Below are 288,358 nucleotides of genomic sequence, written 5' to 3' on the forward strand. Positions count from 1 at the left end.
CCAAAAATACAAGAACGAGCTCTGAGACGTGGAAACTCTGTAGACTGCACACCTGATCCTATCCTAAACACAACTAAAAGCGGCTGTGGATTGCGCCTAACAACTACCTAGGCAACTCGGCACAGCCTAAGAAACTAGCTAGCCTGAAGATAGAAAAATAGGCCTGACTTGCCCCAGAGAAATTCCCCAAAGGAAAAGGCAGCCCCCCCACATATAATGACTGTGAGTAAGATGAAAAGACAAAACGTAGGGATGAAATAGATTCAGCAAAGTGGGGCCCGATATTCTAGGACAGAGCAAGGACAGTAAAGCGGACTTTGCAGTCTACAAAAAACCCTAAAGCAAAACCACGCAAAGGGGGCAAAAAAAACCCACCGTGCCGAACTAACGGCACGGCGGTACACCCTTTGCGTCTCAGAGCTTCCAGCAAAACAAAAGACAAGCTGGACAGAAAAAAAGCAACAAAAAAGCAAAAAGCACTTAGCTATACAGAGCAGCAGGTCACAGGAACAATCAGGAGAAGCTCAGATCCAACACTGAAACATTGACAAGGAGCAAGGATAGCAGCATCAGGCAGAGTTAAGTAATGAAGCAGTTAACGAGCTCACCAGAACACCTGAGGGAGGAAGCTCAGAAGCTGCAGTACCACTTGTGACCACAGGAGTGAATTCAGCCACAGAATTCACAACAGGGGTGATTCTTTCTGCTATCTCCCCTGATTTGCGGCGGGTGCTTCAGTCATTTCAGGCTGATAGGCCTGACCGCTGTCCAGTGGGGAAGCTGTTTGTTCCTGATAGATGGACAAGTAAGTTTATTTCTGAGGTTCATTGTTGGCTGGTCATCCTGGGATTTTTGGTACCAGAGATTTGGTTGCTAGGTCCTTTTGGTGGCCTTCCTTGTCGCGCGATGTGCGTGCTTTTGTGCAGTCCTGTGGGACTTGCGCCCGGGCCAAGCCTTGCTATTCCCGCGCTAGTGGGTTGCTTTTGCCTTTGCTGGTCCCTGAGAGGCCCTGGACGCATATTTCCATGGATTTTATTTTGGATCTTCCTGTTTCCCAGAAGATGTCTGTTATCTGGGTTGTTTGTGACCGGTTCTCTAAAATGGTCCATCTGGTACCTTTGCCTAAGTTGCCTTCCTCCTCAGATCTGGTTCCATTATTTTTTCAGCATGTGGTTCGTTTGCATGGCATTCTGGAGAATATTGTCTCTGACAGAGGTTCTCAGTTTGTCTCTAGATTTTGGCGGGCCTTTTGTGCTAGGATGGGCATTGATTTGTCTTTTTCTTCGGCGTTTCATCCTCAGACTAATGGCCAAACTGAGCGAACTAATCAGACCTTGGAGACCTATTTGAGATGCTTTGTGTCTGCTGATCAGGATGATTGGGTGTCTTTCTTGCCGTTGGCCGAGTTTGCCCTTAATAATCGGGCTAGTTCGGCTACTTTGGTTTCACCTTTCTTTTGTAATTTTGGTTTTCATCCTCGTTTTTCTTCTGGGCAGGTTGAGCCTTCTGATTGTCCTGGTGTTGATTCTGTGGTGGACAGGCTGCAGCAGATTTGGACTCATGTGGTGGACAATTTGACGTTGTCTCAGGAAAGGGCTCAATGTTTTGCTAACCGCCGTCGGTGTGTTGGTCCCCGGCTTCGTGTGGGGGATTTGGTTTGGTTGTCTTCTCGTCATGTTCCTATGAAGGTTTCTTCCCCTAAGTTTAAGCCTCGATTTATTGGTCTTTATTAGTGTTGAGCGATACCTTCCGATATCGGAAAGTATCGGTATCGGATAGGATCGGCCGATATTCAAAAAATATCGGATATCGCCGATACCCGATCCCAATGCAAGTCAATGGGACCAAAATATCGGAATTAAAATAAACCCTTTCTTTCCTTGTAGGTTCATTCTACATGAAGGAAAACAACTAAGAATAATGCAGGATGTATTTGGGGAGGTGACGGAGACATTAAAGTCATAGAAGTTTAGCCCAATCAAATAGAATAGCATGTTTTTGTTTTTTTTTAAAGACGTTCGGAGTGACAAAGATATTGACTATGTAAATATTTTTTTTATTTTGTCAGATATTGATGTTTCACTATTCCACGCCCTTCCCCTTCTTTTTTTTTTTACTTTTCCCACACTTTCATCTTCATCATCATCAGCATCTTTGACATCAACTTCTTCTTCTCCTTATTCATCTTCTTCTTCATCCTTTACCTTTTTTTTTTTATTACATTCTTCATATTCATTTTATTCAACTATTATTATTCTTCCTATTCTACTTCTTCATGATATTCTCATTTGTGACAGGCATTCCCGTAGTTGTTATCTATAAAAGTTGGAAGATTACACCTTCCGTTCTGCCAGTCACAAAAGTTACATTTGTCCGCGTTCAGTTTGGCCTGCAGCATCAGGCTTTATCCAGGGGCACCACGAGGAGGAACGGACTCACCCCCATACACTGCTTAGTCTTCTTCTTCTTAGTCTTCTTCTCTAAAAGTGAACCTGGAAATTATAGGCCAGTAAGTCTAACCTCTATTGTTGGTAAAATATTTGAAGGGTTTCTGAGGGATGTTATTCTGGATTATCTCAATGAGAATAACTGTTTAACTCCATATCAGCATGGGTTTATGAGAAATCGCTCCTGTCAAACCAATCTAATCAGTTTTTATGAAGAGGTAAGCTATAGGCTGGACCACGGTGAGTCATTGGACGTGGTATATCTCGATTTTTCCAAAGCGTTTGATACCGTGCCGCACAAGAGGTTGGTACACAAAATGAGAATGCTTGGTCTGGGGGAAAATGTGTGTAAATGGGTTAGTAACTGGCTTAGTGATAGAAAGCAGAGGGTGGTTATAAATGGTATAGTCTCTAACTGGGTCGCTGTGACCAGTGGGGTACCGCAGGGGTCAGTATTGGGACCTGTTCTCTTCAACATATTCATTAATGATCTGGTAGAAGGTTTACACAGTAAAATATCGATATTTGCAGATGATACAAAACTATGTAAAGCAGTTAATACAAGAGAAGATAGTATTCTGCTACAGATGGATCTGGATAAGTTGGAAACTTGGGCTGAAAGGTGGCAGATGAGGTTTAACAATGATAAATGTAAGGTTATACACATGGGAAGAAGGAATCAATGTCACCATTACACACTGAATGGGAAACCACTGGGTAAATCTGACAGGGAGAAGGACTTGGGGATCCTAGTTAATGATAAACTTACCTGGAGCAGCCAGTGCCAGGCAGCAGCTGCCAAGGCAAACAGGATCATGGGGTGCATTAAAAGAGGTCTGGATACACATGATGAGAGCATTATACTGCCTCTTTACAAATCCCTAGTTAGACCGCACATGGAGTACTGTGTCCAGTTTTGGGCACCGGTGCTCATGAAGGATATAATGGAACTAGAGAGAGTACAAAGGAGGGCAACAAAATTAATAAAGGGGATGGGAGAACTACAATACCCAGATAGATTAGCGAAATTAGGATTATTTAGTCTAGAAAAAAGACGACTGAGGGGCGATCTAATAACCATGTATAAGTATATAAGGGGACAATACAAATATCTCGCTGAGGATCTGTTTATACCAAGGAAGGTGACGGGCACAAGGGGGCATTCTTTGCGTCTGGAGGAGAGAAGGTTTTTCCACCAACATAGAAGAGGATTCTTTACTGTTAGAGCAGTGAGAATCTGGAATTGCTTGCCTGAGGAGGTGGTGATGGCGAACTCAGTCGAGGGGTTCAAGAGAGGCCTGGATGTCTTCCTGGAGCAGAACAATATTGTATCATACAATTATTAGGTTCTGTAGAAGGACGTAGATCTGGGGATTTATTATGATGGAATATAGGCTGAACTGGATGGACAAATGTCTTTTTTCGGCCTTACTAACTATGTTCTGCATATAATTGAGATAATATCTTTTGCTCTGATATTCAGTGTTATGCTTAATGTTCTTCTGCTCTTTGTTCTGCAGCCTCTTGTTCTTCTGCTTCTCGGTCTTCCATGTCGTCGTCTCCAGTGTCGTCATCTCCGCCGTCGTCGTCTCCGCCGTCGTCGTCGTCGTCATCGGGGTGGTCTTCCGGGTTGTCGTCGTCGTCATCGGGGTGGTCTTCCGGGTCGTCGACTTTAGGGTCTTCAACTTGGAAATGTAGCAGAACGTACAAGAAGGCTGAGAAAATGCCAAGAACCAGATGATGGAACTGGAACTCGGATGGCTACCCGAAGGTTCAAGAGCCTATGGAACTACCGAGGACCAGCTGAAGTTACTGGAACCCGGTTACTAAGCAGGAGGTACCCGTGCTAAAAAGCACTACCAAGGACCGCCTGACGTTGGCGGAACTCTGATACCCAGAAGGAGGCACCTAAGCCAAAGGCTCTGCCCGGAACCAGCTGACGTTACTGGAACCAGGATGGGGAGCAGAAGGTACAAGAGCAAAAGACACTGCCGAGAACCAGCTGACGGTACTGGAACCCGAATGGGTAGCCGAAGGTCCAAGAGCCAATGGAACTACCGAGGACCAGCTGACGTTACTGGAACCCGGTTACTAAGCAGGAGGTACCCGTGCCTGAAAGCACTACCAAGGACCACCTGACGTTGGTGGAACTTGGATACCCAGAAGGAGGCACCTAAGCCAAAGGCTCTGCCCGGAACCAGCTGACGGTACTGGAACCAGGATGGGGAGCAGAAGGTACAAGAGCAAAAGACACTGCCGAGAACCAGCTGACGGTGCTGGAACCAGGTGGTGGACCCCATGGCCCACAGGAGAGGAGAGAACAGCTAGGCCGTGAGGCAGCCGCAGTTACCGAACCCCAACAGTCCTACAGGGGGAGCTGGGCCTACTGGCACTACAGAACCAGCCTTGACTACCAGTTCACGCAGCCCACATAGGAAGCTCCTAAACTGGAGGCACCCTGGAGTTGGCTAACTCGACCGCAACACGACGGGGCAACGCATAGGTGTCTCAGTGAGTTTGACAGTACCCGGAAACAGCTGACGGTGCTGGAACCAGGCTGGGCACGAGGGAGTATCCGTGACAAAAACACTGCCGAGAACCAGCTGGCGGTGCTGGAACTCAGATGCGTTGCCCCAGTGTGCAAGAGCCAATGGCACGACCGAGGACCAGCTGACGGTGCTGGAACACGGTTACTAAGCTGTAGGTGCCCGCGCTTAAAAGCACTACCAAGGACCGCCTGACGTTGGCGGAACTCGGATACCCAGGAGGAGGCACCTAAGCCAAAAGCTCGGCCCGGAACCAGCTGATGGTGCTGGAACCAGGTGGTGGACCCGAAGGCCCACAGGAGAGGAGAACAGCTAGGCCGCGAGGCAGCCGCAGTTACCGAACCCCAACAGTCCTACAGGGGGAGCTGGGCCTACTGGCACTACAGAACCAGCCTTGACTACCAGTTCACGCAGCCCACATAGGAAGCTCCTAAACTGGAGGCACCCTGGAGTTGGCTAACTCGACCGCAACACGACGGGGCAACGCATAGGTGTCTCAGTGAGTTTGACAGTACCCGGAAACAGCTGACGGTGCTGGAACCAGGCTGGGCACGAGGGAGTACCCGTGACAAAAACACTGCCGAGAACCAGCTGGCGGTGCTGGAACTCAGATGCGTTGCCCCAGTGTGCAAGAGCCAATGGCACGACCGAGGACCAGCTGACGGTGCTGGAACCAGGTGGTGGACCCGAAAGCCCACAGGAGAGGAGAGAACAGCTAGGCCGCGAGGCAGCCGCAGTTACCGAACCCCAACAGTCCTACAGGGGGAGCTGGGCCTACTGGCACTACAGAACCAGCCTTGACTACCAGTTCACGCAGCCCACATAGGAAGCTCCTAAACTGGAGGCACCCTGGAGTCGGCTAACCCGACCGCACCACGACGGGGCAAGCATAGGCGTCTCAGTGAGCTTGACACAACCCGGAAACAGCTGACGGTGCTGAAACCAGGTTTGGCACGAGGGAGTACCTGTGACAGAAACACTGCCGAGAACCAGCTGGCGGTGCTGGAACCCAGATGCGTTGCCCCAGTGTGCAAGAGCCAATGGCACGACCGAGGACCAGCTGACGGTGCTGGAACACGGTTACTAAGCTGTAGGTGCCCGCGCTTAAAAGCACTACCAAGGACCGCCTGACGTTGGCGGAACTCGGATACCCAGGAGGAGGCACCTAAGCCAAAAGCTCGGCCCGGAACCAGCTGACGGTGCTGGAACCAGGTGGTGGACCCGAAGGCCCACAGGAGAGGAGAGAACAGCTAGGCCGCAAGGCAGCCGCAGTTACCGAACCCCAACAGTCCTACAGGGGGAGCTGGGCCTACTGGCACTACAGAACCAGCCTTGACTACCAGTTCACGCAGCCCACATAGGAAGCTCCTAAACTGGAGGCACCCTGGAGTTGGCTAACTCGACCGCAACACGACGGGGCAACGCATAGGTGTCTCAGTGAGTTTGACAGTACCCGGAAACAGCTGACGGTGCTGGAACCAGGCTGGGCACGAGGGAGTACCCGTGACAACAACACTGCCGAGAACCAGCTGGCGGTGCTGGAACTCAGATGCGTTGCCCCAGTGTGCAAGAGCCATGAGGCCGCACAGTCTGAAGAAGGCGGAAGGAGATGAGTTAAGACAGGTGAACATATGCACTGCACATGCCCATCAATAACACCCTCGCAGCCAAAATATATGAGACAACGAGGGGCGTTGTGTTGGGCAGGGCGGACGCACAGGCACAGGCAGCCAACCAATGATGTCAGAAGACGGGCAGCGCTACCAAGGGTGGTGCTGCGTATCATTAGAAAGGAAAGTCACACCTCAGGGACAGTTGAATGGTCTCAATGAGACACATTTTGTACGTGTTGAGTTCCACGTGGGCAAGGAGAAAAAGTCAGCCACCTTGTACAAATGCAGCAGTACTGCTGTACAAGGTGGCTGTTATACATAGAAACACCTGGGGGTTGGGGGCAGGCTTCCTTCAATTTCAGTTCATGTGCCTGCGTGGCGTTTGCAGGACACGTTGCCAGCTACACAGCAGGGGAACAGCTGGCGTTGCTGAACCCCACTGACACATTGGTGTTTTTCTCTGTGCAGCTCGCATGTCCGGGCAAAAACTAGCGGTGTTAGAGCCCAGGGTCAGCAGGAGGAGGAGATGAGCAGAGTGTAGGCCGAAGCCTCCACTGGTGGCAGCTTTTGGTCGGTTGTGCCAGCGTGGCTTGTGCTGGACACGATGCCGGCTACACAGCAGGGGAACAGCTGGCGGTGCTGAACCCCACTAACACATTGGCTGTTGTTTTTCTCTGTGAAGCTCGCATTTCCGGGCAAAAACTAGCGGTGTTAGAGCCCAGGGTCAGCAGGAGGAGGAGAGGAGCAAAGTGTAGGCCGAAGCCTGTACTGGTGGCAGCTTTTGGTCGGTTGTGCCAGCGTGGCTTGTGCTGGACACGATGCCGGCTACACAGCAGGGGAACAGCTGGCGGTGCTGAACCCCACTAACACATTGGCTGGTGTTTATCTCTGTGCAGCTAGCACTTCAGGGCAAAAACTAGCGGTGTTAGAGCCCGGGGTCAGCAGGAGGAGGAGAGGAGCAAAGTGTAGGCCGAAGCCTAGTTTAACCAATTTCAAAGGAAACCTTTAACCTCCCCTCAGGTGTTGCAAGGTACAAGAGCAACACCTTGAACAGCATTAATGCTGCACAAGTCTAAGGTTGCTCTCTTCATTTTGCTCCTTGCACACGCTGAATAAAACACGTACACTATTTAGCCCATTATACTGTCAAACAGTAGTGGAGGCGTGACTTTTCTTTTGAAGAAGACGGAGCACAGGTGTCAAAATTTACACCTAGGTGCTGGGCGCAGACTCCTTACCGTTGTTATTTGCAGTACAGGAGAGTGCGCTCTTGTGTTATCCCTTGGCAATACCCTGTTAGTGCAGGCCGTCTTATGACCTCATTTCATGTTGGCCGGTGCGGTTAACGATGGCCATAAATCCCAGACCCACAATGCCTTTCCATAAAGTCACACTGCGGTGCTGGGATTCGTGGCCTTGTGCAGTAAATATGTTCGCCGCTCACACATGTCCTTACACCTGCTTCAGACTGGGCGGCCTCAGCTGATCCCTTATTGCCTGCCACGGCCATGAGGCCGCACAGTCTGAAGAAGGCGGAAGGAGGGGAGTGAAGACAGGCGAACATATGCACTGCTCGTGCCCATCAATCACACTCTCGCAGTCAAAATATATGAGACAACGAGGGGCGTTGTGTCGGGCAGGGCGGACGCACAGGCACAGCCAGCCAACCAATGATGTCTGAAGACGGGCAGCGCTAACAATGGGGGTGCTGCGTGTCATTAAAAAGGAAAGTCACACCTCAGGGACATTGTAATGGTCTCTAATGAGAAACATTTTGTACGTGTTGAGTTCCACGTGGGCAAGGAGAAAAAGTAAGCCACCTTGTACAAATGCAGCAGTACTGCTGTACAAGGTGGCTGTTATACATAGAAACACCTGGGGGTGGGGGGCAGGCTCACTTCAATTTCAGTTCATGTGCCTGCGTGGCGTTTGCAGGTCACGTTGCCGGCTACACAGCAGGGGAACAGCTGGCGGTGCTGAGCCCCACTAACACATTGGCTGGTGTTTTTCTCTGTGCAGCTAGCAATTCCGGGCAAAAACTAGCGTTGTTAGAGCCCAGGGTCAGCAGGAGGAGGAGAGGAGCAGAGTGTAGGCCGAAGCCAGCACTGGTGGCAGCTTTTGGTCAGTTGTGCCAGCGTGGCTTGTGCTGGACACGATGCAGGCTACACAGCAGGGGAACAGCTGGCGGTGCTGAACCCCACTAACACATTGGCTGTTTTTTTTCTCTGTGCAGCTCGCATTTCCGGGCAAAAACTAGCGGTGTTTGAGCCCAGGGGCAGCAGGAGGAGGAGAGGAGCAGAGTGTAGGCCGAAGCCTGCACTGGTGGCAGCTTTTGGTCAGTTGTGCCAGTGTGGCTTGTGCTGGACACGATGCAGGCTACACAGCAGGGGAACAGCTGGCGGTGCTGAACCCCACTAACACATTGGCTGTTTTTTTTCTCTGTGCAGCTCGCATTTCCGGGCAAAAACTAGTGGTGTTTGAGCCCAGGGGCAGCAGGAGGAGGAGAGGAGCAGAGTGTAGGCCGAAGCCTGCACTGGTGGCAGCTTTTGGTCAGTTGTGCCAGCGTGGCTTGTGCTGGACACGATGCCGGCTACACAGCAGGGGAACAGCTGGCGGTGCTGAACCCCACTATCACATTGGCGGGTGTTTTTCTCTGTGCACCTAGCACTTCCAGGCTACAACTGGCGGTGTTATAGCCCAGGGTCAGCAGGAGGAGGAGAGGAGCAGAGTGTATTCCGAAGCCTAGTTGAACCAATTTCAAAGGTAACCTTTAACCCCCCTCAGGTGTTGCAAGGTACAAGAGCCACACCTCGTGCAGCATTAATGCTGCACAAGTAAAAGGTTGCTCTCTTAATTTTGCTCCTTGCACACGCTGAATAAAACACGTACATTATTTAGCCCATTCTACTGTAAAACAGTAGTGGAGGTGTAACTTGTCTTTTTAAAGAAAAGCAGCACAGGTGTCGAAAATAACACCTTGGTGCATGGGCGCAGCTTCCTGAGCGTTGTTATTTGCTGTACAGGAGTCTGCGCTCTTGTTATCCCTTGGCCATGCGCTGTGAGCGCTTTCTGTCTTCTGACCTCATTTCATGTCGGCCGTTGCGGTTAGCGATGGACATGAATCCCAGACCCACAGTGTGTTTTCTAAAAATCACACTGCGTGGCTGGGATTCGTGGCCTTGTGCAGTAAATATGTTTGCCGCTCACACATGTCCTTACACCTGCTTCAGACTGGGCGGCCTCATCTGATCCCTTATCGCATGCAGCGGTCATGAGGCCACCCAGTCTGAAGAAGGCGGAAGGAGATGAGTGAACACAGGCAAACATATGCACTGCACATGCCTATCAATCACATCCTCGTTGTCCAAAAAAATAAGACACCGAGGGGCGTTGTTTCGAGCAGGGCAGACGCACAGGCGCAGCCAGCTAACCAATGATGTCAAAAGACGGGCAGCGCTAACAAGGGTGGTGCTGCGTATCATTAGAAAGGAAAGTCACACCTCAGGGACAGTGGAATGGTCTCAATGAGACACATTTAGTACGTGTTTAATTAAACGTGGGCAAGGAGAAAAAGTCTGCCACCTTGTACAAATGCAGCAGTACTGCTGTACAAGGTGGCTGTTATACATAGAAACACCTGGGGGTGGGGGGCAGGCTTCCTTCAATTTCAGTTCATGTGCCTGCGTGGCGTTTGCAGGACACGTTGCCAGCTACACAGCAGGGGAACAGCTGGCGTTGCTGAACCCCACTGACACATTGACTGGTGTTTTTCTCTGTGCAGCTCGCATGTCCGGGCAAAAACTGGCGGTGTTAGAGCCCAGGGTCAGCAGGAGGAGGAGAGGAGCAAAGTGTAGGCCGAAGCCTGCACTGGTGGCAGCTTTTGGTCGGTTGTGCCAGCGTGGCTTGTGCTGGACACGATGCCGGCTACACAGCAGGGGAACAGCTGGCGGTGCTGAACCCCACTAACACATTGGCTGTTGTTTTTCTCTGTGAAGCTCGCATTTCCGGGAAAAAACTAGCGGTGTTAGAGCCCAGGGTCAGCAGGAGGAGGAGAGGAGCAGAGTGTAGGCTGAAGCCTAGTTGAACCAATTTCAAAGGTAACCTTTAACCCCCCTCAGGTGTTGCAAGGTACAAGAGCCACACCTTGTGCAGCATTAATGCTGCACAAGTAAAAGGTTGCTCTATTTAGTTTGCTCCTTGCACACGCTGAATAAAACACGTACACTATTTAGCCCATTATACTGTCAAACAGTAGTGGAGGCGTGACTTGTCTTTTTAAGGAGACGCAGCACAGGTGTCAAAATTTACACCTAGGTGGTGGGCGCAGATTCCTGAGCGTTGTTATTAGCTATACAGGAGTCTGCGCTATTGTGATCCCTTGGCCATGCGCTGTGAGCGCTGCCTGTCTTCTCACCTCATTTCATGTTGGCCGTTGCGGTTAGCAATGGATATGAATCCCAGGACCGCAGTGTGTTTTCAAAAAATCACACTGCGTGGCTGGGATTCGTGGCCTTGTGCAGTAAATATGTTTGCCGCTCACACATGTCCTTACACCTGCTTCAGACTGGGCGGCCTCAGCTGATCCCTTATCGCCTACCACGGCCAGGAGGCCGCACAGTCTGAAGAAGGCGGAAGGAGATGAGTTAAGACAGGCGAACATATGCACTGCACATGCCCATCAATCACACCCTCGCAGCCAAAATATATGAAACGAGGGGGGTTGTGTCGGGCAGGGCGGACGCACAGGCACAGGCAGCCAACCAATGATGTCAGAAGACGGGCAGCGCTACCAAGGGGGGTGGTGCGTGTCATTAAAAAAGAAAGTCACACCTCAGGGACATTGTAATGGTCTGTAATGAGACACATATTTTACGTGTTTAATTCTACGTGGGCAAGGATAAAAAAACAGCCACCTTGTACAAATGCAGCAGTACTGCTGTACTAGGTGGCTGTTATACATAGAAACACCTGGGGGGGTGGGGCCAGGTTCCCTTTAATTTCAGTTCATGTGCCTGCGTGGCGTTTGCAGGTCACGTTGCCGACTACACAGCAGGGGAACAGCTGGCGTTGCTGAACCCCACTAACACATTGGCTGGTGTTTTTCTCTGTGCAGCTAGCACTTCCGGGCAAAAACTAGCGGTGTTTGAGCCCAGGGTCAGCAGGAGGAGGAGAGGAGCAAAGTGTAGGCCGAAGCCTCCACTGGTGGCAGCTTTTGTTCTGTTGTGCCAGCGTGGCTTGTGCTGGACACGTTGCCGACTACACAGCAGGGGAACAGCTGGCGGTGCTGAACCCCACTGACACATCACCTAGTGTTTTTTCTGTGTAGACAACACTTCCAGGTGGCAACTGACAGTGTTGAAACCCAGGGAATCAAAGAGGAGCAGAGTGTAGGCCGAAGCCTGCAGTGGAGCAAGTTGAAAGGGAACCTTTAACCCCCCCCCAGGCATTTGTTGCTGAAAGAGCCATCTTGTACAGCAGTAATACTGCACATGGAAAATGGTGGCACCGAAAATTATGCTCCTTGCAAACGCTGAAATACACACTCATATAATGTGTCCCCTCACACTGTCAAACCGTCCCGGAAGTGGGACTTTCCTTTGTAATGTGACACAGCAAAGCCGTCATTCCAACCCCCTTGGTGCCGTGCGCCACCTCCTCAACGTTGTTTGGTTCTGTCACGGAGCCCGCGCTGTAATGTTATCCCTTGGCCATGCACAGTTAGCGGTGCCCGTCTTCTGACATCATGTAGGTGTCAGGCTGGCAGTGCCTGTGCGTCCAAGCTGCCCGAGATCCAACCTCGCAGTGTCATCTAATGTAATCCCACTGCGGGCCAGGGATCCATGGGCATGCGCAGTGCATATCATCACCTCTCACTCACCTCCTTCCTGCTTCTTCAGACTGTGCGGCGTCACGGCCGTGGCATGCTATTAGGGATCAGCTGACGCCGCCTAGTCTGAAGAAGCGTGAAGAAGGGGAGTGAGAGGCTAGTATATGCACTGCGCATGGCCATGGATACCAGGCCCACTGTGGGATCACATTAGACGACACTGCGAGGTGGGATTTCGGGCAGCGTGGACGCACAGGCGCAGCCAGGACGACAACAAATGATGTCAGAGGACGGGCAGCGCAAACTGTGCATGGCCAAGGGATAACATAACAGCGCAGGGTCCATGACGGAATCAAACAACGCTAAGGAGCCAGCGCACGGTGGCAAGGGGGTAGCAATGACGGCTGTGCTGCGTCACATTACAAAGGAAAGTCCCACCTCCGGGACGGTTGGACGGTGTGAGGGGACACATTACATGAGTGTGTAGTTCAGCATTTCCAAGGAGCATAATTTAAAGAGCGACCTTTTCCTTGTGCAGTATTAGTGCTGCACAAGGTGGCTCTTTCAGTAACAAACGCCTAGGGGGGGGGGACAGGTCCCCTTACATTTTAGTTGTGCCAGCGTGGCGGTCGCATGACATGTTGCCGGATACACAGCTGGGGATCAGCTGACGTTACTGAACCCCAATAACAGGAGCGACTGTTGACTGTGCAGACAGCACTTCCAGGCACCAACTGGCGGTGTTAGAGCCCAGGGACAGCAGGAGGAGCAGATTGGAGGTATTGCCGCACACACAGCTGGGGATCAGCTGACGTTACTGAACCCCAATAACAGAGGAGCGACTGTTAACTGTGCACACAGCACTTCCAGGCACCAACTGGATGTGTTAGAGCCCAGGGACAGCAGGAGGAGCAGATTGGAGGTATTGCCGCACACACAGCTGGGGATCAGCTGATGTTACTGAACCCCAATAACAGAGGAGCGACTGTTAACTGTGCACACAGCACTTCCAGGCACCAACTGGTGGTGTTAGAGCCCAGGGTCAGCAGGAGGAGCAGAGGAACAGAGTGTAGGCCGAAGCCTGATTGGAGCAAGTTGAAAGGGAACCTTTAACCCCCCCCCCCAAGACGTTTGTAGCTGAAAGAGCCATCTTGTGCAGCACTAAGGATGCAAAAGGAAATGGTTGCTCTTTTAATTATGCTCCTTGCAAACACTGAAGTAAACACTAAAAATGTGTCCCCTTATACCGTTCAACCGTCCCAGAGGTGCAAATTTCCTTTGTAATGGGACACAGCACAGCTGTCATTCCTATCCCCTTGGTGCCGTGCGCTGCCTCCTCAGCGTTGTTTTAAGCTGTCACGGAGCCTGCGCTGTTCTGTTAGCCCTTGGCCATGCCCAATTAGCGCTGCCTGTCTTCTGACATAATTTGGTGTCAGGCTGTCAGTGCCTGTGCGTCCACGCTGCTCCAGATCCCACCTCGCAGTCTCGTCTAACGTAATCCCACTGCAGGCCTTGGATCCATGGGCATGCGCAGTGCATATCATCGCCTCTCACTCACCTCCTTCCTGCTTCTTCAGACTGTGCGGCATCACGGCCGTGGCATGCTATTAGGGATCAGCTGATGCCGCCTAGTCTGAAGAAGCGGGAAGAAGGGGAGTGAGAGGCTAGTATATGCACTGCGCATGCCCATGGATCCCAGGCCCGCAGTGTGACTCAATCAGAAGACACTGCGAGGCGGGATCTCGGGCAGCGCGGCCGCACAGGCGCAGCCAGCCTGACACCAAATTATGTCAGAAGACAGGCAGCGCAAATAGGGCATGCCCAAGGGATAACAGAACAGTGCAGGCTCCGTGACAGCTTAAAACAACGCTGAGGAGGCAGCGCATGGCACCAAGGGGGTAGGAATGACGGCTGTGCTGCGTCACATTACGAAGGAAAGTCCCAGCTCCGGGACGGTATAACGGTATCAGTGAACACATTTTATAAGTGTTAAGTTCTGCGTGTGCAAGGAGCTAAACCAAAAGAGCTACCTTTTCCTTGTGCAGCATTACTGCTGCACAAGATGGCTCTTTCAGTAACAAACGACGGGGGGGGGGGGACAGGTTCCCTTACATTTAGGTTGTTGTGCCAGCGTGGCGGTCGCAGGACACATTGCCGGCTACACAGCTGGGGATCAGCTGACGTTACTGAAACCCAATAACACTGGGTCGTATGTTTTTACTGTGCAGCCTGCACTTCTGAGCCGCAACTGGCGGTGTTGGAGCCCAGGAATAGCAGTTCAGGTGGTAGAAAGATGAACACAGCAGGAGACCTGGATGACACCCAATTACTTAATCAGGCAGAGGAGTGGCAAATTCCTGCGAGATCCAGGCCTGGTTCATTTTCAGGAAAGTAAGCCGGTCAACGTTATCGGAGGACAGTCGCATGCGACGGTCTGTTAGTACACCACCTGCGGCACTAAAGACACGTTCCGATAAGACACTAGCCGCAGGGCAAGCCAGCACCTCCAATGCATACTGGCTTAGCTCTGGCCATGTATCCAGCTTAGAGACCCAAAACTTGAACGGGGAAGAGCCGTCTGGGAGTACAGTAAGAGGGCAAGCCATGTAGTCTGTCACCATCTGACGGAACCGTTGCCTCCTGCTGACTGGAGCCGCCGGTGATGGTGTAGACATTTGGGGCGGGCACACAAAAGTGTGCCAGAGTTGTGCCATACTGGGCTTGCCTTGGGCAGAGGCACTGCTTCTGCTCCCTCTTTGGGCAGAGCCTCCCCCACTGCCTCGACGCACTGAGCTGTTTTGTAAAGCACTAGCAGCACTCCTCTCAGTTGGACAGGAGAAGATGATGGAATTCACCAGTGTGTCGTGGTACTCCCGCAATTTACGCTCCCGGGTCAACGCTGGGATGAGGTTTTGGACGTTGTCCCGGTAGCGAGGATCGAGGAGGGTGAACACCCAATAATCAGGCATGTTGAGAATGTGGTCGATGCGGCGGTCGTTTCTCAGGCACTGCAGCATGAAATCCACCATGTGCTGCAGAGTGCCAACTGGCCCAGAAACGCTGTCCCCTGCTTGAGACATGATCTCTGCCCGCTCGTCATCACCCCACCCTCGCTGTACACACTGACCACTGGACAATTGTGTCGCTCCCTCCTCTGGACGGAGCTCTTCCTCCTCCATTGACTCCTCCTCATCCTCCTCACAAATTGGCCCCTGCGTACCCCTTTGTGAGGAACCACGTGGCGCTGACTCTCCAGAAGCTGATGGAAAAGGTGACTCCTCATCCTCCACCTCTTCCACAACATCATCCCTTAACCCTTGCAAAGTTTGCTGAAACAGGCAGATAAGGGGGACAGTCATGCTGACTAGTGCATCATCTGCACTTGCCATCCACGTGGAATAATCAAAAGGACACAAAACCTGGCAGACGTCCTTCATAGTGGCCCACTCTGTGGTTGTGAAGTCTGATCGGCGCTGACTGCGACTTCTTTGCGCCTGATGCAGCTGGTACTCCATAACTGCTTGCTGCTGCTCACACAACCGCTCCAACATATGTAACGTGGAATTCCACCGGGTAGGTAGGTCACATATGATGCGGTGTTCCGGATGGCGGAATCGGCGCTGCAGAGCAGCAATGCGGGATCTGGCCAAGCTGGAACGCCGCAAGTGAGCACACTCTAAGCGGACCTTGTGCAGCAGGGCATCAAGATCCGGATAGTCCCTCAGAAAACTCTGCACAACCAAATTGAGCACATGTGCCAGACATGGGATGTGAGTGAGGTTGCCAAGGGCCAAAGCTGCCACCAGATTTCGGCCATTGTCACACACTACCATGCCTGGCTGGAGATTCACTGGCAGTAACCACACATCGCTCTCCTGCTTGATGGCATTCCAGAGCTCCTGCGCTGTGTGGCTTCGATTCCCCAATGAAACTAGTTTCAAGACGGCCTGCTGACGTTTGGCCACGGCTGTGCTCATGTCGGTCATAGGTAAACGTTCACGGGTCCATGTGGGGGTGGACTGTGACGGCTCCTGCAGAGTTGATTCTGAGGAACTTGTGTAAGAGGAGGAGTCAATGCGTACAGACTGGATTCCTGCAATCCTTGGAGTGGGCAGGACACGTCCTGCGCCACTCGCACGATCTGTACCTGGCTCAACAACATTAACCCAATGGGCAGTGAGGGAAACGTATCGCCCCTGTCCATGCTGACTGGTCCACGCATCGGTGGTGAGGTGGACCTTGCTACTGACGGCGTTCAGTAGCGCATGTTTTATGTTTCCCTCAACATGCCTGTGCAGGGCAGGGACAGCTTGCCTGCTGAAGTAAAAGCGGCTGGGCACCTTGTACTGTGGGACTGCCAATGCCATCAAGTCACGGAAGCTGTCAGTCTCCACCAGCCTGAACGAGAGCATTTCCAGGGACAACAGTTTGGCAATGCCTGCATTCAGAGCCTGTGCTCGGGGGTGGTTGGCCGAGAATGCCCGCCTTTTCTCCCATGCCTGTACTACCGATGGCTGTAGAGTAGACTGGGAGTGTGAGGATGACTGGGAAGGTGGTGCTGTGGGTGGAATTACACAAGGTCTCTGGGAGGAAGCCAAACCAGCTGTGCGTGAGCTGGAGGAAGAGGCAACACGAGCTGAAGAGGTGGTAGCTGCCGCTGTTGGTTGGCCTACATCTTCAGTGTGTTTCTGTAACTCCACCGCGTGCCTGGTCCGCACATGTTTCCACATATTTGTGGTATTGAGGTTGCTGACATTTTTCCCTCTTTTTACTTTCTGATGACACAGCTTGCATTTGACAAAACAAATGTCATCTGCAACTGTGTCAAAAAAGGACCAGGTTCTTGTGCTTATTGAGAGCACGGCATGGGACGGAGACCAATAGACCTTTTCCAATGGGGGGGAGAAAAAAAAAATATATATATAGGTAGGTGGGGGGGAAGGGTTTGAAGCTATCTTCCCTGTCGTGCCCCGTGTATAAGACTCCCGCCCTAACAAGGGCAGTCCCCAAGTTTGAGCCTACTTAGTGAAGCCCTTTAGTTAGTATAACCACCCTGGATGATATGTCCTCTTTCTCTTCCCAACGCGTTTCCCTCCCCGTTACGGGGGTTCATCAGGGGAATAAAATGTCCAGGTAAATGTCCAGGTTAGTGGAGGTATTCTGCAGTGGCAGACATAACCTCATTCAGCGGCGTCCTCCATGTGAGGATAAGGCAGGACTGCCTTTTTATTCCCCTGATGAACCCCCGTAACGGGGAGGGAAACGCGTTGGGAAGAGAAAGAGGACATATCATCCAGGGTGGTTATACTAACTAAAGGGCTTCACTAAGTAGGCTCAAACTTGGGGACTGCCCTTGTTAGGGCGGGAGTCTTATACACGGGGCACGACAGGGAAGATAGCTTCAAACCCTTCCCCCCCACCTACCTATATATATATATATTTTTTTTTTCTCCCCCCCATTGGAAAAGGTCTATTGGTCTCCGTCCCATGCCGTGCTCTCAATAAGCACAAGAATCTATAACAAGAAGAGAGACAGCAATTGGGTGAGATCATGCCATTTTTCTTGTCTAGTGCACGTTTAAACATGAGCACCAAATTGTTTTTAAAGTACACATAATTTTAGAGGTATACATATTAAATGTTAAGTTTTAGAGTCTAGTTGCTGGCTATGCTGGGTTGTTAGTTAAAAGTGGTCAGACGTGATTAGGAACGATACGTTCTGGTTTCTTTCTTTTTTCCTGCTGAATTCACAAAAAAGGACCAGGCCCTGCAAGTCTTGGGAGCGCCCTTTTTGGCTTTGGAAAGAGACAGGCTCCTAACTGGTGCCAAAGTGGAGGCTACAGGCTCTGCAGTCTTCCCCCTCCCTCTCCCTCTTTGGCCCGTTAGGGGAATCTCTTCCTCTGAGCTGCTCCCACCACCCTCCTGCTCCTCACGCCACGATGGGTCAACGACCTCATCATCTCCACTACCCTCTGCCACCAACTGCTCCTCCTGGGTAGTCTTGGCAGCACAGTACGCACCAGAAAGCGGCACCTGAGTTTCATCATCAGATGCGTACTGCGCTGTGGTCACCGGAGGCACTGGCCCACCCGCCTCTTCAGAGTCAGAGAGAAAAAGCTGTTGGGCATCACTGCACACTGCCTCTTCTTCCATTTCTCCAATGCTGCTTGGCTGGCCCCCTGTTTCCAAGCCAAGAGATTCAGAGAACAGAAGTAGAGACGGCTCCTGTCCTGGGCTCTCTGACTGCCTGGCCAATTTGGCAGGTGGTGAAGAGACAGATGGCTGCTCTCCAGTGCTCTGTGCCTGAGAGGATGTGGCACTAACTGAAGTCGATGCCGAGGCGTTAGCTGCCATCCACCCGACAACGGCTTCACTTTGATCTTCACGCAGCAGCAGTGCACGGCGCTCTCCGACAAAGCTGCGCATGAAGGACTGTTCCCTGCTGAAACTGAGTGACGACGAGTCACCGGTGCCCGCAGCACGCACAGAATCACCACGTCCTCTCCCTGCTCCTCTCCCTGCTCCGCGCCCACGCCCACGTGCCTTACTCCCTGCCCTCTTCATCTTGGTTGACAGATAAAGATAAGCAGAAAAGTACTAAGGCCTTAGTGTGCTTATTCCTGAAATGCTCCTCCTAACAGGTGTAAGAAACACTAATGTTGTAAAGTGTGGACTAAACTTTATTATTTTTCAAATGTGGCCTACACAAGTGTTAAGTTGTGTTTGGTGAACTTTACTTTTTTTTTTTTTGCAGATCGGGCTACAGAGCTAGTTTACATCACACGGAGACCGTGCAGACAGCCGTAAACGGCGCTGCAAGGCCCAAAAAACCTCCTCTAGGTTATCGTATATAGTGTTTTTCCACTATTTAGCTGGATACGAGTGGAAAGACACTAATAGGGATTTTTTTTGTTAAATTTTAAACAGGCTGCACTATTTGAAAAAAAGGAAATTTTTTTTCAAGGTATGAGGCAGTAACGCACCCTGAGCTGAATCCAACCGGCTATGGCTGCACACAGACTACAGGGCGAGCTGCGCTCACACAGAGACCGTGCAGACAGCCGTAAACGGCGCTGCAAGGCCCAATAAACACCCTCTAGGTTATCCTATGTAGTGTTTTTCCACAATTTAGCTGGAGACGGGTGGAAAAACACTAATAGGATTTTTTTTTTTTAAATTTTAAACAGGCTGCACTATTTGAAAAAAAGGAAAATTTTTCTCAAGGTATGAGGCAGTAACGAACCCTGAGCTGAATCCAACCGGCTATGGCTGCACACAGAAAACAGGGCGAGCTGGGCTCACACGGAGACCGTGCAGACAGCCGTAAACGGCGCTGCAAGGCCCAAAAACCCCCCTCTAGGTTATCCTATGTAGTGTTTTTCCACAATTTAGCTGGAGACGGGTGGAAAAACACTAATAGGAAATTTGAGAAAAAATGTGCAGCAGGCTGCACTATGAGCAAAAAAGGACAACTGTGTGAGGCAGTGTGAACCCCCCCTGAGCTGAATACAACCGGGTATATGGCTGCACACAGACTACAGAGTGAGCTGCACACACACACACACACAGAGACCTTGCAGAACGCTGTTAAAACAGTGCTGCAAGGCAAGAGCAAGGTGAACAGTGAAGAACACACAGCGTTTTGCTAAATTAGCCTTTGGAAAGAAAAATAAAGCAATTAGCTATCTCAACTGGCCCTCAGTTAGAACACAGCGTCCTGTCCCTAACTGAAATCACAGCAGAGTGAGCGCAAAATGGCGGCAGCGTTTTTTATAGTGCAGAGTGACATCATTTCAGCAGCCAATCACAGCCTTGCCAGTACTTACATGCCCACCATGCTAAACAGGATGTGCCCACACTTCCAATCATTCCTCATTGGCTGCTGCGTTCAGTTTGAATTCTGGGAACTTCCGATTCCGGTATCCGATACGCGGGAAGTATCGGAATTCGGTATCGGAATTCCGATACCGCAAATATCGGCCGATACCCGATACTTGCGGTATCGGAATGCTCAATACTAGTCCTTATAAAATTTCTGAAATTATTAATCCAGTGTCTTTTCGTTTGGCTATAAAATTTCTGAAATTATTAATCCAGTGTCTTTTCGTTTGGCTCTTCCAGCCTCTTTTGCCATTCATAATGTTTTCCATAGATCTTTGTTGCGGAGATATGTGGTGCCCGTTGTTCCCTTGGTTGACCCTCCTTCCTCGCTGTTGGCTGAGGGAGAGTTGGAATATGAGGTTGACAAGATTTTGGATTCTTGTTTTTCGAGGCGGAGGCTTCAGTATCTTGTCAAGTGGAAGGGTTATGGCCAGGAGGATAATTCTTGGGTTGTTGCCTCTGATGTCCATGCCACCGATTTGGTTCGTGCTTTTCATTTGGCTCGTCCTGATCGGCCTGGGGGCTCTGGTGAGGGTTCGGTGACCCCTCCTCAAGGGGGGGTACTGATGTGAATTCCGCTCTTGGGCTCCCTCCGGTGGTTGTAACTGGCACTTTTGTGAGTTCTGCTCTTGGGCTCCCTCTTGTGGTTTCAAGTGGTATGGCTGCTCCTTGGAGTTAGCTGTCATCAGCTGCCTCCACTTATCGTCTCTTCTGCTCGGCTATTTAGGCCTGGCTGTTCCTTCAGCCAGTGCCACTTGTAAATGGTTCCTGGTTGGATTCACATCTCTTTGGATTTCCCTGTTATCCTGACCAGTTCAGCAAAGCTAAGTTTTTGCTTGCGCTTTTCTGTTCACAGATTGTGGACTTATCCGTTCAGTGCTTTCTATGTTTGTCCAGCGTTATCAGTATAAATTAATTCTGTCTTGCTGGAAGCTCTGGGAAGCAGATTTACCCTCCACACCTTTAGTCAGGTGTGGAGATTTTTTTTGTAAACTCTGCGTGGATTTTTGTAGTGTTTTATACTGACCGCACAGTATTCCATCCTGTCCTATCTATCAAGCTAGACTGGCCTCCTGTGCTCATCCTGGTTTCATTCTGTGTATGTCTATTTCCTCTCCACTCACAGTCATTTTTTGTGGGGGGCTAATCTATCCTTTGGGGATTTTCTCTCAGGCAAGATAGTTTTCCTGCTTCTGTCTTTAGGGGTAGTTAGCTCTTAGGCTGTGACGAGATGCCTAGGGAGAGTTAGGAGCATTCCACGGCTACTTCTAGTGTTGTGTTGAGCTTAGGGACTGCGGTCAGTACAGTTACCACTTCCCTCAGAGCTCATTCCATGTTGCTCCTAGACGACCGAATCATAACAAGGAGCGTTCAGAAAGATAGGAGGAGAACCAGGAGAGAGCAATGTCCTTAATGCCTAGTGACTGGAGCCTAGAGAGCAGGAGAGGGTGGTCAACAGTGTCGAAAGCTACAGAAAGTTCGAGAAGAATGAGCAGAGAGTGGTCACCGTTACGTTTTGCTGTCAGAAGGTCATTGGTCACCTTGATGAGTGCAGTTTCTGTCAAATGTAGGGGGCAGAAACCGGACTGTGAAGGGTCTAGGAAGGAGTGAATGGAGAGGCAACGAGTAAGGCGGGAGTACATCAGGCGCTCCAAGAGTTTAGAGATGAAGGGGAGGTTGGAGACCGGTCTGTAGTTGTTTGTGCAGGATGGGTCGAGGGTGGGTTTCTTTAGCAATGGAGTAATGATAGAGTGTTTGAAGGAGGATGGGAAAATGCCAGAGGAGAGGGAGAGATTAAAGATTGTAGTTAGGTGACTTGTGACGACTGGAGAGAGAGACTGGAGGAGATGTGAGGGAATGGGGTCGGTAGTGCATGTAGTCGGACGAGAAGAGGAGAGGAGCCTGGAGACTTCTTCTTCTGTGATGGGATCGAATGTGGAGAGTGAGCCAGGGGAAATGAAGGGAGGGATGGGAGTCACTGAACTTGGTGATTGGGATTGGATATTGTCTATTTTCTCTATAAAGTGGGAGGCCAGGTCATCAGCACAAATGTCTGTGATAGGGGCTTGTGCTTTTGGCCTGAGGAGGGAGTGAAAGGTGTCACAAAGTTTCTTGGGGTTGTTGGATAGTGAGGAGATCAGGGAGGTGAAGTAGGTCTGTTTGGCGAGGTGAAGGGCAGAGTTATAGGTCCTTAACATAAATTTGAAGTGTATGAAGTCTTCTGGTGTGCGTGTTTTCCTCCATAAGCGTTCAGCACTCCTAGAGCATCGCTGGAGACATCGGGTTTGCGATGTGAGCCAGGGCTGTTTTATTCTGTGTTTGGAGGTTCTGAGGGTGAGGGGAGGTACATGGTCAAGGGTGCTTCTAAGAGTGTCATTGAAGTGATGTACAGCCAGATCAGGACAGGAAAAAGAGGAGATTGGGGACAATGATGAGCGTAGGGAGTCTGAAAGTGTATGAGGGTTAATGGCTTGTAGATTTCTGACTGAATGGTAGGTAGGAGGGTGCTGGGGTGAGCGAGGATTTGTGAGTGTGAAGGAGAGAATATTGTGGTCAGAGAGGGGAAGGAAGGTATCTAGGTAGGAGATTGAGCAGAGCCGGGTGAAAACCAGGTCCAGGGTGTTACCGTCTTTGTGTGTTTCAGAGGTTGAGAGTTGTGAGAGGCCGAGAGAAGTGGTTAGTGATAGAAGCTGGGATGCTGATGTGGAAGTGGGGCTGTTAATGGGGATGTTGAAGTCTCCCAGGATAAGGGTTGGTAGTTCTGAGGACATGAAGTGCGGCAGCCAGGCAGAGAAATGGTCCAGGAAGTGGGTGGATGAGCCTGGGTGGCCGGTATATGACCCCTACTCTGAGGGAGAGGGGACGAAAGAGCCTGATGGTGTGGACCTCAAAAGAAGGGAATGAGAGCGATGGAACTGGGGGGATGACCTGGAAAGTGCATTGTGGGGACAGGAGTATGCCAACTCCACCACCAGGTCTGTTTGTGGGTCTCGGAGAATGTGAGAATTGTAAGCCACCATGGGTAATGGCAGCAGGGGAGACCGTGTCAGAATCCTGAATCCAAGTTTCCGTGAGGGCCAACAGATACAGAGAGTCTTTCAGAAAGTAATTGTGTAGGAAAGGAAGCTTGTTGCATACAGACCGTGGATTCCAAAGGGCACAATTAAAAGAAGGAGATGAAGGAGTGCAAATAATATTAGTAAGATTATTAAGGTTTCGATGTGAGGTAGGGGAGGGGTTGAGGTTGGTGGATGCTGGACCGGGGTTGGGGGAGATATCCCCTGAAATCAGTAGGAGTAGGAAGATAAAAAGCAAGTAGCTTTTGGAATTGTATGAAGTTTTTTTATGCATTGTGTTTGGGCAAGATGGACTGAGATTTTTCAAGAAGGTGAGAAGTGCATGGGAGCTGTACATGGGAGATGGAAGGAGAGAGGAGCTGATGTATATGAGTCGTGATGGAGGGGGGATTGGGCGGTGTAAGTGGTTTGCAAGGGAACATAGGAGGATAGGAATAAAGCACATGGATAGAAGGGAGAGCAGAGTGTGGGTTACCTGACTCCTGCCCTGACTAACTGCCATGGAATAACTGCTGTATCACGGCACTTATCTTCGTGATGCTTTGCTTCTGGGCGCTAGCGTGCACCCCCACATGCGTACACCCCTAAGGATGGTTTTACATATATAGTCCAGACTGCTGGGTCAGAAGAGATGGATTGTGGGAACTGGTTGAGGATAATTTGGCAGCAGTCTTGCACACCAAGGGCTTTTTTTTTTTTAGATGATCAAAGACATTCAGCCTCGTAAAATCTACTTTCACACCTTCCACCAGATAAGATCTACACTGATCCCAGTCATGGATATGCAACAGTGAGTATTAAGTACAATGCAACAAATGAATTATACCGATAAATTAGCAACACATGAAAATATGATTCTAGATGATAAAACAGCAGATGACAGACAGCAGACACCAAGCAGAGGTGGGAAGTTATACCATTAGGCTATGTTCACACTTTGCGGATTCCACTGCGGATTTTTCCGCAGCAGAATTCCAAAATCCGCAGTGAAAACCTGTCGCGGTTTTTATTGCGGATTTATCGCGGTTTTTACTGAGGTTTCTTCTGCGGATTTTCATCTGCAATTTCCTATTGAAGCAGGTGAAAATCCGCAGAAAAGAAGTGACATGCTGCGGAATGTAATCCGCAGCGTTTCCGCGCGGATTTTTCTGCAGCATGTGCACAGCGTTTTTTGTTTCCCATAGAATTACATTGTAATGTAAACTCATGGGAAAGTGCTGCGGATCCGCAGCAGTCAAATCCGCTGCGGATCCGCAGCAAAATCCGCAAAGTGTGAACATAGCCTTAGAGTCTATTGCAGCAGATGGGACAGCTATCAGAGGTAGGAAGTTGCACCATTTGATTGTAATGCAGGAGACAGAAAGCTGAGCTCCCATATCCCCACCTTGCTGAGCTCCCATAGCTTCCTCCCTTGCTGAGCTCCTATTTCTCCCCCCCTTGTTGAGCTCCCATATCCCCCGCCTTGCTGAACTCCATATCTTCCCCCTTGCTGAACTCCCATATCTCCTCCTTTGCTGAGCTCCCATATCTCCCCAATGCTAAGCTCTCATATCTCTCCCCCCTTGCTGACCTCCCCATATCTCCCCTCTTGCTGAGATCCCACATCTGAGCTCCTGTAATGATATGCAGGTACTGAGTATGTCACCACGAACAGACAGTTGTATAGAAAATGTTCAGCAGAGCCAAAAGGAGGAGGTGCGCGGTCATAGGTGTTATGACCTGGTGGTTAGGACAATAATGGACCTAGTGGGTAAGAGCACACGGAATGACCTAATAGTTACTAATAATATAGGACGAGCTCTGAGACGTGGGAACTCTGCTGACCACAATCCCTAATCCTATCACACACACGAGAAATAGCCGTGGATTGCTCCTAACGCTCTCTATGCAACTCGACAGTCTAAGAAACTAGCTAGCCCTAGAGAAGAAAAATAAAGCCTACCTTGCCTCAGAGAAATTCCCCAAAGGAAAAGACAGCCCCCCAAATATAATGACTGTGACTAAAGATGAAAATTACAAACACAGAGATGAAATAGATTTAGCACAGTGAGGCCCGACTTACTGAACAGACAGAGGATAGGAAAGGTAACTTTGCGGTCAGCACAAAATCCTACAAAAGACCACGCAGAGGGCGCAAAAAGACCCTCCGCGCTGACTCACGGTGCGGAGGCGCTCCCTCTGCGTCCCAGAGCTTCCAGCAAGCAAGACAAAAATCAAAATAGCAAGCTGGACAGAAAAATAGCAAACCAGAGAAAAACAAGCAGTAACTTAGCTTCAGCTGGGAAGACATGTCACAAGAACGATCCAGGAGAGAGCAAGACCAATACTGGAACATTGACAGGTGGCATGGAGCAATGATCTAAGTGGAGTTAAATAGAGCAGCCAGCTAACGAATTAACCTCGTCACCTGTAGAAGGAAACTCAGAAGCTGCAGCTCCACTCACAACCACCAGAGGAAGCCCATAGACAGAACCAGCCGAAGTACCATTCATGACCACAGGAGGGAGCTTGACAACAGAATTCACAACAGTACCCCCCCCTTGAGGAGGGGTCACCGAACCCTCACCAGAGCCCCCAGGCCGACCAGGATGAGCCAAATGAAAGGCACGAACCAGATCGGCAGCATGAACATCGGAGGCAAAGACCCAGGAATTATCTTCCTGACCATAACCCTTCCACTTGACCAGGTACTGGAGTTTCCGTCTCGAAATACGAGAATCCAAAATCTTCTCCACCACATACTCCAACTCCCCCTCAACCAACACCGGGGCAGGAGGATCAACGGATGGAACCACAGGCGCCACGTATCTCCGCAACAATGACCTATGATTGGCAAAAGAAGCTGGAAGGGTCAAACGAAACGACACAGGATTGAGAACCTCAGAATTCTTATACGGACCAATGAAACGAGGCTTAAACTTAGGAGAGGAAACCTTCATAGGAACATAACGAGATGACAACCAAACCAAATCCCCAACACAAAGTCGGGGACCCACACAGCGCCGGCGGTTAGCGAAACGTTGAGCCTTCTCCTGGGACAATGTCAAATCTGCTGCAACCTATCCACCACAGTATCTACACCAGGACAGTCAGAAGACTCAACCTGCCCTGAAGAGAAACGAGGATGGAAACCAGAATTGCAGAATAACGGCGAAACCAAAGTAGCCGAGCTGGCCCGATTATTAAGGGCGAACTCAGCCAAAGGCAAAAAGGACACCCAATCATCCTGATCAGCAGAAACAAAGCATCTCAGATATGTTTCCAAAGTCTGATTAGTTCGTTCGGTTTGGCAATTTGTCTGAGGATGGAAAGCCGAGGAAAAAGACAAATCAATGCCCATCCTAGCACAAAAGGCTCGCCAAAACCTCGAAACAAACTGGGAACCTCTGTCCGAAACGATGTTCTCCGGAATGCCATGTAAACGAACCACATGCTGGAAAAACAATGGCACCAAATCAGAGGAGGAAGGCAATTTAGACAAGGGTACCAAATGGACCATCTTAGAGAAGCGATCACAAACCACCCAAATGACCGACATCTTTTGAGAGACAGGGAGATCCGAAATAAAATCCATAGAGATATGCATCCAGGGCCTCTTCGGGACCGGCAAGGGCAAAAGCAACCCACTGGCACGAGAATAGCAGGGCTTAGCCCGAGCACAAGTCCCACAGGACTGCACAAAAGAACGCACATCCCGCGACAAAGACGGCCACCAAAAGGATCGAGCCACCAAATCTCTGGTACCAAAGATTCCAGGATGACCAGCCAACACCGAACAATGAACCTCAGAGATAACTCTACTAGTCCATTTATCAGGGACAAACAGTTTCTCCGCTGGGCAACGGTCAGGTCTATCAGCCTGAAATTTTTGCAGCACCCGCCGCAAATCAGGGGAGATGGCAGACAAAATTACCCCCTCTTTGAGAATACCCGCCGCCACAGGAACACCCGGAGAGTCGGGCACAAAACTCCTTGACAGGGCATCAGCCTTCACATTCTTAGAGCCTGGAAGGTACGAAACCACAAAATCAAAACGGGAGAAAAATAGCGACCAACAAGCCTGTCTAGGATTCAACCGTTTGGCAGGCTCGAGATAAGTCAAATTCTTGTGATCCGTCAAGACCACCACGCGATGCTTGGCTCCTTCCAGCCAATGACGCCACTCCTCGAATGCCCACTTCATGGTCAACAACTCTCGATTGCCAACATCATAATTGCGCTCAGCAGGCGAGAATTTTCTAGAAAAGAAGGCACATGGTTTCATCACCGAGCCATCAGAACTTTTTTGCGACAAAACAGCCCCTGCTCCAATCTCAGAAGCATCAACCTCGACCTGAAACGGAAGCGAAACATCTGGCTGGCACAACACAGGGGCAGAAGAAAAATGACGCTTCAACTCCTGAAAAGCTTCCACAGCCGCAGAAGACCAATTGACCACATCAGCACCCTTCTTGGTCAAATCAGTCAATGGTTTAGCAACACTAGAAAAATTACTGATGAAGTGACGATAAAAATTAGCAAAGCCCAGGAACTTTTGCAGACTCTTCACAGATGTCGGCTGAGTCCAATCATAAATGGCTTGGACTTCAACAGGGTCCATCTCGATAGTAGAAGGGGAAAAAATGAAATCCAAATGAAACCTTCTGAACACCAAAGAGATACTTTGACCCCTTCACAAACAAAGAATTCGCACGAAGGACCTGAAACACCATTCTGACCTGCTTCACGTGAGACTCCCAATCATCCGAGAAGACCAAAATATCATCCAAATATACAATCAGGAATTTATCCAGGTACTCTCGGAAGATGTCATGTATAAAGGACTGAAATACTGATGGAGCATTGGAAAGCCCGAATGGCATAACCAGGTACTCAAAATGGCCCTCGGGCGTATTAAATGCTGTTTTTCATTCATCGCCCTGTTTAATACGCACAAGATTATACGCACCACGGAGATCTATCTTGGTGAACCAACTAGCCCCCTTAATCCGAGCAAATAAATCCGACAGCAGCGGCAAAGGGTACTGAAATTTGACTGTGATCTTATTAAGAAGGTGGTAATCAATACAAGGTCTCAGCGAACCATCCTTCTTGGCCACAAAAAAGAACCCTGCTCCCAACGGTGATGACGATGGGCGAATATGACCCTTCTCCAAGGATTCCTTTATATAACTCCGCATAGCGGCGTGTTCTGGCACAGATAAATTAAACAGACGGCCCTTAGGAAACTTACTACCAGGAATCAAATTAATAGCACAATCGCAATCCCTATGAGGAGGTAGGGCACCGGATTTGGGCTCATCAAATACATCCCGGTAATCCGACAAAAACTCAGGGACTTCAGACGGAGTGGAAGACGAAATTGACAGCAATGGAACATCACCATGTACTCCTTGACAACCCCAGCTAGACACAGACATTGATTTCCAATCCAATACTGGGTTGTGGACCTGTAGCCATGGTAACCCCAAAACGACCACATCATGCAGATTATGCAACACCAAAAAGCGAATATCCTCCTGATGTGCAGGAGCCATGCACATGGTCAATTGAGTCCAGTACTGAGGCTTATTCTTGGCCAAAGGCGTAGCATCAATTCCTCTCAATGGAATAGGATACTGCAAGGGCTCCAAAAGAAAACCACAGCGCCTGGCAAACTCCAAGTCCATCAAATTCAGGGCAGCGCCTGAATCCACAAATGCCATAACAGAATAGGACGACAGAGAGCAAATCAGAGTAACGGACAAAAGAAATTTAGACTGTAACGTACCAATGGTGGCAGACCTAGCGAACCGCTTAGTGCGCTTAGGACAATCGGAGATAGCATGAGTGGATTCACCACAGTAAAAACACAGCCCATTCCGACGTCTGTGTTCTTGCCGTTCAGCTCTGGTCAAAGTCCTATCACACTGCATAGGCTCAGGCCTATGCTCAGAGAATACCGCCAGATGGTGCACAGCTTTGCGCTCACGCAAGTGCCGATCGATCTGAATGGCCAAGGACATAGACTCATTCAGACCAGCAGGCATGGGAAATCCCACCATGACATCCTTAAGGGCTTCAGAAAGACCCTTTCTGAAAATTGCCGCCAGGGCACACTCATTCCACTGAGCAAGCACAGACCACTTTCTAAACCTCTGACAGTATACCTCCGCTTCATCCTGACCCTGACACAAAGCCAGCAAGATTTTCTCTGCCTGATCCACTGAATTTGGTTCATCATAAAGCAATCCAAGCGCCAGAAAAAAACGCATCAACATCACGCAATGCAGGATCTCCTGGCGCAAGGGAAAATGCCCAGTCTTGAGGGTCACCACGCAACAAAGAAATAATGATTTTTACTTGTTGAACGGGGTCACCAGAGGAGCGGGGTTTCAAAGCTAGAAACAGTTTACAATTATTTTTGAAATTCAGAAACTTAGATCTATCCCCAGAAAATAAATCAGGAATAGGAATTCTAGGCTCTAGCATAGGATTCTGAACCACAAAATCTTGAATGTTTTGTACCCTTGCAGTGAGATGATCCACACAAGAGGACAGACCTTGAATGTCCATCTCTACGCCTGTGTCCTGAACCACCCAAAGGTCTAGGGGAAAAGAAAGACAAAACACAGTGCAAAGAAAAAAAAATGGTCTCAGAGCTTCTCTTATCCCTCTATTGAGATGCATTAATACTTTAGGCCAGCTGTACTGTTATGACCTGGTGGTTAGGAGCACCCGGAATAACCTGATGGTTAAACTCACAGGACAAGCTCTGGGAAGTGGGAACTTTGCTGACCGCAATCCCTAATCCTATCACACACACTAGAAATAGCCGTGGAGCGTACCTAACAGGCCTAGACGCCTCGGCACAGCCATAAGAACTAGCTAGCCCTAGAGATAGAAAATAAAGCCTACCTTGCCTCAGAGAAATTTCCCCAAAGGAAAAGGCAGCCCCCCACAAATATTAACTGTGAGTAAAGATGGAAGTCACAAACACAGAAATGAAACAGGTTTAGCAAAGGGAGGCCAGACTAACTAAATAGACAGAGGATAGGAAAGGTATCTTTGCGGTCAGCATAAAAACTACAAAAGACCACGCAGAGTGTGCAAAAAGACCCCGCACCGACTCACGGTGAGGAGGCGCCACCCTGCATCCCAGAGCTTCCAGCTAGCAAGACAGAATCATGAAAGCAAGCTGGACTAGAAAACCATGAACAGAGAATAATAAACGGGGACTTAGCTTCTTGCAGGAAGAGACAGGTCTCCAGAAGATCCAATAGCGAACTGAACCAGCACAGGAACATTGACAGCTGGCATGGAGTAACGATCTGAGTGGAGTTAAATAGAGCAGCCAACCAAAGGATAAACCACGTCACCTGTGTAAGGAACCTCAGAAGCAGCAGCTTCACTCACAGCCACCAGAGGGAGTCCATGGACAGAACTCGCCGAAGTACCATTCACGACCACAGGAGGGAGTTCGACAACAGAATTCACAACAGTAACCGCCCCCAGACTCTCCTTGTGTTTCACCTCACACTCCCATATCTTCCCCCCTTGCTGAGATCCCATATCTCCCCCCTTGCTCAGGTTCCATACCTCCCCCCTGCTTAGCTCTCATATCTCTCCCCCCTTGCTGCACTCCCATATCTCCCCTTTACTGAGCTCCCATATGTCCTCCCTTGCTGAGCTCCCATATCTTCACCCCCTTGCTGAGCTCCCATATCTCTCCTTATTGAGCTCCCATATCCCCCCTTGCTGAGCTCCCATATCTCCCCCCCTTACTGAGCTCCCATATCTCCCCCCTTACTGAGCTCCCATATCTCCCCCCTTGCTGAGCTCCCATATCTCCCCACTTGCTGAGCTCCCATATCTCCCCCCTTGCTGAGCTCCCATATCTCCCCCCTGCTAAGCTCGCATATCTCTCCCCCCTTGCTGCACTCCAATATTCCCCCCTTGCTGAGCTCCCATATCTCCCTCTTTGCTGAGCTCCCATATCTCCCCTCCTTGCTGAGCTCCCATATCTTCCCCCCTTGCTGAGCTCGCATATTACCCCTTACTGAGCTCCCATATCTCCCCCTGCTGATCTCCCATATCTCCCCTCCTTTGCTGAGCTCCCATATCTCCCCCTTTGCTGAGCTCCCATATCTCCCCTCCTTGCTGAGCTCCCATATCTTCCCCCCTTGCTGAGCTCCCATATTCCCCCTACTGAGCTCCCATATCTCCTCCCTTGCTGAGCTCCCATATCTTCCCCCATTGCTGAGCTCCCATATCTCCCTCCCTGGTGAGCTCCCATAACCCCTGCATTCCTGAGCTCCCATATAACCTTTGCTGAGCTCCTATATCCCTCCCCTTGCTGAGATCCCATATCTCCCCACTTGCTGAGCTCCCATATCTCCCCCCTTGCTGAGCTCCCATATCTCTCCCCCCTTTGCTGAGCTCCAATATCTCCTCCCTTGCTGAGCTCCCATATCTTCCCCCGCTGAGCTCCCATATCTCCCCCTTTACTGAGCTCCCATATCTCCTCCCTTGCTGAGCTCCCGTATCTTCCCCCATTGCTGAGCTCCCATATCTCCTCCCTGGTGAGCTCCCATAACCCCTGCATTCCTGAGCTCCCATATAACCTTTGCTGAGCTCCTATATCCCTCCCCTTGCTGAGATCCCATATCTCCCCACTTGCTGAGCTCCCATATCTCCCCCCCTTGCTGAGCTCCCATATCTCTCCCCCCTTTGCTGAGCTCCAATATCTCCTCCCTTGCTGAGCTCCCATATCTCCTCCCTTGCTGAGCTCCCATATCTCCCCCCCGCTGAGCTCCCATATCTCCCCCTTTACTGAGCTCCCATATCTCCTCCCTTGCTGAGCTCCCATATCTCCCCCCTTACTGAGCTCCCATATCTCCTCCCTTGCTGAGCTCCCATATCTCCTCCTTTGCTGAGCTTCCATATTCCCCCTTACTGAGCTCCCATATCTCCCCCCTTACTGAGCTCCCATATCTCCCCCCTTACTGAGCTCCCATATCTCCTCCCTTGCTGAGCTCCCATATCTCTCCCCCTTTGCTGAGCTCCCATATCTCCCCCCCGCTGAGCTCCCATATCTCCCCCCTTACAGAGCTCCCATATCTCCCCCCTTACTGAGCTCCCATATCTCCCCCTTTACTGAGCTCCCATATCTCCTCCCTTGCTGAGCTCCCATATCTCCCCCCTTACTGAGCTCCCATATCTCCCCCCTTACTGAGCTCCCATATCTCCTCCCTTGCTGAGCTCCCATATCTCCCCCCTTACTGAGCTCCCATATCTCCCCCCTTACTGAGCTCCCATATCTCCCCCCTTACTGAGCTCCCATATCTCCCCCTTTACTGAGCTCCCATATCTCCTCCCTTGCTGAGCTCCCATATCTCCCCCCTTACTGAGCTCCCATATCTCCCCCCTTACTGAGCTCCCATATCTCCTCCCTTGCTGAGCTCCCATATCTCCTCCTTTGCTGAGCTTCCATATTCCCCCTTACTGAGCTCCCATATCTCCCCCCTTACTGAGCTCCCATATCTCCCCCCTTACTGAGCTCCCATATCTCCTCCCTTGCTGAGCTCCCATATCTCCCCCCTTACTGAGCTCCCATATCTCCCCCCTTACTGAGCTCCCATATCTCCCCCCTTACTGAGCTCCCATATCTCCCCCTTACTGAGCTCCCATATTTCCTCCCTTGCTGAGCTCCCATATCTCCTCCTTTGCTGAGCTCTAATATCCCGGGATTTACGAGCAGTTAAAAGAGATGGGTGGGAATGACCGCTCACATATCCGACCCCAGGGGAGTGGTTTGGAAGATAAAATGGAGGCTGAGTGTCTCATTCAGTGTCTGGAGATGTGTGGATCTCCTGTGTGTTGGTCTGTGCTAAGGCCTAAGGAACCGGACACTTTCCTGAGAGGGTGGAGCCGCAATATTGTATGGACTTTCTACTTTGTGTCTTCACAATGTGCCAGAAAAGGCTGTTCTTTTGTTTGCAATCCTGAGCAGTTTATGAACTTTAAAAAACTTTCCTGGACATTGTAGCAATATCGCTTCCTGTGCCGACATCAACCGCAGCTGAGTGAGTGCCTATCCATTACTAAGCCTATAGTGTTATATATACTGTATATAGACGAAATTTGTATTTTATAGACTCCTCTCCATTATTAAGCTGTAGGCTTGATGTCACTGGCCAATACAAAGGTGATATCAACCCCACAAATATGAATCCCACTTGCCATCACTACAGGGCAAGGGGAAGAAGCGAGCAAAGAGGCGGAATTGAGGCATCTAATAGATGTGCTTTTTCTGGGCAGCTGTGGGCTTCTATTTTTAGGCTGTTGGGCCAATATCCATGGCCCCTTACCAGCCTGAGAATATTAGTGGTTTTGCTACTAATTTGAGCTGTTTTGGCAGCTGTTAGGCCCCCCTGAAGGTGTCTATGCATTTGGTTTTGCCTCCCATTAAATTGAATAGTGTTCGGCAAACTTCGGCGAGAATTGGGAAGTTTGGAAAACCTAACCGAACCTTGAAAGGTTCGCTCATGTCTAGTGAAGGACCAGTTTCTGCATCTTTGCTGTCTTCAGGTGTGACAGTTTGTGATGGACCGGGAGCCAAAGGAGGCCGCTAAAGCAGCACAGATTGACAAAACTTTGAGGCCAACCATAAACCTGACGTGTGGAAGTCTGCCATTGCCAGCTGGAATGGGGGTAAGTTTACAACCACTTCCTCTGCCAGCTGGTCCTCAGGGGTTCACACCCCATCTCTTCCAGCACCTGGTCGGCATTGGATTCTTGCTCATGCTTTACCTGCAACCAACCTGAAAACATTAAAACCACCTGTCTGGAGAGACAGAAGAAGAACTCCCACATCCAAGCAAAGGGTCCTAATGCAGCTGTTCTTTTTGTGGGTGTGCCTGTTGAAAGGTCCTGTAACAACTTGTAGCCAGTTACTGTGGGCAAAACCATCACTGTAAAACTCAAGGACACCAGTGCAGAAAGAGCCCTCATGTATCCTGAATTGGCATCTCCTAACCCTGAAGAACTTATCTCTAGGGAAAGACCATGACTGTCATCGAGATTGGAGGTGTTCACCGAGCTTTGCCGATGGCCCAGGTTTTCCTAGACTGGGATGTTAGGATCAGGTTGAGGGAAGTGTTAGTGTCTGAGAACCTCCACACAAATGTTTTATTGGGGGCCGATCAGAGATGGTTGGTGGTACAATACGTCCCTTACAGCCCTCACAGATCTAGTAAGTCATGTGAGTCAAATGTTAATATGGATGTCAATGTTATGCTTGATGATGATGTGTTTCGTTGTACAGGACAACTTGGCCAAGTCACGCAGTGATGTTGCTGAGGATCCCCTTAAAAGAGGGGAATCAGTGCTAAGGGTGATGGGGAGAGGCATGAGGGACCACGAGAAAGGTGGTCGCGTGCAGCTGACCAGAGTCACGACAGATTTTGACATGGCTAGTGGTCCATGATTGGCACAGCTTCTGAGTTATTAGGTGAGGTTGGGAAAGTTATTCACAGCCTGTCAGGGTGATGGGTAAGTGTTCCCCACAGCCTGTCAGGATGATGAGAAAGTGTTATTATTTCCCATGGTGACAGCAAACATATCCACTGTAACCCGCAGCCAGAGTGACCAGAACACAGGTAACGAGCTGCCTTCTGATCCCTTATCACCCAGCGGTGTAACAGAACTAGTTATAAACCTAGAACAGGTCCCAGAGAGTTCCAATGAGGTTGGGGCCTCAACGTTGTTTCTGGCTCCCACTAGTCAGGAGATCCAGGCAGCTCTGGGCTCAGATGCCAGTCTAGATGCATTGAAGAACCTCACAGAGAAGCCCATCTCTGATTCCAACAAGGAGATTCTGAGATTAGGGGGGTTGCACCAAGAGACTTGTTCCCTGTAAACCCCAACCAGGAGTGGCTGTAGGAAAGTCAACTGGTCGTGCCTTAAAATTTTAGGGAGGAGTTGATGCAGATTGCCTATGAGATCCCCCTAACTATTGGGTCAGCAAAACAAAAGCCTCACCACTTCTATTGTCCCAAATGGGAACAGATGTTGCCAACTACTGCTGCTCCTGTACCATATTTCAAAGAGTGGGGAAGTCAGAGCCTGCTCCAAAAACTCTTTTGATCCCTTTGTGGTGATAGAAGAGGATTTCCAGAGAATTGCTGTGGATATCTTGGTGCCGCTGGCCATCCCCAGCACCTCTGGAAAACAGTTTATCCTTACTGTTGTGAACATAGACTGTGTGAATTCCTCATCATCTGGGGCAGGTTCACGGTTCTAGTGTGAAAGTAAAGCCAGGAAAATGTCAAATAGGCATGACAGAGGTGCAGGACCTCAGTCGCCGAGTGGGTGGCGGAACTCTGAAACCAGAGACCGGGAAGGTAGATGCTATCTCATCTTCACCTACCCCTCAAGACCAAGAAGCATGTGATGTCTTTCTTGGGTGCGGTGGATTTTATAGGAAATTCTTCTCCAGCAATAATACCCTTGACGGACCTCACTAAAACAGTCAACTGTACGGCTGACTGTGAGCAGTTCGTCGCAGAGCTGAAAACCGCCCTTGTCACTTCCTCAGTTCTACAAGCCCCTGATTTCACCCAGCGGGTTGAAGTTCAAACTGATGTCAGTGTATTTGGCCTAGGTGCCATGCACAGCCAGGTAAACAGGAAGGGGGAGGAGTAACCAGTGAAGTTCCTCAGCCACAAGCTCTTACCCCAGGAAGTGGCCTACATCACTGTGAAGGAATGCCTTCCCATAGTGTGGGCCATGCGGAAGCTGCAACCCTACCTATATACGGGCGCAACTTCACCATAGTGACTGACTACACCTCTCTTAGCTGGCTTCCCTGGGTGGTCGGCGACAATGGTGAACTACTGCCGTGGATCTTGGCTCTACAGCAGTATGACTACCATTCAGCACAAAAGGGTTAGCGAATGTGGCAATGCTGGCTGGCTGTCTTGTAAGGGGGATGCTGGGGAGATGGGCTCGGAAGACAACCTGTAAATCAGTCTACCATGACATCTCTAAAAGGGGGTGTCTTAGATGTCATTGTAAAGTCTATAAAGCCATCTGATAGTTCTCAAGAGTGAACACTGAAAGCAAGGCTATGACCTCCAGATGATCCTTAGTTAGCTGGAACCCACTTTGCTTCAAACAGGTAATTAAAGGTGGTTATCTGATGAATAACAGATAACAAGTGACTAGCACACTCTTAGGGATTGTGATGCAAAATGAAGGGGTTTATTTACATACAAAGTCACAAACGTTTCGGTCAACTGTAGACCTTCATCAGTGTGCTAAGTACACCTGTATGTAAGGTTGAGCCCCAAATGGAATGTAAACAAATGGCATCAGAAAATATAACTGGTAAACTCGAACCAGGACATACAACATGGAGATGTCTAATGGAAAGGGTTAAGCCAAGGGGAGGAGAGAAAGCCCTTGTAGCTAAAGAGCTCAACCTTACATACAGGTGTACTTAGCACACTGATGAAGGTCTAGAGTTGACCGAAACGTTTGTGACTTTGTATGTAGATAAACCCCTTCATTTTGCATCACAATCCCTAAGAGTGTGCTAGTCACTTGTTATCTATACATCAAGGTTTGGGCACCTATTGACTGTGCACCTCCCCCCTCGGCTGTGCTTTGCATTTTCTATATCTGATGAATAACAGACATGAATTCCACCACAGCTTGCAATAGAATGTGGATAGCAACCGAAAACTTCAAGCCGACTGCTTTCAGTCCAGACTCCATTATGAATATTGAGGTTTTTTATGAATGGCATAGATATGAAAGGTATGCGAGATATAATTTCGGCATTGTGACTATTCTGTCCCCGGGGCCTGTGGCTGCAAATATGGCTCTGTGAGATGCTGGATCTCTTCACCTTACTTACATTTGGCGACGGTCGCAGATTGCTTAACTCAGCTGCATGCACACATGTTATGAAGAATCCAGAAGAGACTTTGATTTCTTTAAGAATCCTTGTTGAATGCATAAACAGCAGCAGGTAAAAAAGACTTTCTTCAGACAAACTGAAAGCACATGTGCCTCTAATGAAGCCAATATGGAGACTGAGACACAGGGAGAAGAAGAAGGAAGTGACATGACACCCAGTAGAGGGAGACAGGTAGACAGAAGGGACAAACTTCATGGAAAGGGTGGATTTCAGCTATGCAAAACACGGGAACACATAGCAACAATAAACAATATGAGAAACTGCAATACAGCATGTAAAACGTACAGAACAGTCTGTAAAATGTCTCATTCATGGGACATAACAGTGACAAAGGGGCAAACTTAGCGCATTGTCTTACATCACTGGGAGGTTGCGATAGCATCTCCAAATTAATATCAGGCAGATGGATGACAAATATTTGTATGACATGTTTCCTGTCTATGGAAAGCTAGAATCATGACGGAAAATATGGCATTAATATCTCCCACTTGTGACCTCCAGGGAAAGTTACGGATCCCATCATTTTCTAAAGCCCCAGCCGCATCCCATGACCAGCCCTGTTATAGGTAACATAGTAACATACATAGTAACATAGTAACATAGTTAGTAAGGCCGAAAAAAGACATTTGTCCATCCAGTTCAGCCTATATTCCGTCATAATAAATCCCCAGATCTACGTCCTTTTACAGAACCTAATAATTGTATGATACAATATTGTTCTGCTCCAGGAAGACATCCAGGCCTCTCTTGAACCCCTCGACTGAGTTCGCCATCACCACCTCCTCAGGCAAGCAATTCCAGATTCTCACTGCCCTAACAGTAAAGAATCCTCTTCTATGTTGGTGGAAAAACCTTCTCTCCTCCAGACGCAAAGAATGCCCCCTTGTGCCCGTCACCTTCCTTGGTATAAACAGATCCTCAGCGAGATATTTGTATTGTCCCCTTATATACTTATACATGGTTATTAGATCGCCCCTCAGTCGTCTTTTTTCTAGACTAAATAATCCTAATTTCGCTAATCTATCTGGGTATTGTAGTTCTCCCATCCCCTTTATTAATTTTGTTGCCCTCCTTTGTACTCTCTCTAGTTCCATTATATCCTTCCTGAGCACCAGTGCCCAAAACTGGACACAGTACTCCATGTGCGGTCTAACTAGGGATTTGTACAGAGGCAGTATAATGCTCTCATCATGTGTATCCAGACCTCTTTTAATGCACCCCATGATCCTGTTTGCCTTGGCAGCTGCTGCCTGGCACTGGCTGCTCCAGGTAAGTTTATCATTAACTAGGATCCCCAAGTCCTTCTCCCTGTCAGATTTACCCAGTGGTTTCCCGTTCAGTGTGTAATGGTGATATTGATTCCCTCTTCCCATGTGTATAACCTTACATTTATCATTGTTAAACCTCATCTGCCACCTTTCAGCCCAAGTTTCCAACTTATCCAGATCCATCTGTAGCAGAATACTATCTTCTCTTGTATTAACTGCTTTACATAGTTTTGTATCATCTGCAAATATCGATATTTTACTGTGTAAAATAGGTCACCGGAGGGGAGGTATGGGATTGTAACGTTTTTAATTAAAGTAAATGCCGAACTATAATTGTCAGCAGCGTCGGACTGGGGTGTCTGGGGCCCACCAGAGAAATGGACTCTAGGGGCCCACCCTACAGCTATATGCAAATATCTGTCATTGTAGTGGAGCATCGGCTGTAAAACACATGCGGCTGCTGCACATCTACCGTGTGCCCCAATAACTGGGATGTATAATTACGGTAGTTTACATTAATGGGGTTCTTGGTTAAAACAAGTTATCACCCATCCATGGGCTCCACAGGATAGGTGATCGCTTAGATCCGACCATTAGAAACTGCACCGATCGGAAGAATGGGGAAGTTTTATCCCTGACAGGACACTTTTATCACTATTTTAAAATGCAGCGGCAGGTGGGATGTCTGACTGCAGCTCCATTCATTCTCTTTGGGGCTTCCAGAAAAAAACAAGTGCAGCCACTGAGGGAATGAATGGATCAGTGATCTAGTCGGACGTGGCCCCTCCAGTCTAATGGGGATAAAAAGTTCCACATTTTGCTTAATGGGTCCAAGCAGTCAGATCCCCGCCAATCAATACGTTATCACTTATCCTGTGGAGAGGCGATTACTTTTTTCCACAGGAAACCCCCTGTAAGTGCATCTCCGCCGCTGTGTACAAAGCATTAAAACTCTAATGGAAATGAAGAATCTTCTCCTAATTAATATCAGAGAGAACAAATGACCGCCATACACAACACAATCCACTATACCAAGACCAATAATACCACATACAGGAAGAAACACCACCACACCATGACCAGACCACATAGTGACCGAATAATACTACATGCAAGAGACAAATACCACGCACCATGACCAGACCACAAATTACAACCACAGTGATCGAATAATATCACAAATACCACTGCACCATGTCAAGACCACATATTACCACCACTTGGTGACCAAATAGCACATACAAGGGACAAATACCACAACACCATTTTCAGACCACATATTACCACCACATAGTGACTGAATAATACAATACTGATCAGTAATAAAAAAAAACCACAATACTATCACCATAAGTGCCAGTATTCACAGGAGATCTGTACTTGGTATGCAGTGTCTGTGTAGAGGTAATACAGTAATCACTGGTGACATTATACACAGGAATTCTGTATATAGTATACAGTGTATAGTGTCAGTGTATAGGTAACACTGACTCACCAGTGACGTCTCTAAGTGAAGTCCTTCATCTTTCATCCAGCACAGACCGCCATCATTTCTTCCAGTCAGGACTCGTTTCTGCAGGAAATAACACAGTTATCTCAAGCTCCGCTTGCAGAACATATTACTTAATTTTTCCCAACTTCTACATTACACCACATGAAGAAAAAAGGCGATATAGTGTCACTCTGCACAGTAACAGGACCGTCCCCCCATTTAAAACAGTATACTCAAAAAATAAAATAAATACATCACTGCAGTAATAATATCCCTTAATTGGCCCCTATGGTAATAATATTCCCCACCCTGGCCCCGTTTATCTCATTCCTGGCTCCAGCCATATGTTCTCGCATCCTGCCCTCATGAGTATCCATTCTACCCCATATGATCTCCACATCCTGCCCCATCTGTCTCCATCATATCCATCCTGCCCCATGATCCAATCCTGCCCCATGTATTTCATTCTGACCCGTGTCTCCAATCATGCCCCGTATCTACATTCTGCCCATGCCTCCAGTCCTGCCCCCAGTGTGTCCAGCAATCTGCCCCAGTGTGTCCAGCATATTACCCCTAGTGTGTCCAGCAATCTGCCCCAGTATGTCCAGCATATTGCCCCTGTGTCCAGCAATCTGCCCCCAGTGTGTCCAGCATTGCCCCAGACAGTGTGTCCAGCAATCTTCCCCAGTATGTCAAGCATATTGCCCCAGTGTATCCAGCATTGCCCCCGGACAGTGTGTCCAGCAATCTGCCCCAGTGTGTCCGGCAATCTGCCCCAGTGTGTCCGACAATCTACCCCAGTGTGTCCGGCAATCTGCCCCAGTGTGTCCAGCATATTATCCCCAGTATGTCCAGCAATCTGCCCCAGCATTTTCCCCAGACAGTGTGTCCATTAATCTGCCCTAGTATGTCCAGCATATTGCCCCAGTGTCCAGCAATCAGCCCCAGTATGTCCAGCATTGTCCCCAGACAGTGTGTCCAGCAATCTTCCCCAGTATGTCAAGCATATTGCCCCAGTGTATCCAGCATTGCCCCCGGACAGTGTGTCCAGCAATCTGCCCCAGTGTGTCCAGCATATTGCCCCTGTGTCCAGCAATCTGCCCCCAGTGTGTCCAGCATTGCCCCAGACAGTGTGTCCAGCAATCTTCCCCAGTATGTCAAGCATATTGCCCCAGTGTATCCAGCATTGCCCCCGGACAGTGTGTCCAGCAATCTGCCCCAGTGTGTCCAGCAATCTGCCCCAGTGTGTCCGGCAATCTGCCCCAGTGTGTCCGGCAATCTGCCCCAGTGTGTCCGGCAATCTGCCCCAGTGTGTCCAGCATATTATCCCCAGTATGTCCAGCAATCTGCCCCAGCATTTTCCCCAGACAGTGTGTCCATTAATCTGCCCTAGTATGTCCAGCATATTGCCCCAGTGTCCAGCAATCAGCCCCAGTATGTCCAGCATTGTCCCCAGACAGTAACATAGTAACATACATAGTAACATAGTAACATAGTTAGTAAGGCCGAAAAAAGACATTTGTCCATCCAGTTCAGCCTATATTCCATCATAATAAATCCCCAGATCTACGTCCTTCTACAGAACCTAATTGTATGATACAATATTGTTCTGCTCCAGGAAGACATCCAGGCCTCTCTTGAACCCCTCGACTGAGTTCGCCATCACCACCTCCTCAGGCAAGCAATTCCAGATTCTCACTGCCCTAACAGTAAAGAATCCTCTTCTATGTTGGTGGAAAAACCTTCTCTCCTCCAGACGCAAAGAATGCCCCCTTGTGCCCGTCACCTTCCTTGGTATAAACAGATCCTCAGCGAGATATTTGTATTGTCCCCTTATATACTTATACATGGTTATTAGATCGCCCCTCAGTCGTCTTTTTTCTAGACTAAATAATCCTAATTTCGCTAATCTATCTGGGTATTGTAGTTCTCCCATCCCCTTTATTAATTTTGTTGCCCTCCTTTGTACTCTCTCTAGTTCCATTATATCCTTCCTGAGCACCGGTGCCCAAAACAGTGTGTCCAACAATCTTCCCCAGTATGTCAAGCATATTGCTCCAGTGTGTTCAGCATTGCCCCCAGACAGTGTGTCCGGCAATCTGCCCCAGTGTGTCCAGCATATTACCCCCAGTATGTCCAGCAATCTGCCCCAGCATTTCCCCCAGACAGTGTGTCCATTAATCTGCCCCAGTGTGTCCAGCATTGCCCCCAGACAGTGTGTCCAGCAATCTTCCCCAGTATGTCAAGCATATTGCCTCAGTGTGTCCAGCATTGCCCCCGGACAGTGTGTCCAGCAATCTGCCCCAGTGTATCCGGTAATCTGCCCCAGTGTGTTTAGCATATTACCCCCAGTATGTCCAGCAATCTGCCCCAGTATGTCCAGCATTTCCCCCAGACAGTGTGTCCATTAATCTGCCCCAGTATGTCCAGCATATTGCCCCAGTGTGTCCAGATTTGCCCCTAGACAGTGTGTTCAATAATCTTCCCCAGTCTGTCCAGCATATTGCCCCAGAGTGTCCAGCATTGCCCCCAGATAGTGTGTCCAGCAATCTACCCCAGTGTGTCCAGCAATCTGCCCCAGTGTGTCCAGCATATTACCCCCAGGTTGTCCAACATATTACCTCCTAGTTGTCCAACATATTACCCCCAGTGTGTCCAGCAATCTGCCCCAGTGTGTCCAGCATGTTTTCCCCAGGTTGTCCAGCAATCTGCCCCAGTGTGTCCAGCATATTACCCCCAGTGTGTCCAGCAATCTGCCCCAGTGTGTCAAGCATTTCCCCCAGACAGTGTGTCCATTAATCTGCCGCAGTATGTCCAGCATATTGCCCCAGTGTGTCCAGCATTGCCCCCGGACAGTGTGTTCAACAATCTGCCCCAGTATGTCCAGCATATTGCCCCAGAGTGTCCAGCATTGCCCCCGGACAGTGTGTCCAGCAATCTGCCCCAGTGTGTCCAGCAATCTGCCCCAGTGTGTCCAGCATATTACCTCCAGTGTGTCCAGCAATCTGCCCCAGTATGTCCAGCATATTGCCCCAGTGTCCAGCAATCTGCCCCAGTATGTCCAGCATATTGCCCCAGTGTCCAGCAATCTGCCCCAGTGTGTCCAGCATTGCCCCCAGACAGTGTGTCCAGCAATCTTCCCCAGTATGTCAAGCATATTGCCCCAGTGTGTCCAGCATTGCCCCCGGACAGTGTGTGTGACGGGGTGTACGGCAGAGCAAGAAGGGACAACAGGCCGAGGGATGATTCAACAGATTTATTATCAAGAACGCTGGAACAACACATGCAGGTAGAGCTACAGAGTCCACAATTAGTCCAACAGAACAGGTTCGGGGGCACCTCCCGATAATCCTTGTGCCAGCTAACAAAGCAATAGTCCACACGAGTCCAAGGGATCCCAAAACAATCCCACGAGCGACGAGATATGTCCTCAGCTCAAGTCTCGCCCCGTTCGCTTCCGCAGTCACAGATGGACATGGGGTCTTGCCTCAGCTAAGAATCCCCACTCCTTCTCCTTCAAGGATCAACTCACATCTGATCTCAAAATAAGAATGGATTGTCTGAGCTCCTGGGATCCGCCCATGAAGGGGGGTAGAGGTCACACCTTTTATTCAATGGTTGGGTCCACCAGAAGATTCTAGACTGGTGGGCTCCACGTAGTCTATGTAGGATGTACATTTGACTAGCCACCTGCTGTGAGGAAGAATGGCTATTCCTCCACTAGTGATGTTGACAAAGCTTAATTACATTAGAGCTGAGGGCTGCAAGTATTGGGGGAAGGAGACATTGTTACAGGTGAACTCCCAGCCAAGAAAATACATAAATTACAGCTAATAGAAACCAGAGAACAGTTACATACATCAAATGGCGTATTATTCAAATAAAGGACAGGGCAAAAGTACATATCATGACAATCCCTTCCCCTCCCAATTTGTGTACGTACCAGGGACCTCTACAGGTCGCTGGTTAAGTACACACAGGCAGAGCGTAACTTACATGTGGCTTCATGCAGCCACGAATTGGCATCGTAGCTCTCCCACATCATTGCCCAGGAGAACATCTGCAGGCAGACCACCCATTACCCCAACCACACATCGCCTGACCCCAAAACCAAAGTTCAGATCCACAGTGGCTGTGGGAATAGTCCTCCATTGTCCACCAGCCAGTTAGTAACATAGTAACATAGTTAGTAAGGCCGAAAAAAGACATTTGTCCATCCAGTTCAGCCTATATTCCATCATAATAAATACCCAGATCTACGTCCTTCTACAGAACCTAATAATTGTATGATACAATATTGTTCTGCTCCAGGAAGACATCCAGGCCTCTCTTGAACCCCTCGACTGAGTTCGCCATCACCACCTCCTCAGGCAAGCAATTCCAGATTCTCACTGCCCTAACAGTAAAGAATCCTCTTCTATGTTGGTGGAAAAACCTTCTCTCCTCCAGACGCAAAGAATGCCCCCTTGTGCCCGTCACCTTCCTTGGTATAAACAGATCCTCAGCGAGATATTTGTATTGTCCCCTTATATACTTATACATGGTTATTTGATCGCCCCTCAGTCGTCTTTTTTCTAGACTAAATAATCCTAATTTCGCTAATCTATCTGGGTATTGTAGTTCTCCCATCCCCTTTATTAATTTTGTTGCCCTCCTTTGTACTCTCTCTAGTTCCATTATATCCTTCCTGAGCACCGGTGCCCAAAACTGGACACAGTACTCCATGTGCGGTCTAACTAGGGATTTGTACAGAGGCAGTATAATGCTCTCATCATGTGTATCCAGACCTCTTTTAATAACATAGTAACATAGTAACATAGTTAGTAAGGCCGAAAAAAGACATTTGTCCATCCAGTTCAGCCTATATTCCATCATAATAAATACCCAGATCTACGTCCTTCTACAGAACCTAATAATTGTATGATACAATATTGTTTTGCTCCAGGAAGACATCCAGGCCTCTCTTGAACCCCTCGACTGAGTTCGCCATCACCACCTCCTCAGGCAAGCAATTCCAGATTCTCACTGCCCTAACAGTAAAGAATCCTCTTCTATGTTGGTGGAAAAACCTTCTCTCCTCCAGACGCAAAGAATGCCCCCTTGTGCCCGTCACCTTCCTTGGTATAAACAGATCCTCAGCGAGATATTTGTATTGTCCCCTTATATACTTATACATGGTTATTAGATCGCCCCTCAGTCGTCTTTTTTCTAGACTAAATAATCCTAATTTCGCTAATCTATCTGGGTATTGTAGTTCTCCCATCCCCTTTATTAATTTTGTTGCCCTCCTTTGTACTCTCTCTAGTTCCATTATATCCTTCCTGAGCACCGGTGCCCAAAACTGGACACAGTACTCCATGTGTGGTCTAACTAGGGATTTGTACAGAGGCAGTATAATGCTCTCATCATGTGTATCCAGACCTCTTTTAATGCACCCCATGATCCTGTTTGCCTTGGCAGCTGCTGCCTGGCACTGGCTGCTCCAGGTAAGTTTATCATTAACTAGGATCCCCAAGTCCTTCTCCCTGTCAGATTTACCCAGTGGTTTCCCGTTCAGTGTGTAATGGTGATATTGATTCCCTCTTCCCATGTGTATAACCTTACATTTATCATTGTTAAACCTCATCTGCCACCTTTCAGCCCAAGTTTCCAACTTATCCAGATCCATCTGTAGCAGAATACTGTCTTCTCTTGTATTAACTGCTTTACATAGTTTTGTATCATCTGCAAATATCGATATTTTACTGTGTAAACCTTCTACCAGATCATTAATGAATATGTTGAAGAGAACAGGTCCCAATACTGACCCCTGCGGTACCCCACTGGTCACAGCGACCCAGTTAGAGACTATACCATTTATAACCACCCTCTGCTTTCTATCACTAAGCCAGTTACTAACCCATTTACACACATTTTCCCCCAGACCAAGCATTCTCATTTTGTGTACCAACCTCTTGTGCGGCACGGTATCAAACGCTTTGGAAAAATCGAGATATACCACGTCCAATGACTCACCGTGGTCCAGTCTATAGCTTACCTCTTCATAAAAACTGATTAGATTGGTTTGACAGGAGCGATTTCTCATAAACCCATGCTGATATGGAGTTAAACAGTTATTCTTATTGAGATAATCCAGAATAACATCCCTCAGAAACCCTTCAAATATTTTACCAACAATAGAGGTTAGACTCACTGGCCTATAATTTCCAGGTTCACTTTTAGAGCCCTTTTTGAATATTGGCACCACATTTGCTATGCGCCAGTCCTGCGGAACAGACCCTGTCGCTATAGAGTCACTAAAAATAAGAAATAATGGTTTATCTATTACATTACTTAGTTCTCTTAGTACTCGTGGGTGTATGCCATCCGGACCCGGAGATTTATCTATTTTAATCTTATTTAGCCGGTTTCGCACCTCTTCTTGGGTTAGATTGGTGACCCTTAATATAGGGTTTTCATTGTTTCTTGCGATTTCACCTAGCATTTCATTTTCCACCGTGAATACCGTGGAGAAGAAGGTGTTTAATATGTTAGCTTTTTCCTCGTCATCTACAACCATTCTTTCCTCACTATTTTTTAAGGGGCCTACATTTTCAGTTTTTATTCTTTTACTATTGATATAGTTGAAGAACAGTTTGGGATTAGTTTTACTCTCCTTAGCAATGTGCTTCTCTGTTTCCTTTTTGGCAGCTTTAATTAGTTTTTTAGATAAAGTATTTTTCTCCCTATAGTTTTTTAGAGCTTCAATGGTGCCATCCTGCTTTAGTAGTGCAAATGCTTTCTTTTTACTGTTAATTGCCTGTCTTACTTCTTTGTTTAGCCACATTGGGTTTTTCCTATTTCTAGTCCTTTTATTCCCACAAGGTATAAACCGCTTACACTGCCTATTTAGGATGTTCTTAAACATTTCCCATTTATTATCTGTATTCTCATTTCTGAGGATATTGTCCCAGTCTACCAGATTAAGGGCATCTCTAAGCTGGTCAAACTTTGCCTTCCTAAAGTTCAATGTTTTTGTGACTCCCTGACAAGTCCCCCTAGTGAAAGACAGGTGAAACTGCACAATATTGTGGTCGCTATTTCCTAAATGCCCGACCACCTGCAGATTTGTTATTCTGTCAGGTCTATTAGATAGTATTAGGTCTAAAAGTGCTGCTCCTCTGGTTGGATTCTGCACCAATTGTGAAAGATAATTTTTCTTGGTTATTAGCAGAAACCTGTTGCCTTTATGGGTTTCACAGGTTTCTGTTTCCCAGTTAATATCCGGGTAGTTAAAGTCCCCCATAACCAGGACCTCATTATGGGTTGCAGCTTCATCTATCTGCTTTAGAAGTAGACTTTCCATGGTTTCTGTTATATTTGGGGGTTTGTAACAGACCCCAATGAGAATTTTGTTACCATTTTTCCCTCCATGAATTTCAACCCATATGGACTCGACATCCTCATTCCCTTCGCTAATATCCTCCCTTAAAGTGGACTTTAGACAAGACTTTACATAGAGACAAACCCCTCCTCCTCTCCGATTTTTACGATCCTTTCTAAACAGACTGTAACCCTGTAAGTTAACTGCCCAGTCATAGCTTTCATCTAACCATGTCTCGGTTATTCCCACTATGTCAAAGTTACCTGTAGATATTTCTGCTTCTAGTTCTTCCATCTTGTTTGTCAGGCTTCTGGCATTTGCGAGCATGCAGTTTAGAGGATTTTGTTTTGTTCCAATCTCCTCACTGTGGATTGTTTTAGAAATGTTCTTACCTCCCTTCTGAGTATGTTTTCCTGGGTCGTCTTTGTTCGAGTCTAATGTTTTTCTTCCCGTCCCCTCTTCTTCTAGTTTAACGCCCTCCTGATGAGTGTAGCGAGTCTTCTGGCGAATGTGTGTTTCCCAGGTTTGTTGAGGTGTAGTCCGTCTCTGGCGAGGAGTCCATCATACCAGTAATTCACACCGTGGTCCAGGAATCCAAATCCTTGTTGTCTGCACCATCGTCTTAGCCAGTTGTTTGCATCAAGGATCCTGTTCCATCTCCTGGTGCCATGCCTGTCTACTGGAAGGATAGAAGAAAAAACTACCTGTGCATCCAGTTCCTTTACTTTCTTCCCCAACTCTTCAAAGTCCTTGCAGATTGTCGGTAGGTCCTTCCTTGCCGTGTCATTGGTGCCAACATGTATCAGAAGAAATGGGTGGACGTCCTTGGAGCTGAAGAGCTTTGGTATCCTATCGGTCACATCCTTGATCATCGCACCTGGAAGGCAGCATACTTCTCTTGCAGTTATGTCCGGTCTGCAGATGGCTGCTTCGGTGCCTCTCAGTAGTGAGTCTCCCACCACCACCACTCTTCGTTGCTTCTTGGCTGTACTTTTTGCTGTCACTTGTTGCTGTGTGCCCTTTTCTTTTTTGCTTGCTGGTATTGCTTCATTCTTAGGTGTGCCATCTTCATCCTCTACAAAGATTTGATATCGGTTCTTCAGTTGTGTGGTTGGTGATTTCTCCATGGTCTTCTTGCTTCTTTTGGTCACATGCTTCCACTCATCTGCTTTTGGAGGTTCTCTGACACTTTTTGCACCTTCTGTGACCAGTAGAGATGCTTCTGTTCTGTCTAGAAAGTCTTCATTCTCTTTGATGAGTTTCAAAGTTGCTATTCTTTCTTCCAGACCCCGCACCTTTTCTTCTAAAAGGGCCACTAGTCTACACTTCTGACAGGTGAAATTGGATTCTTCTAATGCACCCCATGATCCTGTTTGCCTTGGCAGCTGCTGCCTGGCACTGGCTGCTCCAGGTAAGTTTATCATTAACTAGGATCCCCAAGTCCTTCTCCCTGTCAGATTTACCCAGTGGTTTCCCGTTCAGTGTGTAATGGTGATATTGATTCCCTCTTCCCATGTGTATAACCTTACATTTATCATTGTTAAACCTCATCTGCCACCTTTCAGCCCAAGTTTCCAACTTATCCAGATCCATTTGTAGCAGAATACTATCTTCTCTTGTATTAACTGCTTTACATAGTTTTGTATCATCTGCAAATATCGATATTTTACTGTGTAAACCTTCTACCAGATCATTAATGAATATGTTGAAGAGAACAGGTCCCAATACTGACCCCTGCGGTACCCCACTGGTCACAGCGACCCAGTTAGAGACTATACCATTTATAACCACCCTCTGCTTTCTATCACTAAGCCAGTTACTAACCCATTTACACACATTTTCCCCCAGACCAAGCATTCTCATTTTGTGTACCAACCTCTTGTGCGGCACGGTATCAAACGCTTTGGAAAAATCGAGATATACCACGTCCAATGACTCACCGTGGTCCAGCCTATAGCTTACCTCTTCATAAAAACTGATTAGATTGGTTTGACAGGAGCGATTTCTCATAAACCCATGCTGATATGGAGTTAAACAGTTATTCTCATTGAGATAATCCAGAATAACATCCCTCAGAAACCCTTCAAATATTTTACCAACAATAGAGGTTAGACTTACTGGCCTATAATTTCCAGGTTCACTTTTAGAGCCCTTTTTGAATATTGGCACCACATTTGCTATGCGCCAGTCCTGCGGAACAGACCCTGTCGCTATAGAGTCCCTAAAAATAAGAAATAATGGTTTATCTATTACATTACTTAGTTCTCTTAGTACTCGTGGGTGTATGCCATCCGGACCCGGAGATTTATCTATTTTAATCTTATTTAGCCGATTTCGCACCTCTTCTTGGGTTAGATTTGTGACCCTTAATATAGGGTTTTCATTGTTTCTTGGGATTTCACCTAGCATTTCATTTTCCACCGTGAATACCGTGGAGAAGAAGGTGTTTAATATGTTAGCTTTTTCCTCGTCATCTACAACCATTCTTTCCTCACTATTTTTTAAGGGGCCTACATTTTCAGTTTTTATTCTTTTACTATTGATATAGTTGAAGAACAGTTTGGGATTAGTTTTACTCTCCTTAGCAATGTGCTTCTCTGTTTCCTTTTTGGCAGCTTTAATTAGTTTTTTAGATAAAGTATTTTTCTCCCTATAGTTTTTTAGAGCTTCAATGGTGCCATCCTGCTTTAGTAGTGCAAATGCTTTCTTTTTACTGTTAATTGCCTGTCTTACTTCTTTGTTTAGCCACATTGGGTTTTTCCTATTTCTAGTCCTTTTATTCCCACAAGGTATAAACCGCTTACACTGCCTATTTAGGATGTTCTTAAACATTTCCCATTTATTATCTGTATTCTCATTTCTGAGGATATTGTCCCAGTCTACCAGATTAAGGGCATCTCTAAGCTGGTCAAACTTTGCCTTCCTAAAGTTCAATGTTTTTGTGACTCCCTGACAAGTCCCCCTAGTGAAAGACAGGTGAAACTGTACAATACTGTGGTCGCTATTTCCTAAATGCCCGACCACCTGCAGATTTGTTATTCTGTCAGGTCTATTAGATAGTATTAGGTCTAAAAGTGCTGCTCCTCTGGTTGGATTCTGCACCAATTGTGAAAGATAATTTTTCTTGGTTATTAGCAGAAACCTGTTGCCTTTATGGGTTTCACAGGTTTCTGTTTCCCAGTTAATATCCGGGTAGTTAAAGTCCCCCATAACCAGGACCTCATTATGGGTTGCAGCTTCATCTATCTGCTTTAGAAGTAGACTTTCCATGCTTTCTGTTATATTTGGGGGTTTGTAACAGACCCCAATGAGAATTTTGTTACCATTTTTCCCTCCATGAATTTCAACCCAGTTCAATGACAATCCCAGGTCCTCGATGGATTGCCTCAGGCCGAACCACTCGGGGATCAGCCAGTGTGAGGAAAGCCCCTGAGTCACAAAATCCAATAAGTCTCTGTCCATCCAGCACGACCTCCTGCAAGTGCTTACCTCGATGAGCAGAAGTCGTCATAGCTGCGGGTCGCACACCATAAACTCCTAGTGGTGCAACATGGGTGGGTGAGGCACTAGGCCAGTCCTCACGTAGTGGTGAAACGTCGTCCTCCATGGCACTTGGGTGTACATAATTAATAATACGACTGGGTACAGGATTAATCCTCATTTGAACAGCTGGGCAGGAGGCTTGCAGATGCCCCGGCTGTCCACATCGATAGCATCTCTGCTGGGTCTCACTCCATCCAAGGCATCCTCTTGGGCGAGGGGTAAGGGTACCTGGAGGCCGGCTCCCACCTGAAGGTGCTGTAGGGGTTTGAGGACGACTTCTCCATGAGCTGGCTGGGCATGAGGCCTGCAGATGCCCCTGATGCCCACAACCATAACACCTGCGCTCTGCTACTTCCTCTCCTCGTCGTATTCCAGAAAACGCAGTAGAAGCAACTGGAGGCACTTTGGCACGGGTATCAGCATGAGGTGTGGCTTAGAGGAACGGGGAACAATGGGGACAGAAGAACTGGGGGCCACCAGTGCCAGGCAGCAGCTGCCAAGGCAAACAGGATCATGGGGTGCATTAAAAGAGGTCTGGATACACATGATGAGAGCATTATACTGCCTCTGTACAAATCCCTAGTTAGACCGCACATGGAGTACTGTGTCCAGTTTTGGGCACCGGTGCTCAGGAAGGATATAATGGAACTAGAGAGAGTACAAAGGAGGGCAACAAAATTAATAAAGGGGATGGGAGAACTACAATACCCAGATAGATTAGCGAAATTAGGATTATTTAGTCTAGAAAAAAGACGACTGAGGGGCGATCTAATAACCATGTATAAGTATATAAGGGGACAATACAAATATCTCGCTGAGGATCTGTTTATACCAAGGAAGGTGACGGGCACAAGGGGGCATTCTTTGCGTCTGGAGGAGAGAAGGTTTTTCCACCAACATAGAAGAGGATTCTTTACTGTTAGGGCAGTGAGAATCTGGAATTGCTTGCCTGAGGAGGTGGTGATGGCGAACTCAGTCGAGGGGTTCAAGAGAGGCCTGGATGTCTTCCTGGAGCAGAACAATATTGTATCATACAATTATTAGGTTCTGTAGAAGGACGTAGATCTGGGTATTTATTATGATGGAATATAGGCTGAACTGGATGGACAAATGTCTTTTTTCGGCCTTACTAACTATGTTACTATGTTACTATGTTGTGGAGCTGGTAGGCCTCTCTCCATCCTCCAACAGAATCCTCCACTGAGGCTTGATGGTGAGAGCCTCATCAGCTAGAGCTGCAGCTTCCTCCACAGTGGCTGATCTCCTTTCACCCACCCATTCCCGGATCTCAGCAGGGCACTTGAAGTAAAACTGCTCTTTTAGGATAACCTGGAGGAAGGTCTCCAAGGTTAAGGCCCCCTCTGCCTCCAGCCAGCGATGACATATCTGTTTGAGTCTGTGGGCATACATCTTGAAAGACACTTCCTCATCACAGGCTAAAGTACGGAACTGAGTCCTGTGTCTGGGGTAACAGCATAATGTTCTAGAATAGTCCGTTTAATCTCCGCATACTCACAGTTCCCCTGAGGGTCCATAGCTCTATAGGCTGCGGCAGCTCCACCCTCTAAGAGCCCCACCAGATGTTGGACTCGGTCCCTTTCCGGGACTTCCATTAATCGACACTGATGCTCAAAGTCCTGGAAGAAGCCCTCAATGTTGCCTGCAGCCTCATTAAAGGGCTTGAAGTCTTTGCGGGACACTCTGGGGAGTTTCCTCATGGTGGGTGCTGGGGTTAGAGTCTGTCTGGAGCTTCTAGCTGCTTCCAAAGCGATCTGCCTCTCCAGCAATGCCATCTCCTGAGCTCTGTCCTCGGCTCTGTGAATGGCCTCCCTCTCCCTCTCCTCGGCTCTGTGAATGGCCTCCCTCTCCTCGGCTCTGTGAATGGCCTCCCTCTCCCTCTCCTCGGCTCTGTGAATGGCCTCCCTCTCCCTCTCTTGAGCTCGGTGAATGGCCTCTTTCTTATAGTCTATGGTGGCCTCTTCTCCCAGCAATGCCAACTCCTCCTCGTACCACATAACCCACTGACTTTTTTGGGTATTTACCTCCGGCTGCAGTCTTACCTCCATTTGCTGTGAGGATCCTTCCTCAGCGTCATCTTGCAGGCGAACTCCTTCCAAAGCCTCAATAAGCTGCTCCTTGGAGAGTCCCTTAAAACGGACTCCTACTTCACGGGCCTTTGATTGTAGGCTCCCCAAAGTCCAGTTCTTGTACTCTGCGGTGTTCGTTCCTGATGTTGATGGGCCTTTGTCCTCCATTCCATCTGCTCTGGTCCCTCTGCTGCCAACCAGTTTGTGACGGGGTGTACGGCAGAGCAAGAAGGGACAACAGGCCGAGGGATGATTCAAAAGATTTATTATCAAGAATGCTGGAACAACACATGCAGGTAGATCTACAGAGTCCACAATTAGTCCAACAGAAGAGGTTCGGGGGCACCTCCCGATAATCCTTGTGCCAGCTAACAAAGCAATAGTCCACACGAGTCCAAGGGATCCCAAAACAATCCCACGAGCGACGAGATATGTCCTCAGCTCAAGTCTCGCCCCATTCGCTTCCGCAGTCACAGATGGACATGGGGTCTTGCCTCAGCTAAGAATCCCCACTCCTTCTCCTTCAAGGATCAACTCACATCTGATCTCAAAATAAGAATGGATTGTCTGAGCTCCTGGGATCCGCCCATGAAGGGGGGTAGAGGTCACACCTTTTATTCAATGGTTGGGTCCACCAGAAGATTCTAGACTGGTGGGCTCCGCTTAATCTATGTAGTATGTACATTTCACTAGCCACCTGCTGTGAGGAAGAATGGCTATTCCTCCACTAGTGATGTTGACAAAGCTTAATTACATTAGAGCTTAGGGCTGCAAGTATTGGGGGAAGGAGACATTGTTACAGGTGAACTCCCAGCCAAGAAAATACATAAATTACAGCTAATAGAAACCAGAGAACAGTTACATACATCAAATGGCATATTATTCAAATACAGGACAGGGCAAAAGTACATATCATGACAGTGTGTCCGGCAATCTGCCCCAGTGTGTCCAGTATTTTACCCCCAGTATGTCCAGCAATCTGCCCCAGTATGTCCAGCATTTCCCCCAGACAGTGTGTCCATTAATCTGCCCCAGTATGTCCAGCATATTGCCACAGAGTGTCCAGATTTGTCCCTAGACAGTGTGTTCAACAATCTTCCCCAGTATGTCCAGCATATTGCCCCAGAGTGTCCAGCAATCTGCCCCAGTGTGTCCAGCAATCTGCCCAGTGTGTCCAGCAATCTGCCTCAGTGTGTCCAGCAATCTGCCCCAGTGTGTCCAGCATATTACCCCCAGTGTGTCCAGCAGTCTGCCCCAGTGTGTCCAGCATATTACCCCCAGTGTGTCCAGCAATCTGCCCCAGTATGTCCAGCATATTACCCCCAGTGTGTCCAGCAATCTGCCCCAGTATGTCCAGCAATCTGCCACAGTATGTCCAATTGTCCACAGTGTGTCCAGCAATCTGCCCCAGTGTCCAGCATTGCCCCAGTGTGTCCACCAATCTGCCCCATTGTCCAGCAGTCTGCCCCAGTGTGTCCAGCAATCTGCCCCAGTATGTCCAGCAATCTGCCCTAGTGTGTCCAGCAATCTGCCCCAGTGTCTCCAGCATTGCCCCAGTGTGTCCAGCAATCTGCCCCAGTGTCTCCAGCATTGCCCCAGTGTCTCCAGCATTGCCCCAGTGTGTCCAGCAATCTGCCCCAGCGTGTCCAGCAATCTGCCCCAGTGTGTCCAGCATATTACCCCCAGTGTGTCCAGCAATCTGCCCCAGTGTGTCCAGCATATTACCCACAGTGTGTCCAGCAATCTGCCCCAGTATGTCCAGCATATTACCCCCAGTGTGTCCAGCAATCTGCCCCAGTATGTCCAGCAATCTGCCACAGTATGTCCAATTGTCCACAGTGTGTCCAGCAATCTGCCCCAGTGTCCAGCATTGCCCCAGTGTGTCCACCAATCTGCCCCAGTGTCCAGCAATCTGCCCCAGTGTGTCCAGCAATCTGCCCCAGTGTGTCCAGCAATCTGCCCTAGTGTGTCCAGCAATCTGCCCCAGTGTCTCCAGCATTGCCCCAGTGTGTCCAGCAATCTTCCCCAGTGTCTCCAGCATTGCCCCAGTGTCTCCAGCATTGCCCCAGTGTGTCCAGCAATCTGCCCCAGTGTGTCCAGCAATCTGCCCCAGTGTCTCCAGCATTGCCCCAGTGTCTCCAGCATTGCCCCAGAGTCTCCAGCTTTGCCCCAGTGTCTCCAGCATTGCCCCAGTGTCTCCAGCATTGCCCCAGTGTCTCCAGCAATCTGCCCCAGTGTCTCCAGCAATCTGCCCCAGTGTCTCCAGCATTGCCCCAGTGTCTCCAGCATTGCCCCAGTGTCTCCAGCATTCTGCCCCCGGCCCCAGTGTCTCCAGCATTGCCCCAGTGTCTCCAGCATTGCCCCAGTGTGTCCAGCAATCTGCCCCAGTGTGTCCAGCATTGCCCCAGTGCCTCCAGCATTGCCCACCAGTGTGTCCAGCATTGCCCCAGTGTCTCCAGCATTGCCCCCGTGTGTCCAGCAATCTGCCCCAGTGTCTCCAGCATCGCCCCAGTGTCTCCAGCAATCTTCCCCAGTGTCTCAAGCATTGCCCCAGTGTCTCCAGCATTGCCCCAGTGTGTCCAGCAATCTGCCCCAGTGTAACATAGTAACATAGTAACATAGTTAGTAAGGCCGAAAAAAGACATTTGTCCATCCAGTTCAGCCTATATTCCATCATAATAAATACCCAGATCTACGTCCTTCTACAGAACCTAATTGTATGATACAATATTGTTCTGCTCCAGGAAGACATCCAGGCCTCTCTTGAACCCCTCGACTGAGTTCGCCATCACCACCTCCTCAGGCAAGCAATTCCAGATTCTCACTGCCCTAACAGTAAAGAATCCTCTTCTATGTTGGTGGAAAAACCTTCTCTCCTCCAGACGCAAAGAATGCCCCCTTGTGCCCGTCACCTTCCTTGGTATAAACAGATCCTCAGCAAGATATTTGTATTGTCCCCTTATATACTTATGCATGGTTATTAGATCGCTCCTCAGTCGTCTTTTTTCTAGACTAAATAATCCTAATTTCGCTAATCTATCTGGGTATTGTAGTTCTCCCATCCCCTTTATTAATTTTGTTGCCCTCCTTTGTACTCTCTCTAGTTCCATTATATCCTTCCTGAGCACCGGTGCCCAAAACTGGACACAGTACTCCATGTGCGGTCTAACTAGGGATTTGTACAGAGGCAGTATAATGCTCTCATCATGTGTATCCAGACCTCTTTTAATGCACCCCATGATCCTGTTTGCCTTGGCAGCTGCTGCCTGGCACTGGCTGCTCCAGGTAAGTTTATCATTAACTAGGATCCCCAAGTCCTTCTCCCTGTCAGATTTACCCAGTGGTTTCCCGTTCAGTGTGTAATGGTGATATTGATTCCCTCTTCCCATGTGTATAACCTTACATTTATCATTGTTAAACCTCATCTGCCACCTTTCAGCCCAAGTTTCCAACTTATCCAGATCCATCTGTAGCAGAATACTATCTTCTCTTGTATTAACTGCTTTACATAGTTTTGTATAGCAGTTAATACAAGAGAAGATAGTGTCTCCAGCAATCTGCCCCAGTGTCTCCAGCATTGCCCCAGTGTCTCCAGCATTGCCCCAGAATCTCCAGCATTGCCCCAGTGTGTCCAGCAATCTGCCCCAGTGTCTCCAGCATTGCCCCAGTGTCTCCAGCATTGCCCCAGTGTCTCCAGCATTGCCCCAGTGTGTCCAGCAATCTGCCCCAGTGTCTCCAGCATTGCCCCAGTGTCTCCAGCATTGCCCCAGTGTGTCCAGCAATCTGCCCCAGTGTCTCCAGCATTGCCCCAGTGTGTCCAGCACTGCCCCAGTGTCTCCAGCATTGCACCCCAGTGTCTCCAGCATTGCCCCAGTGTCTCCAGCATTGCCCCAGTGTCTCCAGCAATCTGCCCCGGCCCCAGTGTCTCCAGCATTGCCCCAGTGTCTCCAGCATTCTGCCCCAGTGTGTCCAGCAATCTGCCCCAGTGTGTCCAGCATTGCCCACCAGTGTGTCCAGCATTGCCCCAGTGTCTCCAGCATTGCCCCAGTGTCTCCAGCATTGCCCCAGTGTCTCCAGCATTGCTCCAGTGTCTCCAGCAATCTGCCCCAGTGTCTCCAGCAATCTGCCCCAGTGTCTCCAGCAATCTGCCCCAGTGTCTCCAGCATTCTGCGCCCGACCCCAGTGTCTCCAGCATATTACCACCAGTCAGACATAAAGAAAGAAAAAAAGTGAAATCCTCACCTCTCCGGGTCCCAGCGCAGGTCCGGTGCACTCAGCGTCTCTCCAGCTCTGCAACGCTCAGGACAGAGGCTGAGCGCGCAGTGATGACGTCATCACGCCCTCTGTCCTGAGATGTCGCAGAGTCAGAGGGCGCTGAAGATGCTGCAGCTACCGCGCAGCCGCAGGAACCAGGAGAGGTGAGTATTAGAAGAGGGGCCCAATGCCAGCGATGGCACCGGGGATGGGGGTGTGTGTGGGGGGGACCTGGTCGGGGGGCCCTGGTCGGGGGGGGCCCTGGTCTAGGGGAGAGCCCTGGTTGTGGCGGCGATCGGCGCCGCCCGAAGATTTAAAGGGCCCGTGTCTGTTTTTTTTTTTTTCTTCCTCCTCCTTCTCCTCCTCCCTGGGTCGGGGCCCACTGGACATTTCACCGGTATCCCGGTGGGCCAGTCCGACCCTGATTGTCAGTCCAGGAAGACACAGTGCACTGTGGTTCTGTACTATTTGCCTAAAAAAGTCGTGCTTCCCTACACTATGGTCTGCGCCATTTCCATGATGGCGGGTTTCGTGCTCTTCTGTTGTTTATTTCTTTTATGTAATTCTGCAGTATATACTGAATTGTTTTGTCCATTTTGTATCTTCTTTGTATATTTTTATAAATACTGCCTACTTTTCGGACTAAATATATAAAACTTAATAGCTCTGTTCCTCTTGCTCTGTAAACCGCACTCTGAAGCCATACTCTACCTGCAACGGGTGTCCAATCGGCCTGTGTAGACAATTGGTGGAAGCAGATAGTGGTGGTTCTTCTGTGTTATTGTGGAGTTGGCAGTGACACACCGGGGTATGTATATACAAATCTGGCAAAAATCAAGAGACCACTGCAAAATGTTTGTCCGATTTTTCTCTTTATAGATATATTTTTGAGTAAAATGTAAATAGTTCTTTTATTCTATAAACTACTGACAACATGTCTCCGAAGTTCCAAGCAATAAATTTTGTATTTTTTTCTGAAAAAGAAAAATGGTCAAAATAAAAAAAATCCAGTGCTTTCAGACCTGAAATAATGCAAAAAAAACAAGTTCATAATAATTTAGAAACAACAATACAAATGTTTTAACTCAGGAAGAGTTCAGAAATCAATATTTTGTGGAATAACCTGTTGCATAGTTTGGTCGCAGAAGAAACTTGTGAGAGTAGATTATAGGGGGTAATTCAACTTTTATCTGCACAGAAAATGAGGTACATGCATCAGCTTCTTAATACAGCATAACAGGAAGTCTGAAGGACCTTTTACCAGAGAGAAAGTGAAACCAAAGTACAACAAGTATATGCATTACATTCAACTAAGCATATAACAGTAACAACATCGCCATCTACTGTCAGAAAAGTGTAAACTCCTCCTGCACACAAGTAATTCTGTATCTGTTGCATATCTGCCAACATAACCATGATATTTAATCCCAGCTTTCATGTGTCTGGGCAGCTTTCCACCAGTCTTTCATACTGCTTTTGGGTGACCGTATGCCGCTCCTGGTACAATAATGTTAGCAGTTCTTCTTTGTGTGATGGCTTGTGACTATTCATCATTCCAGAGGTTTTCAGTGGGGTTCAGGCCTGGAGATTCGGCGGCCATGACAGGGCTTTGATGTGGTGGTCTCTTAATTTTTGCCAGAGCTGTATATTCTATGTGTTGGATTTGGAGGTGTAATCCCCCCCCCCCGCAATAACTGGCCTAGTAGTGAAAACAGCCGTGACGTCGGCCATCGCAGGTCAGTCTGTTGTGTAATTGTCCATGAAGATTGGAGGCAGCAAAGTGTTGTTCCCTTGACAAATGGTGTCAGCAATAGGATCTGCACGATTTCCCCGGATGTTTATCTTTAACAAACTTATATATGTACAGCTGGTAGGACCTGGGTATCTCCTGTATTGTCCCCTTATATACTTCTACATGGTTATTAGACTGCCCCTGGTATAACCTGGGTATCTCCTGTATATAATTATATATGTACAGTACAGCTGATATAACCTGGGCATCTCATCTCCTGCATATAATTATATATGTACAGCTGGTATAACCTGGGCATCTCCTGTATATAATTATATATGTACAGCTGGTATAACCTGGGCATCTCCTGTGTATAGTTATATATGTACAGCCGGTATAACCTGGGCATCTCCTGTATATAATTATATATGTACAGCTGGTATAACCTGGGTATCTCCTGTATATAATTATATATGTACAGTACAGCTGATATAACCTGGGCATCTCATCTCCTGCATATAATTATATATGTACAGCTGGTATAACCTGGGCATCTCCTGTATATAATTATATATGTACAGCTGGTATAACCTAGGCATCTCCTGTGTATAGTTATATACTGTATGTACAGCCGGTATAACCTGGGCATCTCCTGTATATAATTATATATGTACAGCTGGTATAACCTGGGCATCTCCTGTATATAATTATATATGTACAGCTGGTATAACCTGGGCATCTCCTGTATATAATTATATATGTACAGTACAGCTGATATAACCTGGGCATCTCATCTCCTGCATATAATTATATATGTACAGCTGGTATAACCTGGGCATCTCCTGTATATAATTATATATGTACAGCTGGTATAACCTGGGCATCTCCTGTGTATAGTTATATATGTACAGCCGGTATAACCTGGGCATCTCCTGTATATAATTATATATTTACAGCTGGTATAACCTGGGCATCTCCTGTATATAATTATATATGTACAGCTGGTATAACCTGGGCATCTCCTGTGTATAGTTATATATGTACAGCCGGTATAACCTGGGCATCTTCTGTATATAATTATATATGTACAGCTGGTATAACCTGGGCATCTCCTGTATATAATTATATATGTACAGCTAGTATAACCTGGGCATCTCCTGTATATAATTATATATGTACAGCTGGTATAACCTGGGCATCTCCTGTGTATAGTTATATATGTACAGCCGGTATAACCTGGGCATCTCCTGTATATAATTATATATGTACAGCCGGTATAACCTGGGCATCTCCTGTATATAATTATATATGTACAGCCGGTATAACCTGGGCATCTCCTGTGTATAGTTATATATGTACAGCTGGTATAACCTGGGCATCTCCTGCATATAATTATATATGTACAGCTGATATAACCTGGGCATCTCCTGTATATAATTATATATGTACAGCCGGTATAACCTGGGCATCTCCTGTATATAATTATATATGTACAGCCGGTATAACCTGGGCATCTCCTTTATATAATTCTATATGTGCAGCCGGTATAACCTGGGCATTGCTTGGTGTACTGCTCTTTATATAGTCTATATCTTCTCTGATGTTATTACATATTGTTTCGGCTGATTTTTGTGTCTGGATCAGTTAGTTGACAGCTCTGAGAGCTGGAGTGACGGCTGTCGTAGATTGTACATAAATTTGGATTTTTCCGCTCATTCATCTCCTTCTGGCAGAGGAGACCTCATCGTCGGCTCTTCCATTATCGGTCTCCATCGACGGTCCACTCCATGTAGATGGTTCAGGCTCTCACCACCGGCGCCGGTTTGTTGGTAACGTCCTCAAGGTCCTTCTCTGTGACCGATTCCTGTTCTTAAAGTGGATCCCAAACAAAACAAGGAGAGCGAGGAGAATGGAGGAGACGCGGGAACTCAACAGGATCCAGGCGGACATGGGAACCGACGCAGAGCTGCTGTTACTGGAGCAAATGCACTGGCCCTCCTGGACAGCGGCGGGGGCTGGACCTAAGGAGCACAAAAAGAGAAAGTCTTGTATTATAGAAATAAAACACTGAAAAATCGGCAAATCTGTTTACCTGTCTAGGCAACAAGTCAAATGCACTATCATGGAGTAAAGATGGCGACTCCACAGGTGGGGTAATACCAATGAGACAGCCAGCCTGCTGTCAGGGATTGGCCACTTGGCACACCAGTGCATACACCGAGAATGCACAGCATCGGGATCACAGCCTATCCCTGACAGCAGGCTGGCTGTCTCATTGGTATTACCCCACCTGTGGAGTCGCCATCTTTACTCCATGATAATGCATGTGATTTGAGGCCTAGACAGTAGTGATGAGCGAGTGAACTCATTGCTCGGGTTTCCCAGAGAACGCTCGGGTGATCTCCGAGTATTTTTCAGAGATTTAGTTTTCATCGCTGCAGCTGAAGGATTTACTGGCTTCTAGCCAGCCTGAGTACATGTGGGGGATGCCTGGTTGCTAGGGAATCCCCACATCTAATCAAGCTGGCTAGAAGCCATAAATCATTCAGCTGCAGCGATGAAAACTAAATCTCTGAGTAGTTACAAATACTCGGTGATCACCCGAGCAACGAGTATATTCACTTATCACTACTAGAAAGGTAAGCACCTTTGCCTGTTTTTCTGCGGTGTCTTTTCTAGAATAGTGGAGGTTTTTTTCCTCCTTTTTTCCCTCGTGTTGTGAGTCTTGTATTATAGTAGTTATATTCTTGTACATAGGAGCAGTATTATAGTAGTTATATTCTTGTACATAGCAGCAGTATTATAGTAGTTATATTCTTGTACATAGGGGCAGTATTATAGTAGTTATATTCTTGTACATAGGGGCAGTATTATAGAAGTTATATTCTTGTACATAGGAGCAGTATTATAGTAGTTATATTCTTGTACATAGGGGCAGTATTATAGTAGTTATATTCTTGTACATAGGGGCAGTATTATAGTAGTTATATTCTTGTACATAGGGGCAGTATTATAGTAGTTATATTCTTGTACATAGGAGCAGTATTATAGTAGTTATATTCTTGTACATAGGGGCAGTATTATAGTAGTTATATTCTTGTACATAGGGGCAGTATTATAGTAGTTATATTCTTGTACATAGGGGCAGTATTATAGTAGTTATATTCTTGTACGTAGGGAGCAGTATTATAGTAGTTATATTCATGTACATAGGGGCAGTATTATAGTAGTTATATTCTTGTACGTAGGGAGCAGTATTATAGTAGTTATATTCATGTACATAGGGGCAGTATTATAGTAGTTATATTCTTGTACATAGGGGCAGTATTATAGTAGTTATATTCCTCTACATAGGGGCAGTATTATAGTAGTTATATTCTTGTACATAGGAGCAGTATTATAGTAGTTATATTCATGTACATAGAGGCAGTATTATAGTAGTTATATTCTTGTACATAGGGGCAGTATTATAGTAGTTATATTCTTGTACATAGGAGCAGTATTATAGTAGTTATATTCTTGTACATAGGAGCAGTATTATAGTAGTTATATTCTTGTACATAGGAGCAGTATTATAGTAGTTATATTCCTGTACATAGGGGCAGTATTATAGCAGTTATATTTTTGTACATGGGGCAGTATTATAGTAGTTATATTCATGTACATAGGGGCAGTATTATAGTAGTTATATTCTTGTACATAGGAGCAGTATTATAGTAGTTATATTCCTGTACATAGGGGCAGTATTATAGTAGTTATATTTTTGTACATGGGGCAGTATTATAGTAGTTATATTCATGTACATAGGGGCAGTATTATAGTAGTTATATTCTTGTACATAGGAGCAGTATTATAGTAGTTATATTCATGTACATAGAGGCAGTATTATAGTAGTTATATTCTTGTACATAGGAGCAGTATTATAGTAGTTATATTCTTGTACATAGGGGTCAGTATTATAGTAGTTATATTCTTGTACATGGGCAGTATTATAGTAGTTATATTCTTGTACATAGGAGCAGTATTATAGTAGTTATATTCTTGTACATAGGAGCAGTATTACAGTAGTTATATTCTTGTACATAGGGGCAGTATTATAGTAGTTATATTCATGTACATAGGAACAGTATTATAGCAGTTATATTCTTGTACATAGGGGCAGTATTATAGTAGTTATATTCTTGTACATAGGAGCAGTATTATAGTAGTTATATTCTTGTACATAGGAGCAGTATTATAGTAGTTATATTCTTGTACATAGGAGCAGTATTATAGTAGTTATATTCCTGTACATAGGGGCAGTATTATAGCAGTTATATTTTTGTACATGGGGCAGTATTATAGTAGTTATATTCATGTACATAGGGGCAGTATTATAGTAGTTATATTCTTGTACATAGGAGCAGTATTATAGTAGTTATATTCCTGTACATAGGGGCAGTATTATAGTAGTTATATTTTTGTACATGGGGCAGTATTATAGTAGTTATATTCATGTACATAGGGGCAGTATTATAGTAGTTATATTCTTGTACATAGGAGCAGTATTATAGTAGTTATATTCATGTACATAGAGGCAGTATTATAGTAGTTATATTCTTGTACATAGGAGCAGTATTATAGTAGTTATATTCTTGTACATAGGGGTCAGTATTATAGTAGTTATATTCTTGTACATGGGCAGTATTATAGTAGTTATATTCTTGTACATAGGAGCAGTATTATAGTAGTTATATTCTTGTACATAGGAGCAGTATTACAGTAGTTATATTCTTGTACATAGGGGCAGTATTATAGTAGTTATATTCATGTACATAGGAACAGTATTATAGCAGTTATATTCTTGTACATAGGGGCAGTATTATAATAGTTATATTCTTGTACATAGGAGCAGTATTATAGTAGTTATATTCATGTACATAAGGGGCAGTATTATAGTAGTTATATTCTTGTACATAGGAGCAGTATTATAGTAGTTATATTCTTGTACATAGGGGCAGTATTATAGTAGTTATATTCTTGTACATAGGGGCAGCATTATAGTAGTTATATTCTTGTACATAGGGGCAGTATTATAGTAGTTATATTCTTGTACATAGGGGCAGTATTATAGTAGTTATATTCTTGTACAAAGGGGGCAGTATTATAGCAGTTATATTCTTGTACATAGGAGCAGTATTATAGTAGTTATATTCTTGTACATAGGGGCAGTATTATAGTAGTTATATTCTTGTACATAGGGGCAGTATTATAGTAGTTATATTCTTGTACATAGGGGGCAGTATTATAGTAGTTATATTCTTGTACATAGGGGCAGTATTATAGTAGTTATATTCTTGTACATAGGGAGCAGTATTATAGTAGTTATATTCTTGTACATAGGAGCAGTATTATAGTAGTTATATTCTTGTACATAGGGGCAGTATTATAGTAGTTATATTCTTGTACATAGGGGCAGTATTATAGTAGTTATATTCTTGTACATAGGGGCAGTATTATAGTAGTTATATTCTTGTACATAGGAGCAGTATTATAGTAGTTATATTCTTGTACATAGGGGCAGTATTATAGTAGTTATATTCTTGTAGATAGGGGGCAGTATTATAGTAGTTATATTCTTGTACATAGGGAGCAGTATTATAGTAGTTATAGTCATGTACATAGGGGGCAGTATTATAGTAGTTATATTCTTGTACATAGGGGCAGTATTATAGTAGTTATATTCTTGTACATAGGGAGCAGTATTATAGTAGTTATATTCTTGTACATAGGGGGCAGTATTATAGTAGTTATATTCTTGTACATAGGGGCAGTATTATAGTAGTTATATTCTTGTACATAGGGAGTAGTATTATAGTAGTTATATTCTTGTACATAGGAGCAGTATTATAGTAGTTATATTCTTGTACATAGGGGCAGTATTATAGTAGTTATATTCTTGTACATAGGGGCAGTATTATAGTAGTTATATTCTTGTACATAGGGGCAGTATTATAGTAGTTATATTCTTGTACATAGGGGCAGTATTATAGTAGTTATATTCTTGTAGATAGGGGGCAGTATTATAGTAGTTATATTCTTGTACATAGGGAGCAGTATTATAGTAGTTATAGTCCTGTACATAGGGGGCAGTATTATAGTAGTTATATTCTTGTACATAGGGGCAGTATTATAGTAGTTATATTCTTGTACATAGGGAGCAGTATTATAGTAGTTATATTCTTGTACATAGGAGCAGTATTATAGTAGTTATATTCTTGTACATAGGGGCAGTATTATAGTAGTTATATTCTTGTACATAGGGGCAGTATTATAGTAGTTATATTCTTGTACATAGGAGCAGTATTATAGTAGTTATATTCTTGTACATAGGGGCAGTATTATAGCAGTTATATTCTTGTACATAGGGAGCAGTATTATAGTAGTTATATTCTTGTACATAGGAGCAGTATTATAGTAGTTATATTCTTGTACATAGGAGCAGTATTATAGTAGTTATATTCTTGTACATAGGGGCAGTATTATAGCAGTTATATTCTTGTACATAGGGAGCAGTATTATAGCAGTTATATTCTTGTACATAGGGGGCAGTATTATAGTAGTTATATTCTTGTACATAGGGGCAGTATTATAGTAGTTATATTCTTGTACATAGGGAGCAGTATTATAGTAGTTATATTCTTGTACATAGGAGCAGTATTATAGTAGTTATATTCTTGTACATAGGGGCAGTATTATAGTAGTTATATTCTTGTACATAGGGGCAGTATTATAGTAGTTATATTCTTGTACATAGGGGCAGTATTATAGTAGTTATATTCTTGTACATAGGAGCAGTATTATAGTGGTAATATTCTTGTACATAGGAGCAGTATTATAGTAGTTATATTCTTGTACATAGGGGCAGTATTATAGTAGTTATATTCTTGTACATAGGGGCAGTATTATAGTAGTTATATTCTTGTACATAGGAGCAGTATTATAGTAGTTATATTCTTGTACATAGGGGCAGTATTATAGTAGTTATATTCTTGTAGATAGGGGGCAGTATTATAGTAGTTATATTCTTGTACATAGGGAGCAGTATTATAGTAGTTATAGTCCTGTACATAGGGGGCAGTATTATAGTAGTTATATTCTTGTACATAGGGGCAGTATTATAGTAGTTATATTCTTGTACATAGGGAGCAGTATTATAGTAGTTATATTCTTGTACATAGGGGGCAGTATTATAGTAGTTATATTCTTGTACATAGGGGCAGTATTATAGTAGTTATATTCTTGTACATAGGGAGCAGTATTATAGTAGTTATATTCTTGTACATAGGAGCAGTATTATAGTAGTTATATTCTTGTACATAGGGGCAGTATTATAGTAGTTATATTCTTGTACATAGGGGCAGTATTATAGTAGTTATATTCTTGTACATAGGGGCAGTATTATAGTAGTTATATTCTTGTACATAGGGGCAGTATTATAGTAGTTATATTCTTGTAGATAGGGGGCAGTATTATAGTAGTTATATTCTTGTACATAGGGAGCAGTATTATAGTAGTTATAGTCCTGTACATAGGGGGCAGTATTATAGTAGTTATATTCTTGTACATAGGGGCAGTATTATAGTAGTTATATTCTTGTACATAGGGAGCAGTATTATAGTAGTTATATTCTTGTACATAGGAGCAGTATTATAGTAGTTATATTCTTGTACATAGGGGCAGTATTATAGTAGTTATATTCTTGTACATAGGGGCAGTATTATAGCAGTTATATTCTTGTACATAGGGAGCAGTATTATAGTAGTTATATTCTTGTACATAGGAGCAGTATTATAGTAGTTATATTCTTGTACATAGGAGCAGTATTATAGTAGTTATATTCTTGTACATAGGGGCAGTATTATAGCAGTTATATTCTTGTACATAGGGAGCAGTATTATAGTAGTTATATTCTTGTACATAGGGGCAGTATTATAGTAGTTATATTCTTGTACATAGGGGCAGTATTATAGTAGTTATATTCTTGTACATAGGGAGCAGTATTATAGTAGTTATATTCTTGTACATAGGAGCAGTATTATAGTAGTTATATTCTTGTACATAGGGGCAGTATTATAGTAGTTATATTCTTGTACATAGGGGCAGTATTATAGTAGTTATATTCTTGTACATAGGGGCAGTATTATAGTAGTTATATTCTTGTACATAGGAGCAGTATTATAGTGGTTATATTCTTGTACATAGGGGCAGTATTATAGTAGTTATATTCTTGTACATAGGGGCAGTATTATAGTAGTTATATTCTTGTACATAGGGGCAGTATTATAGTAGTTATATTCTTGTACATAGGGGCAGTATTATAGTAGTTATATTCTTGTACATAGGAGCAGTATTATAGTGGTTATATTCTTGTACATAGGGGCAGTATTATAGTAGTTATATTCTTGTACATAGGGGCAGTATTATAGTAGTTATATTCTTGTACATAGGAGCAGTATTATAGTAGTTATATTCTTGTACATAGGAGCAGTATTATAGTGGTTATATTCTTGTACATAGGGGCAGTATTATAGTGGTTATATTCTTGTACATAGGGGCAGTATTATAGTAGTTATATTCTTGTACATAGGGGCAGTATTATAGTAGTTATATTCTTGTATATAGGAGCAGTATTATAGTAGTTATATTCTTGTACATAGGGGCAGTATTATAGTAGTTATATTCTTGTACATAGGGGCAGTATTATAGTAGTTATATTCTTGTACATAGGGGCAGTATTATAGTAGTTATATTCTTGTACATAGGAGCAGTATTATAGTGGTTATATTCTTGTACATAGGGGCAGTATTATAGTAGTTATATTCTTGTATATAGGAGCAGTATTATAGTAGTTATATTCTTTTACTTAGGGGCAGGTTCACGGGGTCCTTCTCCGATACCACACAACCAACAGTTCAAGGGAAGTGTGAATAATCCCAAGACCTTTATTATAGGCAAAACTAAAACATAAACCATCCACCATGCTGAGGATACAATTGTTCAGAACACGAGCGCAGTTCAGTAAATGTCCAAGGAGATGAGTCCAATAATCCAGCAGACAGAGGATAAAAATGGTCCATATTCTTCCCTTTCTCTCTTTGGTGCTGTGTTCACACCATCCTCACCACACGGGATCTGACTTCCAGCTCCTGTCCTCCCCAGCCCCCTCTTTATGTCCAGGGGTAGTCAGACAGACTGGGGCTGTTTTCAGGCCTCCCAGACCTTACAAAGGTGCCTGGAGGATAAGGCTAGGTTCACATTGCACTAGGTGAGTCCGTCTAATGGACACGTTTTTAAGTAGTCAAAACGCAATATAACGGACATATTAACGCGCCCATAGACTTGCATTGTCTGACGCATCGTGACGCATGCCAAAACTGACATGCGTTTGTCACATTATGTTTTTTTATGACGGACCTTGGAACGCGGCTTGCAGCGTTTTCGGGTCCGGTCAAGCTAACGCAATACTAACAGAAGCGTTAATTCTGCCATAGAAGGCTATGGCAAACGCAGCCAGACGCAAATCATGCAAAATTTCCAAATAGAACCACACGTTTGAATAGCGTTTGAGGGTGGTCCATGTGGTCATGTGACAGGAAATCTGATTTCGGCCATTTAGGAGGAGTGTCCCTAGCACACATTTTCCAGACGCCTGCAGACAGAGTCTTGCAAGCGATCAGAGGCAATGTAAGTACAATTCTATATATTATATATCTCTGTATACATCATGGGAGTGTGTAGTGCCCGTCGGATGTGTGTGTACTAATGTATTGCTTTGTTTGCACGCAGATGTCGGACAGTGATGGAAGCAGCAGCAGCAGCGTGTCTGCGGTGTTCTCGTCCCAAACGGTAGGCTTGCACAATAATGTTGTGTGTCCCTCCAGTGTATTGAGGTAATTACATGTAATCATGTTTTTATTGCAAATAGGAGTCTTCGGAGCCTGAGCCAGCAAGGTCCCCCCCAAGAAACAGGCAAAAACGACAAAGGTACATGGCACACATTTTGTGTTTTTCACGCATAAATTTATTGATACAAGAATTGTAATTTTTTTTTGTTTTGTTTTTTAACTACACCATAGGTTGTTGATCAAGGAGGACAGAAGAAAAAAAAACAGCGTCGCCGCCTGTCGTCGCCACACCTACCAGCGGTAAATATCACGCTATTAATGTTCCCTTTTGACACACAAAAAAACAAAAAAACCTATCCAATATCTATCTACTATATCTATAAACTATCTATCTACTATCTATCAACTGTATCTATCTATCTATCTATCTATCTATCTATCTATCTATCTATCTATCTATCTATCCATCAACTGTATCTATCTACTATCTATCAACTGTATCTATCTATCTATCTATCCATCCAGTGAAATTTAATCTTTCAATATAATGTTTTGTGTTTACATAGTCCAAGCCGCCCAGCAAAAAAAAAAAGAATTGTGGTTGACGAAGAGCCGTTGGACATTCATAACGAGACGCTGATCACTCTAGTGGAAGCCAATCCATCCATATGGGACCAAAGCGACAGCTCCCACCACGACAGTCAAAAGTAGGAAGTTGTGGGATAAAATCATATGCCATTTTGACCCGCCACGATATATGGAGAAGTCGGCATCCTCTAAGGCTGGTTTCACGCATGCGTTTTTTTCCCCTATATTTAACATTAAAAACGCATGCGTTTTTTTGCATGCGTTTTGATGCGTTTTTGCAACACATGCGTTTTTCCTCTGCATGCGTTGTGTTGCAGAAATGCAACATGTAGTAATTTTTGCGACATTTGTTTTGCCGCGAAAAAACGCATGCGTTTTGCGGCAAAAAAACCTATTGATGTCTATGTAAATGCATGCGTTTTAAGCACATGCGTTTGTTTGCGTTAAAAACACATGCGTTTTTATTTTTTTAAAAAAAGAAAACACACTGATATGCCACCCCCCACCATAAAGGTGATAAAGGGATCCTAACCCTAACCCTAAAGGGATCCTAACCCTAACCCTACCCCTAACCCTAACCCTAATCCCTTTAGGGTTAGGGTTAGGATCCCTTTAGGCTTAAGGTTAGGGGTAGGGTTAGGGTTAGGATCCCTTTAGGGTTAGGGTTATGATCCCTACCCCTAACCCTACCCCTAACCCTAACTATTTCTGTTTATAGTGGGTTTTTTACTTTATTTTGATGATTGGCAGCTGTCACATATTTCTCAGCATGTTTATAAAAAACGCAAGCGCATGAAAAAATGCATGTAAACGCGCCAAAACGCCGCGTTTTTTTCACCACATGCAAAAACGCATGCGTCAAAAAAACGCAGCGTTTGCACACATTTACATGCGTTTTTTCACCATGCATTTTTTTTTTAAATGCATGCGTTTTGAAACGCAAGTGTGAAACTAGCCTAATAATTGGTAAATATTGTTGAAGTTAACTTGCAAAATGTAAAGATTGCAAACAGTCAAACATATTTTGTAATTTATTTTTTTTTAAATCTACTAAAAAGCTTACAAAAAAAAATACTATTTTTCTACTATCTATTAACTATCTATCTATTCTATTTATCTACTATCTATCATCTATTTATCTCATTTTTTTAATACTTTAAAGCCGATCCTGTCCATACCCGTTGGAGATCTATTAGGGATCGCTTTGTCCGTGACTTCCGCAACAGCCAAAGCACACCCAGTGGATCTGGTGGCAAACGGGTCACCACTTATGTGCATTACGAGCAATTGTTGTTTCTGCAAAAAACTTTGTCTCAGCGCTCGTAAGTAAAAAGATTTAGGTGTGTGAGACAAAAGAGTTTAAATTAAAATAATTAAATTATTTTTTTTGGTTACAGCATGATATGCAGTACTGCTGCGCCTAGAGAGGCAGAGGAACCGGAGCCATCTCCACTGGAACCAAGCCGGCAGACGGGCGCTGAAGATGTGTCTGGCATGAGCGAGCCACGATCTGTGGAGAGAAGCACTGTGGCTTCTGGTGTGAGCACAGCATGGACGCAAGCGAGCATCACGAAAAGATGAAGCTGATGCCATAATTGTCGATGGACTCCAACGGGTAGAGGACATGTGTCGCAGTGAACTCAGACACCTGAGGTGGGAAATTACCGACTTGCAATCCCGCGAGTCTGTATATGCAGCAAATGACTGGAAGCTCCTTTTTTTGTCCTATGTGCCTGTAGCTCAAAATATCCCGGCACACAGAAACCTTATGTTTAGGCAAAGACTGAATGACCTACTTTTGGGCCCCCAGGAACCCACTTCCTCGAGAACAAGAAGTATGGACATGCCGGCCTACAACCCTCAATACAGAGGCCGGGGTGAACCGAGCATGGAACAGCAGAGGCAATGTAGCAGTCCATCATACAGTTGGGCAGACAATACGCCCGCGCAATACCAAAGTCTATAGTACTGTTCACTGACCCCAGCCAGGTGCAATTACTGCGTTTACAGTTTTTGTGTTTAATTTCATTTCACCCAATTTTTTGTGTATGTTTTTGTTCATCCCTATGGAATATCATATGTTAAACATGTCTAGCAACACTGAGGTTGGAATATTTTCTATGATTTATAGTAAACTGTGACATTAAAATTTCATATTCTTGTATGACTAACTTTTTACACTACATAATATGACTTTAACTTTTTACCCTAGATAAATAAGGTTATGGGAACTCAAACAAACAAAAATTGCCCCACACATTTCACCAATAACATCAGGCTATAACATCAGGCTTCAACATTTTCACACGTGTATGTCTTGCCATGGAACAAGGCCTTCATGTGTGAAGTAATTAGCAAATTGATCACGAATCCTCAGTATTTCAACAGTAGACCGAACAGCAGTCGAATCTATGCTGATGAGGTTCAAATCACAGTCATCGGGGTCAACCACCTGGGGTTCATGTCTGGAAACAAAATTATGCAGACAGATGCACGCCTTCACTACACCGTCCACATTTTCAGGTTGCAGTTGCATGCAAGTTAGTAAGATTCGCCATTTTAAGGTCAACATACTAAAGGCACACTCCACATAACGTCTTGCCCGGCTCAAGCGATAATTAAAAATGCGGCTGGTGGAGTTTAGACTACGGCTTGAGTACGGCTTTAGGAGATTTTGTCCGAGTTGGAACGCCTCATCCCCAACTAAAACATAGGGCAAACTTGGGCCTTCGGTCCCCAGAAGAGGTCGTGCTGAGAGTATGTTAAAGTTGTTGCTGTACAAACATCTCCCCATGTTGGAGTCTCTGAAGACTCTGGAACCGTTCGTCCGGCCATAAGCACCAATATCCACAGCAACAAAACTGTATCTAGCATCCGCAATAGCCATCAATACAATAGAAAAGTATTTTTTATAGTTATAGTATAGTGAGCCACTATGCGCTGGTTTCTGAATCCGAATGTGCCTGCCGTCCACGGCACCAATGCAATTGGGGAAATTAGCCACATCCTCGAAATGTTGGGAAATCGCTAGCCACATTTCTGATGTCGGTGTTGGTAGCACAAGTGGTTGCAAGTTGTTCCAAATGGCATCACAAGTTTCCCGAACCAGTTGGCAAATGATTGACTTCCCAAGTCTAAATTGAAAATGCAGTGACGCAAAAGATTCTCCGGTAGCCAGATATCTGTCGGCAATCACAAAGAAAAAAATATATATATTGTTAGGATTTTAAATGTGCATAATTAAGCCCCATGATAAATTACATCTTGTCTTTGTCAATAGAAGAATGTTAAAAAAAATGATAATTACCTCAGAGTCACCACTAAACGTTGCTCCGCACAGATGCTTTCACGGAAAGTGCTGCGCTGATGATGTATCTCATCCTTCACATGCGAGAGCAGAACATCAAAGGTCTCAATGGACATCCGTAGATAGCGTTGGAATTTGAAGGGATGATCCCGAAGCTGCACATACAGGGTGTGAAAGGCACCATATGTATTCCGCAAGAAATTCACTTCATGGATCCAATATTTCCTTTGAGAAATACGCTTCCTCTGCCGAAGTCGCAACTGCATCAAGCGAAATCTAACGAGCTCAGACACAAACATCTTACTAGCAGAAGTTCACTCAATGCTTTCAAAATGGTGAATGCATATGCACCCACACCCGACGCTGACAAAAGGAAAAAAAAAAATGAGAACAACTTTATTGACAGTGCCAAACGCAGACAAACGGATGCTTCACGAACGGACATCAGAATGACATAAATGCAGTCACGTGTGTTAACACTAGCGTTAACGTGAAGCCAAATTTTCAACAAATTTGGCTCTTTCCTGTACATGCGTTTAACGGATCCGTTTAACGGAATGTACTTAACGCAATGTGAATCTAGCCCATGGCACTACAGAGGGTTCATCAAGAGACATACAGTACAGACCAAAAGTTTGGACACACGTTCTCATTTAAAGATTTTTCTGTATTTTCATAACTATGAAAATTGTACATTCACACTAAAGGCATCAAAACTATGAATTAGCACATGTGGAATTATATACTTAACAAAAAAGTGTGAAACAGCTGAAATTATGTCTTATATTCTAGGTTCTTCACAGTAGCCACCTTTTGCTTTGATGACTGCTTTGCACACTCTTGGCATTCTCTTGATGAGCTTCAAGAGGTACCACATTTTTTGTTCTTGATTTCTTTTATTGTTTCTTAAAGCCAGAAAGTTGCCATTTGAAATTACGTTAGTTTTGTGCCATGTCTGTGATCTGCTATTTTTCTACAAAATTAAACAACTGAATGAACATCCTCCAAGGCCGCTGATTCCATAATTTTTGCCAGGGGTTGTAGAATTGCACTTCTCTTGCAATTTCACTGCTCTTAGAATTTTTTTCCCCATTTTCCAGTACACTATATGGTAAACCAATCATGTATTTCAAAAGTACAACTCGTCCCGCAAAAAACAAGTCCTCACATGGCCATATTGACAGAAAAATAACAAAGTTATCGAGGTGGGAAGAAGGGGAGCAAAAACACGGAGACTCAAACAACGAAATACCTAGGGTCCTTACGGGGTTAATCCAAGAAACGGGAATGTCTGTGACAGTCATTATTTTTATGCAAGTCCTCTCTTCAGAGAGAATGAACTCCAGCGCCTGGTACTGGAAGCAATCATCCTTTACAGCATGTGTGCATGGCGTGTTTGTCTGGTGGATTCTGCTGTGGAAACTGCATGAAGGACCCATCAGAAAACGCCCAGAAGAAGGAACTTGCAAATCTCTGGGTAAAACACTTGCTCTTGTCACATCCAAGTTTTGAAACCTAAGTCAATATTGACTCTTCAAAAAAGCCACAAGACTTGTAATAAAACCAGACCGGTCCCTGTGTTCCTTATAATGATTCCTAGTGAAGACAACAAGTCGCTAAAAGTTCTGACTGGAGTGGGCACCTTCACCAAGATTAGTGGAAGAATCATGTGAAGGGTTAATAGGTTTTGGGATTGAAATAGCTAGTGGAAGTTCTGGCCTCCGAAACTTTTCATCCCTTCCCTTCTTGGACTCACATGGTGAGAGGATCCCACAGAGCACTGGAGCCGGAGGTTTCTCTCACCATGTAGTCAGCAAGAGATATGAACCTCCAGGCGACTTTCACTGTGTAGTCAGCAGGAGCTCTGGAGCCGGCGGCGTCTCTCACTGTGTAGTCAGCCGGAGCTCTGGAGCCGGCGGCGTCTCTCACTGTGTAGTCAGCCGGAGCTCTGGAGCCGGCGGCATCTCTCACCGTGTAGTCAGCAGGAGCTCTGGAGGTGGAGGCACCTCTCACCGTGTAGTCAGCAGGAGCTCTGGAGCCGGCGGCGTCTCTCACCATGTAGTCAGCCGGAGCTCTGGAGGTGGAGGCGCCTCTCACCGTGTAGTCAGCAGGAGCTCTGGAGCCGGCGGCGTCTCTCACCGTGTAGTCAGCAGGAGCTCTGGAGGTGGAGGCACCTCTCACCGTGTGGTCAGCCGGAGCTCTGGAGGTGGAGGCGTCTCTCACCGTGTAGTCAGCAGTCGCTCTGGAGGTGGAGGTGTCTCTCACTGTGTAGTCAGCAGGAGCTCTGGAGCCAGAGGTGTCTCTCACCGTGTAGTCAGCAGGAGCTCTGGAGCCAGAGGTGTCTCTCACCGTGTAGTCAGCAGGAGCTCTGGAGGTGGAGGCGTCTCTCACTGTGTAGTCAGCAGTCGCTCTGGAGGTGGAGGTGTCTCTCACTGTGTAGTCAGCAGTCGCTCTGGAGGTGGAGGTGTCTCTCACTGTGTAGTCAGCAGTCGCTCTGGAGCCGGCGGCGTCTCTCACCGTGTAGTCAGCAGGAGCTCTGGAGCCAGAGGTGTCTCTCACCGTGTAGTCAGCAGGAGCTCTGGAGCCAGAGGTGTCTCTCACCGTGTAGTCAGCAGGAGCTCTGGAGGTGGAGGTGTCTCTCACTGTGTGGTCAGCAGGAGCTCTGGAGGTGGAGGCGTCTCTCACTGTGTAGTCAGCAGTCGCTCTGGAGGTGGAGGCGTCTCTCACTGTGTAGTCAGCAGGAGCTCTGGAGCCAGAGGTGTCTCTCACTGTGTAGTCAGCAGGAGCTCTGGAGCCAGAGGTGTCTCTCACTGTGTAGTCAGCAGTCGCTCTGGAGGTGGAGGTGTCTCTCACTGTGTAGTCAGCAGTCGCTCTGGAGGTGGAGGTGTCTCTCACCGTGTAGTCAGCAGGAGCTCTGGAGGTGGAGGTGTCTCTCACTGTGTAGTCAGCAGGAGCTCTGGAGCCAGAGGTGTCTCTCACTGTGTAGTCAGCAGTCGCTCTGGAGGTGGAGGCGTCTCTCACCGTGTAGTCAGCAGGAGCTCTGGAGCCAGAGGTGTCTCTCACCGTGTAGTCAGCAGGAGCTCTGGAGCCAGAGGTGTCTCTCACTGTGTAGTCAGCAGTCGCTCTGGAGGTGGAGGTGTCTCTCACTGTGTGGTCAGCAGTCGCTCTGGAGGTGGAGGCGTCTCTCACTGTGTAGTCAGCAGTCGCTCTGGAGGTGGAGGTGTCTCTCACTGTGTAGTCAGCAGTCGCTCTGGAGGTGGAGGTGTCTCTCACTGTGTAGTCAGCAGTCGCTCTGGAGGTGGAGGTGTCTCTCACTGTGTAGTCAGCAGTCGCTCTGGAGGTGGAGGCGTCTCTCACTGTGTAGTCAGCAGGAGCTCTGGAGGTGGAGGTGTCTCTCACTGTGTAGTCAGCAGTCGCTCTGGAGGTGGAGGTGTCTCTCACTGTGTAGTCAGCAGGAGCTCTGGAGCCAGAGGTGTCTCTCACTGTGTAGTCAGCAGGAGCTCTGGAGCCAGAGGTGTCTCTCACTGTGTAGTCAGCAGTCGCTCTGGAGGTGGAGGCGTCTCTCACCGTGTAGTCAGCAGTCGCTCTGGAGGTGGAGGCGTCTCTCACAGTGTGGTCAGCTGGAGCTCTGGAGCCGGAGGTGTCTCTCACCATGTAGTCAGCAGTCGCTCTGGAGCTGGAGGCGTCTCTCACCGTGTAGTCAGCAGTCGCTCTGGAGCTGGAGGTGTCTCTCACCGTGTGGTCAGCAGGAGCTCTGGAGCTGGAGGTGTCTCTCACCGTGTGGTCAGCAGGAGCTCTGGAGCCAGAGGTGTCTCTCACCGTGTAGTCAGCAGTCGCTCTGGAGGTGGAGGCGTCTCTCACCGTGTAGTCAGCAGTCGCTCTGGAGGTGGAGGTGTCTCTCATCATGTAGTCAGCAGTCGCTCTGGAGGTGGAGGCGTCTCTCACCGTGTAGTCAGCAGGAGCTCTGGAGGTGGAGGCGTCTCTCACCGTGTAGTCAGCAGTCGCTCTGGAGGTGGAGGCGTCTCTCACCGTGTAGTCAGCAGTCGCTCTGGAGGTGGAGGTGTCTCTCACCGTGTAGTCAGCAGTCGCTCTGGAGGTGGAGGCGTCTCTCACCGTGTAGTCAGCAGTCGCTCTGGAGGTGGAGGCGTCTCTCACCGTGTAGTCAGCAGTCGCTCTGGAGGTGGAGGTGTCTCTCACCGTGTAGTCAGCAGTCGCTCTGGAGGTGGAGGCGTCTCTCACCGTGTAGTCAGCAGTCGCTCTGGAGGTGGAGGCGTCTCTCACCGTGTAGTCAGCAGTCGCTCTGGAGGTGGAGGTGTCTCTCACCGTGTAGTCAGCAGTCACTCTGGAGGTGGAGGCGTCTCTCACCATGTAGTCAGCAGTCGCTCTGGAGGTGGAGGCGTCTCTCACCGTGTAGTCAGCAGTCGCTCTGGAGGTTGAGGTGTCTCTCACAGTGTGGTCAGCTGGAGCTCTGGAGGTGGAGGCGTCTCTCACAGTGTGGTCAGCTGGAGCTCTGGAGCCGGAGGTGTCTCTCACCATGTAGTCAGCAGTCGCTCTGGAGGTGGAGGCGCCTCTCACTGTGTAGTCAGCAGTCGCTCTGGAGGTGGAGGCGTCTCTCACCGTGTGGTCAGCCGGAGCTCTGGAGGTGGAGGCGTCTCTCACAGTGTGGTCAGCTGGAGCTCTGGAGGTGGAGGCGCCTCTCACCGTGTAGTCAGCAGTCGCTCTGGAGCTGGAGGTGTCTCTCACCGTGTGGTCAACAGGAGCTCTGGAGCTGGAGGTGTCTCTCACCGTGTAGTCAGCAGTCGCTCTGGAGGTGGAGGCGCCTCTCACTGTGTAGTCAGCAGTCGCTCTGGAGGTGGAGGCGTCTCTCACCGTGTGGTCAGCCGGAGCTCTGGAGGTGGAGGCGTCTCTCACCGTGTGGTCAGCTGGAGCTCTGGAGGTGGAGGCGCCTCTCACCGTGTAGTCAGCAGTCGCTCTGGAGCTGGAGGTGTCTCTCACCGTGTGGTCAGCAGGAGCTCTGGAGCTGGAGGTGTCTCTCACCGTGTAGTCAGCAGTCGCTCTGGAGGTGGAGGCGCCTCTCACCGTGTAGTCAGCAGTCGCTCTGGAGGTGGAGGCGTCTCTCACTGTGTAGTCAGCTGGAGCTCTGGAGGTGGAGGCGCCTCTCACCGTGTGGTCAGCCGGAGCTCTGGAGGTGGAGGCGCCTCTCACCGTGTAGTCAGCAGTCGCTCTGGAGCTGGAGGCATCTCTCACCATGTGGTCAGCAGGAGCTCTGGAGCTGGAGGCATCTCTTACCATGTAGTCAGCAGGAGCTCTGGAGCCAGAGGTGTCTCACCGTGTGGTCAGCCGGAGCTCTGGAGGTGGAGGCGTCTCTCACTGTGTGGTCAGCCGGAGCTCTGGAGGTGGAGGTGTCTCTCACTGTGTGGTCAGCAGTCGCTCTGGAGCCAGAGGTGTTTCTCACCGTGTGGTCAGCAGGAGCTCTGGAGCCAGAGGTGTCTCTCACCGTGTGGTCAGCCGGAGCTCTGGAGCCGGAGGCGTCTCTTACCGTGTAGTCAGCAGGAGCTCTGGAGGTGGAGGCGTCTCTCACCGTGTAGTCAGCAGGAGCTCTGGAGGAGGAGGCGTCTCTCACCGTGTGGTCAGCCGGAGCTCTGGAGGTGGAGGTGTCTCTCACTGTGTAGTCAGCAGTCGCTCTGGAGGTGGAGGCGTCTCTCACTGTGTGGTCAGCAGGAGCTCTGGAGCTGGAGGTGTCTCTCACCGTGTAGTCAGCAGTCGCTCTAGAGCTGGAGGTGTCTCTCACCGTGTAGTCAGCAGTCGCTCTGGAGGTGGAGGCGTCTCTCACTGTGTAGTCAGCAGTCGCTCTGGAGGTGGAGGCGTCTCTCACTGTGTAGTCAGCAGTCGCTCTGGAGGTGGAGGCGTCTCTCACCGTGTGGTCAGCCGGAGCTCTGGAGCCGGAGGCGTCTCTCACCGTGTGGTCAGCCGGAGCTCTGGAGCCGGAGGCGTCTCTCACCGTGTGGTCAGCCGGAGCTCTGGAGGTGGAGGCGTCTCTCACTGTGTGGTCAGCAGTCGCTCTGGAGGTGGAGGCGTCTCTCACCGTGTAGTCAGCAGGAGCTCTGGAGCCAGAGGTGTCTCTCACCGTGTAGTCAGCAGGAGCTCTGGAGCCAGAGGTGTCTCTCACCGTGTAGTCAGCAGTCGCTCTGGAGCCAGAGGTGTCTCTCACCGTGTAGTCAGCATGAGCTCTGGAGCCAGAGGTGTCTCTCACCGTGTAGTCAGCAGTCGCTCTGGAGCCAGAGGTGTCTCTCACCGTGTAGTCAGCAGGAGCTCTGGAGCCAGAGGTGTCTCTCACCGTGTAGTCAGCAGGAGCTCTGGAGCCAGAGGTGTCTCTCACCGTGTAGCCAGCAGGAGCTCTGGAGCCAGAGGTGTCTCTCACCGTGTAGTCAGCAGTCGCTCTAGAGCTGGAGGTGTCTCTCACCGTGTAGTCAGCAGTCGCTCTGGAGGTGGAGGCGTCTCTCACTGTGTAGTCAGCAGTCGCTCTGGAGGTGGAGGCGTCTCTCACTGTGTAGTCAGCAGTCGCTCTGGAGGTGGAGGCGTCTCTCACCGTGTGGTCAGCCGGAGCTCTGGAGCCGGAGGCGTCTCTCACCGTGTGGTCAGCAGGAGCTCTGGAGGTGGAGGCGTCTCTCACTGTGTAGTCAGCCGGAGCTCTGGAGCCGGAGGCGTCTCTCACTGTGTGGTCAGCCGGAGCTCTGGAGCCGGAGGCGTCTCTCACCGTGTGGTCAGCCGGAGCTCTGGAGGTGGAGGCGTCTCTCACCGTGTGGTCAGCCGGAGCTCTGGAGGTGGAGGCGTCTCTCACTGTGTGGTCAGCCGGAGCTCTGGAGCCGGAGGCGTCTCTCACCGTGTGGTCAGCCGGAGCTCTGGAGGTGGAGGCGTCTCTCACCGTGTGGTCAGCCGGAGCTCTGGAGCCGGAGGCGTCTCTCACCGTGTGGTCAGCCGGAGCTCTGGAGGTGGAGGCGTCTCTCACCGTGTGGTCAGCCGGAGCTCTGGAGGTGGAGGCGTCTCTCACTGTGTGGTCAGCCGGAGCTCTGGAGCCGGAGGCGTCTCTCACTGTGTGGTCAGCCGGAGCTCTGGAGCCGGAGGCGTCTCTCACCGTGTGGTCAGCCGGAGCTCTGGAGGTGGAGGCGTCTCTCACCGTGTGGTCAGCCGGAGCTCTGGAGGTGGAGGCGTCTCTCACTGTGTGGTCAGCCGGAGCTCTGGAGCCGGAGGCGTCTCTCACCGTGTGGTCAGCCGGAGCTCTGGAGGTGGAGGCGTCTCTCACCGTGTGGTCAGCCGGAGCTCTGGAGGTGGAGGCGTCTCTCACCGTGTGGTCAGCCGGAGCTCTGGAGCCGGAGGCGTCTCTCACCGTGTGGTCAGCCGGAGCTCTGGAGGTGGAGGCGTCTCTCACCGTGTGGTCAGCCGGAGCTCTGGAGGTGGAGGCGTCTCTCACTGTGTGGTCAGCCGGAGCTCTGGAGCCGGAGGCGTCTCTCACCGTGTGGTTAGTCGGAGCTCTGGAGGTGGAGGCGTCTCTCACTGTGTAGTCAGCCGGAGCTCTGGAGCCGGAGGCGTCTCTCACTGTGTGGTCAGCCGGAGCTCTGGAGCCGGAGGCGTCTCTCACCGTGTGGTCAGCCGGAGCTCTGGAGGTGGAGGCGTCTCTCACCGTGTGGTCAGCCGGAGCTCTGGAGGTGGAGGCGTCTCTCACTGTGTGGTCAGCCGGAGCTCTGGACACCTTCTGTGGATCTGCACCAACCTGTGACAGCTCCAGCGTCTCGTCCTACAGACTTGGATCCTTCAGGGGCCCCTTACTCAACAAGTGGCAGAATTTGCTGTGCAGCAGTCTTTGCTGGGTAATGAGGCGCGGTCCTCAGGATTACAGAATATCAGTATGTCTTCCTTCATTAGTTTTTGTGGAAGGAGCCTCCATATTGGACTTCATTCCTCAACAATCTAAACTGCAACAATCCCCACCATCTGAAATGACCCCAAACATCTCAAACTATCTAAGGTGGAAATGACAACCTCCATATATCCGGCCTGAAATATTTTAGGCTTTTTTAATCTAAGGATTTAGTTATTTTGATCCTATGGAGACCTCTTTTCTCTGTAAGCTTTGGCCCTGATTTATTATATACTGTCATATGGTCCCTCCCATCATCAGAGTCAGGTGTACGAGGATTATATCAGATTGACATGGTGAGAGACAGAAACGACCGCCTGCCCAGATACATACATACGATATCTATAACTGTATGTAACCCCTTTCTCATGTACAGCACCATGAAATTAATGGTGCTATATAAATAATAATAATAGTATAACTCAAGGTTCACAAACCCTTTCTGTGGCCGGTCCTCCACCGGTGGCCACCAACATGGTGGTACATGTGATCCCCGACAAGCCCCCCTCTACATATAATAGGATCTGTTAATAATTAGTGCAGTCCAGCGGATCAGTGACCTATATCACCAATAGGCTCGGCGGCATTGGGCTGAGCATCGCTCATACAATCTGTAGGATAACGCAGACTTTAATTCCATCAAATGCACTCACCAGATGTTCTGTGACCCATGGCAGACGTAAACAGGAGTTATATACATAACGAGCGATTAGTCTAAATGGAGTAGATAAGCTGCTGAAATGTAGCAGAGCTGAACGTGCCTCTAAACCGTTTTTCTCCTGCGGTCACTTTATCAGATTGATATGATTGAAAAGTCAAGGATGACTACTATGCTCTTCCATGGTAAGGGTCTCATGGCTGTATTGCCCCCTCGGCTGCACAACCTCCAGCAGACTATTCTCATACATGACTACGAGTGACACGGACCATGCCCCAGCGGAGGCGTAAGTTCATACACAGAACATTTCACCGCTGCCCCCAGCACAGCATTAAAGGGGGAGTCAAGGGTTTGGATATGGACTGCTCATTTCATCCCTTTCTACTGGACTGGTTTACTGCCATCTTTAGTGAATATCACCACCACCACCACCATGCTTTACACTGTTGGCACCTCTGACATCCCTTTCCAGACCTCATAGATCAGCACCGGCAGAGGGAAGTCACCTGCGTATTCGGGAAGTTAGCACCCATACTGCTGCTGTGCGCTGGTTTCTTGTTTTTGAATCTATTACTACTTGACTCTGCAATGGACTCTGTGACAAACCAAGCTCTGCTACATTAATGGGTCATAGAAGCAAAAAAGAATTTGTGTTGCTTTAATCCAGTATCAAGTCTGGTCGTCGATGGCAACTTGAGAAGGGTAGTCTCACCACAATGTCATGCGTTTGTAGACTTCGAAAGTTCAACAGGCAGCCAGGATACCGGGCCAAGGATGCCAGTCATACAACTAAAATTGCCCTGGTGTGGTTGCTATGGAGGACAGGACACCAAATTAAGGCTTTGTAAATCACCCAACTCTACTGGATAACCTTATTTTATGACTTGGCCTTGGACTCTATGACAAACCCAGCTCTGCTATACAAATTGTTCCAGGACAGTCTATTAAATTGTTTAACCAGTTGTGCATTGGACTGTCTGTCATACTCGGCTCTGCCACATCCCTGAGTCAGTTCTGCTATAACACTAAGCCAACGTTATACAAACCTCCACTTTAAGCGCAGATCTACTTCATCACAGAGATAAATCTGCTGAGTGTGTAACTTTACCATGTGAACCCTGACCATCGGCCATTTTGGCGCCATTGTTGATTGTCTAACTCTACTGCAATGGACCGTGTATGTATCAATTCTTTTTTAAGACTGAACTTGAAATTATTATTTTGCACAAAAAAATCAAGTAAAAAGGAACTCCATCTTATTCCAGTGACCAACGTCCCCTGAGCAGTGGGTGCAGTCTTCTCCACTACAATGCCACAGCTGTCCATCTGGAGGTCCAGTTGTGCCCCACGAGTTTATGGATAATCTTTAATCCTTCTCTTACATTCCCCCTGGATATTTATGGTCTCATAATGCACCCACCCCATATGATGTTATATGTTTTATAGCCGTCTTCTGCGATCAGATTTCATTTTAAGGAACAGCTTGCTGTTGGTCCTAGCAGGGGTGGACATGTCATTTGGTGCAATCTGTATAGCCAAACAGGGGTGCAAGAGGTCACCGGATCCACTTTCACCACCAAAACAGGTGGAATTGAATGTTATGATCAGCTATTGGACTGCACAGGGCCCATATATTATTGTGGTACAAGGGCCCTTTTTCTGTTTTTTTTCCACCAGTGGAGCCTACCATGAAGATCCTTATTCATACAGACATCTTCTAGCATCTTGCGTTGTACTGATTATCTTGGATAATGGTGATCCCCTGCCAGCAGCCCTCCATATAGTTGTCATGTGCATCATCATGCTAATGGTCATCTTCTGTCCTATGATCTCAGTAGTGGTGAAGATCCCAAGGGATAAAGTGATGGCTTCTCAGAGAAGTCTTCCATAATGTTGTGTTCTGCAGTTGATTTTGGACAGTGGTGTTCCCCTTTTGGCAACCTCCATGTAGATGTCATGTGTGTCCTCTTTCTAATACTTCTCTCCTGCCCTGCGATGTCAGTAGTGGCGAGAGCTTCCCCCAGGATGAAGTTCTGGCTTCTCCGAGACGTCTTGCAGCATGTTGTGTTTTCTTGAAGCCCTCCATGTAGTTGTCATGTGTATCTTCTCTCTAATAGTCATCTTCTGCCTTGTGACCTCAGTATTGGTGAGAGATTCCTAGAGTAAAGTTCTGGCATCTCATAGACATCTTGCAGCATGATGTGTTCTGCAGCTGATTTTTCACAGTGGTGTTTCCCCTTCTTACCGTACCACCCCGTGTTTCAGGAAGTCCACTCTGCTTTTAATGTAGATTCTGAATGAAGGAAGCTGGCTGGAATTCCTTGGTTACGTGAGAGCATATAAAAGCTGACTGCTTCTTCACTTATTTCCAGTCTAAGAACAACCTTTATTTATAGCACACAGAATATATAACACAGATACACAGGGCAGGCCAATAGGAACACAGCAGGCCAGACTGTTGTGAATTCTGTGGTCGAGCTCCCTCCTGTGGTCATGAGTGGTACTTCGGCTGGTTCTGTCTATGAGCTTCCTCTGGTGGATGTGAGTGGGGCTGCGGCTTCTGAGTTTCCTTCCTCAGGTGACGAGGTTAAGTCGTTAGGTGCTGCTCTATTTAACTCCACCTAGTTCTTTGTTCCTTGCCTCCAGTCAATGTTCCAGTATTGGTCTTGCTCTCTCCTGGATCATCCTTGTGGCCTGCATAAGCTAAGTTCTGCTTGTGTTTCTTGGTTTGCTATTTTTTCTGTCCAGCTTGCTATTTTGGTTTGTCTTGCTTGCTGGAAGCTCTGGGACGCAGAGGAAGCACCTCCGTACCGTTAGTCGGTGCAGAGGGTCTTTTTGCGCCCTCTGCGTGGTTGTTTGTAGGTTTTTGTGCTGACCGCAAAGCTATCTTTCCTATCCTCGGTCTATTCAGTAAGTCGGGCCTCACTTTGCTAAAATCTATTTCATCTCTGTGTTTGTATTTTCATCTTTACTCACAGTCATTATATGTGGGGGCCTGCCTTTTCCTTTCTGGAATTTCTCTGAGGTAAGGTAGGCTTATTTTTCTTTCTTCAGGGCTAGCTAGTTTCTCAGACTGTGCCCGAGGCGCCTAGGTCTGGTCAGGAGCGCTCCACGGCTACCTCTAGTGTGGTGTGATAGGATTAGGGATTGCGGTCAGCAGAGTTCCCACGTTTCAGAGCTCGTCCTATGTTATTAGTAACTATCAGGTCATTTTGTGTGCTCTTAACCACCAGGTCCATTGGGTTTCTGAACCACCAGTTCATACCAGTACTGGAGGCCCAAAGTACTAATGCTTCTCAATAGAGGGAAAAGAGAAGTTCTGAGACCATTTTTTTTTCTCTGCACTGTGTTTTGTCTTTCCTTTCCCCTAGACATTTGGGTGGTTCAGGACACAGGTGTAGTGATGGACATTAAAGGTCTGTTTTCTTGTGTGGATCATCTCACTGCAAGAGTACAAAATATTCAAGACTTTGTGGTTCAGAATTCTATGTTAGAACCTAGAATTCCTATTCCTAACTTATTTTCTGGAGATAGAGCTAAGTTTCTGAATTTCAAAAATAATTGTAAACTGTTTCTGGCTTTGAAACCCCGCTCCTCTGGTGACCCAGTTCAACAAGTTAAGATCATTATTTCTTTATTACGTGGCGACCCTCAAGACTGGGCATTTTCCCTTGCGCCAGGAGATCCTGCATTATGTGATAGTGATGCGTTTTTTCTGGCGCTCGGATTGCTGTATGATGAACCTAATTCAGTGGATCAGGCAGAGAAAAATTTGCTGGCTCTGTGTCAGGGTCAGGATGAGGTAGAGAGATATATTGTCAGAAGTTTAGGAAGTGGTCTGTGCTCACTCAATGGAATGAATGTGCGCTAGCAGCAATTTTCAGAAAGGGTCTCTCTGAAGCCCTTAAGGATGTCATGGTGGGATTTCCTATGCCTGCTGGTCTGAATGAGTCTATGTCTTTGGCCATTCAGATCGATCGACGCTTACGTGAGCGTAAAAATGTGCATCATTTGGCGGTATTATCTGAGCATAAACCTGAGCCTATGCAATGTGAGAGGACTTTGACCAGAGCTGAACGGCAAGAACACAGATGTCGGAATGGGCTGTGTTTTTATTGTGGTGATTCCACTCAAGCTATCTCCGATTGTCCTAAGCGCACTAAGCGGTTCGCTAGGTCTGCCACCATTGGTACGGTACAGTCGAAATTTCTTTTGTCCGTTACTTTGATCTGTTCTTTGTCATCCTATTCTGTCATGGCATTTGTGGATTCAGGCGCTGCCCTGAATTTGATGGACTTGGACTTTGCTAGGCGCTGTGGGTTTTTCTTGGAGCCCTTGCAGTATCCTATTCCATTGAGAGGAATTGATGCTACGCCTTTGGCCAAGAATAAGCCTCAGTACTGGACCCAACTGACCATGTGCATGGCTCCTGCGCATCAGGAGGATATTCGCTTTTTGGTGTTGCATAATCTGCATGATGTGGTCGTGTTGGGGTTGCCATGGCTACAAGTCCATAACCCAGTATTGGATTGGAAATCTATGTCTGTGTCCAGCTGGGGTTGTCAGGGGGTACATGGTGATGTTCCAGTTCTGTCTATTTCATCATCCACCCCTTCTGAGGTCCCAGAGTTCTTGTCGGATTACCGGGATGTATTTGATGAGCCCAAGTCCAGTGCCCTACCTCCGCATAGGGATTGCGATTGTGCTATCAATTTGATTCCTGGTAGTAAGTTTCCTAAGGGTCGACTGTTTAATTTGTCTGTGCCTGAGCACGCCGCTATGCGGAGTTACGTAAAGGAATCCTTGGAGAAGGGTCATATTCGCCCGTCGTCGTCGCCATTGGGAGCAGGGTTCTTTTTTGTGGCCAAGAAGGATGGTTCGTTGAGACCTTGTATTGATTACCGCCTTCTAAATAAAATCACAGTCAAATTTCAGTACCCCTTGCCGCTGCTGTCTGATTTGTTTGCTCGGATTAAGGGGGCTAGTTGGTTCACCAAGATAGATCTTCGTGGTGCGTATAATCTTGTGCGTATTAAACAAGGCGATGAATGGAAAACAGCATTTAATACGCCCGAGGGCCATTTTGAGTACCTGGTTATGCCATTCGGGCTTTCCAATGCTCCATCAGTATTTCAGTCCTTTATGCATGACATCTTCCGAGAGTACCTGGATAAATTCCTGATTGTATACTTGGATGATATTTTGGTCTTCTCGGATCATTGGGAGTCTCACGTGAAGCAGGTTAGAATGGTGTTCCAGGTCCTGCGTGCGAATTCTTTGTTTGTGAAGGGGTCAAAGTGTCTCTTTGGTGTTCAGAAGGTTTCATTTTTGGGTTTCATTTTTTCCCCTTCTACTATCGAGATGGCCCCTGTTAAAGTTCAGGCCATTTATGATTGGACTCAGCCGACATCTCTGAAGAGTCTGCAAAAGTTCCTGGGCTTTGCTAATTTTTATCGTCGCTTCATCAATAATTTTTCTAGTATTGCTAAACCGTTGACTGATTTAACCAAGAAGGGTGCTGATGTGGTCAATTGATCTTCTGCTGCTGTGGAAGCTTTTCAGGAGTTGAAGCGTCTTTTTTCTTCTGCCCCTGTGTTGTGCCAGCCAGATGTTTCGCTCCCGTTCCAGGTCGAGGTTGATGCTTCTGAGATTGGAGCAGGGGCTGTTTTGTCGCAAAGAAGTTCTGATGGCTCGGTGATGAAACCATGTGCCTTCTTTTCCAGGAAGTTTTCGCCTGCTGAGCGTAATTATGATGTTGGCAATAGAGAGTTGTTGGCCATGAAGTGGGCATTCGAGGAGTGGCGTCATTGGCTTGAAGGAGCTAAGCATCGCGTGGTGGTCTTGACTGATCACAAGAATTTGACTTATCCCGAGTCTGCCAAACAGTTGAATCCTAGACAGGCTCGTTGGTCGCTGTTTTTCTCCCGTTTTGACTTTGTGGTTTCGTACCTTCCGGGCTCTAAGAATGTGAAGGTGGATGCCCTGTCTAGGAGTTTTGTGCCCGACTCTCCGGGTTTGCCTGAGCCGGCGGGTATTCTCAAAGAGGGGGTAATTTTGACTGCCATCTCCCCTGATTTGCGGCGGGTGCTGCAAAAATTTCAGGCTAATAGATCTGACCGTTGCCCAGCGGAGAAACTGTTTGTCCCTGATAAATGGACGAGTAGAGTTATCTCTAAGGTTCATTGTTCGGTGTTGGCTGGTCATCCTGGAATCTTTGGTACCAGAGATTTGGTGGCTAGATCCTTTTGGTGGCCGTCTCTGTCGTGGGATGTGCATTCGTTTGTGCAGTCCTGTGGGATTTGTGCTCGGGCTAAGCCCTGCTGTTCTCGTGCCATTGGGTTGCTTTTGCCCTTGCCAGTCCCGAAGAGGCCCTGGACACATATCTCTATGGATTTTATTTCGGATCTCCCCGTCTCTCAAAAGATGTCGGTCATTTGGGTGGTTTGTGATCGCTTCTCTAAGATGGTCCATTTGGTACCCTTGTCTAAATTGCCTTCCTCCTCTGATTTGGTGCCATTGTTTTTCCAGCATGTGGTTCGTTTGCATGGCATTCCGGAGAACATCGTTTCTGACAGAGGTTCCCAGTTTGTTTCAAGGTTTTGGCGAGCCTTTTGTGCTAGGATGGGCATTGATTTGTCTTTTTCCTCGGCTTTCCATCCTCAGACAAATGGCCAAACTGAAAGAACCAATCAGATCTTGGAAACATATCTGAGATGTTTAGTTTCTGCTGATCAGGATGATTGGGTGTCCTTTTTGCCTTTGGCTGAGTTCGCCCTTAATAATCGGGCCAGCTCGGCTACTTTGGTTTCGCCGTTTTTCTGCAATTCTGGTTTCCATCCTCATTTCTCTTCAGGGCAGGTTGAGTCTTCGGACTGTCCTGGTGTGGATACTGTGGTGGATAGGTTGCAGCAGATTTGGACTCATGTAGTGGACAATTTGACATTGTCCCAGGAGAAGGCTCAACGTTTCACTAACCGCAGGCGCTGTGTGGGTCCCCGACTTCGTGTTGGGGATTTGGTTTGGTTGTCATCTCGTTATATTCCTATATGAAAGTTTCCTCTCCTAAGTTTAAGCCTCGTTTCATTGGTCTGTATAGGATTTCTGAGGTTCTTAATCCTGTGTCTTTTCGTTTGACCCTTCCAGCTTCTTTTTCCATCCATAATGTATTCCATAGGTCATTGTTGCGGAGATACGTGGCACCTGTGGTTCCATCCGTTGATCCTCCTGCCCCGGTTTTGGTTGAGGGGGAGTTGGAGTATATAGTGGAGAAGATTTTGGATTCTCGTATTTCGAGACGGAAACTCCAGTACCTGGTTAAGTGGAAGGGTTATGGTCAGGAAGATAATTCCTGGGTCTTTGCCTCTGATGTCCATGCTGCCGATCTGGTTCGTGCCTTTCATTTGGCTCATCCTGGTTGGCCTGGGGGCTCTGGTGAGGGTTCGGTGACCCCTCCTCAAGGGGGGGGGGTACTGTTGTGAATTCTGTGGTCGAGCTCCCTCCTGTGGTCATGAGTGGTACTTCGGCTGGTTCTGTCTATGAGCTTCCTCTGGTGGATGTGAGTGGGGCTGCGGCTTCTGAGTTTCCTTCCTCAGGTGACGAGGTTAAGTCGTTAGGTGCTGCTCTATTTAACTCCACCTAGTTCTTTGTTCCTTGCCTCCAGTCAATGTTCCAGTATTGGTCTTGCTCTCTCCTGCATCATCCTTGTGGCCTGCATAAGCTAAGTTCTGCTTGTGTTTCTTGGTTTGCTATTTTTTCTGTCCAGCTTGCTATTTTGGTTTGTCTTGCTTGCTGGAAGCTCTGGGACGCAGAGGAAGCACCTCCGTACCGTTAGTCGGTGCGGAGGGTCTTTTTGCGCCCTCTGCGTGGTTGTTTGTAGGTTTTTGTGCTGACCGCAAAGCTATCTTTCCTATCCTCGGTCTATTCAGTAAGTCGGGCCTCACTTTGCTAAAATCTATTTCATCTCTGTGTTTGTATTTTCATCTTTACTCACAGTCATTATATGTGGGGGGCTGCCTTTTCCTTTCTGGAATTTCTCTGAGGCAAGGTAGGCTTATTTTTCTATCTTCAGGGCTAGCTAGTTTCTCAGGCTGTACCCGAGGCGCCTAGGTCTGGTCAGGAGCGCTCCACGGCTACCTCTAGTGTGGTGTGATAGGATTAGGGATTGCGGTCAGCAGAGTTCCCACGTCTCAGAGTTCGTCCTATGTTATTAGTAACTATCAGGTCACTTTGTGTGCTCTTAACCACCAGGTCCATTGGGTTTCTGAACCACCAGTTCATAACACCAGACATACATTACAATAGCCGCAGGGGGCCGGAGCCTGCCGATATTTACTGTGGGAATTACAAAGGTGGAGGAGGTCAGAAAGAGAATATCTTGTCCAGGGGCGCAGCCTGTGGACTGATGCATTTCACATGGAAAGTAATATACATAATATATACTGCATAACATTCTTGGTGCTGGGGGGTTCTGTAACAATAGTCTTCTGCTCTGTGACCTCAGTAGTGGTGAGAAAGTCCCACAGGATGAAGTTCTTGATTTTCAAAGACATCTTACAGCATGTTGGTGTTCCGCTGATCTTTTTGGACTGGAGTGATTGCCTCCTTGGAGCCCTTCATGTAGAAGTCAAGTGTGTCCTCTCTCTAATGGTTGTTTCCTGCCCTGTGACCTCATTGGTCGCGAGTACTTCCCATAGGATGAAGTTCTGGCTTCTTAGAGATATTTTCCATCTTCTTGTATCCTCCCGCTGATCTTCTTGGACAGTGGTGATCCCCTCCAGGCAGCACTTCATATACATGTCATATATGTGTCCTCTCTCTAGTAGACAAAATAAAATGTCCACTGAACAGTGTCATAGTTTATATGGTGCCATAAAACACCTCACACACAATTAGCTATCATATTGATGCTGTGCCAAGCAGTTCATCTAATCAGGCAGCATCCATTAGGATTGAAGTGGATTAGAGCTTTTGAGTACTCGGTACCGGTGTCCAGTTGGCTTAAATAGGGATGTCATGATGGCGGCTGTTATGAAAGGTAATTCAGTACCACAATGGACATAGAGGTCAGCGCACATACAGTGACCTGGCAATAACCCAAAAAACAAGAACGAGCTCTGAGACGTGGGAACTCTGTTGACCGCAATCCCTAATCCTCTCCAACCACACTAAAGGCAGCCGTGGATTGCGCCTAACGCTGCCTATGCAACTCGGCATGGCCTGAGAAACTAGCTAGCCTGAAGATAGAAAATAAGCCTACCTTGCCTCAGAGAAATACCCCAAAGGAAAAGGCAGCCCCCACATATAATGACTGTGAGTTAAGATGAAAAGACAAACGTAGAGATGAAATAGATTTAGCAAAGTGAGGCCCAACTTTCTGAACAGAGCGAGGATAGGAAAGGTAACTTTGCGGTCAACACAAAACCCTACAAAAACCATGCAAAGGGGGCAAAAAGACCCTCCGTACCGAACTAACGGCACAGAGGTACACCCTCTGCATCCCAGAGCTACCAGCAAGCAGAAAAAAAACAAATTGACAAGCTGGACAGAAAAAAACAGCAAACAAATAGCAAAGAGGAACTTAGCTATGCAGAGCAGCAGGCCACAGGAACGATCCAGGAGGAAACAGGTCCAATACTAGAACATTGACTGGAAGCCAGGATCAAAGCACTAGGTGGAGTTAAATAGAGAAGCACCTAACGACTTCACCACATCACCTGAGGAAGGAAACTCAGAAGCCACAGTACCACTTTCCTCCACCAACGGAAGCTCACAGAGAGAACCAGCCGAAGTACCACTTGTGACCACAGGAGAGAGCTCTGCCACAGAATTCACAACAGTACCCCTCCCTTGAGGAGGGGTCACCGAACCCTCACCAGAGCTCCCAGGACGACCAGGATGAGCCATATGAAAGGCACGAACAAGATCGGGAGCATGGACATCAGAGGCAAAGACCCAGGAACTATCTTCCTGAGCATAACCCTTCCACTTAACCAGATACTGGAGTTTCCGCCTTGAAACACGAGAATCCAAAATCTTCTCCACAATATACTCCAACTCCCCCTCCACCAAAACCGGGGCAGGAGGATCAACAGATGGAACCATAGGTGCCACGTATCTCCGCAACAATGACCTATGGAATATGTTATGTATGGAAAATGAATCTGGAAGGATCAGACGAAAAGACACAGGATTAAGAACCTCAGAAATCCTATACGGACCAATAAAACGAGGTTTAAACTTAGGAGAGGAAACCTTCATAGGAATATGACGAGAAGATAACCAAACCAAGTCCCCAACCCGAAGTCGGGGACCCACACAGCGTCTGCGATTAGCGAAACGTTGAGCCTTCTCCTGGGACAAAGTCAAATTGTCCACTACATGAGTCCAAATCTGTTGCAACCTGTCCACCACAGTATCCACACCAGGACAGTCCGAAGACTCAACCTGCCCTGAAGAGAAACGAGGATGGAACCCAGAGTTGCAGAAAAACGGTGAAACCAAGGTAGCCGAGCTGGCCCGATTATTAAGTACGAACTCAGCCAAAGGCAAAAAGGACACCCAGTCATCCTGATCAGCAGAAACAAAGCATCTCAGATATGTTTCCAAGGTCTGATTGGTTCGTTCGGTCTGGCCATTAGTCTGAGGATGGAAAGCCGAGGAAAAAGACAAGTCAATGCCCATCCTACCACAAAAGGCTCGCCAAAACCTCGAAACAAACTGGGAACCTCTGTCAGAAACGATATTCTCTGGAATGCCATGTAAACGAACCAAATGCTGGAAATACAATGGCACCAAATCAGAGGAGGAAGGCAATTTAGACAAGGGTACCAAATGGACCATCTTAGAGAAGCGATCACAGACCACCCAAATGACTGACATCTTTTGAGAGACGGGAAGATCTGAAATAAAATCCATAGAGATATGTGTCCAAGGCCTCTTCGGGACCGACAAGGGCAAAAGCAACCCACTGGCACGAGAACAGCAGGGCTTAGCCCGAGCACAAGTCCCACAGGACTGCACAAAAGTACGCACATCCCGCGACAGAGATGGCCACCAAAAGGATCTAGCCACTAACTCTCTGGTACCAAAGATTCCAGGATGACCAGCCAACACCGAACAATGAACCTCAGAGATAACTTTATTCGTCCACCTATCAGGGACAAACAGTTTCTCCGCTGGGCAACGATCAGGTTTATTAGCCTGAAATTTTTGCAGCACCCGCCGCAAATCAGGGGAGATGGCACACACAATTACTCCCTCTTTAAGGATACCCGCCGGCTCAGATACACCCGGAGAGTCGGGCACAAAACTCCTAGACAGAGCATCCGCCTTCACATTTTTAGAGCCCGGAAGGTATGAAATCACAAAGTCAAAATGGGCAAAAAACAACGACCAACGAGCTTGTCTAGGATTCAACCGCTTGGCGGACTCGAGATAAGTCAAGTTCTTATGATCAGTCAAGACCACCACGCGATGCTTAGCTCCTTCAAGCCAATGACGCCACTCCTCGAATGCCCACTTCATGGCCAGCAACTCTCGATTGCCCACATCATAATTACGCTCAGCAGGCGAAAACTTCCCGGAAAAGAAGGCGCATGGTCCCATCACCGAGCAACCAGAACTTCTCTGAGACAAAACAGCCCCTGCTCCAATCTCAGAAGCATCAACCTCGACCTGGAACGGAAGCGAAACATCTGGTTGACACAACACAGGGGCAGAAGAAAAACGACGCTTCAACTCTTGGAAAACTTCCACCGCAGCAGAAGACCAATTGACCAAATCAACACCTTTCTTGGTCAAATCGGTCAATGGTTTAGCAATACTAGAAAAATTGCAGATGAAGCGACGATAAAAATTAGCAAAGCCCAGGAACTTTTGCAGACTTTTCAGAGATGTCGGCTGAGTCCAATTATGGATGGCTTGGACCTTAACAGGATCCATCTCGATAGTAGAAGGGGAAAAGATGAACCCCAAAAATGAAACCTTCTGAACACCAAAGAGACACTTTGATCCCTTCACAAACAAAGAATTAGCACGCAGGACCTGAAACACCGTTCTGACCTGCTTCACATGAGACTCCCAATCATCCGAGAAGATCAAAATGTCATCTAAGTACACAATCAGGAATTTATCCAGGTACTCTTGGAAGATGTCATGCATAAAGGACTGAAACACTGATGGAGCATTGGCAAGTCCGAATGGCATTACTAGATACTCAAAATGGCCCTCGGGCGTATTAAATGCAGTTTTCCACTCATCGCCTCGCTTAATACGCACAAGAATATACGCACCACGAAGATCTATCTTGGTGAACCAACTAGCCCCCTTAATCTGAGCAAACAAATCAGATAACAGCGGCAAGGGGTACTGAAATTTAACCGTGATCTTATTTAGAAGGCAGTAATCTATACAAGGTCTCAGCGAACCATCCTTCTTGGCTACAAAAAAGAACCCTGCTCCCAATGGCGACGATGACGGGCGAATATGCCCCTTCTCCAAAGACTCCTTCACATAACTCCGCATAGCGGCGTGCTCAGGCACAGATAAATTAAACAGTCGACCTTTTGGGAATTTACTACCAGGAATCAAATCGATAGCACAATCACAATCCCTATGCGGAGGTAGGGTATCGGACTTGGGCTCATCAAATACATCCCGGTAATCAGACAAGAATTCTGGAACCTCAGAAGGGGTGGATGACGAAATAGTCAGAAATGGGACATCACCATGTACCCCCTGACAACCCCAGCTGGACACAGACATAGATTTCCAATCCAATACTGGGTTATGGACTTGTAGCCATGGCAACCCCAACACGACCACATCATGCAGATTATGCAACACCAAAAAGCGAATATCCTCCTGATGTGCAGGAGCCATGCACATGGTCAGCTGGGTCCAGTACTGAGGCTTATTCTTGGCCAAAGGCGTAGCATCAATTCCTCTCAATGGAATAGGACACTGCAAGGGCTCCAAGAAAAACCCACAGCGCCTAGCATACTCCAAGTCCATCAAATTCAGAGCAGCGCCTGAGTCCACAAATGCCATGACAGAATACGATGACAAAGAGCAGATCAAGGTAACAGACAGAAGAAATTTTGACTGTACCGTACCAATGGTGGCAGACCTAGCGAACCGCTTAGTGCGCTTAGGACAATCAGAGATAGCATGAGTGGAATCACCACAGTAGAAACACAGACCATTCAGACGTCTGTGTTCTTGCCGTTCAACTCTAGTCAAAGTCCTATCGCACTGCATAGGCTCAGGTTTAAGCTCAGGTAATACCGCCAAATGGTGCACAGATTTACGCTCGCGCAAGCGTCGACCGATCTGAATGGCCAAAGACATAGACTCATTCAGACCAGCAGGCATAGGAAATCCCACCATGACATCCTTAAGGGCTTCAGAGAGACCTTTTCTGAAAATAGCTGCGAGCGCACCTTCATTCCACTGAGTGAGTACGGACCACTTTCTAAATTTCTGACAATATACCTCTATTTCATCCTGACCCTGACACAGAGCCAGCAAATTCTTCTCTGCCTGATCCACAGAATTAGGTTCATCGTACAGCAATCCGAGCACCAGGAAAAATGCATCGATATTACTTAATGCAGGATCCCCTGGCGCAAGAGAAAATGCCCAGTCCTGAGGGTCGCCACGTAAAAAAGAAATAATGATCCTAACTTGTTGAACTGGGTCACCAGAGGAGCGAGGTTTCAAAGCCAGAAATAGTTTACAATTATTTTTGAAACTCAGAAATTTAGTTCTATCTCCAAAAAACAAATCAGGAATAGGGATTCTCGGTTCTAACATAGAACTCTGAACCACAAAGTCTTGAATACTTTGTACTCTTGCCGTGAGCTGATCCACACATGAAGACAGACCTTTAATGTCCATCGCTACACCTGTGTCCTGAACCACCCAAATGTCTAGGGGAAAAAAAAGGCAAAACACAGTGCAAAGAAAAAAAAAAGGTCTCAGAACTTCTTTTTTCCCTCTATTGAGAATCATTAGTACTTTTGGGCTTCCAGTACTGTTATGAAAGGTAATTCAGTACCACAATGGACATAGAGGTCAGCGCACATACAGTGACCTGGCAATAACCCAAAAAACAAGAACGAGCTCTGAGACGTGGGAACTCTGTTGACCGCAATCCCTAATCCTCTCCAACCACACTAAAGGCAGCCGTGGATTGCGCCTAACGCTCCCTATGCAACTCGGCACGGCCTGAGAAACTAGCTAGCCTGAAGATAGAAAATAAGCCTACCTTGCCTCAGAGAAATACCCCAAAGGAAAAGGCAGCCCCCATATATAATGACTGTGAGTTAAGATGAAAAGACAAACGTAGAGATGAAATAGATTTAGCAAAGTGAGGCCCAACTTTCTGAACAGAGCGAGGATTGGAAAGGTAACTTTGCGGTCAACACAAAACCCTACAAAAACCACGCAAAGGGGGCAAAAAGACCCTCCGTACCGAACTAACAGCACGGAGGTACACCCTCTGCGTCCCAGAGCTACCAGCAAGCAGAAAAAAAACAAATTGACAAGCTGGACAGAAAAAAACAGCAAACAAATAGCAAAGAGGAACTTAGCTATGCAGAGCAGCAGGCCACAGGAATGATCCAGGAGGAAACAGGTCCAATACTAGAACATTGACTGGAAGCCAGGATCAAAGCACTAGGTGGAGTTAAATAGAGAAGCACCTAACGACTTCACCACATCACCTGAGGAAGGAAACTCAGAAGCCACAGTACCACTTTCCTCCACCAACGGAAGCTCACAGAGAGAACCAGCCGAAGTACCACTTGTGACCACAGGAGGGAGCTCTGCCACAGAATTCACAACAGGCGGCGACCCAGTCCATGGCCCTGGGTGCCCATGTTAAAGGGAAAGTCTTTAAAGGGGTTTTGAGAATAAAGTTTGTTTGTGACGCCACCTGTGGTATTCGGTCAGTGGGGACCGACGCTGCTTAAAGGGGTCCACTGGGGTGATGTTAAGGCACCTGAGATGTTATAACTTCTCACAGGGGAAGTAGGTCCCCAGAGCTCCCGTGTGTAGATGGAGATGGTGAGTGGTGCAGTAAAGAACGAGGACACAGGGTTGCAGTCTCTTTACCTGGTTTACTGTAGCTTCAGGCAACTGCAGTCCAGGGCACCAGATCACAGGGCAGGCAGGGTCCGGCCGGCTTGAAAGCGAATCCAGAGTCCCCTTTACCAGATGGAGATGAAAGCCTTCTTCAAAGTGTGGTGGTGTTGTAGTCCCTTACTGCCTATGGCTTTTGATAAGGTCCTCAAAATTCTCTCTGTCCTCCACATAGGTTAGGAAACAAACCAAAATGACAGGTGACTTGAGCCTTTTTATAGGGTCTCTATCATGACCCGGGCTCTACGTGCCACTGTGCCTCCTGGGTATAAGGGCAGACAGGTGATATGTAATGAAAGCGGTCCTGCCGGTTTCTGCTGTGCCTCTTAGAGTCCGACACAACCTCGGTCTTCTGGCTACCAGAATCTGTGCTAGGCCAGTTGTCTCTCTCCTGTTCTATGCTCTTCTCCAGAAGCTGCAGTAACTCTGGCTACAGGGCCCCTTCAGTCTTTCTGACCTTCAAGGTCTGACTGCTCTCTTCCCTGTCCTCTGACAGACTGACTCACTTCCTTTCCCTCCAGCCCAGAATAAATAGGGAAGTTCCCCTTAATCTGGTGTCATGATATGGTATGAAATATCATATAAGTAGTTTCTCTTGCAGCAGGCGGGGGGCTAAAAAGCCCCCCCCCCCCCTTCCCTTTCACTCAGCCAAGAGCTGCTTTGCCAATGTACTGGGGGGAGTTTTATGGCCGAAAGGTATTTACGACCAGGTTAGAATCTTCCTCCAGCTGGAACTGGAAAAATGGCTCCAAAATTCATGAAAGATTCTTTGTTTGGTTTTTGTACGATATTAGGCACAATGTTTACGTTAAGAACACGAAAATATATATTCGTATTCCCACTCGGTGTATCTACCCATCCCTTGAAACTCGGGCTTCTAACTCCATCTGGTAAAGAAGTAGGTATTTCTCTGTAAATATGTATCCCAGATAGGACATATTTGATCTCATTAGAATGCTCACGTTAATCTGAGATGAATGATGGGTTTGTTATGACTCTGACATGTTTTGTAGTGAAGTTATAGAAATCAGAGAAAATAGTTTAAAGTTTAGTCAGAATGTAGAGAGAGGAGGGTCTGGATAAACCAGCCTTTCTGTGATGTCACAGCCTTAAGGTTTTAAGTGTCTGGCAGGCTCGGAGGAGTCACTTTTTTTCTTGACTTCTTGTCTTCTCCTGAAGCCAGCAGCACGTCCAATGAGCTGGGACGTATGGAAAAAACTCCACTAGCCTGGTTGCCTGCCATGCTTTGAACATGTGAGTGTTACATTTTCTCATTTAATCCCTGTTTATTTCATAATTACCCTTGTACATATTTGCAATTGTCTCACTTGTAACATCTTTATAAAATATTTTTGATAAAGCACTGCCTAATTTTTATGGGATATAATATTTAATATTAGTTCGTTCTCCTGTTCTAAACCGTACCCTAAGTCTTCTGAAGGGAAATACGCTACTGTTACTGTTGTGTTGGGTTAGCTTCGGACCCGTTTAATCGAAGCTGGTGGCAGCGATAGTGTGCAGACTGTTGAGTGATGCTGTAGCGGCTGCGGCGTTGATAATTATTGTTCCTGCCTGAGTGGGAGTAGTTATCGCATCGCTGCAGCGTGCCCAATAGCCAGTACATAGCAGGCAGCCTTTCTGGCGACTAATTACCCAGGGTGCAGTACCTAATCTGACCTGAGAGTAAGGGGGCACCAGAGAGCTGCAAGTGTTAAGTGGAACTGTAAGCGGGATATACATAAATCCCTGCAGTTTGTGGTATATTGAAAAGCAGTGGGATACCTAGAATAAGCCCCTGCTGTAAACTAAGAGGTCAATAGCCTTGTGTGTGTTTTCTCATCACATTGCTAGCAGTGGAGGGATAACTAAGATAAGCCCCCCTGCACATGTGATAGTTGTCTGTTGGCCCAAAGTCACCCCAATCCGTGACGTAGGGGTGACGGTCACGCTGTGAATCCTGACCCATTGGTGACAGCGGTCAGGGGATTCCTGACATCTGGGTTCAGAGCTCCCCCTTCTGACCTGGACTATGAATGTGTTGTGTTTCTAGAACATTCTACGTGGTCACTAGGCCTGGTGATTAGTGTTGAGCAAATATCGGGTATCGGCCGATATTCGCTGTATCGGAGTTCCGATACTGAGTTCCAATATTTTTACAATATTGAGTACCGGAATCGGAAGTTCCCATAATGCAATGAGCCAGTTGAGCATCCTAAGAAGTGTGGGCACATCCTGTTAGGCATGTTAGCCATGTTAACTAACGGCATGGCTGTGATTGGCTGCTGAAATGATGTCATGATGCGCTGTCATGGAGTGTGGGCGGTGCGTGGGCGGAAACTGCATGTCTGTGTGTGCAGGCGGGGGCTGTGCATGACTGTGGGGGGTCTTTGCGGGCCTGCCGGGGGTCTGTATGGGCCTGCCGGGGGTTGTGTATGTGTGTGCAGGCATCGTCCGATGGGACGACATACATACTACATATATACAACATATATACAACATACATACATAATAATAAATAATAAATAATCTTTATTTTTATATAGCGCTAACATATTCCGCAGCGCTTTACACACATTATCATTGCTGTCCCCATTGGGGCTCACAATCTAAATTCCCTGTCAGTATGTCTTTGGAATGTGGGAGGAAACCGGAGTGCCCGGAGGAAACCCACACAAACACAGAGAGAACATACAAACTCTTTGCAGATGTTGTCCTTAGTGGGGCTTGAACCCAGGACTCCAGCGCTGCAAGGCTGCTGTGCTAACCACTGAGCCACCGTGCTGCCCCGGTACATACAACATACTATATACATACTATATACATACTACATACATACAACATACAGTACAGACCAAAAGTTTGGACACACTTTCTCATTTAAAGATTTTTCTGTATTTTCATGACTATGTAAATTGAACATTCACACTGAAGGCATCAAAACTATGAATTAACACATGTGGAATTATATACTTAACAAAAAAGTGTGAAACAACTGAAATTATGTCTTATAATCTAGGTTCTTCAAAGTAGCCACCTTTTTCTTTGATGACTGCTTTGCACACTCTTGGCATTCTCTTGATGAGCTTCAAGAGGTAGTCACAGGGAATGGTTTTCACTTAACAGGTGTGCCCTGTTGTGGGATTTCTTGCCTTATAAATGGGGTTGGGACCATCAGTTGTGTTGTGCAGAAGTCTGGTGGATCCACAGCTGATAATCCTACTGAATAGACTGTTAGCTGCTTTTTTCTTGCCATAATACAAATTCTAAGTAAAGAAAAACGAGTGGCCATCATTACCTTAAGAAATGAAGGTCAGTCAGTCTGAAAAATTGGGAAAACTTTGAAAGTGTCCCTAAGTGCAGTGGCAAAAACCATCAAGTGCCACAAAGAACTTGGCTCACATGAGGACCGCCCCAGGAAAGGAAGACCAAGAGTCACCTCTGCTTCTGAGGATAAGTTTATCCGAGTCACCAGCCTCAGAAACCGCGGGTAAACAGCAGCTCAGATTAGAGACCAGGTCAATGCCACACAGAGTTCTAGCAGCAGACACATCTCTACAACAACTGTTAAGAGGAGACTTTGTGCAGCAGGCCTTCATGGTAAAATAGCTGCTAGGAAACCACTGCTAAGGACAGGCAACAAGCAGAAGAGACTTGTTTGGGCTAAAGAACACAAGGAATGGACATTAGACCAGTGGAAATCTGTAAACCTATAGGAAGGGCAAACAATTTAAATGCTCCACCATCATACAATATGAGAAAACCAAGAAACAATGGACACAAGAGCTCAAAAAAATAATAATAATTACAGCTTTATTGAAACAAATTAAAAAAATTACAATAAATACATAAGAGACACCATGTACGTAAGATGCAAGAGATAAAAGGAGAGGCGAACCTAGTGCCACGCACAAATACAAAAATCCACTAACGAGCAAATCAAATAGTAGCTATAAAGTGACGAGGCCATAAATGGGAGCATATAAAGATGTAATAAAAGCAATGAGAAAAAGTATTAGCCCAATATTCACTATAATTACTAATACCAGAGAGTATGGCAGCTACACAGGAGATAAAGCTCCAAAATACTAAGCGGACAGCAGGAAGGTCACGTAGATACAGCGTCGGACTGGAGCACCTTGGGCCCACCAGAGAAAATCATTCTTGGGGCCCACTATGTAGCTAATATCAGGGTATAATATAAGGTAGTAAACGTCTTAATTATGTAGCAAGGGTTGGGTAGCCCCCTCGCAGAATATAATTTAGCCCCCTCACAGAATATAACACAGTCCCCTCTAATAGAATATAATGCAGCACCCCACAAAATATAATGCAACCCCCTCAGGTATAACGCAGTCCCCACCATAGAATATAATATAGCACCCTCATAGGGTATAATGCAGCCCCCTCATATAGTATAATGCAGCCACCACAGAATATAATGTAGTCAACTGAGAGAATGCAGCCCCACCACAGAATATAATGTAGCCCCCCCATAGAGTATACTGTAGCCCCCTCACATAGTATGTTGTAGCCCCCATAATATAATGTAGTCCCCTGAGAATAATGCAGTCCCCCCACAGAATATAATGTAGCCCCCTCATAAAGTATAATGCAGCCCCTCTCCAACCCCATCATTGTCCTCATCACCACCTCCATCATTGCCTTCTCCCCCACCACCCCTATCATTCTCCCCCACCACCTCCATCACTGCCCATTCCACCACCTGCATCAATGCCTCCTCCCCCACCTTCATTGTCCATTTCATCACCTGCATCATTGCCTCCCCCCACCACCATCCTTGCCCATCACCTCCATCATTGCCTCCCCCTACCACCATCATTGCCCATTTCATCACCTCCATCACTGCCTCCCACCACCATTTCCCATCACCTCCATCATTGCCTCTCCACCACCACCATCATTGCCCATCACCTCCATCATTGCCTCCCCACACCCTCATTGACCATCACCTCCATCATTCCCTCCGTCGCCATGATTGCCCATCACCTCCATCATTGTCTCCCCCACCATCACTACCCATCACTTCCATAATTGCATCCCCTCACCTCCATCATTGCCTCCCTACCACCATCATTGACCATCACCTCCATCATTGTATTCCCCCCACCATCATTGACCATCACCTCCATCATTGTCTCCCCCAACCACTATCATTGCCCATCACCTCCATCATTGTCTCCCCACCAATATCATTGTCCTTCACCACACACACACAGCTCACCACACACACACACACACACACACACACACACACACATTTTATTCAATAAAACAAAACATATAATATATATATATTTTTTTTTTGTAAACCCTGCTAAACACCTTTGCCAACTTTATCTGCAGAAGCCACCTGTGACTTTGTGCGGCCATGGTACGTTGAGCCCGGTCACAACCCCAGCTCTGCTTCCTCTCGGACTTGCGGACTATAGTAGTCGTCCGTGACTGGAGTAGTGAAGTATGGCAGAGTGCACACACTGATGGCAAATGCCTTTTTAGCAGAGTGGACACGTGTACGGAGAATTACTAACCTTATTACAGAGGTAATATGAACAGAGAACACTGCTGAGAGACACACAGGCAATTAGGTGGGATTCATCGTGCGGCATTAAAAGGGATATGCATATTTTATGGCGTATACGAGGTGGCATGGTTTCCAACAAGGCAGAGACTAAGTCACCACTGCACTGGTAACAGCAGTACATAAATTCAGCCCTATGATACCCAGGAAAGGAACTTCTAACAACTTTTTCTACAATGGACACACACGAGTTTGTGCAGTCCAGGGACGTCTGTGATAACAACGCGTACCCCAGTAACCAGATGCTCTATTCTGGAGGACACAGATTTCATTTGATGCTTTAGCTATTCCATAGGGGACCTGCAGGAGCGGCAGGCGTAGGAAGAGGTTAATGGGAAGAAGTCTGTGGCTGCACATACATGAGTGAGACACACAATGCCAGATGGAAGATAAGCGCGTGCCAGTGACAGCCATGCCAATCGCCTACACTCTTACCGGCTGAGATGTCATCGGGCGCAGCACCGTCCAGAGGTCAGCACTGAATAGAGCTGTATCTCCAGCAATGCCGATCACCTGAGGGCATCCTGTCACATCCTTCATCTCTGGAGGGGTTAGGAATGCAAGCTATTGCTCTCTGTGAGCAGCCAATCTACGGTCTTATTGGAGTGATCTTCAATGAATGGTCCAGAAACAATAGCTGCTCCCCCCCTCACTAGTTTACCTCCAGGTGTGGTCTCCGTGCATACACAGTAGCGCCTGATGGCAGCTGGAGGGCTCCTGTCTATAAATCACTGCTATAGGAACAAGTGCCGGTCCCAACAGCTGACTCCTGTGTGCACACCGTGCATCTGCAGCGCCTGCACACAGCTAGCACAGGCGGTGTGAGCAGCCCGCAGGACAGATGCCCACACCGGGCGCCCACTGCTGCCAGAACTGAGCCCCACACGTGCCTCGTCCCCCATACTCACCTGTCCCACTGCACGGCCGCGCCGACATCCCTCGCGCTCTGTCCCGACTCCCGGCGGCGGCGCCTGCGCAGCACCTTCTTCCTGCTTCAGCGGTCATGTGACACCGTTCATTAAGAACATGAATATGCGCATATTCATGATCTTAATGAGCGGTGTCACGTGACCGCTCGTTCAGGACGAGCTGCAGTGCAGACGCCGAGACCATCGCTGGAGCAGGGTGAGTATTCAAGGCGGGCAGCGGGGGGGGCCCTGGAGGCTGGAGCAGTGGGGGCCCTGCCAGCAGGTGTCAGTGCCAGGGCCCACCGGATGATGCTCCGGTTCTCCGGTGGGCCAGTCCGAGCCTGCGTAGATATGTAGCCAAATGTATGGGTGTCACATTAGAGCATAATATATAAAGGTAAACCCCTAATGGCATATTACATCTATCTGTGCAGAAATAATAGCGTTATAGTCTGATTACCCCTAAAGGCTCAGTAAGCCATGTATTGCACATAGTCCCGGGAAGTCCCATGCAAGAGGGGAAAGACTGAACAGATACAAAAGTGATACGTTACCGACCTGCTGCTGCCGTGCGTGGAAGAGGAGCCTTAGGGGTTTACCTTTATATATTATGCTCTATGGTGTCTCTTATGTATTTATTGTAATTTTTTTTATTTGTTTCAATAAAGCTGTAATTATTATTATTTTTTTGAGCTCTTGTGTCCATTGTTTCTTGGTTTTCTCAGTGGAAATCTGTGCTTTGATCAGATGACACATCTCTACAACAACTGTTAAGAGGAGACTTTGTGCAGCAGGCCTTCATGGTAAAATAGCTGCTAGGAAACCACTGCTAAGGACAGGCAACAAGCAGAAGAGACTTGTTTGGGCTAAAGAACACAAGGAATGGACATTAGACCAGTGGAAATCTGTGCTTTGGTCTCATGAGTCCAAATTTGAGATCTTTGGTTCCAACCACCGTGTCTTTGTGCGACGCAGTAAAGGTGAACGGATGGACTCTACATGCCTGGTTCCCACCGTGAAGCATGGAGGAGGAGGTGTGATGGTGTGGGGGGGCTTTGCTGGTGACACTGTTGGGGATTTATTCAAAATTGAAGGCATACTGAACCAGCATGGCTACCACAGCATCTTGCAGCGACATGCTATTCCATCCGGTTTGCATTTAGTTGGACCATCATTTATTTTTCAACAGGACAATGACCCCAAACACCTCCAGGCTGTGTAAGAGCTATTTGACCAAGAAGGAGAGTGATGGGGTGCTACGCCAGATGACCTGGCCTCCACAGTCACCAGACCTGAACCCAATCGAGATGGTTTGGGGTGAGCTGGACCGCAGAGTGAAGGCAAAAGGGCCAACAAGCGCTAAGCATCTCTGGGAACTCCTTCAAGATTGTTGGAAGACCATTCCTGGTGACTACCTCTTGAAGCTCAACAACAATAGAGAACAAAGTGAAGGTCATACAAATGGGGATCACCACACAATGGATTCAGCAAAATAAACACAACCTTTATTAATATATATAAGTACACATGAAACATGCAATAGAAAAAACACACAATTAAAAAGACAACATACTTGTCCCTTGTGAACACAGCCGATGATAAGGCTTACACCTGCGCCAGAGAAGACAGGCCAATACCCTATAGGAAGATGCCTATATGGACACCACCGTACATACACATACAACACAATAGGGCAAACCCATAAATTTGTCTTTGAAGATAAACAGAGTAAAGAACACTCCTACCAAAACATAGCATTGAATAGTTTACACAATCAGTGCTGCTTTTAATGCAGCCATCAATGCTGCCCCTAGTAAAGGAATATCCCTAATCGGCAATAATCCTGACTCACATCACCAGATAAGGCTGAATGCGAGTAAAAGTGCAGGGAGCCCCATGTGTAGCCGTTCACATACAATACCATGAACCGATAACCGGCCATGTATGGCCTGATTAGATAAGCGCAGGTGAAGCGGAGCCCCGACGCGTGTCGCCCCACCAAGGAGGCTTCGTCAGGGGTGCCTACCGCTATGCATGTTTTACCTTATATACACGTTCCATGATCATTTTCCCCAGTCGCAGCTGTGTGCGGACCGCCGCGTGTAGAGTTCAGTGAAACACTTCCTGGTTTAAATACAACTGCGCAGGCGTGAAAGATGCCTGCCCCGCACCGAGATACCATAGTAACCCTGTATACAAATGGAGCGGCGCCTGCGTGTTAAGGCAGGACGCCGGAGAATACTCAGTGAACTGTTTCCTCCTTTGGATACCACTGCGCAGGCGTGAAAGATGCCTGCCCCGCACCGAGATACCATAGTAACCCTGTATACAAATGGAGCGGCGCCTGCGTGTTAAGGCAGGACGCCGGAGAATACTCAGTGAACTGTTTCCTCCTTTGGATACCACTGCGCAGGCGTGAAAGATGCCTGCCCCGCACCGAGATACCATGGTAACCCTGTATACAAATGGAGCGGCGCCTGCGTGTTAAGGCTGGACGCCAGAGAATACTCAGTGAACCGTTTCCTCCTTTGGATACCACTGCGCAGGCGTGAAAGATGCCTGCCCCGCACCGAGATACCATAGTAACCCTGTATACAAATGGAGCGGCGCCTGCGTGTTAAGGCAGGACGCTGGAGAATACTCAGTGAACTGTTTCCTCCTTTGGATACCACTGCGCAGGCGTGAAAGATGCCTGCCCCGCACCGAGATACCATAGTAACCCTGTATACAAATGGAGCGGCGCCTGCGTGTTAAGGCAGGACGCCGGAGAATACTCAGTGAACCGTTTCCTCCTTTGGATACCACTGCGCAGGCGTGAAAGATGCCTGCCCCGCACCGAGATACCATAGTAACCCTGTATACAAATGGAGCGGCGCCTGCGTGTTAAGGCAGGACGCCGGAGAATACTCAGTGAACCGTTTCCTCCTTTGGATACCACTGCGCAGGCGTGAAAGATGCCTGCCCCGCACCGAGATACCATAGTAACCCTGTATACAAATGGAGCGGCGCCTGCGTGTTAAGGCAGGACGCCGGAGAATACTCAGTGAACTGTTTCCTCCTTTGGATACCACTGCGCAGGCGTTTGAAAAATGCCTGTATTACACAGAAGTGTCATAATAGCGCTGTATACACAGACAGGGAGGGGAGGGAGGAGGAGGGGTTTAATAACCAGTGGGAGGACGTACGTGGCATCCTGTCAAAATATTGGGGTATTCTTCCGGGGGAGTCCAAACTACAACCTTTCATTTCTACACAGCCCAGTTTGATCTCATGAAGGGCTAGAAATTTCAGGGATTGCCTGAGTCATAGCCACTATCAGCGACCAGTAAAACAACTAAATAGGGGGAGTAAACTTACGGGCACGTTCCCATGTGGCAGCTGTAACATCTGTCCTTTTACTGCCGGTGAGGAGCTAACATCTTTACCATCTCCTCTTCCACAGATGTCTATTAGGATGTACTTTAATTGCAAATCACGAAACCTGGTCTATGCCTTGATATGTCCATGCCCTAAGGTATATGTTGGACAAACAGCTCAGGAATTGAGGAAACAAATTCAACAACATTTTTCCAACATTACAACAACCCGAAATGATAAGACCAAAGGGAAGACCTTGACTTCAGTTGCTGCACACTACCTGGAGGCACATGGCGCTCAGTGGAAAGGAACCAAGATCAAGGGACTTGAAGGGATTCAGACCAACATCAGGGGGGGAGACATTTCCTTGGCGAGAATCCAAGTGGATCTATGAACTAAACAGTGTTACACCACTGGGTCTGAATGAGGACTTGCTCTTTACGGGCTTTTATAAACAGCTGTGATTGTTTTTGTCTCATTCGAGTCCCCCTCTTTCACCTTTTTGCCTATATGGACATCACCCCTGTATTGTGACTCTGAGGCCCCTAATTTCATACTGGACAGGATGCCCATTGGCTCCCTGAAACTATTTACTGTTTATTCTAACAACTTGGCTTCTGGTGCGTCTATTCGGCTTTGGCCCTAATATATATTTGTGTAACATATGCCGGTATGTGGATAAATGCTGCTACCTAAATAGATGTGCTGTAGATATGTCCGTATTGTCAGAGGCCATTTGTACGGCAGTAACATTGGATGCCCCAAGGATTTCTTATTCGGGGACATGCATATACCTACGGTTTCTTTATATTTATTGGAGTCCTCCTAAGTGTGACCACCAAATACCTGCCTTGGCATCAAGCTCTTCAGGTTTACACAGTAAAATATCGATATTTGCAGATGATACAAAACTATGTAAAGCAGTTAATACAAGAGAAGATAGTATTCTGCTACAGATGGATCTGGATAAGTTGGAAACTTGGGCTGAAAGGTGGCAGATGAGGTTTAACAATGATAAATGTAAGGTTATACACATGGGAAGAAGGAATCAATATCACCATTACACACTGAATGGGAAACCACTGGGTAAATCTGACAGGGAGAAGGACTTGGGGATCCTAGTTAATGATAAACTTACCTGGAGCAGCCAGTGCCAGGCAGCAGCTGCCAAGGCAAACAGGATCATGGGGTGCATTAAAAGAGGTCTGGATACACATGATGAGAGCATTATACTGCCTCTGTACAAATCCCTAGTTAGACCGCACATGGAGTACTGTGTCCAGTTTTGGGCACCGGTGCTCAGGAAGGATATAATGGAACTAGAGAGTACAAAGGAGGGCAACAAAATTAATAAAGGGGATGGGAGAACTACAATACCCAGATAGATTAGCGTAATTAGGATTATTTAGTCTAGAAAAAAGACGACTGATGGGCGATCTAATAACCATGTATAAGTATATAAGGGGACAATACAAATATCTCGCTGAGGATCTGTTTATACCAAGGAAGGTGACGGGCACAAGGGGGCATTCTTTGCGTCTGGAGGAGAGAAGGTTTTTCCACCAACATAGAAGAGGATTCTTTACTGTTAGGGCAGTGAGAATCTGGAATTGCTTGCCTGAGGAGGTGGTGATGGCGAACTCAGTCGAGGGGTTCAAGAGAGGCCTGGATGTCTTCCTGGAGCAGAACAATATTGTATCATACAATTATTAGGTTCTGTAGAAGGACGTAGATCTGGGGATTTATTATGATGGAATATAGGCTGAACTGGATGGACAAATGTCTTTTTTCGGCCTTACTAACTATGTTACTATGTTACTATGTATATTGTGTATGGTATTTACACTGTTTATTTACATCGGTTTATTGTCGCTGTCAATTGAGACATAGCTCTTTAATCTAGGCGCTAGGGCAGACTACCCCCTTACGGAGGCTTGCGTCGGTAGTGGTTTACATCAGTCATGTGCCGCCATTATGGGGAATCATTTGATCCATCAGTTGGGTGTTAATCCTAAAACAGGGTATACAAGCACAACCGTATAATATCTTGTGTCTCCAGAGCGTCCAAGCCTGCTCACTGGCCAGTATATATTTATATGTAGGTGGGGAGTTTGATCTTTCCCCAGTGATCATGGTGCGCTAGTTTACGTATAACCGCAATAAAAATTGGTATTTGACCATGAATAACATTGCCATTTCTGCTTACCTATTAGGTGGGGCTGTTGGCATCAAAGGTGTTCAGGGTTACCAGGATATATACTTACCGCATTTTTGGGTTGTGTGCCTTATATCTGAGCCGTTCAGTTCTAAGTGCCACCACTTGTGTTGTGATCTGTGAGGCTATGGGTAATATTATATAAATCTGGCGCATGTGCAGCTGTACGTGTACACTTATATTATGACCTGTCAGACTTTGCCAGTTTTTCTCACGCATGGCCGTTACCGGCTACATTAGGTCTGCTCAGTTCATTATTTCACTGGGCCTCTATGACACATTGGAGGGCTCTCTTTGGCTTTTCCGTGCTTATGCACAGTCTTTTTTACGGTGTTTATTTTGCTTATGAGCATTATACTTTTATATTTTATCAGGTGCAAGGGGCAATTTGGGCGCCTGCGCACTTATACTACATTGTTTTTATAAGCTTTCTTGGCGAAGTCCATCTTTAACTTGAGTACTAGCTCTCAGGACTTGGCCAGCCGAGGCTGACGATACCATTTGGACTCGGCCATATGTTTGGCTGGGCTTATAGGGCACATTTGTGCCTTTCCCTCTGTATATATATCTACCTTTAGCATTGGGACGTCACCTGATCAAGTACCTACGTTTGTTTGTACTCCTGCTGGGGGTTACTAGTTTCCTAGCAATGGGAAGGAGCTTTGCGCCTGCGCATATTCTGGATATCGCTACACTGATCACTAGCATATTGCTCAGCTGTAATGATGCAGCCTCTCTTGCTGGTTTGGGTGGGCGATATTAGGTTCGTCCTTCCCCTATGATGGGTTAATGACGCCCTTGCGTCCTGTTTCAATATGTGGGCGCCGCCCTCCTTTTCACCCCTCCTCCTCCCTCCCCTCCCTTTCTGTGTATACAGCGCTATTATGACACTTCTGTGTAATACAGGCATTTTTCAAACGCCTGCGCAGTGGTATCCAAAGGAGGAAACAGTTCACTGAGTGTTCTCCGGCGTCCTGCCTTAACACGCAGGCGCCGCTCCATTTGTATACAGGGTTACCATGGTATCTCGGTGCGGGGCAGGCATCTTTCACGCCTGCGCAGTGGTATCCAAAGGAGGAAACGGTTCACTGAGTATTCTCTGGCGTCCAGCCTTAACACGCAGGCGCCGCTCCATTTGTATACAGGGTTACCATGGTATCTCGGTGCGGGGCAGGCATCTTTCACGCCTGCGCAGTTGTATTCAAACCAGGAAGTGTTTCACTGAACTCTACACGCGGCGGTCCGCACACAGCTGCGACTGGGGAAAATGATCATGGAACGTGTATATAAGGTAAAACATGCATAGCGGTAGGCACCCCTGACGAAGCCTCCTTGGTGGGGCGACACGCGTCGGGGCTCCGCTTCACCTGCGCTTATCTGATCAGGCCATACACGGCCGGTTATCGGTTCATGGTATTGTATGTGAACGGCTACACATGGGGCTCCCTGCACTTTTACTCGCATTCAGCCTTATCTGGTGATGTGAGTCAGGATTATTGCCGATTAGGGATATTCCTTTACTAGGGGCAGCATTGATGGCTGCATTAAAAGCAGCACTGATTGTGTAAACTATTCAATGCTATGTTTTGGTAGGAGTGTTCTTTACTCTGTTTATCTTCAAAGACAAATTTATGGGTTTGCCCTATTGTGTTGTATGTGTATGTACGGTGGTGTCCATATAGGCATCTTCCTATAGGGTATTGGCCTGTCTTCTCTGGCGCAGGTGTAAGCCTTATCATCGGCTGTGTTCACAAGGGACAAGTATGTTGTCTTTTTAATTGTTTTTGATTGCGTGTTTTTTCTATTGCATGTTTCATGTGTACTTATATATATTAATAAAGGTTGTGTTTATATTTGCTGAATCCATTGTGCGGCGATCCCCGTTTGTATGACCTTCACTTTGTTTTCTGTTGTTGTTGGCTATGCATACGTTGTAGGTCAGGGTTGTGATCCCACTCTTTTGCCCGTGGTGCCCCCTCAACACATATGACTACCTCTTGAAGCTCATCAAGAGAATGCCAAGAGTATGCAAAGCAGTCATCAAAGCAAAAGGTGGCTACTTTGAAGAACCTAGAATATAAGACATATTTCAGTTGTTTCACACTTTTTTGTTAAGTATATAATTCCACATGTGTTAATTCATAGTTTTGATGCCTTCAGTGTGAATGTACAATTTTCACAGTCAGGAAAATACAGAAAAATCTTTAAATGAGAAGGTGTGTCCAAACTTTTGGTCTGTACTGTACATACTACATACAATACATTCATACAATATATACATATAGACATTCAGTACATATAACAGAGTTCATACCCACCATTACTTGTCACTTTGATCCCAGTGTCATCTTTGAAGCCAGTGTCATCTGTAAAAAATATTAAAATTTCAGAAATCCACTTGCAGAATCCATTTGCAGAAATCCACAAGTGTTCCACGACGATCTCCCGTGGAGAACGGCAGAATCAGCTGATGCAACCGCTCTCTAGGGGCTCCAGGAACACAATGACGGGAGGAAGGTATCCTTCCACCACTCTATTCCTCCGCCACTGTAAAATATAGTCCCTAGTCTCACTTTATGCCATTGCTGTGTGAGAAAGTTCCCACGTAGCATTGCCATAAAGTGAGACCAGTGAACTACAGTAACCTCTCAGTGATGCACTGCAGGATCCATTGTCTCCTGTCAGTGTGTCACTGAGGGTCCTATAGAACAGTGACATCACCCGATGTCACTGTTCTATAGGGGAGATCGTCATGGGACACTCTTTATTAATTGGACTACGGCGGACAGGTAGTATACGATTTATTATTTTAAATTTTTTGCAGGCGCTGAAATATGGTAAGTATGGTTAAATTAAGAATATTAAAATACTTTTTTCTGGCTGTGTCTTTATTTTTTTTTAACTCTTTCACTATTGTAGGATTAATAATGGATAGGCGTCTTATTGATGCCTCTCCATTATTAACCCGGCTTAATGTCACCTTACAATAGCAAGGTGACATTAACCCCTTATTATCCCATATCCCACCGCTACACGGGAATGGGAAGAGAGTGGCTAAGTGCCGGAATTGGCGCATCTTACATTTGTGCCATTTCTGGGGTGGCTGCGGACTGGTATTTGTAGCCGGGGGGCCAATATCCATGGCCCCTCTCTAGGCTATGAATATCAGTCCGCCGCTGTCAGCGTAGACTTTCTGGCTATAAAATATAGGGGGACCCCACATCATTTTTTGGGGGGTCCCTCTATTTTAATAGCCAGTAAAGGCTACGCAGACTGCTGCGGGCTGATATTCATAGCAGGCTACAAATATTGGCCCCTGGCCGTCTGCTTTCCCCCTCTGGCGCAGAAAATTGCGCGGGAGCCCACGTCATTTTTTTCCTCGTTTTTTTCTTTATGTTCATTTATCAACATCGGCCTATCTATGGATATATCTATCTATAGATATATCTGTAGATACATAGATGTTTCTACCCATATATCTATCTGGCTAATTTCACACATCAGGTTTTTGCTGTCAGGCACAATCCAGCGAGTTTGAAAAAAAAGATCCGTTTTTTTTCTGTTGGATCTATTTTTTCCATAGAGTTGTATTAGTGCCTGATGGCCACACGTTTCATTCGTTTTTTGCCGCATCTGTCAAAAAAGCTGTTTCTGCCGGAGGGAAAAGACATACAAAGGAACGGCTTTTCTGTCCGGCGAAAAAATGCACAGCGACGGATCCGGCGAAAAACGTATGAAACTGAGATGTGAAATGATGACTCCGGCCTCCGAATCCATTTTTTCATGCATGTTTCCATTCAAATCATGCACATTTTCCGTTTATTTATTGATTTCCAAAAACTGCATCAAAACCGCACAGAAACAGCACCAAAAACTGCATCAAAAACCTGTTCAGACTGGTAAAAGCCCTACTCTGACTCTTGTTTGTGCCTACCTGACCGCGGAGGTTGGAACCCTAGGATAACGCAATGGTTACCCCCACTCAACGGCTGCTCACCATGAATCTCCTTAACAGCTCGTAGTATATCTGTGCCTGTGTCACTAGGGAAAACAGGTTATACACTAAAAACCGCAACTGACCCTGCCGGTTCCTGTACAGACTAGATATCCTTACTCCACCTTCCCTAGTGGTGCCTGTGGGTGCAGAGATAGACCTAACCACAGACGAGGAGATGGCAACTCTCACCAAAACTGCCCGAAAGGCCGACGAGTTGCTTCACGTTCCTCTTAAAGAACCGGAAGGCAGAGCAGAGTGCGAATTACCTACAAGAGGAGAAGTGTGCCCATAGAGATGAGAGAGCTCTAAAACGCTCGGGTGCTCGTTACTAGGACCGAGTAATTCCTAATACTCAGATGCTAGTTTCGAGTAACGAGCATAATTGGAGTCAATGGGAATTCCAAATATATTCAAAGAGATCTGGGGTCAGTGAAAATGTAGAAATGGATGGGACAAGTGCGGAATGGAAGGAGAACAGCATGGGGAAGATCCCTGGAAGCATCTCTGACCCCCAGGTCGCTACTGAGAACAATGGGGGTCACACTTTAACTTCACTTTATGGACAGACAATAAAACATTCTAAACTGATGAGAAAGTAGAGTTTACAGGACAAAAATGTTAAGAAGCATTTTCCTGTATAATGACTTGTATAAGGAGTTTAAAAAAAATAATCATTTAAGTAACCAAAATTGAAATCTTTATTAAAAATGTTGAAATTTCAGTGTAATTTATGAAGTAACAGGAAGTGTCAAAAGTCTGATGGAAGAGAGACTCGGATACCCCCCTGTATTAGACATAAAGGAGGCCTCATACACAACTGGTCACACGGTCATGAGGTGGTCTCCTAGAATGTTAGAGTTGGGAGGAACATCCAGGGTCATCAGGACCTCCAAGGTCATAGTGTCCAACCCCTGACTCAATGCATTGATTCACTAATCCATCTCAGACAGAGGTCTGTCCAGCCTCTGTATGAAGACTTCCATTGAAGGAGAACTCACCACCTCTCATGGCCACCTGTTCCACTCATTGATCTCCCTAACTGTCAAAAATTTGTATCTAATACGTAATCTGTATCTTCTCCCATTCAGTTTCATCCCATTGCTTCTCGGATGGGAATAGTGATGATCCCTCTACACTGTGACAGCCCTTCAGATATTTGTAGACGGCTATTAAGTCTCCTCTTCGCCCTGCAGAGTGGGACATGAACCTGTGTGTGGTGGATGGGCATCCGTACCTACCACATGTCCTCGGCTTCTGCGTGCATCATCAGCAGCACTTCCACTTACCGCACGCCTTACCCATTTTCTATTTGCTACCTCTCTGGAAATCTAGTTTCCTTTATTAACTGAAACTAATTTTTTTTAATGATGGAGCCGGCCAAGCGTTTTTTTTATTTAAACCGTAATTTTACACAAAGCAGGTTGTATGGATGATAATAGTCAATTTCTGGAACCCAAAAAAATTGGTCAAATGTAGCAGGTTGGAACTGGCTATGGCCGTTTAACCCCTTAAATGATAGTGACTATGGTATCTATATGGTTAACAGGGTGTGGGGGGCTTCCTCTTTAATCCCATTAGCACCCTGAGATCTTGATCATGTGGTCCTGATGTTTGCCATGGCAATTCAAGGCCAATTAATAGCCTTAGAGTCTTCCGACTTTAGTCACCTATTCAAAAGTTATCAAAATTTAGGTGGTAAAAAAAAATGTTCATTCCTGTCATGTGACTTTGCATTAATTCCTGAAAAGCACCTGAAGGGTTATTGAAGAACCCGAAAGCTATTTTTAATACATTGAGGGGTGCAGTTTTTAAAATGGTATCAGTTTTGGAGGTTTCCCAATATATAGGACCCTCAAAGTCACTTCAAAACTGAACAGGTAACTAAAAAAAATATGTTTTGTAAATTTCTTTGAAAAAATAAAAAATTACTGCTACATTTATAAATCTTGTGAAATGCTATCAAAATAAAACAACATTTTACAAATGGTGCTGATGTAAAGCAGACATGTGGCAAAAGTTGTTTATTAATGTTTTTCTACGGTATGACGATCTGGATTGAAAGGGAGAATCATTCAAAGTTTGAAAATTGCAAATTTTTGAAATTTTTTGTCAGATTTCTAATATTTTTTTTATAAATAAATGGAAAACATATCAGCCTATATTTACCATTACCATAAAGTATAATGTGTCACCAAAAGACTATCTCAAAATCAGTGGCATATATTGAAGCATTCCATAGTTATTACTACATAAAGGAACAATGGTCAAATTTTTTTAAAAATGACCCGGTAACTAAGGGGTTAAACCATCATGATTTTACACTAACCATGTTAAACTGTATGGATGACTAATTGAATCCAGAAAAAAAATTGAACTTTTTTAAAGTTTTATATACCACCTGAATGTAACACTAAGCACTAGTGATGAGCGAGTGTACTCGTTGCTCGGGTGGTCTCCGAGTGTTTGTAACTGCTCAGAGATTTATTTTTTGTTGACTCAGCTGCATGATTTGCGACTGTTAGACAGATTGATTACATGTGGGAATTCCCTAGCAACCAGGCAACCCCCACATGTACTCAGCCTGGCTAATAGCTGTAAATCATTCAGCTGAGGTGATGAAAACTAAATCTCCGAACACTAACAAATACTCGGAGGTCACCCGAGCGACGAGTACACTCGCTCATCACTAATAAGCACGTTAAACTGTATGGATAACAGTATAGTCAATTTATTAGCTAAAAAAAAAAAGAAGAATGTGGTCACTTGCAGCAGCTACATATTTAGCAACAGTCTGCAAAGCCCTAAGCCCTGCCTAGAGGCTGCTTTCTGCCATACTCCCTGCCTCTGTAACTGTCTCTAGACTAAATGCAGAATGTATGTGATACAAACCGCAAAGGGTAAAGGTACCGTCACACATAACGATATCGTTAACGATATCGTTGCTTTTTGTGACATAGCAACAATATCGTTAACAAAAAACACCAAACAAAAGAATAAATCAAGTTCTGTTAACAAATATACTGAAACTTCCTAAAGGTAAACAGAAGATGGGTGCAAAGTGTAGCAAAGGTACAGCAAAGCGAAAAGCTGGAAGCTCACAGACTGGCACCAAACATCAGTAGAATGTAAGAACATCCAAAAACATCTGTCAGCAGCAGGAAATGCCAGCAGGGAGTCAGAATATAAAGCTGCACTCAAAAGTTGATAGGTGGACAAATGAAAACACTCATGTTAAGCAAAGCAGACTAGCCAGTAAAGCAGAGACCACCCATCCAGAGACAATGTGTCTCCTGTAGCTCAGCATAAAGAGAAGCAGACCACAAAACACAACCTCAAGGGATCGAATCCAGGATGTCCTAGTGTAAGGACTTACCCTCAGTTTGGGCAGGTAGGACGGTGACATTGATCAGAGTCCAGTTTTCATGCTCCTTATCCAGAACAGACACTTTGTATATTCCGCTATCCTCCATCTTCAAGCATTTAATAATCAGTGAACCACTCGCCGGGTCAATAGTCATCCGACTTTCATACCCATTTTCTGGGAACATTTTAGAGTTGGAGATGTTTTCCAATCGTATGGTGCAAAGGATCAAATGCAAGTGTTTTGGGTGGATGATGTTCCATCTAATCTGGAGCCAGTCTGTACTTTTTGATGTTTGGTAGGAAACAGCCAGAACATTGGAGCCATTTTCATATCCAGTCACTTCTGGTTGAGCAGTAGAGATGGTGATCGTTTCTACAAAACCTAAGGAAAGACATAAGAATGGAAGATTGTGGGCTCTCAAGGACAAAGTAGTAAAATCCATACTATAGACTTATGGTTTTGTCTTTTCTGCTTCAAATGAAACTTATCCCAAAGTCAAAGGTCCTATCGAACAATTGTAGGCTGTCCTTAGAAGAGAAACTATTTAAGAGGTAAGCATAACTGTTCAAGATGTAAAATTGTTAGTTTTTTCAGAATTTAGGACTCACTTTGACCTAGGACTCTTATCTTCTTAACATTTGTTTGTGTTCTCCAAACTCCTCTGTCTCTGTCCATCTTCAAACCTGTTTCTGTACCTTACTCCAGATATGTCTGTCTTCCTCCAGACATGGTTTCTCCTCTAGACAGCCCTGTATTCCTCCTCCAAACTCCTATGTCCTCCTCCCTCCATGCTCCTCTGTCCTCCCCTTTCAGATTTCCACTGTCCTCCCCTCCAGTCTCTTCTGTCCTCCTGGAGACCCCTTTATTCCCTTCTCCAGGCTTTTCTATTCCCTCTTTCAGACTCCTTTGTCTCCTTTAATGCTCCTCCAAATTCCTCTCTCCCCTCCTCCATATCCTTGTTCATCCTTTTCCTTCCTACTCCTCTGTCCTCCTCCAGACCCCTCTGTCCTCCTCCTCCTCCAGACTTCTGTCCAGGGTGGCCTGGCTGACAGGTGCTTTACCAGTGTGTATCTTTTAAATCACCATGTGTAACCAGGCACCTAACGACTGGGCGGCCATAAACAGTTACTAGGATAATAATTGGTTAAAGCCACTGGTTGCCAAGGGCTTTAGCAGCACTGTACCTCCAAATCTGTGGTCACACTCACATAACAGCATAGTGTGCGTGTCTGCTGAAGACGCTTCTTCCTGCCCACTGGAGAGGGTGCTGGACTCTGAAGGACTGAGGAGCGATGTACTGTAGGATGGAGCTGTGTCTAGTGGCGCTGAGGAGCGATGTACTGTAGGATGGAGCTGTGTCTAGTGGGGCTGAGGAACGATGTACTGTAGGATGGAGCTGTGTCTAGTGGCGCTGAGGAGCGATGTACTGTAGGATGGGGCTGTGTCTGAAGGGGTTGAGGAGCGATGTACTGTAGGATGGGGCTGTGTCTGAAGGGACTGAGGAGCGATGTACTGTAGGATGGAGCTGTGTCTAGTGGGGCTGAGGAGCGATGTACTGTAGGATGGAGCTGTGTCTAGTGGGGCTGAGGAGCGATGTACTGTAGGAAAGAGCTGTGTCTGAAGGGACTGAGGAGTGATGTACTGCAGGATGGGGCTGTGTCTGAAGGGACTGAGGAGCGATGTACTGTAGGATAGAGCTGTGTCTAGTGGCACTGAGGAGCGATGTACTGCAGGATGGGGCTGTGTCTGAAGGGGCTGAGGAGTGATGTACTGCAGGATGGGGCTGTGTCTGAAGAGGCTGAGGAGCGATGTACTGTAGGATGGAGCTGTGTCTGAAGGGACTGAGGAGTGATGTACTGCAGGATGGGGCTGTGTCTAGTGGCGCTGAGGAGCGATGTACTGCAGGATGGGGCTGTGTCTGAAGGGGCTGAGGAGCGATGTACTGTAGGATGTGGCTGTGTCTGAAGGGACTAAAGAGCGATGTACTGTAGGATGGAGCTGTGTCTAGTGGCGCTGAGGAGCAATGTACTGCAGGATGGGGCTGTGTCTGAAGGGGCTGAGGAGCGATGTACTGTAGGATGGGGCTGTGTCTGAAGGGACTGAGGAGCGATGTACTGTAGGATGGAGCTGTGTCTAGTGGGGCTGAGGAGCGATGTACTGTAGGATGGAGCTGTGTCTGAAGGGACTGAGGAGCGATGTACTGTAGGATGGGGCTGTGTCTGAAGGGACTAAGGAGCGATGTACTGTAGGATGGAGCTGTGTCTAGTGGCGCTGAGGAGCGATGTACTGCAGGATGGGGCTGTGTCTGAAGAAGCTGAGGAGCGATGTACTGTAGGATGGGGCTGTGTCTGAAGGGACTGAGGAGCGATGTACTGTAGGATGGAGCTGTGTCTAGTGGCGCTGAGGAGCGATGTACTGCAGGATGGGGCTGTGTCTGAAGGGGCTGAGGAGCGATGTACTGTAGGATGGGGCTGTGTCTGAAGGGACTGAGGAGCGATGTACTGTAGGATGGGGCTGTGTCTGAAGGGGCTGAGGAGTGATGTACTGTAGGAAGGAGCTGTGTCTGAAGGGGCTGAGGAGTGATGTACTGTAGGATGGAGCTGTGTCTGAAGGGGCTGAGGAGTGATGTACTGTAGGATGGAGCTGTGTCTAGTGGGGCTGAGGAGCGATGTACTGTAAGATGGAGCTGTGTCTAGTGGGGCTGAGGAGCGATGTACTGTAGGATGGAGCTGTGTCTAGTGGGGCTGAGGAGCGATGTACTGTAGGATGGAGCTGTGTCTAGTGGGGCTGAGGAGTGATGTACTGTAGGATGGAGCTGTGTCTAATGGGGCTGAGGAGCGATGTACTGTAGGATGGAGCTGTGTCTAGTGGGGCTGAGGAGTGATGTACTGTAAGATGGAGCTGTGTCTAGTGAGGCTGAGGAGCGATGTACTGTAGGATGGAGCTGTGTCTAGTGGGGCTGAGGAGCGATGTACTGCAGGATGGAGTTGTGTCTAGTGGGGCTGAGGAGCGATGTACTGTAGGATGGAGCTGTGTCTAGTGGGGCTGAGGAGCGATGTACTGCAGGATGGAGCTGTGTCTAGTGGGGCTGAGGAGCGATGTACTGTAGGATGGAGCTGTGTCTAGTGGGGCTGAGGAGTGATGTACTGCAGGATGGAGCTGTGTCTAGTGGGGCTGAGGAGCGATGTACTGTAGGAAGGAGCTGTGTCTAGTGGGGCTGAGGAGCGATGTACTGTAGGAAGGAGCTGTGTCTAGTGGGGCTGAGGAGTGATGTACTGTAAGATGGAGCTGTGTCTAGTGGGGCTGAGGAGCGATGTACTGTAGGATGGAGCTGTGTCTAGTGGGGCTGAGGAGCGATGTACTGTAGGAAGGAGCTGTGTCTAGTGGGGCTGAGGAGTGATGTACTGTAAGATGGAGCTATGTTTAGTGGGGCTGAGGAGCGATGTACTGTAGGATGGAGCTTTGTCTAGTGAGGCTGAGGAGCGATGTACTGTAGGATGGAGCTGTGTCTAGTGGGGCTGAGGAGCGATGTACTGTAGGATGGAGCTGTGTCTAGTGGGGCTGAGGAGCAATGTACTGCAGGATGGAGCTGTGTCTAGTGGGGCTGAGGAGCGATGTACTGTAGGATGGAGCTGTTTCTAGTGGGGCTGAGGAGCGATGTACTGTAAGATGGAGCTATGTCTGAAGGGGCTGAGGAGCGATGTACTGCTGTGTCTGAAAATTAACCGATTTGCGCCTTTTTTCAAGTTGTCATTTCGGGACTATTTAGCTTTCTGATTTTTACATCAATATGGCTTTTCTGAATGATTTATACAGATTAATGAGATATAAATTTTTTAAAAAGTTGCAAAATGTGGTGCAGCTTTACTCCAGTCAATAACAGCAGCTTCACCCTAGAGTGATTTTATGCACACCAGCTATTTTCATGCATTTTTGTGACATTATCCTGAACGTGACACTTTTACCACTAAAAAGTCACAAAACCAGTTCAAGACAGACAAACAGAAAGTCTTGGGCTTTGAACAAAAATTCATGGTTGGCAATAAATCATTTTGATTAATTTGGTGCAACAACCGTCAGTGACAACTACAAGTCAAAAAAGAAAAGCGACATAAAAAACTAAAAATGATAATACGGGTCCATCCTGTACGATGGGTTGCATTATGGGACTGTACTTGAAGGTGACGAGAAGGGATGTGCTGCAGGATGGGGCTGTATGTGGACAGGTAGAGAAGAGAAATATTCTGTAGAATAGGCTGAATGATGGGACTGTAACTGTACATCGAGGGGCTGAGGAGCTATGTACTGATGGATAGGGTTGTATCTGGATGGGTTGAGAGGAGCAATATGATGTAGAAAGAGCCGAATTATGGGGTTTTACTAGGAGAGGCTGAGGAGCGATGTACTGCAGGATGGGGCTGTATCTGTGCAGGTTGAGAAGAATAATATTCTGTGGAAAGAGTTGAACAATAGGGGCTGTAAATCGAGGGGCTGAGGAGCGATGTATTGCAGGAATGGGATGTACAGTATCTAGATGGTCTGACAGGAGCAATATTCTGCAGAATGGGCTGAATGATGGTGCTGCACATGGAGGGATGTGGAGTGATGGACTGCAGAATGGAGCTGTATCTGGATATGTTGAGAGGAGCAATATTCTGTAAAAAGGGATAAATGATGGGGCTGTACATAGAGGGGCTGAGGAGTGATGTACTGCAGAAGGGGGCTGTATCTGTATGAGCTGAGGGAGCAACATTCTGTAGAATGGGCTGAATGATGGGGCTGTACATAGAGGGGCTGAGGAGTGATGTACTGCAGGATGGGGCTGTATCTGTATGAGCTGAGAAGAGCAATATTCTGTAGAATGAGCTGAATGATGGGGCTGTACATAGAGGGGCTGAGGAGTGATGTACTGCAGGATGGGGCTGTATCTGTATGTGCTGAGAGGAGCAATATTCTGTAGAATAGGCTGAATGATGGTGCTCCACATAGAGGGGCTGAGGAGTGATGTACTGCAGGATGGGGCTGTATCTGTATGAGCTGAGAGGAGCAACATTCTGTAGAATGAGCTGAATGATGGGGCTGTACATAGAGGGACTGAGGAGTGATGTACTGCAGGATGGGGCTGTATCTGTATGAGCTGAGAAGAGCAATATTCTGTAGAATGAGCTGAATGATGGGGCTGTACATAGAGGGGCTGAGGAGTGATGTACTGCAGGATGGGGCTGTATCTGTATGTGCTGAGAGGAGCAACATTCTGTAGAATGAGCTGAATGATGGTGCTCCACATAGAGGGGCTGAGGAGTGATGTACTGCAGGAATGGGCTGTATCTGTATGAGCTGAGAGGAGCAACATTCTGTAGAATGAGCTGAATGATGGTGCTCCACATAGAGGGGCTGAGGAGTGATGTACTGCAGGAATGGGCTGTATCTGTATGAGCTGAGAGGAGCAACATTCTGTAGAATGAGCTGAATGATGGGGCTGCACATAGAGGGGCTGAGGAGTGATGTACTGCAGGAATGGGCTGTATCTGTATGAGCTGAGAGGAGCAACATTCTGTAGAATGAGCTGAATGATGGGGCTGTACATAGAGGGGCTGAGGAGTGATGTACTGCAGGATGGGGCTGTATCTGTATGAGCTGAGGGAGCAACATTCTGTAGAATGGGCTGAATGATGGGGCTGTACATAGAGGGGCTGAGGAGTGATGTACTGCAGGATGGGGCTGAATCTGTATGAGCTGAGGGAGCAACATTCTGTAGAATGGGCTGAATGATGGGGCTGTACATAGAGGGGCTGAGGAGTGATGTACTGCAGGATGGGGCTGTATCTGTATGAGCTGAGGGAGCAACATTCTGTAGAATGAGCTGAATGATGGGGCTGTACATAGAGGGGCTGAGGAGTGATGTACTGCAGGATGGGGCTGTATCTGTATGAGCTGAGGGAGCAACATTCTGTAGAATGGGCTGAATGATGGGGCTGTACATAGAGGGGCTGAGGAGTGATGTACTGCAGGATGGGGCTGTATCTGTATGTGCTGAGAGGAGCAATATTCTGTAGAATGAGCTGAATGATGGGGCTGTACGTGAAGAGGCTAATAAGTAATGGACTGCAGGATTGAGCCTATTACCTGGAGCTTATGAGGAGGGGGCTCCATAAAGAGGACGTGCACCGAGCTACTATGGTGGGGGGCAATGTTCAGCTTCTTCTGCAGGGTGGACTCGATGTTTTGAAGACGCTGAAGAACTAATTCTACTATATTTTCACTTTCACAAACCTTCAATGGAAAACACCGAAAACCACATCCTGACAAAGCCCCCCAGACACCACCGCCCCTCACCCAGCATTGCAAAACAAGACCTGGTTCAGTTTCTGAAAAACAGCTCAGGGGGTCTGTAGGTGTGACGGAAAGCGTGAATAACATGTGTATACAGAGAGCGGGCTATATACCACACGTATATATGTATCAGCTACAGTAGCTTCAAAATACTCTCCGTCCAAAAACCGGACTCCGCAGTCATCATCTGCAGGATTCTGAGTCTCTGGATTAGAATAATTGCTCACAATAATAGCAGCGTGGTGGTCCAGCCCAACACCTGGGGTTATGTAGTGGTCGGCCCAATCCCCGGACCTTAATATGATGGAACGCTTGTGGGGGAATGTAAAAATGCCGTCTCTGAGGCAAAGACAACAAATGCCAAAAAATTGTCAGATGTCACCGACCATCCTGGGCTGGAATAACAGGTGAGGCCAGAAGGTGGTGACTCCATGCAACATGGATGTGAAGCCGGTCTAAACAACGAAATATCAGGTCAGTGATTCACAGGAAGGATTAATCCACAAAAAGCAGTCACGACAAATGCAGACGCTGCCGATTATTGGAACGGCCCAAAGTTCATTTTCTGCTATTTTCTGTAAAGTAATTATAAATTATCTACATTTCTCTTCATGTTTAGAATAGGAAAGCGGCGAGCGGTGTGCCCAGTGCTGGCAAGAAGAACGAGGAGAAAGATTGTGAGTGAGGCCGGAGTCACACTCAACGTATATAAAAAAAATCGGACCAATTTTGACGGCCAAGAATCGCACCAATGTTCTCGGTATGGTGATCCATATGTCATCCGCATGCAATGCGATTTTAACATGAGATTTTACTGTCACGATCCCTGGAGTTGAGCCACTGGATCGTGGGGCCGACCAATCCTGGGCGAGCAGACCAGATGAGACCACCCCCTATGCAGGGAGCGTTAGGAGCAGGACCGGGGGAAGGTATCTAGTAGCTAGTACCAGGGACTGTCTCGTAGGAGACAGAGAAACCAAGACGGTGCAGACTGCGCTCTGGGAAATGCACAGGGGTCCAGAGAGAAGCAAAGTGCACACCAGGTAGTGTGCAGGAGACCAGGGCAGAGCAGAGCACACACCGGATAGTGTGCAGGAGACCGGGGCAGAGCAGAGCACACACCGTGTAGTGTGCAGAAGACCAGGGCAGAGTAGAGCGCACACCGGGTAGTGTGCAGGAGACCAGGGCAGAGCAGAGCGCACACCGGGTAGTGTGCAGGAGACCAGGGCAGAGTAGAGCGCACACCGTGTAGTGTGCAGAAGACCAGGGCAGAGTAGAGCGCACACCGGATAGTGTGCAGGAGACCGGGGCAGAGTAGAGCGCACACCGTGTAGTGTGCAGAAGACCAGGGCAGAGTAGAGCGCACACCGGGTAGTGTGCAGGAGACCAGGGCAGAGCAGAGCGCACACCGGGTAGTGTTCGGGAGACCAGGGCAGACCAGAGCGCGCACCGTGTAGTGTGCAGGAGACCAGGGCAGAGCAGAGCGCACACCATGTAGTGTGCAGGAGACCAGGGCAGAGTAGAGCGCACACCGTGTAGTGTTCGGGAGACCAGGGCAGACCAGAGCGCACACCGTATAGTGTGCAGGAGACCAGGGCAGAGCAGAGCGCACACCGTGTAGTGTGCAGGAGACCAGGGCAGAGTAGAGCGCACACCGTGTAGTGTTCGGGAGACCAGGGCAGACCAGAGCGCACACCGTATAGTGTGCAGGAGACCAGGGCAGACCAGAGCGCACACCGGATAGTGTGCAGGAGACCAGGGCAGAGTAGAGCGCACACCGTGTAGTGTTCGGGAGACCAGGGCAGACCAGAGCGCGCACCGGGTAGTGTGCAGGAGACCAGGGCAGAGTAGAGCGCACACTGTGTAGTGTTTGGGAGACCAGGGCAGACCAGAGCGCGCACCGGGTAGTGTGCAGGAGACCAGGGCAGAGTAGAGCGCACACCGTGTAGTGTACAGGAGACCAAGGCAGAGCAGAGCGCACACCGGGTAGTGTGCAGGAGACCAGGGCAGAGCAGAGCACACACCGTGTAGTGTGCAGGAGACCAGGGCAGAGCAGAGCGCACACCGGGTAGTGTGCAGGAGACCAGGGCAGAGCAGAGCGCGCACCGGGTAGTGTGCAGGAGACCAGGGCAGAGTAGAGCGCACACCGTGTAGTGTACAGGAGACCGGGGAAGAGCAGAGCGCACACCAGATAGTGTGCAGGAGACCGGGGCAGAGTAGAGCGCGCACCGGGTAGTGTGCAGGAGACCGGGGCAGAGCAGAGCGCACACCAGATAGTGCGCAGGAGACCGGGGCAGGGTAGAGCGCACACCGTGTAGTGTACAGGAGACCAAGGCAGAGCAGAGCGCACACCAGATAGTGCGCAGGAGACCGGGGCAGGGTAGAGCGCACACCGGGTAGTGTGCAGGAGACCAGGGCAGAGCAGAGTGCACACCGGGTAGTGTGCAGGAGACCAGGGCAGAGCAGAGCGCACACCAGGTAGTGTGCAGGAGACCAGGGCAGAGCAGAGCGCGCACCGGGTAGTGTGCAGGAGACTAGGGCAGAGCAGAGCGCACACCGGGTAGTGTGCAGGAGACCAGGGCAGAGCAGAGCGCACACCGGGTAGTGTGCAGGAGACCAGGGCAGAGCAGAGCGCACACCGGGTAGTGTGCAGGAGACCAGGGCAGAGCAGAGCGCACACCAGATAGTGTGCAGGAGACCAGGGCAGAGTAGAGCGCACACCGTGTAGTGTGCAGGAGACCAGGGCAGAGCAGAGCGCACTCCGGGTAGTGTGCAGGAGACCAGGGCAGAGCAGAGCGCACACCGGGTAGTGTGCAGGAGACCAGGGCAGAGCAGAGCGCACACCAGGTAGTGTGCAGGAGACCAGGGCAGAGCAGAGCGCACACCAGATAGTGTGCAGGAGACCAGGGCAGAGTAGAGCGCGCACCGGGTAGTGTGCAGGAGACCAGGGCAGAGTAGAGCGCACACCGTGTAGTGTTCGGGAGACCAGGGCAGACCAGAGCGTGCACCGGGTAGTGTGCAGGAGACCAGGGCAGAGTAGAGCGCACACCGTGTAGTGTACAGGAGACCAAGGCAGAGCAGAGCGCACACTGGGTAGTGTGCAGGAGACCAGGGCAGAGCAGAGCGCACACCGTGTAGTGTGCAGGAGACCAGGGCAGAGCAGAGCGCACACCGGGTAGTGTGCAGGAGACCAGGGCAGAGCAGAGCGCGCACCCGGTAGTGTGCAGGAGACCAGGGCAGAGTAGAGCGCACACCGTGTAGTGTACAGGAGACCGGGGCAGAGCAGAGCGCACACCAGATAGTGTGCAGGAGACCGGGGCAGAGTAGAGCGCGCACCGGGTAGTGTGCAGGAGACCGGGGCAGAGCAGAGCGCACACCAGATAGTGCGCAGGAGACCGGGGCAGGGTAGAGCGCACACCGTGTAGTGTACAGGAGACCAAGGCAGAGCAGAGCGCACACCAGGTAGTGTGCAGGAGACCAGGGCAGAGCAGAGTGCACACCGGGTAGTGTGCAGGAGACCAGGGCAGAGCAGAGCGCACACCAGGTAGTGTGCAGGAGACCAGGGCAGAGCAGAGCGCGCACCGGGTAGTGTGCAGGAGACCAGGGCAGAGCAGAGCGCACACCGGGTAGTGTGCAGGAGACCAGGGCAGAGCAGAGCGCACACCGGGTAGTGTGCAGGAGACCAGGGCAGAGCAGAGCGCACACCGGGTAGTGTGCAGGAGACCAGGGCAGAGCAGAGCGCACACCAGATAGTGTGCAGGAGACCAGGGCAGAGTAGAGCGCACACCGGGTAGTGTGCAGGAGACCAGGGCAGAGTAGAGCGCACACCGTGTAGTGTGCAGGAGACCAGGGCAGAGTAGAGCTCACACCGTGTAGTGTGCAGGAGACCAGGGCAGAGTAGAGCACACACCGGGTAGTGTGTGGGAGACCGGGACAAAGCAGAGTATGAACTCAAAGGAGAGCGAGGAAACCTGAGACACAACAGTACAGAGCATGCACAAGCGTGAATCACCACGCGCCGATGTGAGGGAGAGAGCACCAGAAATACTGACGCCAGACACAAAGGAGAAGACACATCCGGGTCAGGACACTTGGAAACAGAACAAAGGAATCCAGAAAGCACGCGCCCGCAGCCTAAGGAGACACATGGCACGGACCGCTGATGCCCCGGGAGGTACACAAGCCCGGGAACACCCGACGCAACCCTATACTACCAGCACAGGAGGACCAAGGAGTGGTGGCAGGACGGCCGGCCGCAGTGGTAACATTTACATACAGCAGTTCTCTGTCATTGACACATCGTTTTAAGAAGAAATATTCTTGAAAACATATACCGTATATACTCGAGTGTAAGCCGAGATTTTCAACCCATTTTTGGGTGCTGAAAGTCCCCCTCTCGGCATATACTCGAGTCATACCTAGGGGTCGGCAGGGGAGGGGGAGCGGGGGCTGTCTAATTATACTCACCTGCTCCTGCCGCGGTCCCTGCAAGTCCCTGGTTCCCCCGATGTCGCAGGTTCTTCCTGTACTGAGCGGTCACATGGTACCGCTCATTACAGTAATGAATATGCGGCTCCACCTCCTATAGGGCAGTATATGAGCAGTAACGGTGACCGCTCAATACAGGAAGAAGCTGCGGCGCCGGGGGAACCAAGGACTGCACAGCGCCAGGAGCAGGTGAGTATAATGTGGAGCGCTGCGTGATATTCACCTCTCCTCGTTCCGGGCGCCGCTCCGTCTTCAGCGTCTTCTGCAGTGATGCTCAGGTCAGAGGGCGTGGTGACGTGGTTAGTGCAGCGCCCCAGGGTCCTGGTCGTTGCAGTAATATAATTCTCCTCTAGGGGGAGGGATGTTACATTTGGAGGCAATGAAGGAGATCTCTTTACCAGGTAACACAAGCATACAACACATTTCATACTTCAGTCCGCCAAGGGGAGATATGCTCCTATTTATTAAGGGACTCTTCACATTTAGGTAAAACTGGTGGCCTGGAGAAAAAGTTAGGCAGTTGCTGTCTGAGCTTTGCTCAGGTAGTTGGTCCCTGACAGGGGAGGGAGCCTGTCAGAGGCCTAGACGGAAGGTTACGGAGCTGCGCCTGCCCCATGTGTGGCAGTTCCTAAGAAAGGACACGAACAGAGAATTGTATTGTAGAGAGTGAGAAGAAGTCATAGCAGAGGAGTGGATACCAGAAGAAGTTCTGCCCTGCACAGGCTGTCTCCTTCTGAGGCGCAGGATCCCGGTAGCCGGAACACCGAGGGAGCAACAGTCCTTTATGCCTTGCTCCAGAGACCGGCAGGACAGCTAATTGCAAGTTACTGATCCGCCCCATACCCAGGAGGCAAGGTGGCACCTCTTAGAGGCTGGGGCATGATAGAGTCCCTGTAAAAAGCCTCACGCCACCGGTCATACGGGTTGTCCTATCCATCTGGGGACAGAGAGAGAGACATAACATCAACAACATCTACAACATCTGTGAGGACCTTATGAGAGGCTCAGCTGTAAGGTACTACAGCACCAAGGCACTAGAGGAAGGCTACTGATTTCCACCTGGATAAGGGGACTCTGGATTTGCCTCCAAACTGGCCGGACTCTGCCTGCCCTGTGGTCTGTGCACTGGACTGTGGATGCTAAAGCCTTCAGTAAAAAGGTAAAGAGAATGCAACCTTGTGTCCTCGTTCTTCACTGCACCTCACACCATCCACCATCTACACACTGGAAAGCCCTTGGGACATACTTCACCTGTGGGAAGGTATACCATCTAGCTGCCATAATGGTAGGCACGGTACTGAATAAGGTGCGTGCCTCTGACTGCGGAGCCCCTAAGGGATAGCTAGAGGGGAAATCTGTGCAGTGCCCAATTCCCCCCTCCCACTACCTCCCCAGGTGAGGTTATGATTGGGAAGACCAGCGGACCAACCGGGGAGAAGAGGGGAGTTAGGCCACACCCTCAGGGGTTAAATGCTAGCGACGGGACCAGGTTTTCCCTCTTTCTCCCCGGCTGACCCTTGGAAGCTGTTGTCGCCCCGGACCTCCTGACCACCATGGCTGCCCCTACGGTTGAGGCCCTGCAGCAAGGAGCTGCACAGGAAGGTGAGCAATGGCTGCGATCCCCCAATCCTAATCCTGGTCTGGGTGCTCACCTTCCTGTGCCCTCTCCTCACCCCCTAGCATCCCCTCAGGCCTCCCCGTCATCCCCCTGGGCTCCGTCCCTGCACACCCCCCCTCCTGGGGCCTCGTCCTCTCCGGTGCACTCTCTGAACCCCCAGGCCTCTCCGTCGTCCCCCATGGCTCCTTCCCTGCATGCTCCCCCTCCTGGGGCCTCGTCCGCTCCTGTCTCCCCAGCGCTACTGACCCCCCCTCACCGGCTCATTGTGTCGGCCCCGGCCTCTGCAGACCCCGTTCCTCCGCTTCGAGCCCCCGGCGCTCCAGCTAACCGGGCCGCAGCGGCGCCCCAGGGCAGACGCTCGGGGCGGTCTTCCCGTCCTCCCGTGCGCCTACATGTTGGGGGGGAGCCGGCGCTGCCATGTCGCCGTGCTTCTGCCCCATGTGTGGCACCGGGATGCGCGGCGGACGTCTCAGCGCTTGTTTCAGGCGCCGCTGCCCGCCGGTGCCAGCTCCATACGCCGATCGCGTCCGGGCCCCGGGCACTTCTTGTCCCCGCTCTGAAACCCGGGGCCCGGCGCGCTTATTAGAACCCCCGCCGCCCTCTCATGCTGTTCAGGCCCGCCCTGCCTCCCAGAGTGCAGTGCGGGCCGGGCGGGACACGCCCACTTCCGGCCCCACTTCCTCCTGCAGGCTGGGGCAGGCGGGGGGGCCGCCCGCTGCCTCGGTCCCCTCGGCGACGCGCCAGATGCTCGGGGGGACCGGGGGCCAGCGTGGGCAGCCGGCCCAGGCACACTGCAGGTCCCCTGCAGCGTCAGGGAGACCCCTCTCCCTGATGCCGGCTTGGGACCGCCAAGCCCGGCCAAATAACAGCGGCGGGGCCTCAACCCGCCAAATCGGTCGGGGGGGCCCCTCAAAAGCGCCCACAAGCCCCCCGAGCCAGGTCCCTCCACGGGGTGCTGCAGCGTCCCCTGCCTCACCAGGACTGCAGCACCGTGGACCTCTGACCAGCCCACCCCTGGCCCGCCACGTCACCCAAGCAGGCACATCAGCGTTGCCTGTGCGGGGGGGCGGGTGGTCGGGGGCCAGAGCAACAAGCACGGCCGCGGAGCGTGATGACTGGTCTGTCCAGACCAGCCAGCACGCCCCACAGCCAGGAATGTACGCACCAAACACGCACACAGTCGCACCAAAAACTTACACAGCCGCATTTAATTACGCGCCGCCAACACCCCCATGCTCCCAAATGCAAATCGCAGACAGTTCCCTATCAGTCCCCGCCCTTTTGCGCTCACCCTGCGGTGACAGCCTAATAGTCTCCGCACCTTCCCCGGCTCTACCCCCTGCACCACCACTCACGCCCCATGGCCAAGGTAACGTCCCCCCTACTCCCGAGGTAAACGCACCTAACGCAACCCCTAGACAGGGCGATCACAGGCATAGATGCCACAGATTGTCCTCGCCCTCATCAGTAGATTCCCGCCACCGTTCCCGCTGTCCCTCTAGCTGTCGGCATTCCCACTCAAGAAGCCGACACCACTCACACAGGAGCCGCAGGAGCCACCATAGATCCCGCTCCTCCAGATGGCGCAATCGCTCGCCATCTACAACCGGCTCAGATCGGGGAGTTACAACGAGGGGTACCGGTCGCATGCCGAAAGACGGCGGTCTCACCGGACACCCAGAGCGGGTACCCGGTGGTAACAGACACTGACACCCCCCATTACCGATCAGGCAGAGATCGGAGCCCCAATAGCCTCTCATCCTCCAGCACACGACAGATCTCATCCGTCACGTGCTCCGTCCTGGGCTGACGCACAGGGAGACACGCCATACGTACCTCCACGGTCCACCTGCCAGCACCGATCTCCATCCTGAGCTGACGCACAGGGAGACACGCCATACGTACCTCCCCGGTCCACCAGCCAGCACCGAGCTCCGTCCTGAGCTGACGCACAGGGAGACACGCCATACGTACCTCCCCGGTCCACCAGCCAGCACCGAGCTCCGTCCTGGGCTGACGCACAGGGAGACACACCATACGTACCTCCCCGGTCCACCAGCCAGCACCGAGCTCCGTCCTGAGCTGACGCACAGGGAGACACGCCATACGTACCTCCCCGGTCCACCAGCCAGCACCGAGCTCCATCCTGAGCTGACGCACAGGGAGACACACCATACGTACCTCCCCGGTCCACCAGCCAGCACCAAGCTCCGTCCTGGGCTGACGCACAGGGAGACACGCCATACGTACCTCCCCGGTCCACCAGCCAGCACCGAACCATCGAAACAATAGAAGCCGGAGCACCTCCCTCTCCGGGGGACGCTCGGCAACAGACACAATGCAGCAGAATACATCCCCGTGCCACGGCGCTGGCCGCTGGCCTGCCATCTTCATCCTCCTGGGCGGGCGGCCAGCACCAGGACAGCGCCACGGCAGGAGCCAGAGTACCTCCGTCCGGAGACACTCGGCCTGCTTCTGACAGCGGTGACTTCTTTGATGTTGGTGAGCACTCTACAATACAAAAGGTGGGAGAAAGCGAGCTGGCAGCCGCTAATAAGACCCTAGTTCAGCAGTTGACACGCCCAGGCGTACCAACTGACACTAGCACCACCCAAGCAGCTAGTCTGCACAAGGATGCATTCTTCTGTGGAGTTAGCCCGCTAGGAGCGCACGTTGAGTTAGAGACAAGGCTACTAGGATTGCTCAACTTTGCCTGTCGTGTAATGCCAGCGGGCAGAGTTTTTTCACGCCAACTATCACTAGCAACCAAGGGCATAGCCCAGCCGAGCCACAGAATTAGGCTAAACCGCTCCCTGAAGGCAGACTTGCTGATCTGGAGGACACTTCTGGAGTCCTACAATGGGCATACATGCGTTATGGCGCAGGAGACGCCAAGCAAAGATTTAGGCCTAGCGGTTGGTGGAAATATTACAGATGGTTTTGCGGCAATCTACAAAGACCAGTGGTGAAAAGGCCAATGGCCTAAACTATGGACCACGGCCGCATAGGGCCGTGACCCATCACTGGTGGAAATTCTGGCAATCTGTGTGCGCGGTATAAATCAATAATGAATTAATGCCGAACGAGGCAGTTACTTGAATTGATGCCAAAAAAGGCGGTTACTACAACTATGACAAATCACTAATAAATCAATGCCAAACGAGGCTTTTACGGCAAATGCGAATAAACTTCACTGAAGCAGGAGTTCCTCCATCAATGGGAGTCACTCTGCCAGAATCAGACAGCGATGAGTGTTTTCATTTTGACAAACTCAAGGGTCCTGGGCTCATTGGATGGTGGAACGAGGGTCCCTGAGGTGGACTTTGAGAATGGTGGAATATGGTTTCATAATGCGGACAAGGACCAGTGGTGCAAAGGCCAATGGCCTGAACTATGGACCACGGCCGCATGGGGCCGTGACCCATCACTGGTAGAAATTTGGGCAATAGTAACATCAGGCGAGCTATGGGGTGCCCAATTGGAAAATATGAGCATCAGATTTACAACCCAATAGCTGAGAACAGCAAAAGCCCTAAACAGCATGTCCTCTTCTTCTCAGCCAGCACTCGCGCTGTTGCGCCGCCTAGCACTATGGTGCCTCAAACACAACATCTGTTGCCGTGCCAGATTTACAGCGAATATAGATGATAAAATCGTTAACTTTGTCATCTTCCGATTAGCAGGCCTTCAAAGTTTTCCTTCCTTCCCAATGCCGAGCCATCGGTCCTACAGTGTCCTGCTTCCCCCTAGGCCACGGTGGCCAAGCACTGATTCCCTTAATCCGTGCTCCAGTGACATCGGCTACTTGGCAGGTCTACGGTAAGGCGTGGGAGGAGTGGTGCTCGCTAACTTAACGAAGACCAGTCAATAGGTGTGACCGGGTGTTTAGTAGTACTCTTAGAACGGTTCAGGCATAGAGGTGAGTCAGGGAAATTAGCGCAGCGTCATTTATCGGGAATAGCTTTCTTCTTTCTGCTGCTGGGGTGGTTGCACGTAAACAAATATTTTTCATCAAGCAAGCCGTAAAGGCTGTGAAAAGCGTCAACCTAGCCAGGAAGGCCGTCGCCCACTTTCTTTGAGGCCACTGGACGGCATAATTGCAATATCTTCATCAGCGTGCAAGTCGCAATACGAGGCCACGCTGATATCTGCAGCGTTCGCAATCGCCTTCTTCGGGGCACTTCGCATCAGGGAATTAGTGCCGCAGTCAAAAAACAGCATCAGTAGGCGGCTTAATCAACGAATACCTCGTCATATGCAGCGAAGCTCTGCGCATTAGAGTACGGAGATCCAAATGCGACCCCACCGGGAGGGGGACATTGGTATTGGTCAAGGCGTCAGGCGGCCCTATATGCTCTCTAGAAATAGTCAAACACTATACGGCAGTAAGACGTACGGGTAGCTAGAGCGGGGGTATCGGAAGTCGAGGCGCAGAGAATGGGCTGCTGGGAATCCGCATGCTTTGTCAGATACATAACACCAGACCTGCTTTAACAACTATTTGTCTCTTACAGGTAGCTTTAAGCCCACAGTTTGGGTAGTGGGGCATTCCTTTTGTCTACTGGGCGTACGAAAGAGCCAAACTACGGCCGGGCGGAACAACATTTGGCTTCCCGAAGCTGGACGTCAACTGTAGAGGCATAAGAGGGCTCCGGTAGCGTCAGATCTTCCCGGAGAGGGTTGACATAGACATCGAGTGGTTTGTTTAGTACCGGATATGGTGGTGGTGTGGTCCGAGATAATTCCTCGAGCGGTTTCGCACGGAGCCGAGGATGTGAAAGCCATCGAAAAATCAAGAAAAAGGATTAACACAAAGATGTTGAAGATTGTGAGAGAAAATTACAGCATTGTGGTTCTCCACCAGGAGCTAGAAGGGAACAATTTAGCTTTACTAAGACCGGACGGCATCCACTTCACGGACGTCGGGCTCGACATATTCTTGACAGGTTTGAAGGATGGGGTTGAACAGGCTCTAATGCTGCTGTGTGGGGGTCGGAGTCCTGTGTAGGTCATACACATGATCCTCCGTGGCGGTAGGTAGAGGGGGGCAAAGGTTCGTAACCTCTCATCGGCTTGCTGGCCCAGCGGTCGTCGGCTGGGGCCTTCAGCAATGAGTGCGTCGCGATGTGTAATTGCCCTTCTCTACTTTGCAAATAATAAAACTGTGACCGACCTGTTCAACCCATCCAGGTTTGTTGGTGTCTTTTATTACGGAGTGGTGGGACGGGGGAAGGCACTGGTTACGACACACGGGTCTCCGCAGTCTGGTAGGCACGGTACTGTATAAGGTGCGTGCCTCTGACTGCGGAGCCCCTAAGGGATAGCTAGAGGGGAAAACTGTGCAGTGCCCAATTCCCCCCTCCCACTACCTCCCCAGGTGAGGTTATGATTGGGACGACCAGCGGACCAACCGGGGAGAAGAGGGGAGTTAGGCCACACCCTCAGGGGTTAAATGTTAGCGACGGGACCAGGTTTTCCCTCTTTCTCCCCGGCTGACCCTTGGAAGCTGTTGTCCCACCCTCCCTCCCTTATAAACTGGTAAATGTGCTGCGCTATTATTGTTAAAATGTTTTGAATTTTAGATTTAAAAAAAAAAAAAAAAAAATGTTCTTTTATATACGTCACAGCGGTAGGTAGAGGGGGGCAAAGGTTCGTAACCTCTCATCGGCTTGCTGGCCCAGCGGTCGTCAGCTGGGGCCTTCAGCAATGAGTCCGTCGCGATGTGTAATTGCCCTTCTCTACTTTGCAAATAATAAAACTGTGACCGACCTGTTCAACCCATCCAGGTTTGTTGGTGTCTTTTATTACGGAGTGGTGGGACGGGGGAAGGCACTGGTTACGACACACGGGTCTCCGCAGTCCACCACCCCAGTGGGCCCCAAGCAGCGTCGGTCACCCTGACCGAATACCACAGGTGGCGTCACGAACATATCCCTTTAAAGACCTTTCCCTTTTATCAACGGACGTCCCACGGGCCACAGACCTGGTCAGCCACCGTGACATCCCCCTGAGAACCGAAGGACCTGGTACCGAGTAGCCCACTGCCCTCGGGGACGCTCCATTAGTGCGCGCCCTCTGCCTAAACGTCCGTGCAAAAGATGTTGAAGACGGAGCTGCACCGGAACGAGGAAATGTGAATATTGAAAGTTCCGGGGGCCTGAGCAACGAGAGGTGACTATGTGATTTTTTTTTATTGCAGCAACAGCAAATGGGGCAAGTGTCTGTGTGGAGCATCTTATGGGGCCATAATCAACGTTTGTGCAGCATTATATGGGGCAACTATCTCTATGGAGCATCTTATGGGGCCATAAAGTTTATGCAGCACTATATGGGGTAAATACCTCTATGGAGCATCTTATGGGGCCACTATTAACCTTTATGCAGGATTACAGTATATGGGGAATATTTTAATATGGAGCATCTTATGGAGCCATCATAAACTTTATGGAGCATTATATGGGGCGTATTTTGTATGGAGCATCTTATGGGGCCCATCATGAACTGTATGGAGCATTATGTGGGGCTCCTGATTCAACATGTATATTCAAAAACACTTAACCTACTGATGTCTCAATTAATTTTACTTTTATTGGTATCTATTTTTATTTTTGACATTTACCGGTAGCTGCTGCATTTCCCACCCTAGGCTTATACTCGAGTCATCAAGTTTTCCCAGTTTTTTGTGGCAAAATTAGGGGGGTCGGCTTATACTCAGTCGGCCTATACTCGAGTATATACGATATACACTCATGGCCAAAAGTATTGACAGCCCTGCAATTCTGTCAGATAATACTCAGTTTCTTCCTGAAAATGATTGCAAACACAAATTCTTTGGTATTATCTTCATTTAATTTGTCTTAAATGAAAAAACACAAAAGAGAATGAAGCAAAAAGCAAAACATTGATCATTTCACACAAAACTCTAAAAATGGGCCGGACAAAAGTATTGGCACCCTCAGCCTAATACTTGGCTGCACAACCTTTAGCCAAAATAACTGCGACCAACCGCTTCCGGTGACCATCAATGAGTTTCTTACAATGCTCTGTTGGAATTTTAGACCATTCTTCTTTGGCAAACTGCTCCAGGTCCCTGATATTTGAAGGCTGCCTTCTCCAAACTGCCATTTTTAGATCTCTGCACAGGTGTTCTATGGGATTCAGGTCTGGACTCATTGTTGGCCACCTTAGAAGTCTCCAGTGCTTTCTCTCAAACCATTTTCTAGTGCTTTTTGAAGTGTGTTTTGGGTCATTGTCCTGCTGGAAGACCCATGACCTCTGAGGGAGACCCAGCTTTCTCACACTGGGCCCTACATTATGCTGCAAAATTTGTTGGTAGTCTTCAGACTTCATAATGCCATGTACACGGTTGTTGTGAATTCTGTGGCAGAGCTCCCTCTTGTGGTCACAAGTGGTACTTCGGCTGATTCTCTCTGTGATCTTCCGTTGGTGGAGAAAAGTGGTACTGCGGCTTCTGAGTTTCCTTCCTCAGGTGATATGGTGAAGTCATTAGGTGCTACCCTATTTAACTCCACCTGGTGCTTGGATCCTTGCTTCCAGTCAATGTTCTAGTGTTGGACCTGTTTCCTCCTGGAGTGTTCCTGTGGCCTGCTTATCTGCATAGCTAAGTTCCTCTTTGCTATTTGTTTGCTGTTTTTTCTATTCCAGCTTGTCAGTTTGTTTTTTCTGCTGGCTGGAAGCTCTGGGACGCAGAGGGTGTACCTCCGTGCCGTTAGTTCGGTACGGAGGGTCTTTTTGCCCCCTTTGCGTGGATTTTGTAGAGTTTTGTGTTGACCGCAAAGTTGCCTTTTCTATCCTCGCTCTGTTCAGGAAGTTGGGCCTCACTTTGCTAAATCTATTTCATCTCTACGTTTGTCTTTTCATCTTACTCACAGTCATTATATGTGGGGGCTGCCTTTTCCTTTGGGGTATTTCTCTGAGGCAAGGTAGGCTTATTTTTCATCTTCAGGCTAGCTAGTTTCTCAGGCCGTGCCGAGTTGCATAGGTAGCGTTAGGTGCAATCCACGGCTGCCTCTAGTTGTGTTGGAGAGGATTAGGGATTGCGGTCAACAGAGTTCCCACGTCACAGAGCTCGTTCTTATTTTTTGGGTTATTGCCAGGTCACTGTATGTGCACTGACCTCTATGTCCATTGTGGTTCTGAATTACCTTATCATAACAGTACTGTAGGCCCAAAAGTACTAATGATTCTCAATAGAGGGAAAAAAGAAGTTCTGAGACCAATTTTTTTCCTTTGCACTGTGTTTTGCCTTTTTTTCCCCTAGACATTTGGGTGGTTCAGGACACAGGTGTAGCGATGGACATTAAAGGTCTGTCTTCATGTGTGGATCAGCTCACGGCAAGAGTACAAAGTATTCAAGACTTTGTGGCTCAGAATTCTATGTTAGAACCGAGAATTCCTATTCCTGATTTGTTTTTTGGAGATAGAACCAAATTTCTGAGTTTCAAAAATAATTGTAAGCTATTTCTGGCCTTGAAACCTCGTTCCTCTGGTGACCCAAGTCAACAAGTTAGGATCGTTATTTCTTTTTTGCGTGGCGACCCTCAGGACTGGGCATTTTCTCTTGCGTCAGGAGATCCTGCATTAAGTAATATCGATGCGTTTTTCCTGGCGCTCGGATTGCTGTACGATGAGCCTAATTCTGTGGATCAGGCAGAGAAGAATTTGCTGGCTCTGTGTCAGGGTCAGGATGAGATAGAGGTATATTGTCAGAAATTTAGAAAGTGGTCCGTGCTCCCTCAATGGAATGAAGGTGCGCTCGCAGCTATGTTCAGAAAGGGTCTCTCTGAAGCCCTTAAGGATGTTATGGTGGGATTTCCTATGCCTGCTGCTCTGAATGAGTCTATGTCTTTGGCTATTCAGATCGGTCGACGCTTGCGCGAGCGTAAATCTGTGCACCATTTGGCGGTATTACCTGAGCTTAGACCTGAGTCTATGCAGTGCGATAGGACTTTAACCAGAGTTAAACGGCAAGAACACAGACGTCTGAATGGGCTGCGTTTCTACTGTGGTGATTCCACTCATGCTATCTCTGATTGTCCTAAGCGCACTAAGCGGTTCGCTAGGTCTGCCACCATTGGTACGGTACAGTCAAAATTTCTTCTGTCCGTTACCTTGATCTGCTCTTTGTCATCGTATTCTGTCATGGCATTTGTGGATTCAGGCGCTGCCCTGAATTTGATGGACTTGGAGTATGCTAGGCGTTGTGGGTTTTTCTTGGAGCCCTTGCAGTGTCCTATTCCATTGAGAGGAATTGATGCTACGCCTTTGGCCAAGAATAAGCCTCAGTACTGGACCCAGCTGACCATGTGCATGGCTCCTGCACATCAGGAGGATATTCGCTTTCTGGTGTTGCATAATCTGCATGATGTGGTCGTGTTGGGGTTGCCATGGCTACAAGTCCATAATCCAGTATTAGATTGGAAATCCATGTCGGTGTCCAGCTGGGGTTGTCAGGGGGTACATGGTGATGTCCCATTTCTGACTATTTCGTCATCCACCCCTTCCGAGGTTCCTGAGTTTTTGTCTGATTACCGGGATCTATTTGATGAGCCCAAGTCCGATACCCTACCTCCGCATAGGGATTGTGATTGTGCTATCGATTTGATTCCTGGTAGTAAATTCCCAAAAGGTCGACTGTTTAATTTATCTGTGCCTGAGCACACCGCTATGCGGAGTTATGTGAAGGAGTCTTTGGAGAAGGGGCATATTCGCCCGTCATCGTCGCCATTGGGAGCAGGGTTCTTTTTTGTAGCCAAGAAGGATGGTTCGCTGAGACCTTGTATAGATTACCGCCTTCTGAATAAGATCACGGTTAAATTTCAGTACCCCTTGCCATTGTTTTCTGATTTGTTTGCTCGGATTAAGGGGGCTAGTTGGTTCACCAAGATAGATCTTCGTGGTGCGTATAATCTGGTGCGAATTAAGCAAGGTGATGAGTGGAAAACTGCATTTAATACGCCCGAGGGCCATTTTGAGTATCTAGTAATGCCATTCGGACTTGCCAATGCTCCATCAGTGTTTCAGTCCTTTATGCATGACATCTTCCGAGAGTACCTGGATAAATTCCTGATTGTGTACTTAGATGACATTTTGATCTTCTCGGAGGATTGGGAGTCTCATGTGAAGCAGGTCAGAACGGTGTTTCAGGTCCTGCGTGCTAATTCTTTGTTTGTGAAGGGATCAAAGTGTCTCTTTGGTGTTCAGAAGGTTTCATTTTTGGGGTTCATTTTTTCCCCTTCTACTATCGAGATGGACCCTGTTAAGGTCCAAGCCATCCATAATTGGACTCAGCCGACATCTCTGAAAAGTCTGCAAAAGTTCCTGGGCTTTGCTAATTTTTATCGTCGCTTCATCTGCAATTTTTCTAGTATTGCTAAACCATTGACCGATTTGACCAAGAAAGGTGCTGATGTGGTCAATTGGTCTTCTGCTGCTGTGGAAGCTTTTCAAGAGTTGAAGCGTCGTTTTTCTTCTGCCCCTGTGTTGTGTCAGCCAGATGTTTCGCTTCCGTTCCAGGTCGAGGTTGATGCTTCTGAGATTGGAGCAGGGGCTGTTTTGTCGCAAAGAGGTGCTGATTGCTCGGTGATGAAGCCATGCGCCTTCTTTTCCAGGAAGTTTTCGCCTGCTGAGCGAAATTATGATGTGGGCAATCGAGAGTTGCTAGCCATGAAGTGGGCATTCGAGGAGTGGCGTCATTGGCTTGAAGGAGCTAAGCATCGCGTGGTGGTCTTGACTGATCATAAGAACTTGACTTATCTCGAGTCCGCCAAGCGGTTGAATCCTAGACAAGCTCGTTGGTCGTTGTTTTTTGCCCGTTTTGACTTTGTTATTTCATACCTTCCGGGCTCTAAAAATGTGAAGGCGGATGCTCTGTCTAGGAGTTTTGTGCCCGACTCTCCGGGTGTATCTGAGCCGGCGGGTATCCTCAAAGAGGGAGTAATTGTGTCTGCCATCTCCCCTGATTTGCGGCGGGTGCTGCAGAAATTTCAGGCTAATAAACCTGATCGTTGCCCAGCGGAGAGACTGTTTGTCCCTGATAGGTGGACGAATAAAGTCATCTCTGAGGTTCATTGTTCGGTGTTGGCTGGTCATCCTGGAATCTTTGGTACCAGAGAGTTAGTGGCTAGATCCTTTTGGTGGCCATCTCTGTCGCGGGATGTGCGTACTTTTGTGCAGTCCTGTGGGATTTGTGCTCGGGCTAAGCCCTGCTGTTCTCGTGCCAGTGGGTTGCTTTTGCCCTTGCCGGTCCCGAAGAGGCCTTGGACACATATCTCTATGGATTTTATTTCAGATCTTCCAGTCTCTCAAAAGATGTCAGTCATTTGGGTGGTCTGTGATCGCTTCTCTAAGATGGTCCATTTGGTACCCTTGTCTAAATTGCCTTCCTCCTCTGATTTGGTGCCATTGTTTTTCCAGCATGTGGTTCGTTTACATGGCATTCCAGAGAATATCGTTTCTGACAGAGGTTCCCAGTTTGTTTCGAGGATTTGGCGAGCCTTTTGTGGTAGGATGGGCATTGACTTGTCTTTTTCCTCGGCTTTCCATCCTCAGACTAATGGCCAGACCGAACGAACTAATCAGACCTTGGAAACATATCTGAGATGTTTTGTTTCTGCTGATCAGGATGACTGGGTGTCCTTTTTGCCTTTGGCTGAGTTCGCCCTTAATAATTGGGCCAGCTCGGCTACCTTGGTTTCACCGTTTTTCTGCAACTCTGGGTTCCATCCTCGTTTCTCTTCAGGGCAGGTTGAGTCTTCGGACTGTCCTGGTGTGGATACTGTGGTGGACAGGTTGCAGCAGATTTGGACTCATGTAGTGGACAATTTGACCTTGTCCCAGGAGAAGGCTCAACGTTTCGCTAATCGCAGACGCTGTGTGGGTCCCCGACTTCGGGTTGGGGACTTGGTTTGGTTATCTTCTCGTCATATTCCTATGAAGGTTTCCTCTCCTAAGTTTAAACCTTGTTTTATTGGTCCGTATAGGATTTCTGAGGTCCTTAATCCTGTGTCTTTTCGTCTGACCCTTCCAGATTCTTTTTCCATACTTAACGTATTCCATAGGTCATTGTTGCGGAGATACGTGGCACCCGTGGTTCCATCTGTTGATCCTCCTGCCCCGGTTTTGGTGGAGGGGGAGTTGGAGTATATTGTGGAGAAGATTTTGGATTCTCGTGTTTCTAGACGGAAACTCCAGTATCTGGTTAAGTGGAAGCGTTATGCTCAGGAAGATAATTCCTGGGTCTTTGCCTCTGATGTCCATGCTCCCGATCTTGTTCGTGCCTTTCATATGGCTCATCCTGGTCGTCCTGGGAGCTCTGGTGAGGGTTCGGTGACCCCTCCTCAAGGGGGGGGGGGTACTGTTGTGAATTCTGTGGCAGAGCTCCCTCTTGTGGTCACAAGTGGTACTTCGGCTGATTCTCTCTGTGATCTTCCGTTGGTGGTGAAAAGTGGTACTGCGGCTTCTGAGTTTCCTTCCTCAGGTGATATGGTGAAGTCATTAGGTGCTACCCTATTTAACTCCACCTGGTGCTTGGATCCTTGCTTCCAGTCAATGTTCTAGTGTTGGACCTGTTTCCTCCTGGAGTGTTCCTGTGGCCTGCTTATCTGCATAGCTAAGTTCGTCTTTGCTATTTGTTTGCTGTTTTTTCTATTCCAGCTTGTCAGTTTGTTTTTTCTGCTGGCTGGAAGCTCTGGGACGCCGAGGGTGTACCTCCGTGCCGTTAGTTCGGTACGGAGGGTCTTTTTGCCCCCTTTGCGTGGATTTTGTAGGGTTTTGTGTTGACCGCAAAGTTGCCTTTTCTATCCTCGCTCTGTTCAGGAAGTTGGGCCTCACTTTGCTAAATCTATTTCATCTCTACGTTTGTCTTTTCATCTTACTCACAGTCATTATATGTGGGGGCTGCCTTTTCCTTTGGGGTATTTCTCTGAGGCAAGGTAGGCTTATTTTTCATCTTCAGGCTAGCTAGTTTCTCAGGCCGTGCCGAGTTGCATAGGTAGCGTTAGGCGCAATCCACGGCTGCCTCTAGTTGTGTTGGAGAGGATTAGGGATTGCGGTCAACAGAGTTCCCACGTCTCAGAGCTCGTTCTTATTTTTTGGGTTATTGCCAGGTCACTGTATGTGCACTGACCTCTATGTCCATTGTGTTTCTGAATTACCAGCCATAACACACGGTCAAGCAGTCCAGTGCCAGAGGCAGCAAAGCAACCCCAAAACATCAGGGAACCTCCGCCATGTTTGACTGTAGGGACCGTATTCTTTTCTTTGAATGCCTCTTTTTTTTCTCCTGTAAACTCTATGTTGATGCCTTTGCCCAAAAAGCTCTACTTTTGTCTCATCTGACCAGAGGACATTCTTCCAAAACGTTTTAGGCTTTTTCAGGTAAGTTTTGGCAAACTCCAGCCTGGCTTTTTTATGTCTCGGGGTAAGAAGTGGGGTCTTCCTGGGTCTTCTACCATACAGCCCCTTTTCATTCAGACGCCGACGGATAGTACGGGTTGACACTGTTGTACCCTCGGACTGCAGGGCAGCTTGAACTTGTTTGGATGTTAGTCGATGTTCTTTATCCAACATCCGCACAATCTTGCGTTGAAATCTCTTGTCAATTTTTCTTTTCCGTCCACATCTAGGGAGGTTAGCCACAGCGCCATGGGCTTTACACTTCTTGATGACACTGCGCACGGTAGACACAGGAGCATTAAGGTCTTTGGAGATGGACTTGTAGCCTTGAGATTGCTCATGCTTCCTCACAATTTGGTTTCTCAAGTCCTCAGACAGTTCTTTGCTCTTCTTTCTTTTCTCCATGCTCAATGTGGTACACACAAGGACACAGGACAGAGGTTGAGTCAACTTTAGTCCATGTCAACCGGCTGCAAGTGTGATTTAGTTATTGCCAACACCTGTTAGGCGCCACAGGTAAGTTACAGGTGCTGTTAATTACACTAGAGAAGCATCACATGATTTTTCCAACAGTGCCAATACTTTTGTCCACCCGCTTTTTTATGTTTGGTGTGGAATTATATCCAATTTGGCTTTAGGACAATCCTTTTTGTGTTTTTTCATTTAAGATAAATTAAATGAAGATAATAATACCAAATAATTTGTGTTTGCAATCATTTTCAGGAAGAAACTGAGTATTATCTGACAGAATTGCAGGGGTGTCAATACTTTTGGCCATGACTGTATATATATATATATTTCTGTATATACACTGCTCAAAAAAATAAAAGGACTACTTCAACAACAGAATATAACTCCAAGTAAATGAAACTTCTGTGAAATTGAACGGTCCACTTAGGAAGCAACACTGACAATCAATTTCACATGCTGTTGTGCAAATGTATTATTATTATTATTATTATTATTATTTATATAGCACCATTGATTCCATGGTGCTGTACATGAGAAGGGGTTACATACAAATTACAGATATCACTTATAGTAAACAAACTAACAATGACAGACTGATACAGAGGGGCGAGGACCCTTGCGGGCTTACATTCTACAGGATGGTGGGGATGGAGACAATAGGTTGAGGGTTGCAGGAGCTCCGGTGTTGGTGAGGCGGTATCTCCGGTAGTCATGAGGAGGTAGTGGGGTCAGTACAGGCTGTAGGCTTTCCTGAAGAGATGGGTTTTCATTTCATAGACAGCATTTTGAAATTTTTGGCAATTATCAAGATCCCCTCAGTAAAGGAGCGGTTCTGCAGGTGGGGACCACAGACCACATCGCAGTACCAATGCTTTCTGGCTGATGTTTTGGTCACTTTTGAATGTTGGTTGTGCTTTCACACTCGTGGTAGCATGAGACGGACTCTACAACCCACACAAGTGGCTCAGGTAGTGCAGCTCATCCAGGATGGACATCAATGTGAGTTCTGGCAAGAAGGTTTGCTGCGTCTGTCAGCGTAGTGTCCAGAAGCTGGAGGCGCTACCAGGAGACAGGCCAGTACACCAGGAGATGTGGAGGGGGCTATAGGAGGGCAACAACCCAGCAGCAGGACTGCTACCTCAGCCTTTGTGCAAGGAGGAACAGGAGGAGCACTGCCAAAGCCTCCAGCAGGCCACAAATGTGCATGTGTCTGCACAAACGGTTAGAAACCGACTCCATGAGGATAGTCTGAGTGCCCGACGTCCACAGATGGGGGTTGTGCTCACAGATCAACACCATACAGGATGCTTGGCATTTGCCACAGAACACCAGGATTGGCAAATTCTCCACTGGCGCCCTGTGCTCTTCACAGATGAAAGCAGGTTCACACTGAGCACATGTGACAGACGTGACAGAGTCTGGAGACGCCGTGTAGAGCGATCTGCTGCCTGCAACATCCTTCAGCATGACAGTGGCAGTGGGTCAGTAATAGTGTGGGGTGGCATTTCTTTGGAGGGCCGCACAGCCCTCCATGTGCTCACCAGAGGTAACCTGACTGCCATTAGGTAATAAGATGAGATCCTCAGACCCCTTGTGAGACCATATGCTGGTGCGGTTGGCTCTGGGTTCCTCCTAATGCAGGACAATGCCAGACCTCATGTGGCTGGAATGTGTTAGCAGTTCCTGCAAGATGAAGGCATTGAAGCTATGGACTGGCCCGCCCGTTCCTCAGACCTGAATCCGATTGAACACATTTGGGACATCATGTCTCGCACCATCCACTAATGTCACGTTGCACCACAGACTGTCCAGGAGTTGGTGGATGCTTTAGTCCAGGTCTGAGAGGAGGTCCCTCAGGAGACCATCCGCCGACTCATCAGGAGCATGCCCAGGCGTTGTATGGAGGTCATACAGGCACGTGTGTTATGAAAGGCAATTCAGTACTACAATGGACATAGCGGTCAGAGCACATACAGTGATCTGACAATAACCCAAAATCATAGAACGAGCTCTGAGACGTGGGAACTCTGCAGACCGCAATCCCTAATCCTCTCCAAGCAACACTAGAGGCAGCCGTGGATTGCGCCTAACTCTGCCTATGCAACTCGGCACAGCCTGAGAAACTAACCAGCCTGAAGATAGAAAATAAGCCTACCTTGCCTCAGAGAAATACCCCAAAGGAAAAGGCAGCCCCCCACATATAATGACTGTGAGTTAAGATGAAAAGACAAACGTAGAGATGAAATAGATTCAGCAAAGTGAGGCCCGACTTTCTTAACAGATCGAGGATAGAAAAGGTAACTTTGCGGTCTACACAAAACCCTAAAGAACACCACGCAAAGGGGGCAAAAAGACCCTCCGTACCGAACTAACGGCACAGAGGTACACCCTTTGCGTCCCAGAGCTTCCAGCAACAAATTAGACAAGCTGGACAGAAAAAATAGCAAACAAATAGCAAAGAAGAACTTAGCTATGCAGAGCAGCAGGCCACAGGAATGATCCAGGGAAAAGCAAGTCCAACACTGGAACATTGACAGGAAGCCAGGATCAAAGCATTAGGTGGAGTTAAGTAGAGAAGCACCTAACGACCTCACCAGATCACCTGAGGGAGGAAACTCAGAAGCCGCAGTACCACTTCCCTCCACCAACAGAAGCTCACAGAGAGAATCAGCCGAAGTACCACTTGTGACCACAGGAGGGAGCTCTGCCACAGAATTCACAACACACGTGGAGGCCACATACACTACTGAGCATCATTTTGACTTGTTTTAAGGACATTACATTCCACTTTAATTTTGTGTGTTACTCCAAATCCAGGCCTCCATCGGTTAATAAATTTGATTTCCATTGATGAGTTTTGTGTGGTTTTGTAGTCAGCACATTCAGCTTTGTACAGAACAAAGTAATGAGAATATTTCATTCATTCAGTTCTAGGATGCGGTATTTGAGTGTTCCCTTTATTTTTTTGAGCAGTGTACATGTATATGTATATAGATAGATAGATACACAGGGTGGGTTATTTATATGGATACACATGGGTGGGCGATGTATATGGATACACCTAAATATAGTGGGAATGGTTGGTGATATTAACACACACATATATTTTGTGGTGTTACTGGTGGTCGCGTGGTTAATGGGAGGTATGTGTCACAGGGATGGATGCTCCCTGCGATGCAACCCGAAGTAGTTTGTCTTTAGTGCACATGAGCACTGAAGATGTAATTTAGTGCACCTGGGTCTGGGTTGGGGGTAGCTATGAGAGATGGCAGGGTCTAGCTACCCATATATCTCACTTCTGAGTGGGGGTGCTCACCATACCCCTTTTCCCTGCAGGAGTTTGAGGACCTGCAGTGATGTCATGATCACGTGACCAGTGCATGTGACGTTAGCTCACCTGTGGGTGTGGTTACAGGCCACCTAATCGAGGTGTGTTTAGCACATGGGAGTGAGTGTTTGAGAGTCTGTCAGTGTGGACAGATTTCTATGTCCCGGCTGGACATTACAAAGTGGCCTGTGGGTTGGACGGTTCCAAGTGGGGACGGACGTCCTGAACAGCACACAGATAGACCGTGTTTAGTCCATAGAACCTACGTGCTAGACATGGCACAGCCTGTGTGCTCACAGACCTGAGAGAGTGGAGCTCTACTATGGAAATTGAGGATTCATCTGCTGATGTAAGACTGTTTGCCTTTTGTTCATGTTTCTATGGTTTATGGAGAAAATAAACCACATAGCCTGTTTTAAGTGAAATATCGTTCCTGTGTGCCTGACTATCACAGCCAAGCGAGCGTTCCCTGAACCTGGTAGTGAGCGCTATCTTACAATTGGTGCTAGACTGCGGGCAGTGGTCCAAGAAGCACGTGTTGCAGCGCTGGCTGGCCTGAGCCAGAGGAGTGGACGGTCTGACAACCATGAGTGATTCTGACTGGGGTCAGTGAGAACTGTTTGTGGGATACCTTTGAGGAGAAGAAGGATCCGGGAACCTGTGTGGCCAACGCCAACAGGTAACGGACAGGAGTCCGTGTTATGCTGACGGGTCAGTGAGAGACAGTGTTTTGTTTTTTCTATAAAGCTGAAGGTGTTATGGAATTTATTTATTTTTTCTTCAAGTCAACTTGCTGTGGCTCGGCAGGGCCACAAAGACTGAAGGCGTCTGGCGGTAACTAGGCGGGGTTACAAAGGTGGTCAACATCCTCAACATAGTGTCTTCTGGAGGTTTGCAAAGCCATGTAGAGCAATGGCAGCAAGAGGTTCTGCAGCAGCAAGAGCTGCAGTAGCAACCACAGGAACCTCACTGTGAGGAACTATTGGGACCTGAGAGTTCCGCGGGGAGTCCACAGGGTTAACCCCAGAGTGGGGTGGTGTCCCTAAAGGGGGTAGAGTTCCAAAATGGAGCGGTGACCCCAAATAATTATGGTTGGCCAAAAAGGGGCTGCATCCCAAATTAGAGCAGTTGCCCAGAAGGGGGTGGAGTCCCTAAAGGGGGTGGTGGCCCTAAAGGAGAAAATGGCCCACAAGTGGGCAGTGACCCAAAAGGGGTGGTAACCCAAAAGGGGTGGAGTCCCAAAAGGGGGCGGCGGCCCAAATAGTGGTGATGACCTAAAAAGGAGCGGCGGCAAATGCGCCAATGGACTGTTGCCAGGTTCAGTGTTCGAAGAGCGCATGCCCAGGATATTGTACTGACTTTCCATCTGACAAGATGTGACAGAGCTGTTCTGTAGAAATCAATGGAGAGTGCGTAACTGGACTTCTGGACTCGGAGAGCCTGGTGACGCTGGTGAGCACCACACGCCCTGTCTATCTGATTCCCGGAAGGAAGATGGAAGTCCACTGCGTTCATGGGGTCGCTAGGGATTTTCCGGTGTCCAGGGTAATCATTGAGACACCCACTATTATTTCGAGCCATAATGTCCCTGTTGTCCCAGACTTGCCATTCCCTGTAGTAATAGGCCAGGACTTTGAAAGGTTTTGGGACTTGTGGGAGGAAAGGGGAGTGTCTGATTGCTCAGAAGGGAGCCAGAATGACCCTAAGGGAGCCCTACCACAACAGGCGGCTGTAGTGGTTCCGGGTGGTGTGGTGTATAAAAGGAGATAGCGACACCTAAGGTCGATAGTCCAGAGTTCCGGGCGACCGGAAGAAAGTGTGGGTCTGACACCTATTTACATGGGGGCTTGCTGGTCCAGGATGACAGGGTGAGAAGGGGTGACTCCTATTCAGACTGTGACTCATACACAAGGGAAAGAGAGTGCAGTAAGGGGGAGTCAAGTAAAAATTACAGATCTTAGTCTCATTGCGGGGGCCGTGGAAAGGTGGGACAGGCTATACCCTCTGAGAAGAGAGATGATGAGGAAGAGTCAGGGTCAGGTACAGATCAGGTTACTGTCCTTGATAAGGAGGTCACTTTGTTTCTGACAAATCCCAGCACAGAGGTAGGGCTGGAATTACAACATACCTGTAGTAGACCCACATCTGCAATGGCTCAGTATGATGAAGGCTACAGAGTACCTGATGCTGAAGAGATGGAGTTCTCTGAAGTTACCAAGAGTCGAGAGGCACCTAAGAGTGAACGGACAGAGATCCCCGCAGAGACCATAGAGGCGGATGCAGAAACAGGTGGAACTGTGAAGAGGCAGAGTATGGGTGGGCAAGAGAGCCCATCTGAAAATCTAATTAAAGAACTGGTGCTGTGACATGTGCTGGGCTGGCCAAAAGAGAGCAGGACCATGAGATAGAGCTGATTAAAGAGACAGTGAAAGAGCATGTCGAGCTAGAAAGGGTCCTGAGACAAGCGATTGAGCACCGAGTGGATTAGCTGGAGAAGGAAGTCTCTGAGCTCAGAGGCCACCTGTCAGCATGTCAAACCATGAACAAGGCCATATTGAAAGATATGGAGGTGCTCAGAAAGGCCCAAGAGAAGCATCAGCAGGAGCTTCTCCACAGAGAGGAAGAGAGGATGAGCGTCACTTCCTGGCAGAGGAGCAAGATAAAGTTCTCCAAGAGCTCAAGATAAAGGAGACTAATCTCCAGCTCCAGAAACCCACAGATGACCAGAAAATCGAACTGTTGAGCTCTCCCGATCTGATGGCAATGAAAGAGAGTGAGCTGGAGAGGCTGACCAAAGAAGTGCCACGCAGATGGCCGCACAAAGGACATCGAGGTCTTGGATAACTACGCTGATGCTAACGACGAGGAGGTCCAACAATATGGCCAAGAAGGTGAGACTTCGGTCTTCAAGTGTGTGATAGAGGTACCCGAAGATATGCGAGAAGCGTGTGCCAGTGAGGAGGTGCATGAGGCCTTTAAAAAGGCGGTCAAAGCATGTAGGGTGCACTGGGCATCTGAGACTCATCATCTGGTCATGCTGTCAACTAGGGAAGTCACAGTGAAGCGGGTGGCTGTCCTGAGGGATATGCATCTACAATGCCTCCGCACAAAACAGATGATCATGCTGAAGAATAAGGAAGCCGCTCGACGTCTGTAGCTAGCTAGAGAAGCTCAAAATCGTCTCAGCTTGGTGGAAGACATCATTCTGGTACCCAGAAATTTGGTAGGGAAAGTCATCGGAAGGCTTGGGAAAGTGATGCAGGAGATTGTAAATAACATCCGTTGTGAAGAGACTGAGGATTCCGGCTGATGACAAGACCCAGGTCGTGGGTGAAGATGGGATGGTTCCATTCCTTGTTGTCGGATCCATGGAGAGTCTTGTGATTATTCGGATGCTCCTGGGGTGTCGCATGGCATACCTAAAAAAAGTTGAGCAGCTAAGACATGAGAGGGAGCAGATCAATATAGAGCTAATAATAATAATAATTTTTATTTATATAGTGCCAACATATTCCGCAGCACTTTACAATTAAGCGGGGACAAGAGCTGCAGGGAATGGCAAACAGATTGCCGCCACCCTCATCTCGCAGGATAGAGAGGCAAAGAGGTTCGCTTAAGGCTGGAAAACCTCAAGCTGGAGCTAATCGAGGACATGGGGACAGATGGAAGGACTGCTCTCCAGATAGAAAAACCCATGGGAGAAATGGCCAGCAGAAAGATAACAGAAGGTGGCCTGATGGAAGAGGTAGAAGCAGTGATGCCTCAGTTAGCTCAGGGTTGAGTGACATAAGTGGGAGACCCTGTAGAGGATGAAATGACAAAGAGTCAGACCAGACAGGATGTATGGGTGCAAGGGAATTATGACTACATACTGACCGATGGGGCAGGGAAGGCCTAATAGATTTTTGTCTTTGAAACATGAGGCGACAAAGTCTGATAGCACATTGACAGGGATGTGATGACAGTGATGGACTATGTCTCAGGAGCTGATGCTCAAAAGCAATTGGGAAGGCCCTCTCGACAGGTAGGACAAGGTTATATCGGTGCCCTTTCTCGAGGCCCTCAGTTTAGGACAAGTGTTCAATCCCACAGGTTTGAACAGAGGGGGGATGTGTGGTGTGACTGGTGGTCGCGTGGTTAATGGGAGGTATGTGTCACAGGATGGATGCTCCCTTCGATGCCCACCAGAGTATTTTGTCTTTAGTGCACATGAGCACTAAAGATGTCATTTAGTGCACCTGGGTCTGGGTTACGGGTAGCTATGAGAGATGGCAGGGTCTGGCTACTCATATCCCTCACCCGGAGTGGGGGTGCTCACTGTACCTCTTTTCCCTGCAGGAGATTGAGGACCTGCAGTGATGTCATGATCACGTGACCAGTGCATGTGATGTTAGCCCACCTGTGGGTGTGGTTACAGGCTACCTAATCGAGGTGTGTTTGGCACATGGGAGTGAGTGTTTGGAAGTCTGTCAGTGTGGACAGATTTCTATGTCCCGGCTGGACATTACAGAGTGGCCTGTGTGTTGGACGGTTCCAAGTGGGAATGGACATCCTGAACAGCACACAGAGAGACCGTGTTTAGGCTATAGAGCCTGCGTGCTGCACATGGCACAGCCTGTGTGCCCACAGACCTGAGAGAGCAGAGCTCTACTATGGAAATTGAGGATTCGTCTCATTTAAAGATTTTTCTGCATTTTCATGACTATGAATATTGTACTTTCACACTGAAGGCATCAAAACTATGAATTAACACATGTGGAATTATATACTTAACAAAAAAGTGTGAAACAACTGAAATTATGTCTTATATTCTAGGTTCTTCAAAGTACCCAACTTTTGCTTTGATGACTGCTTTGCACACTCTTGGCATTCTCTTGATGAGCTTCAAGAGGTAGTCACCGGGAATGGTCTTCCAACAATCTTGAAGGAGTTCCCAGAGATGCTTAGCACTTGTTGGCCCATTTGCGTTCACTCTGTGGTCCCGCTCACCCCAAACCATCTCGATTGGGTTCAGGTCTGGTGACTGTGGAGGCCAGGTCATTTGGCGTAGCACCCCATCACTCTCCTTCTTGGTCAAATAGACCTTACACAACCTGGAGGTGTGTTTGGGGTCATTGTCCTGTTGAAAAATAAATGATGGTCCAACTAAACACAAACCGGATGGAATAGCATGCCGCTGCAAGATGCTGTGGTAGCCATGCTGGTTCAGTATGCCTTCAATTTTGATTAAATCCCCAGCAGTGTCACCAGCGAAGCCCCCCACACCATCACACCTCCTCCTCCATGCTTCACGGTGGGAACCAGATACAAAAACCGTGTGCACTACTGGAGAAGAATGGTGCTAGGTTAGGTTCCCACACCTTCATAGACTATAAAGAAAAAGAACCCAGCACTCAACTGATGCTTTAGTGCAATTTTAATCGTAGTAGTACCCAATAAACGTTTCGGTCCTTGAATGGACCTTCGTCAGTAACTACATGTGAAAACCAAAAACAAGTGTAAACAAAAATTACAGAAAATAAAGTTGCATACAAAATAAAGTATATACAAGGTATTTTGGAAAAGGACAATAGCATCGATACAAAACTCTGGTCAATCTATACATAGAGTATATGCTGGGGAGAAAATAACCCGAATATCTAGGCTGAATTATGTTCCACTCAGGATGAAATAAGGAGAGATACACCAGAAAGATGATAGTGGGAGAGGAGGTACATACCGTACTGTAGAATAATAGAATAGACCGTATGGTCATAGGGTACAAAAAAGCAGCGTCTGTAAGTGTAAGAAAGTCCCATAAAATTCCCATGGACCGGTAAGCACAGGGTGTCAGGGGATATAAGGTAAAACATACCTTATGTGTGAGTCAGATAGGAGCGGTACTGTGGGTGGATAATGAAAAAGAAATTACATACCGAAAAAAAAAAAAAAAAAAAAAAAATTACATACAGCAAAAACCGGCCGATCAGAGAAACGCTCTAGTGCAGGGGATTTACCTGAGGAGACCGAGCTGGATGGTGGTGCTGTCAGACGCGGTGTCCACCGCTAGTCTGATCAGAAGTAAGTGCGGCCGCCATCTTATAAGAAAGGGGCGGGACAAGCCAGCTCCAACAGCCAATCAGCGGCTGGGTGGCAGACAGGAAGTGACGGCGCGCTGTGAGGACTACCTCAGTGTGCAGCTCAATGAGAGTTCCTGTGTATGGTGACCGGAAGTGACATCACGTTGTCATAGGGATAGGGCAATACAATGGAGAAAAAAAAAAAAAAAAAAAACACGAGCGCTGCGGAAAGCGCGGCAAGGAGAAAGTAGAAAAGGAATGAAAATACAGGCAACATAGGACAAGTGATATGGAGCTGAAGTGCCTATACGGAGATGATATGCTGGGTGAACAATCTCCATGGTGATAGGTGCTCCTATGGTCTATAGGTCTGATTAGTGATATGATCAGCTAGGTGAGGATAACCAGCTTGGTCCAGTGAGGTGTGCGGGTAGACCGAAGTGATCAGTACAGACGACTCTAGAGGTAAAAGAAAGGAAGAATTAGACAATGGTAAAAATTGCATCAATGACTTACAATGGTAAAAATAACAAAACCAGTAAGATAGAAGAAGTCCGTAATGACCTGTGGGAAAATAACATGATACCACATTGCAGGGCAAATCACCCGATAGTACCATACAGTCTCAGAGAAAAGAGGCTAAATCATAGTCTCTATTGAGTCCCAATGGGTGGAGGGTCTCCAATGTGTGGATCCAAAACGCTTCCCTCCGCTTTAGGCGAGCAACCCGATCACCACCCCGCCGGATGGGGGGGATATGTTCTATTACCTGGAACTGTAGCTGTGAGATATTATGACCCAAATTATGGAAGTGGAGGGGGATGGGTAACAACAGGTTCTTACAGCGGACCGTGGATTTATGTTTGGAAATCCGATCGCGAATAGGTTGCGTTGTTTCACCTATGTATAGAAGTCCACAGGGACATTTGATTAAGTATATAACCCATGATGAAGCGCATGTGAAATACTCCGGGATTCGGAATGACTTTCCAGAGCGAGGATGATGGAAGCGGGGTCCTTTAAGGACATTATGACATTGAGAGCAGTTCAGGCATGGGAAGGTCCCGGTACGTGGACTCTGTAAGAACCGTTGGCGGGGGGATGGAATACCTGATCCCAAGTCTGCCCTGACCAACGAGTCCTTTAAGTTGGGTGGACGTTTGAAACAGGGAAGAAAAGGGTTCTGAAACTCAGTAACGTTGGGGTAACCCTTGGACAGCAGGTGCCAATTCCGGCGTATTGACCTATGTAGAATGTACGCAAACGGGTGATATGAATGAACAAACGGGATCCGATTAGAGGCTCTATTGGGTCGTGGGGTAGGGGGGGCAGCGGCTTTTTCCAGTATCGCTGGCGGGTAACCCCGTTGAGTGAACTTAGAAGCCATTTCCTGGAGGCGGATCGATCTAAGCTCTGTGTCAGACACAATCTTAGAGACCCGATAAAATTGGGACTTAGGTACTGAATTTTTTGTGGCCGGAGGGTGGAAACTCGTAAAATGTAACAAACTGTTACGGTCAGTGCTTTTAGTGTAGAGGTCGGTAGTGAAAGAGCCATCAGGTTGTAGAATGACTAAGGTGTCTAGGAAATTGATCTGTGTAGTACTGTAAGACATGGTGAAAGAGATACCTGGCCAGGCCGTGTTCAGCCAATCGAAGAAGAACGCGAGGGCTTCCAACGAGCCCCCCCATATGCAAAAGACGTCGTCGATGTAACGTTTCCATACAAGGACGTGGTCACGAAATAGTGGGTGAGGGTATATCTGACTCTCCTCAAAATCGGCCATGTAGCAATTAGCATACGGGGGTGCTACGTTGGAGCCCATCGCGGTACCACGGATTTGTAGATAAAAGTCATCCTGGAACAAAAAATAATTACGGGTAAGAATGATGGTTAGTAGGTCAATACACAAGTTGATCTGGTTGGGTAGCAAGCCGGACTGGGTCAGGAGTTTATGGACCGAATTGATGCCTTCTATATGGGGGATAGATGTATACAAGTCTTTTACATCCATTGTTACCAGAATTGAGTGTGGAGGAATGGGACTTATGTCTTTCAGGATGTTAAGGAAGGATCCTGTGTCCAGGATAAAGGATTTTGATGTCCTAATCAATGGGGTGAGAATTTTTTCTAGGTAAATGGCCAGTGGGGAGAGGATAGAGTCGGTAGAGGCGACTATGGGCCTCCCTGGGGGTTTCTCTAAGTTTTTGTGGATTTTGGGAATGGTATAAAATACTGGGGTGATAGGGTGTAGTTTGGTGAGGAAGTCCCGTGTCTTAGGGTCTAAGACCCCTAACTCAATATATTTCAAAAGAGTGTCCGAGATGATTTGACGAGTCACGGATAGGGGGTCATGTGGTAATTTAACATAGATCGTGGGATCACCTAGTTGGCGTTTGATTTCAAGAAGGTAGTCCGATCTATTCATAATCACAAGGGCGCCCCCTTTATCTGCAGGTTTGAAAATGAGGTTGTTGTCGTTTTGTAGGCCCCGTATGGCTTGTCGTTCCATGGGAGAGAGATTGGGGGGAAAAAACAATTTACCCTTTCTGATATCCTCACATAGTAATTTAAATGATTCTTTCACGAAACCTATGAAAGATTCCATGGCGTGTGAGCCTTGGGGAGGTCTGAAATGACTTTTGGTGTAGAGCCCTAGGCTCCGTGAAGAGAGAGGACCGTCAGATGAGCCCGTGGAGGGTAGGGTAGAAGATGATTCGGGAGATGTGGAGAAAAAGGCCTTAAGTCTAAGTGATCGAAAGAATCTCTGAAGATCCATTTCAAGATCAAATGTATGACATTGGTATGATGGACAAAAAGACAAACCCTTCTGCAGGACTTTGTATTCCGCTACACCAAGTAATCTATCAGAGATGTTAATTACCAATGGATTGGTACCTGAGATCTCGTTATCCTCCCTTGGGCCGAGTCTCCTCCTATGTCCGTGGCCGCGCCTCGTGGTCTTCTTCTCGGGAAGCGTTGTCCTCCGTCACCTTACCAACATCGAACTTCACTGTGCCACACTCTCTGAGTATCTTCGAGCACAACGGATCCCTAGGGGTCTACGGGTTCTTTTTGTCCATCATACCAATGTCATACATTTGATCTTGAAATGGATCTTCAGAGATTCTTTCGATCACTTAGACTTAAGGCCTTTTTCTCCACATCTCCCGAATCATCTTCTACCCTACCCTCCACGGGCTCATCTGACGGTCCTCTCTCTTCACGGAGCCTAGGGCTCTACACCAAAAGTCATTTCAGACCTCCCCAAGGCTCACACGCCATGGAATCTTTCATAGGTTTCGTGAAAGAATCATTTAAATTACTATGTGAGGATATCAGAAAGGGTAAATTGTTTTTTCCCCCCAATCTCTCTCCCATGGAACGACAAGCCATACGGGGCCTACAAAACGACAACAACCTCATTTTCAAACCTGCAGATAAAGGGGGCGCCCTTGTGATTATGAATAGATCGGACTACCTTCTTGAAATCAAACGCCAACTAGGTGATCCCACGATCTATGTTAAATTACCACATGACCCCCTATCCGTGACTCGTCAAATCATCTCGGACACTCTTTTGAAATATATTGAGTTAGGGGTCTTAGACCCTAAGACACGGGACTTCCTCACCAAACTACACCCTATCACCCCAGTATTTTATACCATTCCCAAAATCCACAAAAACTTAGAGAAACCCCCAGGGAGGCCCATAGTCGCCTCTACCGACTCTATCCTCTCCCCACTGGCCATTTACCTAGAAAAAATTCTCACCCCATTGATTAGGACATCAAAATCCTTTATCCTGGACACAGGATCCTTCCTTAACATCCTGAAAGACATAAGTCCCATTCCTCCACACTCAATTCTGGTAACAATGGATGTAAAAGACTTGTATACATCTATCCCCCATATAGAAGGCATCAATTCGGTCCATAAACTCCTGACCCAGTCCGGCTTGCTACCCAACCAGATCAACTTGTGTATTGACCTACTAACCATCATTCTTACCCGTAATTATTTTTTGTTCCAGGATGACTTTTATCTACAAATCCGTGGTACCGCGATGGGCTCCAACGTAGCACCCCCGTATGCTAATTGCTACATGGCCGATTTTGAGGAGAGTCAGATATACCCTCACCCACTATTTCGTGACCACGTCCTTGTATGGAAACGTTACATCGACGACGTCTTTTGCATATGGGGGGGCTCGTTGGAAGCCCTCGCGTTCTTCTTCGATTGGCTGAACACGGCCTGGCCAGGTATCTCTTTCACCATGTCTTACAGTACTACACAGATCAATTTCCTAGACACCTTAGTCATTCTACAACCTGATGGCTCTTTCACTACCGACCTCTACACTAAAAGCACTGACCGTAACAGTTTGTTACATTTTACGAGTTTCCACCCTCCGGCCACAAAAAATTCAGTACCTAAGTCCCAATTTTATCGGGTCTCTAAGATTGTGTCTGACACAGAGCTTAGATCGATCCGCCTCCAGGAAATGGCTTCTAAGTTCACTCAACGGGGTTACCCGCCAGCGATACTGGAAAAAGCCGCTGCCCCCCCTACCCCACGACCCAATAGAGCCTCTAATCGGATCCCGTTTGTTCATTCATATCACCCGTTTGCGTACATTCTACATAGGTCAATACGCCGGAATTGGCACCTGCTGTCCAAGGGTTACCCCAACGTTACTGAGTTTCAGAACCCTTTTCTTCCCTGTTTCAAACGTCCACCCAACTTAAAGGACTCGTTGGTCAGGGCAGACTTGGGATCAGGTATTCCATCCCCCCGCCAACGGTTCTTACAGAGTCCACGTACCGGGACCTTCCCATGCCTGAACTGCTCTCAATGTCATAATGTCCTTAAAGGACCCCGCTTCCATCATCCTCGCTCTGGAAAGTCATTCCGAATCCCGGAGTATTTCACATGCGCTTCATCATGGGTTATATACTTAATCAAATGTCCCTGTGGACTTCTATACATAGGTGAAACAACGCAACCTATTCGCGATCGGATTTCCAAACATAAATCCACGGTCCGCTGTAAGAACCTGTTGTTACCCATCCCCCTCCACTTCCATAATTTGGGTCATAATATCTCACAGCTACAGTTCCAGGTAATAGAACATATCCCCCCCATCCAGCGGGGTGGTGATCGGGTTGCTCGCCTAAAGCGGAGGGAAGCGTTTTGGATCCACACATTGGAGACCCTCCACCCATTGGGACTCAATAGAGACTATGATTTAGCCTCTTTTCTCTGAGACTGTATGGTACTATCGGGTGATTTGCCCTGCAATGTGGTATCATGTTATTTTCCCACAGGTCATTACGGACTTCTTCTATCTTACTGGTTTTGTTATTTTTACCATTGTAAGTCATTGATGCAATTTTTACCATTGTCTAATTCTTCCTTTCTTTTACCTCTAGAGTCGTCTGTACTGATCACTTCGGTCTACCCGCACACCTCACTGGACCAAGCTGGTTATCCTCACCTAGCTGATCATATCACTAATCAGACCTATAGACCATAGGAGCACCTATCACCATGGAGATTGTTCACCCAGCATATCATCTCCGTATAGGCACTTCAGCTCCATATCACTTGTCCTATGTTGCCTGTATTTTCATTCCTTTTCTACTTTCTCCTTGCCGCGCTTTCCGCAGCGCTCGTGTTTTTTTTTTTTTTTTTTTTTTTTCCATTGTATTGCCCTATCCCTATGACAACGTGATGTCACTTCCGGTCACCATACACAGGAACTCTCATTGAGCTGCACACTGAGGTAGTCCTCACAGCGCGCCGTCACTTCCTGTCTGCCACCCAGCCGCTGATTGGCTGTTGGAGCTGGCTTGTCCCGCCCCTTTCTTATAAGATGGCGGCCGCACTTACTTCTGATCAGACTAGCGGTGGACACCGCGTCTGACAGCACCACCATCCAGCTCGGTCTCCTCAGGTAAATCCCCTGCACTAGAGCGTTTCTCTGATCGGCCGGTTTTTGCTGTATGTAATTTTTTTTTTTTTTTTTTTTTTTTTTTCGGTATGTAATTTCTTTTTCATTATCCACCCACAGTACCGCTCCTATCTGACTCACACATAAGGTATGTTTTACCTTATATCCCCTGACACCCTGTGCTTACCGGTCCATGGGAATTTTATGGGACTTTCTTACACTTACAGACGCTGCTTTTTTGTACCCTATGACCATACGGTCTATTCTATTATTCTACAGTACGGTATGTACCTCCTCTCCCACTATCATCTTTCTGGTGTATCTCTCCTTATTTCATCCTGAGTGGAACATAATTCAGCCTAGATATTCGGGTTATTTTCTCCCCAGCATATACTCTATGTATAGATTGACCAGAGTTTTGTATCGATGCTATTGTCCTTTTCCAAAATACCTTGTATATACTTTATTTTGTATGCAACTTTATTTTCTGTAATTTTTGTTTACACTTGTTTTTGGTTTTCACATGTAGTTACTGACGAAGGTCCATTCAAGGACCGAAACGTTTATTGGGTACTACTACGATTAAAATTGCACTAAAGCATCAGTTGAGTGCTGGGTTCTTTTTCTTTATAGTCACGGTGGGAACCAGGCATGTAGAGTCTATCTGTTCACCTTTTCTGCGTCGCACATAGACACGGTGGTTGGATCCAAAGATCTCAAATTTGGACTCATGAGACCAAAGCACAGATTTCCACTGGTCTAATGTCCATTCCTTGTGTTCTTTAGCCCAAACAAGTCTCTTCTGCTTGTTGCCTGTCCTTAGCAGTGGTTTCCTAGCAGCTATTTTACCATGAAGGCCTGCTGCACAAAGTCTCCTCTTAACAGTTGTTGTAGAGATGTGTCTGCTGCTAGAACTCTATGTGGCATTGACCTGGTCTCTAATCTGAGCTGCTGTTAACCTGCGATTTCTGAGGCTGGTGACTCGGATAAACTTATCCTCAGAAGCAGAGGTGACTCTTGGTCTTCCTTTCCTGGGGTGGTCCTCATGTGAGCCAGTTTCTTTGCAGCGCTTGATGGTTTTTGCCACTGCACTTGGGGACACTTTTAAAGTTTGCCCAATTCTTCGGACTGACTGACCTTCATTTCTTAAAGTAATGATGGCCACTCGTTTTTCTTTACTTAGCTGCTTTTTTCTTGCCATAATACAAATTCTAACAGTCTATTCAGTAGGACTATCAGCTGTGTATCCACCAGACTTCTGCTCAACACAACTGATGGTCCCAACCCCATTTATAAAGCAAGAAATCCCACTTATTATACCTGACAGGGCACACCTGTGAAGTGAAAACCACAGAACACAAAGCAAAGCACCAAGCTAGAGCTCAAGCAGATTAACACTGTTGTCCAGCAAGGACTGGGAGGCAGGTGCTGGTTAATAAAGACTGAAACAAACATCTGACCCAAGACAAACCCAGGACCAGTAGAAAAAGACCAGCAGCCAGTACTCCACAAGAAAATTTCGTTTAGTAACATACTAAACAGATTCTAACACAAAAAGCCCTCCAGAATTTTGCCACAAATTGTACCCCTCTATCAGACACCACACTGGCAGGCACACCACGCAATTAGACCATATGTTCAATGAATAGTTTTGATAGAGTTACAGCAATAGAGTTGAATCTATCAACAAATACCCAGATCACGGTTTTGTCATTAGAGGGGGAAGATCGGTGATAAAATCCATGAACAAATGAGTCCACTGTCTATCTGGAACTGGCAGTGGCACCAATTCCCCGGCCGGTTATGGGGGGTTTTAGCATGGGCACAAGTTTCACCGGAGGACACAAACCCAGTGACATCGGAAACCAATGAGGGCCACCAAAACAGCCTAGTGATGGCTTTACGCATGGCTGAGATTCCAGGATGCCCACTCAGATCCAAGCCATGGAACTCACGAAGCTCAAAGAGCTTATTATTATGTATGGACGAAGGAAAAAGAGATTGGGCCTCGTGAATCTCTCGTTCCAATGCCGAGGACACCGCAGCCACCACCACTCCACGCTGAAGAAACAGACAGAAAGGAGTTCCCAGAGAGAGAACTGAAGGAAGTGAAACGACAGAAGGAAGATACAGAAGGGGTCCCAGAAGCACGGGTAGCGACCAAACTATCCATGGGGCTCGTTCCAGTAGTGTAGAGACCAGGTCGCAGGCAAGGGGACCGGCCCCATTCTAGTGGAGAAACTGAGGACTCAGCTAGATAACCGAAGGCTGTAGCTTTTGCAAGAAGCAAAGCCACATCTGTGTTGTGAATTCTGTTGTCGAACTCCCTCCTGTGGTCGTGAATGGTACTTCGGCGAGTTCTGTCCATGGACTCCCTCTGGTGGCTGTGAGTGGAGCTGCTGCTTCTGAGGTTCCTTCCACAGGTGACGTGATTTATCCTTTGGTTGGCTGCTCTATTTAACTCCACTCTGATCGTTACTCCATGCCAGCTGTCAATGTTCCTGCATTTGTTCAGTTCGCTCTTGGATCTTTCTGGTGACCTGTCTACTCCAGCAGAAGCTAAGTTCCTGCCAGTTATTTGTTCATTGTTGCCTTGTCCAGCTGGATATCATGATTTTGCCTTACTAGCTGGAAGCTCTGGGATGCAGAGTGGCATCTCCGCACCGTTAGTCGGTGCAGAGGTATTTTTGCACACTCTGCGTGGTCTTTTGTAGTGTTTTGTGCTGACCGCAAAGATACCTTTTCTATCCTCAGTCTGTTTAGTAAGTCTGGCCTCATTTCTGCGTTTGTGACTTTCATCTTTACTCACAGTCAATATATGTGGGGGGCTGCCTTTTCCTTTGGGGAATTTCTCTGAGGCAAGGTAGGCTTTATTTTCTATCTCTAGGACTAGCTAGCTCTTAGGCTGTGAAGAGGCGTCTAGGGAGAGTCAGGAACACTCCACGGCTATTTCTAGTTGTTGTGATAGGATTAGGGGTTGCGGTCAGCAGAGCTCCCACATCCCAGAGCTTGTCCTGTGTCAGTTTAACTATCAGGTCGTGCCGGGTGCTCCTAACCACCAGGTCCATAACACATCTGTACACATTTGCTGAAAAGGCAGCCATATAAGATCCAGGGGGATTCAGTGCACACCGCCCAACCAGATCCCTGGCTGCTGGCTTGGGACACTGTGTGGCAGGCGCAGGGTAGGAGAGGCAAAGCCAGCGAAGAGACACGGCCAGAGAAAGGAACATAGAAAGAGGGTTCTGGAAAGTGCACCCAAATTGCTTGAGAGCTGGCTGGAGCACAGACCTGGAGGACACAGCACCCTGGCTGGGGCAACTAAGAACTGTGTGTAAAGCATTGGAAACTGCACCTCGCTGTGTCCTCACACTTATTTACTGCACCATCCACCCTGCACCACAGCTACTACAACTACCACAACTGCCAACACCACCATATTATAATCTAAGTGCCCTGGGACCAAAGCTCTGCCTGTGGAAAGCTGTACCAACTTTGCTGCATCACCATCAGCCCCAGCGGTCTCTTCAAGCAGCGTCAGCTAACATCTCACATTTGCCGAGTACCACAGGTGGCATCACGAAAATTTATCCCATAAACTTTAATCCCCCTTTTATTTGATGCTCAGGGCCACAGACAGGGTCACTGCTGCCATGACTCGTCCACTTTAAGAAACCGGCCCGGTACCGAGTATCCCCACGGCCTTGATTTTTGGCGTCACGAACAGGATGGACCGACCCAGAACACTGGGTACTGTGCGCCATAGACTTTGTTGAACTGTGCAAAACTTGCAGCCATTACAGCGCCACAAGGCTCGCAGGAAAAGAAAGGCATGTCATTGTGGGCAGGATCTGACTGTGAGGCATGAAGACCATGCCCGCCCACTGCAAATCCTACTATACAACTAGGACATGTCCATCAGCGAGAGAGATCCGCCTCCTGATTTGGTATGGCGGGAAAAAGAAGAAAAAGAAACCCCGCCCATGAAGGAGAAAGCGAGAACTGGACCTGGGTGCAAGAAAAGACGCAAACAACAAGATGGCGGAGGAAGGTTAGCCAGCACCAGTGCGTGGGGCAGAGCAGGAGGACTCCCCCAACCGAGACTCGCAAGAACTGTACCAGTTGCCTGCAGTGGATCAGGGCCTCCTGGATGCAGAGGTGGAGGAGCTGGCCCGCCAGCTCATGCAGACTCAGCTGGCAGTGGTGAGTAGGTGGACATTAGCCCTGTAGAAGAAGATCAAGCGGGAGGAGCAGCGCCCCATTCTGCAACCAACGTCTCCAACAATAGCAGAGGAGGAGGCCAGCACCGGTGAGACACCAGCAGCAGGTACTGTAACCGACCCTCCCCTGGTGACCGACCCCGCTTCAGTGACGATCCCGCTTCAGTGACCGGACCTTCTCCAGCGACCGACCCTTCTCCGTTAATCAACGGCACTTTAGCAGGTCCACTACCCACCCTGACAGCCCCTAGGCCTGGCTGGACATCCAGAAATGCACACTTGGATCGGATACCAGACATCTTAGACGAGATACCAACCCCACTGACACTAACGAGTGGGCCTCAGGCAGTGCATGCTGAACCGGTCGTAATTAAAGGGGGACCCCAGGGGCTGATATGATCGAGCTCCAAGGGGAAATCCAGGCCATCACGCGGGAGGAATATCGCAGACAGCAGGCAGCAAGGCATGATGCAGAAAGGAGGGCCCAGCAGGAGGAGAGGGAGAAGAATCTACAGGCTAAGACCCAAGCTCGTAAGAACCAGCACATTGCCCAAGGCCCACTGCGGCAAGGGGCAGTAATTGCCTTTACAGCGGTGGTAGAGTCCACTATACTTGCACTGTATGGCGCACCCGTTGCGCTATTTGATCCTGAACTTTCCCGGCCAGGGAGTCGCAGCACCAGGTACTGGAAACAGCCGAAGTGAGCAAGAGATAGCATGTGATTGTAAATAGCTAATTTACCTGAAAAGGTTAAAAGTAAAAGAGTCACTATGATCATGGAAGACGAGTGATCAAGGAACTTTCCATTGTAAATAATTAGCATTTCTTAAGGTGCTCCTTATTAGTTTTACTACACCTATTTAGTGTGGGTAAAACCTTTCTTGTTACTGTTGTACCACAGAACTAAAACAGCCTGGCGTGACCAAAGACGTGGTCCTAGATGGAGACCAGCTATGCTCTGCAGTCAGGCCCAGAGTCTACGTGGGGGATTTGGGATGGTTCGCCCAGAGTACACTGACTGAAGGGATACCCCGGCTGGGGAGCCCACTAAAGCTTGTTGAACTGCACTTGCTATACAAATGTTTTACTGCACTGAATCTAAAAAAGAAAAATGTTTTACTGAACTTATTGGGAAAGTGTTTTGCTAATGTTTCATTGCCCTTAATAAGGACTGACCTGGTGAACTCATAGAAGAGGAGTTCATTGATAGCAGTATTAAAGTGTGCTAATGTCTTATTCCATGTTTTATTCTCGATAGTTATGTTAAAGTAATGTTTTAATTCAAAGTGCCTCCCTTAAAGGGAAGAGTTTACCTGTTTTACCTGCTAAAATGCATATGCATAAAAATGTTTGCATGTTTTTCTATAACACCTGTGTTCTGTTCCAGCCTGGGGACATGCTGTGTTTAACGGGGGGGGGGGGGGGGTGTTTGTGGTGCCCCTGAGGGTCCAGTCACCGCAGAGTTCTGCACCTCATCCAGTGGTGTGGTGTACCTGCATCCAACACTAGACAATTCAGTCAGGGCATCTGGATGTACCCTAAGGGAGGAAGGTCTCATCTCAGGCTGGATAGGAAAGGGTGTTGGAGGAGTGGGAGGGGTAGGTAGAGTAGGGGCGGAGCTTCAGGCAACAAGAGTCAGAAAACATCTAGAAAGTGAGGGAGTTGGTGAGAGGAGTGAAGCTGAGCAGACTTGAGGGTCTGCAGCTCCTGTGAGACAGAAAGACAGAAACAGACAGAAAGGAGTCCCCAGATAGAGAGGGAACTGAAGGAAGTGAAACGACAGAAGGGGTCCCAGAGGCACGGGTAGTGACCAAACTATCCGTTGGGCTCGTTCCAGTAGTGGAGGGACCAGGTCGCAGGCAAGGGGACCAGCCACATTCTAGTGGAGAAACTGAGGACTCAGCTAGATAACCGGAGGCTGTGGCTTTTGCAAGAAGCACAGCCACATTTGCACACATTCGCTGAAAAGGCAGCCATATAAGATCCAGGGGGATACACTGCACACCGCCCGACAAGATCTGCGGCTGCTGGATTGGGACACTGTGTGGCAGGCGCAGGGCAGGAGAGGAGAAGTCAGCACAGAGAGACGGCCAGAGAAAGAAACATAGAAAGAGGGTTCTGGAAAGTGCACCCAAATTGCTTGAGAGCTGGCTGGAGTTCAGACCTGGAGGACTCAGCACCCCGGCTGGGTCAACTAAGAACTGTGAGTAAAGCATTGGAAACTGCACCTCGCTGTGTCCTCACACTTATTTACTGCATCATCCACCCTGCACCACAGCTACTACAACTACCACAACTGCCAACACCACCATATTACAACCCAGGGACACGGACCAGGTCATTGCTGCCTTGACACGTCCCCTTTAAGAAATTGGCCAGGAACTGAGCATCCCCACGGCCCTGGTGGGCGCTCCACCTGCAGCGTACACAGCGATGCAAGTCGTCCAAGGTAACTGGTCTTGGATGTGGACAGTCCTGTACCCGGAGGTGAACTGGAGATGGATGTCCAGTGCCTGAAAGATTCGGATGTGGACAGTCCTGTGCCCGGAGATGAACCGGAGGTGGATGTCCTATGCCCGAAGGAGGACTGGCATGTGTAACGATTGCAAACAGGTGGATATGGTGCCCGGCTGCTATCCGGAGGATATCCTGGGCTGTGTACGGCTGTGTGAGTAAAGAGTCTGTGATACAGCGGTGCAGGACACCCACAGGAATTAGTCAGAGGAGGACTGGCGTGTGTAGTGTCTGCAACATGTGAAGCTGTGTATAAGGAGACTGCAATGTGGCATGCGGTCGCCCCATGGATACTGGACAAGGAGAGGTCCGGCGTGTTTAGGGACTGCAATCTAACAGCTATATGATGTGTATTGCTATGAAACAGGCACTGAGACGAGATGCAACTGTGTGTATTGAACCTTGATGAAGTCTACTATAAAACGCTATGCACATTTATGGGTGAAGTAACACATTAAAGAGAAGTTTGTGGGTCACTGCCTCTCCACTTCATACGGGTGCTCCTGCTGCCTCACTATATATATATATATCAAGTATATAAGTAAAAAAAAGAAAACAACACAAAAAAAATCTAAAAAAAAGTGGACTTTTTCGCCCAAATGGCGTGGCAACGTTTCGGATGATGTGATATTCTTTCTCAAGCAGTGAAACAGACTTTTATAGGGTACACATATATTTCTCATTAATAAATTGATTAAAAACATTCATAGAAAACATAAAAATAGTGCGTTCATAGCAGGTTACTGTTAAAGTGCATATTTAGACCATGTTTTCAAATTCTTTGTTTGTTGATATTAAACATTTCGTGCAGCGTGATTTATAGTTAAAAAATACTAAATAATCAATTTAACTAATTCAGGTGTCCCAGTCCCATGATTGAAGCACACTGACGATTGTATACTTTTCATGCACGCCAGGTCTTCAGCGTCCTCATGCGCCACGACTGCGCAGGGCCGCTCTGAAGGTCACGACACCATGTTTATTAAGGTAATCAACTGTATTGCTGACATATAAACTTACATGAAAATTACACGAATCGCAGCATCAGCATATAACAGAACTTATGAGATTAAAAAGACTCATTTATAAGTCAGTAGCGATTCTCTGCAGAAACAAAGGGTCCGGACATGAGCCCAAGACAGTATCACTAGGTCTGGGAAACGCTCCCCAATAAGTGGGGCATCCCATTCCTATGTACGGACATAGAGACCTTAAGGGGCGGCTAATCCCCCGTGTTTCTCTTATCCATTACCTGTGTCACAAAATGACCACAAATCTTTGAGTTCCTTTTAGTGCCTGCTTAGTAAATACAAGACCAAGATACGTTTGTTTCTTTTTAATTAATTTTTTTAATCTTATTTAGTTCCATCAAATAAACCAACAACAGTATCACTGGGCTTGATTGGCAGCAAACTCGCCTGACCTTAATCCCATAGAGAATCAATGGAGTATTGTCAAGAGGAAGATGAGACACCAGACCCAACAATGCAGACGAGATGAAGGCTGCTGTGATCAAAGCAACCTGGGCTTCCATAACCCCTCAGCAGCCACAGGCTGATCGCCTCCATGCCACGCCGCATTGATGCAGTAATTGATGCAAAAGGAGCCGCGACCAAGTATTGAGGGCATTTACTGACCATACATTTCAGTAGGACGGCATTCCGTATGTTAAAATCATTTTTTCAAGCTGGTGATATAAAGTATTCTAATTTACTGAGATAATGATTTTTGGGGTTTCATTGGCTGTAAGCCATAATCATCAACATTAACAGAAATAAACACGTGAAATAGATCACTCTGTAATGACTCTATAGAATGTACGAGATTCACTTTTTATGTTGAAGAACTGAAATAAATTCACTTTTTGATGATATTCTAATTTTGTCTTTTACACTGCTTCTGGAGCAAAAATGTCAGCAGTCCTTCTTTGTTTGATGGCTTGTGACTCTCCATCTTCCTCTTGATTACATTCCAGAGGTTTTCAGTGAAGTTCAGGTCTGGAGATTGGGCGGCCATGACAGGGGTTTGGTGTGGTGGTCTCTTAATTTTTGCCAGAGTAGTATACATATATAGATAGATAGATAGAGATACGGTAATATATATATATATATACTGTATGTATATATATATATATATATATATACATACGTATATACATACATTGCACAGCACCACTTTTATCTCCATGCACTTACCTGTGATGGTGAAGACCCCCAGGACGGACAGCACCAGGACTAGGCTCATGGTGATGGTGGCGGTCAGGGTGTGTGATATCGGAGCTCTCCTGTTCTGTAACTTCGCACCAGGGCAGTGGTGGGAAACGAGACGTCCTCACCACATCCTCTATCGACGTAGTAGAAAAACTGAGACAATCTATGTTCTCCCCACCCCACAGATGAAAAGTGACAGCCTGAAAATAGGGGACTAAGATTTACAAAATAATCTATCCTGAAGCTCCACCAGAAAAACGGAGAGCGGGACCGAGGAAAAAGCAACGAGGATCCGTATCAGCCTCAGCAGAGGCACCCGAGTCATAGGATGTCATGTTGTATCACATAGACATATATGTATATATATACTGCTGCAGAAAATAAAGGGAACACTTAAACCACACTGTGTAACTCCCCGGCAGTCACACTTCTGTGACATGAACCTGTCCAGTTATGAAGCAGCACCGACTGTGAATCAATTTCTCCTGTTGTTGTGCAAATGGAACAGACGGCAGGTAAAACTGATCGGCAGTTAACAAGACAACCCCAATAAATGAGTGGTTCTGCATGGGGTGACCACAGACCATTTCTCTGTTCTCATCCTTTTTGTTATTTTGGTCACTTTTGCATTTTGTCATTGCTCTCACCCCTTGAGGTACAGTAGAATGACGCAGAAGTTGCTCAGGTAGTGCAGCTCATTCAGGATGGCACATTAATGCGAGCTGTGGCAAGATTTGCTGTGTCTGTCAGCACAGTGTCCAGAGCATTGAAGAGATACCAGGAGACATGGAGGAAGTCATAGGAGGGCAACAACCTAGCAGCAGGAGCGCTACCTCCTCCTTTGTGCAAGAGCAACACAAGCAGCAGTGCCAGAGCCCTGGAAAATGACCTCCAGGAGGCCACTAACATCCATGTGTCTGCTCAAATGGTCAGAAACAGACCCCATGAGGGTGGTATGAGGTGGCCAATGCCCACAGGTGGATGTTGTGATTACAGTCCACCACCATGCAGTACAATTGGCATTTGCCAATGTGAAGGGTTAAACTAAGATCAAAACTAAAGGGCTTCATTTTGTGCTTTGTGACTCCATCTTGTTGTTTATAAGATAAATTCTGTTACTAGGCTAAAGTTCATAGCTGTTATAAGACCTTGATTGTTCCAGCCTGAAGAAGATGAGACTGAGGGTGTATTGTTCTATGAGACCTTGACGCACAAGCCGTTATGTTTTTTCCTATGCCACGTAGACTCAGCCATATATGTAGTTTCCGGTTTTTCTGTATTCTTATAGGTTAAGAACTGTGAGAGTGTTTTTATACTATTGGTTGAAGTATAACTTGCTAAGATTATGAAAAGTGCGACACAATAAACGGGATTAGGGATTTGCCTTTAATCCCCCCAAACAGAGACCCGCCTCCGTCTGGTCATTCTCAGTTGCCGGCAACGCCCTGTGGATCAATTTAAAAATCACTCAGTCAACAGTGAAGGGTCACTTCAGATCCTCCCCCAACACCAGAGAACACCAGGATTGGCAGATTTGACCTTTGTTGCTCTGTGCTCTTCACGGATGAGAACAGGTTCACACTGAGCACATGTGACGACGTGACAGAGACTGGAGACGCCATGGAGAACGTTCTGCTGCCTACAACCCTCTAAGCAGCATCGGTCCCCACTGACCAAACACCACAGGTGGCATCACGAACACAAACTTTACTAAACCCTTAAAAGACCTTTCCCTTTATTTGGGCGTCCAGGGCCACGGACCGAGTCGCAGCCACCGTGACATTCCCTTTAAGTACCGGACCTGGTACCGAGTACCCCACTGCCCTGGCGGGCGACACACACCCCTGACCGCCGGGCCCGTTCTGGTCATGCTGGGGTTAACTCATTGCAGTGACTTGTGTGTGTGTATGGGTGTGTGTATGTGTGTGTGTGTGTGCACCTGGTGTGCACCCCTTCCCAGTATGGGACCCTCCCCCTCCTTATAAAGATGCAGCAACCTGGCTTCCGGTCTCTCTCATCATCTGAGATCCGGAGCAGGTTCTACCACCCTCCCAAACTAAGTGTTCGTTTGTTTGCATAAGTTAAAAGTCATATCGGGTTGATGGTGCCAAGTATCCTTTTGAAGGCAATCTTGCCCCTGGGGGATCGGGGGGGGGGGGGGCAAAGTGTTTCATGGCAAGTTTATAGGCCCCTCGGGCCATATGTTTAAAGCTGTAACTGACCCCTGCCACAAAAAAAACCTAAGTTTTGTTTACTGACGTTAAAAGAAAATTAAAGAGTTTCAAGTTGATGGTTGTTGTTTCAGTCATTGCATGGGAGCTTCTGGTGGTCGGTTCTGGTCTCGGCGGTCTGCCAGGCCTCATGTGGCTGCAGTGTGTCAGCAGTTCCTACAAGATGAAGGCATTGAAGCTATGGACTGGCCGCCCGTTCCCCAGACCTGAATCCGATGGAACACATCTGGGACATCAAATCTCGCTCCATCCACCGACGTCACATTGCACAACAGACTTCCAGGAGTTGGCAGATGCTTTAGTACAGGTGTGGGAGGAGATCCCTCAGGAGACCATCCGCTGCCTCATCAGGAGAATGCCCAGGCGTTGTAGGGAGGTCATACAGTCACATGGAGGCCACACACAATACTGAGCATCATTTCCTTGTCTTGAGGCATTTCCACTGAAGTTGGATCAGCCTGTAATTTGATTTTCCACTTAGATTTTGAGTATCATTCCATATCCAGACCTCCGTGGGATATTACTTTTGATTTACATTGATCAGACTGATTGATTTACAACTGGAATATTTCAGTGATATCTAGGATATGGGATGTAGTGTCACTTGTTGTGAATTCTGTTGTCAAGCTCCCTCCTGTGGTCATGAATGGTACTTCGGCTGGTTCTGTCCATGGTCTTCCTCTGGTGGTTGTGAGTGGGGCTGCGGCTTCTGAGTTTCCTTCCACAGGTGACGAGGTTAATTCGTTAGCTGGCTGCTCTATTTAACTCCACTTAGATCATTGCTCCATGCCACCTGTCAATGTTCCAGTATTGGTCTAGTTCGCTCCTGGATCGTTCTTGTGACCTGTCTTCCCAGCAGAAGCTAAGTTCCTGCTTGTTTTTCTCTGGTTTGCTATTTTTCTGTCCAGCTTGCTATTTTGATTTTTGTCTTGCTTGCTGGAAGCTCTGGGACGCAGAGGGAGCGCCTCCGCACCGTGAGTCGGTGCGGACTGTCTTTTTGCGCCCTCTGCGTGGTCTTTTTGTAGTTTTTGTGCTGACCGCAAAGTTACCTTTCCTATCCTCTGTCTGTTCAGTAAGTCGGGCCTCACTTTGCTAAATCTATTTCATCTCTGTGTTTGTAATTTTCATCTTTACTCACAGTCATTATATGTGGGGGGCTGCCTTTTCCTTTGGGGAATTTCTCTGAGGCAAGGTAGGCTTTATTTTTCTATCTTTACGGCTAGCTAGTTCCTTAGGCTGTGACGAGTTGCATAGGGAGCGTTAGGAGCAATCCACGGCTATTTCTAGTGTGTGTGATAGGATTAGGGATTGCGGTCAGCAGAGTTCCCACGTCTCAGAGCTTGTCCTGTATTATTAGTAACTATCAGGTCATTCCGTGTGCTCTTAACCACCAGGTCCATTATTGTCCTAACCACCAGGTCATAACAGTCACTTTTTTGTTTTTAAGCAGTTTTTTTGTGGGACAAGTCATGGATGTGATTAACAAGGTTGTACACCTGTTTTATCATTACTAATTGATGTCTCAATGCATATTTTTTAATGCCTTTTCTATCTATATTTACACTGCACTTTATATGATGAATAATTCCTGCATCACTGTCTGCACTTTATGCATGTCAATTACAATGTAAATACTTGCTCTTACAATGATGATTAATGCAAATGATTATAATCAGGTATACTCTTTATATACCTAATACGTTCACATGTTCACTGCTTGAGAAAGGTTCCTGTTGGGACTGAAACGTCACCTTCTGGGCTGATTAAATAAGCCCCTCTTCACTACAAACGGTGTGCTGCCTCCAATTTTTCTGGATTTTTAGAATTGAGGTTTGGTATTTGCCTGGGGGGATCTGCACTCAGACTCTTTCTTTGTGCTGCTCTAATTTTCTTCCTGCTATACAGATGTGTGATGCATCTAGATGTGTCGCCCATCTCCCACAGCACATGGTCAGCCATGAGATGACATAATGAAATGTAAGTGTTCTTTTCAACTTTAATCCCATTTTATTTGTAATTGTACTGTACATACCATACTTGTCTTCTTTATAAGATCTTTTTATACCTCTGTAAACACTGACTACCTTTCTGGAGTTAAATATAAAATTACAAGAAGATATATAATAAAATATAATACCCGTGCTTTGAAATATGCACTAGTAGGATACCAATAAATGCAAAGATTATTGCGAATAATTACCTTTTAGGTAGTATACAGTGGGCTGTCTGACGCTATATGTTGAGAGAGGCAATTTCAGGGAAATGTGTGTGAGTTCAACTAAAGAAAAAAAAAAAAAAACAAGGTATTTGGTATGCACACCTATTTAGCAGAAAATGTGCGGCAATTAAAGGTACTAGAGTGGGTGTATCTAGATAATGCTCCGCTGCTTGCAGATACACATAAAAAATAGAGCACAATAAAATGAAGTCTTAAGGTACCGTCTCACAGTGGCACTTTGGTCGCTACGACGGCACGATCCGTGATGCTCCAGCGTCGCTCCATTATCGCTCCAGCGTCATAGACTGCGGTCACACTTCGCAATGCACGACGCTGGAGCGATAATTTCATGACGTATTTGCGATGTAGAATCAGCAGAGGAGGTGGAGAATATCGTGCACACCTTTGTTACGCGATGCGATCATGCCGCCACAGCGGGACACTAGACGACGAAAGAAAGTTTCAAACGATCTGCTACGACGTACGATTCTCAGCGGGGTCCCTGATCACAGGAGCGTGTCAGACACTGCAAGATCGTAACTATATCGCTGGAACGTCACGGATCGTGCCGTTGTAGCGACCAAAGTGTCACTGTGTGACGGTACCCTTAGTGGAGGATATCCCTCTTAGATTGGCATTATAAGAACGGCAGGACTTTTAGTGAATAAAAGGAAAGGTACCTGTGAGCTAAGGTACGTTGTTTCCGAGAGGAAATGTCCTTATTGTATAAAGTAATGGAGCGGTACTTATCTCCTTAGTCCTATGAGGTCGGTTTGCAGGAGAGTTGCTGAGCGCACTGTCCCGGCCGGTGACAGGCGCTCGTGGTGCTTCGCTGTACTAAGCAGCAGTTTGCAGGACCTGCGTGACGTTCGGTTCACATGACTAGCTCGGTCACGTGGTGCCCCTGTATGCAGTACGGTGTGTGAGAGGAGCCAATAACCAACGTGTTTCGGAATTACAACGGATTCCTTCATCAGGGTTTTCTCCCTCTGTGTCACAGGGCTTTAAATACCTTCAGTTCATCATGATCGTAAGTGTTAATCAAAAGCGAACAGTTCGACTTCATTATTTAACCCCTTGGGTTTGAGAGTGTCCAGTTCAAAGATCAATCTTGTTTCTTCTCTAGACATCTGTTTTAGATAGTCCCCATTCCGCCAATCCATTTTAACCACCTTAATGCCAGTTACTTTAACCCCTTGCAGGGACCCCCCATGGCAGGCTGCAAAGTGTTTAGACAAAGGATGTTTATCATATTTATTTTTTATATTGCGCACATGCTCGTTGATTCTCTCGCAGAGGGGGCGTTTTGTGCACATTACATACATTTTACCACAGGGGCAGTCGATCACATATATTACCCCCTGTGTGGTACATGTAATGAAATCTGTAATCTGTATATGTTCTATGTTACTATTTTCCACCAACATAGAAGAGGATTCTTTACTGTTAGGGCAGTGAGAATCTGGAATTGCTTGCCTGAGGAGGTGGTGATGGCGAACTCAGTCGAGGGGTTCAAGAGAGGCCTGGATGTCTTCCTGGAGCAGAACAATATTGTATCATACAATTATTAGGTTCTGTAGAAGGACGTAGATCTGGGTATTTGTTATGATGGAATATAGGCTGAACTGGATGGACAAATGTCTTTTTTCGGCCTTACTAACTATGTTACTATGTATGTTACTATATGAATATTATTCTGAGATGTCCGTTTTGACAGATGCAGGGACCTACACATTTTGCACTTCTGGCAAGGAAAAAAAACCTTTTATAGATTGTTTGAAGGGACCCGTGTTTATATTTGGTTGAGCGAAATTCCGTGTTGTTTGGGCAATAATTGTGCTCAAATTGCATGCTTTCCAGAAGACGAAACTAGGGTGGTCTAATAATTTATCCCCAATCACCATATCGTCTTTTAATAGGGACCAATGTTTATTAACAATTTTTTTTTTAAATTTTTAAATTGGAATTATATTGGGTAATAATTGGAATGGACACTGAATTTGTTTTGTTGGCAGCATCTTTAGTAAGATTCGACAAAAAATACTAAAGATACTGCCAACAAAACAAATTCAGTGTCCATTCCAATTATTACCCAATATAATTCCAATATAAAAAATAAATATGATAAACATCCTTTGTCTAAACACTTTGCAGCCTGCCATGGGGGGTCCCTGCAAGGGGTTAAAGTAACTGGCATTAAGGTGGTTAAAAAGGATTGGCGGAATGGGGACTATCTAAAACAGATGTCTAGAGAAGAAACAAGATTGATCTTTGAACTGGACATTCTCAAACCCAAGGGGTTAAATAATGAAGTCGAACTGTTCGCTTTTGATTAACACTTACGATCATGGTGAACTGAAGGTATTTAAAGCCCTGTGACACAGAGGGAGCCAACCCTGATGAAGGAATCCGTTGTAATTCCGAAACACGTTGGTTATTGGCTCCTCTCACACACCGTACTGCATACAGGGGCACCACGTGACCGAGCTAGTCATGTGACCCGAACGTCACGCAGGTCCTGCAAACTGCTGCTTAGTACAGCGAAGCACCACGAGCGCCTGTCACCGGCCGGGACAGTGCGCTCAGCAACTCTCCTGCAATCCGACCTCATAGGACTAAGGAGATAAGTACCGCTCCATTACTTTATACAATAAGGACATTTCCTCTCGGAAACAACGTACCTTAGCTCACAGGTACCTTTCCTTTTATTCACTAAAAGTCCTGCCGTTCTTATCATGCCAATCTAAGAAGGATATCCTCCACTAAGACTTCATTTTATTGTGCTCTATTTTTTATGTGTATCTGCAAGCAGCGGAGCATTATCTAGATACACCCACTCTAGTACCTTTAATTGCCGCACATTTTCTGCTAAATAGGTGTGCATACCAAATACCTTGTTTTTTTTGTTTTTTATCTTTAGTTGAACTCACACACATTTCCCTGAAATTGCCTCTCTCAACATACAGCGTCAGACAGCCCACTGTATAGTACCTAAAAGGTAATTATTCGCAATAATCTTTGCATTTATTGGTATCCTACTAGTGCATATTTCAAAGCGCGGGTATTATATGTTATTATATATCTTCTTGTAGCCTTACTCTCCCGATGTGGTTTGTGTTATGATCTGGTGGCCTTGGAGCAGCATGAGACGTACTCTGGAGAAGGTGGCACCTGTACTGACCGCAAACCCTGAACTTAACAGCGCAACTAGAAGTAGCCGTGGGGGGTACCTAACACTCCCTACACCCCTCGACACAGCCTAAGAACTAACTACCCCTAAAGACAGAAACAGGAAACCTATCTTGCCTCAGAGAAAATCCCCAAAGGATAGATAGCCCCCCACAAATATTGACTGTGAAAGGAGAGGGAAATAACATACGCAGAAATGAAATCAGGATTTAGCATAGGAGGCCACACTAGCTAAAAAGAAAGAATAGAACAGAATACTATGCGGTCAGTATAAAAACACTAGAAAATATCCACCGCAGAAAATACAAATCACCACATCTGACTTAAGACATGGAGGGTATATCTGCATCTCCAGAGAAATAGCTAGGCTGCAAAAAATCCTTCACAGACCAAGCTGGACAAGACAAAAACATGAAAATGCACAGAACTATAAGGTCCACAGCAGGTGGACAGCAAAACGAAGCCAGGACTTATCTTTGAAGAAAAGCACAGCAAACAGGAGAGACCAGAAGAGATGTGAATCCTCCAAAAACAATGGACAACTGGCACTGACTAAAGGATCAAGCAAGACTAAATAGCCCAGTCCAAATTGCAAAAAATAGTTACACCTGATAAATGCTGCGATCCAACTACCGCAGCACTACCACTCATAACCACCGGAGGGAGCCCAAGAGCAGAATTCACAACAGTACCCCCCCCTTGAGGAGGGGTCACCGAACCCTCACCAGAGCCCCCAGGCCGATCAGGACGTGCCAAATGAAAGGCACAAACCAAATCGTCAGCATGAACATCGGAGGCAACAACCCAAGAATTATCCTCCTGGCCATAACCCTTCCATTTGACCAGATACTGAAGCCTCCGCCTCGAAAAATGAGAATCCAAAATCTTCTCAACCACATACTCCAACTCCCCATCAATCAACACCGGGGTCGGAGGATCAACAGAGGGAACAACGGGCACCACATACTTCCGCAACAAAGATCTATGGAACACATTATGGATGGAAAAAGAGGCTGGAAGGGCCAAACGAAAAGACACTGGATTGATAATCTCAGAAATCCTATAAGGACCAATAAACCGAGGCTTGAACTTAGGGGAAAAAACCTTCATAGGAACATGACGGGAAGACAACCAGACCAAATCCCCAACCCGAAGCCGGGAACCAACACACCGACGACGGTTAGCAAAACATTGAGCCTCCTCCTGAGACAAAACCAAATTGTCCACCACATGGGCCCAAATCTGCTGCAGCCTGTCAACCACAGAATCCACACCAGGACAATCAGAAGGCTCAACCTGCCCTGAAGAAAAACGAGGATGAAAACCAAAATTACAAAAGAAAGGTGAAACCAAGGTAGCAGAACTAGCCCGATTATTAAGGGCAAACTCGGCCAGTGGCAAGAAAGCCACCCAATCATCCTGATCAGCAGACACAAAGCATCTCAAATAAGTTTCCAAAGTCTGATTAGTTCGCTCGGTCTGGCCATTTGTCTGAGGATGAAATGCGGAAGAAAAAGACAAATCAATGCCCAGCCTAGCTCAAAAGGCCCGCCAAAACCTAGAAACAAACTGGGAACCTCTATCGGACACAATATTCTCCGGAATGCCATGCAAACGAACCACATGCTGAAAAAACAACGGAACCAAATCAGAAGAGGAGGGCAATTTAGGCAAAGGTACCAAATGAACCATCTTAGAAAACCGGTCACAAACCACCCAGATAACCGACATCCTCTGGGAAACCGGAAGATCTGAAATAAAATCCATAGAAATATGCGTCCAAGGTCTCTCAGGGACCGGCAAAGGCAAAAGCAACCCACTAGCGCGGGAACAGTAAGGCTTAGCCCGTGCACAAATCCCACAGGACTGCACAAAAGAACGCACATCCCGCGACAAAGAAGGCCACCAAAAGGACCTACCAACCAAATCTCTGGTACCAAAAATCCCAGGATGGCCAGCCAACACAGAACAATGAACCTCAGAAATCACTTTACTAGTCCATCTATCAGGAACAAACAGTTTCCCCACTGGACAGCGGTCAGGTTTATCAGCCTGAAACTCCTGAAGAACCCGTCGTAAATCAGGGGAGATGACAGAAAGAATCACCCCTTCCTTCAGAATGCCGACCGGCTCAAGAACCCCAGGGGAATCAGGAAAAAAACTCCTAGAGAAGGCATCCGCCTTAACATTCTTAGTACCAGGAATGTACAAGATCACAAAATCAAAACGGGAGAAAAACAGGGACCATCGAGCCTGTCTAGGATTCAGCCGTTTGGCAGACTCGAGGTAAATCAGATTCTTATGATCGGTCAGGACCACAATACGGTGCTTGGCCCCCTCAAGCCAATGTCGCCACTCCTCAAATGCCCACTTCATAGCCAACAACTCCCGATTGCTGACATCATAATTGGGTTCCGCAGGCGAAAACTTCAGACAAAAGAAGGCACACGGTTTCATCAAGGAACCATCAGAATTCCTCTGAGACAAAACGGCCCCTGCCCCAATCTCAGACGCGTCAACCTCAACCTGAAATGGAAGAGAAACATCCGGCTGACGCAACACAGGGGCAGAAGTAAAACGGCGTTTAGGCTCCTGAAAGGCAGAAACAGCCGCAGAGGACCAATTCGTCACATCAGCGCCTTTCTTCGTCAAATCGGTCAGAGGTTTAACCACACTGGAGAAGTTGGCAATGAAACGACGATAAAAATTAGCAAAGCCCAAGAATTTCTGAAGGCTCTTCACAGATGTGGGCTGAATCCAATCATGAATGACCTGAACCTTAACCGGATCCATTTCTATAGATGCGGGAGAAAAAATGAAGCCCAAAAAAGAAACCTTCTGCACTCCAAAGAGGCACTTTGACCCCTTCACAAATAAAGCATTATTACGGAGGATCTGAAATACCATCCTGACCTGTTTCACATGAGACTCCCAATCATCGGAAAAAAACAAAATATCATCCAAATATACAACCATGAATTTATCAAGATAACTCCAAAAGATATCATGCATGAAGGACTGAAACACAGATGGGGCATTAGAGAGTCCGAATGGCATCACAAGGTATTCAAAATGGCCTTCGGGCATATTAAATGCAGTTTTCCATTCGTCACCCTGCTTAATACGAATAAGATTATATGCCCCTCGAAGGTCAATCTTAGTAAACCAACTAGCCCCCTTAATCCTAGCAAACAAATCAGTAAGCAAAGGCAAAGGATATTGAAATTTGACCGTGATCTTATTCAAGAGGCGATAATCAATACAGGGTCTCAAGGAGCCATCCTTCTTGGCAACAAAAAAAAAACCTGCTCCCAATGGTGAAGAAGATGGCCAAATATGCCCCTTCTCCAAAGACTCCTTAATATAGCTCCGCATGGCGGCATGTTCTGGCACAGACAGGTTGAAAAGTCGGCCCTTAGGGAACTTACAACCTGGAATCACGTCAATAGCACAATCACAGTCCCTATGCGGTGGAAAGGAACTGGATTTGGGCTCATCGAATACATCCTGAAAATCTGACAAAAACTCAGGAGTTTCAGAAGAGGGGGAAGAGGAAATTGACATCAAAGGAACATCATTATGAACCCCCTGACAACCCCAACTAGTCACAGACATAGATCTCCAATCTAACACTGGATTATGTACCTGTAACCATGGAAAACCCAGCACAATATCATCATGCAAATTATGCAACACCAGAAAACGACAATCTTCCTGATGGGCTGGCGCCATGGGCATGGTCAGCTGTGTCCAAAACTGAGGTTTATTTTTAGCCAACGGTGTAGCATCAATGCCCCTTAAAGGCTGCAAGGGGAAACCACAACGTCTGGCAAATTCTAAGTCCATTAAGTTCAGAGCGGCGCCTGAATCCACAAATGCCATAACAGAAAATGATGATAATGAGCAAATCAAGGTCACAGATAACAGAAATTTAGGTTGTACAGTACTGATGGTAACAGAACTAGCGATTCTCTTTGTACACTTAGGGCAATCAGAAATAATATGAACAGAATCGCCGCAGTAAAAACACAGCCTATTCTGACGCCTGAATCTTTGACGTTCAGCTTTAGACAAAATCCTATCACATTGCATAGGCTCAGGGCTCCGCTCAGAGGACAACGCCACAGTGTGCATAACTCTGCGCTCGCGCAAGCGCCGATCAATCTGAATGGCCAGAGACATAGAATCACTCAAACCAGCAGGCGTGGGGAACCCCACCATAACATCTTTAACGGATTCAGAAAGACCCTTTCTGAAAATTGCCGCCAAGGCATCCTCATTCCATTTAGTCAGTACAGACCATTTTCTAAATTTCTGGCAATACGATTCTGCCGCTTCTTGACCTTGACACAGGTCCAGCAAGATTTTCTCAGCTTGATCCACAGAATTAGGCTCATCATACAATAACCCCAATGCTTGAAAGAAAGAATCAACATTAAGCAAAGCAGGATTGCCAGTTTCCAGGGAAAATGCCCAGTCCTGTGGGTCACCACGCAGCAGGGATATGATGATTGTAACCTGCTGAATGGGATCACCAGAAGACCGGGGTCTCAATGCAAAAAACAGTTTACAGTTATTTTTGAAACTCAAAAATTTGGATCTGTCACCAAAGAATAAATCAGGAGTGGGAATCCTAGGTTCTAAGGCAGGAGTCTGAACAATATAATCTGAAATACCCTGTACCCTAGCAGCAAGCTGATCCACACGAGAAACTAACTCCTGAACACTCATGTTATTACTAGGTTCCGCAGCCACCCAGAGATTAAGAGGGAGGAACAGACCAAACAGGCTAAGGAAAAAAAATGGCTGCAAAATCTTTCCTCCCTTCTTCTGAGATGCAATTAACTCATTGTTGGCCAGTTGTACTGTTATGATCTGGTGGCCTTGGAGCAGCATGAGACGTACTCTGGAGAAGGTGGCACCTGTACTGACCGCAAACCCTAAACTTAACAGCGCAACTAGAAGTAGCCGTGGGAGGTACCTAACACTCCCTAGACCCCTCGGCACAGCCTAAGAACTAACTACCCCTAAAGACAGAAACAGGAAACCTATCTTGCCTCAGAGAAAATCCCCAAAGGATAGACAGCCCCCCACAAATATTGGCTGTGAGAGGAGAGGGAAATAACATACGCAGAAATGAAATCAGGATTTAGCATAGGAGGCCATACTAGCTAAAAAGAAAAAATAGAACAGAGTACTATGCGGTCAGTATTAAAACACTAGAGAATATACACCACAGAAAATACAAAACACCACATCTGACTAAAGACATGGAGGGTATATCTGCATCTCCAGAGAAATAGCTAGGCTGCAAAAAATCCTTCACAGACCAAGCTGGACAAGACAAAAACATGAAAATGCACAGAACTATAAGGTCCACAGCAGGTGGACAGCAAAAACAAAGCCAGGACTTATCTTTGAAGAAAAGCACAGCAAACAGGAGAGACCAGAAGGGATGTGAATCCTCCAGAAACAATGGACAACTGGCACTGACTAAAGGATCAAGCAAGGCTATATAGCCCAGCCGAAATTGCAAAAAATAGATACACCTGATAAATGCTGCGATCCAACTACCGCAGCACTACCACTCATAACCACCGGAGGGAGCCCAAGAGCAGAATTCACAACAGGTTTGGGATTATACTTGCAGCTGATCTTATGCACCTGCACTAGCGCCGCTACAAAACACTCAATTTTCTTGTAAATATAAAATTACTAGCTTTGTTTCTCCTTGCTCTATAACGTACTATCACGTCCTCTGAAGTGAATTACACTACTAATCTGGGTTGGCTCCGGACCCATTAACAATTAAGAAATCGGAGCTGGTTGTAGCCGTTTTGTCCTGTGCGGTTGGGAGGTTTTGTAGCGACAGCAGCGTTGATAATTATTGTTCCGGCCTGAGTGGGAGTAGTTATATCACCTTGCTGCAGTGTGCCCATTAGCCAATGCAAAGTAAGGCAGCCTTTCTGGAGACTAATTATCCTAGGTGCAGTACCCAGTCTGACCTGAGGGTAATGGGGGCGCCACAGAGCTGCAAATTCCAAACCAGAACTGGGAAATGGGATATAGATAAATCCCCTGCAGATGGAACCAGGGGCAACCAAACAACCAGGGTTCATGACAAATTGGTGTGAGCGGTGGGGATGATAAAGGTATCCTCCCCGTGAACTGTAACACCCCCATAATAACAGTGATATCCACAGTGTCCCCATAATAACAGTGATATGCAGGTGTCATCTAGTGCATTATCTGTACTCAGAGAGTTATCACTGTTATCTGTGGTGTTACATAGGACTGCTGGTGACATCTAGTGCATTATCTGTACTCAGAGAGTTATCACTGTGTTATCTGTGGTGTTACATAGGACTGCAGGTGACATCTACTACATTATCTGTACTCAGAGAGTTATCACTGTGTTATCTGTGGTGTTACATAGGACTGCAGGTGACATCTACTACATTATCTGACCTCAGAGAGTTATCACTGTGTTATCTGTGGTGTTACATAGGACTACAGGTGACATCTACTACATTATCTGTACTCAGAGAGTTATCACTGTGTTATCTGTGGTGTTACATAGGACTGCAGGTGACATCTACTACATTATCTGTACTCAGAGAGTTATCACTGTGTTATCTGTGGTGTTACATAGGACTGCAGGTGACATCTACTACATTATACGTACTCAGAGAGTTATCACTGTGTTATCTGTGGTGTTACATAGGACTGCAGGTGACATCTACTACATTATTTGTGCTCAGAGAGTTATCACTGTGTTATCTGTGGTGTTACATAGGACTGCAGGTGACATCTACTACATTATTTGTGCTCACAGACATTACTGTCCTGTGTCCTTACATAGGACTGCTGGCTACCCCTCCCCCCCTCGGTGGTCGCATGCCAGGCTCCTCGCTGATGGTTTCGGTGGGTGGTCGCTGTGTGCCGCCCCCCAGCTCCTCTTCATCTCCTCCGCTCATTCTTCTCCAGCACAGGAGGGGTCCCGGCATTACAGGGGGATTAGAGCTGCCAGGGATTACTGAGGGTCTCATTAGTACAATGGGTCTGCACTGAATGCTGGGGGTGAGGTGCTGAGACCCCCATATGTGCGGAGACCCCCAGAGAAATGGTAGGAGCCTCCAAGATGAAGTTCTGTCTGCAGGTGGGAGCAAAGCAGCAGCGACACTGAGGAGGAGAAGAATAAGGAGGAGGAGGAGGAGGAGGAGAGACCCTCCATCCTCAGCTGCATGGCTGGGATCTAGACTTCAGCACAGACTGCACCCTGTCCCTGCAGGTGGAGGGTCCTCATCCTGGGGGTCCTGCACTTGTCGCACTCAGTTGTTGCTCCTCCACTTGTCGCCCCCTGCACCTTCCTCCGCCTGGCTGGCAGCTGTGAGCCCCTGGACTTCTGCCTCCTCAGGACCATGAACGTGTCCCGGTGGTCCCTGGAGGAGCCCACGGTCGGGCCATTGGTGACAGTGGTGCTGCCGTCGCTCCTGACCCTTGTCTGCCTGGCCGCGGTGGTCGGGAACCTGCTTCTGATCACCATCTTGCTCCAGGACTGCAGGAGGGGCAGGTGGTCAGTGATGAACTGCCTGGTGGTCCATGTGGGGGGCGCAGACCTGCTGCTCGCCCTCCTCTGCCTGCCCCTGCAGATCGCCACCTATGCGCAGCAGTCCTGGCTCTTCGGGGGCGTCCTCTGTAAGATGGCGGAGTGGTTCCTGCACAGCTGCCTGGCAGCGAAGAGCTTCACCCTGGCAGCCATCGCCTATGTCCGTTGCCAGCATGTGCTGACGCCTCCGCGGCTCCTCCCCTGCGGCTGTGGACAGCTAGCGGCTCTGCTGCTCTCCTCGTGGGCAGGGTCTCTGCTGCTGCCACTGCCACTCCTGCTCTATGCACAGCTCTCCGTAGACCGGGGCACCATTACCTGCGGCTTTCGCGTCCCGGACGATGCCTCTAGCTTCATGGATGCTTTCAGCAAGCTGTACCCGCTGCTGGCATACGTGCTGCCCATGGTCTTCTCCTTCTGCTGCTACATCAGGGCTCTGCGGAGGCGGGAGCGCAGGATCAGGATGCCCGACCCCCGCGCCGTTAGCCGCAGAACCACCTCCATGCTCATGAGCGTGAGCCTGGCTTTTGATGCCATGTGGCTTCCTGAGTGGATTGTGTGGATATGGTCCCGGCACAGTGGCTCTGGCCTCCTGCAGCCCCCCAGTGCCCTCATGGCCGTGGCCCACATGATTCTCTTCTTGAACTGCACCATTAACCCCGCAGTATTTCTGGCCGTGTCCGATGAGTTCAGGGAAGGACTGAAGAACCTGTGGACAGCGTGCAGACAATGCGATGGCTCCGGTGTGTCCAGAGCAGAGAATGGCTCAGACATGGGGACCAACACTGTCCAGTCCCTGCAGGACCTACACTCCACCCCTGCACTCCGAGCTTCTCAAGACTCCAAAACCAAGGACGAGAAAATCCTTCCAGATGTGGAACACTTCTGGCAAGATCGCAGGAATACCACAGCTGGAGAGGAGAATGACCCCATGCCCTGGGAGCACCAGGAGAAACCCTAAACCTTCAGCCCAGGACTTGTGTGAATGTGGTGTGGAGGCCAAGGACCAGGTCTCTTGACATTTAGAGTCTGCTGGATGACTTCTGTTGGGTGTGCAGAGACAGGAGGAGGGTCACCCTCCAGAAGGGTTTGTCTGCAGGGCTGTGCCTGGAAGCTGTAGAGCTGGATGTGTCTGCAAGCCATGGGATGCTCTGAGTATTTGGTCATTCTGGCATTTGTCATTCTACAGCTCCTGGAGAACTTCAAGGGGTCCTCCTGGGTCCACAGGAGATATCTGAGTGGGTGCTCGCCCTAGTGCTTCTGGTGATCTTCTGGTGTTCCTAGGTCTGAGTGGGTTCTGGCCCTGGTGTTTCTCCTGGAGATCCACAGGTTGTCATGGGTCCACAGGAGATATCTGGTGGGTGCTGGCCCTGGTGCTCTCCTGGAGATCCTCAGGTGGTCCTGGGTCTGTAGGAGATGTCTGGTGGGTGCTAGCCCTGGTGCTCTCCTGGAGATCCTCAGGTGGTCCTGGGTCTGCAGGAAATGTCTAGTGGGTGCTGGCCCTGGTGCTCTCCTGGAGATCCTTAGGTGGTCCTGGTTCCGCAGGAGATATCTGCTGGGTGCTGGCCCTGGTGCTCTCCTAGAGATCCTTTGGTGGTCCTGGTTCCACCGGAGATATCTGGTGGATGCTGGCCCTGGTGCTCTCCTGGAGATCCTCAGGTGGTCCTGGGTCTGCAGATGTCTGGTGGGTGCTGGCCCTGGTGCTCTCCTGAAGATCCTCAGGTGGTCCTGGGTCTGTAGGAGATGTCTGGTGGGTGCTGGCCCTGGTGCTCTCCTGCAGATCCTCAGGTGGTCCTGGGTCTGTAGGAGATGTCCGGTGGGTGCTAGCCCTGGTGCTCTCCTGGAGATCCTCAGGTGGTCCTGGGTCTGTAGGAGATTTCTGGTGGGTGCTAGCCCTGGTGCTCTCCTGGAGATCCTCAGGTGGTCCTGGGTCTGTAGGAGATGTCTGGTGGGTGCTGGCCCTGGTGCTCTCCTGGAGATCCTCAGGTGGTCCTGGGTCTGTAGGAGATGTCTGGTGGGTGCTGGCCCTGGTGCTCTCCTGGAGATCCTCAGGTGATCCTGGGTCTGAAGGAGATGTCTGGTGGGTGCTAGCCCTGGTGCTCTCCTGGAGATCCTCAGGTGGTCCTGGGTCTGTAGGAGATGTCTGGTGGGTGCTGGCCCTGGTGCTCTCTTGGAGATCCTCAGGTGGTCCTGGGTCTGTAGGAGATGTCTGGTGGGTGCTGGCCCTGGTGCTCTCCTGGAGATCCTCAGGTGGTCCTGGGTCTGAAGGAGATGTCTGGTGGGTGCTAGCCCTGGTGCTCTCCTGGAGATCCTCAGGTGGTCCTGGGTCTGCAGGAGATGTCTGGTGGGTGCTGGCCCTGGTACTGTCAGTGTGTAATGTTCTTGTACTGTTACACAGTATCTCGTGATGTGCTGTGCCCCCCATGTAGCTGCCCTGGGTTGGAGGCCTTCTTTATCCTCCCTCTTCTGTATTATGTAGGTTTATCGGGGAGTGGGGGACAGAGAAAAGTTTCATGGAAAGGAGCTGTTTCTTTAATAAAGTCTTTGAGCTGGTGACTCCTGTGATTGTATCTGTGCACTGGGGCTGGTCCATGCTGGGATGTGTAGTGAGAGCTGCGTGGGAGGCTCTGCGGAGAGTCTCTGGGGTATTTTCTTTCCCTGCTGTCGGGGGTAATATTCTCATCTGTGTATTGTGATTAATCTGTAACAACTGGATATGTAACATCATCTGTCTGCAGCGCCCCCCAGAGGACGCGGCCTCACCTCTCATGTCCCCTCCACCATCCTCTTCTGTTCCCCCATCACTTCTGCTCTCTGCTGTCCTCTATGATCTTCTCTCTTGAATTGTCCCTGTTCTCTCTTTTTTCCTCTCCTCCTCTCTAGTCTTTTGCCTTTTCTGTGTTCCTTCTTTCATACTTTTCTCCTCTCTTCACCTTGGCTCTTCTTATCCTTTTCTTCTTTTCCCGCTTTTCCTCTATACCTGTCTTATGCGGTCTCTTAGCCTGCCCTGTTTTCTTCTCTGCTTTTCTCTATTCACTTTTACTTTCCTTTCCTCTCTATTACACGGCTTCTCTCCTTTGCTCTTCCTCCCTCTTATTTTCATATCTCTTCCTCTGCAGTTCTCCTTCTCTCTGTTTCATCTCCTCTCCACACTTGTTCTTCCTTCTCTCCTCTCTCCTTTCCTCTCCTCCTCCCGGCCTCTTCTTTATGCTGCTTTCTCTTTCACTTTTCTCTTTTTGTCATCTCTTCTTCTGTCTTCTTCTCCTCTCTATTTTTCTTCTCTTCTTCTCTGACCATGTACAGCGTGTTTTCTTCACCTCTTATTTACTTTTCTTCTTTTCCTTTTCTCATCAATGTTCTGCTCCTTTTACTCCACTCTTCTATTCTACCAGGAATTCTTTGCCGCTCTATATTTTTTATTTGTTGTTCTCTCCTATATTCTCATTTATTTGCTCTTATTTTTCATATTTGCTTCTATTGCTCTGTTCTCTAGTTCTTCTCCTTCTCTTTCTCCTCCTCCTCTTTTTCTTCTTATTCTTTGCCTTTTCTTGTTTGCCTCTCTTCTTTTTTCCCCCTTCTTCTTCTTTGCCTCTATTTTTCTTCTTTGCCTCTCTTCTTCTTGTTGGCCTCTCTCATTCTTGTTTGCCTCTCTTCTTTGCCTCTCCTCTTCTTCTTCTTTTTTGTCTCCCTTCTTTTTTGCCTCTCTTCTTCTTCTTCTCCTCTCTTCTTCTTCGCCTCTCCTCTTCTTATTCTTTGCCTCTCTTCTTCTTCGCCTCTTATTCTGTGTCTCTCTTCTTCTTCGCCTCTTATTCTTTGCCTCTCTTCTTCTTCGCCTCTTATTCTGTGTCTCTCTTCTTCTTCGCCTCTTAATCTTTGCCTCTCTTCTTCTTCGCCTCTCTTCTTCTTCGCCTCTTATTCTTTGCCTCTCTTCTTCTTCACCTCTTATTCTGTGTCTCTCTTCTTCTTCGCCTCTTATTCTTTGTCTCTCTTCTTCTTCGCCTCTTATTCTTTGCCTCTCTTCTTCTTCGCCTCTCTTCTTCTTCGCCTCTTATTCTTTGCCTCTCTTCCTCTTCACCTCTCTTCTTCTTCGCCTCTCTTCTTCTTCGCCTCTTATTCTTTGCCTCTCTTCTTCTTCGCCTCTCTTATTCTTCGCCTCTTATTCTTTGCCTCTCTTCTTCTTTGCCTTTTATTCTTCGCCTCTCTTCTTCTTCGCCTCTTATTCTTTGCCTCTCTTCTTCTTTGCCTTTTATTCTTCGCCTCTCTTCTTCTTCGCCTCTTATTCTTTGCCTCTCTTCTTCTCCACCTCTTATTCTGTGTCTCTATTCTTCTTCGCCTCTTATTCTTTGCCTCTCTTCCTCTTCGCCTCTTATTCTTTGTCTCTCTTCTTCTTCGCCTCTTTTTCTGTGTCTCTCTTCCTCGCCTCTTATTCTTTGCCTCTCTTCTTCTTCGCCTCTTATTCTGTGTCTCTCTTCTTCGCCTCTTATTCTTTGCCTCTCTTCTTCTTCGCCTCTTATTCTTTGCCTCTCTTCTTCTCCTCCTCTTTTTCTTTGCCTCTCTTCTTTTTTGCCTCTTTTTCTTTGCCTCTCTTCCTTTTCGCCTCTTATTCTTTGCCTCTCTTCTTCCTCGCCTCTCTTCTTCTTCGCCTCTTATTCTTTGCCTCTCTTCTTCTTCGCCTCTTATTCTGTGTCTCTCTTCTTCTTCGCCTCTTATTCTTTGTCTCTCTTCTTCTTCGCCTCTTATTCTTTGCCTCTCTTCTTCTTCGCCGCTCTTCTTCTTCGCCTCTTATTCTTTGCCTCTCTTCTTCTTCGCCTCTCTTCTTCTTCGCCTCTTATTCTGTGTCTCTCTTCTTCTTCGCCTCTTATTCTTTGCCTATCTTCTTCGCCTCTCTTCTTCTTCGCCTCTCTTCTTCTTCGCCTCTTATTCTTTGCCTCTCTTCTTCTTCGCCTCTCTTATTCTTCACCTCTCTTATTCTTCGCCTCTCTTATTCTTTGCCTCTCTTCTTCTTTACCTTTTATTCTTCGCCTCTCTTCTTCATCGCCTCTTATTCTTTGCCTCTCTTCTTCTCCGCCTCTTATTCTGTGTCTCTTGTTGTGAGTTCTGTTTTTGGGCTCCCTCTGGTGGTTACTGATGGTACTGGGTGATTTGTGTTCTGCTGTCTCTGGTGTCCACCTGTTCTATTAGGATTTGGGAGTTTCCTATTTAACCGGGCCTTCTTGTCATTTCCTGGCCGGCTATCAAGGTTATCAGAGTGTTTTGTTACCTCAGCTTCTGGCCTCAGTAATCTTCAGGACAAGCTAAGTTTTTGATTTTCTTGTTCCACGTTTGCTTTATTTTTGTCTTGTCCAGCTTGCATTGACGTGTTTCTTTGCTGCTGGTTGCTCTAGCGGGCTGTAATTGCTCCTCATGTTCCATGAGTTGGAACATGAGTTCAAGTAATTACAGGATGGTTTTTTGAAGGGTTTTTTGCTGACCGCACAGTTTACTTTTGTATCCTCTGCTATCTAGTTTTAGCGGGCCTCATTTTGCTGAATCTGTTTTCATACTGTGTATGTGCCTTCCTCTCATTTCACCGTCATTATATGTGGGGGGCTGCTATTTCTGTGGGGAGTTTCTCTGGAGGCAAGAGAGGTCTGGGTTTCTTCTAATAGGGGAAGTTAGATCTTCGGCTGGTGCGAGACGTCTAGGATCAACGTAGGCACGTTCCCCGGCTATTGTTATTTGTGTGTTCAGGTTTAGGGTCGCGGTCAGCTCAGGTTCCATCACCCTAGAGCTCGTTGGTGCTTGTCCTTTTGTGATTCCCTGCCATTGGAATCATGACAGTATAGCCGGCCACAAAGTTTGGGCTGAAGTAGGAGGAAAAGTAGTCTGAGGAAGTTTTTATTTTTTTTTTTTTTTTCTCCTCTGAGGTTGCTGTCTAGCCTTAATTGCAGCCTGGCTGATTTTTTTTTTCCTCCTCTTAATCCTTGAATGGCTCTGACCTTAGCTGTTTGTCATGGACGTCCAGAGTTTAGCTTCCAGCCTGAATAATCTTGCTGCTAAGGTTCAAAATATACAAGATTTTGTTGTACATGCTCCTATGTCTGAACCTAGAATTCCTATTCCAGAGTTCTTTGCTGGAGATAGATCTAGTTTTCTGAATTTTAGGAATAATTGCAAGTTGTTCCTTTCTTTGAAATCTCGCTCTTCTGGAGACCCTGCTCAGCAGGTTAAGATTATTATATCTTTCCTGCGGGGTGACCCTCAAAATTGAGCATTTGCATTGGCACCAGGGGATCCTGCGTTGCTTAATGTGGATGCGTTTTTTCTGGCATTGGGTTTGCTCTATGAGGAACCTAACCAAGAGATTCAGGCTGAAAAAGCTTTATTAGCTCTCTCTCAGGGGCAAGATGAAGCAGAAATATATTGTCAAAAATTTCGGAAATGGTCAGTGCTTACTCAGTGGAATGAGTGCGCCCTGGCTGCAAAGTTTAGAGATGGCCTTTCTGAGACCATTAAAGATGTTATGGTGGGGTTCCCTGCGCCTACAGGTTTGAATGAGTCTATGACTATGGCTATTCAGATTGATCGGCGTTTACGGGAGCGCAAACCTGTGCACCATTTGGCGGTGTCTTCTGAACAGGCACTTGAGACAATGCAATGTGATAGAGTTCAGTCTAGAAGTGAACGGCAAAACTATAGGCGGAAAAATGGGTTGTGCTTTTATTGTGGTGATTCAGCTCATGTTATATCAGCATGCTCTAAACGCACAAAAAAGGTTGATAAGTCTGTTGCCATTAGTACGTTACAGTCTAAGTTCATTCTGTCTGTGACTCTGATTTGTTCATTATCATCCATTTCCGTCGATGCCTATGTAGATTCAGGCGCTGCCCTGAGTCTTATGGATTGGTCATTTGCCAAGCGATGTGGGTTTAGTCTTGAGCCTCTGGAAGTCCCTATTCCTTTGAAGGGAATTGACTCTACACCTTTAGCTATGAATAAACCTCAGTACTGGACACAAGTGACCATGCGTATGACTCCCATTCATCAGGAGGTGATTCGCTTCCTGGTATTGTATAATTTACATGATGTTCTAGTACTTGGTCTGCCATGGTTACAAACTCATAATCCAGTCCTTGACTGGAAATCAATGTCTGTGTTAAGCTGGGGTTGTCAGGGGGTTCATGATGATGCACCTCCGATTTCTATCGCTTCATCTACTCCTTCTGAGGTTCCTGTATTTTTGTCTGATTATCAGGATGTTTTTGAGGAGCCTAAGCTCAGTTCGCTTCCTCCTCACAGGGATTGCGATTGTGCTATAGATTTAATTCCTGGTAGTAAATTTCCTAAAGGTCGTTTGTTCAATCTGTCAGTGCCAGAGCATACTGCTATGCGGGATTATGTTAAGGAGTCCTTGGAAAAGGGACATATCCGTCCATCTTCGTCCCCTTTGGGAGCAGGTTTTTTTTTCGTGGCCAAAAAAGATGGGTCCTTGAGGCCTTGTATAGATTATCGCCTTTTGAATAAGATTACCGTAAAATATCAGTATCCTTTGCCTTTGTTGACTGATTTGTTTGCTCGCATTAAGGGGGCTAAATAGTTCACTAAGATTGATCTTCGGGGTGCGTATAATCTTATACGAATAAAGCAAGGTGATGAGTGGAAAACCGCATTTAATACGCCTGAGGGCCATTTTGAGTATTTGGTGATGCCTTTCGGACTTTCTAATGCTCCTTCTGTCTTCCAGTCCTTTATGCACGATATTTTCCGTGAATATCTGGATAAATTTATGATTGTGTATTTGGATGATGTTTTGGTTTTTTCGGATGACTGGGAGTCCCATGTTCAGCAGGTCAGGAAGGTGTTTCAGGTCCTGCGGGCCAATTCCTTGTTTGTAAAAGGCTCAAAGTGTCTCTTTGGAGTCCAGAAGATTTCTTTTTTGGGGTATATTTTTTCCCCTTCTACTATTGAGATGGATCCCGTCAAGGTTCAGGCTATTTGTGACTGGACGCAGCCTACATCTCTTAAGAGTCTACAGAAGTTCTTGGGCTTTGCTAATTTCTATCGTCGTTTTATAACTAATTTTTCTAGTGTTGTTAAGCCTTTGACGGATTTGACTAAGAAGGGTGCTGATGTTGCTGATTGGTCTCCTGCGGCTGTGGAGGCCTTTCAGGAACTTAAACGCCGGTTTTCTTCTGCTCCTGTATTGCGTCAGCCTGATGTTTCGCTTCCTTTCCAAGTTGAGGTTGATGCTTCCGAGATTGGAGCGGGGGCGGTTTTGTCACAGAGAAGCTCCGATTGCTCGGTGATGAAGCCATGTGCGTTCTTCTCTAGAAAATTTTCGCCCGCTGAGCGGAATTATGATGTGGGTAATCGGGAACTTTTGGCCATGAAGTGGGCATTTGAGGAGTGGCGTCATTGGCTGGAGGGTGCTAGACATCGTGTGGTGGTCTTGACTGATCACAAAAATCTGATTTACCTTGAGTCTGCCAGGCGTCTGAATGCTAGACACGCTCGTTGGTCACTGTTTTTCTCTCGTTTCAATTTTGTGGTTTCGTACCTGCCAGGTTCAAAGAATGTGAAGGCGGATGCTCTTTCTAGGAGTTTTGTGCCTGACTCCCCTGGAAATTCTGAGCCCACTGGTATCCTTAGGGATGGGGTGATTTTGTCAGCTGTCTTCCCAGACTTGCGACGTGCTTTGCAGGAGTTTCAGGCGGGTAAACCTGATCGTTGTCCGCCTGAGAGACTGTTTGTTCCGGATAGTTGGACCAGTAGAGTCATCTCCGAGGTCCATTCTTCTGCGTTGGCAGGTCATCCTGGAATATTTGGTACTAGAGACTTGGTGGCCAGGTCTTTTTGGTGGCCTTCCTTGTCGAGGGATGTGCGTTCTTTTGTGCAGTCTTGTGGGGTTTGTGCTCGGGCTAAGCCTTGCTGTTCTCGAGCCAGTGGATTGTTGTCACCTTTGCCTATCCCGAAGAGGCCTTGGACGCACATTTCCATGGACTTTATTTCGGATCTCCCTGTCTCTCAAAAAATGTCCGTCATCTGGGTTGTGTGTGACCGCTTTTCTAAAATGGTTCATCTTGTACCCTTGCCTAAGTTGCCTTCCTCCTCTGAGTTGGTCCCTCTGTTTTTTCAGAACGTGGTTCGTTTGCATGGGATTCCGGAGAACATCGTTTCTGACAGGGGATCCCAGTTTGTGTCTAGATTTTGGCGGACGTTCTGTGCTAAGATGGGCATTGATTTGTCCTTTTCGTCTGCATTCCACCCTCAGACGAATGGCCAGACGGAGCGAACTAATCAGACCTTGGAAACTTATTTGAGGTGTTTTGTTTCTGCTGATCAGGATGACTGGGTTACCTTTTTGCCGCTGGCCGAGTTTGCCCTTAATAATCGGGCTAGTTCTGCTACCTTGGTTTCTCCTTTCTTTTGTAATTCGGGGTTTCATCCTCGTTTTTCCTCTGGTCAGGTGGAGCCTTCTGATTGTCCTGGAGTGGACATGGTGGTGGATAGGTTGCATCAGATTTGGAGTCATGTGGTGGACAATTTGAAGTTGTCCCAGGAGAAGGCTCAGCAGTTTGCTAATCGCCGTCGCCGCGTGGGTCCTCGACTTCGTGTTGGGGACTTGGTGTGGTTGTCTTCTCGTTTTGTTCCTATGAAGGTCTCTTCTCCTAAGTTCAAGCCTCGGTTCATCGGTCCTTATAGGATCTTGGAAATTCTTAACCCTGTGTCGTTTCGTTTGGATCTCCCGGCATCGTTTGCTATTCATAATGTGTTCCATCGGTCGTTGTTGCGGAGGTATGAGGTACCTGTTGTTCCTTCGCTTGAGCCTCCTGGTGGAGGGAGAATTGGAGTATGTTGTGGAGAAGATCTTGGATTCTCGTGTTTCCAGATGGAAACTCCAATATTTGGTCAAGTGGAAGGGTTATGGTCAGGAGGATAATTCTTGGGTGGTTGCCTCTGATGTTCATGCTGATGATTTGGTCCGCGCTTTTCATAGGGCTCATCCTGGTCGCCCTGGTGGTTCTCGTGAGGGTTCGGTGACCCCTCCTCAAGGGGGGGGTACTGTTGTGAGTTCTGTTTTTGGGCTCCTTCTGGTGGTTACTGATGGTACTGGGTGATTTGTGTTCTGCTGTCTCTGGTGTCCACCTGTTCTATTAGGATTTGGGAGTTTCCTATTTAACCGGGCCTTCTTGTCATTTCCTGGCCGGCTATCAAGGTTATCAGAGTGTTTTGTTACCTCAGCTTCTGGCCTCAGTAATCTTCAGGACAAGCTAAGTTTTTGATTTTCTTGTTCCACGTTTGCTTTATTTTTGTCTTGTCCAGCTTGCATTGACGTGTTTCTTTGCTGCTGGTTGCTCTAGCGGGCTGTAATTGCTCCTCATGTTCCATGAGTTGGAACATGAGTTCAAGTAATTACAGGATGGTTTTTTGAAGGGTTTTTTGCTGACCGCACAGTTTACTTTTGTATCCTCTGCTATCTAGTTTTAGCGGGCCTCATTTTGCTGAATCTGTTTTCATACTGTGTATGTGCCTTCCTCTCATTTCACCGTCATTATATGTGGGGGGCTGCTATTTCTGTGGGGAGTTTCTCTGGAGGCAAGAGAGGTCTGTGTTTCTTCTAATAGGGGAAGTTAGATCTTCGGCTGGTGCGAGACGTCTAGGATCAATGTAGGCACGTTCCCCGGCTATTGTTATTTGTGTGTTCAGGTTTAGGGTCGCGGTCAGCTCAGGTTCCATCACCCTAGAGTTCGTTGGTGCTTGTCCTTTTGTGATTCCCTGCCATTGGAATCATGACAGTCTCTCTTCTTTTTCGCCTCTTATTCTTTGCCTCTCTTCTTCTTCGCCTCTTATTCTGTGTCTCTCTTCTTCGCCTCTTATTCTTTGCCTCTCTTCCTCTTCGCCTCTTATTCTTTGCCTCTCTTCTTCTTCGCATCTTATTCTTTGCCTCTCTTCTTCTTCGCCTCTTATTCTGTGTCTCTCTTCTTCGCCTCTTATTCTTTGCCTCTCTTCTTCTTCACCTCTTATTCTTTGCCTCTCTTCTTCTTCACCTCTTATTCTTTGCCTCTCTTCTTCTTCGCCTCTTATTCTTTGCCTCTCTTCTTCTTCTTCGCCTCTTATTCTTCTTCTTTGCCATTCTTCTTTATTCTCCTTTCTTGTCTAATCCTTAGTTCTCCTCTATTTTCTTGTTCTCTTATTGACCCCATTTTCCTCTTCTCACTACTCTCCTACCATTTTCCTGTTATTTATTTTCCTCTTCTCCTTTGCTCTATTCACTTCTTCCCTTCTCTCCTATTCCAGTGTTCCTTTTCTCTCCTCTCTTCTCTTATTTCTTCTCTCCTATGCTTTCTTTCTCTACTTTGCTCTTCTAATTTCCTTCCTTCACCTCTGTTCTTCTTTCCTTTTAAAATGAACCGGGAGATAAAATCTTTCAAAGCTGACCTGGTAGCCACAATTGGCTCTAATGAACCTCAGAGATCCACTGGATCCCAGACACTCCCCAAATCTAGGTTCTGATTTCATAGCTGGTACAGGAGATGTTGTATAGGAATGTAAAGGCAAATTGTCTCTGACCAATTCCTCTGGTTTTATGGCCCTAATGCACAATGATAGATAATGTAGATAATGTCAGGGAAGGCAAGATCCAGCCTCTCAGGTCCATTTCTTCATGCTTCCCAGGAGATAAGCATCTAGTAGAGGGTCTGGAGGAGGACAGCAGGGGGTCTGGAGGGGAAAAAGGAGTCTGGAGGAGGGAGAACAGAGAAGGACTCCAGAGGGTTGCGAAATGTTTGGAGGACAGAGGAGGAGGGAAAACCCGAGAAGGAATCTGGAGCATTGAGTGTTGTCTTACGAGAAAAGAGGACAGAGGAGTCTGGATGCAGAAGGAAGAGGTGTCTGGAGGGAGGAAGAGAGGAGGAGGACAAGGTGTTTGGGGGAAGCTGGAAGACAGAGGAGTCTGGAGGGAGGTGGAGGATAGAAGAGTCTGGAGAGGGAGGTGAAGGACCGGAGTCTGGAGGGTGAGGAGGAGGACAGAGGAGTCTGGAGAGGGAGGATGACAGGGAAGGTGGAGGAGTCTGGAGAATGTGGGTGCACAGAGGAGTCTGGAAAGAGGATGAGTATGGAAGAGGAGGACAGGAGTCTGGGGGGGATGACAAAGGAGTCTGGAAAGAGGAGGAGTCTGGAAGAGGAAGGGCAGAGGAGTCTGGAGGGAGGTGGAGGACAGAGGAGGAGGGAGGACCAAGAAGGAATCTGGAGAATTTAGTCTTGTCTTAATGGGGAAAGAGAAGGACAGTAGTCTGGAGGTGGAGGACAGAGTAGTCTGGAAGAAGGAGGTGGAGGACAGAAGAGTCTGAAGAGAGTAGGTGGAGGACAGAGGAGTCTGGGGAAAGTAGGTGAGGATAGAGGAGTCTGGAGGGAGGTGAAGGACAGAGGAGTCTGGAGAGAGTAAGTGGAGGACAGAAGAATCCTGAGAGAGTAGGTGAAAAACAGAGGACTCTGGAGTGAGGTGAAGGACAGAGGAAGGTGGAGAGAGTAAGTAGAGTACAGAGTAGTCTGGAAGGAGGAGGTGGAAGACAGAGGAGTCAGGAGGGAGGAGGTGGAGGACAGAAGAATCCTGAGAGAGTAGGTGAAAAACAGAGGACTCTGGAGTGAGGTGAAGGACAGAGGAAGGTGGAGAGAGTAAGTAGAGTACAGAGTAGTCTGGAAGGAGGAGGTGGAAGACAGAGGAGTCAGGAGGGAGGAGGTGGAGGACAGAAGAATCCTGAGAGAGTAGGTGAAAAACAGAGGAATCTGGAGTGAGGTGAAGGACAGAGGAAGGTGGAGAGAGTAGGTAGGGTACAGAGGTGTCTGGAGGGAGGTGGAGGACAGAGGAGTCTGGAGAAAGTAGGCGGAGGACAGAGGAGTCTGGAGGGAGGTGGAGGGAGTAGGTGGGGAACAGGAGTCTGGAGAGAGTAGGTGGAGGACAGAGGAAGGTAGAGGGAGTAGGTGGAGGACAGAGGAGTCAGGAGAGAGTAGGTGGAGGACAGAGGAGTCTAGAGGGAGGTGGAGGACAGAGGAGTTTGGAGAGAGTAGGAGGAGGACAGAGGAGTCTGGAGGGAGGTGAAGCACAGAGGAAGGTGGAGGGAGGAGGTGGAGGACAGAGGAAGGTGGGAGGAGGAGGAGGACAGAGGAGTCTGGAGGATGGGGAGAGGACAGAGGATCATACCTGTCAGTTGCACAAGCATTGATGTGACCTCTATGTGAAATGTACTATGGTCCAAGGTGTAAACTTTGGAGTGTGAATAATGAGACAATGTCCCATACTTCTCTGCTCATTAGACCCCGGGGCCCACACACTGCCTTCCCCATGTGCACGCTGCTCTAGGCTTGCTGGAATTGCTCTTTGCTTTTTGCTTCTAAGTATGTTGTGAATGCTGGAGATTATCCGAGTCTCTGGATGCCGTGTAATTATGAGATTGCTGGGTAAATCCTGAGATTATGATATTATCAGGATATGATACAATGGAGGGTACATAGACGACGTACAATATGCACTGATTGTTAAATTCTGACACAATGGCACGACATTTGTTTTTTTCTTTTCTTTTATTGTTTTTATATTACTTATTTTTTGTTGTTTTTATTGTGTACTAATTGGTGTTATTTTATCTTGTTGTTCTGGTATTATAGCAGGACCTTCGGCCTTGATACCTCTGTGTACGCCTGATTGCTCTCCCCTCTTCCCTTTTTGATCAACATATCTACATATTCATCATGCCCATTTCTGGATATATCTATATTCTGGCAAAGATCCGCAGCCTGTGACTGTAATACTCGTTTGTGGTGCTACTCTCTTAATGTGATGTAATGTGATGGCTTTATTTATTCCATGTGCCACTATTGTATTGGATTGATGTTCACATGCCCATATTTAATTGTTGGTTTTGACTGTATCATGACAGTGGGGATGAACGTATCTATATATTATTGTTGGGTACTTTCCAGCCAGGTTTACCGATCTTATTGGCATAGATGTGGATGTGCGCATGCGCCCCGGCACCCCGGATCTCCGGCATGCACTGGCGCGTCTTTTTCCTTCCTCGCACGCCTGGGAGAGCTGTTTGTCCAATCCCCCCACGCATGCGTGGGAACGTTTGACGCTCCGGTGCATCTGCCGGGGCCGAGGTAGTGCGGGACGCATGCGCCGCTTCTCCCATCACTATTGACTACTTGGGCGTCACATGTCCGATCACATGGCCTCAAAAGGACCTGTTTCCTGTTCAACTCACATTCCCCTTGAGAAAGCGATGCAGTAGACACGCGAAACGCGCGTCGCGGTTTAACTTCACCTGGCCCAGGGTCCTATCTTGCATTGTCCGTGGTAAGTTCACAAAGCCCTCCTGCTACTCATTATGTCCACCTTATTGTACAATACTGGGAGCGGTGGTCTTACCACTTTATCATATATATAAGCACTTGCACTTTATACTTTATGCTACAATGATTATGGGCAATTTGCAACTATGGATTTCCTGGGCCTCTCTGTTTTTGTCCTGCTCTAGTTTTATCATGTGTTATCTTGATATATCGTTACTGTTTTTGTACACTACTTTTGGTTACCAATAAAATTATTAATCTTGTTACTATACATGCCTATTTGCTCCCTTTTTCTCCTTTATTCCATAAATTCTTGGAGTGGGCTCTTTTTCTCTTTGTGCTGCTGGTGGTAGGCTTCTGATTTAAGCCCCACTTCTCTGACATCTAATATGTCACTGAGGTCTTTGTATTTACAATGGCACGACATGAAGCTCAGGACACTGAAGAATTTACTACGCAGCCTGACCATGAACAAAGCGCAGCGTGAAGGATCATGAGAATTGTCTCCAGTTTTCTGCCACCTGTTGTCATTCTGCTGAAACTACAAAGTCCACGCTGAAGGCCATGTCCTGAAGAAGAGGCCATCAGTATGGTGGGTTCAGGAGCTGTATTGTCTGCCACCACCTTCCGTGTAGGGGGAGGGGGAATTGCTGTCAGGTCTCATGTCCATTCCTTCAGCAGGGAGGTTTCATCATCCTCATGAGGGGCTGCCCCATTGCTTTATTCAGGAGTCTGACCTAGGGTTCTTAGTTATTCAGGGGTTTAGTCTTGGTATGTATTTGTGTAGTTTCTTGGTTTTTGGAATAAGACCCCAGGTCTCCAAGTCATACTCTACTCTCCATCTCTCGCAGAATGTCTGGTAGATCTTTTCCAGAAATATTGGAGAACTCTTGGGCTTCGTGTCCTGACTAAATACTCATCTGTCCCGTGTCCTGCAGTCTCTTCGCTTCTAAGCTCCAGACAGAAGGAAAAGGAATAGGTCTTCGCAGAGTCTAGTCTGGGGCCTGTATTTATTCAGAGGTCTGGTCTGGGTCCTCCTGGAAGACCTGGGATTAGAAGATCACTATGTATTGTGAATCTCAGATCTTCCATTTATTCTGTGTGTTTGTGTCCCATATTAAATGGATTTGGTTTCCTTTGATGCTGAAAAGGTTAACAACCCTTTCTATGTGGTCAGAAACTAGCAGCTCCATTTATCTGCTTCTGATCTGGTCATTAACTCTCCCTATAAAACCGGGGCAGACCTTCACTTCCTCGCCATGAATACTCTGCTTCCTAGCTCCTTGGAGACGTTCTGCTGCTGAATTGGAGATTGTTGTTGCTACTGGAGATGGTTGTGTGCTGTTTTTGAATGTATGCTTTCCCATTTGGTTGGTACATTCCTATCCTTCCCTAAATACCTTGCTACCTTTGGTAAGTGTTTGTGTGTTTGTTACTTTCTGTTATTCCTGTTTTGTCTTTGTGTCTTGTTTACCTTACATTTGTGTTGCGGGCCTCATGGGGTGGGGGAATGGACAGATCAGGGTTTAACATGTGCATAGTAAGGTCGGAGACTCAGGCCTCTCTACCTTCAAGAGTACCCCCGGGGACAGAGATAGTTAAGGTACCTCCACACTGAACGATATCGCTAGCGATCCGTGACGTTGCAGCGCCCTGGATAGCGATATCATTGAGTTTGACACACAACAGCGATCAGGATCCTGCTGTGCCATCGTTGGTCGGAGCAGAAAGTCCAGCACTTTATTTCGTTGCTGGACTCCCGCAGACATCGCTGAATCGGCGTGTGTAACGCCGATTCAGCGATGTCTTCACAGGTAACCAGGGTAAACATCGGGTTACTAAGCGCAGGGCCACACTTAGTAACCCGATGTTTACCCTGGTTACCAGTGTAAATGTAAAAAAAAAAAACACTACATACTTACATTCCGGTGTCTGTCCCCCGGCGCTGTGCTTCTCTGCACTGTCTAAGCGCCGGCCGGAAAGCACAGCGGTGACGTCACCACTGTGCTCTGCTTTCCGGCCGGCGTTCCCAGTTAGTGCAGAGAAGCACAGCGCCGGGGGACAGACACCAGAATGTAAGTATGTAGTGTTTGCTACACTCATCAGGAGGGCGTTAAACTAGAAGAAGAGGGGACGGGAAGAAAAACATTAGACTTGAACAAAGAAGATCCAGGAAAACATACTCAGAAGGGAGGTAAGAACATTTCTAAAACAATCCACAGCGAGGAGATTGGAACAAAACAAAATCCTCTAAACTGCATGCTCGCAAACGCCAGAAGCCTGACAAACAAGATGGAAGAACTAGAAGCAGAAATATCTACAGGTAACTTTGACATAGTGGGAATAACCGAGACATGGTTAGATGAAAGCTATGACTGGGCAGTTAACTTACAGGGTTACAGTCTGTTTAGAAAGGATCGTAAAAATCGAAGAGGAGGAGGGGTTTGTCTCTATGTAAAGTCTTGTCTAAAGTCCACTTTAAGGGAGGATATTAGCGAAGGAAATGAGGATGTCGAGTCCATATGGGTCGAAATTCATGGAGGGAAAAATGGTAACAAAATTCTCATTGGGGTCTGTTACAAACCCCCAAATATAACAGAAAGCATGGAAAGTCTACTTCTAAAGCAGATAGATGAAGCTGCAACCCATAATGAGGTCCTGGTTATGGGGGACTTTAACTACCCGGATATTAACTGGGAAACAGAAACCTGTGAAACCCATAAAGGCAACAGGTTTCTGCTAATAACCAAGAAAAATTATCTTTCACAGTTGGTGCAGAATCCAACCAGAGGAGCAGCACTTTTAGACCTAATACTATCTAATAGACCTGACAGAATAACAAATCTGCAGGTGGTCGGGCATCTAGGAAATAGCGACCACAATATCGTACAGTTTCACCTGTCTTTCACTAGGGGGACTTGTCAGGGAGTCACAAAAACACTGAACTTTAGGAAGGCAAAGTTTGACCAGCTTAGAGATGCCCTTAATCTGGTAGACTGGGACAATATCCTCAGAAATGAGAATACAGATAATAAATGGGAAATGTTTAAGAGCATCCTAAATAGGCAGTGTAAGCGGTTTATACCTTGTGGGAATAAAAGGACTAGAAATAGGAAAAACCCAATGTGGCTAAACAAAAAAGTAAGACAGGCAATTAACAGTAAAAAGAAAGCATTTGCACTACTAAAGCAGGATGGCACCATTGAAGCTCTAAAAAACTATAGGGAGAAAAATACTTTATCTAAAAAACTAATTAAAGCTGCCAAAAAGGAAACAGAGAAGCACATTGCTAAGGAGAGTAAAACTAATCCCAAACTGTTCTTCAACTATATCAATAGTAAAAGAATAAAAACTGAAAATGTAGGCCCCTTAAAAAATAGTGAGGAAAGAATGGTTGTAGATGACGAGGAAAAAGCTAACATATTAAACACCTTCTTCTCCACGGTATTCACGGTGGAAAATGAAATGCTAGGTGAAATCCCAAGAAACAATGAAAACCCTATATTAAGGGTCACCAATCTAACCCAAGAAGAGGTGCGAAACCGGCTAAATAAGATCAAAATAGATAAATCTCCGGGTCCGGATGGCATACACCCACGAGTACTAAGAGAACTAAGTAATGTAATAGATAAACCATTATTTCTTATTTTTAGGGACTCTATAGCGACAGGATCTGTTCCGCAGGACTGGCGCATAGCAAATGTGGTGCCAATATTCAAAAAGGGCTCTAAAAGTGAACCTGGAAATTATAGGCCAGTAAGTCTAACCTCTATTGTTGGTAAAATATTTGAAGGGTTTCTGAGGGATGTTATTCTGGATTATCTCAATGAGAATAACTGTTTAACTCCATATCAGCATGGGTTTATGAGAAATCGCTCCTGTCAAACCAATCTAATCAGTTTTTATGAAGAGGTAAGCTATAGGCTGGACCACGGTGAGTCATTGGACGTGGTATATCTCGATTTTTCCAAAGCGTTTGATACCGTGCCGCACAAGAGGTTGGTACACAAAATGAGAATGCTTGGTCTGGGGGAAATTGTGTGTAAATGGGTTAGTAACTGGCTTAGTGATAGAAAGCAGAGGGTGGTTATAAATGGTATAGTCTCTAACTGGGTCGCTGTGACCAGTGGGGTACCTGGTACCGCAGGGGTCAGTATTGGGACCTGTTCTCTTCAACATATTCATTAATGATCTGGTAGAAGGTTTACACAGTAAAATATCGATATTTGCAGATGATACAAAACTATGTAAAGCAGTTAATACAAGAGAAGATAGTATTCTGCTACAGATGGATCTGGATAAGTTGGAAACTTGGGCTGAAAGGTGGCAGATGAGGTTTAACAATGATAAATGTAAGGTTATACACATGGGAAGAAGGAATCAATGTCACCATTACACACTGAATGGGAAACCACTGGGTAAATCTGACAGGGAGAAGGACTTGGGGATCCTAGGTAATGATAAACTTACCTGGAGCAGCCAGTGCCAGGCAGCAGCTGCCAAGGCAAACAGGATCATGGGGTGCATTAAAAGAGGTCTGGATACACATGATGAGAGCATTATACTGCCTCTGTACAAATCCCTAGTTAGACCGCACATGGAGTACTGTGTCCAGTTTTGGGCACCGGTGCTCAGGAAGGATATAATGGAACTAGAGAGAGTACAAAGGAGGGCAACAAAATTAATAAAGGGGATGGGAGAACTACAATACCCAGATAGATTAGCGAAATTAGGATTATTTAGTCTAGAAAAAAGACGACTGAGGGGCGATCTAATAACCATGTATAAGTATATAAGGGGACAATACAAATATCTCGCTGAGGATCTGTTTATACCAAGGAAGGTGACGGGCACAAGGGGGCATTCTTTGCGTCTGGAGGAGAGAAGGTTTTTCCACCAACATAGAAGAGGATTCTTTACTGTTAGGGCAGTGAGAATCTGGAATTGCTTGCCTGAGGAGGTGGTAATGGCGAACTCAGTCGAGGGGTTCAAGAGAGGCCTGGATGTCTTCCTGGAGCAGAACAATATTGTATCATACAATTATTAGGTTCTGTAGAAGGACGTAGATCTGGGGATTTATTATGATGGAATATAGGCTGAACTGGATGGACAAATGTCTTTTTTCGGCCTTACTAACTATGTATGTTACATTTACACTGGTAACCAGGGTAAATTAAAAAAAAAATGAGAACAGGTGCTGAACCTAGAGTCATCAACTCATATATAGTCAAATAAATAAGGCAGCACACTGTAGCGCCAAAACCTGCAAACATGAAAAAAGAATTGCATTACTGCACTAGAAATATAAAAAATTGAGAAAGTTTAGAGCATAAATTGGCCAATTTATGTGTACCTTGTAGCCACGATAAGGCATTTCTCGTATACAAGGGTGTTTTTAATCACAGCAGGGCAACTACCCCTCCACAGAGAGAGAGCTTTTAGTGTAAGCTGGTACTTGGTTATCAGGGCCTGCTTGATGGCCTCATAGTCATCATCTTTTTCAGGCGGGAGAGAAGCAAACGCCTCCAGAGCTTTGTCTTTTAGCCCTGGGGTCAGGTCTCAGGTCCATTGGTCCCCAGGCAGCCGGTACTGTCTGCAGGCTTTCTCAAAGGCCCGCAGAAAAGCGTCTAAGTCCCCATCCTTTTCCATCACAGGAAAGTGCTCTGGCCGGGGTTTTGGAATCAGAGCGCCGCTGGGCTCACAGCTGGACTGGGACGGCCCCTGCATTTGGAGTCGGGCTAACTCCAGCTGGTGTTCCCACTCTGCTTGCCGCTCAGCTCTCTCAGCCTCCCGATGGGCTCTCTCCGCTTCCCGCTGGGCCTCTTCGAATTGCAGGACCAGCTGCAGACGTTTCTCTGTGTCATCTGCGGAGCATTATTGCAGAGCCAGCTTCAGGTGGAGGTCCGTGCTCCCTTGGTTGCAAGTAGGGCTAGCAGTCAGTGGTTCGACCTCGGCGCTGGTGCTGGCTCCTGCGTCTGCTGGGCTCTGAGGCCAGGTTTGGTTTGCTTCAAATTGCACCAGTTCAGTGACCATTTGAGCCTTGGATTTGCCATGGGAGTCCAGGCCATGGTACATGCATATCCCAAAAAGAGTGTCCTTCTTCTCCTTTTGTGGTTAACATTGCCAAATAAAAGATAGGATAGAAAAACGAAGAGAAAGGGATAGGGGGTAATTGCAAGTACACACAATTGTCTCAGGACTAGTAAACACTGAGCTTGCTCTCCAAACTTATTTGCGCAGAGTCCTCTCAAGAACTTTGCAAGTTTTTAGTGAGCGGAATGATTGCTCAAACCCGATCACTAATGCTGTATTATCCCACCGCTTTGCCACCAATATGTCATGGTTCGCACCGTGCTGCCAGCACTATGTCACGGATCCCAGCAGTATGTCAGGGATCCCGGGGAGGATATCTTTATCGTCCCCACCGCTAACACCAATTTGTCATGAACTGGGGTTTTTTGGTTGCCCCTGGTTCCTTCTGAAGGGGATTTATCTATATCCCACTTCCCAGTTCTGGTTTGGAACTTGCAGCTCTCTGGCGCCCCCCTTAACCTCAGGTCAGACTAGGTACTGCACCTAAGGTAATTAGTCATCAGAAAGGCTGCCTGCTGTGTACTGGCTATTGGGCACACTGCAGCGAGGACAATATAACTACTCCCACACAGGCGGGAACAATAATTATCAACGCTGCCGTTGCTGCAAAGATGCCCAATCGCACAGACAAAGTATGCTGCCACCAGCTCTGATTAACGGGTCCGGAGCCTTCCCAAATCAGTAGCGCAATTCACTTCAGATGACACAGTTTGTTATAGAGCAGAAGAGACAAGCTAGCAATTAAATATTTTACTCCATTAAAAATTAGGCAGTGTTAACAAAAAAGATATTAGAAAAGAGACAATTCGTTTATGCATTACAGATTCCAAAATAAAATAGGATTATCGTTGAAAAGGGCACACTTACAGGTTATGCCATGGTATCATCTTGATTGGACTGTGGCTTAGGAGGATAAATACATCCAGATGCATGGAACAGCTTTGCCAAGCTGGTGTTAGATCGCTTCCCAGGCCAAGACTGAAGGCTGGGCTAAAAGTATAGTGACTTATACTTCTGAGCTTGTGACATCACTAAAGGGCTGGTTAATGATATGCACTGATCTGATAGTTATTTACATTTTTCCAAAGTCTCAGACAAAGGCATTCCTGAGTGAGAGGGGAGGGACAATGGGTGGCTTTGCAGGATTGGTCACCTGCAGTTTAAAGCTGCACCCTGCTCACACACTAGTTTCAAGTTACCCAGTGTCGCTGCGCTAGGCTTTGCCTTTGGGTGGAGGATAATGGGGGGGAGAAAGGGAGGTCACAGCTGCATTGTGTGTGTGTAGAAAGCCATGTCCTTCTGAAACTAAACTCACAATATAATATGGCATTTTTGGCATTATCGTGACAGAAATATATCCTGGTCCCGGGACACCCAACAACAATCGTAACATTAGCTCTGACCAAAACTATTATGTATCCTATCACTGCTCTGACAGGGGTCTCAGACAAAGGCATTCCTGAGTGAGAGGGGAGGGACAACGGGTGGCTTTGCAGGATTGGTCACCTGCAGTTTAAAGTCGCACCCTGCTCATACACTAGTTTCAAGTTACCCAGTGTCGCTGCGCTAGGCTTTGCCTTTGGGTGGAGGATAACGGGGGGGGGGAGAAAGGGAGGTCACAGCTGCATTGCATGTGTGTAGAAAGCCATGTCCTTCTGAAACTACACTCACAATATAATATGGCATTTTTGGCATTATCGAGACTGAAGGATATCCTGGTCCCGAAACACCCAGCAACAATCGTAACATTAGCTCTGACCAAAGCCATTATGGATCCTATCACTGCTCTGACAGGGCATCTGCAGCAGCTCAACTTGGAGATGGCAGATCTATGCTCTGTGGTTTTGCAGCACCCTATCACATAAGGTTTGGGGACCATGATTCCCAGGCAACCCTTAGTGGAGCCCAAGATCCCTTTGCCTGACAGGTCCTCTGGGGTATGTGCAAGCTTGATATTCTCAGGGAGGCTTGTAAATTATACTTTAGGTTACCAAGGAGCAACGGGTGAGGCTATCTATGACGACCTTGATCGCGTCTCCCTGGCTGAGTCCACACTACGTAAGCTTCGGCAGGGAGACTGTTGTGAATTCTGTTGTCGAACTCCCTCCTGTGGTCGTGAATGGTACTTCGGTGAGTTCTGTCCATGGACTCCCTCCGGTGGCTGTAAGTGAAGCTGCTGCTTCTGAGGTTCCTTACACAGGTGACGTGGTTTATCCTTTGGTTGGCTGCTCTATTTAACTCCACTCAGATCGTTACTCCATGCCAGCTGTCAATGTTCCTGCATTTGTTCAGTTCGCTCTTGGATCTTTCTGGTGACCTGTCTTCTCCAGCAGAAGCTTAGTTCCTGATAGTTATTATTTGTTCTTTGTTTCCTTGTCCAGCTGGTTATCATGATTTTGTCTTGCTAGCTGGAAGCTCTGGGATGCAGAGTGGCATCTCCGCACCGTCAGTCGGTGCGGAGGTCTTTTTGCACACTCTGCGTGGTCTTTTGTAGTTTTTTGTGCTGGCCGCAAAGATACCTTTCCTATCCTCTGTCTGTTTAGTAAGTCTGGCCTCCCTTTGCTGAAACCTGTTTCATTTCTGCGTTTGTGACTTTCATCTTTACTCACAGTCAATATATGTGGGGGGCTGCCTTTTCCTTTGGGGAATTTCTCTGAGGCAAGGTAGGCTTTATTTTCTTTCTCTAGGGCTAGCTAGCTCTTAGGCTGTGAAGAGGCGTCTAGGGAGAGTCAGGAGCGCTCCACGGCTATTTCTAGTTGTGTTGATAGGATTAGGGCCTGCGGTCAGCAGAGCTCCCACATCCCAGAGCTTGTCCTGTGTGAGTTTAACTATCAGGTCGTGTCGGGTGCTCCTAACCACCAGGTCATAACAGTACAGCTGGCCCAAAGTATTAATGCATCTCAATAGAGGGATAAGAGAAGTTCTGAGACCATTTTTTTTTCTTTGCACTGTGTTTTGTCTTTCTTTTCCCCTAAACCTTTGGGTGGTTCTGGACACAGGTGTAGAGATGGACATTCAAGGTCTGTCCTCTTGTGTGGATCATCTCACTGCAAGGGTACAAAACATTCAAGATTTTGTGGTTCAGGATCCTATGTTAGAGCCTAGAATTCCTATTCCTGATTTATTTTCTGGGGATAGATCTAAGTTTCTGAATTTCAAAAATAATTGTAAACTGTTTCTAGCTTTAAAACCCCGCTCCTCTGGTGACCCCGTTCAACAAGTAAAAATCATTATTTCTTTGTTGCGTGGTGACCCTCAAGACTGGGCATTTTCCCTTGCGCCAGGAGATCCTGCATTGCGTGATGTTGATGCGTTTTTTCTGGCGCTTGGATTGCTTTATGATGAACCAAATTCAGTGGATCAGGCAGAGAAAATCCTGCTGGCTTTGTGTCAGGGTCAGGATGAAGCGGAGGTGTACTGTCAGAAGTTTAGAAAGTGGTCTGTGCTTACTCAGTGGAATGAATGTGCCCTGGCGGCAATTTTCAGAAAGGGTCTTTCTGAAGCCCTTAAGGATGTCATGGTGGGATTTCCTATGCCTGCTGGTCTGAATGAGTCTATGTCCCTGGCCATTCAGATCGATCGGCGCATGCGTGAGCGCAAAGCTGTGCACCATCTGGCGGTATTCTCTGAGCATAGGCCTGAGCCTATGCAGTGTGATAGGACTTTGACCAGAGCTGAACGGCAAGAACACAGACGTCGGAATGGGCTGTGTTTTTACTGTGGTGAATCCACTCATGCTATCTCCGATTGTTCTAAGCGCACTAAGCGGTTCGCTAGGTCTGCCACCATTGGTACGGTACAGTCTAAATTTCTTTTGTCCGTTACTCTGATTTGCTCTCTGTCGTCCTATTCTGTTATGGCATTTGTGGATTCAGGCGTTGCCCTGAATTTGATGGACTTGGAGTTTGCCAGGCGCTGTGGTTTTTTCTTGGAGCCCTTGCAGTATCCTATTCCATTGAGAGGAATTGATGCTACGCCTTTGGCCAAGAATAAGCCTCAGTACTGGACTCAATTGACCATGTGCATGGCTCCTGCACATCAGGAGGATATTCGCTTTTCGGTGTTGCATAATCTGCATGATGTGGTCGTTTTGGGGTTGCCATGGTTACAGGTCCATAATCCAGTGTTAGATTGGAAATCTATGTCTGTGTCCGGCTGGGGTTGTCAGGGGGTACATGGTGATGTTCCATTGTTGTCAATTTCGCCTTCCACTCCTTCTGAAGTCCCTGAGTTTTTATCAGATTACCGGGATGTATTTGAAGAGCCCAAATCCGGTGCCCTACCTCCTCATAGGGATTGCGATTGTGCTATTAATTTGATTCCTGGTAGTAAGTTTCCTAAGGGCCGTCTGTTTAATTTATCTGTGCCAGAGCACGCTGCTATGCGGAGTTATGTAAAGGAATCCTTTCAGAAAGGTCATATTCGCCCGTCGTCATCACCGTTGGGAGCAGGGTTCTTTTTCGTGGCCAAGAAGGATGGCTCTTCGAGACCTTGTATTGATTACCGCCTTCTTAATAAGATCACAGTCAAATTTCAGTATCCTTTGCCGCTGCTGTCTGATTTGTTTGCTCGGATTAAGGGGGCCAGTTGGTTCACCAAGATAGATCTTCGAGGGGCGTATAATCTTGTGCGAATTAAACAGGGCGATGAATGGAAAACAGCATTTAATACGCCAGAGGGCCATTTTGAGTACCTGGTTATGCCATTCGGGCTTTCTAATGCTCCATCTGTGTTTCAGTCCTTTATGCATGACATCTTCCGAGAGTACCTGGATAAATTCCTGATTGTGTATTTGGATGATATTTTGGTCTTTTCGGATGATTGGGAGTCTCATGTGAAGCAGGTCAGAATGGTGTTCCAGGTCCTTCGTGCGAATTCCTTGTTTGTGAAGGGGTCAAAGTGTCTCTTTGGAGTTCAGAAGGTTTCATTTTTGGGTTTCATTTTTTCCCCTTCTACTATCGAGATGGACCCTTTTAAAGTTCAGGCCATTTATGATTGGACTCAGCCGACATCTGTGAAGAGCCTGCAGAAGTTCCTGGGCTTTGCTAATTTTTACCGTCGTTTCATCGCTAATTTTTCTAGTATTGCTAAACCGTTGACTGATTTGACCAAGAAAGGTGCTGATGTGGTCAACTGGTCCTCTGCGGCTGTAGAGGCTTTTCAGGAGTTGAAGCGTCGTTTTTCCTCTGCCCCTGTGTTGTGCCAGCCAGATGTTTCGCTCCCGTTTCAGGTCGAGGTTGATGCTTCTGAGATTGGAGCAGGGGCTGTTTTGTCGCAAAGAAGTTCTGATGGCTCGGTGATGAAACCATGTGCCTTCTTTTCTAGAAAATTCTCGCCTGCTGAGCGCAATTATGATGTTGGCAATCGAGAGTTGTTGGCCATGAAGTGGGCATTCGAGGAGTGGCGACATTGGCTTGAAGGAGCTAAACATCGCGTGGTGGTCTTGACGGATCACAAGAATTTGACTTATCTCGAGTCTGCCAAACGGTTGAATCCTAGACAGGCTCGAAGGTCGCTCTTTTTCTCCCATTTTGATTTTGTGGTTTCATACCTTCCGGGATCTAAGAATGTGAAGGCTGATGCCCTGTCAAGGAGTTTTGTGCCTGACTCTCCGGGTGTTCCGGAGCCGGCGGGTATTCTTAAAGAGGGGGTAATTTTGTCTGCCATCTCCCCTGACTTGCGGCGCGTGCTGCAGAAGTTTCAGGCTGATAGACCTGACCGTTGTCCAGCGGAGAAACTGTTTGTCCCTGATAGATGGACTAGTAGAGTTATCTCTGAGGTTCATTGTTCGGTGTTAGCTGGTCATCCTGGAATCTTTGGTACCAGAGATTTGGTGGCTAGATCCTTTTGGTGGCCTTCTTTGTCACGGGATGTGAGTTCTTTTGTGCAGTCCTGTGGGACTTGTGCTCGGGCTAAGCCCTGCTGTTCTCATGCCAGTGGGTTGCTTTTGCCCTTGCCGGTCCCGAAGAGGCCCTGGACGCATATTTCCATGCATTTTATTTCTGATCTCCCTGTTTCTCAAAGGATGTCGGTCATTTGGGTGGTTTGTGATCGCTTCTCTAAGATGGTCTATTTGGTACCCTTGTCTAAATTGCCTTCCTCCTCTGATTTGGTGCCATTGTTTTTCCAGCATGTGGTTCGTTTGCATGGCATTCCAGAGAACTTCGTCTCGGACAGAGGTTCCCAGTTTGTTTCGAGGTTTTGGCGGTCCTTTTGTGCTAAGATGGGCATTGATTTGTCTTTTTCCTCGGCTTTCCATCCTCAGACTAATGGCCAAACCGAACGAACTAATCAGACTTTGGAAACATATCTGAGATGCTTTGTTTCTGCTGATCAGGATGATTGGGTGTCCTTCTTGCCTTTGGCTGAGTTCGCCCTTAATAATCGGGCCAGCTCGGCTACTTTAGTTTCTCCGCTTTTCTGTAATTCTGGTTTCCATCCTCGTTTCTCTTCAGGGCAGGTTGAGCCTTCGGACTGTCCTGGTGTGGATACGGTGGTGGACAGGTTGCAGCAGATTTGGACTCATGTGGTGGACAATTTGACATTGTCCCAGGAGAAGGCTCAACGTTTCGCTAACCGCCGTCGCTGTGTTGGTCCCCGACTTCGTGTTGGGGATTTGGTTTGGTTGTCATTTCATCATGTTCCTATGAAGGTTTCCTCTCCTAAGTTTAAGCCTCGTTTCATTGGGCCATATAAGATTTCTGAAGTTCTTAATCCTGTGTCATTTCGTTTGGACCTTCCAGCTTCTTTTGCCATCCATAATGTGTTCCATAGGTCGTTGTTGCGGAGATACGTGGCGCCTATGGTTCCCTCCGTTGATCCTCCTGCCCCGGTGTTGGTCGAGGGGGAGTTGGAGTATGTGGTGGAGAAGATTTTGGATTCTCGTGTTTCGAGACGGAAACTCCAGTACCTGGTCAAGTGGAAGGGTTATGGTCAGGAAGATAATTCCTGGGTTTTTGCCTCTGATGTTCATGCTGCTGATCTTGTTCGTGCCTTTCATTTGGCTCATCCTGATCGGCCTGGGGGCTCTGGTGAGGGTTCGGTGACCCCTCCTCAAGGGGGGGTACTGTTGTGAATTCTGTTGTCGAACTCCCTCCTGTGGTCGTGAATGGTACTTCGGCGAGTTCTGTCCATGGACTTGCTCTGGTGGCTGTAAGTGAAGCTGCTGCTTCTGAGGTTCCTTACATAGGTGACGTGGTTTATCCTTTGGTTGGCTGCTCTATTTAACTCCACTCAGATCGTTACTCCATGCCAGCTGTCAATGTTCCTGCATTTGTTCAGTTCGCTCTTGGATCTTTCTGGTGACCTGTCTTCTCCAGCGGAAGCTTAGTTCCTGATAGTTATTATTTGTTCTTTGTTTCCTTGTCCAGCTGGTTATCATGATTTTGTCTTGCTAGCTGGAAGCTCTGGGATGCAGAGTGGCATCTCCGCACCGTCAGTCGGTGCGGAGGTCTTTTTGCACACTCTGTGTGGTCTTTTGTAGTTTTTTGTGCTGGCCGCAAAGATACCTTTCCTATCCTCTGTCTGTTTAGTAAGTCTGGCCTCCCTTTGCTGAAACCTGTTTCATTTCTGCGTTTGTGACTTTCATCTTTACTCACAGTCAATATATGTGGGGGGCTGCCTTTTCCTTTGGGGAATTTCTCTGAGGCAAGGTAGGCTTTATTTTCTTTCTCTAGGGCTAGCTAGCTCTTAGGCTGTGAAGAGGCGTCTAGGGAGAGTCAGGAACGCTCTACGGCTATTTCTAGCTGTGTTGATAGGATTAGGGCCTGCGGTCAGCAGAGCTCCCACATCCCAGAGCTTGTCCTGTGTGAGTTTAACTATCAGGTCGTGTCGGGTGCTCCTAACCACCAGGTCATAACAGGAGACCAGCCGGCAGAGGAGTATTGCCCCAAGATTCGGAGGTGGTCCATAATGCCAAGTGGAATGACCCCGTGCTCCATAGCAAGTTCTGTGAAGGGCTATCAGTAAGTGTGAAGGATGTTGCAGGTGAGATCTCCCCAAACCTTGGACCTCCCTCCACTAGCATACATTACTCTCCTCCAGCTACATATAGAAACCCTGCTAATCTTATTAACATTCAGTGCATGCCTTCTCATATCGCCTTCCAATGTGCTCTCTGGAATGCACAGTCTGTGTGTAACAAACTAACTTACATTCACGATCTTTTCCTCTCTATTTCCCTTAACCTTCTGGCTATTACAGAAACCTGGATCCAGCATTCAGACACCACCGCCGCTGCTGCCGCTCTCTCGTTTGGTGGGCTGAAATTTTCACATACCACCAGACCTGACAACAGACAGGGTGGAGGTGTTGGTTTGCTCCTTTCATCACAATGTGCTTTCCAGGTCATCCCCCCAGTTCCCTCACTCTCATTTCCTTCCTTTGAAGTCCACGCCATCAGACTCTATAAGCCCTTCTCCTTGCGAGTGGCGATTGTTTATCGCCCTCCGGGCTCCTCCTGCCAGTGTCTAGACCACTTTGCCACCTGGCTTACTCACTTTCTATCCTGTGACATCCCCGCCCTCATCATGAGAGACTTTAACATCCCCATCAATGATCCCCTCTCCTAATCTGCCTCTTATCTTCTTTCTCTAACTTCTTCATTCGGCCTCTCACAGTTTACTAATTCTCCTACGCATGAGGACTGGAATACTGTGGACCTGGTTTTCTCCCGTCCCGGCTCGCTGCATATCCTTACTAACTCCCCTCTCCGGCTCTTGGACCACAACCTTCTTTCCTTCTTTGTCAAGAATTGTCTCCTCACCTGGGACACCCCCACTTACCACACTTATCGGAATACACGTACCATTAATACCCAGCAGCTTGTGGACAATCTCCACACATCTTTAGCACCATCTCCTCCCTCTCCTGTCCAGACTTAGCATTGTCACACTTCAATATTACACTGAAGAATGCCCTAGATGAAGCAGCACCTTCTACACGCAGAAAGACACGACACAGACAACGGCAGCCCTGGTACACTATGCAAACACTCTTTCTTCAGCGTTGCTCAAGGTGTGCAGAGCGGCAGTGGAGAAAATCTCTCTTAGCAGAAGACTTCATCCAATATAAGTTCATGCTCAAAACCTATAACTCTGCCCTTCATCTGGCCAAACAATCCTACTTCACCACCCTCATCACCTCACTATCCAACAACCCAAAACGACTTTTGAAACCTTAAACTCCCTCCTGAAACCTAAAGTACAGGCCCCCATCACCAACCTCAGCGGTGAAGATCTGGCCACTTATTTCTCAGAAAAAATAATAATAATAATAATCTTTATTTTTATATAGCGCTAACATATTCCGCAGCGCTTTACAGTTTTGCACACATTATCAACCACAAAAAATAATAATAATAATAATCTTTATTTTTATATAGCGCTAACATATTCCGCAGCGCTTTACAGTTTTGCACACATTATCAACCACAAAAAATCAACCACATCCATCAGGATATCTCAGCGCAATCTCCTCAGTGCCTGGATCCCCTTCCCAGCCGCACCTCAAGCTCACTAGACATCTTTGAGCCAGTTTCAGAAGAAGTTTCCAAGCTCCTCACTTCTGCCCGGCCTACAACCTGCAACAGTGACCCCATTCCTTCACATCTCCTGCAGTCTCTCTCACCAGTGGTCACCACTCACCTGACTAAAATATTTAACCTCTCTCTTTCTTCAGTATCTTTCCCTCCTCATTTAAACATGCCATCATTACCCCTTTACTTAAAAAGCCATCCCTGGACCAGAACTGCACGGCTAACTACAGACCTGTCTCTAACCTTTCCTTCATCTCTAAACTCCTGGAACGCCTGGTCCACTCCTGTCTAATCCGCTATCTCTCAGATAAATCTCTTCTTGACCCCTTACAATCTGGTTTCCGCCCTTTACACTCCACTGAAACTGCCCTCTTTAAAGTCTCTAATGATCTAATAACAGCTAAATCCAAAGGTCATTGCTCTCTGCTGATTCTCCTGGATCTATCTGCCGCATTTGACACTGTGGATCACCAGCTCCTCCTCACTATGCTCCGCTCTATAGGCCTCAAGGACACAGCCCTCTCCTGGTTCTCCTCCTATCTCTCTGACCGCTCCTTCACTGTATCTTTTGCCGGCTCCTCTTCCTCTCCTCGTCCCCTTACTATCGGGGTTCCGCAGGGCTCAGTCCTGGGCCCCCTCCTCTTCTCTCTATACACTGCCCCTATTGGACAAACAATCAGCAGATTTGGGTTCCAGTACCATCTCTATGCTGACAACACCCAATTATACACTTCTTCCCCTGACATCACCCCTACCCTAATTCAAAATACCAAGGATTGTCTGTCTGCTGTCTCTAACATCATGTCCTCCCCCTACCTGAAACTTAATCTCTCCAAAACTGAACTTCTTGTGTTTCTCCCCTCTACTAACCTCACTCTACCCAACATCGAAATTACTCTGGAGGGTTCAACCATAACTCCCAAACAGCATGCCCGCTGTGGGGTCATATTCGACACCGAACTTTCCTTTACTCCCTATATCCGATCACTCACTCGCTCTTGTCACCTGCATCTTAAAAACATCTCCAGAATCCGACCTTTTCTCACCTTTGAAACTGCTAAGACTCTTACCGTCGCTCTTATTCATTCTCGTCTGGACTACTGCAACTCTCTTCTGATCGGTCTCCCTCTTACCAAACTTTCTCCTCTCCAATCCATCTTGAATGCTGCAGCCAGGGTCATATTTCTGTCCAGCCGCTTCACTGATGCCTCCATCTTGTGCCAGTCATTACACTGGCTACCCATTCGCTACAGGGTCCAGTATAAACTCATCTCTCTCACCCACAAAGCTCTCCGCAGCTCTGCACCGCCTTATATCTCCTCTCTCATCTCCGTCTATCGCCCTACACGTGCCCTCCGTTCTACAAATGACCTAAGACTAACATCCCCCGTAATCCGAACCTCGCACCTCCGTCTCCAAGACTTCTCTCATGCTGCGCCAGCTCTCTGGAATGCACTTCCCCAGACGATCAGACTGATACCTAGCCCCGACCTATTCAAGCGCGCTTTAAAAACCCATCTCTTCAGACAAGCCTACCACATCAACTACTCAGTAAACTAACTTTGTCCTGTTCCCTCCTTCCAAATATTATCTGCATGTGAATCTGCACCCTACTATTCATCTGTCTCCACACCCTCCATGCACACGATAACTGCACTTGATACTGGACTATTGCACTTAAACACACGGGCTGATGACCGGATCATGCAGCTTTATATGAAAATCCCTATTTATTATAATTGCCAGACCTGAAATAACAAGCACTTTTCACCTATTGTGTCCCCCCATTTCCTTGTAGATTGTAAGCTTGTGAGCAGGGACCTCACCCCTAATGTCACTGATTAAATTGTCTTAACTTGTACTGAATTTATTGTCTGTACATGTCCCCGCTTGTAAAGTGCTGTGGAATATGTTGGCGCTATATAAATAAAAATGATTATTATTATTATTATAAGGATGCCTTAGCCCTATATGAGACTGCAGTTTCCCTTGAGGCGGCCTTGTCTGTGGCTAACCAGGTGGATCACCGTCTTCACCAGAGACATAAAGAGACACCTCAATGTGCGGGAGATTTGGGGCCAAGGGAAGCCTGGTCTGAGTCTTCGGAGAAACCCATGCAGTTGAGTGGGGCAACTCATTCTTGAAAGCAGTCTGTTGCTTGGCGATAAGGGGGAGTATGTTTTTACTGTGGTAGAAAGGGAATGACATGTGCTCACGAAATGGCCCTATCTCACGGTAAACAGCTGCCAGAGACTTAAGGAGCCAGGTTTGGGGGAAGATTAGCAACCGACTGTCCAAATCTCCTCCGTTGGTAGGACATGATTTTTTTCTGCCTGCTGAAATCCATCTAGGCAAAAATAAGGTGTTTGTTTCTGCCTTTCTGGAGAGTGGTGCGGGGGTTTAGCTTGATCGATGCTAGGTTCGTCCAGGTCCGAGGTCTCTATCCACATACACTGTCCAGACCTGTACCCATAATCGCCATTGACTTCATACCCTTGAGACAGGGTATTTTACTCAAGTTATCCAAGGGTCACATCTACAGGTAGGGGCCATGCACTCAGAAGGTACTGACTGTTATATGCTAGAGGGTTTGCCCTCTCTTGTGGTTCTTAGACTTCCTGGGCTCACTCTGCACAACCCTGTGGTACATTGGCAGACTCAGGAGGTGGTAAAGTGGAGCGAGTATTGTCAAGGACACTGCTTGGGCATCTGGCTTGAAATTGTGGATACCCAGTTGGTGGCTAAATACCTATCTGATTTTGGGGAAGTGTTCTCGGAGCAGGGGTGCCAAGAGCTTTCTCCCCATCATCCTTATAATTGCGCCGTAAATCTTGTTCCCTGGTGCCAAGCTGCCAAATGAGCAGACTATATAATATCTCTGATCCAGAGAGGCAGGCCATGAAGGACTATATCGTGGAAAGTTTGGCAAAGGGTCATATCAGGCCATCCTCACCCCCCATTGCTGCATGGTTTTTCTTTGTGAAGAAGAAATATGGGGGAGGTTACGCCCCTGCCTAGATTTCTGCAAACTCAATCAGATCACGATCCAGGATCCGTATCTGCTCCCTCTCAAACTAGACCTCTTTAATAAGATTGTAGGAGCAAAATAGTTTTCTAAACTGGATCTCATGGGGGCGTATAATCTTATTTGTATTAAAGAAGGGTATGAGTGGAAGACAGCTTTCAATATGCCTGAGGGACACTTTGAGAACCTTGTGATGCCATTTGGGTTGACAAATGCTCCCTCCGTCTTTCAGCACTTTGTAAATGACATCTTTAGTCACTTGGTAGGTAGATTTGTGGTAATCTATCTTGATGACATATTAATTTATTCATCTGACCTTGAGCCACATCAGGTACATGTCAGGCAAGTCTTACAGATACTCAGAGACAAATTATTTGTCAAGCCAAAGAAATGTATGTTCTCGGTTGAGGAGATCCCTTTTCTAGGATATGTGTTATCATTTACCAGTTTTCACATTGATCTAGAAAAAGTCCAGGCTGTGTTGGCTTCGGATTGTCCTGAGTATTTGAAGGCATTACAAATGTTTTGGTTTTCACCAACTACTACCGTAAGTTCATCAAAAAATTTTCAGTAGTGGCCAAACCTCTGACGGATATGACCAGGAAAGGGACAGACTTTTCCAAGTGGTCCAGTCCAGCCAGGGAGGCATTTGTTACCTTGAAAGAGTATTTTACATCTGCGCTGATTCTCATACACCCTGACGTCACTCAGTCTTTTACTGTAAAAGTTGATGCATCTGAAGTGGGGGTTGCATTGTCACAGGGTGTGTCTCCTGATGAATGGCGTCTGCCAGGAACTAGGAAGTTCTGATTACTTCAATTACACATACAGGGCTCTCAGCTGCCGTTTCCTCTGCCTGCCAGCACAAGGCTGGAATTCTAAGCCACTCTTCCTCCCTCCCCCTGCTATGTAGCTGTAATGTGAGACCAGCGTGCCAGCTCCACTGAGGAATTTTTATGGCTTTGTGCTGGGAAAGCCAGTTTTTGACTAAACCCCTCATCCTCCCTCCCGCCTGATACCCACTATATGTGGAGCAGCAACTTCCAAACCTCATGGGACTCTTTTGTTATTGAAAAGTTATGTGTAATGGCACCAATCATGGATAGAGATATAAGGGTTACATATTCCGAATGTCCACCGAGAAATCTATATCTCACTGAAATCGCTAGGATCTAAGCCCAATCAAATGCAAGGAACAGATTTATGATGAGCAGGTGATATATCTATGCTGGATTTATACTTAAAAGAACCCCCATGATGTGGTGAGCATCATGATCATTGTGGCGTTTTTCTACGAGGTTCATACAACGAGTTATATATAGAAATGGCTTGTCATAACTCTAAGAAAGGGGAGTATTCAGCTTGAGTGATGCCACCACAGGGGGAGTGCCTTGGCTTTGGGCACTGAGATAAGTGAGTGAGACATCAGTCTTCACTTGTCTTTTGTCCTGGGTCTAGCTGCGAGACAGATCTGTAATGCATCTGGATGTATGCCCATCCAAAACAGCACATGGTCTGCCATGAGATGAAATGACATAACGAACTGTAAGCGTTTTTCAAATTAATCCCATTTTATTTGTAATTGTACTGTACATACGATACTTGTCTAATTTATAATATCTTTTTATACTTCTGTAAACACTGCCTACCTTTTTGGAGTAAAATATATAAAATTACTAGCTTCGTTTCTTCTTGCTCTATAATGTACTGTCACGTCCTCTGAGGTGAATTACGCCACTAATTTGGGTTGGCTCTGGACCCGTTAATAATTAAGGAATCAGAGTTGGTGGCAGCTGATTTGTACTGTGTGTTTGGGAGACTTTGTAGCGACGTATGGCATTGACAATTATTGTGCCCGTCTGAGTGGGAGTAGTCATATTACCCTCGCTGCACCATGCCCATTATCCAGTACAAAGTAAGGCAGCCTTTCTGGCGACTAATTATCCTAGGTGCAGTACCTTGTCTGACCTGAGGGTAAGGGGGGCGCCAGAGAGCTGCAAGTTCCAAACCGGAACTGGGAAGTGGGATATAGATAAATCCCCTTCAGAAAGGAACCAGGGGCAACCAAACAACCCCGATTCATGACAAATAGGTGTGAGCGGTGGGGATGATAAAGGTATGCAGTCAAGTGGGTCTTTGAAGAGTGGTATCATTTTTTGGAGGGGGCAGTTCAATCGGTTATGATAATCATGGATCATAAGAATCTTGTATATCTAGAGTCTGCGACATGTCTAACGCCTCGACAGACAAGATGGGCATTGTTCTTCTGCAGGTTCGATTTCTTTGTCACCTATAGGTTGGGGAACAAGAACATTGAGATGGATGCTTTATCTCATTGTTTTCCTGGGGGTGGAGATAATTGTGAACCGGTTACTATACTATAAAAGCGGGTGTTTATTACATCCATATGCATGGATATTGTGAAAGAGGTTGTTGAGTCATAGGGGGATGCCCCTGTTGCCTGTCCGTTATGGAAACTGTACCTGTTAATTTCGGTCTGAGAATCCTTAGTGAACATCATGATTCGGTCTTGGCCGGACTTCCTGGTAATAAAGCCAACACAGATCTTCTTACCCAGTGGTTTTGGTGGTCAGGGGTACATCAGGATGTCTGGGAGTATGTGGCAGCCTGCAGTGTCTGTCTGCATTCTAAGACCTCTCATACTCATCCGTCTGGGTCTCTCCAACCATTGGTGATTCCCAGTAGACCTTGGACTCATTTATCGGTCGATTTTATCATTGATTCACCTGGGTTGGCAGGTAATACTGTAATTTTGGTGGTGGTGGACAGATTCAGTAAGATGTCACATTTTACCACAGTTTTATCGAATGCCAAAACCTTGGCGCAAATTTTCATCAGCGAGATTGTAAAATTACATGGGATCCCTACTGATATTGTTTCTGACTTGGGGGTGCAGTTTATTTCCATGTTTTTGAGGGCATTTTGCACTCGTTTGGGATTCTGACGCACCCACAGGGCAGTGGGATACTCGGTACCGGGTCGCAAAGAGGGATGTCACAGTGGCTGCGACCCGGTCCGTGGCCCTGGGCATCAACGTTAAAGGGGGTTAAATGTTCAAAGTTTGTTCTGACGCCACCTATGGAGTTTGGTCAATAGGTGGACCGACGCTGCATTAGAGGGGTCCCCTGGGGGATGTTGAGGCAGCACAGATGTTACACTTCCCACAGGTGAAGCGGGGTCCCCAGGGGTGCTATGGTGTGTGGCGTAAATGGTAAGGCCGGTGAATAAATGGAGGAGAAAGGTTGTAAGTCTTTACCTGGTTTACTTGTGGGTGAAAGGCCACAGTCCAGGTCACCGGCAACAGGTGAATTAGAAGTCCGGGTAGTCCAGAGACAAATGGAATCCCCTTGGCAGGTTAGTTAGGAGCCTTCCACTATGCGCTTACTGTCTCTGAGGTCCCTGCTGCCACTAAGTGTCCTAAGCAAAGTCCTTATTCGCTCTCCTGTCCAGGGACAGGTACCTGTATGGCAGGCAGCTTGAGCCGTGCCTACTGGGGTCCTTTCACAGTGACTCCAGGCTCCAAGGTGCTGCTGTGCCACAGGTAAATATGGGCAAAGTCCATGTAATTCAATGCCCTCCGATTGTGCTCTGTGTCTTATAGTCCACAAAAGCCTCGGGCTCCTGGTACCCGGCTACTGCGCTCTGACTCCCAGGAGGCCTTCCTAGTCCCTTCCTGGAGTCCTGTATCTCCACTCTGCTCCTCACTGTCCGTCCTCGCACACAGACTGTCTGTACTCACTGAACTAACTCCGCCTCCAAACCAGGATCTTTATCCAGGGAAACTGCCCTAAAACAGGGTTTTGAGCTCCCCCTCCTGGCCTGGATTTGGAAGGTGTTGTGTGTGTGATAACCTACCAAAGGGAATCTCACTTGCCTCCAGACATAGCACTACCCTCCTCGAGAGGAAGGCAGCACTACTGTGGTACCCGAACTCCTGGGGTGCCACAGATCCACCTGTCATTCTCTTCAGCATTTCACCCGCAGTCTATTGTGCAGACTGAACAGGTTAACCAGAATCTGGAGACATATCTTGGGTGTTTTGTGTCTGAGAGTCAAGAGGATTGTGTTACCTACTAACAGTATCTCTAGCAGTAAATAATCGTCATGAGTCTACTCGTAAGTCGTCGTTTTTCTGTGAGTCGCCAGCCAGGGCCGTGGTCGTTGTGTTCGTGACACCACCTGTGGTATTTGGTCAGTGAGGACCAACGCTGCTTTTAGGGGTCCTCTGGGGTGATGTTATGGCAGCTAGATGGTATACCTTCCCACAGGTGAAGAATGTCCCCAGGGCTCCCGGTGTGTAGATGGAAGATGGTGAGGAGTGCAGTAAAGAATGAGGACACAGGTTTGCAGTCTCTTTACCTTGGTTTACAGTACAGGGCCGCAGTACAGGGCACTAGATCACAGGGCAGGCAGGGTCCGGACGGCTTGGAGGCAAGTTAGGATTCCCCTTATCCAGGTGGAGATCAAAGCCTTCCTCTAGCGCGGTGGTGTTGTAGTCCCTTACTGCCTATGGCTTTAGATAAGGTCCTCACAGATGTTCTCTCTGTCCCCTGTATAGCATAGGACATAACCCGTATGACTGGTGACTTGAAACTAGCATGCCCCGGGCTCTATGTGTGTCACTGTGCCTCCTGGGTATTAAGGCGGGCAGGTAACTTGGAGGTTAGCTGTCCTGCCAGTCTCTGATGTAAGTCATGGAGTCCCTTACAACCTCGGTGCTCTGGCTACCAGTGTCTACGCCTCAGAAGGAGGCAGCCTGCTCGTGGCTGGTCTCCCTCTGGTGTTCCTCTCCTGTGCTTCGCTCTCCTACACGCTCACTGCAATATATTCGGCTTTCATATCATCTCTTCCCAGGAGCTGCAGCACTGCGGCTACACAGCTCCGTATACCTTCTTCTGCCTCAGACTGCTCCAGTCTGTTTCCTGGCAAGAACTGACTAACTTTCCCTACAAACTACCATATTTATGTGGAGTCACCTAGTAAATAGGATCAAAAGCTCACCCTGGTGGCCTGGAGGGTGAATGTGTTGCATGCTTGTATTTACCTGGTGACAGTTCTCCGTCCTTGCCTCCAAGCATAACATCACTCTCCCCGTGAGGAAAGCAATATCACTGTGATGACCAGGACACTGGGGCACCACATATGCGCATCTCTGGTCTCTCAAAAGAGACAGTGCACCATTTTCAAAGATACGTTTCAGCCAGTGGCTGAGTGTCTCGTACTTAGGGAGGTGCCTGAGCAACAAGTGTTTCCTGTTGCTAGTTTCCAGGTTCCCTGTGCCTGTGTGTTATTCTCTGCTTGCACCTCGCTAATTCTGGTTTGTTTCCTCAGTGTACCTACTGTGTTTTCCCACGCCTTCCGGGACTACGCCTGCACCACCTGCTTCTCTCCGTGCCTACTGTCGCCCGCTACCCGCTTGAGCCACTTATCTCCTGCCTGGTGCTCTGCTACTTCAACTTGCAGTAACATAGTAACATAGTAACATAGTTAGTAAGGCCGAAAAAAGACATTTGTCCATCCAGTTCAGCCTATATTCCATCATAATAAATCCCCAGATCTACGTCCTTCTACAGAACCTAATAATTGTATGATACAATATTGTTCTGCTCCAGGAAGACATCCAGGCCTCTCTTGAACCCCTCGACTGAGTTCGCCATCACCACCTCCTCAGGCAAGCAATTCCAGATTCTCACTGCCCTAACAGTAAAGAATCCTCTTCTATGTTGGTGGAAAAACCTTCTCTCCTCCAGACGCAAAGAATGCCCCCTTGTGCCCGTCACCTTCCTTGGTATAAACAGATCCTCAGCGAGATATTTGTATTGTCCCCTTATATACTTATACATGGTTATTAGATCGCCCCTCAGTCGTCTTTTTTCTAGACTAAATAATCCTAATTTCGCTAATCTATCTGGGTATTGTAGTTCTCCCATCCCCTTTATTAATTTTGTTGCCCTCCTTTGCACTCTCTCTAGTTCCATTATATCCTTCCTGAGCACCGGTGCCCAAAACTGGACACAGTACTCCATGTGCGGTCTAACTAGGGATTTGTACAGAGGCAGTATAATGCTCTCATCATGTGTATCCAGACCTCTTTTAATGCACCCCATGATCCTGTTTGCCTTGGCAGCTGCTGCCTGGCACTGGCTGCTCCAGGTAAGTTTATCATTAACTAGGATCCCCAAGTCCTTCTCCCTGTCAGATTTAACCAGTGGTTTCCCGTTCAGTGTGTAATGGTGACATTGATTCCTTCTTCCCATGTGTATAACCTTACATTTATCATTGTTAAACCTCATCTGCCACCTTTCAGCCCAAGTTTCCAACTTATCCAGATCCATCTGTAGCAGAATACTATCTTCTCTTGTATTAACTGCTTTACATAGTTTTGTACGTACCTGCCCGCCAGTCCAGATGAGTCAGCTACCACGTAACTGGGGTCTAACTGGAGGTAGCACCCTGCGTCTCCCGAACTTTCCATCCCAGCCCTGTTTGAGGGGTTTTACTACGGGACTCCAGGGTTCGCTTACTCACGCCACCTTTGGAGCCCCCTGGGTAGTGGTCCTTTGGTTTCAAGAAAATTTCAATTAACCAATGTGCACGTCACCATCTGTGCCTCCATTTCCATTTGTGACAATATCCCACATCCTGGGCTCCTTCTTGCGCCCCTCCATGGTATAATGTCCCGTTCCTTGGTCCCTTCTTGGTATAATGTCTCTTCCTGGACCCCTCCCTGGTACAATGTCCCCCATCCTGGTCCCTTCCCTGGTACAATGTCGCCATCCTAGGCCACTTTCTGGTATAATGCCCTCCATTCTACCACTTTTCTCCAGCACATTTTTTTTAAAATAAATAAATAATTTTTCTCTTCCGAGCTATAGCTATTGCAGCATTATTAAGCAGACTCCCTATATAGCAGTATTATTCAATAGACACACTATATAGAGGGATTTGGATGTTTCGCCCCCAGCAGTTCGCCCCCGGGTACATTTACTTCACCTGTGGGAAGTTATACCATCCAGCTGCCATACCATCACCCTAGAGGACCCCTTTAAGTAGCGTCGGTCCCCACTGACCGAATACCACAGGTGGCGTCACGAAGATAAACTCTATTCACCAAATCCCTTTAAAGACCTTTCCCTTTACTTGGGGGCCCAGGGCCACGGACCGGGTCGCAGCCACCGTGATGTTCTCTTCAAGTACCGGACCCGGTACAGAGTACCCCACTGCCCTGGCAGGCGACTCAACATTGCGTCACGAACAGGATGTACCCGGGGGCGAACCGCTGGGGGCGAAACATCCTATAACCCAATATAGCAGTATTATTACGTAGACACACTATATAGCAGTATCATTAAGTAGACTCCTATATATCCATATTATTTCATAGGCACACTATATAGCAGTATCAATAAGAAGACTCCATATATAGCAGTATTATTAAGTAGACTCTCTATATAACAGTATTATTAAGCAAACACACTATATAGCAGCATTATTAAGTAGACTCCCTATATAACAGTATTATTAGGTAGACACACTATATAGCAGTATTATTAAGTAGACTCCCTGTATAACAGTATTATTAAGCAAACATACTATATAGCAGTATTATTAAGTAGACTCCCTATATAACAGTATTATTAAGCAAACACACTATATGGCAGTATTATTAAGTAGACTCCCTATATAACAGTATTATTAGGTAGACACACTATATGGCAGTATTATTAAGTAGACTCCCTATATAACAGTATTATTAAGCAAACACACTATATGGCAGTATTATTAAGTAGACTCCCTATATAACAGTATTATTAGGCAGACACACTATACAGGTCCTTCTCAAAAAATTAGCATATAGTGTTAAATTTCATTATTTACCATAATGTAATGATTACAATTAAACTTTCATATATTATAGATTCATTATCCACCAACTGAAATTTGTCACGTCTTTTATTGTTTTAATACTGATGATTTTGGCATACAACTCCTGATAACCCAAAAAACCTGTCTCAATAAATTAGCATATTTCACCTATCCAATCAAATAAAAGTGTTTTTTAATAACAAACAAAAAAACCATCCAATAATAATGTTCAGTTATGCACTCAATACTTGGTCGGGAATCCTTTGGCAGAAATGACTGCTTCAATGCGGCGTGGCATGGAGGCAATCAGCCTGTGACACTGCTGAGAGGTTATGGAGGCCCAGGATGCTTCAATAGCGGCCTTAAGCTCATCCAGAGTGTTGGGTCTTGCGTCTCTCAACTTTCTCTTCACAATATCCCACAGATTCTCTATGGGGTTCAGGTCAGGAGAGTTGGCAGGCCAATTGAGCACAGTAATACCATGGTCAGTAAACCATTTACCAGTGGTTTTGGCACTGTGAGCAGGTGCCAGGTCGTGCTGAAAAATGAAAACTTCATCTCCATAAAGCATTTCAGCCGATGGAAGCATGAAGTGCTCCAAAATCTCCTGATAGCTAGCTGCATTGACCCTGCCCTTGATGAAACACAGTGGACCAACACCAGCAGCTGACATGGCACCCCACACCATCACTGATTGTGGGTACTTGACACTGGACTTCAGGCATTTTGGCATTTCCTTCTCCCCAGTCTTCCTCCAGACTCTGGCACCTTGATTTCCGAATGACATGCAAAATTTGCTTTCATCAGAAAAAAGTACTTGGGACCACTTAGCAACAGTCCAGTGCTGCTTCTCTGTAGCCCATTTCGGCACCTGTAGCCCATTTCCTGCACACGCCTGTGCACGGTGGCTTTGGATGTTTCCACACCAGACTCAGTCCACTGCTTCCTCAGGTTCCCCAAGGTCTGGAATCGGTCCTTCTCCACAATCTTCCTCAGGGTCCGGTCTCCTCTTCTCATTGTACAGCGTTTTCTGCCACATTGTTTCCTTCCAACAGACTTACCATTGAGGTGCCTTGATACAGCACTCTGGGAACAGCCTATTTGTTGAGAAATTTCTTTCTGGGTCTTACCCTCTTGCTTGAGGGTGTCAATGATGGCCTTCTTGACATCTGTCAGGTCGCTAGTCTTACCCATGATGGGGGTTTTGAGTAATGAACCAGGCAGGGAGTTTATAAAAGCCTCAGGTATCTTTTGCATGTGTTTAGAGTTAATTAGTTGATTCAGAAGATTAGGGTAATAGGTCGTTTAGAGAACCTTTTCTTGATATGCTAATTTATTGAGACAGGTTTTTTGGGTTATCAGGAGTTGTATGCCAAAATCATCAGTATTAAAACAATAAAAGACCTGACAAATTTCAGTTGGTGGATAATGAATCTATAATATATGAAAGTTTAATTGTAATCATTACATTATGGTAAATAATGAAATTTAACACTATATGCTAATTTTTTGAGAAGGACCTGTATAGCAGTATTATTAAGTAGACACATTATATAGCAGTATCATTAGGTAGACACACTATATAGCAGTATTATTAAGTAGACACATTATATAGCAGTATCATTAGGTAGACACACTATATAGCAGTATTATTAAGTAAACTCCCTATATAACAGTATTATTAGGCAGACACACTATATAGCAGTATCATTAAATAGACTCCTATATATCCATATTATTTCATAGGCACACTATATAGCAGTATCAATAAGAAGACTCCATATATAGCAGTATTATTAAGTAGACTCTCTATATAACAGTATTATTAAGCAAACACACTATATAGCAGCATTATTAAGTAGACTCCCTATATAACAGTATTATTAGGTAGACACACTATATAGCAGTATTATTAAGTAGACTCCCTATATAACAGTATTATTAAGCAAACACACTATATAGCAGCATTATTAAGTAGACTCCCTATATAACAGTATTATTAGGTAGACACACTATATAGCAGTATTATTAAGTAGACTCCCTATATAACAGTATTATTAAGCAAACACACTATATAGCAGTATTATTAAGTAGACTCCCTATATAACAGTATTATTAGGCAGACACACTATATAGCAGTATTATTAAGTAGACACATTATATAGCAGTATCATTAGGTAGACACACTATATAGCAGTATTATTAAGTAGACTCCCTATATATCAGTGTTATTAAGTAGACACACTACATAACAGTATTATTAAGTAGACTCCTATATAGCAGTATTATTAGGTAGACACACTATATAGCAGTATTGTCATGATAATGTATAAAATGGAGCAGGATTTTTCATAGTCCCTGTTAGCACACCACTGTGGGCCTTGACTCCCCCCCCCCTTCTCTCTATGCTTCTGCTGTGTGTGAAGCTATTCCTCTATGCTCTGCCCTTCCTCCAAGCCAGGAATATTTATTGCGCTTGGAGCTGCACAAATCTCCCTCCAGCTGACACTGGTCTGATATCCCTCTCAAGACATGTGGTTCTTTGTGCCATTATAGTAAGATATTGGGCCACCAATTTGGGCTAGAAAAATAATAAGTATATATTGCTAACTTCCATCGGTAGATCTGCCCAACACTGTAAGCGCGAGCAGCTAAACACAACAAGGACAAAGTGCGGATTTCTCCGGAACCGTGTGGAACAACTAGGACGAATTTGGTACCAATAGAAAGCTAATTTTAATACAAGATGGATGAGGTGTGTGTTATGACTCTGCCAGATTCTCGAGCAAAGATATGAGAGTTATAAGAATTGTTGGAAAAAAACGTACAGCTGAGGAGAGGGGAGGGCGATGTTAACTCAACCCCTTTAGTGATGTCACCAAGCTGCAGTTATAAGTTTCTGCACTTCACCCAACATTCATTCTTGCCTGGGATCTCACTATAGAAAGACTATCTCATGAATTGGGATATTTGGCTCCGCCTACCAGCATGGTTTTGCCTGCAATGATCTGAGCACATGTGAGTTTTATCTTTCGTTTTTAATCCATGTTATTTTATAATTGCTTTGTACATACTTTGTCTCATATTGTAACATCTTTATATCCCTTTTTATAAACACTGCCTGATCTTTATGGAGTAAAATATTTAAAATACTAGCTTCATTCTCCTGCTCTAAAACATACCCCAAGTCTTCTGAAGGGAATTACGCTACTATTTTGGGTTAGCTTTTGACCCGTTAATCGAAGCTGGTGGTGGCATACCTTGTCCTGCGCTTTTGGGAGTTGTTGTTAATTATTGTTCCTTCCTGAGTGGGAGTAGTTATATCGCCCTCGGTGCAGCATGCCCAATAGCCAGTACATAGCAGGCAGCCTTTTTGGCTACTAATTACCCTAGGTGCAGTACCTAATATGACCTGAGGGTAAGGGGGCACTGGAGAGCTGCAAGTTTTCAAGCGCAACTGTAAAGCGGGATATACCGTATATACTTGAGTATAAGCTGAGATTTTCAGCCCACTTTTTTAGGCTGAAAGTAACTCTCTCGGCTTATACTTGAGCCATAACAAGGGGTCAGCAGGGGAGGGGGAGCGGAGCTGTGTAATAATACTTACCTGCTCCTGGCACGGTCCCTTCATGTCCTTGGTTCCCCGGCACCGGCAGCTTCTTTCTGTAGTGAGCGGTCACATGGTACCGCTCATTACAGTAATGAATATGGACCCGACTCCACTCAAATAGGGGTGGAGCCGCATATTCATTTCTGTAATGAGCGGTACCATGTGACCTCTCACTTCAGGAAGAAGCTGCTGGTGCAGGGGAACAGACGTGCAGGGGCCACGCCAGGACTTGGTGAGTATAACTCAGTGCACTATATTCACCTGCTCCCCGTTCCACCGTCGGTGCCTCTGTGTCTTCTGTGTTCTCTGTTCTGACGCTCAGGTCAGAGGGTGCAATGACGCGATTAGTGCGCGCCGCCCTCTGCCTGAACAGTCAGTGCACAAGACGGGAAAAACACAGTGGCGCCGGCGGTGGAACGGGAAAGGTGAGTATAGCAAGTGCCGGAAGCCTGAGAGGTGAGTATGTGATTTTTTATTTTTTTAATCGCAGCAACAGCAAATGGGGCAAATGTCTGTATGGAACATCTTATGGGGCCATGTGCAGCATTATATAGGGCAAATATCTGTATGGGGCCTTGTGCAGCATTATATGGGGCAAATATCTGTATGGGGTCATGTGCAGCATTATATGGGGCAAATATCATATGGAGTATCTTATGGGGCCATGTGCAGCATTATATGGGGCAAATATCTGTATGGGGCCATGTGCAGCATTATATGGGGCAAATATCATATGGAGTATCTTATGGGGCCATGTGCAGCATTATATGGGGCAAATATCTGTATGGGGTCATGTGCAGCATTATATGGGGCAAATATCATATGGAGTATCTTATGAGGCCATGTGCAGCATTATATGGGGCAAATATCTGTATGGGGTCATGTGCAGCATTATATGGGGCAAATATCATATGGAGTATCTTATGGGGCCATGTGCAGCATTATATGGGGCAAATATCTGTATGGGGTCATGTGCAGCATTATATGGGGCAAATATCATATGGAGTATCTTATGGGGCCATGTGCAGCATTATATGGGGCAAATATCTGTATGGGGTCATGTGCAGCATTATATGGGGCAAATATCATATGGAGTATCTTATGGGGCCATGTGCAGCATTATATGGGGCAAATATCTGTATGGGGTCATGTGCAGCATTATATGGGGCAAATATCATATGGAGTATCTTATGAGGCCATGTGCAGCATTATATGGGGCAAATATCTGTATGGGGCCATGTGCAGCATTATATGGGGCAAATATCATATGGAGTATCTTATGGGGCCATGTGCAGCATTATATGGGGCAAATATCTGTATGGGGTCATGTGCAGCATTATATGGGGCAAATATCGTATGGAGTATCTTATGGGGCCATGTGCAGCATTATTTGGAGCAAATATCATATGGAGTATCTTATGGGGCCATGTGCAGCATTATATGGAGCAAATATCTGTATGGGGTCATGTGCAGCATTATATGGGGCAAATACAGTGGGGCAAAAAAGTATTTAGTCAGTCAGCAATAGTGCAAGTTCCACCACTTAAAAAGATGAGAGGCGTCTGTAATTTACATCATAGGTAGACCTCAACTATGGGAGACAAACTGAGAAAAAAAAATCCAGAAAATCACATTGTCTGTTTTTTTAACATTTTATTTGCATATTATGGTGGAAAATAAGTATTTGGTCAGAACCAAAATTTCATCTCAATACTTTGTAATATATCCTTTGTTGGCAATGACAGAGGTCAAACGTTTTCTGTAAGTCTTCACAAGGTTGCCACACACTGTTGTTGGTATGTTGGCCCATTCCTCCATGCAGATCTCCTCTAGAGCAGTGATGTTTTTGGCTTTTCGCTTGGCAACACGGACTTTCAACTCCCTCCAAAGGTTTTCTATAGGGTTGAGATCTGGAGACTGGCTAGGCCACTCCAGGACCTTGAAATGCTTCTTACGAAGCCACTCCTTCGTTGCCCTGGCGGTGTGCTTTGGATCATTGTCATGTTGAAAGACCCAGCCACGTTTCATCTTCAATGCCCTTGCTGATGGAAGGAGGTTTGCACTCAAAATCTCACGATACATGGCCCCATTCATTCTTTCATGTACCCGGATCAGTCGTCCTGGCCCCTTTGCAGAGAAACAGCCCCAAAGCATGATGTTTCCACCACCATGCTTTACAGTAGGTATGGTGTTTGATGGATGCAACTCAGTATTCTTTTTCCTCCAAACACGACAAGTTGTGTTTCTACCAAACAGTTCCAGTTTGGTTTCATCAGACCATAGGACATTCTCCCAAAACTCCTCTGGATCATCCAAATGCTCTCTAGCAAACTTCAGATGGGCCCGGACATGTACTGGCTTAAGCAGTGGGACACGTCTGGCACTGCAGGATCTGAGTCCATGGTGGCGTAGTGTGTTACTTATGGTAGGCCTTGTTACATTGGTCCCAGCTCTCTGCAGTTCATTCACTAGGTCCCCCCGCGTGGTTCTGGGATTTTTGCTCACCGTTCTTGTGATCATTCTGACCCCACGGGGTGGGATTTTGCGTGGAGCCCCAGATCGAGGGAGATTATCAGTGGTCTTGTATGTCTTCCATTTTCTAATTATTGCTCCCACTGTTGATTTCTTCACTCCAAGCTGGTTGGCTATTGCAGATTCAGTCTTCCCAGCCTGGTGCAGGGCTACAATTTTGTTTCTGGTGTCCTTTGACAGCTCTTTGGTCTTCACCATAGTGGAGTTTGGAGTCAGACTGTTTGAGGGTGTGCACAGGTGTCTTTTTATACTGATAACAAGTTTAAACAGGTGCCATTACTACAGGTAATGAGTGGAGGAAAGAGGAGACTCTTAAAGAAGAAGTTACAGGTCTGTGAGAGCCAGAAATCTTGATTGTTTGTTTCTGACCAAATACTTATTTTCCACCATAATATGCAAATAAAATGATAAAAAAACAGACAATGTGATTTTCTGGATTTTTTTTCTCAGTTTGTCTCCCATAGTTGAGGTCAACCTATGATGTAAATTACAGACGCCTCTCATCTTTTTAAGTGGTGGAACTTGCACTATTGCTGACTGACTAAATACTTTTTTGCCCCACTGTATCATATGGAGTATCTTATGGGGCCATGTGCAGCATTATATGGGGCAAATATCTGTATGGGGCATCTTATGGGACCATAATCCACATTTGTGCAGCATTATATGGAGCATATTTTAATATGGAGCATCTTATGGAGCCCATCATAATCTGTATGGAGCATTATATGGGGCTCCTGATTCAATATGGATATTCAAAAACACTTAACCTACTGATGTCTCAATTAATTTTACTTTTATTGGTATCTATTGTTATTTTTGACATTTACCGGTAGCTGCTGCATTTCCCACCCTAGGCTTATACTCGAGTCATTAAATTTTCCCAGTCTTTTGTGGCAAAATTAGGGGGGTCGGCTTATACTCCAGTATATACGGTACATAAATCCCTGCAGTTCGTGGTATATTGCAGAGCAGTGGGATACCTAGAATAAGCCCTTGCGGTAAATTGAGAGGTCAATAGCCTTGTGTGTGTTTTTTAATCACATTGGAGCAGTGGAGGGATAACTAAGATAAGCCCCCTGCTCATGTGATAGCCGTGGGCTGGCCAAAGGTCACCCCGATCGTGACGTACTGTTGACAGTCACGGTGTGAATCATTAAATGTATTATTAAGTAGTCTCCCTAAATAGCAGTATTATTATCTAGACACACTATATAACAGTATTATTACGTAGACACACTATAGCAGTATTATTAAGTAGACACACTACATAGCAGTATTATTATGTATGCTCCTATATAGCAGTATTATTAAGTAGACACACTATATAGCAGTATTATTAAGTAGACACACTATATAGCAGTATTATTATGTATGCTCCTATATAGCAGTATTATTAAGTAGACACACTATATAGCAGTATTATTAAGTAGACACACTATATAGCAGTATTATTATGTATGCTCCTATATAGCAGTATTATTAAGTAGACACACTATATAGCAGTATTATTAAGTATGCTCCTATATAGTAGTATTATTACGTAGACTTCATATATAGCAGTATTATTAAGTGGACTCCCTAGATAACAGTATTATTAAGTAGACACACTATATAGCAGTATTATTAGGTAGACTTCCTATATAGCAGCATTATTAGGTAGACACACTACATAGCAGCATTATTAAGTAGACTCCCTATATAACAGTATTATTATGTAGACACACTATATAGCAGTATTATTCAGAAACATACTATATAGCAGTATTATTAAGTAGACACATTACATGGCAGTATTATTAAGCAGACTCCCTATATAGCAGTATTATTAAGTAGACACACTATATAGCAGCATTATTACGTAGACACACTATATTATTATTATTATTATTATTATTATTATTTATTTATATACCACCATTTGTTACATACAAATTAGAAATATCACTTACAGTAAACAAACTAACAATGACAGACTGATACAGAGGGGCGAGGACCCGGCCCTTGCGGGCTTACATTCTACAGGATTATGGGGAAGGAGACAGTAGGTTGAGGGTTGCAGGAGCTCCGGTGTTGGTGAGGCGGTAGCTCCGGTGTTGGTGAGGCGGTAGCTCCGGTGTTGGTGAGGCGGTAGCTCCGGTGTTGGTGAGGCGGCAGCTCCAGTGTTGGTGAGGCGGTAGCTCCGGTGTTGGTGAGGCGGTAGCTCCGGTGTTGGTGAGGCGGTAGCTCCGGTGTTGGTGAGGCGGTAGCTCCGGTGTTGGTGAGGCGGTAGCTCCGGTGTTGGTGAGGCGGTAGCTTTGATAGTGATGAGGCGGCAGCGGGGTCAGTGCAGGCTGTAGGCTTTCCATATAGCAGTATTATTAAGTAGACACACTACATAGCAGTATTATTCAGTAGACTCCCTATATAGCAGCATTATTACGTAGACACACTACATAGCAGTATTATTCAGTAGACACTATATAGCATTATTAGGAGGTGACCAAATATTAAAGGGAAGGTGCCATCAAAAAAATTTTTTTTTCAGAAATTGTAAAAATGTAAAGAATTAATGATTACATTTTCTTAAAAAATATTATCATTTGTTTATAATTTAGTAAAATATGAAAAATAATTTGAAAAGTTTTGGAATTTCCACTTTTCAACACTAGGGGGAGCAGCTGCTGAAATTTCAGAAAAACCTAGTGTACAAATAGCTCACATTACTGCACTGCAGTAATTATGGGCGGAGTCTGCTGACGTGTGTGATGTCTCCTCCCCTTCTGGGTGTTTGCTAAGGGATTAGAGAGGATGAGATTCAGGAACCCAGTGAGCAGCCATTTTGTTGGTGACTGCAGAGTATGGCTGGCGTCACACTAGCAGTATGTGGTCAGTATTTTACCTCAGTATTTGTAGCCAAAACCAGGAGTGGAACAAATAGAGGAAAAGTATAATAGAAACATATGCACCACTTCTGCATTTATCACCCACTCCTGGATTTGGCTACAAATACTGATGTAAAATACTGACCAAATACTGATAGTGGACGGCAGCCTTATACTGACAAGTAGACGGTCACCGAGGATGGCAGGCAGCAAGGATTCTGGGAGATATGTGGTGGAGGGAGCAGGGTGACAGCAGCACAGAGTATTTCAGGAGAGCAGTGTGCTGGTCTATGGGGGCCCCCTGTTTGGTGCGCGGAGCAGCCAGGGATTGTACATAGGGCGCTGTCTTTTATACTCATGGATGGACCGTCTGCTCCACAGAAATCCAGGAAACATTTCTGCGGATTGATGGCCTGGTCTGATCCAGACTTTGCATGCAGACCCCATTCCCCTCCTCAGATCCTGTCTTCCCCATCCTGTCCTGGCGATGTGTGAAAGCGAGGTGACAGGCGAAGTACGGGGTGACGCTGGGGGGAAATGTAGCCATATAGTAACGATAAAAATGAGACCCCTCTCTTCAGCCGCCTCACCAGCCCTGACTGCACCTAACTGGAGGTCATGCTGCCCCCTCTATTACCCCAGACCCGCGTGCAGGTGCTCAGCCAGAACCACCATAGAATGGGTCCGCTTTCTGAAGATAATACTGCCATAGTGTTCTCGCATAATACCGCCATATAGATCACACACAATACTATCAAATAGATCACACAATACTGTCATACAGTTCTCACATAATACCACCATATAGATCACACATACCGCCAGTGTTCTCACATACCGCCATATAGATCACACATAATACCGCCAGTGTTCTCACATACCACCATATAGATCACACATAATACCGCCAGTGTTCTCACATACCGCCATATAGATCACACATAATACCGCCAGTGTTCTCACATACCACCATATAGATCACACATAATACCGCCAGTGTTCTCACATACCACCATATAGATCACACATAATACTGCCAGTGTTCTCACATACCGCCATATAGATCACACATAATACCGCTAGTGTTCTCACATACCGCCATATAGATCACACATAATACCGCCAGTGTTCTCACATACCGCCATATAGATCACACACAATACTATCAAATAGATCACACAATACTGTCATACAATTCTCACATAATACCACCATATAGATCACACATAATACCGCCAGTGTTCTCACATAATACCGCCATATAGATCACACATAATACCGCCAGTGTTCTCACATACCACCATATAGATCACACATAATACCGCCAGTGTTCTCACATACCACCATATGCTTCTCACATAATACTGCCATATAGATCACCCATAATGCCGCCACATAGATCTCACATGTATTGTAAATAAAGACTCGGCCAGAATAAAGTCCTTTATTAATCTTTTTTATACCATACCGAACGCATAATCCTCGACTCCCTCATCTCCCACAACAAAAATAATAAACCACAATGGGGAAAGACATGCAAGGGGGAGAGGAGTGCATAGGAGAGAATTAGATACTGACTGCTGAGCCGTGTATCTAATCCTGTCCTGTGTGATACTGTGCTGCGCCGTGTATCTAATCCTATCTTGTGTGATACTGTACACAGGACAGGATTAGCTACACAGGACAGAGGTAGCAGTGGTAGATGGTATATAGAGGCAGGCAGCAGTGGTAGATGGTATATAGAGGCAGGCAGCAGTGGTAGATGGTATATAGAGGCAGGCAGCAGTGGTATATAGGGGCTAGTAGCAGTGGTATATAGGGGCTAGTAGCCGTGGTATATAGGGGCTAGTAGCAGTGGTATATAGGGGCTAGTAGCAGTGGTATATAGGGGCTGGTAGCAGTGGTATATAGGAGCAGGTAGCAGTGGCATATAGGGGCTAGTAGCAGTGGTATATAGGGGCTAGTAGCAGTGGTATATAGGGGCTAGTAGCAGTGGTATATAGGGGCTAGTAGCAGTGGTATATAGGGGCTAGTAGCAGTGGTATATAGGGGCTAGTAGCAGTGGTATATAGGGGCTAGTAGCAGTAGTATATAGGGGCTGGTAGCAGTGGTATATAGGAGCAGGTAGCAGTGGTATATAGGGGCTAGTAGCAGTGGTATATAGGGGCTAGTAGCAGTGGTATATAGGGGCTAGTAGCAGTGGTATATAGGGGCTAGTAGCAGTGGTATATAGGAGCAGGTAGCAGTGGTATATAGGGGCTAGTAGCAGTGGTATATAGGGACAGGTAGCAGTGGTATATAGGGGCAGGTAGCAGTGGTATATAGGGACAGGTAGCAGTGGTATATAGGGGCTAGTAGCAGTGGTATATAGGGGCAGGTAGCAGTGGTATATAGGGGCTAGTAGCAGTGGTATATAGGGGCTGGTAGCAGTGGTATATAGGGGCTAGTAGCAGTGGTATATAGGGGCTAGTAGCAGTGGTATATAGGGGCTGGTAGCAGTGGTATATAGGAGCAGGTAGCAGTGGTATATAGGGGCTAGTAGCAGTGGTATATAGGGGCTAGTAGCAGTGGTATATAGGGGCTAGTAGCAGTGGTATATAGGGGCTGGTAGCAGTGGTATATAGGAGCAGGTAGCAGTGGTATATAGGGGCTAGTAGCAGTGGTATATAGGGGCTAGTAGCAGTGGTATATAGGAGCAGGTAGCAGTGGTATATAGGGGCTAGTAGCAGTGGTATATAGGGACAGGTAGCAGTGGTATATAGGGGCTAGTAGCAGTGGTATATAACATAGTAACATAGTAACATAGTTAGTAAGGCTGAAAAAAGACATTTGTCCATCCAGTTCAGCCTATATTCCATCATAATAAATCCCCAGATCTACGTCCTTCTACAGAACCTAATAATTGTATGATACAATATTGTTCTGCTCCAGGAAGACATCCAGGCCTCTCTTGAACCCCTCGACTGAGTTCGCCATCACCACCTCCTCAGGCAAGCAATTCCAGATTCTCACTGCCCTAACAGTAAAGAATCCTCTTCTATGTTGGTGGAAAAACCTTCTCTCCTCCAGACGCAAAGAATGCCCCCTTGTGCCCGTCACCTTCCTTGGTATAAACAGATCCTCAGCGAGATATTTGTATTGTCCCCTTATATACTTATACATGGTTATTAGATCGCCCCTCAGTCGTCTTTTTTCTAGACTAAATAATCCTAATTTCGCTAATCTATCTGGGTATTGTAGTTCTCCCATCCCCTTTATTAATTTTGTTGCCCTCCTTTGTACTCTCTCTAGTTCCATTATATCCTTCCTGAGCACCGGTGCCCAAAACTGGACACAGTACTCCATGTGCGGTCTAACTAGGGATTTGTACAGAGGCAGTATAATGCTCTCATCATGTGTATCCAGACCTCTTTTAATGCACCCCATGATCCTGTTTGCCTTGGCAGCTGCTGCCTGGCACTGGCTGCTCCAGGTAAGTTTATCATTAACTAGGATCCCGAAGTCCTTCTCCCTGTCAGATTTACCCAGTGGTTTCCCGTTCAGTGTGTAATGATGATATTGATTCCCTCTTCCCATGTGTATAACCTTACATTTATCATTGTTAAACCTCATCTGCCACCTTTCAGCCCAAGTTTCCAACTTATCCAGATCCATCTGTAGCAGAATACTATCTTCTCTTGTATTAACTGCTTTACATAGTTTTGTATCATCTGCAAATATCGATATTTTACTGTGTAAACCTTCTACCAGATCATTAATGAATATGTTGAAGAGAACAGGTCCCAATACTGACCCCTGCGGTCCCCACTGGTCACAGCGACCCAGTTAGAGACTATACCATTTATAACCACCCTCTGCTTTCTATCACTAAGCCAGTTACTAACCCATTTACACACATTTTCCCCCAGACCAAGCATTCTCATTTTGTGTACCAACCTCTTGTGCGGCACGGTATCAAACGCTTTGGAAAAATCGAGATATACCACGTCCAATGACTCACCGTGGTCCAGCCTATAGCTTACCTCTTCATAAAGACTGATTAGATTGGTTTGACAGGAGCGATTTCTCATAAACCCATGCTGATATGGAGTTAAACAGTTATTCTCATTGAGATAATCCAGAATAACATCCCTCAGAAACCCTTCAAATATTTTACCAACAATAGAGGTTAGACTTACTGGCCTATAATTTCCAGGTTCACTTTTAGAGCCCTTTTTGAATATTGGCACCACATTTGCTATGCGCCAATCCTGCGGAACAGACCCTGTCTCTATAGAGTCCCTAAAAATAAGAAATAATGGTTTATCTATTACATTACTTAGTTCTCTTAGTACTCGTGGGTGTATGCCATCCGGACCCGGAGATTTATCTATTTTAATCTTATTTAGCCGGTTTCGCACCTCTTCTTGGGTTAGATTGGTGACCCTTAATATAGGGTTTTCATTGTTTCTTGGGATTTCACCTAGCATTTCATTTTCCACCGTGAATACCGTGGAGAAGAAGGTGTTTAATATGTTAGCTTTTTCCTCGTCATCTACAACCATTCTTTCCTCACTATTTTTTAAGGGGCCTACATTTTCAGTTTTTATTCTTTTACTATTGATATAGTTGAAGAACAGTTTGGGATTAGTTTTACTCTCCTTAGCAATGTGCTTCTCTGTTTCCTTTTTGGCAGCTTTAATTAGTTTTTTAGATAAAGTATTTTCCTCCCTATAGTTTTTTAGAGCTTCAATGGTGCCATCCTGCTTTAGTAGTGCAAATGCTTTCTTTTTACTGTTAATTGCCTGTCTTACTTCTTTGTTTAGCCACATTGGGTTTTTCCTATTTCTAGTCCTTTTATTCCCACAAGGTATAAACCGCTTACACTGCCTATTTAGGATGTTCTTAAACATTTTCCATTTATTATCTGTATTCTTATTTCTGAGGATATTGTCCCAGTCTACCAGATTAAGGGCATCTCTAAGCTGGTCAAACTTTGCCTTCCTAAAGTTCAATGTTTTTGTGACTCCCTGACAAGTCCCCCTAGTGAAAGACAGGTGAAACTGCACAATATTGTGGTCGCTATTTCCTAAATGCCCGACTACCTGCAGATTTGTTATTCTGTCAGGTCTATTAGATAGTATTAGGTCTAAAAATATAGTGGCTGGTAGCAGTGGTATATAGTGGCTAGTAGCAGTGGTATATAGGGGCTAGTAGCAGTGGTATATAGGAGCAGGTAGCAGTGGTATATAGGGGCTAGTAGCAGTGGTATATAGGGACAGGTAGCAGTGGTATATAGGGGCAGGTAGCAGTGGTATATAGGGGCAGGTAGCAGTGGTATATAGGGGCTAGTAGCAGTGGTATATAGGGGCAGGTAGCAGTGGTATATAGGGGCTAGTAGCAGTGGTATATAGGGACAGGTAGCAGTGGTATATAGGGGCAGGTAGCAGTGGTATATAGGGACAGGTAGCAGTGGTATATAGGAGCAGGTAGCAGTGGTATATAGGGGCAGGTAGCAGTGGTATATAGGGGCTAGTAGCAGTGGTATATAGGGACAGGTAGCAGTGGTATATAGGGGCTGGTAGCAGTGGTATATAGGGACAGGTAGCAGTGGTATATAGGGACAGGTAGCAGTGGTATATAGGGGCTAGTAGCAGTGGTATATAGGGGCAGGTAGCAGTGGTATATAGGGGCTAGTAGCAGTGGTATATAGGGACAGGTAGCAGTGGTATATAGGGACAGGTAGCAGTGGTATATAGGGACAGGTAGCAGTGGTATATAGGAGCAGGTAGCAGTGGTATATAGGGACAGGTAGCAGTGGTATATAGGGGCAGGTAGCAGTGGTATATAGGGACAGGTAGCAGTGGTATATAGGGACAGGTAGCAGTGGTATATAGGGGCTGGTAGCAGTGGTATATAGGGGCTAGTAGCAGTGGTATATAGGAGCAGGTAGCAGTGGTATATAGGGGCTGGTAGCAGTGGTATATAGGGGCAGGTAGCAGTGGTAGATGCATAAGAAAATAAAACCTCTGTACTTACCTTCAGTCCTCTCCCAGGAAGTGCTGAGTCATGTTCAGGGCAGAGCAGTGTGACGATCTCCCTGCTCTGAACGGCAGTGAGCAGTGATTGCAGCCTGTGCTGTAATACTAAGTACAGGCTGCAATCACAGCTCCTGGCTGCAGATACTCACCCCGACCCTCGCTCCCAGCAGCAGCTTCTCCCTGGCAGCTCCTGCTATGATCGCACACACTGAGCTGTGTGTGCGATGACAGAGGAAAATAACAAAATGGCCGCGATCTCCTCTCACAGCTGTGACGTAGCAGCCCAGGGGGCGTGCCCAAGTCACAGCTGAGAGGCAGGAGAAGCGGTCGGAGCCCGACTGTTGGCTCCTATGCCCATGGCTGCCGTAAGTGAGGTGTGCAAGTGTCGTGCCCAGACACTTACACCCACACTAATGAAAATGGCGGCCTCCAGTGGCAAAAGTAAAAATGAATAAATAAAAAAGTATTAAAGTACTACATTTACTTTTGTATTAAAAATAATTGATTATATAATCAATAATTATTAATACAAAAACTAAAATCACGGCACCCTCCCTTTAAGGTGAGGGGGCAACAATTTTTTTGGACCATTTTGGGGATTTGTGTGAAATTCTGTTCAATTTGCCTTTTTTCCTCTTTTGTTGTGTTGTTACAATAGACAAAGGCAATAAACCCGCGTATAACAAAACATGGGGAATTGTAATAGTTTACTGGGAGAAATACATCCTTTTCTGGAACAATTGCAAGGGTGCCAACACTTTCAGCCATTACTGTAGGTGTATAAGACGCCGCCTGTCTGCACATCGTGATTCAAGTGTATAGTGCCAAGTACTGCTCATATAAGAGGGTGGTGGCCACTCCTGCACTGGGGCCCACCTGAGGAATTTCCTGTTCTCCTGTGGACCAGTCCAAGCCTGCCCACAGATTTCGTATATCCCGCTAGAATAATAATAATAATTTTTATTTATATAGCGCCAACATATTCCGCAGCGCTTTACAAATTATAGAGGGGACTTGTACAGACAATAGACATTACAGCATAACAGAAATACAGTTCAAAACAGATACCAGGAGGAATGAGGGCCCTGCTCGCAAGCTTACAAACTATGGGGAAAAGGGGAGACACGAGAGGTGGATGGTAACAATTGCTTTAGTTATTCGGACCAGCTATAGTGTAAGGCTCAGGTGTTCATGTAAAGCTGCATGAACCAGTTACCTGCCTAAGTATGTAGCAGTACAGACACAGAGGGCTAATACTGCATAAAGTGTATGAGAACATGATGCGAGGAACCTTTTTTTTTATTTTTTTTTTATCATAAATAGGCCACACAGGGATCCTTACATTAATGCATTGAGGCGGTAGGCCAGTCTGAACAAATGAGTTTTTAGGGCACGCTTAAAACTGTGGGGATTGGGGATTAATCGTATTAACCTAGGTAGTGCATTCCAAAGAATCGGCGCAGCACGTGTAAAGTCTTGGAGACGGGAGTGGGAGGTTCTGATTATTGAGGATGCTAACCTGAGGTCATTAGCGGAGCGGAGGGCACGGGTAGGGTGGTAGACTGATACCAGGGAGGAGATGTAGGGTGGTGCTGAGCCATGGAGTGCTTTGTGGATGAGGGTAGTAGTTTTGTACTGGATTCTGGAGTGGATGGGTAACCAGTGTAATGACTGGCACAGGGTAGAGGCATCGGTGTAACGGTTGGTGAGGAATATGATCCTGGCTGCAGCATTCAGGACAGATTGGAGCGGGGAGAGTTTGGTAAGAGGGAGGCCGATTAGTAGAGAGTTACAATAGTCCAGACGGGAATGAATGAGAGAAACCGTGAAGAGTTTTTGCAGAGTCGAAAGTAAGAAAAGGGCGAATTCTAGAAATGTTTTTGAGATGCAGGTAAGAAGAGCGAGCCAGTGATCGGATGTAGGGGGTGAATGAAAGGTCAGAATCAAGGATGACCCCAAGGCAGCGGGCATGTTGCTTTGGAGTAATGGTGGAACCACACACGGAGATGGCAATGTCAGGCAAAGGTAGGTTAGTAGAGGGAGAGAACACGAGGAGTTCAGTTTTTGACAGGTTTAGTTTCAGATAGAGGGAGGACATGATGTTAGAGACAGCGGTAAGACAATCACTGGTGTTTTCTAAAAAGGTCGGTGTGATATCAGGAGCAGAAGTGTATAATTGGGTGTCGTCAGCATAGAGATGGTACTGGAAACCAAATCTACTGATTGTTTGTCCAATAGGGGCAGTATACAACGAGAAGAGGAGGGGGCCTAGGACTGATCCTTGAGGAACCCCAACAGTAAGGGGAAGGTGAGAGGAGGAGGAACCAGCAAAACATACAGTGAAGGATCGGTCAGAGAGATAGGAGGAGAACCAGGAGAGAACGGTGTCCTTGAGGCCGATGGAGCGGAGCATAGTGAGGAGGAGCTGATGATCCACAGTGTCGAATGCTGCAGAGAGATCCAAGAGAATTAGCATGGAGTAGTGACCATTAGATTTAGCTGTTAGTAGGTCATTAGAGACTTTAGTGAGGGCAGTTTCAGTAGAGTGTAAAGAGCGGAAGCCAGATTGAATAGTCTGTAGTCTCAGTCAAGGCTCCTTCAGACATCCGGTAACATAACCGACGTCCTATTATCCAGGACCATCAATCTTTAAGAAAGTTCCTGAAATCCAAACGACAGATCCCTCAAAGGTAGCAACTGATCCTCTACCCCATCCTAAACCCTCTCCTTTAAACATTTTCCTTTAGCTCACAGGATGAAGCATATTCCATCCCCTGGGACTACACGTGAGCCCCCTGTGGTGATGGCTTCCCTGGGTCTACTATCTCTATCCACACAATGGGCCTAGGCTGGTAGAACAATGGATTGATAGGATGATTGCTTTTCATGTATGTAACACCCCAGGTTTCTGGTTGTTACAGTTGCTTTCCTCACGGGGAGAGTGATGTCACGCTTGGAAGCGAGGAAGGATCTCTCTTATCAGGTAATCACAAGCATGCAACATGTTCACACTCAAGGCCACAAGGGGGAGCTCTGATCCAGCTTGTAGATGGCTCCCCTACATATATTCTGGTCTGGAGGGAAAGTGAGTTCAGTTAGTGAGTGCCAGACTGCAGACTAGAGAAGTCTGAGGCAGAGAGGACAGAGAGGGGCCGTGCAGCCACGAGAGGTGCTGCAGCTCCTGGAAAGAGCAGAAGGCGAAAGCAGAACAGATTCTAGTGAGCGTGTATCGGCAGTGAAGCACAGGAGAGTGAAGAACTGGGGGGGTTAGCTGCGACTCAGCTTCCTCCTTACAGAGTGCAGACACCGGTAGCCAGAAGAACGGGGTTGTGAGGGACTCCACGTCTCACAGCAGAAACAGGCAGGACAGTCACCTGTCCACCCTTACACCTGAGGACACAGTAGCACATAGAGCCCGGGTCGTGAAAAAAGGCTCGAGCCACCTGTCATATGGGTAGTGTCCTAACAACCTGGGGGACAGAGAGAAAACGTAAGGACCTAGTGAGAGGCAGCAAGGGACCTCACCACAGCGCTAGAGGGAAGGCTTCCAACCCCACCTGGTAAGGGGGACTCCCAACTCGCTTGCAAGCCGGCCGGACCATACCAGCATCTGTGATCCGGTACCCTGGACTGTGGCTGCCTGAATTCGACAGTAAAAAGGTAAAGAGACTGCAACCCTGTGTCGTCTGTTTCCTGCTACATCATTCACCATCTTCATCTATACACCAGGAGCCCTGGGACCCAGCTTCACCTGTGGGAAGCCATACCATCAGCCATAATATCACCCCAGTGGACCCCTTTAAGCAGCGTCGGTCACCTCTGATCGAGTACCACAGGTGCGATCTTTTTATTACTTTATTCAAACCCCTTTAAAGACATTCCTTTTTACTTGGGGGCCCAGGGCCACGGACTGGGTAGCCGCTGCCCTGACACATCCCCTTTAGGTACCGGACTGAGTGCCCCACGGTCCTGGTGGGTGTTCCATGTACCCCTTGTCTGGCCTTAGGTTTACATAAGATCAAGCCTGCTCCTAGTTCTCTGCTTCCTGTCACTGAATGGAAACATTGATTCCTGAGGATGAACTGAGGAGCAAGAAAATCTCTAATATTACACAACAATATCGATATAACCGGTGCCCGGTGCTGGAAAATGTCTCTGTCTCTTAGGACTGTGGAGTCCGTAGCCAGATCCTCACATCTTCCTAATAACCTGATACTGAGCTTTGTGCATAAATAAAATTCATCCCATAAAAGTGAGATTAATTCATCGCCTACGCGCAGCAGACGGGATGACAGACACAACAGCGGCAGCAGCGAGCGAAGGAGGAAAGCACCATGTCTACCAACGTCACAACACAAGGAAGTTCTATCCATCCGAGGCCGAGAGTCCGGGAACATCCATGTCATAGAGGAACTGTGCTATCTGTGCTGTTACATAGGACTGCACGTAACATTGTGTCTTCCTGAAGGATCTGAGTATTGGGGGACTTGTTGCATAGTGTCAGTTGCCATGGAGACAGGAGGATGCGGGGGTCTCGTTTCGGCGCTCTGCAGCAGGTCTCGGGGGGGATGTAGCCAGCAGCATGAATTCCCGGTGGGGTGCGGCGTCCTTGCTGGGATATGACGGACATTGCGGTGATATCTCTGCTCTATGGACTCTATAGATGACAGGAGATCTGCGAGATCCCCCGTACCTGTGTAAGGCCGGGCTGCGGGGACCTATGCGACACCGGGTCCAGATCTGCCGAGGCCGTGTCCAGCGTTGCAGGGGGGAAGGAAATGGGATACGGAAAGAACTCATGACCTGCAGAGAAGGTAGGCAAGAGGAAGAGAGGAGAGTGTGCGGGAAGAGTCAGCGAGTTCCCGCCGGATGGTAGAGGGAGCAGGGACCTGCGGAGGGAATTGGACCACAGAACAGCAACCCAGGACAGGCGCAGTGTGCACTCCCGGGTACCGGTGGGAGCACAGAGAGACGATCGCCGGGTGAAGCATCGTGGTGCGGGCATTCAGGTACCAGCGGGTGTACTGAGAGACGAGCGCCAAGTGAAACATTGTGGTGTGGGCATCCAGGTGTCTGTGGGAGCTCAGGGGAGCACACGCCGAGTAGAGACTTGCACAGATCTTCACGCTTTGACTCTGCAGTTCTATGGACTAGGAGCTCAGCGGGCAAAACCAGTGACCGCCCGCTGCCGCCAGATGCAAGATCGTATGTTGGGTGGGGAAGCCTGAAGACACAGCACCGGCATCTCATCAGCGGCTGTGCAAGAATTGTCCGCCCCGACAATGGTGAAAGACATTTGGGCCTTCTTGGGGCTTACCGGGCAGGGCTGCTATCAGGGCATTACTGCCCTGACTGGTGTATGGGGCTCGGTGGGTAGAGGGGGCCCACATCGGGCCCATCTCATCTGCTCACCGGGCCCCTGTCGGCAGGCTAATCCGGGCCCTTAGCGGCACAGCGGCAGTTTAACGCTATTGACCTGCGGGTGCGGGCCCGCACGTCAATAGTTAACAGCCGACAGCCAATCAGAGGCTGGCAGCTGACGTCAGCCGCAGCGCGCACGTCACCGGCATCTGACGTCATTGTCAGTCGTCGGCGAGTGTGTGTTTCAGCTGCGTGGAGGGAGCTTCGCCGCATTAGCACGGCCAGGTAAGATGAACTTGTTTTTTGTTTTTTTTTATTGAGAGCGGCGATCTGGGAGGGCCCGGGGCAGACTGTGAGACACAGGGACAAAATGCTGGACACAGGGGGCAGAATGCTGGACATGGGGGCAGAATGCTGGACAGGGGGGCAGAATACGAGACACAGGGAGCAGAATGGAGACACGGGGCATGATTGAAGACACAGGGGGCAGGATGAAAGACATGGGGGATTGACTGGAGACACTGGGGGCATGACTGGAGACACTGGGGACTGGATTGGAAACAGATGGGGCAGAATGGAGACACAGGGCATGATTAGAGACACGGGGTAGGATTGCAGACATGGAGGCATGATTGGACACATGGGGCAGAATGGAGATACGGGGCATGATTGGAGACAGATCGTGCAGGATCATGGGGCAGGATGGATATGATGGAGACAGATGGGGCAGGATGGGGAGATCATATGGGGCAGGATGGATACTCATGAGGGCAGGATTGGAGAACATATGTCTGGAGCCAGGAATGAGACACACGGGGGCCAGGGTGGGGAATATTATTACCATAGGGGCTAATTAAGGGATATTATTACTGCAGTGATGTATTTATTTATTTATTTACTTATTTATTTTGGAAACCTGTTTTAAATGGGGGGCGGTCCTTTTACTGTGTAGAGTGACACTATGTCGCATTTTTTTCTTCATGTGGTGTAATGTAGAAGTTGGGAAAAATTAAGTAATGTGTTCTGCAAGCGGAGCTTGAGATAACTGTGTAATTTCCTGCAGAAATGAGTCCTGGCTGGATGAAGTGATGGCGGTCTGTTCTGGATGAAGATGAAAAGCAAAAATGAAGGACTTCACCTAGAGACGTCACTGGAGAGTCAATGTGTTACCTATACACTGACACTATACACTGTTTACTGTATACAGAGGTCCTGTGTATAATGTCACCAGTGAGCACTGTATAACCTGTACAATGTATACAGAGCTCCTGTGTATAATATCACCAGGGATCACTGTATTACCTCTACACAGACACTGCATACTAAGTACAGATCTCTTGCGTAATGGCACTGATGGTGATAGTATTATGGTTTTTTTTTATTACTGATCAGTATTGTAGTATTCAGTCACTTTGTGGTGGTAATATGTGGTCTGGACATGGTGTTGTGGTATTTGTTCCTTGCGCGTGATATTATTGGTCATTTTATAAATTGAAAAATAAATAAAAATATACCTAAATTGTATTGCATATTTTAACAAATATTTAATAGGTTACAGCAGAGTAGGGCCCGGCCAAAAGTGTTTACCGTGTTATGGTGGCGGCTTAAAAAATCTTTTGACCAAAACAAAAGCTGCCGGTTATATGTGTGATCTGGTGATGGGAACTGTTAATGTGTGATTGGTGAGAAGTGGAGATTTTCCATGAGAGAGTGGTGGGACTGTGGACAGTTCGATAGGTGGAGCCTGGGCGGAGTCTCAAGGGGGCCCTGAAAATTTTGCCAGTATGGGGCCCCAAAATTTCTAGTGGCAGCCCTGTTACTGGGTACTGCCGAAGATTCATGACGATTCCCTGCGCGCTGCGGAGGGAATTGGACTGCAGAACAGAGACCCTGGATGGGTGCAATGGTGCTCCCGGGTGAAGCATCGTGGTGCAGGCATTCAGGTAGCAGCAGGTGTACTGAGAGACGAGCGCCAAGTGAAACATTGCGGTGTGGGCATCCAGGTGTCGGTGGGAGCGCAGGGAGCACACGCCGAGTAGAGACTTGCACAGAGCTTCACGATTTGGGTCTGCAGTTCAATGGACTAAGAGCTCAGTGGACAAAACCTGTGACCACCCGCTGCCGCCAGATGCAAGATCGAGTGTGTTATGACCTGGTGGTTAGGAGCACCAGGAATGACCTGATGGTTAAACTCACAGGACAAGCTCTGGGAAGTGGGAACTTTGCTGACCGCAATCCCTAATCCTATCACACACACTAGAAATAGCCGTGGAGCGTACCTAACAGGCCTAGACGACCTCCTGACGAAGCCGGTTGCCCGGCGAAACGCGCGTCGAGGTGCACTCTAGGCTGTGTGACCCCCCTCTTTTGCGGCTGTACAACATGACTGCAGGTACTATTACCATTTTCATTTTTACCGCATGTGTAACCTTGGCTATTTAACCGGTATCTGATTGATTCAGTAGGAGCATCTATACTTAGCAAGGCTTAGATTACTTATATATTTGATGTAACTATTTATGAGATTAGATCTGTGATGTTCTCCTACAGTATGCCGTGCGTATACAGTTAGGCTAGCCGTGCCTTGATTGGTAGATACTTGCACTAGGGGGAGGTCATTTCAGTCTCTGGCTCTGTGATGACTCCGTTCATGTGACTGTTTCTCACTTTATTATGGGTGTTATGTGATGCTGTTTTTATCTTGTTGTTAATTAATAAATAGATTGTTTTTATGGTTACATTTACCCTTGATCCAGTCTCTTCATTTCTTTCTCTATTTATGCCTAGACGCCTCGGCACAGCCTAAGAACTAGCTAGCCCTAGAGATAGAAAATAAAGCCTACCTTGCCTCAGAGAAATTTCCCCAAAGGAAAAGGCAGCCCCCCACAAATATTAACTGTGAGTTAAGATGAAAGTCACAAACACAGAAATGAACAGGTTTTAGCAAAGGGAGGCCAGACTAACTAAATAGACAGAGGATAGGAAAGGTATCTTTGCGGTCAGCACAAAACTACAAAAGACCACGCAGAGTGTGCAAAAAGACCCCCGCACCGACTCACGGTGCGGAGGCGCCACCCTGCATCCCAGAGCTTCCAGCTAGCAAGACAAAATCATGAAAGCAAGCTGGACTAGAAAACCATGAACAGAAAATAACAAACGGGGACTTAGCTTCTTGCAGGAAGAGACAGGTCTCAGAAAGATCCAAGAGTGAACTGAACCAGTACAAGAACATTGACAGCTGGCATGGAGTAACGATCTGAGTGGAGATAAATAGAGCAGCCAACCAAAGGATAAACCACGTCACCTGTGTAAGGAACCTCAGAAGCAGCAGCTTCACTCACAGCCACCAGAGGGAGTCCATGTACAGAACTCGCCGAAGTACCATTCACGACCACAGGAGGGAGTTCAACAACAGAATTGACAACAGTACCCCCCCCCCCTTGAGGAGGGGTCACCAAACCCTCACCAAAGCCCGCAGGCCGATCAGGATGAGCCAAATGAAAGGTACAAACTAGATCAGCAGCATGAACATCAGAGGCAAAAACCCAGGAATTATGTTCCTGACCATAACCCTTCCACTTGACCAGGTACTGGAGTTTCCGTCTTGAAACACGAGAATCCAAAATCTTCTCCACCACATACTCCAACTCCCCCTCGACCAACACCGGGGCAGGAGGATCAACGGAGGGAACCATAGGCACCACGTATCTCCGCAACAACGACCTATGGAACACATTATGGATGGCAAAAGAAGCTGGAAGGTCCAAACGAAATGACACAGGATTAAGAACTTCAGAAATCTTATATGGCCCAATGAAACGAGGCTTAAACTTAGGAGAGGAAACCTTCATAGGAACATGACGAGATGACAACCAAACCAAATCCCCAACACGAAGTCGGGGACCAACACAGCGCCGGCGGTTAGCGAAACGTTGAGCCTTCTCCTGGGACAATGTCAAATTGTCCAACACATGAGTCCAAATCTGCTGCAACCTGTCCACCACCGTATCCACACCAGGACAGTCCGAAGGCTCAACCTGCCCTGAAGAGAAACGAGGATGGAAACCAGAATTACAGAAAAAAGGAGAAACTAAAGTAGCCGAGCTGGCCCGATTATTAAGGGCGAACTCAGCCAAAGGCAAGAAGGACACCCAATCATCCTGATCAGCAGAAACAAAGCATCTCAGATATGTTTCCAAAGTCTGATTAGTTCGTTCGGTTTGGCCATTAGTCTGAGGATGGAAAGCCGAAGAAAAAGACCAATCAATGCCCATCTTAGCACAAAAGGACCGCCAAAACCTCGAAACAAACTGGGAACCTCTGTCCGAAACGATGTTCTCTGGAATGCCATGCAAACGAACCACATGCTGGAAAAACAATGGCACCAAATCAGAGGAGGAAGGCAATTTAGACAAGGGCACCAAATGGACCATATCAGCACCTTTCTTGGTCAAATCAGTCAACGGTTTAGCAATACTAGAAAAATTAGCGATGAAGCGACGGTAAAAATTAGCAAAGCCCAGGAACTTCTGCAGGCTCTTCACAGATGTCACAGAAACACATGAGCTACCTGCACAGTGAACAGGTCTGTAGGAACATGTTCACACACCACCAAGAAACCTGAAGACACAAAAGAGAATAGTAAAACCAAAAACACTCAGTTTGAAAAAAATTGCAGTAATACGCAAGTGCTAGTAAAAGATGTAAAAAACAGGGTATTTGGTTGATACGTTTTTTGCAAAAAATGTATACTAAGCTGCTCTACCAAACTTCACGGTATACCCATATCAGAGCAGTCCTAACTAATGTATGCAATCCCTATCTGATGTATTTAAAAACCTGATCATCTGTATATTACCTGTGTGAACAGGGTTCAGAGAGGAAAAATCCATGAAGTTTGGTAGAGCAGCTTAGTATACATTTTTTGCAAAAAACGTATCAACCAAATACCCTGTTTTTTACATCTTTTACTAGCACTTGCGTATTACTGCAATTTTTTTCAAACTGAGTGTTTTTGGTTTTACTATTCTCTTTTGTGTCTTCTTCACAGATGTCGGCTGAGTCCAATCATAAATGGCCTGAACTTTAACAGGGTCCATCTATATAGTAGAAGGGGAAAAAATGAAACCCAAAAATGAAACCTTCTGAACTCCAAAGAGACACTTTGACCCCTTCACAAACAAGGAATTCGCACAAAGGACCTGGAACACCATTCTGACCTGCTTCACATGAGACTGCCAATCATCCGAAAAGACCAAAATGTCATCCAAATATACAATCATGAATCTATCCAGGTACTCTCGAAAGATGTCATGCATAAAGGACTGAAACACAGATGGAGCATTAGAAAGCCCGAATGGCATAACCAGGTACTCAAAATGGCCCTCGGGCTTATTAAATGCTGTTTTCCATTCATCGCCCTGTTTAATTCGCACAAGATTATACGCACCTCGAAGATCTATCTTGGTGAACCAACTAGCCCCCTTAATCCGAGCAAACAAATCAGACAGCAGCGGCAAAGGATACTGATATTTGACTGTGATCTTATTAAGATGGTGGTAATCAATACAAGGTCTCAAAGAACCATCCTTCTTGGCCACAAAAAAAGAACCCTGCTCCCAATGGTGACGACGACGGGTGAATATGACCCTTCTCCAAGGATTCCTTTATATAACTCCGCATAGCAGTGTGCTCTGGCACAGATAAATTAAGCAGACGGCCCTTAGGAAACTTACTACCAGGAATCAAATTAATAGCACAATCGCAATCCCTATGAGGAGGTAGGGCACTGGATTTGGGCTCATCAAATACATCCCGGTAATCTGATAAATACTCAGGGACTTCAGAAAGAGTGGAAGACGAAATTGACAGCAATGGAACATCACCATGTACCCCTTGACAACCCCAGCTGGACACAGACATAGATTTCCAATCCAATACTGGGTTGTGGACCTGTAGCCATGGTAACCCCAAAACGACCACATCATGCAGATTATGCAACACCAAAAAGCGAATATCCTCCTGATGTGCAGGAGCCATGCACATGGTCAAATGAATCCAGTACTGAGGCTTATTTTTGGCCAAAGGCGTAGCATCAATTCCTCTCAATGGAATAGGACACTGCAAGGGCTCCAAGAGAAAACCACAGCGCCTGGCAAACTCCAAGTCCATCAAGTTCAGGGCAGCGCCTGAATCCACAAATGCCATAACAGAATAGGACAACAGAGAGCAAATCAGAGTAACGGACAAAAGAAATTTAGACTGTACCGTACCAATGGTGGCAGACCTAGCGAACCGCTTAGTGCGCTTAGGACAATCGGAGATAGCATGAGTGGATTCACCACAGTAAAAACACAGCCCATTCCGACATCTGTGTTCTTGCCGTTCAGCTCTGGTCAAAGTCCTATCACATTGCATAGGCTCAGGCCTATTCTCAGAGAACACCGCCAAATGGTGCACAGCTTTGCGCTCACGTAAGCGCCGATCGATCTGAATGGCCAAGGACATAGACTCATTCAGGCCAGCAGGCGTGGGAAATCCCACCATGACATCCTTAAGGGCTTCAGAAAGACCCTTTCTGAAAATTGCCGCCAGGGCACACTCATTCCACTGAGTAAGCACAGACCACTTTCTAAACTTCTGACTATATACCTCCGCTTCATCCTGACCCTGACACAAAGCCAGCAAGATTTTCTCTGCCTGATCCACTGAATTAGTTTGCATCTCGGCTTTGGGAAAATGGCCACCGCGATCTCTTCTGCGCACGCGCGGCATCCCGCGGCCATTTTCCTGAAGCCCCGTGCAGCAGAGCACTCCATCTGCGCACGCGCGGCCCCAGGAAGATGGCTGCCCCCACCGATGAAAGGGATGACAGCGCAGATCGCGCGCTGTGTCTTCACGTGGGCGCAGGGAATTCGGATCTTGGACATGCGCACACCACTACGCCACCAACGGAAAGCTGGGGAAGAAAAGAGCGCTGTGAACACGCCCACCCGACCTGACCAGCCTGATTGACAGGCGAAAACGGCGACTTTGGTAATGTATTTCTCAGCATACATGGGGAATCGGGGTACACTACATACACTATAGTAACACACAGCGCAGGCCCTATTTAACAGTATTTATAGCTCAATCTGAAAAAACGGGGTGACAGGTTCCCTTTAAGATGAAAGTCACAAACACAAAAATGAACAGGTTTTAGCAAAGGGAGGCCAGACTAACTAAATAGACAGAGGATAGGAAAGGTATCTTTGCGGTCAGCACAAAACTACAAAAGACCACGCAGAGTGTGCAAAAAGACCCCCGCACCGACTCACGGTGCGGAGGCGCCACCCTGCATCCCAGAGCTTCCAGCTAGCAAGACAAAATCATGAAAGCAAGCTGGACTAGAAAACCATGAACAGAAAATAACAAACGGGGACTTAGCTTCTTGCAGGAAGAGACAGGTCTCAGAAAGATCCAAGAGCAAACTGAACCAGTACAAAAACATTGACAGCTGGCATGGAGTAATGATCTGAGTGGAATTAAATAGAGCAGCCAACCAAAGGATAAACCCCGTCACCTGTGTAAGGAACCTCAGAAGCAGCAGCTTCACTCACAGCCACCAGAGGGAGTCCATGGACAGAACTCGCCGAAGTACCATTCATGACCACAGGAGGGAGTTCAACAACAGAATTCACAACACGAGTGTTGGGCGGGGAAGCCTGAAGACACAGCACCGCCTCCGCCGGCATCTCATCACCCATCGGACGGCAAGTGAGTAAAGGACAGCAGCGTCACAATAAGTTCAATGTGTAACAAAAGACTGTTAAGGTAATCACCATTATACTGCTTCACCTGTTCCCCCTCCCTGTTATCTCCCTGCCAGGAGTTCATTACTGTTAATTAAACAATACTTAACCCCTGCTCCGCGCCTCTGTGTCACTGCACCCAAGTTTCTGTGTTACACCTGCACATAGAGGGGCTGCGTCCCCCCATGGTGACCCCTGGTGTCGGCACAATGCCCGTGCTGTGTCCTTGCTGTTGCTGCTTCTGACTATAAGGTTCGCTATTCACTGACAGATAACCGAGGTCATCCAGCCGCTGCTTCTAGTCTTCTTCAAAATGTGTCACATATTTTCCATTGATTCCCGGGATCGGTCTGCACTGCCAGCAAATGTCATGGCGGAGGCTGCGGGCGGAGGCTGCGGGCTGCAGCAGCACCATCACTTTCACATCCGCCGGACATTTCTCTTCTGAGTTTTTTGCCTCTTTCTTTGGATCGTCCATTAATTACCACTCGTCTGTCTAATTCAGGCACTGACAGAAGTGTTCTCTGCTATCAGCCGGTATTTATAGGATGTAATTGTGTTGCTCAGCTCGGTGGGATGTGATTATTTGGCGGGAGCAGTGGATAAAACCATTACTTGGTCCATTATTACTTGGTCCAGAGGACAGCGGTGAGGTGTGATGTCTCTGTGACACGAGGCACTGAACGAAGAGGATGAAGCTTCATCCATGTGAACATTGTAGTATGAGCAGTGTAGCATTTCACCCACTACGTGTCTTGGGGGACACTCGCTTGGCAGCAGGATAATCATAGACAGGCACGGGTTTTCACATAAACAGTCTGTGTGGTTCATTATACTCTCAGCATAAACCACTGTAGGCCATGTTACGTATCACAGACCTCACATAGTCCTTTACTTCATCACATACGGCTTTACAAAACATTCACTATTCAAGCCTGTATCTCTCCAGTCACCAGGTGACTGCACAGTTCAGCCACTGTCCTATGTTAGCGCACACAGTTCTTTTCCCATACCAGGGGCTACCTCTCAGGAGCTCCTGCTCCACAGGTTGAATCTATGTCAGTCCTGGCTTCGCCAGCACAGAAGCTGTCCCAGGCTCTGTAGGTCCACGGTCTCTCCAAGGGCTTCCAGGAAGAGTCCACTGGCAGGAGCTACCAACACCAACCGTCTAGGACCTACAGCACACAGGCCACTCAGTGCCAAAGCCCAACCATGTGCTGTTCAGGAAACCTACTCCCAGGACTTCCAACACAGGCCTCCAGGACCTTGCACTTGGACCAAACAGATCCAAACACTCTGAACCTGTGACCCACACCCTGGTCACATTATCTAGGTGTAACCACTCCCCCAGGTGGTGTGTGTGTGGCTAGTTTGACCCGCCCATCTCTCATAACTAGCCCTGCCAGCCTTCCTTTAAAAAAACACAGCTTATTTGTAGGGCTACAGGTCCCAAGACATCCTTTCTTCAGGCTGACAGTGCAGAGTGTCTTCCTCTGCGACACACATACCGGCAATTCACAATAATAAACCACAGTTATTCCTGCCATTGCCATGCATTCCTATGGCCTCAATACGCCTCCATGTGTATTCTGGAAAAACCAAACAGCGCCCCCTACCTGTAACAGGGGTCACTGCGCAACAGCAGCTGTTCATAAATAATACATATTCGAGTCTGCTATATCGAGGTGCTGGTCTACAAACATGGCTATACTTTTCCAAAGTGCCTCTCCACACACTCAGTTGTGCTATATCTAGCTGCCTGTCTGCACCCTCAGCTCTGCTATATGAAGCTGCCTGTTCACACCCTCAGCACTGGAAGAAAGAAGCGATCACTACAGATATGGCAGCGACTCCGCACTGGAAGAAAGAAGCGATCACTACAGAGATGGCAGCGACTCCGCACTGGAAGAAAGAAGCGATCACTACAGAGATGGCAGCGGATCTGCACTGGAAGAAAGAAGCGATCACTACAGAGATGGCAGCGGATCTGCACCGGAAGACAGAAGTGCTCACTACAGAGATGGCAGCGACTCCGCACTGAAAGAAAGAAGCAATCACTACAGAAATGGCAGCGGCCCCCCCTGAAAGAAATAAGGAGGAGATAGCAGAAGAAATTTTTGAACCACTCTCCATAATCATTGAAAATTCTTAGAGAACAAGAGAAGTCCCAGAAAACTGGAGAAGAGCAAATGTTGTTCCTATTTTCAAACAGGGGAAAAAGGTGGACCCAGGTAACTTTAGGCCAGTGAGACTGACGTCTATAACAGGAAAGATCTTTGAACAAATTATTAAACAACATGTATGTAAGTACATGGATAAGAATGAAGTGATTAAATAGTGTCAGCATGAGTTTCTAGCTAATAAATCATGTCAGACTAACTTCATTTCCTTCTATGACAGAATCACTGACTGGGTGGATCAGGGAAATGCTGTAGATATAGTATATCTTGACTTCAGCAAAGCATTCGATAAAGTATCTCACACCATCCTTATTCAAAAAATGACTAAGTATGGAATGGACAAGGCAACTGTTAGGTGGATTCATAACTGGCTTAGTGATCGGACCCAAAGAGTGGTCATAAATGGCTGCACATCCAGTTGGAAGAATGTCTCAAGTGGGGTACCACAGGGCTCTGTCCTGGGCCCTGTAATGTTCAACATCTTTATCAATGATTTAGATGAAGGAATAGGGGTAAACTGATTACATTTACTGATGACACAAAGCTAGGAGGGATAGCTAATACTAGAGAAGAGAGAGGATTCAAAAAGATATAAATAAACTGTGGCAGAGGGCAGCAACTAATAGAATGGTTTTTAACAGGGAAAAATGCAAAGTACTGCATCTGGGCAATAAAAATGAAAAAAGCATTCACAGAATGGGAGGAATAGGGCTAAGCAACAGCACACGTGAAAAAGACTTGGGCATACTAATAGATCACAGACTGAACATGAGTCAACAGTGTGATGCAGCAGCAAAAAGGCAAATGCAATTCTGGGATGTATTAACAGAAGCATACAGTCTAGATCACGTGAAGTCATTATTGCCCTCTACTCCTCTTTGGTCAGACCTCATCTGGAATACTGGGTCCAGCTTTGGGCACCACATTTTTGGGCAACACGTCAACAAACTGGAGCAAGTTCAGAGAAGAACGACCAGAATGGTGACCGATCTGCAAACCATGTCCTATGAGGAACGGTTACAGGATCTGGGAATGTTTAGCTGCAAAAAAGAAGACTGAGAGGAGACTTAATAGCTGTCTACAAATATCTCAAGGGCTGTCACAATGTAGAAGGTTCATCATTATTCTCATTTGCACAAGGAAAGACTAGAAACAATGGGATGAAACTGAATGGGAGGAGACACAGATTAGATATTAGAAAATAAGGCCATGTTCACACTTTGCGGATTTTACCGTGGATCCATGGCGTTTTTGACACTGCGGATCCGCAGCAGTTTTCCATGCGGTGTATAGTACCATGTAAACCTATGGAAAACCCAATTCGCTGTGCACATGCTGCAAAAAGTACCTCGCGGAAACGCAGCATTGTTTTTTCTGCAGCATGTCAATTCTCTGAAATATTTTTGAGTTGAAGGCGGCAGGAAGTGGAAAGGGCTTGGATATGCGGTTTGAAGGAGAGATCAGTGTCAAGGATTACCCCAAGACAGCGAGCTTGTGGGACTGGGGAGAGTGGGCAGCCATTTACTGTAATGGATAGGTTCGTGGGGGGAAGTCGCGTGAGATGGGGGAAAGATGATGAATTCTGTTTTGTCCATGTTAAGTTTTAGAAATCTAGCGGAGAAGGATGAAATAGCAGATAGACATTGAGGGATTCTGGTTAGTAGGGAGGTGATATCTGGTCCAGAGATGTAGATCTGTGTGTCATTAGCATAGAGGTGATACTGAAAGCCATGAGATTCTATGAGCTGTCCCGGGCCAAAGTTGTAAATGGAGAACAGCAGGGGCCCAAGGACTGAGCCTTGTGGGACTCCGACAGATAGGGGGCGAGGTGAGGAGGTGGTGTGTGAGTGGGAGACGCTGAATGTCCGGTCTGTTAGGCATGATGAGATCCAGGATAGGGCCAAGTCTGCGATCCCAAGGGATGAGAGGGTCTGTAGTAATAGGGAATGGTCCACTGTGTCAAAGGCAGAGGACAGGTCCAGGAGGAGGAGGACAGAGTAGTGTCGCTTGCTCTAGGTGGTTAATAGGTCATTGTTGACCTTAGTTAGGGCAGTTTCAGTGGAGTGGTGTGACGGGAAGCCAGATTGTAAGCGGTCGAAATGGGAGCAGGAAGATAGATGGGAGGACAGTTCAAGATGGACGTGTTGTTCCGGTAGTTTTGAGGCATAGGGGAGAAGTGATATAGGGCGATAGCTAGATCCAGAGGATGGGTCAAGAGAGGGATTTTTGAGGATAGATGTGATGGAGGCATGTTTAAAGCTTGAGGGGAAAACACCAGTTGTTAGTGATAGGTTGAAGAGATGGGTTAGGGTTGGGATGAAGACTGTGGCGAGGTTTGGGATGAAGTGGGAAGGGATCGGGTCAAGTGCACAGGTAGTGAGATGTGATCTTGAGAGTAGAGTGGAGAGTCGATCTTCTGTAATAGTGGAGAAGTTGGTTTTGGAGGTGGAGGGCTGGGTAGTTGGGAGGAAGGGCTCTGGGGGTTGTCGACTAAAACTGTCTCTGATGTTCTCAATCTTCTGCTTGAAAAATGAGGCAAAGTCTTCAGCTGAGATGAGTGGGGAGGGAGGAGGTGCTGGGGGACGGAGGAGAGAATTGAAGGTGTTGAATAACTGTTTAGGGTTGTGAGACAGGGAGGATATGAGAGATGAGAAGTAGGTATGTTTAGCTGTGGCGAGTGTGGTCTTGAAAGTAGTGAGGGACTGTTTGAATGCGATAAAGTGCTCGTTGGAGTGGGATCTTTTCCATCTGCGCTCAGCAGCCCTGGAGGCTTGCCTCAGTTCTTTGGTCAGGCTGGTGTGCCAGGGCTGTCTGTTGATTTTGCGAGCTTTGGTATGTGTGAGAGGGGCAGCAGATTCCAAAGCTGCAGCTATTGTGGTGTTATATAGAGTGGCAGCGTCATCCGCATTGTGTAGGGAACTTATGTCTGTGAGAGGGAGGAGGGATTCAGAGAGTGAGTGTAGATCAAGGTGTTTAAGATTTCTGCAAGGGTGTGAAAGTTTGTGGGGTGGGGATTGTAGACAAGGAGTGGAGAGGGAAGAGAATGTGAGTAGATTGTGGTCAGAAAGAGGAAGAGGTGAGTTAGAGAGGTTAGATAGGGAGCAGAGGCGGGTGAAGATGAGGTCCAGTGTGTGACCATCTTTGTGAGTGGCTGCAGAAGACCATTGAGTGAGGCTGAAGGAGGAAGTGAGAGATAGAAGTTTAGTGGCAGCTGAGAGGGAAGTGTCAATGGGTATGTTGAAGTCGCCCATGATGATAGTGGGGATGTCCGCAGAAAGGAAATGAAGTAGCCAGGTGGTGAAGTGGTCAAAGAAGGTGGTGGCTGGCCCTGAGGGGCGGTAAATGACAACCAGTTGGAGGTTGGTGGGGGCATAGATGCGCACAGAGTGCACCTCAAAGGAAGGGAGGGTAACAGAGGGTGGCAGTGGGATTGGGGTGAAGGAGCAGTTATCTGACAGGAGAAAACCAACTCCTCCGCCATGCTTGCTGCTGGGGTGGGGTGTGTGAGAAAGGTGGAAGCCACCATAAGAAAGTGCAGCAGGAGAGGCTGTGTCAGAAGGGGTGAGTCAGGTTTCGGTGATGCCGAGGAAGGAGAGTTTGGTAGTCACAAAAAGATCGTGGATGTAGGAAAGCTTGTTGCAGACAGAGCGAGCGTTCCATAGAGCTCCTGTTAGTGGGACTGGGGAAGCGGGGGCTGGGCGAATGGGTATAAGGTTAGAGAGGTTATGGAAGTTTGTGATAGAGCGTGGATAGGAGGTAGAAATGACTGTGGTGGGGGGCGTGGCTATGTAACTGAGGAGGAAAGACGTACCTCGTGTGAGCTCCAGCGATCCTGAACTTATCCTGCCACTTGGACCCTTAATTAACGCGCTGTGCCGGCTGGTACTGATACCGCATAGTCTCAGGAACCCAGCGGGCCCTCCGGACGGCTGCGGTGAGGATCTGGGACGAAGGAGCGGTGGTGGCCTGGACGGGCGGCAGACTCCACATGCAGCGGCGGCCATCTTGTGAGTGCGCGCGCTGAGGAGACCAGACACAGCGCCGGCTCTTCCTGGTGTCGGGCGTCCTCCCTTTTGGAAGCGGAGTTCCCCGAACACAGCGGTGATCACTGGAAAGTGCGGGGGCAGAAGGACCGGAGGTGGACGGCGGTGTCCGCGGGGGGGCACATCAACACAGCGCGCACCCTGACAGTGGGGGAAGCGGCGCTCTCAGCCTCATCTGCGGCGCAACTTAGGAGGTGGAAAATTAGCCTGACACAGCAAGGAGGTGGCACGGTGTGTGTGCCCTGAAAGATTGGGCCCCGTGCCCCCTGCCATACAAGCACTCCTCCTGCCAGCGCCATAACTTTAGAGGGGTTAACCCTCCCCCCCCCCCTTCGCTCTGCTGCTCCCCCTGTGGAGCCTGTGGATCTGCTCTAACATACAGAGCCTGGGTGCATATTAAAACTGCAGCATATAACACTCTCAATATCCCAGCTGCCCATCTAGTGGTCTCTCTGGAATACAATCCTACATTTAACTCCGCTGTGGCTGGATCTCGAGAGTGCACTGTATACACATATAACTGTAATTAACCAGTGGAGCCCTTCTAGCTGCCTGCCATGCATCACTCTAAGGGAACAGGGGCTGCTGACAAACTAAGGAAGTATGCCAGGGAGGATCCTTCTGATAATACACGCACTCTCAGAAATAACCCTGCACAGACCCAACGTAAAAATCGTCTTTCTGATAGTAATGAGGAGGGAGAACAAGATGAACTGACTCTTAAACAGGCGTCAGAGCAGCTAATGCAAGCTATATCCCTCACTAGATCATCTCTCACAGAAAAAATTGAGGATGTACACACTGAGGTGGGTCGACTGCGGCATGATATGCAAGCTATGAGAGGGCGTATTTCGGAGGTTGAAACAAGAGTGTCTCATATAGAGGATACCATCACCCCTATGGAGGCTAAGTTGACAAAAGCCGCTGGCTCAGTAAACGCCTGGAAACAAAAGGCAGATGACTTGGAAAACAGACTGCGTCGTAATAATATCCGAATTATTGGTCTGCCGGAACGTTCGGAGGATCAGCAACCCGAACAATTTCTAGAGGACTGGCTTAAGGCCTCCCTGGGGGAAGAATTTTCTTCAACTTTTGCAGTGGAGAGAGCCCATAGGGTCCCAACAAGACCTCTTCCCCCTGGAACTCCACCCCGACCCTTCCTGGCACGTCTTCTCAACTGTAGAGACAGAGATGCTATTCTTCGTCTGGCGCGACAGAAGGGCCCTATTAAATTCAACAATGCTACCATATCGATTTTTCCGGATTTTTCCATGGAACTCCAAAAGCAGCGAGCGCGGTTCATGGACATCAAGAAACAACTGAGAGATAAGAGTATCATTTACTCCATGCTTTATCCGGCTCGACTGCGCATTGTTCATGATGGTTCCACCTTATTCTTCACAGATCCAGCGGAGGCGGCCGAATGGTTACGGTCTCGCAGGGTGTCTAATGTGAAAGACTCCTAATTTATGCTCCTTGTCCAATGGTAACATAAATGGAGCTCTCTAAGTGGGTGCTAAGGTTGTTAACAATACCGGACGCTGGATTCAGTGAGGGTATCCCCTTTCATATTTGACTGTAGGAGTACAGGATCTTACTCCTCTACTGTTCAGTTTTTGTCAAATTGTTTTTTTCTTCTGTTAGATTTAATTAGTTTTAGTAGGTATTTGGGTAAGAACCGCCTCCAAAGCCATTATGACTTCCCATGCGTAATCAGCAGACTTTTCTCACCAGCAATGCATACCATGTTTTTAAATGCTAGATATGGGGTCTGAGTTGATATGTATGACATGGAACATTCGGGGCATTAAATCACCCCGGAAGAAAATTAAGGTGTTCTCTCAAATTAGACGATATCATCCTCATATTGTGGCCCTGGTAGAGACACATCTAACTAGAGATACAGCCAGAGGTGTACAGAAACCATGGGTACAGTGGTATGCTCACGCGTTTCACACTAGCTACTCGAGAGGGGTATCACTATTAGTACACAAAGACGTCCAATGGGAGGCCCAGACGACTCGACGAGATCTAGAGGGACGTTTTGTTTTTGTTCATGCATTAATTAATTCCCGCGAATACATTATATTATGCATATATAACCCCCCCCCCAGCTAATACTTCAGTACTTAAGATGGCAATGAGCTTTGCGTTAAGCTACCCGGACGCACATGTTATTTGTATGGGTGACTTCAACTTAGTTATGGACAGTAATTTAGATAGAATGCGGTTGGGAGATGGGTCGCTTGGGGAATCTTTGTCCTCTTCCTCTTCTTCGACCCCAACTCAGTTAACATTGTTCATGGAAGGTAGCGGCTGGGTAGATCTATGGAGGATGCATCACCCCGGGGAGAGGGGATATACCTGCCATTCATCCACTAGAAGTTCCCTTTCTCGCATAGATTATATCTTTGGATCCGGTGACCTGGTGCGGTGGGTGGATAGTGTGGAACACGGTAATAGAGGGGCCTCGGATCATAGTCCGATTATTCTTAAACTTGTATTTGGGACGTTAAATAATGGTAGAGTATGGAAATTGAATCCCTTTTGGCTTAAACTAATAGATTCGGACGATAGGACAGTTGATCAGCTGAACTGCTTTATTCAGTCCCATTCAGAACTTCAGAATATTAACTTATTTTGGGATACACTTAAGGCATATCTGAGGGGTTGTCTGTCTTCTACGATCTCATACATTAAAAGGGTAACATCGAGGGAGGACGATGAGATTGAACAACGTTTGAGAAATGCTGAGGCAACATAGACCAGACTAATGATAATAGGGTTGAGTGGTTGACTCTGCAAAGATTATACACCCAACACATAGACACCAAGTCTAAACGTAAGTTATTTTTTACGCGACAATCGTACTTTGAAATGGGGAATCAAGCGGGGAAAATTCTGGCCTATTTGGTGCATCAACATAATACATCTAACATGATATTGCAAATTCGCTCACCGGACGGCTCATTGAATTCCACTACTGAGGGAATACTACAATGTTTTTATAACTATTATAAGGGGCTGTATGAATCTAAGAGCGGTTTTGATGTTTCCGATTGTCTGAGATATTTGTCCGATATAACACTCCCTGTGCTGAGTTCCGCCCAGCAGACCTTTATGGACGCTGAATTTACCCTGGAGGAAGTGGAGCAAGCTATAACAGACATGGCCTCTGGAAAGGCTCCTGGGCCAGATGGCTTCCCTGTAGAGCTGTATAGGAAATACCGGGGGATACTGGCTCCGCTTCTATTGAAAGTATTTAAAGAGATATGGAAGGGAGGGTGTCTACCAGATACTTTTTACGAGGCACATATCATTGTACTTAAGAAGGAGGGGAAAGATCCTTTGGAATGCGGATCCTATCGTCCTATATCCTTGGTAAATGTGGATTATAAGATCCTTGCCAAGATACTGGCTACTAGGTTGAACTCCATTATACTAGATATTATACATCCAGATCAAACTGGCTTTATGCCCGGTAAGAACACCTCTATAAATATTAGACGGGTCCAGTCGGTGATTCAGTGCAGTTCTTTGTTACCAGACAATGCCTGGGCATTGGCATCACTGGACGCAGCCAAGGCGTTCGACTCACTTGAATGGCCCTTTTTGTCCGCTTGTCTGCAGAAATATGGCTTTGGGGAGAAATTTTTGAAATGGGTTGGTGTGTTATATCTGAAACCCAAAGCCCGTATAGTTATTAACGGCTCTATGTCTGAACCTTTTTCACTGTATAGGGGAACCCGTCAAGGGTGCCCCCTCTCTCCGGCCCTATTTGCTTTAGCAATAGAGGCATTAGCTGTGCGCTTGCGTTCAACTCCTGGTATTGATGGTATTAAGATAGCGGACCGCACTGACATCATTGGTATGTATGCTGATGATATGATAATATTTATGGATAGGGCAGAAGAAACGTTGCCAAAAATAATTGCTACCATAGATAAATTTAGTGGGTTCTCGGGCCTATATATTAATTGGGATAAATCTGCCCTATTACCTTTATCTCAACACCCAGCACCCGGTCTTAGTACTCTTTCTTTACTGCCCATAGTGTCCAAATTTAAGTACCTGGGCATCTATATGTCCCAATGCAGTGGGTTAGACCTACAGCTCAATGTTCTCCCCCTGTTGGAATACACTAAATTGAAATTTGCATCTTGGAGTAAGCTTCCATTGTCCGTAGCAGGCCGCATTAATCTTATAAAAATGATTTTGCTCCCTAAATTCAACTATTGTCTTCAGCATAGTGCAGTAACCATACCAAAATTCTTCTTTACCAGTTTAAATTCTCACGTTACTTCATTTGTGTGGGGGAAAGGCAGGCCCAAGCTCAAACTGACTACTCTGCAAAGACCTAAACAGGAGGGAGGAGCGGCACTGCCAGATTTCTTTTTATATTATTTGGCGGGACAGGCTAAAGCATTATGTAAATGGATGCCTCATAACTATCTCCCTAATTCTGAAAATCACTTAGTTAGTTCCGTTGGTGCTAGGTGTCCGCTGGGTCTTTTGGAATCGGGGAAAATAAGTGCTCCTGGTTTGCTGCCCATGATTCGATTGGCGAGATCCACTTGGAAGAAAATTAGGAAAGTTACTGGATTTGGGGACATTGTAGCCGAGATGCCTCTGTGGGATAACAGTTATTTTCCGATGTTAGTGAATCACCCGTCTTTGGGTTTCCTACGGGGTTCTTTTGTTGGGAGATTTATATGACCAGGGGGTTTTTATGTCCTTTGAACAACTACAAGATAAATATGACCTTCCAAGATCTCAATTTTTTCGATACCTGCAACTCAGATCTGCCGTTCAGTCATTTGTCAGGAATGAGGGAATGAACCGTAACATCTCCTCTTTGCCTCTGATAGGTATTCTTAAATCCCAGGGCCCTCAAGGTCTTATCTCGTCCCTATATACATATTTGTTATCAGCGGGAACGAACTCTGTTGTGGATTCGGTGAGAGGCAGATGGGAGGGGCTTTTTCCTGATACGCAAAGTGAGGAATGGGAGGATATTTTGGAATCACCCCTCAGAGTTTCCCCATCAGCCAATAATAAGATGACCCAATTATATATAATCCACCAGTCATATTTGACTCCATTGAGACTTTGTCGGATGGGTCGACACTCGACGTCGGAATGTTTGCGTTGCCACTCACCTGACGCTGATTTTGTACACATGATATGGCAGTGCCCCATAATCTCTCACTACTGGAAGGAGGTGACGTCATTATTAGCTTCAATACTATCAATTCCAATTCCTCTTGAACCCTTAATTTGCCTGTTTGGTGTGTGGGACGAGGAGGCCTGGGAACACTATACGGGGATTTTTCTACGAGAAACACTTTTCTTGGCAAGGAAGTTGCTAGCTATGCGGTGGATGGGGAATTCACCCCCCTCCGTTAGGTCCTGGATTGAACTGGTGAATACAGTCGTCCCCTATGAGCGTACTCTTTACCAAAATAGGGGCTGCCCGTATAAGTTCAGTAAAATTTGGGATAGATGGAATTCCTCTCATCTCACTTTGTGACCTGATCAAATGGGAGAAATGTGGTTTACCTGGTCCTTTGATCCGCAAATATTGCGCAATGGGAAAAGAACAAAATAAATAATGTATTTGGCTTTGGTCAAGTGGCGGTGTAGAAGTTTTGGAGATTTAGTTGGGTTGTAGTTTAAGAACCCTATGTTCTGACTGTTTTTCTAAAAGTAAAATGATTGACATATGTATGCAGATTAATGACAAGGACAAATATGTATGCTGTAATTTTATTCTATGTTTAATAAATAAACGAATTAAAAAAAAAAAGAAATGACTGTGGCAATGTGGTGAGGAGGACCAGGATTTGGAGAGATCTCACCAGCAGTGAGAAGGAGCAGAGAAAGTGTTAGAAGGTGGGAGCAGGAGAGGGCATGAGGGGGCTGTCTGTGCTTGGAGACAGAAGATTGTATGTTAAGGAACAGTTCTGTGGAGGAGGTGAGGTGGATGGGGAGGATTGAAGAGGAGATGAATAGTTCCTTACTAGGTGTAGGGATCAGGGGAGGTAGCAGAAAGTGAAGGATTATAGGGGTGAAAGTGAAAACAAACAGAAACATTGTTTACAGTGACTGGCCAGTTACCTTCAGGTTCAATTCAGGTTTTAATTCTACATTAATCTTCACACTTCTAGGACACACTTATAGGAATCACACTGCAGACTGAAGTCATTGCAGACTTGTACTATGCAATATATATAAAACTAAGTGCATTCAGGTGTGAAGCAGAGAGGAGCGGTCTCTGTTCATCTTGGTCAGAGAATTAAGGGTGGACCAGATGCATACAATCAGGCCTGAGTAAACAAGGTCATAAATAACACAGGGTAAGCTGGGGTTAGCTGGATAAACATAATAATAATAATAATAATAATAATTTTTATTTATATAGCGCCAACATATTCCGCAGCGCTTTACAAATTATAGAGGGGACTTGTACAGACAATAGACATTACAGCATAACAGAAATACAGTTCAAAACAGATACCAGGAGGAGTGAGGGCCCTGCTGCTCGCAAGCTACAAACTATGGGGAAAAGGGGAGACACGAGAGGTGGATGGTAACAATTGCTATAGTTATTCGGACCAGCTATAGTGTAAGGCTCAGGTGTTCATGTAAAGCTGCATGAACCAGTTAACTGCCTAAGTATGTAGCAGTACAGACACAGAGGGCTAATACTGCATAAAGTGTATGAGAACATGATGCGAGGAACTTTTTTTTTTTTTTATTATAAATAGGCCACACAGGGATCGTTAGGTTAATGCATTGAGGCGGTAGGCCAGTCTGAACAAATGAGTTTTTAGGGCACGCTTAAAACTGTGGGGATTGGGGATTAATCGTATTAACCTAGGTAGTGCATTCCAAAGAATCGGCGCAGCACGTGTAAAGTCTTGGAGACGGGAGTGGGAGGTTCTGATTATTGAGGATGCTAACCTGAGGTCATTAGCGGAGCGGAGGGCACGGGTAGGGTGGTAGACTGAGACCAGAGAGGAGATGTAGGGTGGTGCTGAGCCATGGAGTGCTTTGTGGATGAGGGTAGTAGTTTTGTACTGGATTCTGGAGTGGATGGGTAACCAGTGTAATGACTGGCACAGGGTAGAGGCATCGGTGTAACGGTTGGTGAGGAATATGATCCTGGCAGCAGCATTCAGGACAGATTGGAGCGGGGAGAGTTTTGCAAGAGGGAGACCGATTAGTAGAGAGTTACAATAGTCCAGACGAGAATGAATAAGTGAAACAGTCAGAGTTTTTGCAGAGTCGAAAGTAAGAAAAGGGGGAATTCTAGAAATGTTTTTGAGATGCAGGTAAGAAGAGCGAGCCAGTGATCGGATGTAGGGGGTGAATGAAAGGTCAGAATCAAGGATGACCCCAAGGCAGCGGGCATGTTGCTTTGGAGTAATGGTGGAACCGCACACGGAGATGGCAATGTCAGGCAAAGGTAGGTTAGTAGAGGGAGAGAACACGAGGAGTTCAGTTTTTGACAGGTTTAGTTTCAGATAGAGGGAGGACATGATGTTAGAGACAGCGGTAAGACAATCACTGGTGTTTTCTAAAAAGGTCGGTGTGATATTGGGTGTCGTCAGCATAGAGATGGTACTGGAAACCAAATCTACTGATTGTTTGTCCAATAGGGGCAGTATACAACGAGAAGAGGAGGGGGCCTAGGACTGATCCTTGAGGAACCCCAACAGTAAGGGGAAGGTGAGAGGAGGAGGAACCAGCAAAACATACAGTGAAGGATCGGTCAGAGAGATAGGAGGAGAACCAGGAGAGAACGGTGTCCTTGAGGCCGATGGAGCGGAGCATAGTGAGGAGGAGCTGATGATCCACAGTGTCGAATGCTGCAGAGAGATCCAAGAGAATTAGCATGGAGTAGTGACCATTAGATTTAGCTGTTAGTAGGTCATTAGAGACTTTAGTGAGGGCAGTTTCAGTAGAGTGTAAAGAGCGGAAGCCAGATTGAAGAGGGTCGAGAAGAGAGTTATCTGAGAGATAGCGGGTAAGACGGGAGTGGACCAGGCGTTCGAGGAGTTTAGAGATGAAGGGAAGATTAGAGACAGGTCTATAATTAGCGGCACAGTTTTGATCGAGGGATGGTTTTTTAAGTAATGGATGTATGATGGCATGCTTAAATGAGGAGGGAAAAATACCGGAAGTGAGGGAAAGGTTGAATATTTTTCATAGGTGAGAGGTGACAGCCGGGGAAAGGGACTGGAGGAGATGTGACGGAATGGGGTCACTGGTGCAAGTGGTCGGGCGAGAAGATGCAAGGAACCTGCTTACTTCTTCTTCTGTAACTGCTTCAAAGTCAGAGAGTGAACTAGATGCAGTGGGGGAGGGAGGACAGTGCATGGTATGAAGAGATTGGGAGATGATTTCCTGTCGAATGTGGTCAATTTTTTCTTTGAACTAATTGGCCAGATCGTCAGCATGGAGATCCGTGGTTGGGGCCTGCTCTCTTGGGTTGAGTAGGGACTGGAACGTGTCAAAGAGACGTTTAGGGTTATTGGACAGGGAGGTGATGAGGGTGTTGAAGTAGGTTTGTTTGGAGAGGTGAAGGGCAGAATTGTATGTCTTTAGCATGAACTTATAATGGATGAAATCTTCGGGTAGATTAGATTTTCTCCACAGACGTTCTGCGCACCTGGAGCACCGCTGCAGGAAACTTGTTTGCAGCGTGTGCCACGGTTGTTGCCGTCTGTGCCGAGTTGTTTTATGTATAGGAGGAGCAGCTTCATCCAGAGCACTTTGCAGGGTTTCATTGTAATGCTTCAATGCAGAATCAGGACATGAGATGGAGGAGATAGGGGCTAATGAGGACTGCAAGTTCTTCATAAGTTTCTGGGTGTTAATGGCCTGTATGTTTCTATAAGTGTGGAAAGTGGGGGTGACCTGAGCAGGATGGCAGTTCTTAATAGAGAATGAAAGAAGGTTGTGGTCAGAGAGTGGGAGAGGGGAGTTTGTGAAATCATCCACTGAGCAAAGTCGGGAGAAGACCAAGTCAAGGGAGTTTCCATCTTCATGTGTTGGAGAGTTAGTATGCTGCGAGAGGCCAAAAGAGGAGGATAGAGATAAAAGGTGAGAAGCAGATGGGGAGAGGGGAGAGGCAATGGGGATGTTGAAATCACCCATGATAAGGGTGGGGGTGTCACAGGAGAGAAAGTGTGGAAGCCAGGTGGCAAAGTGATCCAGGAACTGATGAGAGGGGCCGGGAGGACGATACACCACCGCCACTCGCATGGAGAAGGGGACGTAGAGTCTGACCACATGGACCTCAAAGGAAGGGAAGACAAGTGAGGGTACTTGGGGGATAACTTGGAAAGTACATTTGGGTGAAAGGAGCAGGCCAACGCCTCCACCTGCTCTGTTGTCTGATCTTGGGGTATGAGAAAAGTGTAGTCCACCATATGAAAGAGCAGCAGCAGCGGTGGTGTCTGACTGCTGGATCCAGGTTTCAGTAAGAGCCAGGAGATTGAGACAGTTAGAAAGGAAGAAGTCATGAATGAAGGAGAGTTTATTACACACAGAGCGAGAATTCCAAAGGGCACAATTGAAAGAGACAGCAGGCATGCAGGGAATATTAATAAGGTTAGAGGGGTTTCTGGGTGTAGCAATTGGGAGGTTTGACTGGCTATAACATGGGGGGCCGGGGTTTGGAGAGATGTCTCCAGCGACTAGGAGAAGGAGGTTAGAAAGAGTGAGCAGATGGTTAAGTGATATGTGAGAGCGTCTCTTGTGTTGGATGGTGGGACTGAATGGATCTGTGCTGTTAAGCAATGTGAATAGAGCATGAGTGCTATACATAGGAGAGGCAAGGACAGAGGGGCCGATATGGATGGAGTGCAAAGAGTTAATGCGAGGGCGGTGAATGTGAGTGAATGCCGCAGCCAGAATATAGATGATACAAATACATATGGTGAGTATTTGTGCTGTTTCAAGTGAATATGGATTAAATTTAGATTGTCTTACCTGTCTCCTGCCCTGTCTAACTGCCATGTTATAACTGCCGAGTACTTAGAAAAAAAAGTACTTTGAATAAAAAATACACGAATAACAGTGCACGAATGCATCCCCCAGCTAAATCATACCATGTGAATGCTAGGAGCAGAGGAAAGTCTGTGTGCAAAGCTGGGTGATGTACTATGTGCACTTCATAGACAGACAAGGCAGGCGAGATGGCTGGAGAGCTGGGTGCATGAACATACCTGTAGGAAGAATAGCAATGCTGGTTAGAGTGCGATGGTGGCAGATAGCAGGGCACAGTCTGTAGACAAAAATAGAGAAAGTCGAGCGGGCACCACCAGAATATTTCTCACCATATATGCCCGGTGCTACCAATGCGCCTGTAAATATCATGCATAGTTAAATAAATAGGGCAGCACTATATACGAGTTGGCGACTCTGGGTTCAGCACCTGTTCACACTCAGTCTATGTTTGGATGTGCAGGTCAGGTTTTTGAAATGTAAATATCATGCAGTGAAAGGAAAGAAAATAAAGAAAAAGAAGCGCAAAAGAGGTGCACACTGAGCCACAGTATTAATCAATAACAAATCTTTATTGAGACCAACAACATACATAAAAACAGCATAAAACATATGCCTACACACACTAAGTCAATGTCCTCTGGATATGAGGACATGATAGAAACCAGACCCCTAAGGAACAATAATCCTACAATGTATCTCCGTGAGTTGCATGCAAAATAAGACCTTATCCAATATAGGTAAGTGCCCGTTAGCCAGGTCCCAGCGTTATGTAATAATAAAAGGAAATGGTGTCCAAAAGTTGTTATATTATGTAAATATAATTATACAATAAATATAGATATAGATGGAAAAATATATATAAATGCAAAAAAACTATAATTAGTCAAATATCCAATATGTATATATATACCATACACTATGCAGTAAATACACTGCCTAGTATAAATGCATCAGACATGCTACCATTTCCATGATATATATATAAATAGTCACACATATCGCCAGGCCTAGCACCACAGGCACTACCAGATACATAAAGCAGCAACCATGATGTAAATACTCACTAGGAGGTAGGGTCTGCGTGCTCCCTACGCGTATCGCCGCTCTAGGTGGCTTCGTCAGGGCACAGTCTGTATACATCCTTCTGGTTTTAATTCTACATTAATCTTCACACTTCTAGGACACACTTATAGGAATCACGCAGCAGACATGACGACTTCTTCGGCCAAACTCATTTGCAGAGATTACAGCACAGACACATCTGACCTCTCACATTTTCAGCCTTGTCACCATTTATCCCCAACCTACACGAACGCATCAGGCTACTTTCACACTTGCGTCAGTACGGGCCTGTTGCAATGCGTCGGGCCGACGTTCCGACGCACGTTGTGAAATAATAGAACAACGGGGGCAGCGGGTGCAGTTTGTCAACGCATCCGCTGCCCCATTGTAATGTCCGGGGAGGAGGGGGCAGAGTTCCGGCCGCGTATGCGCGGTCGGAAATGGCGGACACGACGCACAAAAAATGTTACATGTAACTTTTTTTATGCCGACGGTCCGCCAAAACACGACGCATCCATCGCACGATGGATGCGACGTGGGGCCATATGTCGCAATGCGTCGCTAATGCAAGTCAATGGAGAAAAAATGCATCCTGCAGGCAACTTTGCGACGTCCGTCACACAACGCAAGTGTGAAAGTAGCCTTATCCTACTGCTGCTGCCCCTGATATGTTATGTGGTACTCTTCATACTTCAGAAATATTGGCGTTATTGCAGTCGAGTCCTGTCTGGAGAAGTCATCATGTCGGTCTGGGCCTGATGGAAAGGACGGGAAAAATGACAACTCAATAAAAAAGCACATCAGCTGTAAGTCACCATCGATAACTGCAGTGATCTCCTGCATGTTCTGCAGCACTGGTACCTACCACTGTATGGTCACCATATGGCGGTAATATTGGCTTGTATGGTGACTTTTATTCAGTATTATCAGCCACTGAGGTGTCGCTATAATTCGGCTCCGTTTCCCTTGCAGTAAACGTGTGACCTTGTTTGGGGAACGCTCAGGTGTTAAGGCCTTAGCGCAATCTGTCTCGGGGAGGTGAAGAGTAATGAAGCCGCCACCTGTGATGGCGCCAACATTGGGTGATTCTATCATTTATAGAATGTTTCATTCTGTGATGAGATTTTCTTTCCGTTTGCGCTTCTTGCTAGATATAGGCGGACATGTATCGCCTGTGTACATGACATGAAGGAGTTAATCAGCCGCTATGAGGAGCGCGGATGGATTTAGGGCTCTCCATACTTCTAATAGGGGCAGGCCGCAGACATAAGCAGCCTGACCTCCCTTATTCTGAGTAATCAAGAAGCCGAGGCTTTGATTAAAATGCGGCTGCAGCCGTGGAGCCTGGCAGCAGATCAGACGGAGCATCTGCGAGACTCACAGCTCATCCCAAAGACCCAATCCCGTCCATATTAATGGCTGCAATTTACTCCTCCATATGTGCGCGCTGTCAGATGGGCCCGGCTTCGGCCAGATAGACACAGGCAAGCGATGGAGAAATCCAAGTCTGATTACAGGGCGCACACCGAGACCCCTCCGCGTTCTCCCAGGAGCCGAACCCCTCACGGTATTCTCTAAGGTCCACGCTCTGGGCTCTGCTATTTCAGTGAGTCACGTGGCATACCCATCTCTGCTATATTGCTGGGCTCTGCTATCTCAGTGAGTCACCTGGCAAACCCATCTCTGCTATATTGCTGGGCTCTGCTATCTCAGTGAGTCACGTGGCATACCCATCTCTGCTATATTGCTGGGCTCTGCTATCTCAGTGAGTCACCTGGCAAACCCATCTCTGCTATATTGCTGGGCTCTGCTATCTCAGTGAGTCATCTGGCATACCCATCTCTACTATATTGCTGGGCTCTGCTATGTCAATGAGTCACCTGGCATACCCATCTCTGCTATATTGCTGGGATCTGCTATTGCAGCGCCCCAGAGACCTGGTCATTACAGTGGTGTCGCTCCGCCACTAAGGGGAGTGATGGTACGTCTGATGGCACTAAAGGAGTTCACCTGACCAGGTATCACCAGCACACATTACACTTCACACTCCGGCCACCAGGGGGAGCAAAAGGTTCTATTTATTAGGCCACTCCTCACACTTTGGTAAAACTGGGGGTTGGATAGGAAGTTAGGCAGAAGCTGACTGGGTTTTGCCCAGGCAACATCCCGTGGCAGGGGGTGTTGTGGGGGAGACTTCAGGGGGGTCCCTGTCAGGCGTGGGAACCTGGCAGAGACTCAGAGACAAGGACAGATCGTTACAGAGCCGCGCCTGCACTACCTTGCGGCGGCATCTAAAGAAAGGACACGAAGCGAAGGATATTGTGGACAGTGAGAAATGAGATCAAGCACAAAGGAGAACCAGTAGGAGTCGTGCCCGGAGAACGGCAACATCCTACTGAGGCGCGTAGCCGGTGGCCGGAACACCGAGGAAGTAACTGACTTTATGCCTTGCTTCAAATACCGCAGGACAGTTAATTATAGGTTGGCTGTCTACCATACATCACCTAAGGAGACATAGGGGGCAAGCGTGGAGAGGGGCATCTCTAGGGTCCCAGAATAGCTCCGAGCCTTCCCATCAAACGGGTGCGTCCTAGCCATAACAAACTTGGGGGACGGAGAGAGAGAGAACTAGAAAGAACGAGAACAGAAGTTGTGAGGACTATCCCGAATGCTCAGCAGGGAGGAACTGCAACACACAGGCGCTAGTGGTAGGCACTGATTTCCACCTGCAAAGGGAGCTCTGGATGTGCCTTCGGACCGGCCGGTCTCAGACAGCCCTGTTAACCGTGCTCTGGATTGAGGATCCCGAAGCCTTCAGTAAAAGGTAAAGAGACTGCAACGATGTGTCCGCGTTATTGACTGCGCCTCACACCATCACCACCTACACTACTGGGAAGCCCTGGGGACTTACTTCACCTGTGGGAAGGTATACCATCTAGCTGCCATCACATCACCCCAGTGGACCCCAAGCAGCGTCGGTCACCCTGACCGAATGCCAGAGGTGGCGTCACGAAACCTTAGCCGACTTTCATCATCCCTTTAATTGGACAACCCTTAGCAGGGTCACGGACCGGGTCCAGCCACCGTGACGACCCCAGAACTGAGCCAGAGAGGACCGATACCGAGTAACCCGCGGCCCTGCGTCTGGGGGCGCTCCAACTTGGCGTCACGAACAGGATCCTACTTAAACCGGAAAGAAACGGGTCATGTGTGCCTTGGAACTGTGATTGAATTGTGCTTGAACCATGATTTATTGCAAGGACTGTGTACTGCTAATTGCCGCAAGATTCCCGCCAAAATTGCCGCCATTATAGCGCCACGAGGAGCGCAGGAGAAGAAGAAGGGCGTGGAGTTGTGGGCGTGAAAGAACTGAGGAGCGTGAAAAGCAATGGCTGCCCAGTCTAAGTATTGTTGTATTCTGAGGGCGTGCCTGTCAGCCGCTGAGGTCCGCCTTCTCATCCTCTATGGAGGGTGGAGACCGTGGGGACGGGACCGCCCCCGAAAAAGAGCCCGGGAAGAAGATCCAGAGGAGGGGACAAAGATGGCAACTTCTGGGACCTCGCATGGAGACGTCTCGGCCCGGCGCAGGGCTGCATCACCCGTAGCAGTCCCGGAATCACCGACGCTGCAGGGATTGACCGTCGTGGAGCTGCCTAGAGGGAAACCCGGCGGGTGGATGCCTGATGGCTGGGTGGCCGCAGCCGAAGCCCGGCGCGCTGCCGAGAGGCCCACGCTCGAGTGAGTTCCCGGTTGGGCCACCCGAAGGAGATCTGCCTCTCCCCCGTGTCCCCTCCTCCACCCACTCCGACCGTGGCAGACCCCCGAACCCAGCCGGGGGATCGTGCACTGCAGGAGCCGGACCGGAGGATCCTGCCGGTGACGGAGCATCAGTGGAGCCTGGTGGCGGCATGGAGAAAGCAGCCCTGACCTGTGGCCATGATTGACCTCACGGAGGAAGTGAAGGTCTCACCATCGAAGTGGGGGGTGGTGATCCTCTTCAACTCCAAGGAAGGAAGGGGAGTTATCCAGGAGATCGGGGAGTCCCTAAAGGTCCATGTCACCCGGAGCGAGGTGGAGCCTTGTTATGGGGAGGTCGATGAAGATCGTGACCTGGAACCCGGGGATGATGTGACCTACACCCGATGGCAGAGGGGGACCGGTTGGATGGCCAGGGGCATCCAGCGGTGCGCAGCCCTTCAGGTCGCAGCTGAAACTCCGGAGGGCGAGGCCCCCGCCCCAGACCACCAGACTGAATGACTGACATCGTGTGACTGTGGGTCCCACCCGTTCTTGGCTGAGAGGGGTGGTCTGCGAGGTAAGGCCGCAACCTTCGCAGCAATAAGCCTCGGAAACCAGAAACTGTAAATAGTTAATTGTTTGTCTTCCTTCTGTTGTGCTGCTAGAACCCGTCTAGGGTTAATCCTTTAAGGGGGTCTGTTGTGAATTCTGTGGCAGAGTTCACTCCTGTGGTCACAAGTGGTACTTCGGCTGATTCTCTCTGGGATCTTCCGTTTGTGGAGGAAAGTGGTACTGCAGCTTCTGAGTTTCCTCCCTCAGGTGATCTGGTGAGCTCGTTAGCTTCTTCTCTACTTAACTCCACCTGATGCTTTGATCTATGCTTCCAGGCAATGTTTCAGTGTGGGACTTGTTTTTTCCCTGGATCATTCCTGTGGCCTGCTGCTCTGCAAAGCTAAGTTTTGCTTATGTTATTTTGTTGCTATTTTTCTGTCCAGCTTGCTTTATTGGTTTTTCTCGCCTGCTGGAAGCTCTGAGACGCAGAGGGACCACCTCCGTACCGTTAGTCGGTGCGGAGGGTCTTTTTGTCCCCTCTGCGTGGTTTTTTATAGGTTTTTGTGCTGACCGCAAAGTTATCATCCCTATCCTCGTTCTGTTCAGCTAGTCGGGCCTCACTTTGCTAAATCTGTTTCATCTCTATGTTTGTGTTTTCATCTTACTCACAGTCATTATATGTGGGGGGCTGCCTTTTCCTTTGGGGAATTTCTCTGAGGCAAGGTAGGCTTATTTTTCTATCTTCAGGATTAGCTAGTTTCTCAGGCTGTGACGAGGCGCCTAGGTTCTGGTCAGGAGCGCTCCACGGCTACCTTTAGTGTGGTTTGATAGGCTTAGGGATTGCGGTCTGCAGAGTTCCCACGTCTCAGAGCTCGTTCTATTATTTTGGGTTATTGTCAGTTCACTGTATGTGCTCTGACCTCCATGTCCATTGTGGTACTGAATTGCCTTTCATAACAGTACAGGAAGCCAAAAGTGCTAATGATTCTCAATAGAGGGAAAAAAGAAGTTCTGAGACCATTTTTTTTTCTTTGCACTGTGTTTTGCCTTTTTTTCCCCTAGACATTTGGGTGGTTCAGGACACAGGTGTAGCAATGGACATTAAAGGTCTGTCTTCATGTGTGGATCAGCTCACGGCAAGAGTTCAAAATATTCAAGATTTTGTGGTCCAGAATTCTTTGCTTGAACCGAGAATTCCTATTCCAGATTTGTTTTTTGGAGATAGAACTAAATTTCTGAGTTTCAAAAATAATTGTAAACTATTTCTGGCTTTGAAACCTCGCTCTTCTGGTGACCCAATTCAACAGGTTAGGATCGTCATTTCTTTTTTGCGCGGCGACCCTCAAGACTGGGCATTTTCCCTTGCGCCAGGAGATCCTGCATTATGTAATATCGATGCGTTTTTCCTGGCGCTTGGGTTGCTGTACGATGAGCCTAATTCAGTGGATCAGGCAGAAAAAAATTTGCTGGCTCTTTGTCAGGCTCAGGATGAGATAGAGGTATATTGTCAGAAATTTAGAAAGTGGTCAGTGCTCACTCAATGGAATGAATCTGCGCTGGCAGCAATATTCAGAAAGGGTCTCTCTGAAGCCCTTAAGGATGTCATGGTGGGATTTCCTATGCCTGCTGGTTTGAATGAGTCTATGTCTTTGGCCATTCAGATCGGTCGACGCTTGCGTGAGCGTAAACCTGTGCACCATTTGGCGGTATTACCTGAGCTTAAACCTGAGCCTATGCAGTGTGATAGGACCTTGACCAGAGTTGAACGGCAAGAACATAGACGTCTGAATGGTCTGTGTTTCTACTGTGGTGATTCCACTCATGCTATCTCTGATTGTCCTAAGCGCACTAAGCGGTTCGCTAGGTCTGCCACCATTGGTACTGTACAGTCAAAATTTCATCTGTCCGTTACCTTGATCTGCTCTTTGTCATCATATTCTGTCATGGCATTTGTGGATTCAGGCGTTGCCCTGAATTTGATGGACTTGGAATATGCTAAGCGTTGTGGGTTTTTCTTGGAGCCCTTGCAGTGTACTATTCCATTGAGAGGAATTGATGCTACGCCTTTGGCCAAGAATAAGCCTCAATACTGGACCCAGCTGACCATGTGCATGGCTCCTGCACATCAGGAGGTTATTCGCTTTCTGGTGTTGCATAATCTGCATGATGTGGTCGTGTTGGGGTTGCCATGGCTACAAGTCCATAATCCAGTATTAGATTGGAAATCCATGTCTGTGTCCAGCTGGGGTTGTCAGGGGGTACATGGTGATGTCCCATTTCTGACTATTTCGTCATCCACCCCTTCTGAGGTTCCTGAGTTCTTGTCTGATTACCGGGATGTATTTGATGAGCCCAAGTCCAATACCCTACCTCCGCATAGGGATTGTGATTGTGCTATCAATTTGATTCCTGGTAGTAAATTCCCAAAAGGTCGATTGTTTAATTTGTCCGTGCCTGAGCACACCGCTATGCGCAGTTATGTGAAGGAATCCCTGGAGAAGGGGCATATTCGCCCGTCATCGTCGCCATTAGGAGCAGGGTTCTTTTTTGTAGCCAAGAAGGATGGTTCGCTGAGACCTTGTATAGATTACCGCCTTCTTAATAAGATCACGGTTAAATTTCAGTACCCCTTGCCATTGTTATCTGATCTGTTTGCTCGGATTAAGGGGGCTAGTTGGTTCACAAAGATAGATCTTCGTGGTGCGTATAATCTGTAACATAGTAACATAGTAACATAGTTAGTAAGGCCGAAAAAAGACATTTGTCCATCCAGTTCAGCCTATATTCCATCATAATAAATCCCCAGATCTACGTCCTTCTACAGAACCTAATAATTGTATGATACAATATTGTTCTGCTCCAGGAAGACATCCAGGCCTCTCTTGAACCCCTCGACTGAGTTCGCCATCACCACCTCCTCAGGCAAGCAATTCCAGATTCTCACTGCCCTAACAGTAAAGAATCCTCTTCTATGTTGGTGGAAAAACCTTCTCTCCTCCAGACGCAAAGAATGCCCCCTTGTGCCCGTCACCTTCCTTGGTATAAACAGATCCTCAGCGAGATATTTGTATTGTCCCCTTATATACTTATACATGGTTATTAGATCGCCCCTCAGTCGTCTTTTTTCTAGACTAAATAATCCTAATTTCGCTAATCTATCTGGGTATTGTAGTTCTCCCATCCCCTTTATTAATTTTGTTGCCCTCCTTTGTACTCTCTCTAGTTCCATTATATCCTTCCTGAGCACCGGTGCCCAAAACTGGACACAGTACTCCATGTGCGGTCTAACTAGGGATTTGTACAGAGGCAGTATAATGCTCTCATCATGTGTATCCAGACCTCTTTTAATGCACCCCATGATCCTGTTTGCCTTGGCAGCTGCTGCCTGGCACTGGCTGCTCCAGGTAAGTTTATCATTAACTAGGATCCCCAAGTCCTTCTCCCTGTCAGATTTACCCAGTGGTTTCCCGTTCAGTGTGTAATGGTGATATTGATTCCCTCTTCCCATGTGTATAACCTTACATTTATCATTGTTAAACCTCATCTGCCACCTTTCAGCCCAAGTTTCCAACTTATCCAGATCCATCTGTAGCAGAATACTATCTTCTCTTGTATTAACTGCTTTACATAGTTTTGTATCATCTGCAAATATCGATATTTTACTGTGTAAACCTTCTACCAGATCATTAATGAATATGTTGAAGAGAACAGGTCCCAATACTGACCCCTGCGGTACCCCACTGGTCACAGCGACCCAGTTAGAGACTATACCATTTATAACCACCCTCTGCTTTCTATCACTAAGCCAGTTACTAACCCATTTACACACATTTTCCCCCAGACCAAGCATTCTCATTTTGTGTACCAACCTCTTGTGCGGCACGGTATCAAACGCTTTGGAAAAATCGAGATATACCACGTCCAATGACTCACCGTGGTCCAGTCTATAGCTTACCTCTTCATAAAAACTGATTAGATTGGTTTGACAGGAGCGATTTCTCATAAACCCATGCTGATATGGAGTTAAACAGTTATTCTCATTGAGATAATCCAGAATAACATCCCTCAGAAACCCTTCAAATATTTTACCAACAATAGAGGTTAGACTTACTGGCCTATAATTTCCAGGTTCACTTTTAGAGCCCTTTTTGAATATTGGCACCACATTTGCTATGCGCCAGTCCTGCGGAACAGACCCCGTCGCTATAGAGTCCCTAAAAATAAGAAATAATGGTTTATCTATTACATTACTTAGTTCTCTTAGTACTCGTGGGTGTATGCCATCCGGACCCGGAGATTTATCTATTTTAATCTTATTTAGCCGGTTTCGCACCTCTTCTTGGGTTAGATTGGTGACCCTTAATATAGGGTTTTCATTGTTTCTTGGGATTTCACCTAGCATTTCATTTTCCACCGTGAATACCGTGGAGAAGAAGGTGTTTAATATGTTAGCTTTTTCCTCGTCATCTACAACCATTCTTTCCTCACTATTTTTTAAGGGGCCTACATTTTCAGTTTTTATTCTTTTACTATTGATATAGTTGAAGAACAGTTTGGGATTAGTTTTTCTCTCCTTAGCAATGTGCTTCTCTGTTTCCTTTTTGGCAGCTTTAATTAGTTTTTTAGATAAAGTATTTTTCTCCCTATAGTTTTTTAGAGCTTCAATGGTGCCATCCTGCTTTAGTAGTGCAAATGCTTTCTTTTTACTGTTAATTGCCTGTCTTACTTCTTTGTTTAGCCACATTGGGTTTTTCCTATTTCTAGTCCTTTTATTCCCACAAGGTATAAACCGCTTACACTGCCTATTTAGGATGTTCTTAAACATTTCCCATTTATTATCTGTATTCTCATTTCTGAGGATATTGTCCCAGTCTACCAGATTAAGGGCATCTCTAAGCTGTTCAAACTTTGCCTTCCTAAAGTTCAATGTTTTTGTGACTCCCTGACAAGTCCCCCTAGTGAAAGACAGGTGAAATTGCACAATATTGTGGTCGCTATTTCCTAAATGCCCAACCACCTGCAGATTTGTTATTCTGTCAGGTCTATTAGATAGTATTAGGTCTAAAAGTGCTGCTCCTCTGGTTGGATTCTGCACCAATTGTGAAAGATAATTTTTCTTGGTTATTAGCAGAAACCTGTTGCCTTTATGGGTTTCACAGGTTTCTGTTTCCCAGTTAATATCCGGATAGTTAAAGTCCCCCATAACCAGGACCTCATTATGGGTTGCAGCTTCATCTATCTGCTTTAGAAGTAGACTTTCCATGCTTTCTGTTATATTTGGGGGTTTGTAACAGACCCCAATGAGAATTTTGTTACCATTTTTCCCTCCATGAATTTCAACCCATATGGACTCGACATCCTCATTCCCTTCGCTAATATCCTCCCTTAAAGTGGACTTTAGACAAGACTTTACATAGAGACAAACCCCTCCTCCTCTCCGATTTTTACGATCCTTTCTAAACAGACTGTAACCCTGTAAGTTAACTGCCCAGTCATAGCTTTCATCTAACCATGTCTCGGTTATTCCCACTATGTCAAAGTTACCTGTAGATATTTCTGCTTCTAGTTCTTCCATCTTGTTTGTCAGGCTTCTGGCGTTTGCGAGCATGCAGTTTAGAGGATTTTGTTTTGTTCCAATCTCCTCACTGTGGATTGTTTTAGAAATGTTCTTACCTCCCTTCTGAGTATGTTTTCCTGGGTCGTCTTTGTTCGAGTCTAATGTTTTTCTTCCCGTCCCCCCTTCTTCTAGTTTAACGCCCTCCTGATGAGTGTAGCGAGTCTTCTGGCGAATGTGTGTTTCCCAGGTTTGTTGAGGTGTAGTCCGTCTCTGGCGAGGAGTCCATCATACCAGTAATTCACACCGTGGTCCAGGAATCCAAATCCTTGTTGTCTGCACCATCGTCTTAGCCAGTTGTTTGCATCAAGGATCCTGTTCCATCTCCTGGTGCCATGCCCATCTACTGGAAGGATAGAAGAAAAAACTACCTGTGCATCCAGTTCTTTTACTTTCTTCCCCAACTCTTCAAAGTCCTTGCAGATTGTCGGTAGGTCCTTCCTTGCCGTGTCATTGGTGCCAACATGTATCAGAAGAAATGGGTGGACGTCCTTGGAGCTGAAGAGCTTTGGTATCCTATCGGTCACATCCTTGATCATCGCACCTGGAAGGCAGCATACTTCTCTTGCAGTTATGTCCGGTCTGCAGATGGCTGCTTCTGTGCCTCTCAGTAGTGAGTCTCCCACCACCACCACTCTTCGTTGCTTCTTGGCTGTACTTTTTGCTGTCACTTGTTGCTGTGTGCCCTTTTCTTTTTTGCTTGCTGGTATTGCTTCATTCTTAGGTGTGCCATCTTCATCCTCTACAAAGATTTGATATCGGTTCTTCAGTTGTGTGGTTGGTGATTTCTCCATGGTCTTCTTGCTTCTTTTGGTCACATGCTTCCACTCATCTGCTTTTGGAGGTTCTCTGACACTTTTTGCACCTTCTGTGACCAGTAGAGATGCTTCTGTTCTGTCTAGAAAGTCTTCATTCTCTTTGATGAGTTTCAAAGTTGCTATTCTTTCTTCCAGACCCCGCACCTTTTCTTCTAAAAGGGCCACTAGTCTACACTTCTGACAGGTGAAATTGGATTCTTCTTCTGGTCGATCTGTGAACATGTAGCACATGCTGCAGCTCACCATGTAGGTTGTCACATCTGCCATGTTGCTCCTAGATCCTGCTGACTTGCTGTGTGTTTTCCTTCTTGTGTAATCTACTCAGCCAAGCTCTCTTGCAATAATGTCCTACAGGCAAAAATTAGCGCGCCGTAAGGCGCGCGGTTTGGTGATGCTTTCGAAGCAGCTGGTCCCGGCTGTACCCAACGATCTTCTAGCTTAGGGAGACTTCGCTTCTCCCAGAAGGCACCTGGAATATGCAAATTAGCCTCCTGAAGCTTGAATCCCTGGTTTGGTGATGCTTTCGAAGCAGCTGGTCCCGGCTGTACCCAACGATCTTCTAGCTTAGGGAGACTTCGCTTCTCCCAGAAGGCACCTGGAATATGCAAATTAGCCTCCTGAAGCTTGAATCCCTGGTTTGGTGATGCTTTCGAAGCAGCTGGTCCCGGCTGTACCCAACGATCTTCTAGCTTAGGGAGACTTCGCTTCTCCCAGAAGGCACCTGGAATATGCAAATTAGCCTCCTGAAGCTTGAATCCCTGGTTTGGTGATGCTTTCGAAGCAGCTGGTCCCGGCTGTACCCAACGATCTTCTAGCTTAGGGAGACTTCGCTTCTCCCAGAAGGCACCTGGAATATGCAAATTAGCCTCCTGAAGCTTGAATCCCTGGTTTGGTGATGCTTTCGAAGCAGCTGGTCCCGGCTGTACCCAACGATCTCCTAGCTTAGGGAGACTTCGCTTCTCCCAGAAGGCACCTGGAATATGCAAATTAGCCTCCTGAAGCTTGAATCCCTGGTTTGGTGATGCTTTCGAAGCAGCTGGTCCCGGCTGTACCCAACGATCTTCTAGCTTAGGGAGACTTCGCTTCTCCCAGAAGGCACCTGGAATATGCAAATTAGCCTCCTGAAGCTTGAATCCCTGGTTTGGTGATGCTTTCGAAGCAGCTGGTCCCGGCTGTACCCAACGATCTTCTAGCTTAGGGAGACTTCGCTTCTCCCAGAAGGCACCTGGAATATGCAAATTAGCCTCCTGAAGCTTGAATCCCTGGTTTGGTGATGCTTTCGAAGCAGCTGGTCCCGGCTGTACCCAACGATCTCCTAGCTTAGGGAGACTTCGCTTCTCCCAGAAGGCACCTGGAATATGCAAATTAGCCTCCTGAAGCTTGAATCCCTGGTTTGGTGATGCTTTCGAAGCAGCTGGTCCCGGCTGTACCCAACGATCTTCTAGTTTAGGGAGACTTCGCTTCTCCCAGAAGGCACCTGGAATATGCAAATTAGCCTCCTGAAGCTTGAATCCCTGGTTTGGTGATGCTTTCGAAGCAGCTGGTCCCGGCTGTACCCAACGATCTTCTAGCTTAGGGAGACTTCGCTTCTCCCAGAAGGCACCTGGAATATGCAAATTAGCCTCCTGAAGCTTGAATCCCTGGTTTGGTGATGCTTTCGAAGCAGCTGGTCCCGGCTGTACCCAACGATCTTCTAGCTTAGGGAGACTTCGCTTCTCCCAGAAGGCACCTGGAATATGCAAATTAGCCTCCTGAAGCTTGAATCCCTGGTTTGGTGATGCTTTCGAAGCAGCTGGTCCCGGCTGTACCCAACGATCTCCTAGCTTAGGGAGACTTCGCTTCTCCCAGAAGGCACCTGGAATATGCAAATTAGCCTCCTGAAGCTTGAATCCCTGGTTTGGTGATGCTTTCGAAGCAGCTGGTCCCGGCTGTACCCAACGATCTTCTAGCTTAGGGAGACTTCGCTTCTCCCAGAAGGCACCTGGAATATGCAAATTAGCCTCCTGAAGCTTGAATCCCTGGTTTGGTGATGCTTTCGAAGCAGCTGGTCCCGGCTGTACCCAACGATCTTCTAGCTTAGGGAGACTTCGCTTCTCCCAGAAGGCACCTGGAATATGCAAATTAGCCTCCTGAAGCTTGAATCCCTGGTTTGGTGATGCTTTCGAAGCAGCTGGTCCCGGCTGTACCCAACGATCTTCTAGCTTAGGGAGACTTCGCTTCTCCCAGAAGGCACCTGGAATATGCAAATTAGCCTCCTGAAGCTTGAATCCCTGGTTTGGTGATGCTTTCGAAGCAGCTGGTCCCGGCTGTACCCAACGATCTTCTAGCTTAGGGAGACTTCGCTTCTCCCAGAAGGCACCTGGAATATGCAAATTAGCCTCCTGAAGCTTGAATCCCTGGTTTGGTGATGCTTTCGAAGCAGCTGGTCCCGGCTGTACCCAACGATCTTCTAGCTTAGGGAGACTTCGCTTCTCCCAGAAGGCACCTGGAATATGCAAATTAGCCTCCTGAAGCTTGAATCCCTGGTTTGGTGATGCTTTCGAAGCAGCTGGTCCCGGCTGTACCCAACGATCTTCTAGCTTAGGGAGACTTCGCTTCTCCCAGAAGGCACCTGGAATATGCAAATTAGCCTCCTGAAGCTTGAATCCCTGGTTTGGTGATGCTTTCGAAGCAGCTGGTCCCGGCTGTACCCAACGATCTTCTAGCTTAGGGAGACTTCGCTTCTCCCAGAAGGCACCTGGAATATGCAAATTAGCCTCCTGAAGCTTGAATCCCTGGTTTGGTGATGCTTTCGAAGCAGCTGGTCCCGGCTGTACCCAACGATCTCCTAGCTTAGGGAGACTTCGCTTCTCCCAGAAGGCACCTGGAATATGCAAATTAGCCTCCTGAAGCTTGAATCCCTGGTTTGGTGATGCTTTCGAAGCAGCTGGTCCCGGCTGTACCCAACGATCTTCTAGCTTAGGGAGACTTCGCTTCTCCCAGAAGGCACCTGGAATATGCAAATTAGCCTCCTGAAGCTTGAATCCCTGGTTTGGTGATGCTTTCGAAGCAGCTGGTCCCGGCTGTACCCAACGATCTTCTAGCTTAGGGAGACTTCGCTTCTCCCAGAAGGCACCTGGAATATGCAAATTAGCCTCCTGAAGCTTGAATCCCTGGTTTGGTGATGCTTTCGAAGCAGCTGGTCCCGGCTGTACCCAACGATCTCCTAGCTTAGGGAGACTTCGCTTCTCCCAGAAGGCACCTGGAATATGCAAATTAGCCTCCTGAAGCTTGAATCCCTGGTTTGGTGATGCTTTCGAAGCAGCTGGTCCCGGCTGTACCCAACGATCTTCTAGTTTAGGGAGACTTCGCTTCTCCCAGAAGGCACCTGGAATATGCAAATTAGCCTCCTGAAGCTTGAATCCCTGGTTTGGTGATGCTTTCGAAGCAGCTGGTCCCGGCTGTACCCAACGATCTTCTAGCTTAGGGAGACTTCGCTTCTCCCAGAAGGCACCTGGAATATGCAAATTAGCCTCCTGAAGCTTGAATCCCTGGTTTGGTGATGCTTTCGAAGCAGCTGGTCCCGGCTGTACCCAACGATCTTCTAGCTTAGGGAGACTTCGCTTCTCCCAGAAGGCACCTGGAATATGCAAATTAGCCTCCTGAAGCTTGAATCCCTGGTTTGGTGATGCTTTCGAAGCAGCTGGTCCCGGCTGTACCCAACGATCTCCTAGCTTAGGGAGACTTCGCTTCTCCCAGAAGGCACCTGGAATATGCAAATTAGCCTCCTGAAGCTTGAATCCCTGGTTTGGTGATGCTTTCGAAGCAGCTGGTCCCGGCTGTACCCAACGATCTTCTAGCTTAGGGAGACTTCGCTTCTCCCAGAAGGCACCTGGAATATGCAAATTAGCCTCCTGAAGCTTGAATCCCTGGTTTGGTGATGCTTTCGAAGCAGCTGGTCCCGGCTGTACCCAACGATCTTCTAGCTTAGGGAGACTTCGCTTCTCCCAGAAGGCACCTGGAATATGCAAATTAGCCTCCTGAAGCTTGAATCCCTGGTTTGGTGATGCTTTCGAAGCAGCTGGTCCCGGCTGTACCCAACGATCTTCTAGCTTAGGGAGACTTCGCTTCTCCCAGAAGGCACCTGGAATATGCAAATTAGCCTCCTGAAGCTTGAATCCCTGGTTTGAAGCTTGAATCCCTGGTGCGAATTAAGCAAGGTGACGAATGGAAAACTGCATTTAATACGCCCGAGGGCCACTTTGAGTATTTTGTGATGCCGTTCGGACTTGCCAATGCTCCATCAGTGTTTCAGTGCTTTATGCATGACATCTTCCGAGAGTACCTGGATAAATTCCTGATTGTGTACTTGGATGACATTTTGATCTTCTCGGATGATTGGGAGTCTCATGTGAAGCAGGTCAGAACGGTTTTTCAGGTCTTGCGTGCTAATTCTTTGTTTGTGAAGGGATCAAAGTGTCTCTTTGGTGTGCAGAAGGTTTCATTTTTGGGGTTCATCTTTTCCCCTTCTACTATCGAGATGGATCCTGTTATGGTCCAAGCCATCCATGATTGGACTCAGCCGACATCTCTGAAAAGTCTGAAAAAGTTCCTGGGCTTTGCTAATTTTTATCGTCGCTTCATCTGCAATTTTTCTAGTATTGCTAAACCATTGACCGATTTGACCAAGAAGGGTGCTGATGTGGTCAATTGGTCTTCTGCTGCTGTGGAAGCTTTTCAAGAGTTGAAGCGTCGTTTTTCTTCTGCCCCTGTGTTGTGTCAACCAGATGTTTCTCTTCCGTTCCAGGTCGAGGTTGATGCTTCTGAGATTGGAGCAGGGGCTGTTTTGTCGCAGAGAGGTTCTGGTTGCTCAGTGATGAAACCATGCGCTTTCTTTTCCAGGAAGTTTTCGCCTGCTGAGCGTAATTATGATGTGGGCAACCGAGAGTTGCTGGCCATGAAGTGGGCATTCGAGGAGTGGCGTCATTGGCTTGAAGGAGCTAAGCATCGCGTGGTGGTATTGACTGATCATAAGAACTTGACTTATCTCGAGTCTGCCAAGCGCTTGAATCCTAGACAAGCTCGTTGGTCGTTGTATTTTGCCCGTTTTGACTTTGTGATTTCGTACCTTCCGGGCTCTAAAAATGTGAAGGCGGATGCTCTGTCTAGGAGTTTTGTACCCGACTCTCCGGGTGTATCTGAGCCGGCGGGTATCCTCAAGGAAGGAGTAATTGTGTCTGCCATCTCCCCTGATTTGCGGCGGGTGCTGCAAAAATTTCAGGCTAATAAACCTAATCGTTGCCCAGCGGAGAAACTGTTTGTCCCTGATAGGTGGACGAATAGAGTTATCTCTGAACTTCATTGTTCGGTGTTGGCTGGTCATCCTGGAATCTTTGGTACCAGAGAGTTAGTGGCTAGATCCTTTTGGTGGCCCTCTCTGTCGCGGGATGTGCGTGCTTTGGTGCAGTCCTGTGGGATTTGTGCTCGGGCTAAGCACTGCTGTTCTCGTGCCAGTGGGTTGCTTTTGCCCTTGCCGGTCCCGAAGAGGTCTTGGACACATATCTCTATGGATTTTATTTCTGACCTTCCCGTTTCTCAAAAGATGTCAGTCATTTGGGTGGTCTGTGATCGCTTTTCTAAGATGGTCCATCTGGTACCCTTGTCTAAATTGCCTTCCTCCTCTTATTTGGTGCCTTTGTTCTTCCAGCATGTGGTTCGTTTGCATGGCATTCCAGAGAATATTGTTTCTGACAGAGGTTATTATTATTATTATTATTATACATTTTTATAGCGCCATTTATTCCCTGGCGCTTTACATGTGAATACGGAGCAAATATAGACAAATACATTAAACATGAGCAGATAACAAGGCACACGAGTACATAAGGAGGGAGGACCCTGCCCGCGAGGGCTCACAGTCTGCAGGGGGTGGGTGAGGATACACTAGGAGAGGGAAGAGCTGGCTGTACGGTTCCCAGTTTGTTTCGAGGTTTTGGCGAGCCTTTTGTGGTAGGATGGGCATTGACTTGTCTTTTTCCTCGGCTTTCCATCCTCAGACTAATGGCCAGACCGAGCAAACCAATCAGACCTTGGAAACATATCTGAGGTGCTTTGTTTCTGCTGATCAGGATGACTGGGTGTCCCTTTTGCCTTTGGCTGAGTTCGCCCTTAATAATCGGGCCAGCTCGGCTACCTTGGTTTCACCGTTTTTCTGCAATTCTGGGTTCCATCCTCGTTTCTCTTCTGGACAGGTTGAGTCTTCGGACTGTCCTGGTGTGGATACTGTGGTGGACAGGTTGCAGCAGATTTGGACTCAGGTAGTGGACAATTTGACCTTGTCCCAGGAGAAGGCTCAACTTTTCGCTAATCGCAGACGCCGTGTGGGTCCCCGACTTCGTGTTGGGGATCTGGTTTGGTTATCTTCTCGTCATATTCCTATGAAGGTTTCCTCTCCTAAGTTTAAACCTCGTTTTATTGGTCCGTATAGGATTTCTGAGGTTCTTAATCCTGTGTCTTTTCGTCTGACCCTTCCAGATTCTTTTTCCATACATAACGTATTCCATAGGTCATTGTTGCGGAGATACGTGGCACCTATGGTTCCATCTGTTGAGCCTCCTGCCCCGGTTTTGGTGGAGGGGGAATTGGAGTATATTGTGGAGAAGATTTTGGATTCTCGTGTTTCAAGACGGAAACTCCAGTATCTGGTTAAATGGAAGGGTTATGCTCAGGAGGATAATTCCTGGGTTTTTGCCTCTGATGTCCATGCTCCCGATCTTGTTCGTGCCTTTCATGTGGCTCATCCTGGTCGGCCTGGGGGCTCTGGTGAGGGTTCGGAGACCCCTCCTCAAGGGGGGGGTACTGTTGTGAATTCTGTGGCAGAGTTCACTCCTGTGGTCACAAGTGATACTTCGGCTGATTCTCTCTGGGATCTTCCGTTTGTGGAGGAAAGTGGTACTGCAGCTTCTGAGTTTCCTCCCTCAGGTGATCTGGTGAGCTCGTTAGCTTCTTCTCTACTTAACTCCACCTGATGCTTTGATCTATGCTTCCTGTCAATGTTTCAGTGTGGGACTTGTTTTTTCCCTGGATCATTCCTGTGGCCTGCTGCTCTGCAAAGCTAAGTTTTGCTTATGTTATTTTGTTGCTATTTTTCTGTCCAGCTTGCTTTATTGGTTTTTCTCGCCTGCTGGAAGCTCTGAGACGCAGAGGGACCACCTCCGTACCGTTAGTCGGTGCGGAGGGTCTTTTTGTCCCCTCTGCGTGGTTTTTTATAGGTTTTTGTGCTGACCGCAAAGTTATCTTCCCTATCCTCATTCTGTTCAGCTAGTCGGGCCTCACTTTGCTAAATCTGTTTCATCTCTATGTTTGTGTTTTCATCTTACTCACAGTCATTATATGTGGGGGGCTGCCTTTTCCTTTGGGGAATTTCTCTGAGGCAAGGTAGGCTTATTTTTCTATCTTCAGGATTAGCTAGTTTCTCAGGCTGTGACGAGGCGCCTAGGTTCTGGTCAGGAGCGCTCCACGGCTACCTTTAGTGTGGTTTGATAGGCTTAGGGATTGCGGTCTGCAGAATTCCCACGTCTCAGAGCTCGTTCTATTATTTTGGGTTATTGTCAGTTCACTGTATGTGCTCTGACCTCCATGTCCATTGTGATTCTGAATTGCCTTTCATAACAGGGGTCCCTTTGATTACCTGGGATCCCTATCGTTTATTTTTATTTTTGCACAAGTTATCATTGTTTTCAAGGACTGCCGAATCATGGACGGTGAATGGTTCACAAACTGTTTTGTAAATAGTTCGCACCTTCTTAAAGGTGCCCTCTACTGGTTTTACAAGGAAAGAAGACTTTGTGAAGAGACTGTTTCTGAATACAGCACAGAAGTTCTTGCTTTCCAACAGACTTGCAGATAGAGAGAATCTGCACTATCTCAAAGAGACTTTGTTCCCTCTTAAAGGGAACGTTCACGTGTTGCACTTAAGTATAATGTTTTCTTAAGAAAGTTAAATTGTAATAATGTTGAGACTTAGGAAATGTTGATAATGTTACTAGAGATTGAGGACAGGAAAAGTTGGAAGCCGAATTCCAACACAGTGAACCCGTAGGGGTTAGAGAGTCCTCCTGGGAACCATAGAGAAATGGTTGGTTGCGCTGATAGAAGAACAAATGGCAGTAGGCCCAGACAAGGAGCTAGACGGTCCTGCATTTGTGAAGTCAGAAAAAGAAAGAAAAAGTTAAGTTTGCATTATAGTATTTTATAGTAAGCCTTTAGTGGGTTCAGCTTATACGCCCTTAAACGAGAAGTTAAATTATTGTTCAGAATTTGCACTTAGTAGAATACCCGGCTGGGTGAAAAGAGTTATTTATAGTCAGAATGTTATTTAAAAAAATTTAATCTTGTTCTGTTTGTAACGTTCAAGTGTCCTCACCTCCCATAAAGGGAAGCATTGTTATATTTATTTGTTCCTTGCATTTCAAAATTTGCATGTCTTTTGCTAACATGTATTGTTGTTCCTCTTCCCAGTCCAGGAGTACTGGATTTAACCGGGGAAGGGGGGGGGGGAGAGTGCAGCGCCCCAGAGACCTGGTCGTTGCAGTGGTGTCGCTCCGCCACTAAGGGGAGTGATGGTACATCTGATGGCACTAAAGGAGTTCACCTGACCAGGTATCACCAGCACACATTACACTTCACACTCCGGCCACCAGGGGGAGCAAAAGGTTCTATTTATTAGGCTACTCCTCACACTGGTAAAACTGGGGGTTGGATAGGAAGTTAGGCAGAAGCTGACTGGGTTTTGCCCAGGCAACATCCCGTGGCAGGGGGTGTTGTGGGGGAGACTTCAGGGGGGTCCCTGTCAGGCGTGGGAACCTGGCAGAGACTCGGCGACAAGGACAGATCGTTACAGAGCCGCTCCTGCACTACCTTGCGGCGGCATCTAAAGAAAGGACACGAAGCGAAGGATATTGTGGACAGTGAGAAACGAGATCAAGCACAAAGGAGAGCCAGTAGGAGTCGTGCCCCGAGAATGGCAACATTTTACTGAGGCGCGTAGCCGGTGACCGGAACACCGAGGAAGTAACTGACTTTATGCCTTACTTCAAATACCGCAGGACAGTTAAAGGGACACTGTCACCTGAATTTGGAGGGAACAATCTTCAGCCATGGAGGTGGGGTTTTTGGTTGTTTGATTCACCCTTTCCTTACCCGCTGGCTGCATGCTGGCTGCATTATTGGATTGAAGTTCATTCTCTGTCCTCCATAGTACACACCTGCACAAGGCAAGATTGCTTTGTGCAGGCATGTACTACGGAGGCCAGCATGCAGCCAGCGGGTAAGGAAAGGGTGACTCAAACAACCAAGAACCCCGCCTCCATGGCTGAAGATTGTTCCCTCCAAATTCAGGTGACAGTGTCCCTTTAATTAT

At 47.2% G+C, this 288,358-nt stretch overlaps 2 protein-coding genes across 2 annotated transcripts; one reads left to right on the forward strand and one right to left on the reverse strand.

Annotated features, from left to right (window-relative positions):
• Positions 1-58,526: 58,526 nt before the first annotated feature.
• Positions 58,527-166,724, reverse strand: LOC138657317 (uncharacterized). The gene is made up of 4 exons (XM_069745030.1): positions 166,628-166,724; positions 116,042-116,413; positions 110,990-111,037; positions 58,527-61,114 (listed from the first exon to the last, which is right to left on the reverse strand). The coding sequence occupies exons 1-4, from the start codon at positions 166,674-166,676 to the stop codon at positions 60,900-60,902; spliced, it is 684 nt and encodes a 227-aa protein (XP_069601131.1). The 5' UTR covers positions 166,677-166,724; the 3' UTR covers positions 58,527-60,899.
• Positions 166,725-181,701: 14,977 nt separating this feature from the next.
• Positions 181,702-182,978, forward strand: LOC138657156 (G-protein coupled receptor 151-like). Its single transcript, XM_069744750.1, has one exon. The coding sequence runs from the start codon at positions 181,702-181,704 to the stop codon at positions 182,845-182,847; it is 1,146 nt and encodes a 381-aa protein (XP_069600851.1). The 3' UTR covers positions 182,848-182,978.
• Positions 182,979-288,358: the final 105,380 nt, after the last annotated feature.

The sequence above is a fragment of the Ranitomeya imitator genome, chromosome 1 (genome assembly GCF_032444005.1).
Source record: "Ranitomeya imitator isolate aRanImi1 chromosome 1, aRanImi1.pri, whole genome shotgun sequence".
Taxonomy (NCBI): domain Eukaryota; kingdom Metazoa; phylum Chordata; class Amphibia; order Anura; family Dendrobatidae; genus Ranitomeya; species Ranitomeya imitator.

What these genes read in the sequence shown, in the direction of transcription:
- LOC138657156 (XM_069744750.1), top strand. Translation starts at nt 181,702, where the DNA reads ATGAACGTGTCCCGGTGGTCCCTGGAGGAGCCCACGGTCGGGCCATTG.
- LOC138657317 (XM_069745030.1), bottom strand. Translation starts at nt 166,676, where the DNA reads ATGAGCCTAGTCCTGGTGCTGTCCGTCCTGGGGGTCTTCACCATCACA. An exon ending in CCTACCTGCCCAAACTGAGG is followed by an intron (nt 111,038 to 116,041) that starts GTAAGTCCTTAC and finishes TATTTTTTACAG; the next exon opens with ATGACACTGGCTTCAAAGAT. An exon ending in GATCAAAGTGACAAGTAATG is followed by an intron (nt 61,115 to 110,989) that starts GTGGGTATGAAC and finishes TGTGCTCCTTAG; the next exon opens with GTCCAGCCCCCGCCGCTGTC.